We start from the raw sequence: 288,358 nt of genomic DNA, 5'->3' as shown, positions 1-288,358 counted from the left end.
CCGTCTAACATTATTAATTTTAATGATGAATTCAGAAACTTATAGATTTCAAAAAGTGTCATTTTTTGTTAAGTTACAGGAACGTTGTCATTCATGCACATAAAATTTGTACAAAATAAGTTATATGTTATTCAACCAGTGTTTGAAATTTAAGACCGTTCTTGAAATATTTGGGAAAGAAAGTTTAGGGGTCATCCTTTCATCTTTTTATCGGGCCCGTGTAACAATATTTGAGCCATTTCCGAATAACTGTGTGCACAAAAATCGTAAATAAAAGAATGCAGGTAACGGGAGCTTTAAACAGGGGAGCAGGGAGTGCTTTAAAATTCATATTGACATATATTAATGTACCGTGTAAAATTATCAATCATAGTCATTAGATAACTGCTATTGCCTGATTGGCGAATTTGATTTGCCTATTGACTCCATGACATCTACAATTTCGCTTGGTTAAACGTTTACATTTTAAAAAAACTATATATATAAGCATGTACTCCAATCAGGTGTTGTACTTTACAGAACGTTTAAAGAATAACGCGATTGCCGAGCGCTTCTTTTTTGGGAAAAATAGTCCTAATCAGACAGTGAATACATAATACAGCATACAGACGTTTTTATTAATATATATATAATTTATGTATTAACTATTTAAGTGTGCTTGAATATGCAAAATTTAAAGCCAATTCGATTTGTATTAGATAATTAATCTACTAAGTATTATTTTTAACCATGTGTACTCTACTCGATTTTTAACTGTCCGAATACAATCAAAATATTCACAATGAATGCACATGTACATAAACTTTTTATAACTCACATATTCTTTCAGAATCAAAAATAAAAATAAAATTTGATTAATAATAAATTAATAAAATCAGCAATGAGTATGCTTTTTAATGAATCTGACCACCATTGAGAAGAGGTTATTATACCAATATTGTGACCCTTATTATTTAACGGCCTGAATGTAAATAATTTTTCAACTTCTTTAAAAATGGTTAGTTTTATTGTGCCCGCACCTACCACAAGCATGTAAAATTGTACTTCTTAAGCTGCCTTATCTCGAACGCTTTTTAAAAATATTTCAACTTTTACTTACTACATCCTGCTTAACCCTCTCTCTCTCTCTCTCTCTCTCTCTCTCTCTCTCTCTCTCTCTCTCTCTCTCTCTCTCTCTCAACTCATAAAAAATTCTAATACTTTGTTAGACAAATGAAGAATCACATTATCATAGATTACAGATACTTATGTGAATATCGCCAATATTTTGTTGAAATTGGTAGTGTAATGCATTTAATTCTCAGCAGCAACATGTCACAAATAGAAACAGGTGAATTTATTTACATTTCATCGTACGACTGTAAAACGTATTATATTCATTGATGGCAGTTTTTTCCTTTATTTTACGAACTATGATTTAAATCAATGGTTTGATGCATCGTTAACCGATATCATTGGAAATGAAAATAACAACGAATCAAAGAGCATTAAAATGTGGGATAACGTATAAACACGAGAAGCATGTGTCCTACAGCGAATCGGCTGTCCACTAGCGCGGCTTCTCCTTGGCCCGTGTTATGAAAATGTACACTCAACGTGGTGGGTTTGAAATGTTTGCAGTTTGATAACTAAATTTTATTTTCCAACAATAAAACTATTTCATGACATAGACAAGATGACAAAGAACGCCCCTTTTTCAATGACAGTCATACAATCTATTTTTTTTTATTACAAGAGCAAAACAGCAATACTTCGTAGGTAATGGTATAATCTTTTTCCATTTACTCTTTAATATCGTTTAAATCTGAATTCTTTGTGTTTGCAGCAAAATAAATAAACCCGTGTGTGTATTACAGCAAGGCGCATATCTTGTGTATTGCTTGCTAGTCCAGCCGCGACCCATTTCCTCGGCCGCCGGCAAGGATCGGATACGTATAATTGTTTACATACATGAAGCTCGGAATACAGCTAGATTTTAAATGCGACTCAAATACATTGCATAGAAGTAATTCTTTTACCCATAATGTGTTTCCCTAGAAAAGAATTACACTGTTTCAACACTTTCCGAATGCAAGCTAGTACACTGTCTATGGTAGTAGGTAAAGGTATAATCTTTTTTTATTTACTATTAAAATCACTAATATCGGAAGTTTTGTGTTTGCAGCTACATATAAAAATCCATGTGTGCATTACAGCAAGACGCAAATCTTGTGTATTTGATAACGGCAGACCCGCTCGCTAGTCCAGTCGTGACCTATTTCATCGGCTGCGGGCAAGGGTGGATACGTAACTGTTCACATACACAGCTCGGAATACAGCTAGATTTTAAATGCGACTCAAATGAATTGCATAGAAACAGTTCTTTCATCCGTAATGTGTTTCACTAGAAAATAACTAAAATGTTTAAACACTTTCCGTATATAAACGGGTATCCTTTATGTCAGTTATACGCACAAATACCCCGTTTATTTGCCAAATAAAACACAAATACATGGTTTCTTCTACATGTCTTAACAAAATATTTGTGAGAAAAAAGATAATCTAAGAAAACCAGGCAAAATCACAACACTTTTTTAATCTCATTTTTCGAGCCCTACCGAGCTTTAGCGCCTTTTGTGCCTGAAAGTGATTAATGCCTTATTACATATCTACAATCTTTTGTCTATCATTCCTGAAAATTTGAACTAAATATCTTTTATAGTTTTTCATAACTCTCTTGGACAAGCAGTCCCTCAGAAAATCAAGAAAACGTCGATATTTCAAAAACGGAAATGACGTCATCAACCAAAAAAAATTCCGATCAAGTTTAAACTAATATCAATAAGATCTGAAAATTTTAATAAAATCGATCAAAGAGTTTCCGAGTAATCGCTGACACAAAATCGGTAAGAAAAAAAAAAAGGAGAAGAATGAGAAAAAAAAACCGAAGAGAAACAATAAGGTCTTCCGTTGGAAACGGAAGACCTTAATAATAAAAAGAAACCGAAGAATAACAAGATGTTGAATGTTGAATGAGCTGGTAATGATGTTACAGAGCAAGGGAAGTGCTACTGGAAAGGAGAGTGTAAAACACCCGGTAGGGGGCGTGTCTGGCAGTCAGGGGAAGAGTGTGCTGAAATGTGGTGCCACGCCTACAAATTTCAGAAGTACCTAGCCATCAGAGTGAACAGATTCTACTGTAAGAGATTACACGGTGTGTTCCCGTTTTGCACACATTTGATAATTGGGTATAGAACAGTAGGTGTGAATTGTGTTGTGGTAGCAATTATAGTCTGCTTTCAGTCAAAGATTTTACCAGGAATTTTACCTGTGTTTTATCAGCGCCTTTACGATGAAACAAGAAGAATATAAACACTGTGCCGGATAATAATGCCAGTGCCAAGGTGGCATTTTTGCACCCGTCTAAGCTGCATATATCGAAAAATTCAAATATGCCATATGATAGACCATTGCTTAAAGAGTTACCAACCACCTTTGTTATCACTGTATCTCACCTGTCATGTGAGATATTTACCTTTCAAAAATAAATTCCTATAGGAAAATAATTTTTCCCATAGGAAAAACAATATTCCTATAGGTAATTTGAAATTTCATATCGGAATACAAAAACTTCCTATGGGAATTTTAATTCCGATAGGATTTGATAAAATCCGATAGGAAAACTTAATATCCTATAGGAAAACTACTTGTCTGAATCAAATTCCTACAGGAAATGCAATTCTCCTATAGGAAATATAATTCCTATAGGACTTTTAGAAATCCTATAGGATTGTCAATATTTCCTGTAGGAGAATCAATTCTCCTATGGGAATTATCATTTTCCTATGGGATATTAATTTTTAAAGGTAAATATCTCACTTGTCAGGTGAAACACAATAAAAACGAAAGTGGCTATATACGTACTCTTTAGACAATGGTCTATCATTTGGTATATATGGATTTTTCCGAAACTGCATCTTAAGCGGGTGCAAAAATGCCACCTTGGCACTGGCATAATTATCCGGCACAGTGTTTATAGATATTTTGTTCTGTTTTAGGTCTAATAACTAATGACTTTTACCATTTTTTTCATTTGATAAAATAAAAATAATGATGTTTTTAGTCTTAAATTTCCACTCACTGATCATCTCTGTGTCCCTTTTTAAGACTAGTACTTGGTTGCAAAATATGTAAAACGCATGTTTATAATTGGTTGATTGGTATCAACAGAAAGAATATTATAAAAGGAAGCAGATCTTTATCGCAAAATATTTCAGTCTTTTGATCAAGTAGCGACTTTGACAGTAGTTTTTATGACATCACCGCTTTAGTATATACTAGTATTGCAGGTCACTTTCTGATTTTTCAAATAATAACGAGTAGCTAAATACATGAAGCACAAAAATTTACGACCAAAATAAATTTTAATATTGATTCGATAAGTTCTTATGACGTCACCGCTTTAGTATATATTACGGGTCACTTTCTGGTTTTTCAAATCAGTAGCTAAATACAGTAGCTTAATTGAGAAACTGACAAAACTGTAATATTACGGAGACTGTAGTGAATTCTTTAGCAAAATCAATTAATTTCTAAAGAAGACTGAATTTACCGATTTCATGGTTTGTTCCAGTTTCCCAATTAAGCTTTCAAGCAGAAAATCGTTATTAATTTGACTTTTATACACTTTTTCCTATAAACTCACTTATTTGCTGACAGGTTGTCGATATAAAGGACAATGTAAACAAAAAGGAGAGGAATGGGAGGAAGAAGGATGCGTAAAGAAACAGTGTCGTATTAGAGGAACACGGGGATACGAACGGATCATCACCGTGTCACAGCTAGGTGGGGATAGACAGAACGTGGAGATAGGATACATAACATGACACTATTTCTGTTATATAATGCCTTATTATAATAATGATATACATACTGTAACGCGTCATATGATTGGTCTAAACACTCACGTGCCAAGGCGTTAAAAAAAAGTCAAATACTTTCAGAAACCTGAATTTTGTACAATGGATAAGAAAAAGCCTTGGTATGAGTATTCGACGTTAACAAATAGATAATTGCATCTGAAATATTCGAATGTTCTTTATCTTTCTCATACCAAAAGATTTACACCTCAACTATATATCATTCGAATGATGAAATGAAAGGAAAAGACAAATTGACACAGATAAACATTTACGTTGCTTATACTTATTAAATATAGAAACTACATGCACATGTATTAGAACCCGACTCATTGTGTATAATTGCATGGGTTTTTTTTTTTTAGCTCACCTGAGCCAAGGGCTCAAGTGAGCTTTTCTGATCACAATTTGTCCGTTGTCTGTCGTTGTCGTCGGCGTCGTCGTTAACTTTTCACATTTTCATCTTCTTCTCAAGAACCACTGGGCAGATTTCAACCAAATTGGCACAAAGCGCCACTAGGTGAAGGGGATTCAAGTTTGTTCAAATGAAGGGCCACGCCCTCCTTAAAGGGGAGATAATTGAGAATTATTGAAAATTTGTTGGTATTTTTCAAAATCTTCTTCTCAAAAACTATTTGGCCTGAAAAGCTAAAACTTGTGTGGAGGTATTCTCAGGTAGTGTAGATTCAAGTTTGTTCTAATCATGGTCCCCGGGGGTAGGGAGAGGCCCGAGAAGGGGATCAAGTTTTACATAGAAATATATAGAGAAAATCTTTAAAAATCTTCTTCTCAAAAACTATTGAGCCAGAAAAGCTCAAATTAAAAGGGAGCATGCACAGGTAGTGTAGATTCGAATTTGTTCAAATCATGGTCCCCGGGGGTAGGGTGGGGCCACAATAGGGGGATCAAGTTTTACATAGGAATATATAGAAAAAATCATTAAAAATCTTCTTCTCAAAAACTATTAGGCCAGGAAAGCTCAAATTTTAGTGGAAGCATCCTCAGATAGTGTAGATTCAAGTTCGTTCAAATCATGGTCCCCGGGGGTAGGGTGGGGCCACAAAAGGGGGATGAATTTTAACATAGGAATATATAGAGGCAATCTTTAAAAATCTTCTTCTTAAAAACTATTAGGCCAGAAAAAGCTCAAATTATAATGGAATCATCTTCAGGTAGTGTAGATTCAAATTTATTCAAATCATGGTCCCCGGTGGTATGGTGGGGCCACAATGGGGTATCAAGTTTTACATAGGAATGTATATTAAAAATTTTCTTCTCAAAAACTATTAGGCCAGGAAAGCTCAAATTTGAATGGAAGCATTCTCAGATAGTGTAGATTCGAATTTGTTCAAATCATGGTCTCCGGAGATAGGGTGGGGCCACAATTGGGGGATCAAGTTTTACATAGGAATATAAAGAGAAAATCTTTAAAAATCTTCTTCTCAAAAACTATTTAACCAAGAAAGCTCAAATTGGCGGGTAACCATCCTCAGATAAGGTAGATTCAAGTTTGTTGAAATCATGGTCCTTGGGGGTAGGGCGGGGCCACAATGGGGGATACATTTTTATACATAGAGAAAATCTCGAAAAAATCTTCTTCTCAAAACTATTAGGCCAGGAAAGCCCAAATCTGAGTGGAAGCATTTCCAAATAGTATAGATTCAGGTTTGTTAAAATAATAGTCCAGTGGTATGGTGAGGCCACAGTGGGGGATGAATTTTTACATAGGAATATATAGAGAAAATCTTTAAAAATCTTCTTTTTAAAGACCATTTGGCCAGAATAGCTATAACTTGTGTAGAGGCATCCTCGGGTAGTGTAAATTCAAAATCACAAAATTTTTTAGTGGTAGGGCGGGTCCGTGATGGCGGTTTGAATTTTTACATAGGAATATATAGAGAAAATCTTTAAAAATATTCTGGGAAAGTTTTTCGGTCCAAAACTCAGTACTTAGTGTGAAAGCACAGGTTATGCAGATATAAGTTTGATGAAACCATGATACCCTAGAGAAAAGTGGGGCAACAAAATGGGGGGGGGGGGTATATAGGAATAGAGAAAAATCATCTTACAGGTACAACAACAAAAGGGGCTTGGTATTTACCAAAAGAAAGAGGTGGATAAAATTTGACAGAATTTCAATTTTTTTAAGCAAGATCTACTGTACTTAGTTGTCAAGATATTTTGATACTGTAATGCTAATTTGATCAGAATTAAGGCAATTGTTGCTCAGGTGAGCGATGTGGCCCCTGGGCCTCTTGTTTTAGTTTGGTTTTTTTTTGTAAAATAAACAAGTTATTAAATGATTTTAAAATATACATTTCTATCAACATCATGCAATAAACGAAAATGTGTTTTAGCGTGTTTCTTTAAGTGACTAATGAATCGTTTAAGGTTGTAGAGACTCTAGCGGCAGGTGTCACTTCCCCGGAGAGCCCTGGGAGGAGAACTGTATCAAGTACCAGTGTGTTAACAAGCGTAACTCAACGTCTGTTCAGGGGATATATGATGTCATGGATATTGGTAACATTCGATTGTCACATTTAATGTATACAGTCTGTAACTTGTCTGTAACCTTGCCCTTTATACCCTGTACAACCATTACATTTGTATCTTACGTTCATATCTCTATCACCGTGCAAAATTCACTGTTTAATTATAACTTTGTTTTGGACTTTTCTTTTAAAATTCAACATATGTTTATAATATTTTCTCACAGTTTATTTCTTACAAAGTTACTTATTTATTTAGTGATTGACACTTTTCGGACTCTATACGTGATTTCAAAGAGACAGAGTGCCATGTCTCAAGGACTGCTAATCTCTTAAAACAACATTGTGCAATTATCAGTTTTTCATGTCTTGGACATCAAAGACTCATCGAGTTTATTTAATTATTTTATATCTGTGAACCTTTCACTCAGCTTACTTATGTCATCACCTGTCAATTTATACGCATTGTTTAGATTCTTATATACGAGGGTCAATCAAAAAATACGAAGACTTTTGTCATAGCTATGTTACTTAACGTCATATCATTACTAAATTTGGTAGACATAATTTAGCAATAGTTTCAAACAATTTGCAAGAAAAAAAGTTCATATATTTGTTTATTTCTAAGAATAATTTTGAATCTAATCCTGCAAAAATGAGGTCACGGCGCACGGTCAAAATTTGTCTTATGTCAACAATAAACCATATAATGTTGAAAGTAATATCTCTATAAATTGGGCTGAAAGCCACATTAATATTGAAACTTCAAATTTAATATAGTCATTATATGTACCAAAGAATGACGGGATATATTGTTTTGTCGAACAGATATTAGTAATTAAAGACAGGTAGTCCTCTTTAGAATTGACTAAAAACATCGACGTCGCCGGACGTCACGGCGCAACGAAAAGTACAAACAAAATGGATTTAACTCAGGAAAAAACCGATACAAGCTGTGAAAATGCTCAATGGTGCATAAAATAAGTCAACAATTATTTGCAAGTTTGTGTTTAACTGTAACAAATTTTGTGGGGGTGGTGGTCATTGTATTCTGAATATAAAACAGTCCGAAAAAGAGTAGAATATCTGTAAATATTTGGTCAAAAAAGAAGTAACGTCAACCGACGTTCAGGGTTATCCTTACTGTGAACTAAGATATACACGGTAAGAAAATGAAAACTTTGAAGAACTAACTTATGATTCTAGAACACATGTGTGCAAATAAGATGTTAAGTGGTTCAGTGCCATTTTAAATTGTAATGAGCAAGGCACAAGATACTAAGCGTGATATAAAGATGGGGTATATCTATAAACTGTGCGTGTTTAATCTTGACGTCATGTTTTGAACGTTACCGTGCGCCGTGGTGACAAAACATGTTGTTTTTAAAAAGGGGTAACAAAAATACCGTTTTATCAAATGGACTAAAACTTCGCATATCAATAACATAGGTGTTGGTGCACAGATTAATCTATTAAGTATGACTTTCATGAAAAATATATGATAGACAGCCACATTGTCTTCGTATTTTTTGATTGACCCTCGTATAGTTATGTACAATTGTCAATCGGCAGTCTGGAATACGGCGGCCAGCCTCGGCCACGTCCGACTCACCCAGAGTCTTGAGTCCGGAGGCCACTACTGGCCATATCCGACTTGTTTGTAAAATGTCTGTCTGTTAAAATGTTTTAATGTTGCCATCGTTGAATCTCGGCCAATAAATACGGAATCCTTCATCACTTGGTTTATTTCTCTGGAACTGTATACTGGTGGACCTTTGGGAATACGGCAAACCTACCCTTCGTTATTACCCTACGGCCCACAGCGCGCCTACACCTTATACCCGTTACGCCAACATTCCCTCACCCGGTTCGTACTGCACACGACCGATACAGATCCAGAAGAATATCCTAACACCGTAAAATCTACGCGGTCACAATTGGTGGATGAATCCTAAGGGTAACAACAACGCCCGGGGCTGCTGCATACATTTTGCAGTAGTCAGATCCTGGACCTCTTCAGCCAGCTAGTTCCCCCATTGAACATCAACTCAGTCTCAACGTAACAACGATGGACAACAAAAGTTCCAGCCATCACGAACAAGGCAGATGGTTTCTCTGTTCATCACCAGGAAACAACGGTCAACTGTAGAAACTTCAGCTGTCCTCAAACGTCCGTCACCGGTGGAAGAAAATCAAAGAACAGAGGAAGAAATGTGATATTCCATTCAAAACACGAGGACGTGTTTTCCCCGGAGCGGTGGGAAACTATCACCGTGCAAAATTCACTGTTTAATTATAACTTTGTTTTGGACTTTTCTTTTAAAATTCAACATATGTTTATAATATTTTCTCACAGTTTATTTCTTACAAAGTTACTTATTTATTTAGTGATTGACACTTTTCGGACTCTATACGTGATTTCAAAGAGACAGAGTGCCATGTCTCAAGGACTGCTAATCTCTTAAAACAACATTGTGCAATTATCAGTTTTTCATGTCTTGGACATCAAAGACTCATCGAGTTTATTTAATTATTTTATATCTGTGAACCTTTCACTCAGCTTACTTATGTCATCACCTGTCAATTTATACGCATTGTTTAGATTCTTATATATAGTTATGTACAATTGTCAATCGGCAGTCTGGAATACGGCGGCCAGCCTCGGCCACGTCCGACTCACCCAGAGTCTTGAGTCCGGAGGCCACTACTGGCCATATCCGACTTGTTTGTAAAATGTCTGTCTGTTAAAATGTTTTAATGTTGCCATCGTTGAATCTCGGCCAATAAATACGGAATCCTTCATCACTTGGTTTATTTCTCTGGAACTGTATACTGGTGGACCTTTGGGAATACGGCAAACCTACCCTTCGTTATTACCCTACGGCCCACAGCGCGCCTACACCTTATACCCGTTACGCCAACATTCCTTCACCCGGTTCGTACTGCACACGACCGATACAGATCCAGAAGAATATCCTAACACCGTAAAATCTACGCGGTCACATCTCCAAAGATGCATTTTCAGTTCATTGAAAATTTTATTGAACATGGTATTTTAAGCTGCAATTACTTTCATTATCATATGATTGATTAGTTCCTAGGTCTCTGATTGGCTCATATACAACTATCTCGAAAAACAGAACGTTATATTCACCTGCACGTGAGGTCAATATAACATTTGATTTTCTCTACATTGGACTAAAATCGTTCAATGAAACATCGCGTTTCTCAATTTGTACGGCTATGGCTACAAAATAAAACGTAGCTTGATAACACTTAATTTGATGTATGTCTGTATCAATTCGTCGCTGAATCATATGATAAAATAATTATTGCTGGGTTTTTTACGATGATACGATGATTTAGCTACCCTAGAAGTACAATATTGTACTTCTTGGGTAGCTAAATCATCGTATTGACCTCAAAAACAGCAATAATTGTATAAAGTTTAACTTGCTTTTGATTATGATGAGATGTTAAGGTGATATTCTGTTTCTATCTACGCCAGGTTGTCCCCATGAGGGTGGTTGTCTTAAGGCGGGTCAGGTAATTCCGGACCCCCAGAGCAAGTGTATCACAAAGCGCTGTGTCACAGCCAAGGAGAACGGTGGTATCTTCCGGACCATGGAAACAGATGACATCAGTAGGCGGGCTATTTGATACTTTATAATGTTTATAAATATGTTTTCAGAGATTACCAATAAGGGTGAATTTAATCAGGAAAAGTACGAATTCGTTTTTCGTTTTTATATCGGCCGTTATTACTTAAAAAATGTTTTAAAAAAACGAGCATTTCATTAACTAAAGTGTTTTTGCCGTTCCACGCGCTATTCTTTTTTATAAGACGATCGATATATACGGCGCATAATAGACAAATGTATATCACATATTGTCACATTTACGTACTTGTAAATATAAAGCTGTTTGATTATTTTTCAGAATGCGAAGATGCTAATGGTTTGTGTCACGATGAGAGTGAGACTGGCTGGCCTCTTTATATAGACGGCACTGTTTACAACAACTGTCACTGTAAGATAGTCCGTACACAGGACGGGTCCGTCTCCATCCAAAAAGGCTGCTCATAAACGTCGTCTTACAAAGGAAGTGATATCAGTATCAGTGTTTTTAAAAACTGAAATGACATAAAAATGACGAATAGCATTAGTAGTTACAACATTTATTTGTTTGGTCGCCATATTTTTTTCGAATGTGAAATAATCGTATGTTCTTTTATTACTTAAAACCCCTTGCCCTCCCCCGAAAAAATAATTATATGTGTTGTAAAATAAAAGTGTATTATTTGAAAAATTAAAAATACCTTTGAATAGCAAATTATCTTACAGTTTCACGAGACGTAAGCAAGTTTAATTGGCACTTGCCGTGAAAAAAATGAAGCGATAGTTTTCTGAAACAGCTATGAAATATTGTACATGTATGATTATTATTATAAGTCAAATCATTACATGTAATTTATTTGTTGGCCACATATTATTTCAGGATTTTTTTCCACAGTTTATTAACTCGCTCGAAAAGTAACAGCTTCTTGCTTAGACGTTTTTAAATGCATGTGTACATGTACAGTTTATTGTTAGGACAGTTTTTATTATATAAATAGTGCCTGATGGGGAGGGTAACAGTTGAAACTGATACCCCCGAAAAAAAATTCTCAACCGACGCGAAAATTTTAATTGTTGCCCTTCCCATCAGGCAGTATTTATTTTATTACAATGAATTTCTTAGTTTTAAAGAAAACTTTACTGCTTTTAAATTTTTGACGTGATTTCTACGGCGAACCGTACATGTAAGAATTCGTTGTGTTGAGCGTTGCCAAGTTTGTTGCGAACGCTGGTGGTAATAGAACGGATTTCAAACTGTGTCTAAACGAATCAGATTTCAGTATTTAACATGGAAGTATAATAAAACAGAATATCCTAATTGTTAAAATTAGGTTTGTTTATTACAAGTTTTTAGGTTAACAAATAACAACACATTACAAACTCCCGGATTTTTGGTATAAAGAAGTGATAGAGATGTGTGCATTCTCTAATGTCTGTTCTGAATGAAAAATTGGATATGTAAAATGGATTTCAGCCGCAAATATAAAGAAATGGTTTACTAATATTGAGGACTTGTCAGTAGGCTAGATATATAGAATTTTAAAACGCTAGAGATTCGATTGTAAATATTTAGATAATTAACATATTATTATTTACCAAATAAACTTAGAACTATTCTATGAGATCTGAATCTCTAATCACCATCTCCCAGTTGAGAAAGAAATTGCAAATTGAGGTATTGCTATTGAATTTTATGTATGAACACATCGTAAACATATGCATTAAATAATATTTAAATAAACCAGGTGGTCCCCTACTTATTTTTGGTATTATTATTTAAAAAAAAGAAGGATGAAGAGAAAATGTGTAAGTAATTTGACAATTTTTTTTCTCGAGCGTTCACAATTTGGGGTTCTTTTTATTTAATACAATATCCATCTGCTATGTGTTTTGTTTAAGTAAGAATATTGGCATAAATATTGTATTGATTTTGCTACTCAGATTTGTTTGAATTATGCAGTTATAGAAATTTTAAAAAAGAAAAATACATGCACATTTTTTTCCCATTATGGAGTAAAACGAAACCCTCATGAGTACTAGAAATGTTTCTTATACACAATTTATCATGTATACACATAATACGAGTATTGTGTATGTGTATGCTTGATGCAAAGGGTAACCCTGCAATGATATCACAGAAAATAACCTAAAATTAAATATATCGGTCTGTCCGTCACTTTATCCGTCCGTCTGTTCGTCTGAACATCACTTGTCCGGGGCACATATTTTTTCCTATAACCAAATTTATTCCATAAAAATTCATCAGAATGATATTGGATAACGGATGTGTAGTGATCCTGAGCAAACATTAGATGTCAAAGGAAAAGTCAGAATTCCGTTAAAAAAACATTGGGAAGAACATTTTTCCTTTCCCTGTGGTCCTAATCCATACTTAATATCAAAAAAGTTAAAGGGTGTGTAGAGACCTTGAACCAAGTTTCTAGGTCAGAGGTGATCAGAAGGCGTAGGAAGATCAGCTGGACCATAGTTTATTTCTCATTTTCCCGATCTTACTTTGACTTTACAAAAAGACTTACTAGTATTGTGGTACATGTATCTAGGTCAGGAGATATGGATATTTCCTTCTTTTTACAGCATTAGCCATTTACAATCTCCTTGGTGCAAGTTTGAATTAACTTTACCAAAAAAATGTCAATATATCAAATATATCAATCTTTTAGATTTAGGTGAGGAGAGTGCAGCACAAATGAACAATAGATGTCAACGTTATAGCAGACATTTATGGGGAAAAAAAACCAATAGTACATATGTTTACGCGTGCGTGCGTAGGTGCGTGCGTGCGTGCATGCGTTGGGTAAAGGATGTGCAAATATCGTGATCTAAATTTTAAGTCAGAGATTTGAGTCCAATGAATGAATCCTAAAATGTTCTTTATATTCTTCTATGCTACTACTATACTACTCCTACTATGTTTTGCAAAGCTTCAAATAGCAAATAATATTTTTTGGGGACACTTGCTTTATCCCAATAAAACTAACTATGCTGATAAAACTCCAACACGGCGCTTCTTGATGTGAATCGACTTTTCAATTAGACAGGCAAAGTGTTGATGCTGTTACGTACATTATAGAAGGGATAGAAGGGATAATCAAAGTATATGTGGCATGGAAGATTTTTTATATAATTAATCTTCAAGGATAATTGTTGTAAACAATAACTTTGTCCGCCTCAATTTCCCTGATAGCATTTACAACTATAATCGCAATTCACGAAAAGTGTTTACAACTCCATTTGGAGTTAGATATATTGTGTTATTGTTGGGCATAATACATCTCTGTACATTATAATTTTTTTAATGGCATATGTCATTTGAATAACTAATGAACGCATAAGAACATGCATATGATAATGACAGATAGTTTAACACGAGCTGGTGAAATTATCGGCATTTCAAAATCTTAAAATACAACGTAATGGAGGGAATATGCCTTCTGTGAATCTTATTCGATTACGAGAGGCATTCAGTGTTCCTCTTCGAGGCTTTGTGATAGGATCTATACTTGGTTTGCTTTGCTTCTTTCTTTTTTTAATGATACTTATAACAGCCCAGTCATCAACAGTTACAGAACACAATTATTCAATTTACTACGTAATATCTAGGTTGTTATCTTTATATTTGTATCTGACGTGCCGTCTTTCCTGTGGTTTTTTCTAGTATATAAACGCCACTTCGCAAAATAAAACTGCAATAAACAAAGGTCATCCGAGGTTATATGAAAGCAGAATTTTTGACCGATGACTCGAGATCCGCACGCCGACTGTTTACTGACGGAGATCCGCGCCCGGTGAAAGGCCGCCGGTCTGTACACATTGTCACCGAATATTTGTGAAACTACGACCAACTCTATCATATGTGTGACTAGTGAAGCATGTGGAAGAAGGCAAAACTTCCTGGGATAATCAGCAAACAGACCTAACCTTATCCAGCTGAGGGGCCACCTACAAATTACAGGTAAGTTCAACTATCAGCTATATAGGCATAGAAGGCTTAATTATACTAGTGCGTAAATTCATTTGCCTTTATCTGTATTGTTACATTCAGTCCTCTGTTAAGTCATCAAATGTGTCAGCGGTGCAAGTTCTCATAAAGTTGTAACTTAGTGTTCATGCAACATAAGACATATGTAATACCTATCCACGATAGCCATCTTTAAAAAATTAACTCTAGCGTCTAAAAAAGGTTGACACACATTTTTACATTACTGTCACCTGGCTGTTCAATGGCGAGGATAATGTCTGTTATATATGAGGTAAGATACTGGCAATCTCTCACTGCTGTAGACTACTCTATTATAATTCGCGATTCAATCCTTCAATAATTTTACATACAATATTTAAACACGGAAACTTCAAACATTACAGTTCATTGTAATTCTCATTTCAATAATACTAAATGGGAAAAGAGTCATGGGTGAGGGGTTGGGGTGAAGACAACGTGATAAAATCATCAAAACGCAAATTTCACACTTGAATTTATATTGGTGATGAATAAACGACATAGAAAATGTTGCATAACCCCGGGCGACAAGCGACCCCGGCTGTTGCATTTCGATAACAAAGAATCTTCTCACTTTATAACTTAATTCTGGTTGTAACGCGCTTTCTGATTGGCTAAAAAATTATTTTATATCGTATAAAGAATGTTGCCTACGTCATAGTAAGACTTACGCCAAAAACGTATCAATACGTCTGACGTTACGTTTGAATTTTGTACAATTTTACGTCATTTTAAAGGTCAAATGACCGTTTTTATCTACAATGAGGAGAAAAAAAAATTAAATTATAAGCAATGAATTAAATATTTATTAGTTTATACGATATAAAATGGTTTATAAAGCGTAAACTGCCTCAAACCATTTTATATCGTATAAAACAAATAAATATTGAATTCATTCCTTATATGTAGACGCTTGTTTTGGGTGAAATTTGCATTGTTTCTGTGAACAATTGATATACAGTATACTTCAAAACCACTGCTTGTCAGTATTAAAAATGCGACATAGCTAGGGACTTTAATAAATTTAATTTGATAAACGTGTAAATATTTTCAATTCACAATTATTTGCTAAAATCTCTTCAGCAACACACCTGTCTTAGGCTATTTGGATCAACATGGCGAGAAAAGTATACTTTAATAATATATAACACATTTTAACAGAGAGAGAGAGAGAGAGAGAGAGAGAGAGAGAGAGAGAGAGAGAGAGAGAGAGAAAGAGAGAGAGAGAGAATATTAACGTCTACATTCCAGTACTTTAACAAAATACAATTTTGTCATTTGTACATATGTATCATATAAGTGCCATCCTGAAGAAATATTGACCTTCAACAAGCAGTTTTAAATCAGAAATTTGACCTCTCCAAATGGGAGTTTATTTATTTTAGATTAGTGTATGTATGTGTGTGTTTGTTGTAGTCGGGCCCCTGTCTGCGGGTTGACCTGTTTTATATATCCGGACGCTAATAAAGCATTAAGCCAAATCGGGGAGATAACACTGTACAATACCAATGTATCAAGAATTCAGTTGTATCCAAATTAAAGTGCATGTTGCCAGGACCCATGTCAATGAAAACTTTGGTTCGTTTTTTTTTTTCACTTTTAAAACTTTCAATCAACCAGAGAATTACACTTTGGTGAGCTGGACTGCTCATGAAAACTCGGAAAAAATTGGTCATTCTGTTGGAAACTTAACTATATTTTGTTTGATTTTCAGGGACAATGGGAAAGTCCAACTTGATAACCTTTAACTTGAAGTCCGGACTTAGCTGATGAAGGAAAATTAAATAGAAATCATGGATGGTCTATTGGACTTGTTGTGTGAAGAGGGTCGAGTTGCGTATAATGGAAGTAACTTCAGATATGTGGTCCTACTGTGTAGAAACCTATCCATATATAACCGATCTCATCAATTCAACTCTTCCTTTATGCATGCGTTTGATGGTGAACAAGAAAATGACAACTTGAAGCGACCAGAAATAATCGTAACGTTTGTGTTGTGCGTCTTGGCGCTCTTGTTGAACATTGTCTCCATCATGGCCACCTCTCAGATCGCCAAAACGTCTCACACAAAAGTGATCATAAGTCTGGCAGCCTCCGACATCCTGGTCTCACTCAGTGTGTTTATGCACGTCATTAACAGCCGGTTTAACAATCCGTCCTTTTCTCTGGACCCAGACCCTCAGTCTCGTTTGTTGTCGGCCTGTATTCAGGTCTGTGTTGTGTCTTTCAACAATATGGCGAACTTGATGTCTCTATTTAACCTTTTAGCAATGGCTGTAGATCATTTCATAGCCATTCTGATGCCTTATCGATATGTTCATCTTTTAAATAGAAGGAGGACCAATTTTATGATAGCTTTTCTGTGGACAGTTGGATTTATATGGGGATTTTCTTCCTTTTTTGGAGGCTTTCAAAAATCTGAAGATTTAAAGTACTTGAATTTCTGCGAAACTACAAATTATTCGGACTTTCATTCGGAATACTTCGTGATTTTTACAGCTGCTATTTGCTCCACCGCTATGATTGTTATTTACACCAGAATATTTTGTGTTGTTCGGAAGGTCAGTACAGAGTCAACGACTGTTCACAAAGACGGCTTACACAATACAAAGGCCCTCAGAACCTCTGCTCTCATCGTAGGAACCTTTGTCGTCTGTTGGTTTCCAAATCTTGTGTTCCAAATCAGTGTTCTTATTCAGCTAAATGCTATGAACAGCAGAAACGAAGTCTATGTAGCACTTTTCCGTGCTAACAGATATTTATACATTCTAGTCGTGGTGAACTCACTATGTGATCCTATTATCTACGCCGCAAGGTTAAGGATAGTTCAGAAAGGTTACTTTAAGTTGCTGTATCGCTATTTTGGCTACCAACATCCAATGTTGTTAGATGACATACAGTATAGCCAATCTAAAATGGAGTTATTAGCCCGAAAACGGTCAAACGAACACAGAGAATCTCATCCAGAAGTTCAAACCATGTTATAGAGTCTGGTCCTCTCAGACCAGGCTAGAGGCTGGTTAAATTTTATAGAAAGAGGCTCGTCTTGGATGTCACACAATGCATCAAAAGTTAAGACTATCGAATGAGGCGTAAGAAACAGTTTTAATTTAGTGTTTTTTACATATAACGCCACTCGGTTATTTTTCAAGACCTCTGTTAATACCTATCCTATATTCCATTTCATATTCGGAATAAAAGAACTATTGGTGCACTTATATTCTATTCCTTAACCTACGCTATTGCAAGATTAAAGCAACCTTTACTTGGTCGAGAAATTCGATCGCCTGTGTCACGAAGTTTGTCGCTGACAATGGGCCTACCCCGGGGTCAATCACTCTTCTACCTGGCCTCACAGTCTCAACCAACTTTGTATAATATCTAGAGTAAAATCTCTGTTGGCATTAACACGCATATCTAACGCGTAGTTTGAAGAATACCCTCCAAACATTTTCTCATCAGGAACTACGATTTTCAAACCCTGCGCCTATAGTTAAGCTATTGTTTTTTTTCTGATATATTTCATTTTATCAAATAAAATATACAACATGACTAGAGAAGTCATGTTGTATATTTTATTTGACAAAATGAAATATATCAGAAAGAACACTATGTTTACCTTAGGATTGTCTCTAATTGAGTTCAAGAATGTTCTGTTTTCTTCAGCAATATCGATCTCAAAGGTCTTTCAGAGATAAAACTCCATTCTTGTGGCGGCTTTCTTTCATGCGCGCATCGTAGCTTCGCTTTTGAAAGAGTTGAAGGGGCTGGACTCATCCAAAAATTCATGATCCAAAAAAGCAATTTCGCAAATCCTAATCCGTTTGGTGGGGTGGGGTATTGTTTATCTATATAAACTTCAATTATATGTATGCTTTCCTTAATTTCACTTCAGTTTTTTACATGCTATCAAAGGGGGAGAGGGAACTTCATAGTAATTCAATTTTCTATATGTAAACAGTAAAATGTTTGCTGCAAGAAAAAAGGGGTGGGACACCCCAATGCTACGTGCCCGCTCAGCACAGATTTTTGGAGAAAATTAATCAAAACGTCAACGATACATACCGTATTGAAAGGAAACGCCATTTGTCAGCTCAGGTGACCTACATAACACCTACTGACTTAGTCTTACATATCATTGTGTATTGTTTCATTGTAAATATATTGTGTATGGTCAATTTTGGCACAGATAATCAACATTACTGGCACAAAGGAAGTCTACAAAGGCATCGGTTAGAGAGGCTTTAAATTCAATGTGAATCAAAAGACAAGATATTAAATTATTATAATAACTACATGGCGCTCTACATTGTACAATTATTACACAGTTTGGGATGTCTTATACTAATATACATATATTAGATACATTTAATCCATATTTCTTTAAAGTTCCGATCCATACAGGTACATCTACCAACCAAACCTAGAAAATAATGTAAATATACGCATTCCGTGGACTTACTCAAACGAATGACTCAGCAGTGCTTAGTCTGTTATACAAATTAATATGATAGATCATGTGTACGTTGTCTTAAGGTCGAATTTTAATGAATTATTTCGTGTTTGCTCGTTACTTATTGGTAGCAGGACATGCGCGGACTAATGTTGAACTCCGAATACTGAATTATTTGGAGTGTTTGCTATTTATGGAGTTTACAGGGATTCATTTGTAGTCAGGCACGTAGCATCAAGGGGGTGAGGAAATATTGAAAAAATAAGTTTTAGGTAATACTCTTAATCCCCCCCCCCCAATACATATTTTGAAGATTGGCGGATTATTTTGTTTGTGGGTTGTCATTTTATTTTGCTTGTTAAGATTTCGGATATAAGTCAGTAGCACTTTCACTTTCAAAAAATGATGCTACGTTCATTATAGGTAATGGATAAATAAGGAGTCAGTACATGTTTCACACCTCGAACAATAGATTTTTCTTGATACCAAAAGGTCCAGTACAATCTCTTGATTTAGCTATATAACTTGTAAAGGCTATGTAGCTTTATTAAGCTATTCAAAATTTGTGATTTATTGTTTAGTTGGAATTCTTAGTTGGAATGAACTTTTTACTGGTGCCTCGTTTCGCTCGGCACCAGTAAAAAGTTTAACAACATACTTAGTACATGTTTCACACGAGAAATCATTTCTTTATATTTCAATCTATTTATTACAATTCAGTTATATTTTATCAAATCAAGGTAAGTATGATGAGTTAAATGTAGTTGGTTCAGTCCACCCTGGATTGGTGATAATTTGTGCCCTGGGACAAGTTACCTGTATTAGACAGGTGAGTTTTGAAAGTGAGAAGAATTCCAACTAAACAATAAATCACAAACTCAGCCTTCTAATCATGAAGAAAGCAAGCCAAATGTAGTACAAGATGCATTTTCAATTGGATCTAAGCCAGAAACTAAGAAGTATATTTGATATTAGCGATTGAATTTGAAAAACCCAATGTGTAGAAAGTGAGAGAACACGATCCATAGCTACATCATCCATACTGACTGTAGATTCTACCAAGGGTGAGACTAAATGCAGCAATATATTTAGGCTGACCATTTCATCTTGCATAAACAAAATTATTATTAGCATGGATTGAAGAGACATAACCTTGTCTATCTAATTATTGAAAATGATTGAAAGTGACAATGTTATCAAGAGAATTTAAAAATTTGGTTTTTTAGCAGTTGTTCTATTCATATTCTTACAAATGTTATGTAGTGGAGACTTGCTTTGCAGGTCTAACAATGATTAAACCAATTATTGTCAATAACTGGTTTAATCATTATGAACACAATGTATGGTCACTGAACCATGAAGCTTATACTTGGTGTGTACCAAGTCATTTGGTCAGGTCCAGTACATTCTCCATATTTAGCTATAATATAGCTTGAATAAGTTTACCAACATAAACATGGTGTTGAATAGTCTAGAAAAAACATTCCCTCCGAGGGCCGACCCCCCCCCCCCCCATTAGACCTCAAAAAAGCATTAACCCATTCATATATCCAACTGTGCTGTAATACAGTATCATTTAGCCCATTCATATATCTAACAGTACCATATCACAATATCCAACAAACACACCTTTTATTAACTTGGGAAACAGCTACTCATCTCATTTTGAACACTGCTGTTGTACTGTACAAACATGGATTCGGATGAAGAAATATTTTTAAGGTGGAATAACAGGAATAACACACCTGGAAAAAGGTCACTCAAATTAACAGGAAATTTTTTGATAATGAAAGATATAATGATAAATAAACTCATTAAAGTGTATAAATGTCGAATAAGCGAAAAATTTGCAGTTTGGGGATAAAAAATGAGTATCTAAAATTATAATAATTTATTATTCCAGTAAGTAACAACAAAAGCCAGAGTTCGGGGGAAGACACAGATACCATTTTAAATAATATTCTTGAATTGAAAGGAAAAAGAAAAATGCAGAATTTTAACATAAATTTGGACATTTTTAGTGATAGATCAGATGATGATTTGCTATAGAAATCTGATAGGGTTCTTATGGAGGCCCAGCCGGACAACATTCCTGATATTGTGAAAAGCGACGAAAAGAGGGGGGGGGGGGGGGGGAGAGTCAACGTTTTACAGAACCTATTTCAGATGTTGAGCGTAAAAATATTTCCAAATCAAGAAGCGCAAGAAATCAAAGTATTGATAGTACTGAAAAGCGCTAACACAGCTTCTGTATGTATATAACAGATATATGTACATGTATATAAAATTTCAACTTCTGTATACGCACTATATTTCCTCATCATTGCGTAACAGCCCCTGCAATGATGTATGTGAGCCCAGTACATTAAATTCACAATAGCCCGTACATTGGATTCACAATAGCCCGTGCAGTAATGTGCATAAACTCCTGAAACTGGTTCCCTAACCAGTTTAAATGATATAAACTTCTGTTCATAGGAGGCGGTTATTCGATGCACCGGAAGTTGAATATCTAACGACAATAAAGCGCTGAGCTATGCTTGGCGCTTTAAAAAAGAATCAAAATCTAGATGGGTTATAAATCTATTCAACTCGTGGCTGGAAAATCGGCAGGACAATATTACGGAAACAGAAATGACATTCGAAAAATTCAACGTGGCAACACCCTTTATAAAATTTTCATTATTATAGCAATGCAACATTACTTCCGTGAAAATGAAACCTATGTGACACTGATGGATGATACAGAATTTGAAGGGATGAGAAAAATGTTGGAGAAAAAAATGAAAGATTTAGCCTTGTCTGGTATTGGAATTGAGAGAAGACAATCAGAGGTTATAACAGCGGCTGATGAAGATGCTATATGGGAAAAGGGTATACTTGGCACCGATACACCAGACAAACTGAGTGACACTTTTAATTATCGTTTTTGATTGGACTTAAATTTGCTCTGCGTGGAGGGGCTGGGCTGATCATCATAATCTGCGATATGGAGAAAATTCGCTACTGAAACTTGGCAAATAGAAAGATTCTGGACGGGAATTCCTGAAATATACAGAGGATGTTTTGAAATGTAATTCAGGTGGAATTCATCATAGCAAGCTGTAAAGAAAACAAATTAAGGCATATCAAAAGCTGGAGAGACCAGACAGATGTGTTGTTTTAGTGTTCAAGAAATACATTTCTTTGAGGTAATTTTAATTGTAAATTTGATTTTACTTCTCAAGTTACATGTTATGATTTTTGTAATATTTTGTGAAAAATGTAGTATAACTTATATATTTTGCTTTCACACAGACCAGAGAACGGAAAAACCAACGCTTTGCATTTACGCACAAGAGCCAAATCGTCAGAAGATGAACGGTATTGTGATATATCCGTGTAGGGATCAACACCATGTCAAAAGTAGTGAAACATTTGTGCGCGAAAGCAGGTTTAGATGGACCCTTAACAAAATATTCCTTAAGGACAACAGCTGCTACCAGGATGTATTCTGCTGAACTCCCGGAACAGCTTATTTGCGAGAAGACCAGTCATCGCTCAGAGGCAGTCCGAGAATCTTAGCGCACAAGTACATATTCAGCTACAAGAAGCGAGTGATGTGGTTCAGGGTTTAAAGAGAAACTCTGAAAGTGCTGAGGAAAGTGATGTGTGTGATTCAAAATCTATTGAAATTAAAAAAAGGAGATATTTCCGTTGAAATTCCTTTCTTGTGACAGTAGTTTTATTAGATATATGTGGTGATCATTGTGATGACAAGGTTCTAGTAATTTCATGATAATTTTGTGATTGGAAATACATGTTTCAACATTCTGTTCTTTTTTATTTGTTTTATGCACAGTTGGATATTCTAATATCCAAATGTATGACAGTCAGATATTTATCTACCCAACAACTACTGATTGAATAGTTTTAAAATATATACGTTGACTAAATACAATGGGTGACGTCATAGAAGTTTGTAATTAAACGATAAATTTACATGTAACACAAGGTAAGTAACTCCAGTCAACAAATAAAGAAAAGGACTTGAAATCAAATCACGGTCATTTTTATTTTGCATTCGTAGAATTCATGAGGTCAGTCTATTGTATAAAAATCCTCGTCATCAAACGGTCCCCGATTAACATCATTTGATACGAAGGTGCATTCATTCATACTTTGGTACTTCATGCTGTAATGAAGGTAGCTAGAATTGCAGAAAACTCATAGCACCCCTTATCTACATGTAGCTACTTTAAAAACCCGAATGGAGCACCGAAGAATTTCAAAAAAATTTATTCTTTATATTTACATTTATCTTTTAATCGTTTTATTGTTTAGATAAAAAAATTAAAAGTACGTAAATTATTATTGTCGATTAGAACGTAACACATACGAAACATCTGAAACAAGCAATATTCCATATGGTAACGATAGCTATGTGGAACTCTGTGGCAAGTCCGAGGATTTTTAAATTTAATGCATGTTAAATCTTTTATGTCAGAACAGCGGAAGGGTTTTTTTTGTGCAAAAAGGTCCCCTTGAAAATTAGATGAAGTTATTTGAAAACTTTTAATTAGAAAAAAATGTTTATGTATATAATTATATTTGGTACCATGGTACATTTCAATTAAAACAAGAGAAAAATAACTAAATTCAACACCTGGTAGTTTTTTCATGAATTATCAGAAATCAATTTTTTAGCAAAATATGCGTACTTCTGATATACAGTTGAACTTCGGTATCTCGAACACCGATATCTCGAATACAATGGATATGTCGAAGTGATTTGTAAGTCCCAACCACTTAAATTTTAAGTGATTTACCCATGATATCTCGAATACTCGGATATCTCTCGGTTTTTAATCAGTCCCATCTAGTTCGAGATAATGAGGTTTGACTGTGTGTATAATTGATATACAAAAGAACAGCTTCCTATCTTGAAAACTGAAGGAGAAGTTATCCCTACAATAAGGGTACCCTTTTGGCAGCCGCCCACCCGCCATTTTCACAATTACAATAACCGGATTTTTCCTTGGGAAAACCCGGTTAAAAATGAAAGAGAAAAAGGCGATTTATTTGTAAGTTGCACTTTTGTTGCAGAAATGTCAAGTTAAATTCACAGTAGCGCCGAAATGTAATAATTAAAAATAATTCACAGGTGACTGCGTTTGTATTGCCAAAATTAGAAAAGGGGGGGGGTGTGTCCAGAGTAAAAAAAAACAACATTCCTTGTATTTAAAATTCGTTTAATGCAGATATCAATGGAATTGTGTGACTAATCAGATACCCCGTTATCTATATTCAATTATCATAATATAAAAAACTTTTGCAATGTAAATTATGGCAGCGCTCATTCCAATATTGAATGCCGGATTGCACCCTTTAACTGGCGAAACTTTTATTATTTACCAAATTTAAAGTGAACACAAAGAGAAATTTTATATCAGAAAATAATTTCCAGGAAAACCTTGTGTACACTGTAAACATCTATGTTTTTGTGTTACTTTGTGGCAAACATTATTTGGGTCCACTGAACAAATAAATAAATGGGAATAAACATTTTGGTGTTTTTTGTCTATGATCTAAAGCATCATCTAGGAATAATGAACATCACGAATTCTAGTAGCAGGTGCTTTGTTCAAACAATAAGAATTGCAGTAAGTGTGGAAAATCATGGCTGATGCAGATTCTTTGAACCACGGAGATAAACGCTCCAAAAACCATGTTATCCTCCTGGAACGTAGAGCAAACCTAAAAAACAATAGGAAGAACGTATCATACCGCGCGTTATTCAATTTGTGTGCACGGCCTGGTGTGTTATAGGTCCAACGACATCCAAAAATCAGCATTCAATGCTTAAATACATGCCTGAACTGACTATTTATATATACCTGCAATACAGGCCGTCATGAAACACGCCACAGTCCCCGCAATCATGGCCCTAACTACAACTTGTGCTAGTGCTGATCTCTGATTGGGCGCCATAGCGCCGAGGGCACCCAGCATGATCCCAATAGATGCTATGTTTGCAAATCCACACAGGGCATATGTTGAAATAACGACGGATCTGTCCTGAAAAATTTAATGCACAAAGTTCAAATATCAGTTCATATTGAATCTTAGTTTGAGGCATGGTATATTACAGTTGCTAGTATGTATGTACAAAAAATATCACATTTACATGATTGCTAATGGATACTTTTATTTGATAATTACTGTGAGAACGCCATTTTTTAGGGTATGGTTAAAATCGCTGTACACAATGTCTTCTCCGTCAAACCGCCATCTACCGGTGTATGTAGAGTTATCTATCGTAGGCAAACTCTCGTACCACGTGAGATTCTCTCTGTTGTTTATATAAACCGACAGCTTTTCGTAGGCGTAGAACTCGTTGATGAAGGTCTTATATCCAATTAATTCCGCCACCTTAAACACGTTGTTTTCTTTTGTGTCCACACCCATCAGAAAAGCCAGCGGGTAAAAGACGTAGGAACAAATAAACTAATGGAAGAAATTGTAAATGGAGGTTGCTGGTATTTTAAGAAATTTGGCAAATAAATGTGTTTTTTAATTGTACTTATTCATGTTAACAACACATTTCGGTACAGTAAAAGCTCAATGCACTTTATTTTTTTCAAATTAAGTGTTGAATGCGACAGACAAAATTGTAATTGTCTGTAAAAATTGAATGATTTTTGATGTGTTTCACCTGAAATGTAAGTTCTTTATCGGGTTTCTCCATCCCCGCTCTGTTTCCAAACCAAATGAGAGTTTGGTTTAAAAATTCAACTAATGCAATGAAGGCAACCAGGTTAGCTGCAACATTGGCCACCAGTTTAATCGCCTGAGATGCACCAAGAGCAGCTGCCTCGATAATGTTTCGTTCCTGGCTGCGTAAAAAGATATCATACTCTTATCTGTAGCAAGGAATAAGTATAAAGTATGCCTGATCTGTTTAATTCATGCTTCCTCACACTAGATCTATGTCTAAAAACTATTAAAGTCAAACTGCAGATTTTTTAATCATCCTTATTTTATTTACCAAAACACAATTAGGTCTTTTTAATTGAACATCTTAATTTCAGGATCAGCCAAATAGCAAGAATCAAGCAAGAACAAATCCAATTAAAATCTTTGAAGATCACATTTTTTAGTTTTGTATTTACTATGTTTGGACTTTAATTGTTTTATACTGTTTGGATTATTTTTTTCAAGTTCGTGAAATATTTATCTTTGTTACGTATATATGCCCTTTTTGTATGAAGGCACATTTTCAAGAAAAGTCGAGAATACAGTTTCATAAATTAATAGGTACCCAGATGGAATGTTGTAAACTTCATTTCCGGTCTTTGTTTTCTTCGTTTCTGGGTAAAACAATTTGGCCATAGCGAGAGCGGCGGGGGCGGACATTACGGAGGCGGAGAGGAGATGATTGGCGGGTACCTGTCACAGAAAAGAACATAGCAAACACTTCAATCTGAAAAATCTCAATTTCTCTACACATTTGGCTGAACTTTCTACGAGAGATCAATTGTTACACCGTCTACTGTATGTCTTCTGTTGAAGAATCTGTAAGATTTGTTGTGGATTTTTGTTGAATCAAGTTGTAACATGTACCTTATAGGCAATATATCCTCCCATCGTACTACCCGCTACGGTAGCAAACCCCCCTGTACAAATCGCATGTAGCTCAGATTTTGTCATCTTTGCTAAAAACGGTCGGATCATCAAGGGGGCCTCACTCTAGAACACGAAATTTTAACAATTTCAAGAAATAACAATATTTATTTTCTGTGTCACATTTAATATTGAAAACATGCATACACTTACTTGAATTAACATACAGTCATGTAATATATTAAATTCTGACAGCATGTTACCATTTTAGCTGAATATAAAGAGCAGCAATGATTTCTGATCAGGATAAACTATAATTACAGTAACTGTATATAAATGTACATGTATAATTGATATTGCCTTGATTTTTTTATTCAAAGAATTTTTCAATTACCTTATATTGAAAAGGAAGATAATATAACACGGTACTTATAAATAAAAATTTGACACATTTATAATCATTGGTTATTCAAATCAGCACGTGAACTGAACTAAACCGGATATTTGGCCAATCAAACAAAATTAATACAAGCACCTACCTGACCAACGAAAATATTACCGGCGGCATTCAGGGATTCTGCGGGAGACGTTCCCATGACGCCGGCGATAAATCTAGCAAGGTTCCTAATGAGAAACTGCATAATTCCCAGGTAATAGCACACCGACACAAAACTACTGAAGAAGATGATGACAGGGAGAACCTAAATTCAAACAGAGAATTCAACAAAGTTCTGCTCCAAGGGAGCGCAATCATAAAATATCACAAGTGTCTGTGAATATGACTGCAATATGAAAATAATTACATGTACATGTACTTGTTGATAATAATATATAACTTCAAAGAAGGAACAGTTTCTTTCAATTTATGCTCAAATTCAAAAGTTGTTTCAATCTCATAAAAATACTTATATACAATCTTGAACACCTGTGTGTATAAAGTACCAAGTTTTACAATTGTATCCTGTATTCAAACTAGAATAATGACATATTTCTAAGATGTAGTCAAAAATAATGAAAAATGGCAACTTTTCTCATATTTTTTTAAGAAGAAAAATGTGTCGGTAGCCGTCGCCCAAAACGAAATTAATAGATTTTATTTGATATAGCATGATAAAGTTACTATGTGAATTTCGCCGTGGGCGACGGCTGCGTGCATAATTTTCTAATCAAAAAGAAAAACACGGAAAAATGCACTCACTGTTTATGACGTCACAACTATCCCTTTGAAAGTCTTACTTTTGAGTATTCTTGTGTTATTCTTGAGTATTCTTGTGTTAATAAATGTTATATTTCAATTTTTGCGATATTTTTTCAAAATAACTTAAAAAAAAAAAAACAGGGTGAAATATGACTGAAACTGTACCTAGTTCTTTATTTAACCCGATAATTTAAAAGGTGTCTTTAATTGAATAAATTTAAAGGGTGTCTTTAATTGAATAAATTGTGTCAATGAAATAATTAGGCTTTATAAGCATATTTACCTTAAACGCAAAGAAATGGTCTTGGAACGAATTTCCGAATACAAACTTTGCCCCATTATCCGTGTAGGCGAGGAATTCAGTGATCCTATCGCCGAGCCACTGAAAGGCTTGGTAACCAACGTCCCATCGGAGAATTATCAACGCAAAGTAAAACTGGATGATGACGCCACCAAAAACAGGCTGCCACTTCACCTGCCGTGTAAATAGTGTTACTTAACCAGTAGAATATCTTTTTTCCTCTTATATGTATAGAAAATGTATTTTTGTCGAATATTTTCTTTACTCCTTCCATTATAGATCGTTAGGAGTGAACATATTTTTGTTAACTTCTGCATCATAGGGAAAAAAACATTTTTAATTACTGAAGAATCATCTAATGTACATTTACTTTAATGTAGTTTGTTGAAAATTGTAAATCTAATCATCTTTCATTTGGCAACCCTTCAACCCTATAATTTCAGTCTAAAACTTTAAGAACCATTATGATTCCATTTAGCACAATATAACATTCCTAATACATGTAATTTAAAATAATCTTCCAACTAAAAATTAGCACTCATAAAAACTGGCTCATCAACTTTGAATTAAAGATATGCGATACATAATGAATCTTTATTTTATCAATGTTACTTAAAAACTTGCAAGTTTTGGGGAGAAAATATCATTTGAAAAGTAGCAAGATCAAAGTTACCTTCGAAGGGTTGTGAGAAAACAGGTAAAACAGAAGAATGAAGACAGCAAGCCCTCCCAGGGAGACAAGATTCTCTGGGGTTTCCAGGGCGATGTATATGACGATGTACACTATGGCACCAATCGCCAGCAGTACAGAAAGTATCATCCTGATCCTAGATATGTACACGAAAAAAATATTTACTTGTCTCGTAACTGATTGATAAACATCGGTATAGAATATTCTTAAGCCAATGCTTACCAGTGCTGTATTTTCTGGCGTACTGGTTTTTCTAGTCTTTTCCAGAAGTAGGATGGTTTCACTCTTTCTCCAAAGAAGCTTTCTATCAAACAATACCCAAGATACAAAGCGGCAATGGAAGAACAGATAACAAGCCGCCATGACCCCTCATCTCCGAAACGGAACATCACGCTATACACAACATAAGCTACGTATAAAACGAACAGAACAGCATAAACTAAGTTCCAGAGTGTCCTTTTGTGACGTTCGTATGCGTGATATAACGCAACTTGCATACGTTTAACCCCTCTGCAACAAGCTCCGCCATCATCATCGCTATCTTCGTTATCGTCGTCTTCATCACTGTTACCCTCTTGCAGATCATTGTTAAGTTTGTTTGATTCCAAATACTTTGAGGCAACAGGACTTGTTGGATCCACTTTCTGGAAGCATAATTAATTAAAAAGTAATCACTTAAAGTTTATTATATTAGATTAAGATAAATGGCCAAATGGTCGTGATTCTTTTTCAAACCACTAGATGAATAACCTTGACATTCTGTAGTTATGTTAAATGACTGATTCCCTTGTTGCACAAACAGCTTGGTACTGACCGGACATCCATTATACATGTACCTCCGATTGGGTGGTATATGTATATACATAATGTATGTATAAATATATATGTATTTGACATTCGACGCTGCTAAGTTTTCCTCTTTTGGTGAGGAAGGGGTTAAATCATCGCTTGTTAAATCATATTTGAAAATGTTTTATTGTTCAATTGTTATTCAAAAGAATTTTACAAGTCATGTAAATTGTAAACAGTATCATATGGTGTTCCGATGGGGCCACTTCGACCTTCGCACTTTCGCCTTTAGGGTGAAGATGCGAGAGTGCCAAGTTGCAAAGGCGAAGGAGTGAAAGTGGGAAGATGCGACGGCGAAGCGCGAAGTTGTGGCGGCGAAAGTGCGAAGGCGAAGGAGCGATACTACTAACGCCCCTTCGCCTTTGCCTTTGTTTACCGCTGCAACTTCGCACTTTCGCCTTTGCCTTTTTTATTGCATTCAGCAATTCTCGGTCGATTACATAGAATTTGATGCAGGCACCGTACTCGCCAAGGTTTTCTTATATTGGTACACAGGCGCGAGGCCATCATGCTTACTATGAATGTTTACGCAGGCTGTTAAAAAATAAATTCTTAAAAGTTTGTCTTCTGCCTCAGATATCATTTTATACAGCTAAGATTGTCTTTAAACGATAGAGAGCTCCACAACTATAAAAAGCCGAAGGCGAGAGTGCGAAGTTGCGAAGGCGAGAGTGCGAAGATGCGAAGGCGAAGGAGGATAGTAGTATCGCTTCTTCGCCTTTCTTAGAAAGGAAACAAAAACACCTTAAACGTGTGAATGTTACTCTCTGGTCTGCAATGCATTTTGTTTTTAGAGTGCTTGCGATTTTAGATTCGTTTTAACCACAGATCTAGATAGAGAGATACACGGGATATAGCATGATTCAGGGGTTAGATTATGCATGTAAACAAACGAACTGATAAAGTGTACAGACTTTTAAACTTCCTCGTTCTTGGCTATGTTGCCTCTTTGGGTAAACAGTTGATCTGACTGTATCTAAGAAAGAGAGAGGACTGATAAGATTACAGAATACGTGTCTCCTTGCCAGAAACTTCCTCGTTCGTGGTTCTCCTGGAGAGAGAGAGAGAGAGAGAGAGAGAGAGAGAGAGAGAGAGAGAGAGAGAGAGAGAGAGTTTTGATGGACTTTCACGGTATATGATATTACATGTGTACTTTATCTTCGTATCAATTTTTCATGTTTAGGTGTTTGGTAGCTGCAGAAATGAACTGTAGCTCTACTGGTGGGTTGACAGACCGTAGATGGTTCGTGGTTCGTCAACCCCAAAACCCGTACAGCTTTACAATTCTGCAGCTAGGTGTTTGGATAGAAATAAAATAGCCGATTGCACATTGTTCGAGCCAATACATTGTAAGCTTTAATACATTCTTTTACAAAAGCACATGTAGTTATCTTTATTTTCACTCATTTTTATAACAGCCACGTCCGTTCAAATGAATAAAAATCGTTATACAGATTATTTGTATTAATGCCAATGACTGAAAATGTTTTTAAATTTTGTTAAAAATTTTCGCTATCCCTTCAGTAATGTAGGTTTTGTATTTTGAAGGTAAGATGGGGCAATTTTGGTCAACCTCAGGATGAATTCAGTGACTTTTTCGTTACTTTAACGGAAAGTTGTATATTGAGCATGATGCAAATTTTCGATACAAAAAACACTGCAATGTTACTATAAATACACACATTTGTTCATTTCCTTTTCGAGGGACACGCTTTGAGAGCAATATTTTCAAAACTTTTTTATTTAAGTTTTTGAATGCCCAACGTTTATACTGTTTGACCAAAATTTGATCACGCGCAAAAACTTTCCAGTTCTGTGAGAAGTTTGTAACGCGACGAAAGACATTCAAATTTTGGTGAAGCATAAAAAATTCCTAAAGTGATAAGTCAAATTTTAAAGATTTGGGGCTTAAATCGGGTATTTTAACTTTAAGAACTGTAAATGTTTGATATTAAAATGTACGTATTTAAGAAATAAGGAATCATCAGGTGATGAAACCGGTCGGAGGATTAAATACCCTTAGGACTTTACGTAGATTTAATCACCCCGACCGTATTTGATCACCTCATAAATCCAAAAAAGCCCCCTAGGATTTTATGATAGATTTGATCACCCTCGACCGTATTTGATCGCCTCTTAATATTCAAAGAATGATTCCTCATTACTTACAGTTATATAGTTTTCATCAAGTGTACGATTAAATTTTATAAAATAGTAATTTGATTAAATGTATTGGCCTGTACATGTATATCGTATGTACAAAATCGATTTGTATTGTTATCGATCGGACTAAGACACTGAAAAATGTAAATATAGTATAATAACTTGTACACAAAGTTTTGGTAATTAACACTGATCCTATGAAATCGTCGATACTGTCTACGATAAAAAAAAAATGAAACCAACAAAGCGCTTACTTACCTGGATTGACACCGTTAATTTTTCTTCACGCAGTACAGGGCGTATGTCTCCCTGATTAAACGATGGATTGTCATGCCCTCCATTCTCAATGTTATTCTCGGTCTTTGTGAATTGTTGAAGTTTCACTTCACTATCCATAGCAGATATCGGCGTTTAACCCTTCTGACTGGATTTTGTAGAAATTCCCTGATTTTAACGACGTCGGTTACCAGCAGTTCAAATTCGAAAATTGCTCTGTAGTTTGAATGGTTTATCAGTCGGGTACAAAATCTTATCAGTAAAGTTCTTGATTTATATGTACTTGATGCACCAAGTCTTAGTCATCTATTTTAAAAACAAACGTACAAGGTTTTTTGACATATACACAATCTACAGACACGGAGCATCGTTTTTGAAAGTGGGGGGCCAGACTCAACCAAAACATTTTGACAAGAAAAGAAAAAAAAGACAACTTTCCAAAACCTTCAAAAACCTAATCCGTGTGTGTGGGTGTGGGGGGGGGGGGGGGGTTAAATTCAAGAATATTTGTCGTTGCAAGAAAAAGTGGGGGAGGGGGACACCCCCCCCCCCCCTCGATGCTACGTGCCTGATCGAATTAGATTGACATATATATTTCATACATTTTTTTTTCTTCTAGGAATTTGATAACATTAATGAGTAATTTAAAAGAAGAAATAAAACTATTTAAAGACATTAAAACACGATACAGGATGTTCCATCAGATCAAGTTAAATAGTGGGGACAATGTTATAAGCCACCCCCCTCTTCCCCACCCATCCGCCATTTTTAACACGTTTATGTACTCAGGTGCATGGCCGTTAAAGCCTGTGGACCTCTTGTTGTCTACATCATACAGATACTATATAAGGATACTCTATATTTTCAAAACCTGTATATTTTTTAAAAGAAAAAAGTAGGACAGTTTCTGCACATTTCACTTATAAATCAAACCTTTAAAGAAGTAAATCACATTCTTTTTTCGTGTATTTTAAACAATTTAAGGTCTTTTGAACTTGCAAGTATGTACTAGTATATTATAACATTTAACGTAATGATAATCTGCAAAGAAATAATTACCATGAAATATGGTGCATATGTACATGTATATACATGTATTTACATCTACCAAGTATTATTTCCTCCATTTCTTACGGAAACTTATATTATGTTACATGCAGTTAATTCATAGCTCTATAGAAACTGTCAGACTGAAATCTACACGCCCCATTTATCGATTGGTCGAAATTTACAGCGGCTGAAACTGACAAGAAACTAACAGGACTGAAATTGACGCGCCCTGTTCATCGATTGGTCGAAACCTACAGCGACCTAAGAAAAATCACGGACTGCACGAAATACTCAGTCACACAGGAGACGATTTGGCTGTTTCTTTTATCTAACGTACTTTGCGTCGGTTGACAATGGTTTCCTCGGGGTGTCAATTTCAACTGTTACCCTCCCAAACAGACACTATTTTATATATAATATTAAAGTTGATAACGGTAAAGAAAACCGATCGTGATTCACAGCGCTATTGAAACTGACAGGACTGAAATCTACACGATGCAGCTCTAACCAGTTCATAAAGGAAAACTCACGGACAGCACGACATAATCATGATGATTCTCAAATTTCAATATAAGACGACTTCAGTGGCTATTTCTTTTATCTAACTATTGATGTACATTAACAATATAAGTACATTTAGTTACTTTCAATTACTCGTTAAGATCGATTAATTAATATGTTTAAAAAATATTTGATGGTGATTCATTTAAAGTAGCGATCACTGCAAAAAAAAATTCCATAAACTGCGTTGGGGTTATTTATTTTTCTGCAATGTCGCTACTTGCATATTCTGCATTAATCAGCAAAGAAAGCATTTTAAAAATTTATATGCAAGATTTACAGATGAATATGGTGTCCGGATAGGGTCATTTGCGTTAGCGCGACATCGCGTTCAGGTAAACGAGACATCGCGCTAACACACAACACGCTGTCGCGCTAACGCAACTTTGCACAACACGCCGTCGCGCTAACGCAACTTTGCATAACACGCCGTCGCGCTAACACACAACACGCTGTCGCGCTAACGCAAACTTTGCACAACACGCCGTCGCGCTAACGCAACTTTACACAACACACCGTCGCGCTAACGCAACTTTGCACAACACGCCGTCGCGCTAACACACAACACGCCGTCGCGCTAACACAACTTTGCACAACACGCCGTCGCGCTAACGCAACTTTGCAAGTTTCACAGTCTAGTAGGAAGTCGTGTCCGGAAATATCAGACTGCGCATGCTTAAATATGTAGGCATGCACGCAAGCATGGATGAAAAATAAATAAAATGTACTTTGAAATATATATATTATTTTCATTTATTATCAATGCATATGAATAAAAATATAGTTACTAGTGTGTCACTGTATAAGGATATGAATTATTATAAAATCTACCAATTGATACATTTACCTTAAATATTTAATAAAATTCATTAAATCAACAATAATATATTCATGACACAGGCGTCGGAACCGGTGGGGGGGGAGCCCCCCCCCCCCCCCCTCTTTTTTTTTGATAAGTTATACCTAACCATTAGGAACATAGCAGAATATAGGGTTCAGCCCGCCCCCCCCCCCCACTTTTTATCGCAGGAAACATAATTGTTCCGTAACGTACGTTTGAAATATTTAGAAGTTGGAGTAAAAGGCATAACCCCCCACCCCCACGGATTAGGATTTTCATAATTTTGGGAATTAGGTTTTTCTCTCTCAATATTTCTGAGGATCAGTCTAGCCCCCCACTTTCAATTTGCTTCCGACGCCAGTGTGGCATGTTATATACCTGAAATTTTACATTTTAAAATTTCTTTGCTTTGGTAATATACAGAGCACCTAATATGAATTTGTGACATGGACATGTTATAAATTTATCATTGCTAAATTAATTAATTACATCAAATATTTAAGCTAAATTTATCAATTGGTAGATTTAATTGAAAATAATATATGTGCATATGTATTTCAAAGTACATTTTATTTATTTTTCATCCATGCTTGCGTGCATGCCTACATATTTAAGCATGCGCAGTCTGATATTTCCGGACACGACTTCCTACTAGACTGTGAAACTTGCAAAGTTGCGTTAGCGCGACGGCGTGTTGTGCAAAGTTGTGTTAGCGCGACGGCGTGTTATGCAAAGTTGTGTTAGCGCGACGGCGTGTTGTGTGTTAGCGCGACGGCGTGTTGTGTGTTAGCGCGACGGCGTGTTGTGTGTTAACGCGACGGCGTGTTGTGCAAAGTTGCGTTAGCGCGACGGCGTGATGTGTGTTAGCGCGACGGCGTGTTATGCAAAGTTGCGTTAGCGCGACGGCGTGTTGTGTGTTAGCGCGATGTCTCGTTTACCTGAACGCGATGTCGCGCTAACGCAAATGGCCCTATCCGGACACCATAGATGAAGGAGACTGGGTAAATAACCATCAGATCTGTATAAAACTTTGACATAAGACATTTACTGGGATCTTCTTCTTAAGGAGATTATAAAATAGTCTTAAAATGGCCACGACTACCGAGCCCCATTAAAGTGTGAATTTTTACATATGAATTTTAAAGTTAACGTATCAAGATGTGGAATTTTAAATAAGCGTCAATGTAGTACTAATTGGTATTTCGTAGGATACACTGCGAAAGTTTTTTTTTAAAACTCCAAAGCCTGAAAGAGAGACTGACTATAAATAGAGATGGTTTCAATACAATGCAATGAAGGCTCCCTACGGTTTGTGGCCCTGAATATTGATTAGGTTTGGGAATGTGATGTGGTCGCCATTTTTTCATCGTTACTAGACTGTAACACGGCTGTATAACACTGATCGAGAGAGTCGGTTGTTTTCGAGACATTTAGTTTACGCATACTTTTAATACATGAACTTTATTAACCCCCCCCCCCCCCCAACAACAGGAACTTTTGAAGATAACACCAAAATCAACTTCATTGGATAATGCTTTCAAAGGACCCCCTGGACTGCGTTTGTTAAAATAATAAAAGTCCTAAATTTTTTTCAGTCTCATTGCATGGTAGATATGGGACCTAATGGGCAACTAATGCTGACCTAGACTTCTCAGGAAATAGCATTTAGTTCCCCCTTAATCAATAAGGCGACTTTCAGAGAACATCACTCATAAGAAATAATGAAAACCATACAATACATGGCTCATTGATTAACTTATCAATAAACCTAGTGTCAATAACTTATTATATTTGTCAAATCCTTAGAAAATCAATACATATGTTCAGTGTCAAAGAACAACACAATATGTAAGAAAGTTTAAAAAAAAATCTTTATAAACATGTCATAATGTAAAGATATAAATTCAGACAATGTCTTTAGGATTCCAACAGTAATGTTTTTCTCTGTTCAAAGAATTCAATTTCAGCATCTCCTCCTCTGGAATTTGGAATGAGAAAATGTCTATGTTCTCCTGAATATGCTGAGGGTTGCAAGACTTTGGAAGGACACCTGTCAAGTTAAAAAACTAAAATATACTAATTATGGAAGATATGACGGAAGATTTCAGTATAATATTATTGAGTTCCAAGAGATAAAAAATCTTTGTTGTAAGCACAGGAGGCCCATGGGCCACATTGCTCATCTTATTCTGAGCAACAGTTCTCAACAATTATGGAAATTATGGAATTAAAGATGGAAAAAAATCCAAGGACACTTAGGAATAAAAATGCCTTTAATTAAACATTAAAACGCTGCTTTTGTTAATATGCTATAATTATTCACTTATTATACGCTGGGGTATCAAGGTCAACAACCTACTTTTCATGCTAGAGGCCTCTGAATATTTGTTTAAAAATCCCTCAAAATTTTACACAATATTGGCAAGATGTCAATTAACATGTGAAATAAGTAACATGATGTAGTGTTTGTAGTCCGGATCGATTTTGTAATAATTGTGTTGTTGAACTTTCTAGATAAAACATGGGTTTTTGAATTCCCACGTGTTCTGGTGATTTTATTCCCGTATTTACCAAGATATTACACATGACAAACTCAAAATCTCCGTGTTGAAAGGGGTATTAGTTGAAAAGTTTCTTAGTTTAAAACTTCTTCCAACTATTCTCATATCTTAATAAACTTATTGTGGACATCACTACTCTGACCTCTGTTTAAATACACTGACAATTATAACATACCTATTCCTTGCTGGACCGCCCATCGAAGTAGCACCTGAGGCACACTTTTCCCCAGTTTTTGACTCACTTCAGTGACAACTGGATCTGTAAGAATCTGTAACAACAAAATTTCTACCATCTTACTACGAATCAACTTGTACTTACTTGTAACAAATTCCATTTTTAATTAAAACTGGGCATGGTCTTGATTGGAGCTGAACCCTTTAAATTTTTTTAATGATCTCAATGCCTCATTAAGATACTTCCAATCTTAATCCAAAGGATAGTCAGCACAGAGCAGAACGTTCTTAGTTATGTGCATAAACCTTGGGCCAGAAAAGTCACTTCACTTTACTCACACTCTTTAATGATGCAAACTCTATCCACTAACAATTGTATAACCTTTTTCTTCAGATTGTGTTTAGATTGCTAATCTAAAGAACTTGCCAGTTTCATTCATGTATAAATATAAAACATTTCTTGATCATTTTTTAAATACCAGTGTTCAGTTCATTTTGTGACAAAGTTTGTTCAAACACCTATAATAAATCATGTGATCATAAGTTTGTCTTTTAGTACCTTATAAGGGTTGCCTATGTGAGTATGCATGGATTAGTTTTGTGATCTGCATGTATCATGAATTAGTCTTCATGGTCTTTTTGCCTCATTGGCTTTCTCAGTGAATCTAAGTGAATTTAATTAAGGTTATTTTCTGTAGGGTGTATAATAAAACAAAGGTTCTTTTGAATTTTCAGTGAAAAAGGAAGGACATTAATTTATTATTTGTTTTTCTTAAAGTCCAAAATTTAATGAGTAAATTACCACACGCCTCTCTCTAACTGATGACAGACAATACAGCTACATTATACAATAGGGTGATGACCCAGGGTGACTGAATGTAAAGACAACTCCCATATACCCCTCCACCCTGACCAGCATACCGGATTGTTGGAGGTGGTGGTTCCGAGGGAGGAGTAAGCCTGGTAAAAGATCCCTGTCCGCTTACAGAACTCTATCAACTCACTCTGGACACAGTGGGGGTGGTGCTCAGTCTGTGAAGGCAAGCAGAGGAATATATTCACCTTCCAGATGAACACTACAAATCACTCCTTTAATATATTTAATTAATTCATCAGTAACTATTCACGACACAATAACAGGCTTAACTAGACCTATTTTTGTCTCCAACAAAAAGGAAGGGCTTTTCGACAGCCCTTAAAACCCCCTATTTAAATTTATTATATTTTCTCTCAAAATCTGTATTTTAAAAATTAAAAAAATATCATGAGCATATACCCACACGTTAACATTTAAAAAATTAAATGCCCAAAGAAAGACAACTGCAGAATTTTTTATCCAACTACATCGTTTATTTCTTGAAAAAAAAGTTCTTAAAATTCATATATAAAAAATACTCATTTAAGATTCAAGTGTTTTGGTATGCCTAAAGCTCTAATGCTATTCATTCATTGAGCAAAGCGAGGTAACTCTTTAATTTTAATTTTTAAGAATGTGATAAAGTTATCATTTTCAGGCCCTTTAAACCCCCATAAGGAGTCAAAAAGTGCCCTTTGGACCATAATTTTTGATATTGTTCTCTTTATTTTTAACTAATAACTGAAAAGAGTTTGAAAATTGGATGAGTAAGAAAAAAGTTATAGCTAAAGGGCTGTTTTTAATACTGACCCCTTCAGGTCCCTCAATTTTCGGAATTTTTTTCCTAAAACCTTTTCCGGTCTGCGCATTTAGTCCCTTATTACAAGTACAAAATATAACAAGAGGCCCATGGGGCCACATCGCTCACCTGAGCAACAATTGGCGTTCAAAAGATATTGTGTTATATGGTCCCTCGGTAGAATAACAAAAAATAAATATTGTCAAGTATTCGAATTTTACAATTATTTTTGCATACACGTAATCTTTGACATTGTACCTTCAAGAAATACTATTTTTTACCAGAATAAGAAAATCCTACGCAAGATATAAAACTAAACATTTGGTAGGGGTACACTTTTAAGTTGTTAACTTCCAATTCCCTATATTTTCGTTCTGCCCCCCCCCCCCCCCCCCCCCACACACACACACTTTGTAAAGCGATCAAAATATATGAGAGCATATAGGTACATTTGTTTCATCAACTACTTACTTGTTATTGTATTTAAAAAAAAATATATAATAGTTATTGTATTTTATTAAAAAAAATCCTTCATGTATAGATGTGAAGAAGAAAATTGTACCTCAATGTGCTCAATTCCTCAAATTAAAACATTCAAAAATTTAATTTGTTTTCCATTATAATTAAATGACTGTTATTTACCTCGCGTACAAACCAGGATAATTTTCCGCTGTGATATTTTCTTAGGAATAGCGATAATTATTTTATCCCCATAACAGAAATGTGTCAAAACTATGGAAACTGTTTTAAAGATGTCGTTTTTATTTACTCGTGTCTGAAAAACTATCAAAATTGATGTAGATTTCACATTATTTATTGTATAATGAGGGGACCCCAGAGAGTAGGTATATACAGAATATCATTCTTTTATTTTTTTTTGTACAAGTATTTAACATACTCTAATTCATATAGAATTTCTAATGTTCAACCAAAATTTCAGCGTCAATCGTAGAATTATAAGCAAGATACAGAGCTCACAGTTTCCCTAGGTTTGAGTCATATTTTGTTGACATGACTTTATTACATTCAGCTTAAGATTTTTAACTTGGTATTTCCTATTCAGCATTTAAAATGGAAAAAAAGAATGGCCTAAGATTTTCAATTCTTTTATTCACTCAAGACCAGTTCATTGGTATTTAAGGTTCAAAATCAGTTTATACAAATGTACACAAACACAGTCAAGGATCACATGTACAGTAGGAGTAATAATGACGAAAAAAGGTTAAGTTTACAATACAATAAGTTGTTAAAATTGGTTTCTGGAAGAACAGACTTTGAAAATTTTCTTAATAAATATTGACAAATTTTTTACTCTTTTAATCTTTAGTTTTTAAGATCTGTGTACAAACATAGAATTGTGAGCAAATCTCTGTATCTTAATTGCTTATAATTCGAAGCTTAACACTCAAATATTGTTAGTAAATAGAAGTTGTAAACAATTAAACGCAAGAAACATGCATGCACTATAACAAATAAAGAACACAATTTATTTTTTCGAAATGAATCATATATACACATGTATATATACCTACATATTTCCTTCAGCGATATCAAACTCTATTTAAACTGAATAAACTCGAGAAAATTCCGAGCATCGATCTCAACAAAACCTATTGCATTAATCTACCATTACGCAAAAGATAATGCCGAATTACCGATAGAATGAATTGTATTTCAGTACTTTTTTGATACATCAGATTTTGCTTAATTTGCGCAGGTAAAGAGTTAACTGTTTGATCTACCGAAGTCTCTGTTTGAATTGATACGTAAAAATCACGAAATACGAGAGTTCCCAGGGTTAAATTACAAAGCATAAATAATGAATACGAAACGAAAATCAGTCCTAGCTAACACCAACGTCATGTGTGAAATCTGTCAACGCATTGAAATATTTAGCCTCAATTTACTTCACAAAATCGGCACCAATATATTTTGCATGTTTCAAAAATTTCCCTTCATACACGAACTGTTGCATAAACAAGCAAATTCATCATAGTCAGATCGACCCTTTTTCGTATAATGTCATGGCTGCTTTAAACAAAGAACCTCGTTTTAGAAGTATGGAATACGAGTCTTGGTAAAATGGGTATGCAAACCCGGGCCGTGGCAAAATAAAAGCCGGGGTAGATCGGCAATCGTCAATTCCAAATACGCATTATTTTGCTGCAATATTTACAGCGAATACAAATATAACTGGTCCATCAAATATCCTGAAATTTTAATGAGATTGGCAGATTAATAACTGCCAATCTTTTGTTTTGACCAGGCCAAGTCTTGCCTACCCATTTTACCGGATGCCGAACCGAACCGAAGCTGAAACACGCCTTTCCTTTATCATTATTTTCGTAATAACTCAGATTTGAAACTGAATTAGACCTTAATTTTTGCAATTTATATTTTCCTTCCCATAAGGATAATTTATGCTAAACTACGTTGAATTTGCCTCGGTAGTTCTTGAGAAGAAGATTTTTAAAAATGCACCCCCCTTTTTCTACAGTTTCAAGATTTTCTCCGCTTTGAATACAGATCGTACTTTTATTTCTGCAATTTATATTCGCCATCCCATAAGGATGCTTTGTGCCAAATTTGGTTGAAATTGGATAAGCGGTTTTAGAGAAGAAGTTCAAAATGTAAAAAGTTTACAGACGGACGGACAGACAGACGGACAGACGGACGACGGACAAAATGTGATCAGAATAGCTCACTTGAGCTTTCAGCTCAGGTGAGCTAAAAATATTTGCTTAAAAACTGTTTGAGAAAACGTTACATGCGTGAATTCAATTTAACATAGAAACTCCCATAGACAATTTTCATCGGCTCATAAAACCAGAAGTACTCGACACTATTCAATGAAACTTGGAATATATCTTAATTACGTCTATTAACACAATATCTATCCTAATCATTTATTGAGCAAAGCGAGATAACTCTTGAAATTGAATTGTGATAAAGTTATCATTTTCAGACCCTTAAAACCCCTATAAGGAGTCAAAAAGTGCCCCCTCGGACCATATTTTTTAAATTGTACTCTTTATTTTGAACTATTAACCAAAAAGATTTTGAAAATCCGATAAACAATAAAAAAGTTACAGCTAAAGAGCCGTTTTTAATATTGACCCCTTGAGCTCCCTTATTTTTCGGAATTTTTTTCCCAAGACCTTTTCCAGTCTGCGCATTAGGTCCCTAATTGCAAATACAAAATATAAAAATATTTGCTTGAAAACTGTTTGAGAAAACGTTACTTGCGTGAATTCAATTTAACATAGAAACTCCCATAGACAATTTTCATCGGCTCATAAAACCGGAAGTACTCAATACTATTTAGTGAAACTTGGAATATATCTTAATTACATCTATTTAAACAATATATATCCGTCTTAGAACATTCCTAAGCTTTTCTGAGTTTTTTATTTTTTCATCCCCCCTTTTCTCAAGTTTGAGGCCTAAAATCTCAAAACTGATAAAAGATAGAAACTCGCCGCCGGTTTACTTTTTAAACAACTTGACATGGTTGATCTAACTCTAAAATTACAACAAATTTCCTTTAAAAATAAAAACAATATATTGATTCATTTAATTTCTACTATTTTGCTTGTGTAAACCGGAAGTACCGGAACCGGAAGTCCAAAACCTTACATACTGGTGACATTAAAAAATGCTATAAGACTATTGCATAGTTAATTCTGAAATCCTTTCCGTTTTCAAAAAATCGCTGACGGAAAATCTGTCGAGAAAAAGAAAAATAATAATAAAACATCAGAATAACAATAGGTGTTTTCGACCGAAAGTCGTAAAGCCCTAATTATAAAAAAACCCCAAATACAACATGTTTAACCAGTTTCAATATTTTACATCATTATGTTTAAAATTATAATCCAATCAAATCTAGAGTCACTTGCTAGGGTGAATAAGATTACATGCATGGGTATATACCATGTATATAACTTGTAGTGAAATAAAAATGGTTTAGTATCTAAAATAAAAAGAGTTGACATGTATACATGTATTTTTGTTTTTTACCTGTATAACATCTGGACAGACTCCTGTTTTATCAATCAGTTCTTGTATGTGGTGTTGAAGAAAGTTAGAAACTCCAATATTCTTCACTTTACCTGAAAATTGAAATATTGTGTTACCGTAGTTCAATAATCTTATTTCAGAGCTCACAAGCCATTTTGGGGGTCATAGCAGCAGATCTGTACCTGTAGTTAGTAAATTCTGGTTCACCTGCCCTCACATACAAAAAGCTGCTATATAAGGCACACAGAAATTTGCACTAGTTCTGGACTAATTGACCTTATATCCTACACTTTCTGTGAAAATACTCTAGATGAGAAAATTAACTTTCAATTGGTTTCAACTTCACTATGTTCAAGATTTACCATTTATCTGCGAAATAAAATCCATCAGGTAAGTTGTTACTTTTTACCCCATAGTAGAAGTCCTTTTCAAAATAGACATTTCTAAAGCATAAGATTAAAAACTTTTGCAGTTTTTACTTTGTAACATATGATTTTCATCTCATTAAATTTTAACATTGTGAAATCAAAACAACTTGCAGTATATACATGTACTTAATACCATAAAGTACTTCAGGTAGTTTACTGATGTTGTCACTTTACTTGCCTCAAGCAGATTTTCTTTAACATGCAAACGCTATTTGACCTTGGACAGTTAAGTATGTTCAGTGCACATGCAGATCGAGAGTTGCTATTTTATACGTAAACAAACCACACTGTTTAACTGTACAGGGCTGGTGAGCGTTCCTACAGAGCTCCTGGATATAATGTGACCTAGAGCACTGATACCATGTAAGCATGTCATACATATACATTGTACCTTCCTTCTGTAACTTGATCAGATCCCGCCAGCTCCCCACCCTCAGCTCCCCCTGATCTGGGTCGTCTGGTTTCCTGCCCTGGGTCCCTGGCCAGTGAATCAGGTACAGGTCCAGGTACTGGCAGTCTAAGTTAAACAGAGACCGATGGAAAGCCGCATAACAGGTGCCCTCTCCCTGGTCTTTTGGTCCTTCAAATATTCAATGTCAAATGTCACAGCATTGTTGGATGACTACATCACAAACCAGTAATTAAATACTTCCTGAATAAATGGAATGAATCTTCCATCCATCAAATATCATCACAAAACCAACAACAGGTCTGACACAAACCATATTAAACAGGCTGATTGTAGGTTTGAAAATAGTAAAATTAAAAAATATCTTTTTAAATAAACATTTTGTTGAAATCATTTGATAAAAAATCAATGAACACAAAGCAATCTGCGAATGCCTGACATTTTCACAAAATTACAACTATTTCATTCTAGTTCAAAGACTAACAAAAGACCTGACCCCAAGTAAACCTAAAGTAGACCCCAATAAACCCAAAGTAGACCCTACGCGGGCCCAAGTGGACACAAATACTAAAAAAGAAGACCCTGATTAGATCCCAAGTAGATACAAAGCTTACCTGGGGTCAGCTTTAGGGGTCTGCACTGGTATTAGGTTGTGTCTGGCCGCTACTGTATATTTATATAATTATGTACATTTGCATTGTACATTCAGGTAGAATATTAAATATAAACGATCGTTTTCCCTGCACAATGATTCAATTATGATAGAGTTGTAAACCAGAGATCTGAATGGTCAGTGTTCTGACTGGTCAATGTATTTTAAAAATAATTCTGATTGACAGGTCTATTAGTTACTTATTAGACAGGACCAAGCTGAATTCTCTCTCAGGGTCTACTTCTGAAACTGAGATCTGCTTTTGGTGTCCACTCTAGGTCTGTTCTGCATCATCTCTGGGTCCACCTAAGCAGACCAAAAAGCAGTCCTCTAGAGGACACAGAGAGCAGACCCAGGTTTTGAATGGGGTCTGCTTTCAGTAAGATTGAGTACAGTCAATTCTATATGACCTTGCCTCTTCTTACCAAGTTTACTGGTGATAAAAATGTCCGATCTTTCTAGATTGTTGCTGGGTACATATTCTTTTAAACATTGCCCAATCTCAGCTTCATTCCTATAGACTGATGCTGTGTCTGTAATTTATAAACAATCACTGGTAGACAGAATACATGTTAATAAACATATACATTCTAATTACAAAAACTCTCCATCAATATGAAAACTTATTGATTTTTGGATTTAAAGCTTGAAATTAATGTAAGTTTACTTAACTTTAATCTTCTTTACACAGTTAAATTGATTGTGCATATTTAGAGTTCAAGCATCATGAATACCTTCACTGTTCAGTGTCTATCACAGAGTCAGAAATCTTTCCCTAGTTGACACTGAATCTAAAACATGTCATTTAATCTCTGAGATACAACATGCAATATGTAATTTCGAGACTCAAGTACATACAATTGCCAAACTTACTGACCTATTAGCCTATAACCCACATCTAATGCTGCTTTTATTGTCTTTTGAACATCTTCTTTTAATCTGATTTTAAATGTCCCAACTGAAAAAAAATAATTCAGCATACTTCATATACATATGCAATATGATTCAGTGACAGTGTTCAGTTTACCTAGTTAAGATTTCTCTTTCACATTTCACTCATAGATTAGTTGTTCAACTTTAAATATTACTTTGCATATCGAACAACCGGATACATGTATCATGTGTATTACTTAAACTTTCATGTTAAATATTGAAATCTGATTGGTTTAAACGAAGTTTATTATCCGTTCTATTACCCCCAACACACTTGGCAACAGGTAACACAACAAATTGCTACATGCGTGTAAATTATGGGCATGCGGTTTGCATAGAATTTACGTCATTCTTTTATAAAAGCAGTAAATTAAGTTTTCTTTAAAATTAAGACATGCATTCATTGTAATATAATTAATACTTAATAGTGCATGTTTGGGAGGATAACAGTTGAAATTGACACCTCGAGAAAAGCATTGTCAACCTCCTCCCAAACAGGTTCTTTTTATTTTTAAATGGATTCCAGAGACATAAATAACATATACCGGTTTGTCTCTGATGGCTTCAGTACCCTGTAATTCTGTAATTCATTCTGTATTTAATTCATGACAGCTTAGGGAGATCAAACCCACTGGTACATTCTAAATATTAATTTCAATTTTTATCATGCCCTAAATCCGTTTTTAAAAAAAACAGCACTTACAACCAACAAAAGGTATGCAATTTCCATTTCTCAGAGTGGCATTCATTTATTTTCTTAAAATGAAAGTAGAAGTATTGACCAAGTCGCGCTTAGTATCATTCGTTCATCCATACAGATAGCTAAATGAAATGTTTTTGGGAATTATACATTTTTAAGTATTTTGTATCTTTTAAGTTAACAATTTTGTAATAATATTTTTAACTTCGACATTGCTAGAAAATAGAAAGCATGCTCAATTTTCCAAGCCATTTTGCGGACGACTTGCTATACATTTAATCGAAAAATCGATTCGTCAAAAGCAAAAAGAAGGGGTTTGCTTACAGTGAACCATAGGAGGAGGTAATCTCACCATATGTTTCATATTTTTTCTTGTTTCTTAGTTTTTTATTGCACCAAACTTTAACTTAAGAGGATGCAAAACTGTAACAGTTAGATGCCCTATAGCATGGTATAGCCTAGGATGCTGATGTTGGCAGTCGTTTTTTTAACCCATAGGCGTCGGAAGCAAATTGAAAGTGGGGGGGGGGGGGCTAGACTAATCCTCAGAAATATTGAGAAAAAAGTAATTCCCAAAATCATGGAAATCCTAATCCGGGAGGGGGGGGGGGGGGCTAGTTTGCTTCTGAATCTAACTTTTCAATCTTTCGAGGTAAATTTAGGAACAATAATCTTTCCTGCGAGAAAAAGTGGGGGGGGGGGGGGGCTGTACCCTCTATCATGCTATGTTTGTAATGGTTAGGTAATATGTAAACGGTGTGACCGTTGGACCGAGCGCAGATTTAACACAGTGCAGGTTGATTTATGTATGATAAAATATATTTTAAACGCACACAGTAGGATCCGCCTGCATAGTTGCCTACTCATACCATTCATCAAAGTTAAAATAAACGTCGCGTGCTCCGTCTACATTATGACGTCATATTTCAGACGTAAAACGTTCAAGTTTTGTCTTCGGAAATAGCCGAAGACAGTTACGTGATTCCGAATTTTTTTTATTTCTTCTTTTATTGTTCATCAATTTTATTCATATGAATGCCGCTGTAATAAAATTGCATACTTTGTTCAGTATCTAAAAGATCAGTTCCTTGACGTTTATGTTTTTATTTTCAATCTGATAATTTGATAAGACATACATAGAACAAGTCGTGTTTCTTGATTGAAGCCCTATTGAAACTTCTCTGGTTTCCTTTTAAATTTCTTTTAATTCAAATTCACTTCTATTGAAACACTGGAACCTATTAAAGCGAGTTTGGGGGCAATAAACATCGAAAAGTACCTGTCAATCAATGATCGAACTAACTTTTTAAAAACAAAATGGCTGCCAATATGGCGGCGCCCAGGGCTGGAAGAATTTTTTTTTGGCCTTAGTACCCCTGATTCAACATTCATTTTTCACTGATTTTCTTATATATACGTGTTACCATTAATCCTCGCTTCGCGAGGCGGGCTTCGCCCGCCTCTCGCTGCGCTCGGTATAACTTTGCAAAATAAAGTGGGGGGGGCTAAGCCCCCCCTAGCCCCCCCGGTTCCGACGCCTATGTAACCAGTTACATTTATCAGAGGTGATAGCCAATAAGTGATAGGCTACAGGCAGAATTGCATTGGGTTTTCTGCCTTTGCGATCTTCATTAGTATAGGATCATTTGGGACTTGAATAGAACAGGTTGGAACCAATCGCCCAAATAATAGCCCATTTGGGATTGAATAGCCCAAATGAGATATAAATTTAAAGTGCAAAAAGTGAAAATGTTTGATTTGGTAATTTTTAATATAAATCCGCATTAATGTATATCAAATGCAACAACTTTTTGTTAGCAAGTTTTCTTATAAGCCTATAGTTTGTAAGATCGATCCCCTAGTTAAAGACATATCAAGCCAGGGATCAATCTCTGTACTAGTACTGGTGTGCCACCAGTTCTCGCCAAGTACCATTTCTCGCCAGTGCATTGTTTAGTCATTTTTCGTGTATAATTTTATGTTTTGATAAAATGCCAATTTAATGCACAGGCGAGAAATGGTACTTGGTGAGAACTGGTCTCACGCCAGTATGGTTACAGGTCTACCAAAAATAATTACATTTCATCTTTTTTAATGTGGATTTACCATAATTTTTAGCAAAGTAAAAAATGTATATTTTTTGCACTTCAAATTTATATCCCATTTGGTATACAGTGGAGCCTCACTTATCCGGACACTTTTGTCCCCAGGCCAAATCGTCCGGATAGGTGAAGCGTCCGGATATCTGAATTGTGATATTTACCTTTAATATTTATGGAAACATAACTCATAAATTAATTATACAATTAAATATTTTATTTTGATAGCCATAAGCACTACAAAAAAAGTTTAGTTTTTTTTAAATTAACAAAACAAAATATTGTTAAAAACATTATTTAAGGTATGTTTTTTCCACAGGAAACCAAGCACTACATTCTACAAGGCAACACATGTACATGTACATGTACATAACAATCACTGTATTAAACCGATAATTTAATTACATTCGCATAACAAAGCGAAGAGAAGAAAGTCGGTGTTCCACTTTACGCTGACAAATCTTTTTCTTCCAGCTAGCGGTGATCGCAACTCTCGCTCTCTTGGCTGGTGGTGTTGACATGTTTGAAGCTGCTCAACATTTGATGATTGAAAATGGGTGAAAATCTGTATATATTCCCTTATTGATAATTGTCCAAGCTATTTTTTCATTGACAGAACTTACCCAAGCTAATTTTACGTATCCATCTTTCTATAGAGTTAATTGCACCCAAGCGATATTTACAAGTAGCGTGAACACTCATCCACGCCATGTTTGGCATAAATTATTATTACATTGTTATTTGAACACACGCTATAAAATTAATATCGATACCCTGAACATCCCAAGCGGTCTTAATAACTATCGTAAACAGAACTCAAATTATCAAATATTTCATTTCAATTACGTTTTAAAATGAATAGGCGTACGAACGATCTAATCACACTACGATTAATAGAATTTTAATTCAATCTATAGATGACTTTTTTAAACCCAAATTAAACAATTTTCATGACATTTTAATCAAACAATAACAGTTCATAAGTTAAATGGCGACAATTAAACATGTCGCATCCATGGTTATCGTAATATCCTCGGGCGAGTACATAGCGTTACACAGGTGACCCCGATTACCGGACGAAGGCATTGTTTAAAACCAACAACCAGTGTCAGATGTTTTTACACCAATTTGCACTTACGCATAAAAAACTTTTGTGCCCCCGAACACTTAAATGTGACCGTCCGGTTAAATGAGATAAAATTTAAAGGAAAACTGTATAATGTGGTAAAATTTGACCGTCCGGATCCGGAACGCGGAATTCCGGATAAACGAGACAAATTATTGTGTAAAATTCCGTTCCCAATAAAAATCGACCGGAAAGTGAAGCGTCCGGATATCTGGCGTCCGGATATCTGAGGCTCCACTGTATTATATCCCAGACGCCACGGGCATCTATATTTCATTTGGGTGATTGGTCCCAACCTGTTAAACACAGCTCATGAACAGGCTAAGCACATTGCATATCAGAATGGTTACGTATGGTGGTCAATCAAATGCATTTTTACCTTCAAATGAGTCATTTTGTGTTCATTACAGATTATGTTTTATGTAAAACCACATCATATTTACCACAAGGTCAAAAACTATACTTCCTGACCTAATACGAAGATTTCATTTACATTATATATTCAAGGCATCAATTTTTTGATGTAAAGCATTTTAAAAAATTTTAAATTAATGGCACTCCAGAAGTTGCATAGATTAGGTACAAATTGTTTCCACGCCTCATTTCCTGGAATTTTAGAGTATTTTCAATTCCTAGCTATCATTTGTGAATGATAATCAGAGAGAATCAGAGTATAGGATTTCTTAATTGAATCATCCTCTAGTTTCTTACAGTCCACATGATCTTGGCATCCATGAATTGAAATTTTTTTTAAAATTTACTCTTTTACACTAAGTCTTACTTAATTTATTTAGAGAAAAAATTGTGTTGATTTTTTTAAATTTCTTTCCTTACCACTCAGTACGAGTCACTGTTGATGTGTTTGTTAATAAGATTGATTTGCTTAATACTTAGATTTTTCAGAATCAGAAAATGGAAAACTCTGATAGACGAGAACAGCAGGGCAGCTTGGCCTTTTTCACGGTTCTGATCCTGGTGATACAGGTGCTTGGGCTGACCGCTGTGATCCTGGTGGCTGTGTGGATGGGCTCCTTCAGGGGTGGCTTTGCCTGGCAGTCTGACCCCGCCCATGAGTTCAACTACCACCCAGTCTTCATGGTGACCGGCATGATATTTCTTTACTCTGATGGTGAGACAAATAACATTATGCAAGTTTATGTATTAATCTTTTAGAAATTTCTTTATAAAAATATTTCATTCAAATTATATCTAGATTTGTTGCAAATATTCTCATCTTAAACCAGCTCTTTCATACTGCAGCTAGGGTCACAGAGCTGTATCATTTCCAGCTACAGTCATACTTGGTTACATTAAAATTTAGGGGACCTTTAATTTTTATAGAATAACCAAATTCCAATTTAACTGTGTGCCATAAGTTACAGATAAAATGATGACATGGAGAAAAACATGATTTAATATCTTAATTATAAAATTCATTCGTTTAGAAAATATCCATACTCTTCAGCTGAAATTGTCAATAGATTTCATTGCATGCTCAATAGCTTCATCCGAGTTGCATAAAATGAGAATGCCTCATTGTAATAGATATAATCTTCTATCGTTGTGTATATCAATACACAGCACCATTCACCCCAGGGTATGTCGTCAAATGCATTTGTTTTTCACATGTAGCCATGTCGGTCTAACTTGCATGGTTTAAAGAATACATTAAAATATTCTTCATTTTGTTTGGCAGCTATTCTGACTTACCGAGTGTTTAGGAATGCAAAGAAGACATACCTGAAAGCAATCCATGGCATTATTCAGGGGGTGGTGCTAATCTTTGCGGGGGTCGGGCTGAAGGCTGCCTTTGATTCCCACAACCTGAAGAACCCTCCAATACCCAACCTGTACAGCCTGCACAGCTGGATCGGACTCATCACTGTCATCTTGTTTGCCCTGCAGGTATCTTCTTTTTTTCTCCCATATTTATTTAAGAAAAAATAAATGTATGGTTATGATCCATGTCCTCAACCTAAATTGTGAAATTTGTGGTCCCTGGAACAGGGGTTGGCCACATAGCGAAAATGGATTGGATTAATTAATAATATTTTCTTCTTTACTTTCACAGTCATGGAAGATTAAGTCATGCATTGTTATTATGTTCATAATGTCCTGATGATAAATTCACTGCCCAGACCATGCGGCAGAAATTAAGGGGGTTTTTTTTGGGGGGGGGGGGGGGGTGATAAATATGGCAGTATATTGAAAATGTAATTTTACTTAGGGTAACTGCTGTGTGTCATTCATTAACAATTTTAACTTCATCTTGAAAATTACATGGTAAAATGTTACTTGGGAATATTGAGTTAAATATGTGTTCTATTTTAGGAAATCTATCATGTTAATATCTGGTGCATTGTATACTAATGTCTTGTGGAAATAAGCTGTATGCATTTTGTGTGCATTATGAATGAAACTGTGAAAATTATAAAATATTGACCATTAAAGGTCTGCAGGTCTCTTGTATCCAAAAGTTTGCAATTTTTTGGCCCCCTGGAGCTAAGGAATAAATAATCCGAGATTCCTCTGACTCTTGAACCCCCCCCCCCCCCCCCCCCCCCCCCCCCCCCCGATTTTCATGAATGATGTTTTTCAAACATCAAATAAAAGTGGGATAACAGTCAGAGGAGTCTCAGATTAGGGTTTAGACTTCTAAATGTAGCTTAAAATACAAATATTAGACTTTCTGACATGTCAATCTGAGGGCTATGGTACTCAGGTGACTATCAACGCCTGAGGGCCTCTTATCAAATAAGATTGCTATCAAAGGACTAAGTGCGGTTTTATGCATTTTTTGCCCCCAAAATCAAAGTTTTAGATAGAGCTTTAAAAATAAGGTAAAAGATAGTTAAAATCATATTGGAAATAAAGGTGTAAAAGGTTATCACCACAGTGACGTCATAAAGTAGAAATGACGTCATGAAGATTGCATTATTTTGATAAATTGATGTTTTTTAGCAAAATATGGGTGTTTTCCGATGGTTTTTCGACTGGGAAACATCGAGCGCAGGCTTGCTCAAGTACCATTTTTTAGTATAATGTGTATAACTATCTGAAGAAAAAAATATGTTAAAATCGCACTTGAGCAGACCTGCGCTCTATACTTCCGAATGCAAAATATAGAGCAAAAATGAGAATATTTTCATTTGTTTGCAAATTTGCGGGAAATAGGTCATTTTGGTGACGTCATAGATAAAAAGTAAATGAGCAATGATGACTAAAATCAAGATAAAAGTTATAGGCATCCTCTGTACAATGATTTGTGAAGAGTTTATTTTTATACGATACTATTTAAAAATTGGTTGAATTTGGGGGCAGATATTTGACCATACTGCACATAGTCCTTTTGCTGAAAATATGGATATTTTTAATTAAGTTGAAATTAGTACATGTAAATATATTTCTAAGCGTTATGCTCTGTACAAACATCATTTTCCAAAAATATCATCAAAATATCACCATAGCTTAAAGTTAAAGTATAAAATATTCTCTGCATTATTTCAATGATTTGACAGATGAATATACTGTACTTTTAGAGTAATTACATGCATGTGAATGGTGGCATTAAATAAAAACTCGGAAAATAATATTACAGAATTTTATGTTATGTAGATATATGAGAACAAAATGTAACTTTTCCTGGTCATGATTTTAAAATATTGTCTTGTGTAGTTTTTTATCATGAAAAAGAGTTGGAAAAAGGCATCACATCAATATTTCATTATTGAAAATTGATAGGTTTGAGTACCTGAGTATGTGAAGGATACAGTTGTGCAAAGTTAGCATATTTTGCCATATACACTGTACCTGTATTATATAAATAGTGCCTGTTTGGGAGGGTAACAGTTGAAATTGACACTCCGAGAAAACCATTGTCAACCGACGCGAAGCAGAGGTTGACAATGGTTTTCGAGGGGTGTCAATTTCAACTGTTATCCTCCCAAACAGGCACTATTTATTTTGTTATACTGAATGTCTTAATTTTTAAGAAAATTTTACTGCTTTTATATAGGAATAACGTGAATTCTACAGCGAACCGTACGGGCATAATTTTCGCGCATGTAACATTTTTTAATGTTACCCGTTGCTAAGTGCGTTGCGAACGCTGAGGGTAATAGAAAATATTATTAACTGCGTCTTAACCAATCAGATTTCAGTGTTTAACATGAAAGTATAACAATAAAAATTATTACCCCATATTAGAAAAAATGCACCATTAATCATGGTTAGAAAAATACAAAATTAATATATTCTCTGAATTAATCCAATCTAATTAAAATTAGAACTTCCATCCGCTCCCCGGTTTTCGATGTCGGTTTTCGATATTTCGATATATCACGCGACATATCGAAAACCGGGGAGCAGATGGAAGTTCTAATTTTAATTAGATTGGAATTAATCTAGCCTGTTCCAATCTTGAGCATACATTTGTGTATTTTCTCTCTTACAGTGGCTGAGTGGACTAATCTCCTTTGTTGCCCCAAAGCTGAGTATGGGGGCCAGGCAAACCTACATGCCACACCATGTGTTTTGGGGGCTGGCCATTCTGTGTCTGGCCGGAGCCAGTGCTCTGACTGGGATCACAGAAAAGGCTCTCTTCACCGACTTCTTTGCGCACATGTAAGGACTAAACTACACAACTAAAACCCATCATATGTTTTACATACCGGTAATTTCTTTTAATTCAGAAAGAATTATATAAGACCAGTTTAGGTAAATTTTTAATATATTAATATATTAATATTTTTTGTTTTAAACAAACATACAAGTTCAGATCTAAATATGTTTATATTCCCATAGAGATTTATTTGGGTCAAAGTCAAAGAAAAATTTGACTGTTGAAATAGATCAAAAACCGTTCTTTATTCTTTGTATTGTTTTTAATTCTTTTTTAACTTTAATCCTATGAGACATTCTATTCTTTTAAAATTTTATGCACCATAAATCAAGTTTCTCTTTACTTTGATAAACATTGAAGTGCCATAGATTTTAGCATAAAAATTAAGACAAGGGAAATTAAATGCCATGTTCTCAAATTATTCTGCAAAATACAGAGTTGACCAAATAAAAAACTGGATTTGTTTGGGGTTTTTTTCTTCACTTTCAAGATTTAAAAAAAAAACCCTACCCATGCATTCAGGGATGTAAACCAAAGAATCAATTTACTTTGACCTAATATTTGTATATACATGTATATGTATATCCAATTTGTACATTACAGTACAGTAAAAACTACCGGTATTTTTAACAAACAAAAATCGTTGATAATATTAAGAAGGAGAAGTTTATGTTTGATTATTTCTCTTTCTCAGCAAATATTCCTCGTTTGTGACGGAGACCTACATCATCAACTTCCTGGGACTGACCATCCTGACTCTGGTGGTCCTGGTAGTTTATGTGGTGACCCGGCCTGAGTACAAACGCCAACCCTCCGCAGAGGAAGAGCACATACAGCTAGTGCAGTAACCCCCCCCCCCCCTCCCCCCCAACCAGTCCCTGATACAGATGTTCAGCTAAATGTCAGATGCATGTTTATATTGTGTTGTGTAAAATTTATTTGTGCTGTAAATGCTCAGTATTTTGTCCCCACCACATACATATAAATATATAAGTTATTATTAATTATAATTGCCAATTAATGGCTATCCTTTGTCATTATCATTAGTGAACACTTGAATTTAACTAAAATTCTTGCCTGAAATTAATGGGCTTAGTTTGTGATGCAAGTTGTGCTATGTTAATGAGTGCAATTTCATTCTTACAATATTTTGTCTTGTTGCAGAGATTATGAGGTTGTGACAATTTCTATCACAAACTAGGGTATTTAATTACATGTCATATAATAATTTGACATTTATTTATGCTTTCAGCAGTGTTGTTGACCTTTGGTTTTTTTCCCTGGTTTAATTGATTGAACTCATTTCTTAAAAGTTGCTTGTCTTCACATCTGACCTAATGCAAATGATGTATCCATGTCATACCTTTACACATATTATATAGTGAATCGATGTGTCATTCATGACCAAATATTTACATGTGCATATATTCTTCCTTATATGAACCTATAGAATAGCAAAAACCTTCAATTCTGTCTAAACATTTCCATGACATCACAATGAAAACTGCATGCGCTTATTGTTGACAGTTGAAATATTGTAAAAACATCATTACATAAATGATTCTGAATGGTTTGCCATTCTCAAATGTAAATGTAAGTAAAAAACAGCGATATTAAAAAGTTCACCAGGATATGAACTTGGTTGGTAAGTGATCAAATCTTCTGAGAATTTGATCACTTGACCAACCACCTTCATATGCCAGTAAACTTTTTAAATTGCTGTTTATTTCTTAATTAAAAAATACTATTATTTACGTACAATATGTGGCGGAAAGTACTTTTTGAACAAGTTGGCGGTTGATTTAGGGTATTCCTGAATGTTCCTATTCATTTACATGTGTTCAAGGCATTTAGTGATGTACTGGATTTAGCGGAAGCTGCATTTCGCTAAAAATGCTAATTAGAATACACAGCCAAATGTAACATGTTTACAGTACACTGAACATAGGACAGGACCCAGTGGGTCAGACTGTCTCCACCTCCTTTATTTGCAAGTCTTTAATGGATCCTTTCTTTTTTGTGATACGTAAGTGACTGTGTCAGCCATTGGGTCTCTTGTACATTTGGATATGGATGAACATTGCAAGGATGTTATCTAAAAGTACCGATAGTCCGTGCACTTTGTCACTGCCATCAGTTAGAATTGGTTCTCCATCAAACATAGCCCCTCACTGTCAGGGTAAAACCTGTTCAATCAAGGTGGAACCAGCTCTTACAGAATCTCATTATTGTTTTATGGATATGTTAAACTTACTAAAACACAATAGGAAAAGAAATTTATTTTAATTGTAAACAGTGATACAATACTTTTTTCTGTGGTTTAATTAATTTTCAAGGGTATCAATTTTCATGGATAAAGTGAAAATCACAGTTTCAAGGATACGTAATTTCGTGGCCAATTACCTTATCAATACAAAATGTTAATAAAAATTGGCACTTCAATGAACATTTAATTTCATGGACCAACTGGTATTCAATGAAAAAAACCACAGTAGTTATTTGCTCATGTAACATTCGTTTGATGTAGAGGTTTACTGATATTGTGACAAGTTAGTCAGGCATTGGTTTTCCAGTAAAAAAAAGGTGGGTTTCTCTTTAATAAATTTGTATTGTTACAATTATATGATAATATTATAGATACTTGTTGTTTTCAAGTTGATTTTCAGATAATATTTTGTATTTTTCTTGATTATGTGCAATATTTGTTGGTGGTTAACCCATTATGTTTGGTTACATATCATTTTGTTATTCTTTAATAAAGATTATAATATTAATTTATGTGATAAACTCTATTTAGGGTCTCTGTACAATGTCATTGTAGAACCGGTTGAGACTTATTCAAGTAGCATCTACTATTCTCCCTGTTGATGTTCTATCCATTTGTTGTAAATGTATTATTTCCCATTTCCCATGGTTAGATTGTGTGGTATTTTGTAATTTGCCAATGTATAGATATTATTACATGATCAATCCAAGCTTTATATTAAGTCAGCATGGACTGAGGTCAGAGTAAGATGAAGTGAGCTCCATATATGGAATTGGCTGTTACCTCTGTGTAATTTACTGATGGACAACATCAAGTCTTACAGTGGTAATTTACTTCTGTATATGGATAATTGGAAAAGTAACAGAGAGAGAAAGAGTGACATCAAAATATTTTCAGAATCAATTGCAGTTCATAGGGTTATACAACAATCATTACAATAGCCAAAAAACATAGCATAACTCGCTACAATGCTTGCTATTATTTTTATTTTGAGCCCGCCCACGGTGACCAAAGAAAGTTTCTTTTGGTAATTAGTAAAAAAAAAAATTACTAAGAAAAATGTACTTTGCATCAACGGTTTTAATATTTAGTTTTTGAATTACTAGAGAAACTTCTTTACTGTTCAGTTATAATTACAACTTTCTTTGAATCTTTTGAATTTTTCATTAAACTGTTCAAAGTTTGTAATGATCGTTATTGTCTGTCATTATGTTACAAGGAAGAAAGGATGTATAAACTAAGGTGAAGACAAAGTTAGGAAAAAACATTAATAGATGCTTTCATCATAGTCAGATAGAACAAGCTATTCTAGTATTGTTTCAATCGTTGTGATCTCTGTATGTACTCATATATAAAATATACACTGTACATGTAGCCGAGCAACAAGACGTGTATCTACCCAAACAAGCTCCAAATTATGTAAATATTTGAAATATGACCATGACATTACTCTTGATAAGTCAGTTTTAAGTAACAAACTGGATATAATATACAGTACCCCTTGACACTTTGACTGCTTTGTACCAAAGGGTATATTTTCAATCAATGATTTAATGAACAATTCTTCATATTGTTATCGTGCTGTACCCAATGTTGTAGTGAAATGCTATTATTATAATTACTGTCTTATATTATGTTTTAAATAAAATGTTGCAGCAAAATTTAACATCTTGTTTTTTTTTTCAAATTTGTCAATTTCGATTGGGAATACCACCATTGCGTAAAGAGACTGAACATTAAATTAATGGGGAACCTACTACAATGAAAGACTATGTAGCTTTTGTAACACTGAATTTTTAGAAGATGAATATCATTTCAATTTATTGTTTAAGTACACAAGAAAAGAAAACTGTTGATTCCTGCTTCTGTATTCAATAGTAACTGAAGTAAACATTATTCTTTTTACTGTACGGCAAGACTATTTTTAATAAGAAAGACTGTTCCGTATTATCATAGAATGCAGCTCCAATGTCTGTCTTTACAAGCATGGTATCCATTTGGTTTCTCCATAGAGCGCTGATATAGGGGCAAAACGGTGGATTTTTAGCTGCACCACGTAGAATACGGTGCTTGGCTTTGTCGTGTGCCCCACGCAGAAGCGCAGTTTTTCATTATTGGTTTAAAACATGCATTCATTAGTTCATGTATGCCGCAAATCCAAAATTTGCTGAGATTGATGAGATGTTAGATTTTGTTAACAATACTTCCTAATGCTATTCTTCTTCTCCCTGGGATAATGCTTCACTGTTTGGACCAAAATGACCTTTTTCATGGAAAAAGACTCCAAGATAGCAGTATGTTAAGACTGTTTCTAGTTAGTTATATCTAAGTTTAGGCTCACCTGCACCGAAGAATTAAGTGAGCTTTTCTGATCACCAGTTGTCCGTCGTCCGTCTGTTTGTAAACTTTTCACATTTTTGACTTATTCTCTAGAACCACTGGGCCAAATTTAACCAACTTGATACACAGACCCCTAACGGAAAGATGGTTTTAAATTGTTAAAAAAGGGGCAAAACCCTTTTTAACAGGAAGATATTAACGATGCAAGGAAAATAAGGTGTGTGTCTTAAAAATTTTTCTCAAGAACCACCGCACCAGAAATGCCATAATGATCATTAAAACCAAAGCTTGTACATATATTGCGAAGATTCCAAATTGTTAAAATCATGACCCCGCACTAAAACTGGAGCCCCAGGAAGGTTTCAAGTTCAACATAGAAATATATTGAAGAAATGTTTAAAAATCTTCTTTTCAGGAACTGCAAAGCTACAATTTGTGAAATCACTATGCAAGCATCCTCAGATTGTGTAGATCAAAAATTGTTAAAATCGTTACTTGGGCACCAGACTGAAGCTAGCGGCCACTGAGCCATTAAGGATAATCATCAAAGTACTGAGAGTACTTAAACCGAAAATTATATTTTAATATATCATCGGCATACCTAAATTAATATTAAGATTATTAATGCATCAAAAATTTGTACGAACATTGACAACTTCGGATGATTTGCATGGATAAAAGTTATGAATGGGTCTCTGTTAAATAAAAATCAAATCAATATTGATATGTATTTATACGGGTCATAAGTTATGAAAATAATGTTATCAAAGTGTTGTCTTAATAAATGTGGGGAGAAAAAACGAAACGCATTGCTTAAAGTAATATGAAAATGTACTTTTACAGATTACGAAATCACGAAATTAAATGCCAACGAAAGCTTATTTCGTTTAAAAACAACAAAATTTCGACCCAACGAAAATATGTGCTTCTACAGTAATTAAGAAATGATAAATAAAAAGGTTTACGGGGTACTTCTTGTAGGTTTCAGAACAATATTCCCTGTATATTCTCACAAATACAACATTTTAGATCAACTTTGTAAATTGAAAGCGAGCGTTTGGGGAAAAACCCTGACATCATTTTTTTTAAACATTCAATACTTATTATTCATTATATCTTATATATCTATAACAAACAAACAAAACAAGACACATACCGGGAAAAAACCTTGATCCTATCTAATGTAGGAAGATAGTTTTTTATTCATTGAAGTTAAACATGTTTGTGTTTATAAAGTATCCTCGATTCTTTTCACTTCCTCGGAAACAACATGAAATGAGAATTTAAAAAGACTTCGTATAATTAAAAAAATGAGACGATCAGACATATGACATTGTGCATTTATCCTATGAAAAAATATTAAACACAAAAGCGGCATATATCTATGTTCAAATGCGTGGTAATTATTTCGTCTCTGCCATGTTTTGAAAATTCGAACAAATACATATATGACAATTAAAAAGTCCATATAGCTTTGTCATTTTATAGCATTTCACAATGATATCGGGGTTCAAGGTTGGCCATTATCTCCCTTTAATATATACAAATAAATCAATCGTTTTATTTTCAGAGCAATGACAGAGACAATACACGAAAGTGAAATGATGTAACCTAAGCGTAACAGGAGAATGCTGTCAATGTGACAGCAATTCAACCGGGTTTTCTTATGTGGGATCAATATCCGTATTGCAATTGTCGACCCTGAATTGATATACACTCTACCTAAGGCCGACACCAACCCGAAATAATCATGGCCATAATTTTGTTTCATTATTTTTTTTTCATAATTATCAAAAACTCAAAGTATGATGCTTATTTCTATGGTGCATATCTGTACAACTTAACATTAAACAAACAATAAGGTAACTTCATACCTTGAAAACTGCAGGAGGAGTTATCTGGACAAATGATGCTCCGTGTGTGTAATATAAAGTTCAAAAACTGTCTTTTCACATAAACAAAATAGGAGTAAAATAAAAACACTAAGGATCAATACAAATGTCATTAAGAAAGCAATACACAGAAGACTGTTTATATAAAAAAGACGCGCATTTCTGAGAAGTAGCAATTATCCTCCATATCATTCTTTATGGAAAGCTATATTTAAATTTTAGAACATTAATCACCATCTGTTGTCTCTCCTTAATGTCCCTCCTCTCTATTTCTGCCGTTTTATTTATTTCTTCCGTCATTATGAACTTTCACTTATTCCACCAGTTTTGTTGTAAAACTACAACATATGCTTTCTAGGGAGTATCATGTACATTATATATTTATAAAATTAAATATATAAATCAAACAAAGATTGTAAATGTATATATACGAACTGTTATCAAATACTTAATGTGTTATTCTACAACATCACAGACACCAATCATCATTTATTAATGCTAGTTAAATTGAAGTTGACATATCTCATTAGCTAAAAAGTGCATTTAAAAGCGTTTATGAAATGTATTTACTGTCAAAACTGTCGTAGCGGCCACTTGAAACTAGCAGCCACTTTTGCCCCACCCCCCCCCCCCCCGACGGGTTTCTTTCTATACTCGCTCTGAAATAAGCAGCCACTCGCGGAACGCGGCCAGCCAATTTACCAACCGACCGCGTAATTACACTGTATTTAATATGTATATGCATTGAATATATTTGTAGGCGGACTGGGTTTTTTTTAAAACTGTTCAGAACTGCTTCGTATAGATTTCAATCTTGCAGTTTCCATGCTAAAAAGTACAGTACTATAGTGGCTGCAATTGGGATATCACTGCCAGCAACTATAGTGACTGTCTCGGGTTTGATAAAATAGATATCCTACTTACAACCATTTAATAAGTGTATAATATTCAAAAGGGAGTGTGTGTATATATATATATATATATATATATATATATATATATATATATATATATATATATATATATATATATATATATACACACACACACACACACACACACACACACACACACACACACACACACCGGTATTTCACCAGCTGTTCACTGCAATGCTCAATATTCATTTCAGATTATATAGGCGTACAGGTTGTTGTCCTTTAAAAAAGGACTGCAATACGTGGACCATATGCATGTGTTTCAAACGGAAACGTGAAAGCCTCGCTTCATTAGCCGTTTTCTTACTGTAATTGTTAAACTATACGTTCATGTATGCGTCGGTTTTGTATAAATGATTTCTTCATTCATAGCTTACCTCTGCAGAAATCATAACCTAAGTACGGTATATGTGAGATTTCTGTGATTTATTCTGTGAGCATTTATTGTTTATATTTACATCTTTCTTTTAACTTATTAATAAATTGAGTATAAAAAGTCTGGCATCATCATGATTATTTCGTGCAGATTTAGATCGCCGTAGGTTACGACCAATCGATGAACAGGGCGTGTCGATTTCAGTCCTGTCAGTTTCCTAGATTTCGACCAATCGATAAACGGGGCGTGTAGATTTCAGTCTGGCTGTTTCTATAAAGCTATGAATTGAGTACAAGTTTCCGTTAGAAGTAGAGGGAATCATACTTGGTAGATGTAAATATATAGCAATAAACATCTTTCGTTGACAACTTCCAAAATTCATTAAAATGGATAAATAGTCGAACATGAACTATCAGACTGATGATAAACACCTGTCAAAAGTGACTAAAAATGCTAACAAAAGAAAAAATAATATAAACTTTAAAAATAACAAAAGTACTGCCCAAATAGTTTGATGCAACTTTAATCAAAGTTGATTAAAAATGTTTAATGTTACATTTTTGTCTAAATGTGCAGACAAAAAACTGGAGATACTGGACAAAAGTATAGCCAGTGATCCATATCAACCGTATTTTCAGATGTCTATGGCAATCATTTTGAACTTAAAATCTTTCAGCATCAATGCTTTTAAAAGTCATATAAAACATATTATTTGATTTATTTATATCATTTATTCAGTTTGTACAATAAATGAAATTGCAAATACTTTGTACAAAAAGTTAACGTAACATAATTTATTGCATTCATAATTTAGTGATATCTGTCCTGTATAGTTTGACACAATGATCCAAACTGCAGCTAGCAATTTCCTGTATTTTCTTGTCTTTTAGTTGAGGAGAGAAGCGAATCCTCTTTACAGTTAGATGGTGAGATTGCCTGTAAACGAAAACAGTATGTATTTGTTACCTCCTGCACCCATAAACACTGCCACTGGTTATTAGTCTCATTAATACAGTAATATTTACTCTTAAAACATAAAAACTTGAATTGTTTAATTGTCTAATACCTTTGATCCAGCTCTGCTAAGAGAACCCATCCGCTTGATTTATCAGCAGTATGTTTCCAGGTATAGAGTGTGATTCTCCCATTGTCAAGACCAGCTGCAAGCAAGTGCCTACAATGGGAATGCAACATTCAGAACAATTTGAAAATGCGCTCAAAGTTTCACATTGAAAACCCTGCAGTAAAATGAAGCATACATCTTCTGCAAATCCACCGCCATGCCTATTACCTGCTATTACAAAATAAAATACAAACACACAGAGTTTAATTAGAGTATTGACCTCAGATGATGACCTCACCTGTTTTCGGTCAGGAGGTAACTGGAGACATCAATGGCAGTGACTGAGTCAGGGAGTGTCACGGAGTCGACCGACTGACAGTCACCACCCTCACACAGACCCGGGTTCTGCCACACGATGATCTGCAAAGCAGCAAAGTACAGGTATCATTATTAAATGGCATATGCATTGTAAAACATCAAAAAATTGTGAAATAGTTGCAAAAGAACAACTACCTTGATCACATACCAAATAAATACTGTAGAATCATTTGCACTCTAGACAACCTCATAATATAATGTTTTAAAACACCTCTCTCCCTCAGGTTAAAAAAAAATTCAGAGATATCAAGTACATGTATATCACCTTTTTGTCCCTTGATGCTGTGAAGAAATGTTCATCATTCGGACTCCAGGCACACGACCAAATGATTCTTGTGTGGACTGCCGTTTTCTTGTCTGTTCCAGTCAATTTACTGAAAAGGGGATCTGTCATAAAAAAGATATAAAGTAAACAAAACTTTCAAATAGGAAGACCAAGGGCCTTTAGGTCTTTTAAGCAATTCTTTTTCAGTACTCTACAACACTTCTATGAACAATGAAATAATATCATCTCAATTCATGGGGAAAAAAAGATGGGTGTGTTTACATATGACATTATAAATAGTAAATTAAGTGGGGAAAGAGTAACTGTTGCGCACATTTTTATGTATGTGCATTTCATGAAAAAGTCAATGATCTTATTTAGCATGTACTGTATTTATCATTAATACCTTGCTGTATTTTTTTGTAAAACACTGTTATCTCTAAATTTGAAGAAATTTAAAAATCAAATAATGGCTGAGAGCCTTGGGTTAAGAAATTACATGTATGATCAAGGATATACAGGCAAATGTACATGTGTAAAAATACAGATTTTCTCCCACCAAAACTCTCAACATCCATCATGCTGATTCTTATTTTAATGGTATCTAATCACAGTACCATAGTTCAGCAATAAGTACCTGACTCTGGTTGATCTGCTGTTTTCTTCCTGTAAACTGCCCACGTTCTGTCCCTGGACACAGACAACAGGAAGTTACCATTATGTGAAAATGCCATCTGAGTGACAGTGAGTGTGTGGCTATGCAGGGAACATAACTGTGTCCAGTCAACAGTATCCCACAAGATGATGCCTGCAAAGTCTGCTTTAGCAGCCTGTAAAAAATAAACAAGAGGACCAGGGGTTACATTGTTCATCTGAGCAACAATGGCCAATCAAATCAGCATTACAGTATCAAATATCAAAATATCTTGACAATTTAGTACAGTAGATCTTCCACAAAAAGTTAAAAAATCTTCCGCTATTTATACACATATTTCTACAGTAAATACCCAGCCCTTTTGCTGTTTTTGGATTTGTGAGAAGATTTTTCTCTGAAATGTTTAACCCCAGCCTCCTTATGGCCCCACTTTTCTCCAGGGAATCCTGATTTAAAACTTTTGTCTGCACAACCTGTGTTTTCACACAAGTTTCAGTTTTTTTAGCTGATTGCTTTTCCAGAAGATTTTTATCAATTTTTCTATCTTAAAAACTTGATACCCCCTCCCCCATTGTGGCTGAACCCTACCTCTGGGAAGCATAATGTATACAGGGAAATATTTGCCCAAGTTTATTTCGCCCCTTTAAAGATAACTGCTTCTGGGTGAATTCAAGACGGGGCGAAACTTTTTGCAATTGTAGAAAGGCAAAAATTAAACGGGGCGAAAAATAACCCTGTAATTATACAGTAATTTGAACTACATGTAATTTGAATCTACACTACATGAGGATGCTTAGCCACAAGTTACAACTTTTCTGGCTGATATAGGTGTGAAAAGAAAATTTTTGAAGATTTTTCTGTTTATCTTTCTATGTAAAAATTTGACCCCCATTGTGGCCCCACCCTACCCCTAGTGATCATGATTTGAACAAACTTGAATCTACACTACCCCTGGATGCTTCCATACAAGTTAAAACTTTTCTGACCAATTGGTATTTGAGAAGAAGATTTTTAAAGATTTCCTCTATATAATCCTATTTAAATATTTATTCCCCCACTGTTGACCCACCTTAACCTCGAGGACAATGATTTTAACAGACTTGAATCTATGCTACCTCAAGATGCTTCCACACAAGTTTGAGCCTTGAAAATATATGAAAAAAAGACTATAGTCCCCCTGATTTGTTAATTATGTACATCATTTATGTACATGTACCTTGCAGGCTGAGGCCAGAACTTTTCCACTTGGATCACACGCCAAAGAGAAGATCTCGTATCCATGACCATACAGCTTCTGGGTCTCTGGCCACAGAGTGTTTTGTAAAAGCTGTTCCTCTGTAGGGGGCTCTGTAAAATCAAAGATTTCATCAATCTGAATAAGTACATTTAATATACATTTATACTGACATCTGCCATTTATTTTTTTTTAACACAAATTTGTTGTGCTGTAAAATCTATTTGTGACACCAGTGATATTTCAAGTGAAGCCTACTGATGAAAGAAGGTACAGGTATCTAAGAAAAGTATTTAAAAGTTTTTATGTACATGTACATTTTAACATTTGAGTTTTGATGTATATTCATCTGACCTGTGAGAGTCATTGGAGTGAAGTAGACCTCAGGATACTGATCATTGGGGTGGGGCTGCAGCTCCCTGTCATCTGGAACCCTCTCCTCGGTAAATACCGCTTTGTTGGACAGTCCCAGAGCAGGGACACTAGCGCCCTCAGGCCGATTCTGAGCTTCCTGTCCAAGGCAAATTCATATCACAACTGTTAAAAATGTTCATGAAATATATGAGGTCAGGTACCTGTGCATTATACACAGCTTTGAAAATCTATGCCGATGTTACAGAAATACCAATCCCAACCCCAACCAATAAATGTGTAAAAAAAAAAAAAACAGCCAGCCAAAAGTTTAGTTTTAGGTTGACAAATATCTAAGCTCTGAATTTATCTATAAAAATTAACTCTGTCTAAAGAGCATGAAAATCATTTGTCAAGCAAGTTTTTGGTTTTTTTAATTTTAAGTTTGTGTAGTTTAGTTGGTTTGAACTGGGGTCTATTGGATTTAAATTTGCGGACTGCCACCTGTTCCACTGGATCAAGTTCGCTTAAATGTAATGGGCATTTAAATTGTTTTGTTATGTTCTTGAGATTAAGGGCACTATTCTGTTTATCCTATAGCTAGTAATTTGCAGGTATTTGGCTTAGGGTTATATAATTTCTGGAATCAGTAATTATAACCACTTGACAAAAGTTAGCCAATGACTTACAAGTTTTCGTTAATTTTTTACTTTTAATTATGATTCTATTTTCAGAGATTTTGTATGACTTTTGTTTAATATGTCCAATCCACTGGAGCTGTTTAAATAAACAGTTTTTCCCCTCGGAAACCTGTACCACTTCATTTCAACTTCAATTATATGGATGCCATTGGCACTCCTTTGGATTCTATGATTGTTGTTTAGTCTGACAGCTAACTACGTCTTATCCAATTTTTCATGGCCGTGGGTTTTTTGCATACGAACAGGAAATAATTCATGTTTTGCTGAGCGAATGGAGAAAAAGGGGAAAGAAAAGCGTGAAATAGGAATGGGTAGCTTTAAGTGAATATACTGACCTAAAAATTCAAGCAAAACAATATTCTCAAATGTAGAAATTAATAAATAATCTTACCTCTTTCTGAAGTTCTGTTTTTAGCTCTTTACCACAAAGGGAACAAAAATTCTCAATGAAATTCCTGGGGGCCTCAAATGCTCTTATGACTTTTTCATCTGCCCCTGAAGCAAACTTATAGCGATTGATGACAGCTAAACATTGTAGATCATATCCATGGACCTGTGGTCGGGCAATCTCATACCAAATTTCCTGCACAAAATGAAATAATATTGAGTAATCTTTGGTGGATGATGAAGAAAAGAAACTACAAATTTAAAGTGGTATTTTTCAACTCTTTTATATATTAAATTTTAGCCAATTGATACATAAATCATAAATATTCCATGCTATTACAATAAAATATTACAATAAAATGCTCTTATATATTAACCCTAAATATTTTTATCTTTTGAGTTTATTTGCAAGTTCAAAGATTAAGAGTACTTTGGAAGGCTTTGGATTGTCATTATTAAAATATTTTATCTCAAATAAAAATATGTGCATGTTGAAAATGCTTTTTAATTTTGTAATATTTCTCATCAAACCTCAAGTGTTAGTGATATGAAATTTAACAAATTTACCGGCAATTATACATCAATAAATTGTCCATTTCCAAGTTTTGAAAAAAAGTGAATGCGTTTTAATGATGTCTTGAATATATCTGTAGAGTGTGCATCATTTCCAATTGTATATGTCACTGCAAACATACTACATTTCAATATGCTAGAGCTGAAGTTAGCTAACCTGGTTATACATGTAAGACTAATATTTTTCTGAATTCAAACAGGAATATCATGAATTCAAGAATATAAGAAACAAAACCAAATGCATGTATGTTTGAACTATATTAAAGCATTATATACCTTATATCAGATAATGTTTTTCATAATTACCTAAAATATAAGTCCATGGGCATTATAAGTAATACAGTTAACTTAGTCTACCTCCCCTTGAAAATCATATTTCCCTAGCATACATACCTTTCCTTGTTTGTATGTTGTGGGAGCATGTAACCGCGTGGTTTGGTCTTTAGAAACAGACAACACAAACTGACCACCGGTGTCCCAGCTCAGATCCTCCACCTCATCAAAGTGGCCACTTCCTGTCACCACTGGTCGCCACTGCTTACCTTCCTTAGAAGAAAAATTTTACTGTTATGACTGGGAGATACATGTAAATAAAAAATGCTTAATGTATAGCTACCAAATCCAAATGATCCATTTAATTCAAGTTAATATCCCCAACATTTACATTCACACTCTGTAAAAGATATTGTTCCTTATGTCCACTTGAGGTACTGTGAAAATACTCACAAATGATACCCTCCACTAAGAAAATATCAAAACTGAAGTATTTCTTTATTAGAAAATAAGGGACTCTTCTTTTCCTTATAGTGACATTGAACTAGCAAAACTGACCAAAGCTCAAGTCAGGACATATTTAGAGGTCAAAAGCAATCTTTGTGTCAAATTTTAGCTTCTAATCATTTAACATCCCTATAGGTAATAAGCAATGTTTATGTGAAATAGGAACTTCCTTTGTTTCTCCATAAAAAAGATACGGACTAGACACAGATTTTTTGCACTTTTCCTACCAGTGACCATGACCTTGCCCAAATGACCTTGGGTCAAAGTCATGTCACACACACAGGACATAAGCAATGTTTGTGTAAAGTAAGAACTTCCCATGTTCTCCATAAAAAAGAAATGAACCAGACCTGAATTTTGCACAGTCAGACAGATGGACAGACAGAGAAGGTGATTCCTATATATCCCCCCCCCCAAAAAAAAACTTTGTTTGTGGGGGGTATAATTATGACTTCCTTTACACATATTAATCCAATTTCACTAGCACAAGAGCATAATAGCTACACACATTTCAAATACCTTTTAAGGTAATAATTGAACAAAAGGAAAAGGTTAAAGAGACAAATTATAAAATTAGGTTTGCTAGGTTACAAGTGATGAATTCAAACCTCATCCAAGGACCACTGATGGAATGCGCCTTGATAACCATGGGCGATGATAGACCTTCCATCCGGTGCAAACATTCCCCCGTATAATCCCAGGGTATTTCCACCGACCTCTCCCACCCGCATCTGTCAATCAAATTATTGCTTTTAACAAGTTGCATTACTGTGGAATCATTAGATTTCATGGTGGCTCAATTTTCGTGGAATTTGTTGGAACCTTTCATCCATGAATTAACATCCTCCACAAATTAATAAATTAGGGTTTTAAAATCATATTTCCTTATGTTGGTATAAGAGAATACAGGAAATTACGTCCCCATGAACCTGTAAAATTTAAGGAATCCATGACAATTGGCCTCAACAAATTTAAATGATTCCACAGTACTAATAAAATTTAATCAAAGCAATTTACTTACATGCATGCAATGATTGAATGGCTCACCATAAAAAAGCTATTTGATTTAAATATTTACTTCCAGAACTCTGAATATTTTCATAGCAATACTTAGACAATTTTCATCTACAGAAAAATATCCATAATTCTTTTAGGTATAATAAGCAACAATACATGTACTGACATTGAACTTGGCAAAACTACTGACTTGTTCAATCCATACTCCAGAATCCAGATCTGGCATCCAGGTAATCATTGTTTTGTCCATTGAGGCTGACAGCAATCTCATTGGCTGATGATTGGAGGTTTCCATGACCACAGGGAGTTGCCACCGTATACTATAGATCCAGTTTTCATGTCCACTTAAAACTGATTCCAATCTTACAGCAAACATGTGTTTTTTTTCTATTAAAATTAAAACACAAAAATTATTCAGTATGGTAACTCAAATAGATACATGTAAAAGAAGACTGCAACATATTTACAAATTGAAGAATTAAGTACTACTGCAGTAGTAACAATAATACTTTGATAATAATTTTGAATTCCCCTCTGGTAGTCAGAACTGTACCTTTGTGTGTAAAGCTGAAAGTGTTTTCTCTCATTTTTATTTCTTCGTCTATAGACAGCTGTTTAACAGATTTGATGACATCATCAATTCCAGCCTGTCGGGATGACAGCCTCCAGATTCTGATGAGGTAATCCTGACCAGCACTTGCCAACATAATATCACCACCATCTTTTAAAACAATACCAAAGAATTAAAATACAATAACATATTATACATTAAGTTTAAGACATGAAATATTTACTTAAACCTCTCTAATGCAACATATGTAGGGTAACTGCAGTCCAATTGAAGTTAAATTTCTAGATTTCAATCATCAATGTGAACTATCGAGAAAAGAATTTCTGTATCTAAACCAACTTTATTTTGCATTTTACTGGTATTAAGCTTGTTTAACATGATTTTCACAAACAGATTATATGATATGAATATTAAATGTCTTTGCCAACAAGCAGAGGCTGTTGGAAGCTGCACTTTTATAACATCTACAGGGACCATTTTAAAGTTGTTGTCCACTTCATCTTTAGGTGAGGCATCGAAAAACACATGACATGATTACCTTCCACACAGAAGTCCACCGCTCTCACCCAGTCCTCATGACCTTGTAGAGATATGACCTTGGAGAAAGTCTACAAATTTACAAAAAACATAAAATATCATATATTGTATGCAAGAAAAGTAAGCATTAATTCAATAGGAATTCCAGGAGATTTGTTTAAGATTATTACCAAAAAAATTAAGTTTCAAAATAAATGTTAATCTTACTAAAAGGTAAAACTAAGCATGTTTCTTCATTACAACGAAAAATACAACGAAAAAAATCCCAGATATTATATGACTGAATCAAGTAATATGCATTGGTGTCGCGACCGGGGGGCTGGGGGGAGGGGATGACCTTAAATTTCATCAAGTAACCTTAGGTCAGGGTCATGCTGCATCCAAGACATTATAATTCAAATTATAATCCAAATTATAATTGGGTGCCAGCACAAACCAGGCAATCACAATAATTCACAAAATATTATATTTCGGATATGATAGCAAACCGTCGCTTTGTGTGTCCATTGTCCATTGTTTACTTGCCTTGACTGATAGCCTATTATGATGTCATTTTGTTTTGGAGTCAAAAAGATTTATTTATGTCACCGTTTACAAATCAATGAATCAGAAGTAGTTTATTGAAATATATAATAAAAATATTGACCAATTAATATTTCTGGAACGAGCTAGTATTACAATTATTGACTATTCGTCTATATTGAGTAATAAAGTGAGAATATACTACTGAATATAACAATAAACAAGTGAAAAGCTGTCAATGTGACAGCAAATCGGTTTTTCTTTTATGTGAACTGTATCCATAATCCATGTCAACCCGTATCCAGTGAAATGGAGTACCCTAAAGCAATATTTTGCACAAAAATTACTAAGTTTCAAAAGCTTCTGTTGGAAAACCCGGTTAAAAATATTAAATAGTTCTAACCTTGTTTTGGGATAGTAAACAGTTTTGATTCAATCAAATTCATATTTATTATGACCATAACCTTGTTACTTGATGACCTTGAATCAGGATCTTTTGAAAATTGAAATATTATCAGACTATGGAATATCCAATCGTTTGAACAAACAAGTTTGCCATATGTTTCTTTTAAATAACAAAGATAGCTTGCAATACCTGAAAAATCTTGAAGTCATCTTGTAAGGCATATATATGAACCTTGTGGTCATCACATCCACAGGCCAAGAGAGGGACTGGAAAATTGAAAATAACAAAATGTTGCAAGCATTTAAATTTATAGTAAAAAATAAATGTTTTTCATATATTAGTGTGGTATCAAGTTACTTGGCAAAAAAGGCACTAAAATTACCACTGTCAAATTAAAAAATATGAGAACTATAGGAGAACATGGAGAGGAGAGTGATAGTATTTCATTAAATTATTTTTATTCTACAAAAGATGAAGTTCATCTGGGGGGGGGGGGGGGGGGGGGTTTATTTACCGAAGATGAAGTTCACCTGAGTATTAAAGTTCACTAATTTTAAAGACCTGACTTAAAAATCGTAACATTGATATATGGAAACCTTGTATCATTATGAATTCATTGGTATATATATAAATGGTTTGAACTTGTTTTATTGAAATTAATCAAATGGATCGGAACAAGTTCTAACTGCTTACTAATTCTTCTCTGCAAAAGATATAATTATGGTATATAAATGTCCGATATATGTTTGAAAAATTAAACTCCAGCTGTTTTAGTTCATCTGAAATAGGTTTACCTGTAAAGGAGTCCTAAGTAAATGTGTTAAGAATTTGTGTAAAAAATTGGCATTACAGGGGTAAAGAGTTAAAAAAAATTTGAAATTAATTTTTATTGATATTGGATTGGCAGTACAGTTTTTTTTTGTATGTTGAAAAAAGAATTTAAAACTTACAGAATTGCAAACTTTACTGAAGCTTTCTTTTGTTCAAAATGAGCAGGAGTGAAGCAGTTATTATAACTTACTACATGTATTCCCCGGTTATATGACAATCTGTTACTCGGTCACCTAATGAAATACATGCATTTCCAAATTTGGCATGACATATCTGTAAACAGTTATTGTATATTGTCAATGTGTGCTAATGCATTGTTTTATAGTATATGGAATATTACCTTCCTCAGATGGTAGACAAACAAGAGAGATGTCAAGAACAAAACCAGAGCCAAAACTGATGCTTTGCAAGGGGGAGAACTCTAAAAAATTAATGTGAAAGGTACAGAATCATAAATTAATCATATATTAATTAAAATAAGAATCTTCACACAATCTGAAAAATAATAAATTGGATTTAAAGAATAAGTGCAAACTTAAAAAAAATAAGGTTCAATGCTAATGTATTTCAATATATTTAATTGAATTTCTTAATGTATATTTCAATCTATTTAATTGAATTTCAAATACAAACAAAAATTGACACACATTTAGGCAAAAATTTTCAGTAATACTAGCTGCTTCAAAACTGAATTTTATTTTGTAACAATATAATTTCTTGTTGCACAATTAAATCAAATATTGATTTCGTTTAAACAGATAAAAACACCATAGAAGCTCTTGACATTGTACCTGTAGTTATCATACAGTTACATATTATTAATGTAATATATAATAATACAATCTAACCATTAGTTCCCAAATCCTTCCATATCATAATCTGGGAGTCTGTGGAGCCTGTAACAACGTATGTCACATTCTGATTGGTTAATTCTAATCCATTCACTATTGTGATTGGCCCAGAGTGGAAATCAAGAACAGCTGCTGCTTTGTACTGTGAAAATCAAATTCAAAGATGACTGATCAGAAAAGCTCTGGAGAGCTTAATACGAGAAATCAACACACCTTTATCAAAGTGCATGGCATTATGATTTACCTGACCATCTTTTTCCTTTTTCCATACAATTGCAGTTTTGTCCACAGAGCCCGAAATAAACCGTTCATCACAAAGCTGCCCTGTCAGAACAAAAATTAAGTGTACACGTACATGTATTTATTCAAACATAATTTTTGGCACCTTAATCTCCAAGATTAAAGATCAGATATAGTTTGTAGATCTAAATTACCAGGTATTCAAGATTCCAAGATTTAAAAAAGAAATATTTTAATAGTAAAGATATTATAAATAATATAATTGAATGGGTGATAAAATGAGATAAAATAAATATGAGCCAATTATTGAGAAAAAGGTCTTATGACATAATACCACAGTGCATAGAAAAACTTCATAAACTTCAAAAACATTGCAACATGGAGTTTGTTCAACATAAGATATACCTATTTCTCATTAACACACATATATAAATGTAGTGTTAAAAAATGTATTGAACTTATGAAATAAATAACACAGAAATTTACCAGCTTTCAAGGTGATTATACTTACTGTTCGAATTACTAATCCACTTGACACAATTCACTCGATCAGAATGCTTAATCAGTGTTTGGGATATGGTTCCATGTCCATTTGCATATCCCTGAAACACATGAAGTACCAGTAGGATAATATAAGTTGTACTAGGCAAAATAAACAAGAAATCTGTGAGCCAATGCTCACTATAGTGATCCTCCCAACCCTTCTGATGTGAATGTACAAAAAAGTAAAGTCAGCATTTAACAGGAAGCTGACAGTGAATTTGTTAAAATATGAATCCCACCAATGACCATAAAGCAAGCCACAACAAAAATGTGTTAAAATTTCAAACTGCTGTGATTGATAGTTGCAGAGAAATCTTAGACAAAAAATTTATCTAAAAATTTAGGTTAAAACTAAACAAAGTCGTAACAAAGATGCATACTGACAGTGAAATTAAGGTTTTCCCTCCATATCATTGTCAATTTTCTGAGGAACGTGATTCAGATCAATTCATTACAAATGGTTTTATGAGTACTTTTTTTGACTGTGACAGACGATCATATGTGTTCATTGTGCATTATAAATATATATATATATTGTATAATCTCCCTGTTGCCCTTTGAGGGCCCTTAATTGGTCAATAAAGAGTTCAATTAAATTGAATATTAAAAGTTTCTAAGTATGTGAAAATATTGCATCACGCTGTCACACAACACCTTGTGAAACGTTACGTGGGATATATTACCTCTGGGTAATAAATTGCTACAGCATGACTGGCTCCAAAACAAATCACCCCCGATGACGCCCAATCCAGACAGTGAGGGGTTCTGTTGCAGCCACAGCTGATATAAAACGGCTCTACATCACACATCATGTAGGGGAAAATGTGCAATTGTATTATACCGGATATGATTAGATCGAAACTAAAATATGAGTTAAATCGTACCAATATATCCGGAATAAATATATACCTATGACAATGTAGGTCATGTAACTTTTGATATTGAAATATAAATGCTTTTAAAAATATAAAGTACATGTATTAAAGTATTGATGAGCAGAAGCATAGTTGAGCGAAAAGATTTTATAGCATAAACAAGAGGCCCAATGGGCCACACCGCTCACCTGAGCAACAATGGCTTTTATGGGCGTTCAAAGGATATTGTACCATGTGACCCCTCAGTAAATTGATTAAAAATGAATATCCGAATTTTCACGTATTTTTGCATATACTTAATCTTTGATATATTTACCTTCATGGAATACCATTTTTACCGAAAATAAGATCATATGCAATATAAATAACTAAATTTTCAGTTGGTGTTCACGGTTAACTTCCAGATCCCTTTGTTTTAGCCCCCCCCCCCCCCCCCATCACTTTATAAAACGATTAAAATACATGAGAGCATAGAGGTACATTTTTTCCCTCCGCTACTTGCTACTTATTGTATTTTAGAAAATTCTATATGTGAGAGAAGAAAAGTGTACCTCAATGCACCAGAATGAATGCACTCAATTCCTCAAATTAAAAACATTGAAAAAGTTAATTGGCCTTCTCCATTATAGACAATTGTCATTTACCAGGCATGAACTCATTTCGTATGACCTTTCATATCCTTCTCACTATTGATTGAAGAAAATAAACTTAACTGAAAATGTTGTCACATATTTTAAAGAGCTATAATTCAAATTAATGTATTGGCAGGCATGTCGCTCTATTGTACCAAGGCCCATCCATTATTTTCATTTTCATTAAAAAACAACAAATGTGAACAAACAAAGATGTTTTTTCATTGCAATAATTTTTTAAGAACACCGATAATGCTTTTATACTCATAATAATAATGTGTCAGGCCTATGGAAACTGTTTAAAAAGCATTGTTTCATTTACTTGTGTTCGAAAAACTATCGAATATTTGTGTAGATTTTATGCAATTCATCGTGGAAGAAGGGGCACCAGAAAGTAATTACAGCGTATCACCCTTTTAGCAAGACATTTCTATTGATCAACCAAAATTTCAGTGTCAATCGTTGAATCATAAGCAAGATACATAGCTTGGTTTGAGTCATGTTTTTGTTCACATGAGTTTATTACATTCAACTTAAGAATTTTAAACTGGGTATTTCCTATTCAGCATACCTGAATTTAAAATATAAACAAACTAAAGGATGACCTCAGCTTTGTGTACAAACATATAGTGGCATTGTGCGCAAAACTCTGTATCTTGCTTATAACTCGAAGCTTGACTCTCAGGATAGTAAAATTATGGGAATTTGCAAACAATTAAAACAAGAGAAAACTGCACTAAAACAAAGAGAAAACTCAATTTGTTTTTCATCATATATGTACTTTAGTTAATAAATATATTTTCTAGCAGCGAGAATAATCTCCGTTCAGATTGAAATTGCTGAACATCTTAATAGAACATGTTGCATTAATCAACTATTACGTAGAGATAATACCAAATTACACGCACCACCATAATTTGACCCCCCATGGTGGGCCCACCCTATCCCCTGAAATCATGGTTTGAAAAAACTAGAATGAATCAACATTACCTGAGGATGCTTCCACACAAGTTACAGCTTTTCTGGCCAATTGGTTTTTGAGAAACAAATTTTTAAAGATATTTCACTGTATATTTCACCTCAGGTAAGCTAACAATTACTTATGTCTCTGCTACATGTACACGGAGTGAGTATTTCCATCAGTAATATTAATCTCCGTTTAGACTGAATAGACGAGAAAATACTTACAACTAGCCTAAAACACATTGCAGTAATCAACTATTACGCAAAAACCATACCGTATTACCATTAGAATTTGTATTTTAGTTGTTAAAGTACCGTACCTGTAACAGTAACAGTTTACTTAACAAAATCGGCATTAATGTACTAGTATCTTGCACGTTTCAAATATTCCTTTCGCACGCAAACTGTTCCACAACAACCAAATTCATCTTTGTCAGATTGACCATTTCTTATACGTTCAAAATGGCCGCTTCTTTGTTTCAAAGAGGGTTTTGAGATATGGAATACCGAACCCGAAGTTACACTGATTGACCTTCATTCTCTCTGTCTTAATATCATTTCCGTTAATTACTCAAATTTGAAACATAATTAGCCCTTTATTTTTGCAATTTATATTTTCCTTCCCATAAGGATAATTTATGCTAAACTACGTTGAATTTGACTCAGTAGTTCTTGAGAAGAAGATTTTTAAAAATGCACCCCCCTTTTTCTACAGTTTCAAGGTTTTCTCCGCTTTGAATACAGATCGGTCTTTTATTTCTGCAATTTATATTCGCCCTCCCATAAGGATGCTTTGTGCCAAATTTGGTTGAAATTGAATTAGAGAAGAAGTTCAAAATGTAAAAAGTTTACAGACAGACAGACGAACAGACGGACAAAATGTGATCAGAAAAGCTCACTTGAGTTTTCAACTCAGGTGAGCTAAAAATACGTGAGCTGTTGGTGTACTCCAGACCACCTGAACATGATGCACAGGTTCAGAAGTTTTTATTCCCGGGGAAAGGGGGGTGTCCAACGTATAACTTTGATTACCGGTGGTCCAGTAATGTGAAAAGAAGGAAATTAACAGTGAAATTGAAGATATACATGAAGGAATATGCTACCCCCACCTCCAAAGGGATTAGGATTTTCTCGATTTTTTGGAGAGAAAAAATTTCACTAGTCAAGATTTTTTTAATCAGCCATTTATTTAATTCCCCCCACCACCACTTTTAAAAGTTGAGTGAACCATTCAGAGCCAAGGAGCCATTTCGAGGAGTAAAACAAGGTGACAGTTAAAGTCCTACTCTGTATCTTCAACAAAAACTAAACTTAACATATTTAGATAGGCCTATTTAATTCCCATAAGGATTTGAGGTTTAAGTTGAACCAAAAAAACAACTTTTGTTGTCATATGATCTTTGAACAATTGAACAAAATCTTATCTTCTAACTCAGGAAAACGTCATTTCTACAGTAAAATATTTAATTATATATAGTATATTATTAAGTTGCACTACATGCTTTATGCAGAGAAAACAGTTCCAGGGACTATGAAGAACTGTATAAAATTGTCTTGCATGCTATAGCCTTTATGTTATAATATTCTTTTGTCAGTCATTTGATTTCATTTTGACCATATGCCAACATGGTGATGTCAATAAACCATTGTAATTCACATTGAATTGAAAACGGTGATACGTGACTGCAGTACATATACATGGACGATACATAGCATTGTGTTCATAAGAAATATTACACATTAACTGAAACCCCTTTGAAAAAGCAAAAAAAAGGAGAGAGAGAGAGAGAGAGAGAGAGAGAGAGAGAGAGAGAGAGAGAGAGAGAGAGAGAGAGAGAGAGCATACAATGTTCTTGGGTATTATTAAACGGCCTTATTTCCTCATCAAAATCTCAAAAATTCAGAAGCTTTTTGAAGCCCCCCCCCCCCCTTTCTGAACAAACAATGTTCTTGGGAATTATTAATGGCCTCCAACCCTCTGCCTCTGAAAAAATATCCCGGGCCGCAAGTGTACCTAAATTTCTCCTTAACTACTCCATCCTCCCTTTTAAAAATTTCTGAATCCGCGCCTGTAATAAGCTTCTCAGTTGAGATCGATTGTAAAATCTACAAACTTATTCATAGCGTTTACATCAGGGAAGTCCCCTGTAACATGCATCAGACTACAGCATGTTTCCAAGTCCATGGTTTTCATTTTATTTTATTTCTCTTTTTTTAATATTCTGAAGATGCTAGTCTGCACTAATCGGATCAAATTCAAGAAAAGAACATCATCAAGTAGGTGTTGTATGCGGTCATTTTATTTACAAGATTTGATCTAATACATGTACATGTAGAATAAAATATAATTTTATATCACATAACAAACATATATAGGAATGAATGCTTTTAAAGAAAGACACAAATGTATGTATAATATTTCCGTATCAATTTGAACACAGCATGGTATTTAAAATGCAATGTCAGGTCACATGAATGAACAAGAAACAGCAAAATCAAAAGATACTTGAAATTAGATTGAATAACATATGAAACTTGTAACAAAAAAGAAAATCGCATATAACAGTAGACTTTTCCCGTGACAATAGCCAATCCATAAAATATTTACTCTGGTTTTGAAGATTTTATATTAAGATTTAAGAACATAGCAAATATTTATTAATATACCATGCATTAATATACCATACATGTTTTTCACAGTAAAATACACGTAATAACATAATCATAACTATTTTATACTAGTACATGTAATATACATGTACGTATTCATTGCGTTTGTGGTTTCCTGATTTTTACTATTATACATTTCTATGGCACCAAAATACAGCTAGCTTACTGTTATCAAGTCCTTCTCGATACACTGGTGTCAGTGAACACGTTATCATTGATAACATTCATCCTCTTTCATTTTCCGCGAGAATCTCGGCTAGAGTCCCCCCATGCACACATACTTCAGTTCTAGGAACTCCTCGATCCCATATCTTCCTCCCTCTCTCCCAAGCCCTGATTCTTTCCATCCCCCGAGAGGGACCTCGGGACACGGGACCACTCCCTCATTGACCCCCACAATACCCGCCTCAAGTCGCTCAGTCACTCTCCAGATCTGGCTAAGGTCACGAGAAAATAAATATCCTGAAATTACAAGTATAAAAAAATGAAAGTAACCATCTAGTGGATATCCGTCAGAGCAACACGTAATTATATTATTATATACTCGAAATCAGAGGCTTGAAAGACATGGACATGCAGGCAAAGGGAAGGCAAAATGAAGGTCACTATGCACTAATTGGTACTTAAAATATTAAATGGACCATCCTATTTTCACCCCCTTTAATATCCCATTTAATTGGTATGAACGAATTTTTGTTTCCCTTTATCTAGAGATGCATTGTTCTAAAGTTAATTTTATTAGAATTGCAAATTACATGTAAAAAAAACAGGTCGAAAAACATGAATTTTTACGGACAACGGATGGGCAAATTTAAATGGATGCGGGACAAACTGTACTAAAAAAAACCTTACTGCAGCATTTTTTTAATTTAATATTTTGATTGTTTGTAAAAAAGGTCTTATGGATCAGTTTTTATTGGGAGCTAAATAAACTTCAATGCCTTGAACTTACCAGCCAATCCCCACTGAGTGTCGTTGGCCATGATCACAGCTTCGTCTTCTGTTTTGAATCTGGAAAGAATTATACGGGAAAAGCGTTTAAGATACATGTCACATTAGTAATACACGACATTATGAAGGATCCACATAAAAACTATAATTTCATAAATATGTACAGCAAAACGAACTAAGCATGGAAGTCAAATGGCCCTAACCTTAGAACTCCAGCGATGGGACCAAATATCTCCTCCCTAGCACACATCATTTGTGACGTCACTTCTGAGAGTAGTGTAGGATAGTAGAAATTACCCTGCCCCTTAGAACCACCCCTTACAAGCCGGGCTCCATGCTGAATGGCATCTTGTACGAAAGAATCTATCTTTTTAAAAGTTAAGAGCCACGAATGTTAATTATTGTATTAATACATGTTTATATGTATACACATGTAATAATATCACACTACTTGAAAACATGTACAACTGAGGTAAATTAAACAACTTTAACTGCATCAAATACATTTAAGTCTTTTAAAATCAATATGAGCTTTACATAGAACAAATCAGAAAACTGTAGTCAATGAAATAAAAGTAAAAAATTTAATTAGTGTCAAAATATTTAGCAGTCAAAGTTGATCAAGTTTGATTAATTGTAACGAGTTCTGCTTTATGTTTCAGTAGCCTACTTTTTGAACTGCCCTCTGGTTGATCAGTGGCCCCTGAGTGGTACCAGGTTGGAGTCCATCTCCTGTCCTTAACTCGTTGTCCATTTCTTCAGCAAACCTAGCCACAAACTTGTCATATATGCCTTCTTGTACATATATTCTGTTTGCACTAACACATGTCTAAAAACACGAGGAAAAACAATTTACATGCTGACAATGTTTTCAGTGTCTCCCTAAAGATAGCATATTATGCTATTATGGATACATCTATTTAATTAAGACAATAGATTGATCGTAAAAGATTAGTTTACGTATCACGGTACATTGTTTATCGCCAAATTGCAATCAAAAATAACCCTAGTTGAAAACACAAATTACAAATAATGTAATCGCATAAATAAAGGATCGCGAAAGGCGCATACAATCACGTACAGCACGCTTCTTAAAAGTATATCATGTGATACGCGGCACAGACGAGTAATATGAAGGGACTCGTAACATAAAGCATGCTAAGATTTTGACTTACATGAGTGGGACTTAGGCGGAATCTTAGGACCTACATAAGTATGTCTTATACCGTAACATAAAGCAAAATTAGCAATGTCTTAGCTAACTTAAAGTCAAACTTAAGTTAAAAAGTAAAAACGAACTGTTCATTTCTTTTATCGAATTTGAATGTTTTGGTAATGAGTCTTAGGTTGATATCATGTTTATTTATAGATACATGTGCTTGGTATTTTTTTTATGTTAGATGGGGTAGAACTAAATGTACAGACACAAAAATTCAAGGTGGCATGACTGTAAATATATTTAACTAAAAATCTATAAAAAGCTCAAAGCAATGGATCTCAGGCAATACCTTCAGTCTGTTGTTGTTACGTCTTTGTTTTGATGAATATTCACTAGTCATTCTCGAAGACTGCCTGTGGCGTAATATCGCTATGCCGTTAGAACTTGATAGAATAACATAGTTGATTTCTATTTATTGTTTGTTCAACATCTTACCTCACCAATAAGCAACTCACTTACTCTGAGTACAATTTCTTCATTAAGTCAATATATGAGGCAATCCTCGTCTTTAAAATCACTGAGGGTTTTTTTTTTTTTTGTCTTCAAACGTTCTTTTTATAATTTCTCAGATTTCGCGAGTTTACATATATACATGTAGTCACAGGTACTTCTATTCAGCAGCCCGCTTGCATACACCAGTGCTAATGTTTATATCAATCAAACCAAAACTCTAATATTGGTGAATATCAAGATATTAATTTGTTTAAACTATGTTATAAATACACTGTATTTACAGGCTAAATTGAATTACTTAACAAATAAACTTCTAAAAATGTGTAAAAGAAACTTAGGATAAACTTAAGCCACCTCAATCGGCCGCCTAAGTTTTAGGTAAATTGTCCTAGCTAAGCACTCTTCTAGTTACGGACTTAAGTCTAAGAATGAACATAAGTCCTGCTTAAGCACTGTCGTAGACTTAAGTACCCTTTATGTTACGAGCCCCCGATATGTACATGTAAAAAAAGCGAGTTCGCACAATGTAAATTCGTTTAATTTTAAATGTGAAGGTAAATTGGACTTCTTTTTTTACATCTTTGAAAAAGTTAATTATGGGCCCACTGAGACCCTTTTTTCCTTTCACTTATATTTTTCAATAAAATACAATTACCAGCTGGAATAGAAAAATGTACCCAGTTGAATCTGTGTATTTAGGGGCTTTCAAGTGTAGGGTGTAGCTTAACAATGCTTAAGGAACGTATTTCTAGTGAACAAATGAAATGTGAGGGTCATTCGAAGAGTTATTTATAAGCAAGATACTGGGCTCACAATTCTTTGTTATGTGAACAAGGCTCGTGTCCCATTTTTGTTTACATAGGTTCAATATATCATTAAAAATCTTTTTCAAGCTGATTTGTCTATCTTTTTATTCATTTTAAGCATAAATAAACAGGTCCTTAACTTCAACACATTCATTTTAGGTCTAAAATTGGAATTTTCACTTCAACATTCAAAATGTAAACAAACAAAGAATTTCAAGCTCTGTAACTCGCCTATATATAATCAACGAATGACACTCAAATTATGGTTGCCTATTAAAAATGCCTAACTGAAGCATTGTAAACATTAAAATCGGAAAAATAAATGGCCAAAATCGTGATCATGCCCCTTTAAAGTCTATATATGGAGATGAATATACCGTAAAAAATGTTTCCCTACCATATATATATATGATGAAACTGACGTAACACACAGTGAGAAGAAGGGGTACTACGATAGTGCATAAAATTTTATGCTAAAGATTAATTCCATGCAAAATGAGACTGAAATCCCGATACTTTATATTTTTTAATACTGGAGGCTGTACGAGTATATCACATAATCCTTGACATATGGTTACCTGTCCTGAACACCTGAATTTACAGGCGATAACTCCTTTCACTGCTGCCTCTAAATCAGCCGACTCGAACACAAGGAAAGGCGCATTTCCTCCCAACTCCATAGCAGTCTTCTTGACCGTTGAGGCTGACTGTGACAACAGGCACTGTAAATACTCACAGAGGTCATCCGCAGTGATAAAGACGTACAGCTTTGTACTCTATACAATGTTCTGTTTTAACAAGAACATTCGTATACACGAAATAAACAATGATATACATGTACTGAGTATATAGTACAGTGCGTTAGATTATAATATAATTTATTGTTACCGTCCAAGGTAAATCACCATATATGTAATTTTTCTAAAAATAAGGTTTACTTAGCAAAAGACGAACTGTAATTGATCTGTTTGAAAATTCTACATAGGTCTTCCCCAATTTAAAGGGTGAATATATTTACATCTACAAAGTATTATTCCCTCTATTTCTTACGGAAACATACATAGTTAATTCATAGCTCTATAGAAACAGCCAGACTGAAATCTACACGGCCCGTCGTTTATCGATTGGTCGAAATCTACAGCGGCTGAAACTGACAAGAAACCGACAGAACTTAAATTGACACGCCTTCTTTATCGATTGGTCGAAACCTACAGCGACCTGAGAAAAATCACGGACTGCACGAAATAATCATGATGCCAGACTCAACGTGTCACAGGAGACAATTTGGCTGTTTCCTTTAATTAGCTAAAGTACGTACTGAATTTTACTTACTTTTCATAATCAATTAATTAATTTGCTAAAAGAAAGACGTTAATATAAACTATAAAATGCTTTCTTTAATGATTCATTGCATAACCCGCTAACGCGGTTATGTATTTATTCTGCAATGTCGCTACCTTCATATTCCAAATGAATCACGAGAGAAAGCATTTTATTGTTTAAACGAATGCACTTTAAATTGCAGGAAATTAATTAGGAACATTTATGAACAAATGGCCGAATTTCAATAAATGTCAAGTGACTGGCTCCTGGAGGTTGAGAATATTGCTACATGTACTTGTAATCAATCATTTTTTAAAAATTATTTTCAATACAGTATCATATATAATTCATCCAAAATGATTGCAAACAACGTTTTTGTAGATGTACCAATGAAGTACAAAACAACACACACATAGACATGCTAGGTATGTTTTGGTTGTTGATGTGTTACCTTGCCCACGGCAGAGGACCCGGTGAAGGAGATGTGTTGGACCAGTGGGCTCTCACACAGAGTCCTTCCTACATCCGGGGCATTGTCTCGCGACACGGTGACTACATTTAAAACACCAGCAGGAAGCCCAGCCTCTTCAGCAAGCTAGTAGAAAAGAAAAAAAATTAGGACTAAGGTAAGAAGGCATACATTTTATCTCACAACTAAGGCCTTACTCTTTTGGCTAAGAGTGGTACCGATTAATATGAACCCATTTTGAAAAAGAACAGTCTCGTAGTGAATCTCGCTTCTATTTGAGTGTTAAAGGCGAAGGTTACAACTTGTAGACTTCCAGTTCAAGATACTTTAAACTAAGTGCAATATGCAGTTACGCGAAAAAGTCTACCTTATGATTAGTACAAACCAGAGGCAATAATCGGTATTATATTATTTTATATTCAATATAAAATATCTGTCTTCAGGCATTTCGTTCTTCAATATGGTTGTATGTAATTGAAATCTATAGACAAAACATAAAGCACATTGGATATGACCTTTTTGCACTTAAAATGCAGTTTGCTGTATTAACATTTGTCTTCGGCTGTTCTAATCTGGAAAAATGTTTACATCAAATATTGTTTTAGTTTTCAAAATAAGCACAATGATTAGATTGACCATGGTGATTATGAAAAATATATTTTTATCAAAGCCTTTTTGCACTTAAAATAGTTATTATTTTTTAACAGTAACACTGATTTGAAGTAAAATCTTTCTAAACATCAAATTTTTATAAATCCAATGCACTCGACATAATAAAACACTGGTGTCAGTGATGTCGTTTTTTAAGAGGGCTTGAAAGTTAAATTTCTTCCAACTTCTTGCGGTTAAAAAAATCAGACTCATGCATCTATATATTTACTCGGGTTTATGCAGAAGTCGATCAAATTGTTTACATGTAATATTAATTTCTAAATGTAAAACAGGGCCTATACAATATGCTTCAAACATATAACATGTTGAAAGTTTTTTTTTCTTTTTTTTTGGGCTTGTGAAGATATTTTGGATGAGTCTGACCCCCCCACCTCAAAAACGATGCTACGTGCCTGAATAAATATGCTATAAAAAGGATTTTGCCTCTACATATGGTCAATGCTATTTCAATTTCACGTCATCTGTAAGAGCAGTTGATAGAACAGTAATGCGAACCTGACAAAGGGCTAGGGCTGATAGCGGTGTGTCCTCTGCAGGCTTGATCACCACTGAACAACCAGCAGCAATGGCCGCCGCCGCTTTCCGTGTTATCATTGCATGAGGGAAGTTCCACTGAAAAAAGTCCAGTACCTCCCATCAGAAGTTTGGTCAAAGCATTGGAATAAAAATAAAAGCCTTGGTACTTGTTTATTTGTAGACACGCCAATTTTACTCAGACAACTTCATCAGTGGAATGATCATCAGCTTTAGTCGGAAGATCCCCCCCCCCTCCCCAACCAAGACAGTTTCACTTTGTCATAATAAATCCTAAATACCCTTATTTGATTAATTAACAACAATTAATCAACCATATTTTTCAATTTTGTTGGCTAATTGCTTTATCCTGATATTGTTTCTTTAATGATATGTATTCTTTCATCTCATCAGGCTAATGTGTGCTTAATTTGTTAACTACATTTTTTTTAGAAGGAATCATCCAAACGTTTCTTGTACCAAGCTACTTGTACAGCATTGACCCATTAAATATAAAAACTTAAAGAATACTAAATATGAAACCGTGCATAATACACAATCCAATCACTAACTTCCCTGACATTCAACATAAAAAAGAAAAAGATTTTCTCTAAATATTTTTATGTAGAACTTGGTTCCCCCCTAATGTGGCCACATCCTATCCCGGGGGCCATAATTTAAAAACAACTTCAGTCTACATCACTGAGGATGCTTACACACAAATTCAAGCTTTTCTAGCATAATATATTTGAGAAGAAGATTTTTAAAGATTTTCTCGACATTTTCCTATGTAAAAATTTATCCCCCAAATGTGGCAACACCCTACCGCCAGGGACCATTATATTATTTTAACAAATTAAATTATCACTACACCTGGGGATGCTTTATTGCAAATTTGAGCTTTTCTGGCCTAGTGGTTTTTTGAAAAATACCAATAAAATTTCAAAAATTTTAAATTATATCCCCTTTAAAGAGACATTATTATGCAAATCAAATCTACAAAGATTAATTATAATATACCAAATAAAACATTAATACATCTCAACTATTGTAGTTTGATCACTACTTACCGGTGTTATCATTCCACACACTCCAATCGGCTGTTTTAAAACAAGCAAACGTCGGCTCTTTGCATTGGTGGGAATAATGTCGCCATATACACGTTTAGCTTCCTCGGCATACAGCTCTAAAAAACCAACCCCATAACTCAACTCCGCCATGGAGTCTTTTAAGGGTTTGCCCTTAATTCAAAAATAATATCCTGTATTACAATAAATCGAACATCCATGCATATTGTTGCTTTTTTTATTTACAGAAACCCCCTCCCATCCATCTCATCGCTTCCATGCAAGTGAAGAACTTTATTTGTCCAAAGTTAATCTAGTATATATACATAAATTGTTAATTTTTTGTTAAGCAAACCGTGTTAACATTTAAATTATATGATTGAAGAAACTCGAATAATATTATACATTATACAGAAAAACTACACTTTAGATAGATGATGCATGTGGTGCCATATTGAAATATTTATGTCTCGTAGTTCACATTACTTAAGCTTCTTAAGTTTGTAATATTGAAGATTATTTAGTACTGTATATTTATCATAGAATTAAAAAAATTGGGATTAGTTAAACATACAGCCATATGGAAATGGGAGAGGAAATAACAATTTTTTTTAAAATTTCATTTCTGAAGTACACACATTTTCCATGGTGATAAGCTTGGCCAGATCCTCTTTATGAACGTTACAAAGATTGGTCCACCGTAGCATTATCTCACTCCGCTCCTGTTCAATAACAAATTCACCATTCACTTACTTATAAAACATTATTAAGCAAGAGATACTTTTACATAGTTCTACATTTTCAATGGCTGCTATATATACCCAAGAATCTGTTCGGCAGGCAAAAGACAGATAGAAGACCATTTACTGTAAACAAACTTTTATTCGCGAATACTAAACTGTGCAATTTATTACACATCAAGTGGTTCGTGGTGTTTTATTTTCGTGATAAAAATTCTCTATGTAAACGCGATCGTCGCGAAAATTTCTTGTCCGCGAAAAAACTATATATATATATACAGTCACATAATCTGTTAATTAAATGCTTTTAAATCCTAACCTTCGACTCAAAGCCCTTTTCTCATTTAAAGATCATTTTAAGCAAAAGATATACGTTGTTTGAAACATTTCTGGTCCTTTTAAACACTAAAAAACATTTGCATACATGATAATTATGCTATGTATATGTTTAGTTGCTGAACATTATAATATACAATTCTGTTTTTTAATATCTTACAAAAATGGGATCACGTACGAGTTATAGTTTAAATATAAATACATGTAGTTGAGAAACGGTTGGACCCTTTTGTCTTAATTTAAAACGATATCTCTTGTTATTTGAATACAATGTAACACATTTTGTTCCACAGCTATTTAGATATGCGAAGCCATTTTTCGAAATATACAGAAAACTATATATTAAGGATCGACCATTTTGGGGCTGTTTTACTCAAACTCAAATGTGGCAAATCGTTTCCAAATTATTTAGCGCATCTTGTGTACAGTGTAACTTTTCAAAATATTTCTCCTTTTCTGAAAAATGAAGGCTAAAAGAGTTTTGGCATTCGACCCTTTAAACCTATTACTTAGATTTAAAAAATCTGCTTTATATTAAATCAAAATCACACATTTTCTCAGAAATGAATTGTGTTACTTTTGCAGTTCTTTCCTTCCAGCTCTGGAACGCTACATACGCCGTCTTTATAGCTGACTCTGTATCAGATCCATTCATATCAGGCACGGATCCAAGGACTTCCCCGGTGGCTGGATTTGTAACTAAATTAAATCATTGAATGATAGAACAGGTTTATCATATCACACGCTGGGCTTAATGCAATTAATATGAGAAGAAGAGTCTAAGACTGGCAACAACAGAAAAAAATCAGTTTTGTCGCTTATTTTCTTTATCATATGTGAGCTGAAGCATATTGATTCTTATGGGTTTATAATTCTCTTTAGTAATATATTTGTAATATATTTGTCAAAAATTCTAAGAAGTGCGCCAGCCTCTACCGAATAGAATTAAACACGCATTTCTATGACTTAATAAAAAGTTGACAAGAAATAGAAAAGAATGGAAAAAATCAGTAACATTGTCTCTTTCTTAAACATTTTGTAAAATTGTGTCATTAAATTAAAAATTGCTTCCGAATCAATACCAAAACAATGTACGAAATTACTTCAGATATTAGGCTGATTGCCAACCAGAAGATGAAAACGTTTACCCAGTCACGTACCCTAAATACATGTACTAACACCTTTTCCTCATCTTTTGAATAATACCGGTATAATTATATAATTAGTGATACAGCAAATTTAAATGCTAGTTATTGAAGTAAAATCAAATGATTGTCTTTTTAGGTTTACTCATTTTATGATACTTATAGCCCAAGATACACGAAGTTAATCAAAAAAATATATAGAAGAGACAAATAACTAATATTAATAATAACTTTTCAAAATATTAAGAAATTTCTAACTGACAGAGTTCGACAAGCATAACATACCTTCGAACGTTTTTCCATTCTCTGCTGAAATCCATTTTCCATTGACGTATGCTTTGTTTAGAAGCCATTTAAAAGAGTCCATCTGTTTGTACGTCCTATTTTGTTGATGGGTTTGCAAGTTAAATGGAGGTGAATGAAAGACTTTTTGACTGTACACTGTAAGTTTGTTAGAGTGAACACATGGTCCCAACACCTTCAACATAATATCTGGAAGACATTATAAGATATTATTTTTAAAAATACAATTATGTATATATAAAACACTTTGCCAAGTATTTTTAAGAATGTCGGCGTATTTTTGCGTTTAAAGTAGTGTTTTAAAAATTTTATAAAAGTATTAATATTGTAATGATGTTATGTCAATAAACCTTCCACACAAAAACAATGTACCCGACAAAACTAGTTCAATTTTCTTAATGAATATTGAATAATAAAGTTAGAAATGTTCTGTACCAAAATGTTTGATATTATTTATACTTATTTCAAAGAGATTGATCCTTGGACGTAGCCAATATGGTCAAATAATGAATTCGATTAAATCTTAGAATAACTTCATCCACCCTCCTAAAAGTATGCTTATGATATCCACATATTAAAGCATTCTACCTAAATGGGTTAAGGCCCTATGCTGGTGCCAATATGGCTGTACAGTATAGTGAAAGTGTATTAAATTCTAGAAATCTTCTCTACATCCACAGCAGGGGGAGATAAACTGAATGCAGGTTAGAGAAATGCATGACCTTTCTCGCCATCATAAAAAGGAACGACGACTCGCTTTCAGGATGAATTAATTTGCATGCATTTTATAACATTACTTACTGCTTTCGTTCAAAATGAAAATCTGCAAGAAAATACGCTGCTGGGGAAAGTATAAACACCTAAGCACTAAGCTCCTCAGTAGTCACGATGATTTGTTTATATCGGCCGTATAGTGACATCTCACGGTATCTCTGAACGAGATAACACACAAAATATATCTTGGCCATGAATTAGAACGTTTTATAAAATGGACTATTTTAGCATTTAAAAAGGCTCTGGTCACCGAGGGTCTACATGTAGGAAAAAAGAACGCAAACAAATCAATAATTTCTATCGTGCAATGATTGTCAATTTGAATTACTTCAGTTCTTAATAGTTTTATCAGAAATAAAAAGACATCAGCACGTTTACGTTACAATATATTTACATATCATTTCTTAATCTTAAACCCAACCAGTAATAATAATGGAAAGAACCTAGAGAATATTGAAAAAACCTGTGTTCGAACGATTTGTATATGTTACTACAATGAAATATCAGTAGTTCAATACAATACAATACAATGCAATCAGTAGTTCAATAATTAAGAAGTAGATTTCAAAAGCTTTTGATTAAAAGAAACTTTAAATAAATAGAGAAGTAGAGCTCATTTCACTCTGATGATTTAGATAGGCGGTAAACAAATTTTGTTTTATTGTAACTGACGAGGTACACGCAGAAAACAACCCGCTTAAAAAACAGATGACTGAAAGTAGCCCCATTTAAAAATATGGGTCAAAACAAAACACTCAAGGTACATGCATGTTAAGAACGGTCGGCAAAGTGGCGGACATTCAACAAAGTGTGCGTATCATGGCGCACATGGACTTGGCACCCTTTGTTACGTACCTAATATTACACATGATACGTTTGACAAATGTTGTTTTTGTCAATTCAATAAATTTAATTACTAACATTGTACCTCTGCATTTTGTTTTACTCTTATATACAAATCTGTAGACATCAGCAAATGATGCTGATTAAACAGGCAATACTGAAGATGTTGAAATATGAATGTGTTCTTCATTAATTATGTTAAAAATGTAGCTTAATTTTTGGTGCATAAAATTTAATTCTATGGAAGTTGCTCAGCAAAACGTAGTAAGGAATATCAATATTCAATATGAATATCATATATTTATTAATTAGTCGCTATTTCAATAGATTCACTTAATTAATTCACAATTCACAAAGTGTTTTGAACCATTTTAACAAGACCTTGGACTTTCAGTAGAACATATCTACCTATTTTCTTGCGTCAAAACAAGTTAAAATGACGCTGCTTAGCTCAAAAGCCAGACAAATCTTGTTGATTTCAAAGAGCAATGGCTGAATGGCCTTCAATGTAATAGACAGGCCTACTTCTGAGTACTTCAATTTGCTGTTTGACACCAACTACCCTTTCAAGCTCCTGTTAAAATGGTTCTATCTCGGGGTCGTAAATAACCACATGCCCACTCACAGATTTGAGTAACTTTCTTTATGGGCGACATACCCTTTTGGATCTAATCGTCCATGGCCACATAGCGAGTAAAATTTATACCATGTACCTAAGAGTGATGTCATAACTTGGTTATCACCATCATCTTCCACCTTAATCACTTCAATGGTCAAGTCAAGGGGGCAACAAAATACATGTAACAGTGAAAGAAAGCGTGAGCAAGCTCACGACTTGACATCCCTGGTACAACAGGCTGTATACATCCCATGCACAACAGTTTTTCATCAAAAACTTTGTATACGTCTTTCTTTTAGACGGGGTGTATACAATGTTGTACACGGGGTGTATACTATGTCCGTCTACAACATAGTATACACCCCGTGTACAACATAATATACACCCGGTGTACAACATAGTATACACACCCTGTACAACATAGTATACACCCCGTCTACAACATAGTATACACCCCGTCTACAACATAGTATACACCCCGTCTACAACATAGTATTCACCCCGTCTACAACAGTATACACCCCGTCTACAACACAGTATACACCCCGTCTACAACATAGTATACACCCCGTCTACAACATAGTATTCACCCCGTGTACAACAGTATACACGCCGTGTACAACATAGTATACAGCCCGTCTACAACACAGTATACACCCCGTGTACAACATAGTATACACCCCGTCTACAACATAGTATTCACCCCGTGTACAACAGTATACACGCCGTGTACAACATAGTATACAGCCCGTCTACAACATAGTATTCACCCCGTCTACAACAGTATACACCCCGTCTACAACATAGTATTCACCCCGTCTACAACATAGTATACACCCCGTCTACAACATAGTATTCACCCCGTGTACAACAGTATACACCCCGTCTACAACATAGTATACAGCCCGCATGTCGTGGTATACGTGGTGTGTGAGAGAAGGAAGACTTTCTTCTGACAAACATAAACAAGAAGGAGCATCAAGAAATTCTAATATAAAAACTGACCAACAGGGATGTAACAGGGGGAATCAACAGCCAAACTATAGACAAGAGGCCAAGAGGCCACATTGCTCACCCGAGCAACAATAGCCATAATTCTGATTAAAGGAGCATAATAGTATCAAATTCAAAATATCTTGACAATTCAGTAAACGAAATCTTACACAAAATGTTAAGAAATCTGCCAATTTTTATCCTCGTATTACCAAACCCTTTTGTTGTTTTAGATTTTTTCTTTATTTGTATTTAAAAATCCCCCTTTTTGGGCCACTTTTCTCAAGATATTCATGATCAAACATCAATCTGCGCAATATGTGCTTTTATACAAGTTTCAGCTTTTCTTATGGCTAAATGTTTTTCAAGAAGATTTTTCTCTATAGCATCCCATGTAAAAATTTCACCCCCCTCCCAATGTGGCCCAACCATACCCCGGGGATCATGATTTGAACGAATTTGAATCTACACTACCTGAGGATGCTTCCACACAAATTCTTTCTTCGGTCTTTTGGGTGGAAGTTTTCTGAAGATTTTTTCTATGCATTCCTATGTAAAATTTATCCTCCTTTGTGGTCCAACCCTACCCCCGGGGACCATGATTTAAACAGAAGTTAGAGCATTTCTTGTCTGACAGTTTTTGAGAAGAACATTTTAAAAGATTTTTTCTTCATATTCTTATGTTAAACTTGATCCCCCCCCCCCCGGGGGACCACGATTTGAACAAACTTGAATATACACTACATGTACCTGAGGGTGCTTTTAAACAATATGAGTTTTTCTGGCCAAAAAATTTCTGAGAAGAAGATTTTTAAAGATTTTCTCTATATATTCTATGTAAAACTTGATCGCCCCACCGAGGACCATGCATGATTTAAACGATTTAAACGGGATGGCAATCGATTGCAGAATTGCTAATCGGTTAATCGCAATTCGTTCCGATCGATTAACCGGTTACTAGTATCTTTGACATATCTGAATTAATTGTAATTAATAGTTGATATAAACAACACAGAAATAACGATAGGAATATTCTGTTTTTGCGTGTAGAAATCAAAACAAGTAAAAAGATTTTAGGGTCCTCCACACACCTGAGAAAAGTTCTGCCTACAAGCCCATTCTTCTAAAGTACTTAAAGATAATTTATGGATTTTTAGCATGTGTTCGACTTGAAAATGATCCGAAATATCTCACTTTTTTAGGAAAAAATAAACTTTTTAAATTTTACCGCTGTTCATGAAAATAAAAACCCCTGCAGTATTTGGACTCGGAACCTGCGAGTTGGTAGACTGAAGAAACACCCACTGCGCCACAGACAAGAGATAGACGTCAAATATTGGTGATATAAACTGTTTCACAATGCGCTAAAATTGCCATGTTGTGATGTTGTGATGTACTTTCATTAAAAGTAAAAGTCACGGGGTGTCGAGGATCCTTAATCTCACGATAATTATGAAATTAAAAACAACAGTCATGAAATAGTTTCTCTGACTTCGTTGCAATTTCTAGCGTGTCTTTTCATGATGTCAGATATGTAAAATCATCCTTAATTAAGTTATGCCAACAGGTCAATACATTATGACATTATGTCGACACTGTATAACAGGGGCAAATGTATCCTTACATTATGGCAACATTTTATTACATGATTACATTTTATCAACACTTTAATACATGGTGTTTACACATCCTTTCATTATGTCAACACTTATAACTTGATAAACAATATGAGTTTTTCTGGCCAACAAATTCTGAGATTTGTGCGTGGGTTCAAACATGGGTCACGAAGGTATAATAGCTTTCGCTTGCTATACATGTAGGAAAACCCTTGAAATTTTCATACGTTTCCATTTTTTTAGGTGATCGACAGGGAACCATGATTTGAACAAACTTGAATGCACATTACCCGAGTCCTTTAAGTTGCCTCTGGTAGTCTTTTGAAGACCATCGACAGCTCCGTAAATTGAAGTTGGTTAATTTGTTTACATGTGAATCGAGGTCATAGTATGGAACGTCATCGTTGCCTTATAGCATAAGAAGATGCATGAATAGAGAATAAAATGATTATAGAATGAAAACAACATAGGACACGTATTTTATTTTATTTAACATGTTTAATAACACATCCTGATCTTTTTATTTAATATACACTCACGCACAAAAATCAACACTTCCACACAAGAACTGCATGTATGATATGTAGGCCTAAATTATGGTTTATATAACCTGAAAACTGTTCATTCTGTAAAAATAACCTGTTTTGTTTTAAGAGTGGACCGTTGTTGTATAGCAGTTTTTCCCCCATAGTAGCTTCTCCCCCCAGAAAACCTACTATATAGTAGCCTTTCCCCTTGGGGGGAAAAGCTACTATATAGTATACTATATAGTATACTATTCTCTTTTGAGAAGTGGACAGGCATAGCCTAGGCTATGCCTGTCCACTTCTCAAAAGAGAATACTTTTCCCCCATAGTAGGGTTTCTCCCTCACGTTTTTGGTTCAGATTTTATAAAAAATATTGATGGAAACCCAGTAAGGATTAAAATTAATGTTTCTACACTCCCAGGTTGCATACATGTACAACTGCATTCATCTATAAAGGCTAAGTTTCGTTTTGCCGATTTATTATTTTTATAGACTATGCTGAAAATTGAACATCTGTGTAATGGAATTACACATAAAACTTAATTTAGTTAATTAATTGGAAAAAAAATACTTGGTTTTACAAGTTATACACTTATATGCATAATTCTGTGTTCTGAAATTGTACTATGCGAGAATGTTTTAAGAATTTTTTGATAAATCTATCAGACTGGCTGTCTGTTTTTGAAAATTTCATCCAGGCTAAACCTCTGTTTTAAAGAGATTTTGTTTCCAATGTTTCAGAGCCCGATTTTTAAAATCCTATTATAATGATTATAGGGCATATTCTTAAGGGTCCAATGTCTCATAAACTAGAGATGACCATATCACCATATTTTCATAGTGGCAGTGGTTTACCACTTGTAGATGACTCTGAAAATTTCAGCCTTCAGGGGCCATTGATGTTTCAGGGCCCGATGTTTAAAACCCCATTATAATGATTGAATAGTGATCTATAAGTGGGGATCCGAATCTCATATTCTAGAGATGACCACTTAACCATATTTTCACAGTGATAGTGTTATACCACTAGTAGATGACACTGAAAATTTTAGTCCCCCCTGCAGGGTAGGGGCCTTTGTTGTTTTCGAGCCCGATGTTTGAAATCCAATTATAAAGGAAATGTATTTTTTAGGGCCCCATATCTCAAAACTAAAGATAACCACATGAACATATTTTTACGGTCATTTAAAAGTAATAACATCATTTAAAAATACACAATCGCTCATATATTTCCTTATCAAAATGATTGAAAATTACGATTCTGCTTTTCTTTTTTAAGAACTTTATATAATATGATTTAAATTTGGCCCCCATAATTCGCAATTTTTTAAAGTGTTTCGGGTACAGTAAAATGTTATGTTATTTTTTAGAAGAGTTGATTTAAAATATATTACCTATTCATTTGATTTATTTGTACTCGCTTGCAGTATATATATGACGTCAGAAGTAACGCAATTACTACAATTCAATCAAAATCGGTCAAAAATTGACATTTTTCTTATCCGTTTACGAATGGGAAATATAAAGCGCATGCTTGAACAAAGATATTTTTTGTTACTTATTAGTCTTGGCTATATATATCTCTGATTAAAATATTTTGTTTGTTCAAGCATGCGCTCTATGTTTTCTGAAAGAAAAACTGCTTGAAAACAAGCTGTTTTATGCTAAAATTGCAAAAATGGCGGGAAAAGGTTGTCTTTACGATGTCATATTTCTTAAATGTGAGCACTTGAATCAAATTGAACATTATGTATAAACATCACATATATATCTGTACAAAGAAAAAAAAAGAATTGAAGTAAAACGACGATGCTCATTTTAGGGGGCCATCTAAGGCGCCCAGATCATATATAGCCCAAAGTTTACGAACAATTTTTTTTAAAAAGGTACGCAGGTAAATTCATTATTCTTCAAAACATTTAATCAATTCATTAGATGACTTATGATATAATAAATAACTAGATAAATAAATCAATAAACTTTTATTCATAAAAGGAGCAACCGAAAATCAAAAATAAATAACCAACCTAAGCGCATACATGTATACGACTTTTTTAACTTGTTAGTTGATTAGAAGACCATGCAAGCTTATGTTTAAAAAAAAAAGTAAGTCAGCTCATCACAATAGAAGTGTTGGTTTTTGGGGGGTTTGGGGTTTTTTTTAATTACCTTTGTTTCATTGTTCGAAGAAATAATATGGTACACAAGTAAATCTTTATTGCAAAAATATGAAACAAATAGTAATATACGATTTTTAGGTAAGTGAATCGTATATCTTGATTTATATGGCATCGTTTTCAAAATTGTTTATTTATAAATCACGTTGCAAAATTAAAAGTGGAAAATTAGCAAATACTGAGTGTAAATATATACATAAGGTTAGTTTAGGCTCCATTACACATTTTCCAAAGTAACCAGCAAAGATACTGACATTGTTCTGGTTGTGAAGACATTTCCTTTTTTAAAAAAAAATGTTTGCATCATAAAATCTCGCGTTTCGTAAAAAATGTGCTAAAAAATACGAATATGCGTAACTTTAAAACAAAATTGTAAACACTAACTTTTCAACTGCTTTTAATATATAATCAATTAAAATACCCCTTACCCATGATTTAGAACCCCATCAATCAAAATAAAACTAAAACATTTCAGTTCTGATCATATCATTGCACCCTGTCTCCCGTTTGATATTTAGAAGAAGAAATATATAATTGTTTTTAAGATCGTCAATTCGAACGGTATCAATTTAAAATTGATAGCCTTTTGGACGAAGGGAGTAATACATTTCCACTTTTTATTCCCTTCCTCTACAAAATTAAGTCAAGATTGTACAATTAGTTCCCTCGGAGAAGCTTATACAGAGATGGTAATACATTGGAAAAATTAAAGTTCCAAACCAGCGTATTTTTACTCAAATGTGTTCTCACGTGTTCTTAACGTGGAAGTCGAAACTGTAGATAAGCATCGATTAGATGAAAAAGATTCGAGGTATTCCGAAATCCGTGTAAAAGGTTTCCAAAAAGGTGTAAAAACAGGTGAAATAAACGATGATGACACATGAATGTTATGGAGGTGCGTGCCTTAGTTCATATTTTTGGTTAAAAAACCATGAAAAACTATTTTATTATATGTATTAATAAATGCCATAATTATCCTTTTTTATGAGAAATTAATATCATATCAACTACTGCAAATTATAATTATTGCCACGAATGGTCCACCATATACATGGCCGGAATGTAAAAAAAGGGGGGAAATCCACTATGTAGTAGGTTTTCCGTGGGGGTAATCTGGCTATAAAAAGGGGGAAAGCCCACTATATAGTCAGCTTTCCCTGGGGGAAAAACTGCTATGTAGCCATTTTTCCGGGGGGAAGAACTGCTATATAGCCATTTTTCCGGGGGGGGGGGGGGGGGGGGGGGAAGATGGCCAGGGGGAAAAGGCACTATATAACACCGTATCAGGTTTACCTGTTGACAATGCTGATTAATATATTTTTCAACTTCGAACAATAAAACCAGTCTTGCATAGAATTTTCTGTTGTTCACTTACATATGTAGTTGACAGTTTCAGGTATGTGCAAGGGATTTATAAAGCTATGCTGTGAAAATTTCATATTTATTCAGTCTTCTACTATAAGCATCATCATCCCATTCTCTACTGGGAGGAGCATTTCTTATATACATTAACAATACTGAAGGATGTAAAAGAGGTACTGCATAATATATACATGTAACTGTTCTCTAAGTGATATTCCTGATATGCATTGCCAAGTTTTGATATCACGTACAAAATTATCTGATGAAATGATTACGCCAACCAACACAAAGAATGCATTGACCGGCTCAGATGCAGGTGTGGCGGAAGTTGACGGTCAATGTTTAATTTTATGAACTTTTTCCAGGGAGAATGTAGTCCGCATAGGCGTCGGAACCGGGGGGGGGGGGGGCTAGGGGGGGCTTAGCCCCCCCCCCCACTTTTTTTGCAAAGTTATACCTAACCATTAGAAACATAGCATGGTAGAGGGTTCAGCCCCCCCCCCCACTTTTTCTCGCAGGAAAGATTATTGTTCCTAAATTTACCTTGAAAGATTGATAAGTTGGATTCAGAAGCATACTAGCCCCCCCCCCCCCCCCCCCCCCCCCCCCACGGATTAGGAATTTCATGAAAATGAAAAAAAATTGGGTAAGTAATTTTTTTTTTTGTGGAAGTATAGCCCCCCCCCCCCCCCCCCCCACGGATTAGGATTTCCATGATTTTGGGAATTACTTTTTTCTCAATATTTCTGAGGAATAGTCTAGCCCCCCCACTTTCATTTTGCTTCCGACGCCAGTGGTCCGGATGATCAGGAATTAACTTTTCGCCATATGAAGAATATGATTTTCATGTAGTGCAGTGAAACTTGTCTCAGTGTGCGTTCTGATCATATCTGATGTGATTTGTGGTTACGAGTTATTATTATGATAAAGTGTTAATTTTGATTCGTGATTCTGAAAAATGGAGTAGGTATATATATCATACTGGATAATATTTACTAGTTTTTTAGTATTTGTTCGCTGTATCATGTTAGTACCTGTCTCAATCTCAATGTCTTAAACATTAAGTATGCTTCTTTATTTGCAAATGTGATGTCTTAATTCTTGTTTCCAACTTACCTGTATTCGTCCAATAAGTTTACAGTTTTACCTGTCTCTGTCTGTTAATTTTAAGAATGAACAATTTTCTATTCATTATTTTTAAGAGTGGACACCTACAGGTAGCTGATTGGATTATTTTTTTTAATTAAGAAGTATTTTATTTTGTTTTAAAAAAACTAAAAAAAAAAAAAAAAAAAAAAAAAAAAAAAAAAAGAAAAAACATAACAAAAATGTTTTAATTACTATTAGGTCGGGATCGGAGTGCGTAGAAAATACAACGTTGACACTGTGACTGTTGACTGTTGTAGTTGTTGCGTAAGTAAGAAAAGGGTCAATTAATGAATTATGATTTGATAGATGGGTTGATTTAAGGTAAACAATGTACAGCGATCTTTTAAGTAACTTTATATTGAAATTTTGCTTTAACAAATAGCAGGCCGAGTTGATTACAATCAGAAATCAGAGTAATGCAAAACAAGAATTGACACTATATCAGCAGATCGAAAACAATTCATGAAAAAAAAAATCACTCTTTTATATGTTTCTCCTTCAACGCAATTGCATTTTAAGTTTTCTAAAGGTTGTGGGGTTCTTTACACCGTTTATCTGTGGCCAACTAGCTATTTCTTGAATGAAATAAAGAACAGTTTTTGTTAGCATGATAATTGATCGGTAATAATTCGATCAGCACTATGTGAAGTGATCAAATTTATCCATGCCCAATTGCACGCCAAAGTGGATATACAGCCAGTTACAAACTACTTAAAATTAAGCAAATTGTAGGTAATTCAAGCATTGTATGTAATTTTGGCTTTGTTGTTGAGTGAATAAATTGTTACTTTGTAGTATCATATATACTCATACCTCCTTCAAATACAATTCAAACATTACAATTTTAAAAGGTTTCTTGATGTAATTTTTTACAATTATCAATGATATGATAAAATTACACTTCAATTACCTTTTTTGAATGTGTTTTTTACTTGTAGCAGCCATGCCATGATTCGAAGGACACATCAGACATTTCGTTTCTCACAGAATCCCTTTTGGCTGCTAAGCCTTCGACATATAGGGTACCAGCTAAGAGGTAACATTCGTGACAGTTACAGTCTACTCAATGTCACCAATGACAGCTCTGATGATGAAGTAAGGGAGGCATACTTAAGACTGGCCAAAATTTACCACCCGGACTCTGGAACCTCATCTGGGGACCCTCGCAAATTTAATCAAGTCCGTGAGGCTTACATGACCATCAAGGTATATATGGACAAATATTTATACAACCATGTTTGTCATACCTCTGAATTTTGAGATCAAGGTAACCCCTTTGAATAAAAAATTTAATATTGTTGCAAATCATCTTGCTGTTATTTTTTGTTAGTGATAAATTTTTTCCTGAAAATATCATTTTAAAAAGAGCCAAAATAAACACAATGAGTAAGGGAATAACTCTTTAAATGCACATGTTATAATACTGGCAGTAAAATGCTCTGTTTGAGGAGTATGATGCAATGACTGATACTTTTGTGATTTGCAGAATCACAGAAGTTCATCATCAGGCATTCAGGCGGATGAACAACAAATGGACAGTGACCTTGACTTTGACATTCAGCACACTGTCCCACAACACCGGCAATACCTCAACTATGATGTCAGTCCCCAGTCATTCCTTTTACTCTTTACTTTTGTTTTGCTTTCTTACATTACATCTGGCTGTATACACAAATTTTTTTAAATTTGAAACATATTTAATTCATAAAATTTATTACGGTATGTTCACTAAATTACACTGCATAAAATATTTATTAAACATTCTTAATATTCATTGTACAAAAACTACTAAGTATCAATCAAATTCAGACTCTCTTATATTAAATGTAAATTGAAACTTAATGATTCATGTGTATGTTTTTGTTTTGGAACATGGAAGGGTGTGGGATTTGGGACCCCTCTTCAGAGACAAAAACAATATGCACAGCACAGGGTCAGAAAGGCATCAGAAGATATGTTTGAACTGAAGAAAGCCAAATGGACGAAACCTTCAGAATCAGCATTGATGAACAAGACGAAGGCCAAGGCAAGGAGAAACAAGATCAGGTAGAAATCAGTTGGAATATTAAGTTACAAACACTCTCTGAAAAAGAAGATGCTATTGCAGTACAAACATACTTGTGTTAAGAAGGGATTTCTTTCATATTTTGTCCTGCATGCAAAGTTAAATGTGATTTCATTTTGTAAAATTGATATCCTAAAATTTTTAAATATTATCTGTAAAATGTTTCATATATTGCATTGATTCTGTATCATTGAGTCTGGTTTCATTAAAAACCAATGATTTGCTTTATATACAGTATAACAGGATGGTCTTCCCCTTGCTTTCAGTAACACTATTGATCGAGTGGTGGAGGACCTGATACAGGAGTCCATGCAGCGGGGTGACTTTGATAACCTGGCGGGGTACGGGAAGCCGATCGACAACAAGGACCGCAACCCTCTGCTGGACGCCACCACCTACAAAATCAACAAGATGCTGAAGGACGAGGGCTTCGCTCCGGACTGGATCATGTTGGAGAAAGACATCAGGTTAGGTTCTTCAACAGAACAGGGATGGATGATCTTGATGATATCCATGTCATCTTTTCCTTTCCTTTTGTATGTAAATCCTACTTGACTACTGGTGTTCAAAACTTTAGCCAGAATCAGTTACAGTCAAACTTTGTTATCTGGAACTAGATGAGACTGTTTAAAAATTTCGAGATATCAAACTAATCAAGATATCGAGAGTAAAATACTTAAAAAGTGATTGGGACATACAGATCACTTTGACATATCCATGGTATTCGAGATATCAGTGTTTGAAATATCAAAGTTCAACTGTACTTTGTTTTCCCATCATGTTTTCGGTCTTCTGTAATTGTTTCATTTGCCTATGAATTGTACTGTTTGTTATTTGGATTACATACAAGAGTAATAGAGCTTTCATACTATAAGTAAACCAAACCCTTTGCTGTCCTATATCCTACATCCTATCACACTAATAAGTTCTAATGTGGAATCATTTAATTTCGTGGGGGCCAATTTTCGTGGATTGCAGAATTTTTGCTTATTCATGAGGGTGTAATATCGTGGATGCGCCGGTTTTCAATTTCAGTAGGAAAACTAAATCTTTAATGATTAGTTTTCGTGGAGGATGTAAATTTGTGGGTGAGGGCTACCCACGAATACCACGAAAATTGAGCCACCTCGAAATTCTAATGATTCCACAGTATTCTAACCTAAGGCTATCCATGTGTTAACTCTATACTTAACAATTTTCTTATTTACAGTAACTTTTGAGATATTTTTTAATGTGTTGCTGATCAAATGTCTGAAAAGAAAACTGGTTTGTAGCATCTGAAGATGGATACTTGGGAATGAAACTCATAAACCCGCCTCCCATGGGCCATATATTTAGCATTTAAGGTGTAAAATCTCTAAAAATCTTCTTTAAATGTGATAAAGCAATTGTAAGTAAAGATGTAAAATATCTGTTTTCTCAATTCATACCCTGTAGCTTAGATTTGGTTTCCTTGTTGTATGAATTAAAGTGATGGTATTATTGTCTTGTTGCTCAGTGTCTACTAAGATGCCTTTTTTTTTTTACACAGGGATGCTTTAATGGAAGCAAGAAGTCATCTTGCTAGAGTTATTGACAAAATTGGAAGCCCACCATTTTCTTCACCTGTGCAAGACAGAGCCTGGAATTTTGAATATGAACGATTTGAAGCCAAAATTTCTCTAGTCAACGACAGTGTGAAAAAATTCAACTTAATTGTCCCTGTGTTAAAAAAACAACTGATACCTTATTCTGCGGAACGTGAACTGAACAGAGTATTGGAGAACCACAAGGAGTATTTGGCTGGTCCTCTCTCCAGGGATCTGACCCCTGACCCTGGCCTGGTATTTGTTGGTGACTCTTTGAGTGGTCAGGTGCCCCAATCCAGTTCTCTTGATAATGTGATACTATGGGGAGAGGTCTGGGAACAGATCAAAAGTTTGTTTTCATGGAGGAAAACACAAGAACAAAGTTAATACACGAAGTCCTGCAGTGTAATCACAGCAGCAGAATTATTAAAACAAATGCAAATACAGAATTTTGATAGTACATGTACTTGTGATTTTAAAACGTTAGCTGAGAAAATTGCAAAACAGAACTTGATTTGATTGTCAAAAAAACCTCTTAAATTTACCATTCATGTAGACATTATAACTTACATAAATGTTAAATAAGTGCACAGAAAAATCTCTCCATCCAAAGTTTGGTAAAATCATTATCTCAGGGGTAGGGTGGGACTCAATGGGGGATGAATTTTGATATAGATTTAAATAGAAAAAATCTTCTTCTCAAAAGTCATTTACGCAAGTAGTGTTGTTCAAATCATAGTCCCTGGGGTAGGGTGGGCCCACAATGATCAGTTGACATTTTACATAGGAATAAATAGAGAAATATCTATAAAAATCCCTTTTCTCCTAAACCATTTGGTCATTAAAACTGAAACTTGTGTAAAAGTATCCTCAGATATTTTAGATGGAATTTTTTTTTTAATCGAAATCCTGAGGCTAAGGTAGGGCCAAAAAGGGTTGACATATAACATAGGAATAAATTAGTAACTAAAGGGACTCAATGTTTAACATAAGAATATGTTTAGAAAAGTTTGAAGATCTTTTCAAACAAGATCTACTTTACCAATCATCAAGATATTTTGTATTTGATATCATATATGACTCTCTTTGATTTTGATCTGTGTCAAATTTAAAGTTATTTCATTGTTAGATATTAATTCATGTCATTATTGGATGAAATATATTATCTAAAGCATACTAGTATTAATTTTTGTTTTTAGAAAAAAGAATCTTTAATTGATGATAAGATAGGATCAATGATTTTTAGTTTTGAAGAATTCACATTTGAGTTGGTTTAGTTACATTGTATATATAGCACAATAACATTTTTAAGCATTAAGAACAAAAAGTCAGAACATTTATATGCGTGGATTATTTCGAAATCGATGGAAACTTTAGCTACAGACAGTGAGAATACACGCCTAACGGACTTCCATTTTCACAATGCTGGCTACCTTTAAACAGGCACGTAGCATCAGGGGGGCCTGCCCCCCCCCCCCCCCCCCCCCACTTTTTCTCGCAGCAACAATTTTTTTTAAAATTTACATATAAAAAGTTGAATTATCATGGAGTTGGCCCCTCCACTTTTTTGGGAGTATGTAAAAAATTGATATAAAAATAAGGTAACGAGGAGTGAAATTGAAGATACATACTACGCCCCCCCCCCCCCCCCCCCCCGGATTAGGATTTTGAAGATTTTGGAAAAGTTTAAATCCCCCTTTTTTCTTTTTTTTTTGCTTGTCAAGATTGTTTGGATGAGTCTGGCCCCCCCCCCCCCCCCCACTTTCAAAAACGATGCTACGTGCCTGTTAAATGATTAAATGAAACCCACAAAATCACCAAAAAAATCGTTTAATTATGTAAGTTAAGTTTGTCGTCAAATATGGACTATGAAGTTTAAAATTTGTTAATTGTTAAATATTGATGAGATTTTATGAACTTGTCTTTTTATTTCCGTTCGTTTCTAATTGTAACATATTGGACAGTGTTTTCTTTAGCAGTTATTTGAGATGATCGTCAGTTGGTTATCCTTCCCTTGATCTTTATGCGCCGTGTATTGATCTAAGCACCGTCTTCTCATTTTACCAGTAGGACACAAGATGTGATGGTAGAAAAGTCCGATTGATTTTATGTCATTTTGTGGTAGTGTTGCTTCTGGACATTTGTTACATACAGGTACAAAGAATTAAATACAGGGTCTACGCTCACCTGTGTCAGGTCTAAGTCCAGTGAAGTCAGCGTTTTTTGATCAAATGATTGTTATTATAGTGAATTGGACCAATGCCACGGCATCCTAGGGTGAAGGACTTTCAAGAAAGTTGAATTTTACAAAAATCATTGCTCATCCAAAAGGGAGATAATTATGAAGTAATGAAAATAGGGCATGGTGTTATTATAAATACAAATCCTTTTTATAAATAAATAGCACGTCATATCAACCCCCTTAAAGTTATACGAATCTAGAGAGACAAGACTCAGTCACACCTTCAACGGATAACTTAAACAATTCAATTCAATAATTTCGTTTTCGTTTGCATGAATTTTGTGTACATTATATCAGTCAAATGCATTCAATAGGAGACTGGATGCTCGTCAACAAAGTGCATATGTTTTCCCATCAGGTCTACCGGCATTTTCCCAAGTCAAGGGTTACTGATCCGCTTCGCTCTACAGCGGAGCGGATCAGTAACTCTTGACTTGGGAAGATGGTCTACCGGAAAAATTTAGATATGATTTTTAAGCATAAATTCTATTATTGATTTGTACAGATTTTAAATGTTGATATAAAGCTTTTTTTCGTAGGACGGTGTTATAGTCTGAAAATGACTGGCATCATCTGGACCTGAGACACAACTTACATGTAACAACTTCTATATAGCCCTGAAAATAATAAACTGAGCTTGCTCTGATACGAACGTTGTCTGGCATGATACATGCTATCCAAGCGGCAACATCCGTTAGTTGACAGTCACATGTACATCGCCGATTGTCGTATTTCTGTTTATTTTCTTATATCAATTGTTTTTGATAGTTATTACATCAGGTAATATAAATAGTGTGTCGACCGATATGTGTTCAAAACAAAATGAGGAAAACAAGCGAAGTATACCGGTATTTGTTGTTATGTCAGAGATTGATATACATGTAGTACCAATGTTCATTCAATGATTTCTCTCAAAAGACATTTGTAGTTATTGCATTCAAAATGCGGATACATAGTAGTGCCTTGAACGCCACGTTTCTTTCTTCCTTTTAATTAAGTGATATGCCAAAAGGGTGCATGGGATACCTTGAAATGCCTGTCAATGTGGATGAATGACTTTAAAATATTCAAATAATAACCACCGTTGTAAAATTTTCATATTGTGAAATATTTGGCAATTTTAGGCATTTAAATAAATATTTTGATGTAAAATAAAAAACCAAGCAGAATTCAGACTATAACTTTCAGATCAGCAGCTTGCGTTCTATAAACCTATTGCGTTACACTTTTCCGAAAACCCTTGGCTAGCGAAGACGACAGGAAGAAGATGTTCAAGTTTATTGTATGTTTGAAAAGAAGGGATTTATCCCATACCTTCTGAAATCCAATTTGCGATATATGAAAATTACATGCCATATACGTGTTTTTTGCTTTAATTTAATATATTAATAATGTATATATACATTTGCCCCCGCTTAAGATGCTTAGAGAGCATATAACCACTTTTGCTTTTAGTGTGTTTCACCTGACAGGTGAAATATAAAACATTAATACAGTAATATGTATACACATATGTGTCTCAACGCCAGAATAACTGCCAACTTAATAAAGATTAATTCTAAACTGTAAAGATAAATTCGAACAAAAAAGAGGGGTCGTTAACGTTATAGAAGATCACATATGAGCATAATGTATACATTCGTAATTGCATATTCAAAATTAGTCGTAAAAAGCCCGAAAAGTAGCAATATATTTTATTACATGAAGTGGCTAAAGTGTCAAGTGACTAATCAAGATCTCTCGAATGATTAAATATTAGTCAAGAACAGTTTTTAAAATTTTTAATTACTTTTTCGGTTTTCATAGAAATTCAATTGTATAGATTTAATAAGTATATTTAAATAAATTTCCAAAGAATATGGCTTTCAGTCTTCGGGCGAATGACCATATTGTTGAAACCTTATTTCTTCCACGAAATATCTCTCTTTGAACTGCATTAGGGAGCACATTAAACTATTAACGATAAATTGTTCGTTCCACTCAGATTGGGGTATAACCAGTATGTTGGGCCTGTAAGCCCTGCTCTCATATACACAAAAATTATCCACCTTTACCCTGACGAATTTGAAATGTCGAACTTCATCATAGAAGTCTGGATTTTGGTTTTGAATTTGGCGCTCTAACCTTTTCGTGGCAAAATCATATAAAGTATAATCCAATTTTGCCCATTTTCTGTACTTTTCCTCTGTATCCTCATTTATGTATAACTTTTTGCTTAATTTACTTCGTGTTTCATTCCTCATACCCGCAAAAGAATTTTTGTGAATGTATAAAATGTCTTGTAATTTCCAGTTTAAAATCCGCCTGAGCAACACCATCGATTCTTCTAGTTTTTCCACCACTAAAATAAGGTCCATTTCACTATCCAGCTGATCCAAATATTCTGTAATGGCAGCAGTCTTCTTCTTTCTGGACCGGAAAACCTCCAGAGGAAAGCCAAATTCCAGCGCCATGCGATTGTTTGTCATTGAATGCTTTACATTTTTCGGTTCATATTTGGATGGATTTTTCAAATAAGCAGCAACTGGGTCCGTGGCAGTTATATTGAATATATAAGAAGGGCGAAAATAATGAAGTGAGGATATAAAATGTTGGAAAGGATCTCTGACAGACCCCAAATAAACTGTGTCGTCTGGCATAATGGCGCGAAAAGCGTCGCGATTATAGATAACATGGCTACACAAGATGTCGAATGTTTTGTTCGGTGGGATGGGTTCGATGTTGTAGTCGGTGACGGATTCAGTCAGACTTATAATGTTGGGGTAAATATTAGTAGTTCGACCAAGGACAAAGGTTAGGTTCCGGGTGTATCCGTACCGTAGGAAGATGTTTTGTATGGTGGAGCTGGCGGCCTTGTGAACCTTGACGAACGCTATGTGCTGGCGCGGTGCCAGGGTGGGTAGGTGGGAGTCGAGGCGCGCTCTGTGTGAGAGTATGTTGTGGAACAGATGAATGAGTGGGACCAGCAGCACTGATGTTGCCAGCAGCCACAAAACTCTGCTGCGGAAACCTCTACAAAGCAAATGTTCTCTCTTTTAAAAATGGTCAAACAAAGCAAAGATATGAAGCCAATAACATTAGAACTACTTATATAAAATGAATAGAAATATATGCAGTTTTCTGTTGCATAAGGCAAGCTAGCAAAATATTAATAACCACATCACCAAAGACTGTAAATGATGAAGGCTACTGTGGGTGCAGAATCATTGAATTTGTCTCATAACCAATTACTATGAAAAAAAATTGATATTAGAGTTCATTAAATTAATTAAGTCATTTTCTCCTTGTTCAGCTGTTTACTTCCTCGTGTATTTTGAAAGAAAATGTGCTCAAAACTTGTCTCAAATCAACAAGTACAATGAATGTAGACTAATCCTTGTGTACGTTTTCCTCTGGAAGTTATGATAAATCCTGACTTTTTATTTTATGTCTAGCGCAGCGTTGATTGTAAGCGTCGACTTGAAGCGTACTTTTAAGGGATTGTGAGCGAATTTTCTCATTTATCATTTGAAAATAACTTCCCTTACGAATATTTGCATTTCATTATCATATTCCAATTATGTATAGCAACACTAAATGGGAAGTTACATACAGTGTATTGAAAACGTCCTTGAATTAATTTTAGGGTTATATCCCCTTTAAGGTAAGGCTCCAATGATATGATTACTACAGTATTTAAATTTATTGAAATGTGTCTATCTTTTTTATGAAAATTCAAAGAGAAGACTTATCTTTAAAAAAATTATACGTAAAAAGGGAAAGCTATATACAGATTGAATGACGTGTCACGGTTTGACAGTTCGACCGCAGTACATAATAGGTTCTGTTCGTTATAATTTGTACACTTGAGAATTCAGACAGCAAATCGCACGTCAAGCTGCACGTATTTCACTGAAATTTTCAAACCTTGCACTTTTTATCAGCTCACCAGAGCCAACTTTTCTAAGAATATCTTTAAACCGTAACCCCAGAGAAATGATGGGACACCGGGAAATATGTTCAGTAATAACTAATTGTAAGGTGAATTATTTTAATATAGTGCTGAAATCGACAACAAAATAGTGCCAGACAATTATGCCAGTGCCAAGGTGGCATTTTTTGCATGAGTCTTAAGTGCAGTTTCCAATATAAGCTTGCATGCCATATGATATACCATTGCTTTAACACTGTGTCGGATAATTATGCCAGTGCCTAGGTGGCATTTTTCATCCGTCTAAGGTGCATGTATCGAAAAATTCAAATAAGTCATAGGATACACTTTTGCTTAAAGAGTTTATAAATCCTCTCTCGCCTCTTAGGTGCGATATTTACCTTTAAAAAAAATTAATTTATTGTGAATTTCGTGACCCCTAGGCCTGAAATAACTGGTCCAAATATGGGGGGACATTGTGGATATGTTAAAAATACACTATTTTCTATTGTTATACTTTCATGTTAAATACTGAAATCTGATTGGTTAAGACGCAGTTAATAATATTTTCTATTACCCTCAGCGTTAGCAACGCACTTAGCAACGGGTAACATTAAAAAATGTTACATGCACGAAAATTATGCGCGTACGGTTCGCTGTAGAATTCACGTTATTCCTATATAAAAGCAGTAAAATTTTCTTAAAAAATTAAGACATTCAGTATAACAAAATAAATAGTGCCTGTTTGGGAGGATAACAGTTGAAATTAACACCCCTCGAAAACCATTGTCAACCTCCGCTTCGCGTCGGTTGACAAGGGTTTTCTCGGGGTGTCAATTTCAACTGTTACCCTCCCAAACAGGCACTATTTATATAATAGAATAATTGTATGGATATTTCTACATATAAATAGAAATCGGGGTTTGATTTTCTTTGACCCACACACACGGGTGACGTTAAAGCTAAAATATAGAATTCATAAACTTTGGACAAACTAAATAATAGTATTGCGGGGCCGGGTACAAAAATTAACTTGTATGAAACCATTAATCTATTGTTAGCAAAGCGGTACATGCCTCGTGTCAAGGCGTGACATAATGTAGAATTTAAACCGTTAATCTGGTGAGCAATGTGCTACGTAGGCCTCTAAGGTATCTCTCTGTGTGCTTCTTTCCAATTTTGGAATACATTTTGAGAAAAAAAAATGAAAGAGAAAGCTTCTATATTAAAATACCGATATCGGAATCTTATTGACACTAATGTCTTGTTTTCTTTATTCTACATTAATAGTACTTAATAGTTACAAATACATGTATCTACCTGCGTGAATAACAAATGAAATGTAGTTTACTTACCTTCTACGAATACAGGACATTCTGGATTGAAATTAAAAACCGGGATTTCCTCTGACATTTTTAAGTCTGTCCGACACTTGAGTGATAATTATATAACACATTCTACAGTTCATTAACTTTCTTTCGATCTTTGACTCTGTGCCTCACATAAACTTTTATGCAAATTCCGCAGAAGTGCGTAATTAGAAATCGCGAGTGACAGCAAAAGACCGTCAGGTTTCGTGAATATTTATATATTTTTTACTGCATTCAAACATAGATTTATGGAGTGGTGTAGGTTTTATACTGCCTTTGTAGCATTAAATCGTCCGTGTCAAATCATCTATAGTCAAACGAAGCTTGGAAACATATGGGGGAGAAGGCGCCGTCAATACTAGATGAACTGAAACAATGTATTCAATTGATTGTATTACATACAGAACCAAGTTACAAAAATCAACTCCGCATCTATTAGATTTCAGAGAGAAAGAGAGATTTTAATTTTAAGAAGAATGATAGACAGAGAATGATAGAGAAACAGAGGAGAGAAAGATATATAGACAGAGGGAGACGGAGACACAGACAGAAAGAGGGATGAGGAGCACATGTACTCCCACACATGTCAATCACATTCCAGGGTGGTTAATTAAAAGAATAAAATGCCTTCTTTGGCGGTTTTTGTAAACAACAAATTGTTGTTTTTTTTTAAATTTTAGCTTTTATACAAAAGATTTATTATTGATTTCGTTAGTAAATATAATTTCCTTCAGCATTGTTGTTCAATTGTCATTAAAATTGTAGCATTATCGTATTGTTGTCAATAAATTTAGTCAGCAATTCCTAATTTAAGGTATCAAATCCGCTGTGGGTAAGAAGTGTTCTGTTTTGCGTTCTTGGACAGGTCACATGCATTGTCTCAAGTCAAGTTGATATAAAAGCAATGCTTGATTATATGAAAAAGGTCAATGAAGGAAACTGTGATGATAATGATACAAATGATTGTGAATTTATTCTAGATGATACACATAACTCTGTTTTGAATGGTCAGATCACTGCGAACGAAATTTTACAAGCTGTCAGTAAACTGAAAAATAATAAAGCCCCAGGGTATGACAGATTATGTAACGAATATATATGTACTTCGGCATCACGTGTTCTGCCATTGTATGTTGCTTTTTTTAATTTGATCTATGATTCAGGTATAGTGCCTGAGGAATGGCTTATTTGTATCATTAAACCAATATACAAAAAACTATAGACCTATTACTTTATTAAGCTGTTTGGGCAAGTTGTTTACAAGTATACTTTGTGAACGTTTGAATATTTTCTCTGAGAGAGTAAAATTAATTACTGAGGCCCAAACGGGCTTTAGGAAAGGATACAGAACGGTAGATAATGTATTACTTTTAGATTTTTGTGCAAATTTATGATTTCTAGCAAAAAAAAAAACTTTCCTGCGCGGTCATAGACTTCAAACAAGCTTTGGACACGATATGGAGATTGGGTTTATGGACCAAGTTAATAAACAATGGTGTAGGCGGTAAATGTTTAAGATTTATAAAGTCTATGTACAAAGGAATCAAATCAATGCTTAGTATTGGACAAGACACTTCAGAATTTTTCATGTGTAATATGGGGGTTAGACAAGGTGAGAATTTGTCACCATTTCTTTTTTCTTTGTATATTAACGATCTATAGAAAACTACCTTTCTCAAATTGTTATTAAAGGAGTTACTAGACGGCAAGAAATTGGAAACTGAGATGCATACCATGTTAAAACTTTTTATCCTTTTTTACGCTGATGAAACGGTTATATTTTCCGAGAACCCAGACGATTTACAAAAATCACTGAATTTTTTTATATGAATATTGTGCTCCGTGGAAACTTCAAGTAAACATTGAAAAGACTAAAGTTTTAATCTTTTCCAAAGGTCGTGTTACAAAAAGAATTTTTTTAAAACAGAGATGTATCTCTTGAAATTGCGAATGAGTTTAAATATCTTGGTGTTATTATGTCCGTTGTGGATCTTTTAAAAGTACGAAAAAAAAAATTAACCGAGCAAGCCTCAAAAGCTTTGTTTGTATGGAGTATTTAGAAAAATAAGATATTTTGATTTACCAATCGACTGTTTAATAGTGTTATTAGCCCAATCTTATTTTATGGTTGTGAAGTGTGGGGCTACGAAAAAACAGATATTTTAGAGAAAGTTCATTTAAAAGTTTTGAAAGGAAGTGGGCGCTCAAGATAGTAAGTTTGCAGGATTCTGACACGAATCAACTGGGATTTAAATGTCTATAACCTCAAAGCGCTACAGGCTTGTACAAAAATTGATTACTAAAATATTGAAAGGTATTACTTTCCTGGAATCACGACAATTTTAAAATTTTGAAACTATTTTTGAACATGATAATTAGGTTTGTTCCCGTTTTGCACACATTTGTAAATTAGGTATCGAAAAAATGTGTGCGAAACGGGAATTTGACCAGGTGAGATAATTGCTATAGTCTATATTACAATTCCTGCGAGGGCAATTCGCAATAAAATAAATAAAACATATCTACTCGCAACTGATATTTACATTTATTTTATGTTACAATATTACTTGCATAAAATCACATTTACATAATAATTGACATCCATATTAATGACTTTGATTTAAGACATCAATTTGGTCATGAATAATTTTATTATTTTTTTTAAACATGAATATTGCAAATATGTAGCGCCTTTGCTTTAAATTACTGCCTATAGGAAGCACATGTACATGTTAAAAGTTTGAAGAGAACATATCATATGTTAATATTTAATTATTGCTTTTGCTGACATAAATGGAGGAAATGCGTCTAATGAAAACGCTGCTAAATATTTTTCATTTATGTTGTGGCTTGAATAATCGAAGAAATAGACAAACTGTATAATGATAAATCGGCAATTTTATATGCTTCAAAAACTGTAAAGATTTCTTCACAAAACCTATCAAATGAAGACTTAATTCATGCATTTTCAACCTTTTTCAGATTGAGGTATATCGCATCAATATTAAATCAAAGTACTGAAGAACTGACGGGAGTTGATTTTGTCGATGTTTATTTATTTTAAAATCAATGATATGTTACTTTGCTTGACAAGTACATGTAGTTTCTAATTTGAATTACGCACATTTTTATAATATGAATTTTTGGACTTTTTCGACAAGAATGTCGAGAAACCCCCATTTGAATCATGTTAAATAATATTTAAAGATAAAATTAATTCAATCAAACTATGTATCAGTAATAGAAATATTTCTCGAAAAATGTATGGATCCAAGCAACATTGAACTCTAGTCTCGTTCAACCAATCGCACGGCTGACACCGTAAATCTCCGACAAGGATTTACGGAGACAGCCGAGCGTCGAGTTGAACGAGACTATATTGAACTCTGGCGTAGGAATACATACGACTACAAAAAATATCTATAAAACACAGGTAAAAATCCAGGTAAAATCTTTGACCGAAAGCAGACTATAGTTGCTATCACAACACAAATCACACCTATTGTTCTATACCCAATTATCAAATGTGTGCAAAACGGGAACACACCCAACATAATATTTAAAACTCGTAAACATCAACATTTTACTGAGATTCCTCTCCAGAATCAGTCTCATATACAATATCTGCCGCGTCGCATAGAGATGGCGTGTGCATGTCAGGGATTGCCGTGTAGTTTTGGTGTTGGGCAAAGGAAAGGTACCACATGACAGCAGATATGGGCACAACAACCGACTGTTCTAGATCCTCCTTTACACTCACAGAACCATCCGCGGGCATGTTAAGGCTTCCCGATGGATTTTACAGCGATGTGTAGAAAGTCACTTGTCTTCATACGATATGACGTCATAATTAACTTTGACGTCACGATCTGCATTCCTGTCGATAGTTCTCAGGGAATGTATCTCAACGTTAAAGGTGAATTACATCAAACCAGTATAAAACCGCATGTTTCCTTTACATAGATGCTGCCGTTAATGCTAGACGTACAAAATTCATTCATATTAAAAACCAGTATCAAATAATCGGCAGTTGTAAAGCTTCGTTATAGGTAAAAGACTATTTATAAACTAATGGTTTGGAGACTCTCCCTGCTACGTGTAAACAACTGAATGAAGAAATTTTAATGCATGTAAAACCAGCTTGGCGCAGGTGAAAGATCAATACAATTTTAGAATATTTTACGTAAAATTGGTAGAGAATATAAGTAACAATGTGAATCGTGCTACGGAAAAATACGGATTAACCCCAATTTTTTGTAAATCGCTTTTGATTAGTAAAAATGTGCATTATTTTGATGATTTTCTGGAATGTTTCAACAATATCTTCCATAAACGATATCTCTATTTCTTTCCCGAGCAAGAACTTCAAAGTATATGACTTAACAAAGACTTTTTCGTAAAAATATGTATGATTTAATGTCCTTAATCACCTGCGCCGATGCGATTTAAAAAGATCATTTGCAATATTAGGATTCGCCCGTCACGTGATTACAAAGAACATGTGACGTCACAAAATGCATCAAATATAATGTTTAACATCGGTTTCAATAAATGTAACATATATTTTAAGAAATACTCCCGGTCAAAGTATTTTTGCGATGATTCTAATAATATCGTTTTCCAGCCGTATTTTAGCATCGGGACGCCTTAACATTGCTGCGTCCCTTCACATCCCCCCTGCTGAACTCAACCCATATATTATAAAGTTTTCTAGAGGTATGTCTAGACTGTATTCTGGCATGCAATAAACCAGCTTCCTCGCAGGATACATCAATTTTATAGCCCTCGTCTCCAAGATGTTCGTCAGTATACTTTTTCGCTTGTTTGAGCTGATACACCCCAAATGTTAGAAGACGCAATAAATAGGAAAATCTGGTAAAGCATCTTTGGATTCAATAGTTAGCCAGTTTTTTTTTTATTTTTCTCGGAATTTTAACTTTGGAGGAAATTTATTTTGGGTAATGCTGCGACTCTCATTTGTCGTGCAATGTCATCATCATCCTGATTATCTTTTTTTAAAGGAGGTCTATATTTGTTGATTATTGCACAAATAACTCGAACAAAGTCTCTGATATGTGGAATTTGACTGTTGCAAACAACATTGTCTAAAAACTTCCATTTTTTGATCCGGTCATTGGCAGCCTCAACCATGCACCTAACGCACTAATAGGTGACAAAACGTGTCATATTTGCTTCGTTGGTACTATGCTGTTTAACAGACTTTTGAAGAAATGCAGGCATGTGTGTTTTAAAACCCAGTTCATTTAAGAAGGGAATATCATCTCTGAAACCGCGATCTACTATCAGAACATCGTCATCTTTGAGGAATTTCATGATGTTACCAGAATTTGACGTGATTATATGCTTGATAATGGAGGCATCGTTATTTTTGCCATTAGATAGGTAGGGACCCATGACATCAACTATATAGCCATCAGTAGAGGTTATAACAAACAGTTTTACAAGGGGTATGTTCTTATGCATGGAGTATGATAACCTTTGAAAACGATATGCTGAGCTTTTCTGAATGAACCATCCATAACAAGGATAACTGTGTCAGATATTAGATCACTAAAAAACTGTTTTGCAATGTCCGTCGTGTGGTCATTCATAATTGTGTCACGTGACAAATGACTGAACCCCAAGTGTAAAGGAACAAAGTCACGTACTAGTGCCGTCCGCGTCTGTTGAATTATACGCACTACTTGTCGACGACTGCTAAACCCAAAAAAGTGGCAATAAGGGCGTTAGACAATCCACATTTCATTTTAAACAGGAATATGCCAATTGCGTTTCTTATTGTTCTTTCTTTTGTGTTACGCATAGATGTGACATGTTGATTGAGGTCGATAAATTGATCTATTGACACTCCTAACAAGGTTTTGTAATCTTCATCAGATAGCAAGTGATTATCAAATGACATTCGGCGACTCTGAGATGTAGATGCAACTTTTCTTAAATCATTAAATAACGACACAATTTCATCAGAGTTTAAAGCAGTGGACTTTTTTCTGAACAATGATGTATGAACATGTGTTGATGGTTTAATGAAATTGCCGGTTAGATGGAGAGGGTAGCATCGGGCACCAAGTGGTACAAGAATACCAAAATTAGTAAAAATGTCCATTCTTGCTTCTCTGGGAACGCATTTCAGGGAGCCCGTTTTTCTACAAATAATGCAGCTTATATTACACTTTCCAGCTGTCACAATTTGCAAACTGATGCTATTTTCATTTGGACTACCCTGCATTAGTATTCGAGATATATTCTTAGATAAAGTATTTTTGATTGAAAGTCTACATGTGTCACATATGGTGCTTACATTTGTAGTTTCAGTACCTCTCGTTCGAAGAACCTTTGCAATGTTAACACTAACTGGCCGCTTTCTTTTTCCTTTAAGTTGTCTTTTACAAACACAACACCCATACTATTCCGGTGAAACCATTGGTTAAATGTATAAGTGTCCGAAAAACAAAGAGGAAAACGCCTTTAAATTCGGAAACAAGACAATCATTCAGAAGTGTTAAACTTTCGAAAACGTATACCATAGCTAAAAAACCCATTGGCCAATGAAGTATTTTCAAAAACCTAATTGTAAATTTAATTAAAAAATAGAAGAAAAATATTGGTAAAAGAAAATACCAGCAGGATTCGAACCCAAAACACCATTAGGCAGAGTTTCATAAAGCAGACACGAATCCACTGTGCCATGGGAGACTTCATAAAGAAATGATATAAAGAATTATTTACCACGAAATTTTCATATCTCATTACTTAGTTTTTTTTCATCCTAAAAATATATTAAAAAGTACATATTTGGTCATTTCTGGGTCATCTCTCCATCTATTTTTAACAAGCAACACATTCTATGTTGAAATATATAATCTTTACACGTTTTAAATTTGGGGAGAGAAGACCCAGAAACAATAAAATCATTTAAAAACGGCTGTAAAGATGTAGGATTTTGCGTAAATCGCCTCGTGTTGCTATATTCAGACCCATGTTTTGATAAAACTAACTGCATTTCAAACATTTTTTTTTATCAATTTCCTTACCGTAAAGGAACCAAATAACGATTAAAGTTTAATAAATGTGCACAAGTAATCAATGAAATTTTACTCTTCCTATGTGCACAGGTTCCTGCCGAATTTAAATCTTATGCGCCCACTTTCTTTGTACTGCATATTAAGTCAAGTACCCGAAATTGTATGGTTTAAGGGGAAACTGGACGATACCCTTTGATTATTTTCATCAAGGTACGAATAATAACTTATTGGGCTAAACTTTTACTGGCACATGATTGTAAGCTTACGCATATAATGTATCGCTATTTTTATAAATGTTTTTCTGAGGGTTCGTGCACCCATGGTTGAAATATGTTAGAGATATTCTTAACTCATGTGGTCTTTTCTTATGTCTGGATTAATCAAATTTTTTCTAGTATCAACTGGCTAAAATCTATTGTTAAAGAGACGCTCATAAATCAGTTTTTACAAGATTGGTTCAGAATGTAGAAAATGCACCCAAATGTTTGAATTACAGAATCTTTAAGAAAAGCTTTGGACAAGAAATTTATCTTTAAAAAACTTCCAAATGATTCATATTTACAACATGTAGAACCTGTAATCATATATTACCAATTGTAACTGGAAGATGGAATAACATAGAAAGATGTCATAGAATTTGTTCTTTATGTAATAAAAACACTTTGGGTGATGAATACTACTATGTTATGGAATGCCAGGCATTTTCTTTATTCCGCAACAAATTAATTCAAGAAAAAATACTCAACAAATATTATCACTAATAAATTTGGGAACCTTATAAATACCAATTTCATTGATTCATTGACAAAATTATCCATATTTGTTAGAAAAATATTAGCTCGATTTATTTAACTCTGTACTCTTCCTAGCTTGTCCCTGTATTTGTACATTTGTAAATATTCCTGTTTTTTGTACCTCATGTACCACTGATATGGTTTGAGCGAAATAAACATTCATTCATTCACCAGCGGAGTACAGGTATAATAAGACCACTTCACAATTCACAAATAAATTACTTTGATAAATTACTATATCGATTTTCAGATCATATGACATAAACATATACAAGTTGAAATTGAGCAATTTCTCCCATTCGGTAAGCACCAAGGAAACTGGGTATCTGCACTGGCTCAGACTGTAAGCTCAAACGCTTTACAACGGAGAGAAAAAGCTTCAAAAGTTTGTTGTCGTCTGAGACAACTGCCACAACCATGAAATGTTCTAGGTACAATATATAACCTTGCTGAATAATATGTCATCATTTACAAAGAATTTTAACATATTCATTAACGATATCTATTTTTGATTACATCAATTTAGTGGTGCTTGAGAAAACTGTTAATTTTTATTTAAGTGCCCTACCCGTGACTTTCAGTTGTTGGTTTAATGATCTACAATGAAGGTATCAAAATAAATATTAACACACTTTAAGTTTCCTCCTCTTTACTTTTCAACACACAACAAAAGCTGGATTAAGTGCAATCCATAATAACAGTAAAACATGGCAAAGAATATGTAATAAAAAAAAACAAATGTTAAAAACAAAAGTTTACATTCCTAATAACAATATGATGCTCATCTACAAACAATGAGCAGTAAAAAATGAATGACATTTGTCAAGGATTTTTTTGAATAAAAAAATGCATTTTAGACAAAATAAAATTAATAACTCCATAATAGTTCACTTTTCTTTGAAAATTATTGAAGCCATATAACGGTACCACTGATAATCATTATTACATTGTACATGTACCTTTCTTCAATATTTCACATTTTACACAATCAAATTTATATTTTTCACAAATGCCTTTTCTCAAAAGTTTGTGAAATATCACGTATAAGACTTCAAAATTGAATAAATTTGGAAAGCCTTAGACTATATTCTAGTCATATTCTCCAGAAACAAAATACTCAGTATCCCTATGAAGTATATGGCATATTCTGTATGTACAGGCCTATTATAATAACCTTATTTTCATTTATAAGTTTTTTTTAAACATTGATTATAACCCCTTTATCAGTTTACTTTAAAATATTTGCTGTACTTATTTTAACTTTAAACTACTGGCAAATTAAAGAAAATTTGACCCTATTGAGTTTTGAGCATAATTTACCATAGTTTTGCTTTTTATTACCTGATTTGATTTAAACATATTTTATTGTAATAAATCGTTAAGAATGGATTGGGCACAAGTTATAAGAACTTTGAAATTTTGCCCTCTCCCTACAAGTTTTCTTAGCTCATTTGGAATATTGAAATCATACTTTAAAAAATATGAATAAAATCATGATGGCAGTCAATTTACAATTCACTCTGATATCTAGTATTTTTTACTAAGTATGACTTTAGAGCTCACCATACTGACTGGTCAAAATCTGAGTCAACATTCCTTTGCATTAATTAATTAATGGTCAGATTTAATGATTTCAGAAAAAAACAGTTAGTGGATAAAAACAATTCAGAAGCATGATTAACAACTTTCTTCTTTAACCAGCATACAAAATAGTTTAATAACAATACCCACACTTAATATGACCACTGGTCTTTGACCTCACATAAAGGTCATGTCAAACTCTTACATCATAAGCTGACTTTATGCCAAGTATGAGCCTCTGATATTTCTTCTCATATAAGTTCTTGAATAGATAGTAAAGTTGTGTGAACTGTTGAGTGGAAAGACTGACAGGGATAGACAGAAATATCCCCTCCTAAATTTGTACATTCATTAGTCTCAGTGAAATATCATGTCACAAATTCTTTGAAAACAGTCTATAAACTATTAAACAACTGCATAGAAAAGAAAAGTTGTAAATCCTAACCCTAACCATCTTTTTTGAAAATCCTTGCAAACAATCATTGTCAAGTAGCCAAGGGTGGACACCAGTGATGAGTAAAAAACGTTATCACCTGTAGGTATATAACAACAATGGACATCTTTTAATTTTCTCCGACCCTCAGTCTCAGAGTATTTTTTTTCCATCATAAAAACGTTATTTATCCTTCAAACTTTAACGTTATATAAATGAAATAAAAAGAAATTTATTTATGGTATCTATACATTTTACAAAGTTATTGCAAATTTTCCCCGATGGATATTTAAACAATAAAATGCTTTCTTAAGTGATTCATGTGGGACATGAGGGTAACAACTCGCTAAAATGGGTTATGTAAAAAAATTTCTGCAATGATCGCTACCTTCATTATCCACATGAATCCTCAAAGAAAGCGTTTTATTCTTTATATGTACATCTTTCTTTTAACAAATTAAGAAATTGATTGTAAAAATTAAGTAAAATTAACTAAATTACTAAACAGGGTGTGTAGAATTCAGTCTGGCTGTTTTTATATAGGGCTGTGAATTAACTATCAGCTTTCATAAAAAATAGAGGGAATCATACTCGGGAGATGTAAATATAATGGAATAAATATACAAGTTGAGATCAAATTTAAAAACAAAAGGTTATGTCGTTTCATCAGTGGATCGATCTCCTTTACCTACATGTAATAGTTCTCTGTGTAACCACTAAGCCAAGTTTCTCATTGAATAACTGAACATAATATTAACACAAGAAAACTAATTAAATTTGTCTATATAAAAGACAGATTTATGGTACAAATAAAAAAAAAATCTGGATATTTAGATTTATCGAAGATGGTTGAGGATCGGAGATTAATAAATCGTGAAGATGTTTAAGAGATCTTAGATAGATGGACATGGTGATTTCAACATGCCTCCTTCCCCAACCCCACAAAAAAAATGTTTGAAAAGGTGAGGGTTATCGTCATAGAAGAAATAACAGAAAATAACCCTAGCCTTTCCATTATCATTTTGAGCATTCTTCACTTTGTCAAGTTATCCATCACAGATAATATCATGATCTACAAATGTCAAACAAGTTAACTTGTCTGTTATGCTGACACATGGATTCCTCTGACCAATCAGATAAATAGAAAGACAATATTGAGTTTGATGTGCATGACCAGTGATCTAAACATCAACAAGCAGGGAATTATAAAAACACTCCTGATTGGCTGAACTGAGCTAAGTCCTGTGCTGTGATTGGTTAGAGCCTGTCCTGGTGCCATATCCAGCGCTGACAGCTGCGGTCAAAGCTGTGGGTCAGCCACTGGTGCTGTAGCAGGCGGTACCTCTCCTTGCTCAGGTACAGCGGCTTCCCTCTCCTGTACAACCACAAACAGTGGAGTTAGACTCATTGGGAGAATAATTGCCCTCACAAGGGAGCAGCAAATTTCTGACTGGATGGCTCTTTTTATGTTAACAAGTCCATAAAACAGAGATAAACTCTTCAGTAGTAGCCAAAGAAAATCTCATTAATGTATATACAAATGTATTAAATAAACTATATATCGGTAATAACAAAGATTCAAATTTCTTTGTTAAGGTGGGTCCCTACTTTGGGAGTAGTTTTATTATTCAAATAAATGTCAAAGGTCAAGGACAACTCACTTGAGGTCACGGTCTTCTTCTCCATGATCGTCCAGATAGACAGAGCCCCAGAGCGTGGCCCGGGGTCCACGTATAACCACCACTATGGTGGAGTTGATCAACAGGTACATGCTTGTTCCAGCTCCACACTGAATGGAATGCTACAAAATCAGATTTCAGGTCTCTAAATCAAAAGGTATTCCTATTCTTTATCATAGATTTGAATAGATAAAACATTCATTTTGTATCTCACCAACAAAATATAGTTTTTTAATGAATATCTTGTGTTGCCGAATTCGATTGAGTAAAAAAAAATGGCACTCCACAAAATTCCCAACCCTTCTCCCACAGTTTTTTAATGACATTCAGTGGATAGGTGACTTACATGAACACACTCAGAGACCCCTTGCTGGGTACAACAGTTCTGGCGGAAGCAGGTGTAGTTGGCACACACCAGACAGATGGCCGGGTCGTTGGGAACCTCTCCACAGGTGACACAGGTGCGCTGACTGTAGGACTGGAAGATCTGGTAGTACTGGTTGGGCAACTCTATCAGGCTCGGGGCTGACCATGTGTTAGTGGACATTAACAGGGACTGAAGAACACCAAAATGTACAGGTGTCACACATCATCATCATATACAACAACGTAATGTACAGGTGTTATCATAATATACAACGATGTAATGTACAGGTGTTATCATGATATACAACACAGTAATGTACAGGTGATATAAAACACCGTTATGTACAGGTATTATACATTTTAATACCATACATCATAATGAAAAGATCATCATCATCATGATACATAACATCATAATGTACAAGTGTTAAACATTATCAAAATATATAACATCATGAGATACATAATATCTTTATATACAACATCATTAGGTACGGGTGTTCCACAACATTATAAGGTTTATGACTAAAACATTACAAGTACAGGTATGAGAGCATCAAAAGGTATCCATAATAAGTAACATTATATGGTTTAAGTTTCAAAACATTATAAAAGAATGTGACCATTAATTTACCAAAATATACACAGACATCATTTAAGGGGAAGTCTACCGCTTTTTAACTCTGTCTCCCACCTACAGTTTTTATTTCATAATCTACCACATTTATTAAAATCTGTTTTGTTGTTTTGATAGACAGCCATTTTGGAAGCCATTGTGGTCAGAAAATCTCATCAGGTTTATAAATTAGCACATGACTTGAATCAGGGGCACACAAACGCTTGTTTATGGCTGATGATGATAAAATTTCAAGCATGTGTTTTACAAAGAACAATGAAATAAGCCATTTCCAACGATTACATTTGATAACAAGGGCACCGCTAAGCGGAGCATCCCCTAGCGACATGAATTATTGTGTGGGGGGATGCATTATTTAGGAACAAGATATCTGTGAGCCAATGCTCACTAGTGATACCCCTGCTCTGATGTGAATATGCAAAATAAGCAAAGTCGACATTTAACAGAAAGCTGGCATCCGATTGGTACAGAAATATATCCCACAATATAGCATGCCTAAACAAACACTGTGTAAAAATTTCAAGCATCTGCGATAAACAGTTGCTGAGAAATCTTTGAGGAAAATTTGTTAGAAAATTTTGGCTAAAATAAACAAAGTACTCATTTAACAGGAAGTTGACGTCCGATTGGTACAAAAATATATCCCACGATACAGCATGCCTAAACAAACACTGTGTAAAAATTTCAAGCATCTGCGATAAATAGCTGCTGAGGAATCTTTGACGGAAATTTGTTTGAAAATTTTGGCTAAAAATAAACAAAGTAATCATTTCACAGGAAGTTTGACGTCCGATTGATTCAAAAATATATCCCACAATATGGCATGCCTATACAAATAGTGTGTTAAAATTTCAAGCATCTGCGATAAATAGTTGCTGAGAAATCTTTGACGGAAATTGTTTGAAAATTTTGGCTAAAAATAAACAAAGTCGTCATTTAACAGGAAGTTGACGCCGATTGGTACAAAAATATATCCCACGATATGGCATGCCTATACAAATATTGTGTATAAATTTCAAGCATCTGCAATAAATATTTGCTGAGAAATCTTTGACGAAAATTTGTTTGAAAATTTTGGTTAAAAAATAAGCAAAGTCGTCATTTAACAGGAAGTTGACGTCTGATTGGTACAAAAATATATCCCACAATATGGCATGCCTATACAAATACTGTGTAAAAATTTCAAGCATCTGCAATAAACAGTTGCTGAGAATTCTTTGACGAAAATTTGTTTGAAAATTTTGGTTAAAAAATAAGCAAAGTCGTCATTTAACAGGAAGTTGGCGTCCGATTGGTACAAAAATATATCCCACGATATGGCATGCCTTAACAAACACTGTGTTAAAATTTCAAGCATCTGCGATAAATAGTTGCTGAGATAAATGTGACAGAAATTTTTGTTACGGACGGACAGACAGACGGACGGACAGACAGACAGACAGACGGACGGACAGACAGACACACAAGGGTAAAACAGTATACCCCCTCTCCTTCGGAGCGGGGGTATAATTATGTTATGTAAATGTAATTGAGGAGACCAAATTGTACTTACCCTCCATTACTACAAAAAGTTTTTTTTTACCTGTACTTAAATCCAAAGAATATCAAGTTGTTGATTTGAACTGCTTACTTTCACTTTAGTTTCACAGTAGTGAAGCGGAAGTACAAATTGTGTTATTTTAACGATATATTTAAAAGTATTCAACTAATCGACTTGAAAATTAAAAGGGTTTGTCATTTTACCATGCCAATAAGTGTACGAAGTTTGAAAAATGTCCGTGCAAGGGTTTTCTTTAAATGTTGCTTCCAAGCATACTTGCCAACCTCCAACATGTGAAAATCTGGTCATGACCAGATTTGGAAAGTAAAAAATCTGGTCATCGCGCCTAACGACATTCACGACATATTTACCATGCGTTTCATAGGTACATACAATAGAAATATGTGTTAAAACTTATGTGTAATACTTTATTGCAAAGAAGCTTTTAACTAACAGTTGCTGATTTTGAATTTTGAAAAGTGATCTGACACAGAAAAAGGTAGGTTGTGTTCGGCAAAAAAAAATGCAAAAAGAGTGTCTGCTACAATAACCTTGCTTTTGAACTCTGTAAATGATGGCATGAAAGTTGTAAGTGACTTGGAAGACTTTTGTGTATTAAAAAGCATTCTATACACGACTTAGCGTTTTTGAATGTTTAGGCAGATCATTTTGGGCACAAAATCCAATATTCAAATGTGCTTTACACAGAACACAAAAGCCTCTTTTTGTACTCGATTACTTTGTTTTACCTAACGGAATTCATTTTCCCAGATATGTTGATAGGTACAAAAATATCGTTTTCTTTTTGTTGGTTTTGATTCCGCTGGCCCCGATGAAGACCTTTTCTTATTGGAAGCCATCACACTTAGTGATTTAAACCTTCGCTTAGTCAAAACAACTCACGATAATAATTACACTTAATGTGTCTGTTACAGCCATCGGCATTGTTTACATGTACATAAAGCTCAGCTTGGGTTCCTAACTGGAAGTCAAATGCGCAACGTAATTTACGAACCAAACCCGGAAATCGGGAGATTTTCGGGTTGTTCAACAAAAATCGGGTGAAAAGCATGACCCGCCGGGTCATAAAAGATAATCGGGTGAAGGGTTGAAAAATCGGGTGTGACCCGACGAAATCGGGTGAGTTGGCAAGAATGCTTCCAAGCTGAAGAAAATACACATACATACACACACACGCACAGCAGCGATGCTATATCCCCTTCGCAACAAGTTGCACGAGGGGATAAAAAACATGTTGATAACATTGCCAAGGAAAAGGATGCTTTATTATTCCATTTGTGTCTTTAATGATGGAAAATGTCTTTTAAAGTAAACTTGACTTACATTTAATTGCAACACTTTATGATTTGTAATAAGCATGTCAACATTGTTTTTCATATTAAAAAGAATATACGATTTACTACTACCAGTAGTTCTTACTTCTCTTTTGTTAAAGTTTGGCAAATTAACCTATTTTTACTAAAAATGGAAATTGTTCAAATTTCTGCACAAGATTTTTTTCCTCTAAAGAAGCTTAATCAATTTGATATGCAAATTCATAAGACTGGCGGTTAACATGTACATGTATTTCATTAGTCAGAGGGCCGTTACCTTGAAGTCAACCGGCTCCTGATTGGCTGCGTTGGCCAGGTCGGTGCACCAGGCGCGGGTCAGGTTGAGGGGTTCCTCTGTAGTCCAGCAGACCCTTGCTGAGCAGGTGTTTTGTCCATCACTGGTAGCGGGCTGGGTCCCCAGGATCCTCAGGTAAGTACACAGGTGTAAAAACTCACAGTCTGAAGACTATAACACACAGCAATAAACAATCATGACATACTGTACACAGCATTTTGTCTCTTGAGAGTTGCAATAACTTAAGGCAATAAAGAATTAAAATCTTGATTCTCCAGCCTATTTTGTCCACAAAAAGAATGTTGGTAGGGGTGTTTTTTTTTTATCTTATTAAAAACTACAAGGATTTTTTACTTCATTTCTGATAACTCAAAACTTTAAATCAATGCAAAGGAGGAACCTTCAAAGTTACACTGTCAATTGTGTCAGTCTTTATTCAAACTAAACGATATTGATAAATCTTTATTTAAAGCTTTAAGGCTAAGAGAATAATTTTTATAAGCGTAAAGGTAGCCTACCATTTGACTGGGAAATTCCACATTAAATAGGTGATATTTGAGCAGTGCCGCCACACGCAGAAATGGCAGGAAAATGTCCTGAATGGCCATGTCTACACTCTGTGGAGACCAGACACTCTGGCAGATCTGAAAATCACATATCAAACAAAACTCGGAGCCAAATTACTAGATTTCAATGGCACTTAAAGGAAAGGTCAGTTTTACAACAAATTAAAAATAAAGTCTACTTAGCACAGATGTAAGCAGCAAGGGAAATCATAGGAAACTCACAGCTGGGATGTCCTTGTCCATGTCAATGTCATCGTAAACTCGACTCAGCTGTAGCCGCGTGATCACATGACTCATCATTCCTTCCAGAGTTGTCAGCTGTGACTATAAGAAAAGGTGAGTAACAGTTCAAGAAACAATTCAGCCATTGTAACACAAAAAGTACTGGAATATCTGTAACCTTATTTCCAAGGCTTCAAGTTAAGAATGATATCAGAGATTGATTGTTGTCTTGAACTTGTGGATTCCATGCTTAACCAATTAAAAAAAAATAGTGTTGGGGTATTTCTAAAAACCTTTTAAGATCCTGTGGGCCCCTAGTTCCTTACCAATCCAAAAGCCACTATGACTCAACTCTTTAGAAACAGCTGTTCTGATATTCTGATAAGTTTTTGCTCACATATTGACTAACACTTAATTTCAACAGAATCCACAGCTGATGGAAAATTCAAGAAATAAGTTGTGTCTGTAAATGTTAAGGTGCTCCAGTACCAATACATGTACTAAGTACCATCAATACTGTAAGCATCATTACCAAGTGGGATCTACATATTTACAGTGAATCAGTACATACATGTCTTCCTTTCTTCCTCCAAGCTTCCCTCTCCTCCGATGTAAACGTACAACTGGTTGCTGCAATGGCTTTGATATACACCACGTTGTACAGAACTTGTAGCACACATTCAAAATGCTCTGGAAGAAAAAAAATCATTCTTGAAATTAAATATTAAAAACAAAGACCATAAAAAAATTCAATAATTTACATGCATACCAAATAGATAATCATGATCAGAATAATCAATAGAATACGATAAGGACATGGATACACATGTAGCATGAGCACAAATGTGGGAATCCCCTTTACAAATTCAGTACACATATAAAAAATATTATATTTATGGATAAAGCAAAGTACACCATTAGTAATGGCAAGATTTAAACAGAACTGTCCAGACCTAACCCCTCCCAATGGGACTCCTTTGGATTGGTGCCAAATCGATGATAATTTTAACCAATCATGATTCTAAAACTTTGTTTGGGGGTGGGGGGGGGGTATTAATGGGAATATATGTAATTCAATTTTTTTAATTTTCAAAATGGAGTTCTTTCCCTTTTAAATATAGAGATGCAATAAAGCCACAGGGAAAAATTTATTATGTTGGATGCCTGAGGAAATAAACGTTTTTTGGGGGTCTAAAATCTCATCAATTGTTTGAATCGTTGGAACATCAACTCAAATGAGAGTATTAATAATTTTAAATATCTAAATGCTCATTTTGTTTCATTAACATTTAAATATTCTTATTGAATGCATGCACTACCTTTCTCCATGGTAGAAGGCAGTGTTAATAAGATCTGAATCAGCAGAGACACAGGGTCTTTCAACAAAAGAGGGACATCTTTATGGTAAAGTGACACACTGAAAACAACAAAAATTTAATCAATAAACCAGGAGAGGGATTATACAAACTATGCCTGTTTTATAATCCTTATTTATATAAATATATTCAAATAAATAATTAATCAATTGCATAACTTCTCTAAATGAAATTAAAGATAAGGAGATCTCCTTTATTAGATGTAATTCCCTTGCATGTATTTACCTGTCTGTCTGCACAGAACAACAAAGTCCAGTCATGTGTGACCAGAGGTCCGTGTAGGGCTTCGTGGTCAGGATTTTACTGTGCATACTCAGTACATGGTACAAAGGCACTGAAATACAAAATCACAATGAAACTCAGTTGATATTGCAGGCATGTTACCATACACCAACATCGTCTGCCAGAATTTTTGTGATGTTTGCCAGTACAAGTACTTCTTGTCAATGATTAGAATTATTTGTTGCCATAAACAAAGTTTGACACTTTCAATTATTTTTTATTTAAAAATATATCATAAACATTGGATTACAATATATTATTTATATAAGAGTGCCTGACCATTAACGGTGAGTCAAACCGTAGGTGTACTTACAGAAGCAGCGCTTCCCTGACTGAGAGGAGGATTTCGTCAACATGTTCCCTCTGTTAACCAACTCCATTTCTAGATTTGTTCTACAAGTACACAAACTTTTTAAACTTTATGTACATGTACATGGATTTACATTAAAAAAAATTATATATCATTTAGATTGTTTCCTAGAGATTGAATTGATCTGTAATCAAATGATTATAATTTAAACATAAATGACCTCTTTAATTCACTAAAGGGACAATCACTTCACACTACAGTACTGAAAAACCTACTGAAAAAGGAAGTCCTACAGACTTATAATTAAAATTCTAATGACAAAGATTCCACTTCTTTTTTTAATTTATATACAGAATTACATAAACTGTTTACTAAAGGCTTTACGTCTGTTCATCATGATTCAGAAGAGAGAAGTAGAGAGGTGTACCTTGCCACAGAACAGACAAACAGCAGAACGCTCTCGGAGGTCTGGGAGCTGGTGTAGGTCTTGAATTTCCCGTACGTGGCATTCGTTAGGTCCTCCATCACACTGCCCATCACCTTTGTCAGGTTCGGAGATCTCTAGAAAATAAAGACCAAGATCTATTGAGAATTAGGATTGGATTTCAAAAAATGGTCATTCATTCACCGAAATTGCTGCACATGAGTAAAACCCCGAGTAAAAAAATCATCAAGAAAAATGACTGAAATAATTTGTTTATGCAGTAAAAGTACCTTGATTTGACAAAATAATTTTATTTGGGAAAATGAAGTCATAAAGAACTGGTCATCATGATACATGATGTTATTATATGACAATTACTTTATTTGGTTAAATCAGGATCATGTTCATTTGCTTAAACTTCAAAAACCTTCATAAAGAGACAGTTTGTGAAAAGTTTGGTGGGAATTGATCTTTTGGCTCTGAAGAAGTTAAAAAATGTGAAAAGCTTCCAGACAAAAGACAGACAAATGAACACATTTACAGATACATGGTCACACAGATACAGTATACTCTTTGATAAAAAAAAAACCTCACTTCAGCCTTCAACTTCAACAAATAATAAAAAGAATTGTCCCGGCCCAAAACTTGTACATACAGGAGTAATAGGCCTGGAGACCATCATATCTGCTACATCTTTGATAAGCTGCTTGGGATCAGAAGACAACGGTCTCTTAATAGTAAACTGGTCCTCCTCTGGAGGGATAGGAATCACAGAGTTTGCCAGCTGCCGACAGAGGGGGCACCAGTACTCCCCTTTATTGACAGCCAAGTTCCCGGTCATCTCCTGTGTCTGTAGCAACAAACATAAACTCAGCTCAATTTCATGTCCCAATGTTCCAAGGAAACTTAGCATGTAGTGCTGTAGACCACCTTTTATTTTTGTAAAAACTATTTGGGACATTTGGGAGTACTCCTTACTTTTGGAATATTTGTTGTATATACACGTATTATATTTTAAAAATTCACATATGACTGCCAAAACAGTGACAGGTATATGTTGATAGGCAGAATCATAGAAACAAGAGAAAAGGGACATTCATAGAAAAATTTAGTAATATGTTTACTTTCTTTGTTTGAAATCTAATAAAGTGTCCATTATAAGCATTTTAACCTATTAGAAGCTAATATATAACTTAAAATGGTCTTCTAGAAATATTTTTTTTCAAAATCTTTTAAAATTACATGTAAAAAAATTATATTAAAAGTGGCCATTAAAAAGTGGCCCAATCTATAACAAGTCTACAATTGCTTTTGAACCTACCCTGAGAGACAGCAGGTAGGAGCTGTGACAGTCCAGGTGTAAATAGTGACCACAGGTGTGCACGACCACACCTCCCTCCCAGCCAATGTTAACAGACAGTTGACAGGAGCTCTGTAAAGCACAATGTTCAATATCATTATATAATTCATCTCAATTCTTAAAATCAAGTTCACATACATGTACATTTCACTGGGTAACTTAAAATACCTACTGGTATCTACTTTTTTCTTTTCAATTTATCTAAAAAAAATTCATTACACTAAACCTTAATAAGATAAAAAAAACTTTTACTGGAATAATTGACCAAAATTTCCTAGACAGAATTGTCAAAAAAGACAGTTTTTGTCAAACATGTACATGTTTTTTGGAAAGAGTGCTGTATTATGAAATAAATTGAGATATTTTTTCATTGTTACCTCTTCAAAGTGTTCAAACATGGTCTTGAGCTGCTGCCTCTGTACGGAGGCACACGAGACGTGGGGGTAGACCTTCTGGTCCTTCTTCAGGGGCAGGCTGATCACATCGTTCTCCTGGAGTCTGTGTCCCAACACTGCAGACACAACAACAAACACTCAACACTGGCATTTAATAACATGTTTTAGTTCATATGTCAAATAAACATTGAATTGTTTAGCTCAAGAAATTTTTGACATGGTTGAAGTTAAGACTTAAACAACTGGCTGTAGAAAATGTGTCCTAACTAATTCACAGCAAGGAATTTAACCCCTATTCATAATTACAATGCATACTTTAAGATGTAAAATAATAGATTTGGTGTTATTTGCCATTGGCTAGTTGCACTGTTGAGTCACCAGGTTAAAAGAGAACATACCACTGCTGGGCTGTAGCAGCACCACCAGACCCATTGTTTTGTCTGCGGTGGAGGCAGAGGTGGTGCCACAGATAACACAGTCATACTCCTGGGCCTGGACACTTCCGCTTACTTCCTGTGGAATCTCCGTGGCAGACAAATCACTAATTATGTCATTCTCATCATCTTAAAAAATACACAAAAATATTAAGTCTCTATTCGAAAAAATTAATATTCTTATTTTTCTGACATGACGATACTTGACACATGACAATGTATGAAGGTACACTGACATACACATGACACTGTATGAAGGTTCACTTTATTGAGTGTAACTGCCACATACCAGAAGCCGCTTGGGGATTTTGCTGCATGAAAGCCTTCTGCTTGTTAGCAAACTTGTTCATCAACTTCTGCTGTCTCTCCCGAGCTTTACGTCGCCTGTTCATAATGATCAAATCAATTTTAAGGTTAGTTAAGCGGTGACTGCATTTTAAAACTTTGATTGATTTATTTAATGCAGTTATTTTAATTACTGTCATTCATATGAAAAGGATGTGTTACATGTAGCTATTTATGATTCAATAAACATTACCTAAATCACTGTAGATGAAAGAAACATCAAAATTGATATGCATTGAAAAGGCTTCTTTCCTCTCATTAACATGAAATTTTCAGCTTTTATAGACACACAAAAATGCAATAAACAATGTTAAAAAACAATGTTTTTCTATATTTAGAATAAATATTATCAACATACTCTGTTAGACATTTGTTTTAAGCATCAATAAAAAATCACTGGTATTATACATTGTACATACTAGAACTTTGTAAAGCAATATATTTCTAAAAACATTGTAATAAATATTACCATACCCCAGTCCACTTTATTGTTTTGTCAAAATTCCAAATTGAATTTTTCATTCAATATATTAACAGCAAAATTAAACTGACCTTTCCTCATCTTTTGCTGTGTCTCGCTTTTTTCCTGCCCCTGACACTTCCTTTGGATTAAGAGAAGTGTAAACATCCTCTATAGCACGTGCACAGTCCGTGCTACTTCTAGACATTTTATCCAAAAGTTTACACACAAAAAACGGACCATCCCCTATCACAGAATCACTAATCTGTCGCTTTGACTGCGATAATGGAACATATGAACACGATTGTCCCATCAACTTGGCATGAATTTTGATCAACATACTGATGATGCATTCGTTGATTGGGACACACAGTTTCTGAGCATTCTCAGTGGAGACACCTCTATTTTCGTATTTTGGCACAGAGTCAGACTTGGCCGCCGTTTGGTGAGATTTCTGGGCGACCCGGTGATGGTGACTTGAGACAGGGACGGGAACCAGTCCAGTGGGTAGTGCCCCGGAGTGGGCTGCCGTGATAGGACCAGCTGTGTCTACAATAAATACAAAAAATATTAAAGACATTAAAACACATTGCATACACTTGTCAACTGTCGTACTGATGTAACTGTCAAATCCAAAAACATTATATTTTTTGTTGAGCTTTTATCCTCCCTTTTTGTATACTGGGAAAAATTCACTTCATTCCCCCTCACTTACAGTGGGCAATTTGAAAAACAGAGCTGATTGAAAATTGCATATTATTTCTCCTTAAGCAAACTAAAAATAGGGAAAATCTTTCACAACTAGACAAAAATGACAAAGGAGAAGAACCCTTATAAGGAAGTTCAGTGATATATATAGTGATACGTATACATGTACTTTATATGAACCAAACGAACATAAACTTTTTAATCAATTTCTTATTTCACTTCATAACAGTTTGTAGGCTAAATACATTTCTTTCTTTAAAATTCTCATTGAATATGATTAATTTTAATTTTATTCTCAGCCTACATCTTGGTGTTGACAATACTGACTCATCATGGCGCTGGGGGCCATCTGGAACATCTCCTCCAGACTAGATAGTGAGGTGGGGAGGAAGTCCTCGACCATCACCGGGATCAGCACCTCCCTCACCACCTCCCGGACATTTTGGTGGATGCTGGTGCCACAGAACCAGTCGTGGTAGTCCACGTCTGTCACACTCCCACAGAACGACTTAAACTGAAAGTCAGGATTAAAAATGAAAGTACTAAATAAAATAAACTGAAGACATAGAAATATAATTGTTTAAAATCGAAAGGAAGAAAAAGACGACAAGGTTCCATTATAAAGCGGTTGGTGACTCTGGTTGAGTTGTTACCTTTCTGCAAGTATCAGGAGATGGCAAGGTCATTGCAAGGTCAAGAAGATGCACGGTGTTGTACAGAACACTGTCCGGAATGCTGGATTCTTTCATAAACTGATCCAAACAAATCATTGAAATAATCATCATTATTGTCATCATGTGACTTAATATTCTCTTGTCTGAAGGTTAATTTAACATTCAAATTACTTGTATTATTTTTGTCTCTCATACCTATCTAAATCTTTCATTTCATAGTGAAAGTGCCTAAGATTAATGAACAGTTCAAATTCTTTTCTCTTAAAAAGTACATATATTCAGAGTAATGTAAACAGATACATGAACAACACACACCTTATAGAGGACTGTGAACAGGAATGCATGCATAGTTTTACAGTGTAGAAGTCGATGCAGATCTTTGTACGCCCCAGAGATCTTCCCTGGGGGTCGGAACGGGGGCCAGGGTGGAGTCTTGGACTTGTATTTTCCAGACTGTCTTATACTGTAATATATCAATAAATGGATAATGCAACAACGATAAAATAAATCCAAAATAAAGAAAGAAAGTGCTGACACACAATTTACAAGAAGTACCTTTTACATATTAAAACAATTGAAAAAGATAAGCTTATTCAAAAATTCACATTAAAAATTTCAAATCTTCTGTACTCATCTTTTACACTGTATATCTTTTATCCTTACACTTACTTTTAAAGTCCCTTTTAAACATGATTTGATAATGGCACTGAATAATATACACAAAAAGACGTAAGTGTGTTATACTGATGAGTGCTGGACCGCGGAACTTACTGTTCTGTGTATCTGTCTAGGGCTGTCTGGATGTCCTTCTTGTACAAAGCTCGAAGTGATACATGGACAGGATCAAACTCTCTTTCCCAAACGAACCCTGGCAAAAATATCCAATGTATCAGATACTAACCAGAATTACTCAGAAAACAAACTATTAACACTAAGTGTTCTGTGTACATTCTCTGATCTTTTACCGTAATCCGGTGAATATAATACGCACTTTTTTCCCAGCATTTTTTACCTTCAGAAAGGGGTGCGTATTATACATCCCTATAGGATTTGGGCATATTTTTTCCTAGCTGAAGCACGGGGTATCATACTGCCGTATTACCTATGCTGTTCACAGACAGAACCGATACCCCGCTATACATCGTAATATTCCTTCATTATCACGTATATATTACTATGTAACCCCTTTAGGAAATCATTGTTATAGCATGTAATTAAAGAAAATGTACACTTTAAGTCTGTTAATAAATAAACTGTTTCAAAATGGCCTTTAAAAATTAATTTGAACTGCCTATTCTTTATCTCCGTGTACGCCGCCATTACAGCTGTTATTAATAGAATGCGGACTTGGATGGTCACGTGCTATTTGACGCCGATCTTACACATCATTTGGCTCATTTTTAACCATTTTCATTTAATGCTAATTAATTTATTGCAAATAATTATGAATATAAATGATTCTATAACCTATTCCGTTAATTGAAGCCATTGAAACAGTTGTGGTTCCCCACCGCTAACGATTGACACCTTGGGTATCTCAGACACCCCCTTAGGCTATGTGTACTATACACAACACAACTATTTGTGCATATATTTTATTATGTTCCAGGCCTCTAATTGATCACTTTGATCGGAGTCATTTAAGAATTTAATTACATGTAGGTCCGTTATCTCCATACCTGTACATCGTCCGTTTTTCACTTCACAGGGATTGTAATGACTAAACAATTATATCACGCTTGTTAAAAGTAGTTGATTTTATTTACGGTAGAATATTTAATACTAGGTCTATTAAAAACATTGATTACGAAATACAGATATTACCGCGATGTATTAGTTACAATAAATCCATATCTAAGAAAATATTGTGTTTTTCTTATTTCCGGTAGCGTATTCCCGCGATGAAGTTGAGCGTGCATACAAAGTAAAACTGCTTTGTTGATACTCAGGATTACCGTTTGGTCAATTTTTTTGATGCGTATTATACATCCCAACAAGCTTTTTTTCACCATTTTCAGGCCCAAAGTGGGGGGTGCGTATTGTACACTACTGCGTATTATATTCACCGGATTACGGTAATTGACTTACAACAGAATTGGAATGTAAATATATCAAATTTTTAAATGCATTGATTTTTTAATAAAAATCACACTGTCAGAGAATACATCTCCTTTCCCAGAACAAATCTTGTTTTCAATGAAAAAGAGTGACCATAAATACATGTATATCATTTGACCAACTCTTAGCTTTAAGCATGGCTTTATGAATTCTAACTGATTTTTTTAGTTTAAAAAACTTGTAGGCTCTCTATATTTACTAGATCTTTACCCAAAGAGAAGCTAAAGTCCAGAGTACGCACCTTTGGGTGTATAGGTTCCCTGCTGTAGACCTCCACTGGATTCCAAATTTGGAGCTTTATAATCGGCAATCTAAAATGAAAAAATTCAGAATAAATCTCAAAAACACAAAAGCTTCAGTCTGCATTTTTACATTTTACAAGCATTCAGAGGAGCTCATTCATTGTTTTTCATTACATTAAACACATTATTTCATTTGTAATTTCCAAAACAAATTTCCCGCAGAAAGCCTCTTAGTCCCTTGAAGACACTTACCTCTGACAGTGTTGGCTCAAACAGCTCCTTCTGTCCTGTGATGCCCGATCTCTCAGGCATGGAGTCCATGATCTGACTGTAAGGCTTGTCCCCAAAACACAAGATAGTGGCCATCTCAAAACGGGTCAACTCCTTGTCACCAATGCCTGAAAACAGCAGCAACAACAAAATAATGTACATCTTGACTAATTACATTAGTACTTAGACAAAGTTAACTTTTAAATATGCTCGTTAAATGTTAAATCAGTATGTAGTATCTGCTACATTTCAGGTACCTTAGCTGACAAAAAACCTTCAACATTCCCCAACACCCCCAAAAGTAAAGGTCTTACTGTTTTTCAAAATGCAAAAAAAAAATGTATTATCCAATTAAATTTTTTTTTTTAATTTTTGTGTCAAATTCTCTGATTTGAAAAACTAATGTTTCCATATAGGCTGATAAATCTCTATTCAGAGTAGCGTCTTACCCAGGTAGGTTCTGACACCCAGCAGAGTCGTGAAGAGCTGAAGAACAGCATCCACCATTGCTATCTGCTGCTCGGGCTCTAACTTGAAACTTGTGTTGATCGGAGTAGACCCATATGTTAGCCAGTTCTCCACATGGAACCTATCAAAATTTATAGCATTCATCATTACATGCATCAGTCAACTGATTGTTGTCCATTCAAAGATGAAAAAGAGATATTGTCAACTAAAACCAAACAATAAAAAAAGTTTATAAACATAGTTTAAAATTCTCATAAAAATGCCATCTCACATAGTGTACAAGCATTCTGAATTATGCAATTTTAAATCTTGAAATATAAAAAATTATTCAATTGTTAAGACAGTTCCTTACCTCTCCAATACTGTTTTCACAAAGTAATCTGGATCAAATTTACAGGCACATAGCTGAAAAAGTCAAATGATTAACACAATAATTAATATACTCCAAGGTCCATTAACTCTCTGTCACTTTCTGTTTCAAGGAAAAATTATTATATTAACCAAAGCATAAGGATAAAATTAAATAAAATTCATGTGTCTTGCTTCCCTAACATAATGTCTACTGCCCATCTTTTTTCTTGAATGCTTATTTCAACAAAAATTGATAATCTATACATGTATTTCTTGGATAAGGCTTTCCAAAAAGTTTATTCGATATTTTTAAAAGATGGTTTTCGAACTAATAATCTGATATAGCAAATAAAATTAATTTGATATCATACGGGGCCCACTGTTTTATTGTGCAGGTACCAGCATTCTCTTTGTGAGATAAAGCCCTTACCTGCATCAAGTAAAGGTCTGCGTCCCCCATGGAGTAGCAGAAATGACACTGAATATAGGTCATGGCCTGCCCTTTGATCTGAATTCCATTCCGGACCCACATGGAGGTGTAAATCTCTGCTAAACAAACCTACAAACACAGGAGAAAATCTGATAAATGTAGTGCTTTAATGTAGAAACATATTAACATGATGCGCTTGTTTATCACAAATACACAAATATAACCTGGCCAAGTTGTCCTTGTCAGAAAAAACAAATACCTATTAACTGTATATCAATGTATATTCTAGATTTTACCTGTATTTGTAAAAGATGTGTAAAGGTCATCTTCAACATTTTGTCTGTCAGTGGAAGGTCATCTAAGGTCATAGAATGATAGGTGATCCCTGTCTCTATAAAGGTTGCTAGGTAACGGTGGAGAGGAAGGTGGAAGGTCAACTGATATGCGTTTGGCTGAAATCAAATGAACAATTCCATAAATAATCAGCTTTATCAAAGACCGTAAGTATATATGTATTTGTAGACCAGTACACCTGTAACCCACCTTTGTGGACTCCTTACAGTTGATGGCATCAAACCAGTCCTGGAGAGCATCGGTGCACACTTTAATCATATTCAGAACATGTTCTTTACTGTCCTATAAACAAACATACCAAAGGTGACAATCAAATCTGCAGAGGTTTACCTTCTTTAAGGTACACCTAAGACCCTAAAAGAGGCATTATCTTCAGAACTTAGGAAGATGGCTTTATGGACATTATAACTATGAATGTATCCCCTTTCAGTAATAATGATACATGTGTCGAAGAGATCATAAATTTCATAATTTAGATATTGAGCTTCATGAACATCAGCCATGTATTAAGGGTTCTGTCTTAACATCTCTAAGACTAGAGAGAATATTGTAATATTCAATATATTTCCACTGTATTGATACATTAGCTTCAACATAGGACCTGAACCCATACACCAGGGATAACAAAGTCCACAATCAGGTAAAGGACATCATAACCATTTTATTTTTCTCAACACTGAACCAGTGTCCATCTGAAGCTACAATATTGCTTTACTAAAAAAAAATTGATATTGTTTTAATTTATAGGAAACTTACAGGAGTTTTACAGTGTGACAAAAGAGACCACATTGGGGCAGAAGCTATCTCGAGTTCAGCAGAAAAGGCAGCATAATAGGTCTCCGACTCAAACTCGACATGTTGGCTGAGCTCACGGTGATTGAGATTCATTCCCTGGAAATAGGAGAGGAGATCCAGCCACATGACCACCAGTTTACTGTCGGACAGGAACTTGTGCGCCACCTTCTTGTGGGCCAGCAGATTGATGAAGTCACTGACAATGGGCCAGTAGATGTGCTCCTTCATTATATCGTTGGTACAGTCTACCACCATGTGGAAGTTCAAGCGAAAGTCTGAAAACACAAGTTGTGACTATAATTCTTGTAATTTTAGGCTAACTTTGTGAAGTACAAAAATCAGGATATCATCTCATCCTAAATCTCTATTCACAAGAAAACCAACTTACACCTAAATTATTGGTTGAACAGTATAAAACAATCCGAAATCTTTAAAGGTACACGTATGCTCAGAAACTGGCTATATATAATATATACATGTATATGGAAATTTCCACAACATGGTGTTTTACACTAAGGCCACAAAAATCAAATCCAGATTTAGGACCCCATTTGTTGTTTTTTTTTTAAATTGGCCCAAGAACCAAGTATTTAAATTATTATGACCTAAATATGCAAGAATAGAGTACATGTATTTCTATTACATTGTATTACATTACCCCTTGTACTGACTAATCAACATATCATTTCTTACAGAAACTTATTTGTAATAAAGATTTTTGCCCTACAATTGCACTTTTTCAACATGCTGAATTATGCAAATACACAAGTTGTTTTACATTACGAGTGAAGTTTTCTGTAAGACTCACCCTCTAGTGAACTCTCCAGTAGAGTATTCTCTATCATGTGGGTGAGGCTGATGATCAGTGTGTACAGAAGGTTGTATTCCTGTACCATCTGACACGCCAGCCCCTCATTGCTGAACAACTGGACACTGATGTGCACCACCCGATTCCCGATTTCTGTCCGCTTCAGACCTTTGACTAGTACAAGAGATATCCGGCTGTAGTGCTTCACAAAGGCTTTAGTAAAGGCCTCCTGAAAAACAGAAAGGTGTTCATCAATGCTGTATTTCAAAATGAGGCATAATCCCTGGGTTTAGAATATACCTGGTACTAAGGAATCTAACAATTGAAAATTTCAGCAGAATGCTATGGTTTTGATTTTCTCTCTGTCATATCATTTTTATCATTTTAAACCACTGCATGTCAACATAATTCATAACACAAAAGAAGTAAATGAAGCCTTCATTGCAGAATAAGTCATCCAACCCACTTTTGCATTAGAGTTTCACAATACCATGTAAAGGAATATAGAAATTGGTTAACAGTTTTTAAATATTTGATTGTTGTTTTAATATAAATCTTGCCTTATAATGTTCATCTGGCAGCAGACTTAGTAGCAGGGTGACTAATTTCTCAGGAAACTCGTACTTAACCATCCAGAAGACAAGCTCATCCAACAAACAGCTGTGATGTAGTTCCTGTGACAGGCCGGGCAAATCTGAAACCAAGTTGAAACATTTTAACTGTTACAAAAGTAAATGTTACACTGTACACAAGGTAAATATTACACTGTAAACAAGTGGAATGTTACACTGTACATAAGAGTAAATGTTACACTGCATGTTCACAAAGTATATATTACATATTACTCTGGACATACACAACATTTACTATTAAAGTGTAAACAAGATTTAATGTTACACTATATATACACAAGAGTAATTATTGTACTGTAAACAAGATGAAATGTTACACTGTACTTTAAATAAGTGTTACAATGTATAAAAGAGTGAAAGTTACAATATATAGTAACATTTGTATGTTCAAAAGAGTAAATATTTTGCTGTAAACAATAGCATTAATACACTGTAAACAAGAGTATATAATATTATGTAAACTTGAAAAAAATGTAACACTGTAAAATGAATTTCTTAACGTTTTTGATTTTATACATTACTGAAATTCTAATTCTATTCTTAGTAATCTCACCATGCACGAGTGACTTGCCACTTAGTATAAATAGTTTTTCAGGTGTCTGAATTTGGTCATTGCGACGTTCGCTATAAGATTGTTAAGAGTTAATAGTATCCCTTCCCTACCAGCCTATACACTGTACTGCATAATACAAATGTATGTTTATAATTATGTTTATACCTTCATGTCATGTAAAAGTTTTGTTTTGTCATATATGTAATGTAATTAAATATGATGGTGTTATGAACACATCAAACCTAACTCACTTTAATTTATTGTTGTTTATTAAATTAGACAAGAAAAGATTTATTTTTGGAGGGGTGAAACGACGGAGAAAATAAACAGAAGTAAAACGTTACAAATGATTAATCACTTTTTTTCAAGATAATATATACTTACTGTCAAAATCCTCGAATCCCTTAGGAACACTGAGACTGTTGAGTTCCACTAGGTAGTTCTTCTGACTCTCCACAAAGTAACTGTTGGAGTAGTCAGGAAGTTCTTCCACTAAAAAATCAGCATACAATGCATATTATTCAAAACTGAATCATATTCCTCTATTCATATTCATAATATATGATATTCATCATATCATCTAAAACTTTTTCTCATGAATGAATGAAATTTAAGCTTTTATTATATCATTATAACAGAGATTATAAAAGAAGAATAAAAATTGAAGAAAAACTGTGAACCAATTATCCCAAATTTACTCAAGTTTCCCCAAACACATCTTTTAATCCAAGCGAATTCCCCGTTACCTTCTGTTAAATATTTATACATGGTGGTGTTGGTCAATGCCAAACCCATAACTCTCCGCATGGCTGCACCCATGTCACTGAGACTGTGCATGAAGGACAGGAAATGCTCCGCGTCATTCATGGCCAGACTAAATGTATCACGGTAAGCTGCAAAGTACACAAACACCTTAGCACATGTTACATTGTAAAACTAGGTGATATCTATATAACTATGTTCTGAAAACAGTAGCCTCATACATGTTAACCCGATCACTTTACGTGGAATTCTACAGTTTTTACTCCGTCTCCCACCTACCGCTTCTATTTGAAAATCTATTACTCTTATCAAAATCCATTTGTTGTTTAATTTGATTGTTTTGGAGTCTTGTCAGGTTTAAAGTTAGCGCATGACTTAAATCAAGGGCATACATATGCTTTTTGAAGTCTAATGATTGATAAGATTTCAAGTATGTGTTTTACATGTTTTTTTAACATTGTATACGTGTAAGAAGTCAATTTCAATGATTATATTAGTTAAAAAACCAGGGATTGACATTAACGGTTGCCCGATTGCCCGGGGCAAGTAAAATCTCTATTCGGGCAAGTGAAACTCTGGGTAGGCTTGTCCGATCGGGTAACTAAAATTTCTGATTAGAAGTACGTCTTTTGTTTAGGTTACAAATAATTTTTATCATAAAATCAACACCCTTTCCGAATTGGAACTCTTCAGTCTTCTGTTACCTTAGCGTTTAACTTTAGGTAAGTCATTCCATATGACATTCTTGTTACATTGATTTACAGATCGCGCGAATATATATTCATGTGCTCAATGACAGTTCTTCTTCGTATTACGGTATGTGCTGTCACGATAAAGAGCCAAACCATGTGCATGTTACGATATTCTGAATGCATTTGTTGTACAATTTAATTATTTCACAAACACGTGTTTTGATAGAAACGGAGATAGTTTGGTTTTATTAAATGTCATGGCATCGTAGTCTTCTCTTTTTAAATACTTTGGGGGGAAACAAAATGAAAGTAAATCAAAAGAATCAAAAGATTCTACTGAAAATTAAAAAAAATACGAACTTAAAAGAAAACGGGGATTTGTTGATTCTTGGAAATCTGAAACTGATTTTTCTTCTTACTGAATTTGGACAACCAAGTTTAAGATTCGGGCATGTCAAAATTTGAGTTCACTTGCCCAAAGGGCAAGTGAATTTAACAGTTAATGTCTATCCTTGAAAACATGTCGATATCCTCACCAAGGAAAAAGGAATTCATGCAGCTTTAAATTAAAGCCACATGTGGAATAGCAAAGTTTAACAATGACTGAATACTAGTATGTCTTTTTGACTAGTTTTTAATATTTATTAAATTTTGGCAACTAAACCTATTTTAACTGAATAATGGATATTAAATAAAATCTCTGCACACAAAGATTTTTTCCTCCAAAAAAGCTGAATCAATTTGATATGCAAACTCATGAGACTGCATGACCAACTTTACTTTTTTCTTCTTCTTGTTTTTTGGGGGTTTTTTTTTTGCATGTGTAGATATTGTTATTAATAAAGTTTTTATTTAATAGATATCCTTAATTATTAATCAGACTTCTTACTAATCAGAGACCTTATCTACATAATTATGTACATGCTTTTAAATCTAAAAGAAAAAGATCCTGTGCAATGCTTCCTGTTTTAGGTTTAAAATCCTACCTCTTTTTCACTACTGGAGGTTAACATGTATGGTAGCCTATTCAAAATACAATTAATTATGTTGAAAAGACTTTAACCCCTTTCAAATCATTTTTCCTGTATTCTAATTCTTTAGGAAATTTAAACGTAGTATCAGCCTTTCAACCTTGAACTATAACATAAATTTAGAACAATGAATCTTCATACTGGAAATTTTTCAGTGCATGTATATGAAATGAGAAAAGATATTAAGTGGGCATCAAATAATTATCAAAATAAATAATATATCACTATTATATATTATGGATATAAATGTTCTATATTGTAATGATACATGGGTTTTCTTTACATTCACAGAGATTAAGAATAAATTCTTTGCTTCTTGGCCTGTTCAAAATTTAATTAGTATATTGCATGTTAAGGTACCCACCCATTGGTTTACAATTGTCCCTGAAGTGGTGAATCAGTCTTAAGATAACCCGTGGCATCAGGGCCTCTGCAATGGCCAGTAAGTCTGTCGGGGGCGTCATATTCAGGTTCTTCCTATCAGGACCGTGACGGGAACAGAATCTAAAACAGTTTAAGATACAATAGCAAACTACAAATCTGTCAAAAGTTTACAAGTGTTATTACTGTGAATATAGAATAATCAAAAGGGATTAAATGAGACAATTTTTCTGTTGTTTAGACATGTATTTTCAGCTATGGATACTCATGTCACATTACAACACATACATGCATTGCAATATTTGTCACTACAAAAGTTATATAAACGGAGAAATTCACAAGAACGAAAACAGATTTCTTACAGAGATTTATAATGGAAAATGTTTACATCTTTTCTCCATTCGGAAGTCACTTGGAATGTCGCGCACACTTTTGTCTTTAGATGTTATCACCTGGGTGCTTTCATGCATGTCTATTGCAATGCAAACTCCCAGTAGACTTAAATTTTATTTGAAGCCATGTATTGAAACCTGATAAGCTAGAGGGGCGTTTCAAAAGAGTAATCTTGGGATTTTTTAATGAACATTGTTTAAACCCTGTGGTATTTATAAATATTGAATAATTTAAGAAAATGTGCTGCATGATAAATACCTTGGGACTGACTCTATAGCATACAATATTTCTATAAACCTACTGTAACACATAGATTAAAGAAGGTTTATTTACCCAGACTTATTAAGAACGTTAATGTCCCCGCAATCACAAGCACCTCCTGCCTGACTGCGAAACATGTTGAAATCATGACCTTCATGATTCCCTGAATGAAAACACTCATAACAGAGTGACATGCACGGAGATATTCCACAGGTCCTGCAGCGATAGGCTACAAAGTTCTTTGTCCACACCAGACCACATGTAACTGCATTATCATACTGCTTTACTGTGTAAAAACAAGAGAGGAAATTACAGCATTGGACCTTTAATTTTATTACATGGTATTTCAAAATAAAATACATTTCAAAAGGACACATTGCAGTGAATTCATAAGCAAATATATTTAAGACATACATAAATTATGTTTCTTTGTGCTGTCTAATGAGTTAATGTTAATGAGTCTAGTTTGCATGTTTTGAGCGCACCTGCTGCTGAGAACTCGTCAAAAGTTGCCCCACCAGCGACGATCCAGCGACACCAATCTATCGTATCAACGTCCTCGATTGACTTGCGCCTTGGATCAAACAGGTAGTCTAGAAATTCTTTAAATGCTTTCGGAGAACCATTTCGTCTTGACCATTCTCCTTTAAACAAGCTTGCAACACTACGCTTCCCTCGTTTTAGAAGAGCTGTCACTTCGCTCGGTGCAGCCATGTTGATGTTTCCATGGTAGAATTATGGGATATGCTTACTTCCGCTGAGCAGGTGTCCCTTTAAATTCGCCTCATGTTTCTTTTTAAACCTATATAGACAGTATAAGTGTCTTATGGCAAATGATTTAACATTGTTTAATGTCTCCCGTTTTCTCTATTTTGCGATTTTAAAATAAAAACATTTATATATATCCACCTTTATTTTTACCAAGTGGACGATCACTGTCAGTTATATATAGGCCTCTTAGGGAAATTATAAGTCAAACACATAAGTTACAGTTTGTTTAAACAATTCAGAAAATGTGTAGGCCTAATAAGATTTACCCATATTGTAGTAGAGGGTTCCGTGCCATCTTATTGATCTATCATATTTTTTGTTGTTGTAAAATTAACAAATGCATTAAATTCATCATTTCATGAGGGTTTAGGTCGCAATTCTCGTACGTTCTCCAATATTTATAACAATTAAGGCGTCGCTCAAATAAAAATTCTTAGAATGCACTTTAAACAGTAAAATATTTACATGTATCTAAATTTTTAAACAATGTTGATTAGATTACTGCTTCCATATTCAAAACACGGCACTATATAAACATATACAACACAATAAATGTTAGACCAGAAAAAAATACCGTCAGCAGGTCAGTGATATAGTATACCGTATATCCGGTAATTTTTGCGATGATCTAATTTTCGCTTTTTTCGCAATGTCTTTTATAAAAAGCAAATTTTTGAATACGCAGAAATCATATTCATCGCAAAAATGACTGGCGCAAATTTTAATTAAAATGCTATACACATTTTCTCCATTTTCGCAAATTTTGTGACACGCGAACAAATCCGGATACTGTATATAGTAATTTGAGAAGACTTATGCATAGTGAGTATATTATGCTATTTGGTATTTAAAATCACATTACTGGTACTGTTTTCCTATTAATTACTACATACACAACGTAATGTATCTGTTTGAGGTTTAGTGTACGTCTAATTTTCCCATTTAATTAAGATGATTCAACTTGAACGGAAATATGATGATCACCAATATAAATTGACTCAAAATGTCCGTCATCCTGTAAGAATTCACTTTGAGATTTCAAGTTAAAGTTAGTTACCATACTTTAAATAGTCATAAAAAAATTCTTGCCTTTGAACAGCAACAGTTCGTCCGTACGATACCATTAAGTAGTTCATGCATACAAGTGAACTAGTCAAAGAACCAGATATGTAATCTCACACCTTGAAAATGGTCACTTTCTCTACATCAGGATTCCATTTACTCCTTAAATACAGCGGCTCGTGTGTTTACATTGGCATGGTTTTTAAATATATAGTCTGACAAATAATTGGAGAATTTGCCTTAAAAAGTGACAAAATCTTAAAAAAATGAAATTGACATAATGAAATTATTTTTCATCATATATAATGACAATATTCTGTTTTAGTTAAAGTTATTAATTTCAGAAATTTTACTTTTAGTTGTTGCATTCAAAGTGAATATAATTATGGGTCTAATTAATTTTGTTGCAATACATGTACATTTATACTTATTCATGTACAATTTTAAAGACATAAATGGCGTATTGTTTCATATCAACTCTTTAAAAATATTTATACAATTGCATTACTGGTGTAAATAGATAATTATAACTTTCTTGCATATTACACATATGAACTCAATCGTTATATTGATATTTAAGGTTCCAAATTACATTGTATTTATTTTCGACTCGGAAATACCTGCATATGAAATCCTTCGTCACGTAATTCTTGATAAATATAATTATCTTGTATAAAAAAACACTTATAATCCACTAAAAAGCAGGGACTATGTTCATACGTGGAGAGGGGGTCCATGGTTAGTCCATTTCCCGTTGCATCAGTATGGGACTTGCTCTAGATCTGGCCCTGCCGTCACAAACTTTCCTCAAGTTAATACTCAGCCTCAAGTCTGAGTTTTTACCTCAATTTCATGCACTTTTCTACATCTTTTAAGGATTTGAGTTGAGGATAGAGTTGAGCGATTTGAAAATTTTGGTAGTGTTGGGGCCCGAACTCAATTCTTGAAGTGGCGCAAGAACACCGTTATAGTCAAATTGTTTATTTCTCCATTTCTTTTATCAGTAATCCCCAGCTGCATATTGAGATTTGGCGGTTATAATCGTAAAGCTTGTGATATAAGAATCTTAAGATAATCAGAAATTTAATATTAGTTAGTCTATATAGAGATTGAGAATTTGAGAACAGTAGCCATATCTGTGTAAAACGAGTTATTTGTATCTTTGAAGAGCCGTGTGAACATATAATGGAATATAATACACCTTTAAATAAACATTATAAGATCGTCTAACAGTAAGGTTTAGATGCTTTTTTTCTAAGAATTAGAATTTTAAAAATCTCCCAAAATCATACGTCGATACAAATATTAGTCATAAGAATTTTGTAAACTATGAAATACATGTTGACGTATATATACATGATTAATTTTCCGGCTATTTTACACAGATCTTCCTCTTGTTATTAATGTACTAAGTACAAAACCCGAAAACTCACAAAATCAGCTTCCCTTTTATACTTACATGAAACTTACATGTATCTACAGTTGTCAAAAAATGTGAAATAATATCAGAGGTAAAAAAACCCAACACTTTCCTTTTTTAAGTAAAAAATGAAAATAATTTCTAATATCCAATACATGTTTAAATTAGTTTTAATTAGGCATTGAAATATTACCGGGTTGAAAAAAAACCATACATACATACATGTACAAAGTATATAAACGAGTAAAGACAAAAAACCAGAGGAGTAGATCGCGGGCGGTAAAAATGAGTACAAGTTTAGTTGTAAAATTCTTCGCATTGCCTTGTTTACATGCGTACGTGAAATATATACCGGTATATAAATATACATGTCCTTGTATCTATTTTTGCCGTTTTGCTGCTGACAAGTATTTCATATGGGACCTGGAAAATGGAGCAAATACAGCACATATATAAGAATAACAGTGGCTTCTTTGAAAAGCGATTATAGACTCATTTTGGTATGCGTACACCAGTGTTTATTGTAAGTTCAAGTTTTGAACTTACATATTACGTAAAGCGCATAAAATGATATTTTGTTTACTTGTACATGGTTTAGAGTAAGTAGTTTGGTGAAAGACATTTTTGGATAAGTGGATTAAAAAAAATTTTTTTTTTGCTTTACCATACATCTAGTAAATTCCGATACTCTTTCTAAACTATACAAGAATATTAGCATAGGGGGAATGCTTTGTGTATCAACTAGGAGATCTTTGATTCAACGGAAAGGTACATGTACATGAAGAGTACATTTAGTGTCAAATCATTTCTTCTTTTTGGTTTCCATGGCGACCGTTGCTGCAGCATCTATGTGTAACATCCGGTCCATCAACATGGCTAGGAAGCAGCCAATGAAGGGGCCTATCCAGTAGACGACCACGTGTTCCCAGGCCGTGGTCCCCTTACATCCGAATGTGTGCCCAGTGGCCATGGCTGGGTTAAAGTACATGCCAGTCAGATTGATGCCTGCAAAAATCAAAAACAGAATGGACATTGGACAATGTGTATCTAACAACATACGAGAAGTTCGGCCGGTGTCATAAAGTAGCAACGTATCTTCGGAAAACTGAGCACAATTTATTCTCCAAAATTTAATCGGACATCCTAAAACCAGACCACGCATTTACATGTATTAATAAAAAATAATAGCTTTTTGGAATGAATAAAAAAAGGAGGCTAATTTAATACTGTCGTTGAGTCCTTCAACCTCTCCCATTACCAGAACTGAGTGAACGGAACACACTTGGCTTGCGCAGATACATGTATTCTATCGCATTAATGTAGTTCGAACCTAATATTCGACCTGATCATGTAATGAATCATTAATCATTGGTGATTTGGCTCTGTTATGATGTCTAATCTTAGTTCTTTCGTTAGTAAGTTCCATTTCCCATCCTCTGGGGTCATCAAAATGGTGAGGACCTCAAATTAAGTCATAATCATACTAATGTAATGTATACTTGTAAGTACATTGATGGAAATACTGTCTTACCCAATACAATCATAAGTGATCCATTGCTCAGTTTTATTATTTCGTCTGCTAGTTGATTTTTCATTAATACTTGCATCCCCAGCCACGTGTCTATCAATGTAGCGCCAAACTCCACCAGTATCCCGGCAGTGAGGGCCACGTTCAGGTCCGAGGCACACTCCGCCTCGTAAAACCTCTCTCGGTGGTCGGGAACCAGATCGAGGGACCAGACTAACTTGGCCAAACGATACGAGGCCAAACCAGCCAAAGTCTGTACCGCAATTTTCAATACTGCTTTGGACAAACCGATCTCTTTGTTGCAAAATTGGTAAAAAGCTTTCACTGGGTTTTCGGAGGCACCAAAATATGTTCTGTTTGCAATGAAGCATTCTACAAGAACAGCAATAAATAACCAAAAAGAGCCATAATGCTTGAATATGAAGTTGTTTTCGAAAAAGTATGCGCACATTTCCATAGTGGCAAGAAAATCTGCTATGTATTCTTTGAAAGCTTCGGGCGAAAACATTTTGTTAAGGATTCGAAGAATGATCCCTAATACCATCACAAACGCGAGATAGACGAGACTTGCCGAGAATGGGGCGAAAAAATCATCGTCACTAAAACTCGTCCCAAAAGCGAGCATCCAAAGCTGTCGCCACATCCTGATTCCTGCAATAAAAAAAAGGTTTGGGTATTCAAGGGTGGAATAAATGTACTCATTGCATTGAGAGATAGTTGTATTGTATTTCGACTGCATATATAATCAATGAATTCATTATCGGTACTGTAGACACGATTGAAAATGAGTGAAATATATGCACTCCCAATCAATCTAATCAAAATCAGCTTTCCTGATACACTACCGCTCGTATATATTATTAGAACTCTATTAATTCCCAAATACTCGGAGCTTGAGGGAAGGGATGGGGGGGGGGGGGGGTTGCGTATGTCTTTCCTTTTTTGGCAGGGTATATAAAATTCAACCTTTTATTTTCAATTATATCGTTATTCAGGTTTTGCAACTGTTTCGTCTGTTTTATTTTGTTGTTCTAGTCATTGTATGTCACAAATATTTACATGTATATCCCCCATCCCGCTCCCCGCCTCTTGTTATGTGACCACGACACTGAATCAAATGCAATTAAGTCTTATTTTCATTAAATAAAAACTTTCTTTCAATGAAGTTTTATAATAATCTAAATTTGAACACAGAATTTTAAATGGAATGTTATTAAATGATTCTCGGCCTAAATTGTGTCTTTAAGAACACATATGCGTCGATTATATTCATGTAAGTCACCTATAATAGGTGTATAAGGAAAGACACGTCTTTAAAATGAAATTTTAAACCGGTTGACAGTGAAATTTAAATAAAAAATGTTAAAGTGCAGTGCAGAAGGTTGTATTTTTGTTTTATAACAGCATTCCAATAAGCCTAAGGTAAAATATAAACTATCCCACCTCGAATAAGGAGATCTGTGTTTGATTCTTAAATTCGAAAGCCCCCCAAATACAAGGTTTGAATTTCAAACGTCGTGAAGGTACCGCACAAAGTCCAGAGGGCAACTGAAATGTACATGTAGATACAACACATGGACAGCTACTTGTGCCTGTATAACTATAGAGAAGCTAATGTCCGGTCTCTCTATTGGATATATTAAGGAAGCTATATGTGAACTCACTGTGTTATTGATCATAACTTAAATTGATCCGAGAGTCGTGAGTCCGTATAAAGTACATTGTGTCATTTTAAAAAGAACTGGAAAAAAGGCTGTCTACTATTTTTGCATGGTCGAGTGAATTCACAATTAATAGAATGAACTTTTCCTTACCGGTTGGTTTAACTGTCTGCGCCCCTCTAGCTATAACACTTCTTTATCCTTGTATGTTTGCTGTCCTTGGATGTCAGTTTCTCTACAGAGCTCCCAGTGCTTGTCTGTGGAATGGTTTGCATCTGCAGTTTGTTAATGAGGCGGCAGGCCAGTGCTAAAAATAGATAGGAGAATGTACATAATTACAACTATAGGTATATCAAGCACGTGGGGTACGGAAGGGGACTTTCGTTGCGGTACAAAAACATTGACAAACGGAACTGCTGGCGTGTACAGCTGTTGTAAAATTGTCAATGTTATGAAAACTTTTACCTTTGTAATGCAAAAATGTAGGTCTATGTTTATATATTTAGAGTTAAGATTCCATACTCCCACTTTTGAATATAAAAAAAAAACCTTTGTCACCACTGACCTGCAAAAAAATTTATTAAGTTACCAAAAGAAGACATTGGACCACGTCCGCCTCCAGCAAACAAAATCATCCCACTGACCCCTCAGGGAAATTTTCTTGATTCGCGCATGACAATATGTATTTGATAGTTCATACCGTGGTATATATTTTTTATTGACATATTGACAATCAATTTAAACAACTACATATATACAGTGTATATATATATATATATATATATATATATATATATATATATATATATATATATATATATATATATATATATATATATATATATATATATATATATATATATATATATATATATATATATATATATATATATATATATATATGGGTATATTTTGCATACATGTACTTCATTAATAGTTGTAAACACACTCGACAAAGAATCAAATTGCTTTTGAATCGATTAGTGCGAGGCCCCCCAAAGAAGATGAATGCACATACACGGTCGGACAAGCTACTGTAAAATTAAAATATCAATAAATCTGATATTGTTTTTAAAACATCATTTAAAACAGTATATATTTAACATATTATTGATTTTTAACCTATAAATATGTTCAATACTAGGAATATGTTGACTCAAACAGTCGAATACGTATCAAAACCTGCAAATACTGTCATTTTTTAGAACTTCAGGGCATTTTCTTCTATAGAGTGGGTTCTATGATCCATATTTTTCTCATAGTCTAATTAAGGTCTAATGGAAAACAAACCGATTTCAATCAACAAAAACGTGGAGAGATAACCCACTATACATTAAAAATATCATTTTGTATCGCAACAAATGAACGTTTTGAAAAATAATACCAAGTCCGTAAATTCGTGGTCAAAGTCACACATACTAATAATATTTAAACAACCTACTGTGTTGTGTCTAAAATGGCTCAGTGGTTAGAGTACCTGTCTGACATAAGCTAACCTTATATATCAAGGGTTTTTATGCTATGGGTTCGATACCACAAAAATTTCAGGCAATATTTTTTTTCTTATCTTTAGTTAAATATATTAAAAACTGAATATAGTTAAAAATTGTGCTTTTGCAAACTTGTATTATAATATATTTGAATAGATTTAATTGGGAAAAAATAAATTCAAAATTGTATTTCACTAATAAACCGAATGGGCATTTGCGCCATCTTATTCCCCCATCTTCTTTTTAGATTTGTTTAATCATGAGCTGACACGCTTAAATTAAAAGTTATCTTTTGAAAAGTAAGAATAATTACTTCCAAATCGATGGAACGCGCATGCAGGTTGCAAAAATTTTTTAAGTGTCAAAATGTACATAGTGTATATACATTTATAGTAGTATGTATTATCACAATGCATTTAAAAATACATTTATTTTAATATGAAAAATTTAATTTGCACAAACACTTTACAATATATACATGGTATCATTTCTAAACTGGGAATCATATTAGAAATATTTTACATATAAATAGGCATAATCAAAATATTTACTGTCGAGTTGTCGTCGGTCTTTAGACAAGATATATAATTAGCGCAAATATAAGTTGTTATGTCAATTCAAAATAGTCTACAAGAGTTAGAAGATTTGATATTTAGAGTTATGTACATGCAAATAATTCATTGTTTAATGGTTTTAAAAAATATACTCATATCGAGAGTGTAAATATGCCTACCACATATTAGATTTTGCAAATGAATCATTACTGAAATTAATACTTACATGTATAAATCTTTTAAAGCTAATTTCAAGATAGTAAAAAAGTAATGTTTTTTTTCTAGTTTGGTACGTGGATTTTCAAGCATGTATCAAATTATTATATGATTTATATAATATATAGGATTATGAACATATATATCTTTCAATTCAACCCCAAAATGCAACGTAACTCCTTGTACGCTCTTTAGACAATGGAGGAAGAAAGAGTATACTGATAAACTTTCAGAATTTCCTCGCCTTTGGATTAGTCGAGAATCTCAGGTAAGACAAGTGTTGTCGTTAAGATAAGAATGTAGAACTTTGAATGCCGGAGTATGAAGTCCATGATAAAATTTTCCAACAAACTGGCGTAAGAGCTTTATGTTTCAGTACTTAAAGAAAGTGGGCGCTTATGATGTAGATTCGGCACAGAGACATAAATAACATGTTATTTATGTCGGAATATGGGCACTGAAAATCTCATCGATTAGTTTTGTACTTTTTTGCATATAACATTAGCGCACTACACCAGCTGTACAATTCCCCGTATTAATCACTTTTCCTACAATTTGTTTTTTCACACTGCACTGTCTCCAATCTAATTAAAATTAGATCTTAGATCCGCTCACTACGATCGCACCACTAAGATCATTGTATTGTCTCGTACGTTCTCCCACCTTACACGTTACAATATCTTTCCCTTATGTCAGTTATGATATGTTTTGATGCGTTTTCCACTTACAAATTTTATCCAATTTGTACGGTTTTGTAGAGCCTGCAATATACTTTGAAATTAATTGAGACATTGCATTCATAGTTGATTTTTTATTATCGATAACATGTCTTTAGCTTAAATTAAAATTTTTATTCAAACGCTTTATGTCTTTTGTCATGTTTATTTGACAAGAAAAGTTAACTGAACTCTGTGCATAATAAATGTTGCTTGGTTTGATGTACACATCATTGATGATCTAGACATCTTTTACAGAGTGGAGATGTTGAGGCCTTGCCCATATGTACGGTGTTTTCATCGGTGCCTAGCAACATCGATTTCCTCATCTTCTCAGGTTCAGGCGCCATTGAACTTCCTCTCTGGGAAAAGATGTGACCCTTCGGAAAACATTGGGAACTTTGATCTCAAATATCCAGCTACAGGTATTTGAGGAATGAATTTGAATGATATGATATAAATATGAGTATTAACCAGCTTGTAGCATTTTTTGTTTTAAAAAATTGATATCCATTTTTACTTAAGATGAAACACTTCGCCAAGTTCCGTCGTCTGGTGAGAGAGACGTTAACGAAGCAGTCAGTCAGGCCAGGGAAGGCTTTAGGTCCTGGTCGAAGCTCTCTGGGTTTGAAAGGGGCAATGTCCTGAAGAGGGCAGCAAATATCATGAGGGTGAGGAGTACAACAGCACAGCTCTTATTGGATGTTTTACTGTGCTATTTGAATTATGTCATCTATGCTGCGTGAGATGCAAGATGACAATCAATGGCCATTTTTTATCAGTAATGCCAGTAGTCAAATTAGAATTGCTATTTTAAATCAACTTGATTTCTTTTATAATACAATGAAGCGCATCGAAGAGGTAAATGTTTGCATGTGAATGGAATGTTCTAAACTTTGTATCGAACGTCAAATGTTACATAAGACACGCCCATTTCTTTTGAAACGAGGAATGTACAATTCAATATTTTGAAGTTTACATCATTTAATACTATAAAGATGATTTCATAAACAACATAAAAGACATATTTACATATACCGTAATTAAAAATTGGGATGCAGCTTTTGTCAACATTTCTCAGGTCCAAGGCTAAAACAAGAAATTTGCCACCTTTTCTCTCCATTTGTATATGCACCGGGTCAGTTTTATGTCAATTTTTAATACCGGTACCCATTTTTTTTTTTCAAAGTGAAAATGTTCTTAGATTCATTTGCATTTCAGATATCGAATATAGCCCAGTTATATATGCCTAATGTTCTAAGATTCTTGTTAATTGAGTATTTTCCCACAAGGAAATTCAAAGTGCGTGCATGTTAAAACGGTCTAAAAAATATGGAAACGGTGCGTCCAAGGCGGTACATATATATTGGGACGAATGCTATTTACCTCGTTTCAAAAGAAATTGGCGTGACTTATGTAACAATTGACATTCGATACAAAGTTTAGAACATTCCATTCAAACGAAAATTTTTACCACTTCAATGCGCTTCATTGTAAATTAAGTGTGCTTGATTTGAATCGCTTAAACTTATGATTGTGTATAGCTTGCAGCTTCATGATTTTGTAAGCAGTTTATTAATGTATTAACTAGGAGCGGCTAGAGGAGCTTGCTCAGACAGAGGTGTTGGACACAGGGAAGCCGATCTGGGAGGCGCGCTGTGATGTCCAGGGCTGTGCCGACACCGTGGACTACTACGGAGGACTCGCTGCCAGGATCTCGGGTTTGTGACGGAACAAAACAAAAGCATAATTCAATTATAAGTTGCTTGTTCTGATGGGATATACATGTATATCATATAGGAGGTACCATAACGAGCAACCCATTCCTCCAATTTATTTTAAAACAATTTCAACAACAAAATACACTGACACACAAACAATTCACTGATAGAGAACAGTTAAAAGTGGTGGCTGGCCATAATTTTGTAGTGTTTTACTACAGAGTACACCGTGGGAGCATATTACACCATACAGTTTTTTTCCAAGGTTTTAAGTGCTAGCTGGAACTTGCCCCAAAATTATTTTCAGCATTTTCCTACCACCAAAATTGTTCCTGATCATAACATACATGTAAAAGACAACATCCAAGGAGACTCCAATGTGTAAAAGCTTTGCCAAAGTACATGTATGGGATCCAAAAAAGAGAAATATAAAGATATTTTACATCTACTGATGAAGAATAGGGGGGTGAAATTAGTATAATAATAAAATAATGAATGTATCTTTGTTTGAAAATTGCAACAATATGCTCTGTTAAGCAATGAAACCAGTAAGCACCTAGCTTTTATCAACAAAAATGTGAATTTTTTCACTTCCCTGTGGCAAGTATTAATAGAAACATGTACAGTCAATACGGTCAATGCCATGTATATGTACCGTACTATTTTCTTGATTATCCATGTGTCATCCCCTTTGGAATCATACAATATATATTTTACAATTTGTAAATGATTGTTTGTTTTTGTTTCTAGGTGAATTTCTGCCTCTGTCTAATGGTTGCTTCAGTTACACAGTGCGAGAACCCCTGGGTGTGGTGGGGGGTATAGGGGCATGGAACTACCCACTCCAAATGGCCTCTTGGAAGTCCAGCCCTGCTCTAGCGTGTGGTAACACCTTTGTGTTCAAACCTTCACCTTTGACCCCACTGACAGCAGTCATGCTAGGAGAAGTCTACAAGGAAGCAGGGCTTCCAGATGGCTGTTATAACATCATACAGGTAAAACTATGATCCAGATGACTACTTTAACATACAGGTAAAGCTATGATCCAGATGACTACTTTAACATCATACAGGTAAAGATATGATCCAGAAGGCTGTTATAACATCATACAGGTAAAGCTATGATCCAGATGGCTGCTATAACATCATACAGGTAAAGCTATGATCCAGATGGCTGCTATAACATCTTACAGGTAAAGCTCTATCCAGATGGCTGCTATAACATCATACAGGTAAAGGTATTATCCAGATGGCTGCAAAAACATCATACAGGTAAAGCTATGATCCAGATAGCTGCTATAACATCATATAGGTAAAGCTCTATCCAGATGGCTGCTATAACATCATACAGTTAAAGATATGATCCAGATGGCTGCTATAACATCATACAGGTAAAGCTATGATCCAGATGACTACTTTAACATCATACAGGTAAAGGTATTATCCAGATGGCTGCAAAAACATCATACAGGTAAAGCTATGATCCAGATAGCTGCTATAACATCATACAGGTAAAGCTATGATCCAGATAGCTGCTATAACATCATATAGGTAAAGCTCTATCCAGATGGCTGCTATAACATCATACAGTTAAAGATATGATCCAGATGGCTGCTATAACATCATACAGGTAAAGCTATGATCCAGATGACTACTTTAACATCATACAGTGGACCGAGATATCGGCCTGAGTAGCTCAGTGATAGAGCTCTTTACTAGAGTTGCAAGGGCCCAGTTTGAATCCTGGTCCAAATCATATATATTCCTAGTACATGTATATATGCTCATTCCTTCCTTTTCTACTACCTGGTTTAGTATGTATATTGTATGATGATCATGGTTTAATAAATAAATGGAATTTAAATGAGCACAGCCAAGCAGATAATACAAGACAAAACGGTTATAGAATATAATACATGTATTATCTTTCCAGGGTGAGACAAAGACAGGACAATTGCTAACGACCCATCCTAACATTGCCAAGATGTCCTTCACTGGCAGTGTGCCAACTGGAAGTAAAATAATGGAGGCTTGTGCCAAGGTAGGAGTCTTAAATATTTATACATGTGTTTGAAAGAATGCATACATGTACTCCTATCAGATGCTAATCAGAAATATTGCTAATGAGAGATAATAGTCCTATCTGAAAAGTTTTGGGAAACCCACCCTAATTATTAAAGAGCAATTATGTGGAGGTCCATCTGCATACTGACTAGTTTACCACCTAGTACATATATATTACAGAAACCAACATTTTATTTCTCAATATTCATAAACCATGTTATTTGCAACTATTGTAATGTTTATGATATCTCGACTGGTATTACCGGTAAATGGGCCGTCACCCTTGTTTATATATTTTCTAAAAATTCAAGGAAATCATTTTTTGTAATTGTTGAACTGATCTGCTTTCAGGATATAAAACATGTGACTCTGGAACTGGGAGGAAAATCCCCTTGTATTATTTTTGAAGATTGTAACCTTGACAACGCAGTGACAGGAGCAATGTTGGCCAACTTCCTAACACAAGGACAGGTGGGCAGAGAGAGATACATGTATAATGCATGTCAGTCTTTTAAAATCATTATGACTGATTCTTATTGTGAGCACATGGGGTATTTGATATCTTGAGATAATGAAAGAAATGCGGCAATGGTAAGTTTATGATTTTCCAGGTATGCTCTAATGGGACACGAGTATTTGTACACAAGAGCATCATGGGACCTTTCCTGGCTCAGCTAGTGGAGAGGACGAAGCGTATGAAGATTGGGGACCCCTACCTTGAGGATACCACAGTGGGAGCAACCATCAGCAAACAGCAGTTTGACATCGTCATGCGATACATTGAGTTGGCTAAAAAAGAGGTATATAAAAGACATTTGCAGTTTGGTTCTCATATCCCAAGGCTTGGCAGGGAATTAGAAAACATGCAGCAATTAAGATTGATAGAATTATTTCAAATGTTACACAAGTCTTTGCTATCATAATCTTGAAAATTAATGTCTCACTGAATCTTCCGTCAAGACTGAACTGTTATTTTTGCTGTTCCGTACCAGGTTCTGGTAATGAATTTTTCAATACATGTATTTTATTCTCCCTCTGCCCACCATGTTGATTTCTCTCTGTGTGTGAAGGGAGCCACTGTGATGTGTGGTGGGGAGAGAGTCACCGTGGACCCCCATCTCAGGGGCTACTTTGTCAGTCCCTGTATCCTTGTCAACTGTGAGGATCACATGACCGTGGTGCGAGAGGAAGTGTTCGGCTCGGTCATGTCCATTCTGACCTTCGACTCAGAAGAAGAGGTCATCAGACGAGCTAATGATTCAGAGCTAGGACTGGCTGGAGGAATATTTACAAGGTACAGTTGTAGATAATTTAAAGGTAGCAGCTAAACTAATTTATAAAACTTCTTGTGAAATACTCGTAAATTACCCTCTGTGTTACATACCCTCTGTTTGATATGTCACATGTCTAGTACCGGTAGGTGTAATTTAAATTTACAAATTCTATTAAAGCTTTTATAAGTATACAGTATATCTATTTCATATTGTCTTTTGAAAATAAATGATATTATTTCTTTTGACATAGTCTTAAAACCTTTCTGTTAAGGAGATTGATTAAACCAGTGTAAATACACAATCACCCATATAATGTATGGTAGATACTACTGTCAGATTAATACATGGGTTCCAAGGTATTGGTAGGACAACACCTAGTATTCTGTTCAATGTCCAGCTGGTGCTAATTTCAAAAGGAGGGGTTATTAAAATATAATTACTTAAATTTTGCATTTAAATGTACACAATAAATACCCAAATTGAACTGAACTCTTTACAAGTTGTTGAAATAAAAATCATTGAATTGTTGTTCTACTTCATAGTCTATTTATATGTTTCCATTTTTTACCCATGCCACTATTGCCTGTTTCAGTAACCTCCAGAGGGCATACCGAGTAGCTTCAGCTCTAGAGGCAGGCTCCCTCTACATCAACAATTACAATGTTTACCCTGTGGGGGTCCCCTTTGGGGGGTACAAGAAATCCGGACTGGGGAGAGAAAATGGACCTGATACATTGGATTACTACACACAAGTCAAGTCTGTCTATGTGGAAATGGGAGATGTAGAGGCTCCATTCTAGGGACATCTTTTGATATTTTAGTCAGAAAATCCTCGTTTCTGGAAATTTAAATTGATTGCGCAGATTTAACTGCCACAAGACTTGATGAATTCAACCGACTGAATGATTCCTTCAAACTCACTAGTGTTTGATAAGTCACATCACTATTTTGATAAAAGTGCAATTTAAAAAATAAGCTTATAAAACATACCTATACTATGGACCAAGTTTTATTGGGAACAACTTATTTTGTGATTTTCAAGTCAGACTAACTGTCTTGCTTGCGAGTTCTATATTTAAGATGTATACATTAATTTACAGCAAAAAATTGCACATATGTATTGCTCCAATACATGCATGCAATTTCTTGTATGTTACATTTGAAAATAGACTTAGAAAAGCTTCTGTAATCTAATTGTTTCATTAAGGACCTAGAATGCTTAAGTGAATTGAACTGAAGCCAATTCTGAGAATGAAATGACTGATAAACATGCAATAAGAAATAAAACTAATTTATGTCAATCTGTTCATTTTATTTATTTATTAAATAAAATATTCATACTTGTTCATTTTTAAGCTTGCAATAAACAAGAATATCATTTATACTCAGAAAAGCACATGTAAAACATTCACATCAAAGTACAAGTCGACTGAACACATCAAATTTACCTGCATATTTCATGGATCTCTACCCCACCCCCAAAAAGTCAGTTACAAAACAAAAGTTGTCTGTTCATAGAATTAGTTATCTGGTAGAAACAGATTTTCAAGATCAAAATTAAATGAATACAAAAGATTTGAAAAAAACTAAATGGCAGTATACAAGTACATTTGGCACATGTTATTGTATTATATTTTAAAAAATTGTATTTATTTGGTTTTATTATAAACTTATGAAAGTGTGTTATATTATTTTGTATACTGTATGGTATCAAATTATTAAATTAATATATTACCTATATATGTTCCATAAGATTCTCTTCAATTTCTACAAGACAAATATTCATCATATACAATGTACAATTACAAATGTATTTATTTATTCTTTTACAGGCTTGCTAGATGATAAATACCATTTTGAATCAATTTAGAGCCCATGATAATTTAAAGCACTAATACCATTCAGAAATAATAACTGTAAGTTACAAGGAAGACATCAGGTTTTCATGAAATTTTCTTGTTTTCTACTTAAAGTTTTCACATGTTACAACATGTACAGCACATGTACTTCAGAATGCAAATCTGAAATTATATTATTGCAGTGTCTTAAAAACGTTTTGGTGTTTTCAAATATTTCTGTAAGTAAATTGAAGGGCATTTTCTGGAACAGAGTAAAAAAGCACTGGGGGAATAGATTTTCCTTATTCACACACACTTAGGTTATAGCTATATTTTACTCCTTACAAAACGTGTACTGTGATGATACTAACTGGCCCATTAAGATGCAATTCTCTCTCTTTTTCTCAATTAAATGTTTTCTGTTTAAAATTTACACAGCCTATAAAGTGCAAAGACACTGCAAACATTTTCATTTTCCACCTCCTAAGCAATGAAATAGAATCATAGGGTAATTTTCCCTTTTACATGGATACAGTGTCAATATGAGAAGTGTGGAAGACAATGAACTGAACTATATTTTGGAAGAGAAAACAAAGATGAAACTAAACAAAGAATATAAAAATCCATACAAAAACAATCTACAACAACAATCACACACACACGTCTTGGCAAATGGTGAAATAACTACTGCTGCTAAATGAATGGACAGAGAATGGAGCCAACTGGAATGAATTTACATGTATATTAAATACATAGAGGCTATGACTTCTTGCTCACATATTTCAGCTATATATACATGTACATGTAAACTATCTGACAAGAAAATGCACAGAACAACATTCAACAGACAGGAAAAAAACATGTCTATGTAATAATAACAATCTGTTCATTTTCTGATTGACTGAACACAAAAATAAGGACATATATAACATGTGTTCCTTGATTTCTATAATGTTATCAAGTTTCCAAATATCAAGCTACATTGCATGGTTTTCTTTAATCACAATTTTTACTGCAGATTGAACCTCTACTCGACCCCTAATGTTTGACCTTTGGCCAAATAACCTTGATCAAATATTTACTAAAATGTAATCTTGATTTTGCATAGCATATAGGTGCCACCAAATGTAGTTTGAAATATAATAATTGTCATGAATAAATAGTCTTTGACTGTTTTTACACAATTCTTTTTCTTTTCTTTATCTTTTTGTTCATGTGGCATTGGAAAAATTACCACCTTAGAATGACAGTGTTTCCAAATAAAATAAAAATACATGTATCTGATTTAATTTGTATATATAATAAATATTGAACATTATATGGGTGTACAATTTCTGTATATCTCAATACTTCTGGCAAGATCTTATTTATCAATAATTTGAACATCAATGTATTATATGTACTGTTAATGCTGGGTAATACATGTACGATCAAATGGTATCAAAACTTGCATTATATCTTCCATTCAGCTCTGAAAACTTCTTTCAAAGTTGTCCATTATTTCTTACAATCAAATATCCTTTCTCAAGGTCTACAAATGTCTAAAATACATGTAATAAATGGAGGAGACAAATATTGCACAAAGTAGATGATGTGTGGCATACAATACAATCATGCGCTTCCCTGCTCTTGTTGTCTATGTCAGTACATATCTGGGTTAGTTTGTTCCCTGTCCTTCATGTATGATAATGGTGTTCAGTACACACAGATAGTTGTATAATAATGATCTTTGTTATGTATTATTTTTTACACTGTTGCAAGGGATCAACCCTTTCTTCCTATTATGACAAAGTTCACATCAAAGCTCCACATCCCAAGTGAGGGACGCTTGTGGTTTTTTTCCAAGTTTTACACACCAATTTTAGCACTGTGTTCCCTTGGAGACGTAACTATAAGTACTCTGAGCCAATTAAATTGGATTAACGTAGAGACAGAAATTCGACGTTTCATCAGTAGTATTCATCGCCTTCCTCTGAATTAGGTGCCTGCACCATGTTTTCATTTCGTCTCCTCTGACTCCTCCGCACTGCATCAGCTCTCCTGTATGGCTCATTCTTCAGATCTGCAATACATTTGTAAGATAATCAATATTAACTAGTCTATGAATATTTCTGCTTTCCTTTCTGTAAAAACTACATATTAAATTATTTTTCTACCAATCACCCTTCAAGCTAAACAATGTAATTTTGAAAGTGATACTCATATTATTTCCAAGTCTAAAATTGTAGCATATTATAAACTAACTTGGCTAATATCTTGAAAATGTATAGCATATATAACCTAAAGAATTGAGAGCCTTGACCAAATGTGGCCCATTATGTCCTGTTTATGACCACTGAAGTCCAGTAAGCTCATTGAAGCCTTTTTTGGCCTTTTGAGGCTCCTTGTGGGCCTTTGAGGCCTGTTTTGATATAATGTGGACTATTGAGGTGGACTTTTGAGGCCCATTATGAATGGTTGAGGCCTGTTTTGATATGATGCAGGCCACTGTATTGTGGTGGGCCTTTGAGGCCCATTATGGGTGGTTGAGGCCAGTTTTGATGATGCAGGCCACTGTATTATGGGTGGTTGAGGGAGCACTTACCCAGTAGGATGTCCTCCAGTGCCCCGTGGTACACCTCGTCCTTGCCCAGCAGTTTCTTCTCCTTGATCTGGCGGTTCCTGGTCTTCAGCTCGGACACCACCGCCTCCTACAAATAGGGCAAAAGGTCAAATCCAACCAATCAAACAATGGTCTATCAGTGCACAATAACTAAGAAGTAGGAAGGGGAAAGCATTGCATTCATGTTTATCCAATCAACGTAGTCAACCACTTAACCTCTTCATCCTATTTCCTACACATATCTGCATATGGTACTCAATCCAACATGTATATATATACCAGCTTAATGTATGAGGGCTTGTTATGGTCTATCTCATCATTACATGTACTGATATCAAAATGTTTCCGATAAAGTTCTGTACTAACGGTAAATATCTACAGGAGCACATAGAAAAAATTAACTACAAATACTTTCACCACACTAATGGAAAATGACATCACATGGTTGGTTCTATTACCACTGTGGTTTTCAGATGATTCCACATGTGAGAAAAATTCTCTGGAGTCTTTGTTTCAGGTTAGCAAAACAAATACCCCTAACTAAATTTTTCACTAGGTATATGAAATAGTTTAATGGGGAAAGAATGAATGACCAGTAATGACATTGGGGTTAGACGATTTCCTTCTGTCAAAAAGACATGTCTGCTTATTGGGCCCAGTCTCCATCTAGACAGATCGATATGATTTTACTTACCAATGGCAGCTGTCACAACAGTAATGGTTGAAAAACAGTTAGATGATCAATAAATCTTACATGTATACTTTATAGCAAGTATTGTGGGTACAAACATTTCATTTATATCAGCATCTGTCATTTCAGTTACAGTGTATCCAACAGTGAATCTGACAGTGAAGTCTTAGGTGAAAGGTTGTGAGTTTGAATCTCAAACGTGACAGACCAAAATACATGTAATCAACAAGTTATGACTGTACTTCCTACACAATATTTGTTCATATTATGCCCCAGACAACCCATAATGACACATCAAATTCTGCAAAATCTGCCATGCCACTTTTATATTGTGATAAGCGTAAAAATCATTTATGAAGGCAAATAAAACAAAACCAAACAAAACAATAAAGCCATTCTTCATGAATTGTAGATTCTGCAAATCATAAATCAAAAACTCATTAACATACAGATTTAGAGTTGGGTGGTGAAATATCGGTATTACCCCTAGCTTCTGCAGTTTGAAAAATGAAGAGTTTTTTGCCCATAAATCTGTGATATTTCTTAAATCACTGAAATCTTTTTGTCACGACTCTAATGTGCGTGCAATTCAACACGGTATACTATAGTCATATCTTATATCCTGTACAGAAGGACAGATATTGTTGTCATGGATTACAATGCTCACATTGACCATGCCTTAAATCTCTTTTTCCCTTTTAGAACACTGATGTTTAAGTATGCATGTACTATATTTATAATACACTTACATAGTGTTAAGACTTAAATATTAACCTAGCAATGATGAACAAATCATAGCATGATATCAGTCTAAGCCTTGTCTGGAATAGTGTGCAATCATCATCATCATCATCATCATCATCATCATCATCACTGCAAGTTTGGTTTAAATAGGTCACAGAAGACAGTTGAAATATGATGGTCATAAATACTTAGACACATCAGTATATGTTTTGCTTATTGTTGTATCTATATGAGATTTTTTTTTCACTCATTATGATAACCTAGAACCAGAGTGATTAAATGATACACAACAAAACAGTCTAGATTTCTACTACCGGTAGATATTTAACAAAAATTCTGCTTTTCCAAAGAAATAATCAAAATTACAGGTGTGTATAGTATATTCAAGAGGTATATATATCACATAAAGACATTCCCAACTGAATGGAATTCTTTTCAATGAAAAAATGAAAACCATAGAAAACTATTTCACAAGTAAATACAAATCACAAAATATAGGGGTACATTATTAACTGGATTGTGAGGGATGAATACAATGTGGATTTAAACTCCTGTGACAACTCAATAGATACACTCGTCACTGTAGAATCAAGTTGTGTGGGCTGATCAATATCAGTGGATTTCCTTGGGGCCCCTTAACCATATATATATTTTACATGAAATCATGTCCCAATGAACTGTGTTAGATATATAAGCTTGAATGTCCCCACTTGAATAGAAATGATTCTACAGTTTTATGTGGGATTTAAAACTTTTGTGAGAACTCCATAGATATATATACACAACACCCAAATCACTGCATACTGTACCTTCTCTTCATACACATATTTCTGAAATTTGTAATTTTCTAATGTGTAAGATGAAAACAGATTAGTGATGACTGGACCTCTCATACATTTGTAAATCACCCAATTTCACTGTTTCTTTTACTGCGTTTCTCTATGTTAGCCATATTATTTTTCATCTTTGTACATATACATGTAAGCAGTAACTACATGTACATATTATATCATGCAAAACAACAGATGGTCTCGCAAATACTGTACCTTTTCTTCAAATATAATTCTCTGAAAATTTTCATTGTAATGAATGAAGGTTAACAAAATATTTCAGAGTTATGTTAGCTTAGGTTGATTAAACTGACTGTGACACTCAACTATTGTTTCTTTTTGCTGATCTTAAGTACCCATCATATCTACCTGCTAGCTTTTCTTAAAAACACTTCAACAAACTCATTCTGTTGTTCAGCAATTACGTGAAAGTCTTTAACTGACGGTATAAAACTTGCCTCAATGGTATGAATGTTTGATAAACAAAACATTAAAATTAGAAACACAGATTCAAGAATAAAACAACACTTAATGCAAAAAAGGTTCTCAAAAACTGCCTAGCCAAAATATTAAAGAGAACAGAATATAAATAACAGATTATAAATCAGGCCTGGCCAAAAAAATTTAATTCATATGACATTGTGATGAGGATTTCATATCGAAATACATGTATTGTGAATACTGACAAAAATAAATTTAAAAAAATTATCTCAGATTCTGCTGGAATAAGGGCCCACTATGATTTGATGAAACCCAGAAATAAATCAGTAAACGCATGACTATCAAGAAAATTTTGAAAGGAAGCCTTTTGAAATAATGAAAAGTTTTAGCTGCAGACTACAAGGAACACCTGGATAAGACAACTACTGAGGGCTAGGTCACACACCTGTACATTCTTCTTGAAGTCCTTCTTCTTGTTCTTGACCTGCTCCTGTTCCTCTTCTATCTGAGCATCTTCGATCTTCTTGCGTTTCTCCATCTCCAGAACAGCAGCCTGAAAAAGTAGATCACAATTCAGCCTCAACATATCACAGGTAGCCGATCCATCTCATTCTAATGCAGTAAGACAAAAGTTTGTAAGAACATTTCCATTTCTTTTGCTTGCTATATGCAAAAAGTTTGTTTACCTTGAATGCAGCCACAAATCTGACAAACTGGGAGAAGAAGGATGTTGGGGAACAGGTGCGAGGGTTCTCTCCAAAGAACTCCACCACGCGTTTGTAGGCGTCCTAGAACGAGAGCATATCCAGACCTTCCTCAATGCATTGTTATTGATACATGAACATACAAGGTTAGTGCAACTCTCAGATTATGATAGCTTGAATATACATGTACCTGGAACAAGTAATAATAATCATGTTTACTCCTACTAGCAATGACGAAGACCTCTAGTAGATAGAGTTCCATTACATATGCCTATTATATTAGACTGATTATAAGGAACAATAATAACTCGCCGTCACCAAAATGTTAAAATCACTCAACTTACTCCTCAACTCAAATCCTTTTCGTAAAAAGTGCATTAATTTGAGTTCAAAACTCAGACTTGACTTGAGGAGAGTTGGTGAAAGTGGGGCCTGAGGGGTAGCAAATTTAACTGTTCTGAGTGGTTGTGGATTACCTCTGCGGTCTTGATGTCGGCCTGTAGTTTCTTCAGCTTGTCCTCCGAGTTGGTCAGGAACTCCTTCAGTATCGGCGGGGTGTCTCTGCTGTGCTTACGTGCCTCGTACTCCTTCTGGGTCATCTGCATTCCCTTCTCCAGGTCCTTGTAGTCTGTCATAATGTTCTCCATTGACACTGAAAACACAGTCATTACTGATGAAACACTGAAAATACAGTCATTACTGATGAAACACTGAAAACACAGTCAGTACTGATGACAAACTTGTAAATTGTACAAAGGTGTTATATGCAGTTCCCAAATTCTTAATAAACAGGAGCGTTTTGTGCTGAATACATTCATTCACTTAATCAACCTTACCAACTGCCGCCTTCTCTAAGAATCGGAGCTCTGAATCAAAGTTGACGATCTCGGGGAATTTGGCTTGGACCGTTTGTACAAGGAAGTGCATTAAGGTGACATTCTTGTCTTTGGATTTAGTGTCAGTGAGCTAAACCAAAACAAAACCATCAACAATGATACTATCTATGAAGTCTACTGATTGTGACAACTGATTTTAAAATACACTCATATGAACATGCAATGAAATTTAAAAAAAGACAAAACTTATAACAAACTACAGAATGAATGGGATGGAGAAAAGTGACAACCAATGTGATTGCTCACATGTACTTATCTTTCTCTACTTTATCCACATTGTTTTAAAATTCTAATTGCACAATGTAAATTCTATAAAAGGAATTGCATAGAGACTGAGCAAATTCAAAACAAAGATGGGGTTACGCAAATAAACCAAAAATGAGGATCATTGAAATGTCCATATCATTGGATTACTCCAAGACATTTTACACAGTGTATATGAAACATGTATTTACAGGTTCACATAATTAGCTATAGGTACCACTATAGAAAACCTACTCTTCGCAAATTTTCATACACATTGACAAAACCATACCCCTTACACATTGACATGCAATTCATTAGAAACATTTGTTTAAAAATAAAGAGTGATCTATTCTTGCTCACCATATCCAAGCTCTGTAACTTGAATCCATACACAGCCCCCCTCTTGGCACTGTTCATGTAGTTACCAATGGCTAGAATGATCTGTACAAAAACAAAACTTGGCCAGTCACTCATTTACATACATCTTATGCTCTGCAGAATCTAATACAATGTCATGTATTTTCTCAACCATAAATAATTTTAAATGTAAAAGATAGCAATGTTTTCATCCTTCAAATGCTTATTTATTACCAAATGAAATTTTCAAAAGATTAAATTGTCAAACAAACAGCTCTCAAAACATTGAGAATCTAACATTTTCATCATCTCATGCAATCTTACAGCTTTCTTACCTCTAAGATTTTTCTGACTTTGGTGGAACTTCGTAATGACATAGAAGCAGCTATAATGGCATTGACTTGCTGTGAAAAAAATATCAAATTCATTAAAACTCATTAAATTTAAAATTTATCATCATCACCATTCAAACTTTGCTGAAATTTCTTATGATTACATTTTTATATTTTTTAAAAGCATGACTATCAATAATAAAAAAAATTCAGTATCATTTGACAGGAATATGATGTAAGCAAGTTCACAAAATGACAAAACATGTTTGTTGCATCATCACAGGAAATAAACACCTGTTTATAACAATAAAGCAGAAAATGACAAGTGCTCTGTAACATATCCTTGGGATGACTTACTGGGGCTAGATGATGAACATTTTCATTGAAATTTCCAATGAAACTCATTATGTGTAACTTTTGTGACAGTCTCTCAATCTTTGATAACTGAAATGGAAGAGACATGGTAAATATTAACACGAAAATAATGTACTGCCCATCTCAGATTATATAAACCAGGATCATACATGCTTAAATTCCAGTTCCTTTTAGTTGACATTACTGTTTGTTATACTTTCATGTTAAATACTGAAATCTGATTGGTTAAAACGCAGTTAATAATATTTACTATTACCCTCAGCGTTAGCAACGCACTTGGCAACGGGTAACATTAAAAAATGTTACATGCGCGAAAATTATGCGCGTACGGTTCGCTGTAGAATTCACGTTATTCCTATATAAAAGCAGTAAAATTTTCTTAAAATTTTTAAAAAAGACATTCAGTATAACAAAATAAATAGTGCCTGTTTGGGAGGATAACAGTTGAAATTGACACCCCTCGAAAACCATTGTCAACCTCCGCTTCGTGTCGGTTGACAATGGTTTCCTCGGGGTGTCAATTTCAACTGTTACCCTCCCAAACAGGCACTATTTATATAATATTATTTTTTGTACAAACCTGTAACATAAACCTGTCCTCGTCTGATAGTCTGTCTAATGGCCGCCTCTCTTTCTCGTATTGTTTGTACGCCTTCATCTGCAAAAGTGGTAAAAATAACTGTCTATTTCTATCTTTTAATATCATTGTTTAAGAATGTATAACTTAATTTAGTTCACAGCTTTCTAAATTTATGAAAAAAATCTTTGTATAAAACAGTTTCCACACAATCATTATTCGTCTTTTATTTCATTCCAAAAATTTTGAGACGATTACAATTAAAAAGAATAACATTAACAAAGTCAATTTGATTAAGACATTGAAGCACAGTATGACTACAAATCCCCTGTGATAGTAATGCCCCGTACCTCAGCTTCGTTTGGTAGAATGGTCAGCAGGATATCTGTCATGTCTAGAGAAAGGGTCTTCAGGTCAATGCTGTAACAGAAGGGCACATCTAAACATGGCGCTGGGATATAAGCTTGAGTATATGTTAACTCTACAAAGTATATTAATAACCTAGCAGCAATGCTATGAGCCCATTTTAATCTTTAAGTTCTTTTTTGATAGACGAAGAAAAAAAAAAGACTTTGAATATTCAAATATTTTATCAAAACACTACAGTGTAGAATTCTGTGTCACATTATCACAACATTAGACAAGTTTTAGACTGGTCATATCTACTGCATGTCAATAGACACACAGTCAGTAGAAAAGATCATTACTGAAAAACTGTTTCGGTAAAATACATATGATAATGGTATTATAGGTACACATGTACTGAGTTCTTAAGAGTCTAGTGTACTTACAAGTTGATGGCCCGGCATACTTCATCATTATTGAGAACCAGTTTTCTCCTTGTAATTGCTGTCAAAGTAAAATTTATTCATTATATCATTCATCAAAAATATCATCTACAGATACAGTAAAACCTTTCTTCCACAATAAATGCATTTCACAATTGATAATTCTTAATTCTGAGGGTAATAAATATGTTTGGAGACTGGCTCAATAATATCAACATCAGAGAAATGATTGGCTTGCAAATGGATTAAGATATACTAGGAGCAACACCTTTTTTGAAAACATTATGAATCTGGTACAAATTTATATGCACAATTCATTTTTCACAATCTTAAACAGAAAACTCAAACATGTGCTCACAAAACTATAACTGAAAATATTGAGACCACTTGACATACACTTGTATACACAAAGAGACGCATAGATAACAGCAGTCCTCACTCACCAACATTCCTGAGGCGGTTGGGCTCCATGAGGCTGACACTCTCTGCTTTCTTCTTTTTCATTGTCTCTCCTTTAACATCGTCAGTTCCAATGAGCCCTGCACCAAGTTTGAACACTTCTTCAAATTCAAAGAAGTCTATCACATTCAAAAGTTTGTCATCATCCAAGTCTGAGAACACGGTTCCTTTGACCTGCTGGGGCTTCAGAGGAGTCCAGTTTAACATGGGGAGCCTGTACTTGGTCTGAATCTTGCGTTTTATTGTCATGGCACCACCCGGTCCCGGGGGTGGTGGGGGTGCCCCAGGGGCTCCAGGAGGAGGAGGTGGTGGAGGTGGGAGGGACCCTATGGGAGGAGGTGGGGGAGGAGGGGGTGGGGCAGCCACAGGAGGGGGCGGGGGAGGGGGTGGTAATGGCAGATCGTCTGCAGTGGATGAAACAACACCTGAAATGAAGTAAAATATCTGTTGAGCAACACAGATTTTTAAATTTGACATGTACTGCATAAAAATGTACAATTTTCTTTTAATATTTAGATCTTTTGTGTTCTGGGATTATAGTATGATTTCTACATTTTTTTTCATTTGTTAGTTTTGCTAATCAAGTAAATTAAAGTAGTAAGTGACCCATTTATCCTTCTGGAAATTAATGTTTTCATAATTCAATATTCAAAAGTGTTTGAGTTGCAAATCTACCATTAACTTCACATGCAGGTACAGTTAAATGTGATGTCATGACCATTTATCACATGGCTTATACACACTGGATATTCAGCCAAACACATGATACAAAGATAAACATCCTTTCACTTAAAATCCTTCAGAGTAAAATCCTTGATCACTGACCTGAAGTACTGAGATTGGCCCTCATGGTTTCCATTTCTCTGAGTTTAGCTTCAAACATGCTCTGTCTTTTCTTTGACTCTTCATCTTTTTCTGACACCATTTGTCGTAAGGTGCCCAACTCTTTATCCTGTTGCCCTAAATACTCCTGATAACAAAGGTTTACAAAGCATTAGTTTTATGAAATGTTTCATTTTTGGTCTCATCATAGAAATTAGAAATACCTCTAACTCCTCGATTCTATTTGTGGCATCTGCTAATTGCTTTTCCAGCTCCACTGCAAATCAAAGTGAACAAAAGCCTGTAAATTTCTAGCATATAGTAATCATTGATGCATGGTGATCATTTGAAAGGTCCCAAGTTTCAGTATAGGGCACAAGAATTAAATAGACTTGTATTTGGAGAGGAAACTTTAAGGTTTTAAAATAACTGGACACACTTTACAAAAGTGCACTTCTGATTGAAGTATAAACTGCTAGAGAAAACATGTAAAAGGAAAAGAAAATTAAGACAAGTGATGAAAGGGTAAATTGATCATTGGACGATAACATCCAAAGAGCAGGTATCTAAATATTTTTACTGTTAACCAAGTCAATTTATCATTAATTTTTTTCATAATTTATACATTTCAGTAAAACTATATACTGTGGAATCATTAAATTTCGTGGGGGCCAATTTTCGTGGATGGCTTAAATTTTATAGGTTCGTGGGGACGTAATTTCGTGTATTCTCATATAACTACAAAAGGAAATATGACTTTATTACCCTAATTAACAATTCATGGAGGATGTAATTTCGTGGATGAGAGGTAACCACGAATTCCACTAAAATTGAGCCACCACGAAATCTAATGATTCCACAGTAATTAGTTTATTAAAAGAAAGAACGTTACGTGATTTGGCCATGGCTTCCTCTTCCATTTCTTGAGCATGTTCTCTCTCCTACCAAGCATAACCATACACTATATACAAAGCTTGCTCAAAATTTAAAAAATATAATAGCAACACTGTAGTAATTTCCCCATTATTTTCTTTAAATATAGTGTAAATGAAGGACAATAAAATAAATAGGTATCTTTACTTCTTTTTTTTTAAACATTGAACAACAAATGATAAATATAATAAAATGTTGTGAAGTGATGAATAACTGTATAAAATATATCATGATGAAATACAGGATAATACAAGAGAACCCATAGTACGTCTTTAATAAACGAAACAGCTTATCTTATCGGTGAACTTGTGTCTCAATGGTTGCATACAATTTACAAACTTATCATAGAAATGTATGTTGGAATATTTAACATGATACAACACTGTCACTATTTTACAATGCAATATTATGATATAACATATTATATGGTGAATGAACAACTACAAAATATATTCCATGAATTGTTTCATAAAGATTAAAGATTTTTATGTGGAACTCGAGTATATTTTGAACTTAAAATACGGTACTTTGTCTCATAGTTACCTCCAGTGTATACTGCTTTATTGTAAATTTGCAAAAAACAAATTATTACGCAATCCATCGAACTGATTTATTCTATCATTTTATTATAACATCATAATAGTCAGAGACTTTTAATCCGAGTTTTGTAATAAGTTTAAACAAATATTACCGATGTATAACATCATAATAATAATTCCACCAATCGTTTTACCTATCTTACACTGGGTTATAACAAACTGACCAATCAGATTGGTTGCTGTATGCTTACTTTAACTGACCAATCAGATTGGTTGCTGCAAGCTTACTTTACCTGACCAATCAGATTGGTTGCTGTATGCTTACTTTAACTGACCAATTAGATTGGTTGCTGTATGCTTACTTTAACTGACCAATTAGATTGGTTGCTGTAAGCTTACTTTACCTGACCAATCAGATTGGTTGCTGTATGCTTACTTTAACTGACCAATTAGATTGGTTGCTGTAAGCTTACTTTAACTGACCAATCAGATTGGTTGCTGTATCTTACTTTAACTGACCAATCAGATTACTTCACTTACCCGTGACAGTTCCTCCTCCAGGTCCTCCGCTCGCTCGATGGCCTCCGTTTTGAGCTCTGAGTCCTCAAGCAGCTGAGCGACCTCAATCATGTTGTCAACGTAGGCGTGGACTTGCACCGACAATCGGTCACTCTCCGTGTGTCGCAGTTTCTGCATCAAATCAAGCACTCAAGTATTTATCTCGCTCGTACAGAAAACAATACTTATCTCACTTATACAAAATATTCAGTTCTTTTTCATAATAACTTTCATTTTTACTTATCATTTGTTAATTGTAAATCTTGACTACAAACTAACAGTTAATTAGATTTATCAATACTCACATTTAAGTAATCATCTAAACCAATATGTGTAAATTCATATTGCAAATGTACTCGAAAGTTCATGTTTTCCACAGAATGCACCACTATATTCACAAACTGCATGCATGCCACCTAGAAATTTACAAAAAAAGAAAATATTAAAAAGTTTTAGAAAACAATTTTTAGTTTTGTTCATTTCATCAATAATAACTTCATAAATAATAAATTCATCATCTAATTAAATTTTCATTTTTGGCCATATTTTTGTTAAGTCTTTTATTGTCATCAATTAACAAACATTTTCTTTCCACTGAAATTAAATTCAAAACATATCATAAAACTACATCTTACCATGAAGTCTATATGGAATTCTTCATAGTTTCGAAAATAATCCATTAAGGTTTCAAATCGATGCCTTTCTCCACAAACCTAAAACAAATAAATGAGATATTATATCAAACAAAGCCCTTAATAATAAACTCTATTCAATAGGAACAGGGAAAATCTTTATCAATATTATTAATATACCAATGATAGCTTTCTTAAAATGTCATCTTTTTTGCACATCAAACTGTTTTTGGCTTTCTCTTATGTTAACAGTCTGTACAAGGTTGTCAATGACTTACTTCCTTGAAGTTGTCGAAGGCAGAGAGAATGATTTCATGTCCCCCACTGACTAGACACACAGCTGCTAACAGCTCCAATACCAGCGCCTTCGTCCTGACAAAACCAAGTATAAAACATTAAATCTCAGGGTCAATGGTTGATATGAGTGCAGTATCAAAGATACTTTCATTTCAAAAATTCATTTCATTTCAAAAATTAATTTCTGGATTCTCAGAATCAAGACTTTTTAATCCAATAATTTGTGACTCTATACTTCAGTGCATTCCTCTATTAATATCAACTTTCTAGTCTTAACTTAGCATTTAACAGTCTCAGTATCAGTTCTGAGTCTTCAAATCTGTAACTTATCATAAAATGGTTCTGATTTTAATACATGTATTCACTATATTCATACTAAAAATCGCATTAGCTGCATTTGATGAGTAACCTCCCCTAGACAAGACTAACCTGAGGCTATGGTGGTTGAGACTCAGTGCTATACAGTTAATGGCGTGTCGATGAGCTATCACAAGGTTAAAACCATACTGAAAGACAAAGAAACCCATCATCAGCTTATTTCTGATACATCTCACACAGTAATACACTCTTAATGCAACTACTTATAATCTGTCTTAATCTACTGGAAATTAAATATTATATGAATAAATTATTCATTAATAAATCAATAGACATCACTGAATCAAGACATCTTTCATAAACTTTGTCCTTTATACACAAGATAACTTTAAGGCATATGAAACATATCAATTTTCATACTTTGTAACAGACATGCAGCATAATAAAAATTTAGAGTGAGCTTTTTTAACGTGTATGCACAAATTTAGATTTACTATTTGATTTTAGTTTTGGAAATACTACGAAAATAATATCCTCAAAAGGATATTTGTAAATTCAAACAGCAATTTGCAGTCCAGAGAAACACATTCGACTTGGTCAATTGCTGGCTTTAGACTCTTGGTTGTGTACCATACAACATGAACTAGATACCGGTAGCTTGATTGGTTGGACACTTACTTGGTTGTGTACCATACAACATGAGCTAAACAGCTTGATTGGTTGTACACTTACTTGGTGGTTCATTATTGCCCTCAGACACATGATACAGACATGGACGTCATCCCTGGCCTCCCCCATGTTGAGTTTGGACATCTTGGTGTGACGTGGAGATCCTATTGTGTTTGACCGCTTCAGTTTCCTGGCCGGACTTTTGACTAGACCATCTAAACTGGTACTCTTCTCTTTGTTCAGTAGCTGCTCCTTTCTATTATTCAACACACACAATTTGTACATTAAATTATCAAAACAAAGATATCACCATTCTATGTATGTATAAAATATCAAATACTGTAAACCAACTTTTATTTGTTTTATTTTTTCGCGAGGTTAGCGAGAGCGAAAATTTCTCGCTGCAAACCAATCCTTTGTCTATCGTTTTTATAACAATACGTCTGGATAAGGCTGGGTCGCGAACATAAGTCGTCGCAAACCAGTTTATTGGCAGTTCATCGCAAAATAAAGTCGGCGCGAATAAAAATTGGTATACAGTACCATTTTGTTTTGTTTACATGTTTTATGAAATAATTTTTTTTCATAACAATTAACCCAGTTATAAATAAATGTTATGGATTTGGAAACCTTTAAGGTTATTTCGGTTTGCTGGATTTAGTCTTACCTCATGACGACCTGACTGAAGGACAGGTAATCTACAAGGACGTCCAGCCCCTGATTGTCTTCGCTCAGAAACTCCCGAACCCATCTACACCACAGAATACAATGTCAATCAGTGGTCAGTATAAGAAATGTTTTCTATTACATATTTCACATCAGAAACAACATAATTTAAACCGTTATAAGCAGCCATTTAATTTTGCAATTAACGTGCAAGTTAAATACACTGTAACAAAATAGTTAAATACAAGTAACCTGAAAGGAATGGTTTTGCATTGAGATACATGTATATTCTTGACTCTGGTTTACCTTGCAAAATTTTAAGGAATGTGAATAAAGGTTGATTTTAAAATAATTACATTAGCAAATATATTTCTGCACATGAACCTACTGTGTAGAAAAAAAAACCCATTCATTTCTGGATGAACTTTTAAAAGGATCAAGGAGTCATAGTTTAGTCATCACAACCATCACACATTGTCAACCTTATGGACTGACTGTTGCATTATTTATACAAGTCAATAACAAAAATACAATTTGTTTTTAATTCTTTCTGAAATGTAAATATAAGAAATAAATAGTAATGTAACAAAGTTAATTGGGATATGAACTCGTTTGGTACATGTTCAAATCTTACGAGAACCGCTTCCAGCTTTACAGGATTTAGTCATGCGACCAACCAATTATATATCCCAATTAACTTAAATTTAATACTGCCATTCATTTTTTCAACATCTTAGCTGTGAAATGGATTTCATAAAAAGACACATTTGAATCAAAGACAAATTAGGCATAATTTATGATTTGTATTAAATAATACTAATAATATTTTTAAACCAATGAACAATGCACAAATTCGTGGAATGCAATCATCTACTTACTCTATATGGTTGGTCCGCAGCGAGATTTCTAAGTCTCTCAAAACTTGTGTGGAGGATATATCATTCAAGTTTTTCTTCTTCTGTAAAAACATAACAATGCTCTGTCAAAATAGCAGCAGAAAGGAGGCAAAGCAATGAAGCAGAAAAAACCTCCAAACTCTACATCTAATAAACTACAAAACACCTCTACCATAGGGAGGGTAAGCATGCCCATTATAGCTTGATGTCAATGAAAATTCAATGATATAAAAAAAACACATTAAACTTTTCTTAAATCAATGGAATCCAATTGATCATTTAATAAATATAGAAATAAATCTAATAGCATATTTATATACATATACAACATTTCATATTCATGAGTCTATATATTAAAGAAAGTATACTTATATACAATATTGATATTGTTGATATTTGACATTCATGATATGGTTTTAGTCTGAGGTGTACTGAATTCTAGAGGGCCTAACTTCTGTGGGCGCATGTAAGCCATAGCCAATGTGACTGGAGTGATCAAGGTCCAGTGTCCTACCATCTACTGAGGTAAAATACCACAACACATCCACGACAGATCTAAGTATAGATCCAAGGCGCCTATATTTAGCGGCACAAGTTCAGCTCATTAGTGAGACAACATTGCTCTAAATGTATAATGACATTCCATTTTCCAGCAATTACAGTGCAGAGGTATATTAGTCCAACATAACCAGACTGAGAGAAACTTACGTGAAAACACTGTGTAAAGCAAATATATATCATATGCTGAATTAAATATGTCATTTATTAAGTTCATCACATAATATATCTAATAAACTGCAATGAGTTAGAGAAAACAAAAGTTCTATGGAGATCTATGCAATATCAAGTACTTTTTTCCTGCATTTTTATTCTATCTCAACAATTTTTAAGTACATGTATGTGACTTGCACTATTCAAACAATCTGATTTCACAGAATTGTTTGCAGGAAGAATCACGTAACCATACTATTTCACTTAGATGCTAATAAAAGATTTGAAAATAGTCAATCTTTTTTTAAAATGACTTATGTAAGATGAATGCTGATTTTGAAAAAACATGTGTAAAATGATTATGTGGGATATCACACGATTCATAATGGAATGAAAGTGAGGCTGTAGTCACTGGGTAAACATTATAGCACAGGCATGTTAACTGGTCAAATATTCTTATTGTTTACTGAATGGTAACCATGGTAACTGTGAGGTACATGGACATAACTACAACTTTCATAATGAAACATACATATAATTATGTCAGTTTACAAAAAATAGAATTTTAACAAACAAAATCTGGTGAGCACACATTGGTTAACTCATATCTTATACGGTGCTATTCCCCATCTGACAACTGCGACATGATAAAGTTTTGACCCAGTTTTGTTGTAAGGTTTGTTAAAATCCTATTTTTATCATAAATAAAATACATGCAAACTAAATTTGAGCAAATAAGGAAACAAAACTTTACAGTAATGGCTAGAGGGCAACAAAAACAAAAACTGATCCATAAAGACTGCAGCTATACAGGTACAGTGAAACACAACACCAAAACAAAACTGCTTGATGGCAAGATTTCTGTTACTGTAAAACTTGAACAAGTTGAAATAGAATGCATACATTGTAACTTACATCCGGGTAGACACAAGCTCCCATTAGCTAAATCAAAGGGAATTCTCAATTTAAACCCAAGAGAAGCAAACAAAGCATATATACTGGTATTCACTTTTACTTATACATGTATACCTGTATTATTTAATATATTTCAATATTTCTGGCTGTCACTGCTTTTAACAACTGCATGAACAGCTAATTATGTAGCATTTTTCCATATATTATGACATTTCAATATGCAACACAAGTATAACAAGAGGCCCATGGGCCACATCGCTCACCTGAGGAACAATGGGTATGATCAAATCAGCTTAATGAAGTCATAATACAAACAATCTGGACAATGTACAATAATACATGTAGATCCTGTAAAAAATAAAATCCATTTCCCCCCCTGGATATTCTTATGTTTATAATCATTAGTCCCTTTTCTAACAGGATGATTTTATAGTCATATCACATGTTGAGTATTGCAGTCCTCAAAAAGATCCTTTACAATTGTTTATATATGGGATATAAAGCTACATCAAACTCTGAACCTTCTTGTGAGGCCGAAGAATTGTCCTGGAGCCAAAGTCTTAACAATTAAAAAGAATCATCTGGCTGATTAGTTTCTGAGAAGAAGATTTTAAAAGATTTACTCTATATATTCCTTTGTAAAACTTTAACACCCCCCCCCCCCAATGTGGCCTCACCCTACCCCAAGGGATCATGTTTTCACAACTTTGAATCTACACTACCTGAGGATGCTTCAACACAAGTTTCAGCTTTCCTGGCTGTTTAGTTTCTGAGAAGAAGATTTTTAAAGATTAACTCTATATATTCCTATGTACAACTTCGACCCCCCATTGTGCCTCACCCTACCCCCGGGGATCATGAATTTCACAACTTTGAATCTACACTGCCTCAGGATGCTTCCACACAAGTTTCAGCTTTCCTGGCTGATTAGTTTCTGAGAAGAAGATTTTCAAAGATTTACTCTATATATTCCTATGTAAAACTTCGACCCCCCATTGTGGCCCCACCCTACCCCTTGGGGTCATGATTTTCAGAACTTTGAATCTACACTGCCTCAGGATGCTTCCACACAAGTTTCAGCTTTCCTGGCTGATTAGTTTCTGAGAAGAAGATTTTCAAAGATTTACTCTATATATTCCTATGTAAAACTTCGACCCCCTATTGTGGCCCCACCCTACCCCTGGGGGTCATGATTTTCACAACTTTGAATCTACACTGCCTCAGGATGCTTCCACACAAGTTTCAGCTTTCCTGGCTGATTAGTTTCTGAGAAGAAGAATTTTAAAGATTTACTCTATATATTCCTATGTAAAACTTCGACCCCCCATTGTGGCCCCACCCTACATCCAGGGTTCATGAATTTCACAACTTTGAATCTGCACTACCTGAGGATGCTTCCACATAAGTTTCAGCTTTCCTGGCTGATTAGTTTCTGAGAAGAAGATTTTTAAAGATTTACTCTATATATTCCTATGTAAAACTTCGACCACCCTATTGTGGCCCCACCCTACCCCTGGGGGTCATGATTTTCACAACTTTGAATCTACACTACCTGAGGATGCTTCCACACAAGTTTCAGCTTTCCTGGCTGATTAGTTTCTGAGAAGAAGAATTTTAAAGATTTACTCTATATATTCCTACGTTAAACTTCGACCCTCCATTGTGCCCCACCCTACCCCCAGGGATCATGATTTTCACAACTTTGAATCTGCACTACCTGAGGATGCTTCCACATAAGTTTCAGCTTTCCTGGCTGATTAGTTTCTGAGAAGAAGAATTTTAAAGATTTACTCTATATATTCCTACGTTAAACTTCGACCCTCCATTGTGCCCCACCCTACCCCCAGGGATCATGATTTTCACAACTTTGAATCTACACTGCCTCAGGATGCTTCCACACAAGTTTCAGCTTTCCTGGCTGTTTAGTTTCTGAGAAGAAGATTTTCAAAGATTTACTCTATATATTCCTATGTAAAACTTCGACCACCCCATTGTGGCCCCACCCTACCCCTGGGGGTCATGATTTTCACAACTTTGAATCTACACTACCTGAGGATGCTTCCACACAAGTTTCAGCTTTCCTGGCTGATTAGTTTCTGAGAAGAAGATTTTCAAAGATTTACTCTATATATTCCTTTGTAAAACTTTAACACCCCCCCCTAATGTGGCCTCACCCTACCCCCAGGGATCATGAATTTCACAACTTTGAATCTACACTGCCTGAGGATGCTTCCACACAAGTTTCAGCTTTCCTGGCTGTTTAGTTTCTGAGAAGACGATTTTTAAAGATTTACTCTATATATTCCTATGTACAACTTCGACCCCCCATTGTGCCCCACCCTACCCCTAGGGATCATGAACTTCACAACTTTGAATCTACACTGCCTGAGGATACTTCCACACGAGTTTCAGCTTTCCTGGCTGATTAGTTTCTGAGAGGAAGATTTTTAAAGATTTACTCTATATATTCCTATGTAAAACTTCGACCCCCCATTGTGGCCCCACCCTACATCCAGGGTTCATGAATTTCACAACTTTGAATCTACACTACCTGAGGATGCTTCCACACAAGTTTCAGCGTTCCTGGCTGATTAGTTTCTGAGAAGAAGATTTTTAAAGATTTACTCTATATATTCCTATGTAAAACTTCGACCCCCCATTGTGGCCCCACCCTACCCCCGGGGGTCATGAATTTCACAACTTTGAATCTACACTACCTGAGGATGCTTCCACACAAGTTTCAGCTTTCCTGGCTTTCTGGTTCTTGAGAAGAAGATTTTTGAAAATTTCTCGAAATTTTTCATTAATTTCTAATTATCTCCCCTTGAAAACGAGTGTGGCCCTTAATTTTCACAACTTTGAATCCCCTTTGCCTAAGGATGATTTGTGCCAAGTTTGGTTGAAATTGGCCCAGTAGTTCTTGAGAAGATGTTGAAAATGTGAAAAGTTTACGGACAGACGGACAGACGGACAGACAGACAGACGGACAGACGGACGACAGACAAAATGTGATCAGAATAGCTCACTTGAGCTTTCAGCTCAGGTGAGCTAATAAAACTAATTACACACTTGGTTTTTGACTGCTTTATATTACAATTAACTGTAATAGCTAGGTTACCTTTGGTTTAAGCCTTAAAGAAAGATGTTCTTTAATGGAACATATCATATAGTCATATAAAACTATATGCACATTGGTGGATACTATACCGTATTCCTAAAAGGACTTGTCCAGTTCTTAAATACTGTTTTGATATTTTGGGAGCAATGGACAAATATTTAGACTTAAATAAGGGTTTGATTACAGTCTTCAGTAAGTGGCTTTGCACACAGCTTGACAGAGCTTTGACATCCGTATCTGCAGAAAACACTTACGAGCTACATATAATCCATATTTAAGTTTCCTTTGTCAAGTGTTACAATGAGTCACTATAAGAATACCTTCCTGTTTATAACCCTTAATACTGCATTGTTTTATTTCATGGAATTTTGCTTCAAAGAGAATAAGTACTAAATATAGATAAAAATATAAAATTACTTGATATGGGGGGTTTTTTTTTTGAAGGGGGGGGGGGGGTTGATGGTGGTGGTGGTGTTTTTTTTTTTTAAAAATATACATTTATTCATGCAAAAAAATCATCAGCTGAAAAAGCTGAAATAAATAAATCTAACACGTTAAAGCACATGTAGATACACAAAAATACAATGATGGCAGAAACCAAAAATACACGGCAATGTGAAGCAGTGATGAGGAAAATTACGATGACGTACGGCATCTAATCCACACTGCAAAGGGAAGGCCACCAGGTGAAGGGCAACGCAAGTATCGTGCTGAAATAAATGTGGGCATAAATGGTAAACGGAGGTATAGCTCAACACAAACAAAGCCTACTGCCAGATCCAGTCCATTTCTTATTGTCAATGATACTTGAAAAACAGTAACCTCTTCAAATAAGTGGTTGAAATTATGCACAATAAATAAAGTTCAAAGTTTATTACAAAAACCTGAGTTGTATCTGGCATTAGAAAAATATTTAACCAGCTGATCTCACACTACTGGTGGGTTTTATAAAACATCTATACTTTCAAGCCTTGTAAAATTTGCCTCATACAATTAGTCTGTAATCTACCAACAAAGGATAGGTAAAACTGGGCAAGCCTTTCCTATAGTACTATTAATTGCCAAAATATCAGGTAACAGGTGTTCATAAATAATGTTATCTAGTTCTAAAACAGCAAGCAATGACAAATCTAACCAACATTTCTGAAAAAGTCAAAACAAATTCAATCCTAAATTGGCAGGCGATTCTGAGACCTAGAGAAATTAGTTGTGTAGCTGCTCTAGTTTCTATAGTTTCTGCTGCTGTAGGAATGTGTATGAATTGGGTGTTACACCTAGCAACAATCTCCCTACAATACAGCGCCGTGTTCACTTTCAATGGTGAATGTGAAAATTGCATAACCAGCAAAGATTAGTGACCTCGTCTGATAGCTTTTTTTATACAGCAAGAAAAATAATTCTCCTTCATACATGTTTTTTGTTAACAAAGCAATGAAATTGTATACACTAAAGATTCACATGCATATGGCTCATACCAAAAACCAAAAGTATCTATTTTTGAAAAATTTGATCTTCAAAAAGGAATTCATAAATTAAAAGTACACTATCTATTCCCCAAAAAGTGGATTTAAAAACATGAGATTAAGATGGATTTGTCTAGGCCATAAATAGCATTGGCCTCTGTACTATCCAATGATACATTAAGTGTAATTCTACACTACAAACTTCTCATTTATTGTAACTAAATATTTTTAAAATGCACAGCTTACATAATCAGCTGACAATGAAAGTAATCTATTTAACAATTTCTTTTTTAAAATTCTTCTTCCTATAGAAATGTTCCAATGAAAATGTTCTTTAAAATTCATTCTTGCTAACTACTAGCAATTAGCTATCAATTTATTTTTCAAATGTATGTTAGGCGGAATAAAATACCAACCATCAGTAAGAATTCTCCCTTTAAAAAATTCAGTGTTTACTCTTATATTATAAACAGTATATGTAATGGGTTACTTTCAACTTGCCTGATTTTTTCAAAAATAAATGGGTTGAATATTTTGTCTAACTTGTTAATACCGGCCAAACACTGACAGTTGTGCTTAAGGAAATATAACTTACTTTAAATTAGCTCAGTTCTAATACATTCACTTACAAATAAGGGATAGATGAGGTGAAATATAAAAGATTAGTTCTGTTGTTTCGCCAAAAGACAATGAGAGAAAACAGGCAAAAATAAAGTCTCCCATGGACAAAGTCTCCTTAAAGTAAAAGAATATCTAGTCTCCTTTACCTACATGACATGTGTAGATATGTAAATGGAAACACAGTATATGGATCTCCATTGTACATATACATTGTACATTAATCGATTTAATTCATATATAAATCTATAAATTGTTACACAATATCAATATTACTTTCCATAATCAAAATATATCTATCAAAAACATCAGAGATGCAATCAAGAAAAATAACATATATTGTATGTACAGCATAATATATCAATATTATTTCCAATACACAATGTATAAATCAATATACAGATTACATATATATATGATCTGTTTTCTGTGTCATACAGTACTCAAATTCCTGAACATAAATATTATACATATACCTCAGCCGTTTTTCTACAACATAAGGGACTGCCCTCTTCCTAAGAAATCCAGACATACTTTAGTAAAAACATCATAAAATTGTTACTATGTCATGGGTTGGAAATTTTCTACTACTAACAGAAACTTACAACTCGAGATCCGCGACTGTTCCGTGGGTCTAGGTATGTTCGGAGTCTGTCAAGATACACATGGGGTGGATCCTTGGCATGTACCCGCTCCTACAAAACACAAAACTCTTGGATCATTATCGAGTTAAGAACATATTGTGCTCAATTTTTTTTTTTCATGTTTTGATACATCCCCCCAGGAAGTATTTTTGTAAATATTTATACTTCATGACCCCTCATTGTCTGCTAAATAAACTTTGTAGAATATATAAATAGCAGACCTTTGGAATAAACTTATATTTTAAAGTTTTTCAAGACATTTCCATTAAATGAAATGATATAAAGGAACTCCATAACAAAGAAGATCAGCTAGTCATCGGCGGGGATTAGGTCACCCTCTGTGAAGCCCACCTTGTGTGAATCATAACCTCAATCAAAGCACACATGTACACTAAAATAATCATGTTTTAATGTAAACTGAACATGAATATCACTACTGTGAAAGAAACTTATTGAAGGTGTGTTCAAAGGTGCGGGGCAAGGCCTTATTGATGTTAAACCACATGCTAACAAATTCATCAAATAAGCTTCCCCGGCCAACCATCCTTCGATTTGCTTATATACAGCACTAATGCACATATTCTAGTATCAGTATCAGTTTCCCCTAATGGCAGCTACTTAATACTAATCTAAGTGTAAAGTATTAGCAGTGCAGATTTAAGTTGTTCAATTTAAGAGTTCTCAATGAACATAACTGAACCAAGTACTTGAGGGTCATTCCTCAATGTGTACAGCTGTAATGTCTGCATGGCTGTAAATCACCTCCACTGATCCTTATCTGGGTGGTATATTATCTCCCGATTCTTTTTGGGGTCACTACCTTACAAAACACCTGAAGGACCTCCGATATCACGGGATACACCGATACATTTGTTAACATAACATCTCCTTACGAGCTCGTGTGATAAATGGTCCAAATAATAGCCCATCTAATGGCTGGGTATTGTGTACATCGTATGGCCTGCTATTTCAACTATGTATGATATTTTTGCCTTATCTTTATCATGTTTATGTGACAATTTAATTTGATTGCAGTGTTCACAGCTTCAGTGAATTTAAAATGCTGTCTCATGAATACTGAATGAGTTATGAAATTTAGAACAATAAATTATCAAGAGGCTTGAATTTTGGACATAGTTGAAATTGCAAAAGAAACTGTTTTCACATTCCTATGACAGACCATTGAATCTATCTGAACATTAAATAAATTGTGCTGCTGAAGTTGTTCATTGAGTTACAACCTAAAATGTGGCGTCACCTAACATCCCAGTGTATGCAGAAGTAATAACCAACCAGGAATTGTAAATCCTTAAGAGGAACAAGGGTTATCATTAATATTAAATCAAGGAATTAAGAAATAAAATGAATTACTTGTATTTACCTACTTGTGTAAATGCAACCTCAGTTTCTGTGATGTCAGACAGAATTTATATACATTTCACAAGTAGATGCATGTATACAAATTCATGATATTAATAACGTTAAGCTAATTATTATAATGAAAATGTTAAGCGTGTAGGTGGGAGGGGGGGGGGGGAGGGGGGTGTTAAATTAAAGATTTATTGCCAAAATTTAAGTGAATAAAATAAAACACTATAAAAATGATATCTGAATTAAAGATTTTTTTTTTAGATATTTTTCATAATTTATCTCAAACGATTATAATAGATAACAGAAATTTAAGGGAAAAACTCAATAAATGCCATGTTACAATTGGTTTAGCATTCCCCAGTTTCTACTAAGGTAGAAACAATAAAACAATACTCAAAATCAATGTGGATGTTTGCTGTAGCAAATGCAATCTAATTAAGAGTGATAAATTGGTCACATTCACGTTGCTCCTGGCTTTATCTCCAGACTTCTAGAAATGCATACAGGACTTATCCTGCAGAAATCTTCGAAAAAATCACTACTTGATTATTGTTAATAAACAAAGTTCCATTATTCAGAGCCTATTTGAGATGCACTTCATGATTTTTCTGTCTAAATTCTTCACAATTCCATGGATTCCACTGCGGATTGTAGAGCTTTGCCCAAGAGCTATGATCTCACACACCCCAGTAATTGTTTATCGGGTCAATTTTTTGCTCTTGATTCCTTGCAGCAAAATATGCCCTGACACTAATTGATTTCTTTAAACGTTAGTCAAAATGACTCTCTTTTCGCCTGTCTCCCATTTTTTGTCCTTTTCTCTGTCCTAATCATATTCTGTATTTCTACTTTCTAGAGCAAGCTGAATCATTATGATCACATTGCTGTACACTGTACTAGACAGATTTACTATAACTACACGATGTGTTACTACAGAATATACACATGTCTGCAGATCTCTCTCAATTCTCTGATGAACTCCATATGATTTTTGAATCACCGTGTTAAATTAGGCATTTTGCATTGTATGGTTTCTTCAGCCTACACTGCTGAATGATTTAATCTTCCATTAACCTGAGAACCAAGGCAATTATAAGTGATTCAGTAATAATTTCCTGCATCTGTTAGAATGAACACAAAACACAGAAAATGTTAGAAGCAGAAAAACTTGTTTCATAAGGCACTCTTTAGCTAGTCATTGTACTATAGAGCCTTTGGCCTTTTTTTTTATATAATAGACCAGAATCTGACTTTTTCACATTTGCTTCAAATGAGACAAATTTCAAATGATTTCATAGTGTGTGTGATTGAATAAGTAAGAAATGAGCTATTGATAAAGAGTATTTCCTTCAACTGGTAACTGTCCAAACTGCTGGTTCTTAATTGATTGCTGTTTCTGAATTATTTACATAAAGATGGCTGTTTCTTACATTTTTTACATGATACTTTCATATTCACTTACTCTATATATTCACTATGTCTTATAATATGTAATATATAGACATATGTATACATGAAGTAATGGATACTAGATCAAATGCTGGCTAAAATAACAGTACAATAAGTGTTTATTTATTTAATTTATTTATTATTTTTTGTAGGAGGGTGCTTTTATTGTTGTTGATGTACTGATGGATTATATGCATATTAATATTATCACATCATAAATTATATAAAGTACTTCATTAACAGTCTGTACCACTATCTAACATCTTTCATTTCCTGGCTATAATCTTTCTGATCCTCTCTTGTGTTATGTAAAACATTAACCTCAAAGGCCTAACAAACATTTTCATACAGTCGGCCTTTCAAACTCCCCTGCAATGAACCATTGTGAAGTTTGGTATTCAAAAAATGCTTGTTACATTTTTTTTTCTGCATAAACCTGACATCTATGGATCTTGAAGTCAGCCTCCCCCCAAGCTTACAATATTTGTGTATTCATGTGAGGTCAAGGGCGTGCCATGCAGGATTACTTTTAAACTAGTTGTTCATTGCACGTTATGCTATTTTCAGAGCATTCACATTTTCTAATAATAAGCTAATTGGCATTAATGTTTTTTATTTTTAGTGAATTAATTTTTCCTTGTTTTAGAGAGAGAGAGAGAGAGAGAGAGAGAGAGAGAGAGAGAGAGAGAGAGAGAGAGAGAGAGAGAGAGAGAGTATTGGTGTTGCGCAGTAAAACTTGGCATAAAATCAGACACAAGTGAAATAATTCCTGTTTCATATTTCCTGCAAAAAATAAAATCTTATTGTGAAAAGGGAAAATGCATGTACACTAACAACACCAGATTTATAATCTTGTGCAAGGGTGAAAGGATCAGCATCTTCAAATAGAACAACAATAGGAAAAAGAAAACTGTACAATGGTAGTTTGTAATATGGCAATGCTCTTATGTGTGCAATGCTTTCCTGCTTCAGTTGATCAGTGAATTTATTGCAAAGCTTCCACAATCACATCTATTCTTATTTAATGCTTTAAAAAAAAATCTACCATGTTAGCTCATATCGGTCTCCATTAAAGATAAGAGAGGAAGCATTTTTTTCCTTCGTACATCTCACACACCAAGAAAATTAACTTGCAATTGAATGTAGTTCTCACCATTATGTAAGAGGGTTTTATGAGTATCCATGTTGAATTCAATTTATTTTTCTGAAACTTTTTTTTCCATGTTAGAGCAGCTTTATTTGTTTAAATCCTGTCAGAAAAAACTCTTGCCAGACCTGCCAAGAGAACTCATTTCCTCAAGCTCAGTTTAATAGGCTTGCAGTGCTCTTGAATTGCTTCAAAAAAAAAAGGTTCATTAAAAAAGGGGGAACCGAAATTTAAGTAAAAATGAATGTTAAGTACACTTGCTATATTGATACCTCTCATTGCACTACATCAGTCACCCAAATAAAATGTGTTGTATATGTAAGAATAGATTGGGTGAGGCAGTATACCATCTAGTGAGGCAAATCCTTCCCTCTTTTGACACATTCCAAATGTAAAAACTGCATTTAAATTAAAGAATCTCAAACATCTTATCATCCGAATTCTTCTACCTTTTTTTTTTTATAGACGTATGTAAGTTTTGAAGTTAAAAAAAATTAACAAACCTATAGGATTTCCATAATCTTTTTAAAAAATCCCATTTTGTCTGTGACTGTTAGCTAATTTTATTTCCATATACCGTTGGATATTTGTTTGATTAGGAGTAGGTTGGTGTATATTTGGAGGGAACAACTTCTTTGTTAACCTATATGGTTCATATTGAAGTCACACGAACATATATCAAAGCAAGTTTTGATCTAAATCTACCCGCCGATGACTAAGAAAAACACATACAGAGAACCACTTTGATCAGAAATAAGCAGTACCCTTCAGCATACTTTGATTAGAGCCCTACCTGGTCACAAATCAAGTCCCATTTCTTCTCGTCGTCGTAACCTTTGAGTACCTTGGCTTTGTCAGGGGGAAGGTCCATAGAGGCCTGCAATGCACAAACAACGTAATTAAAACCAAAATGAAACAATTTCTTGATTTATTCATTTACTCAGAACATTAAGATGGTATATTAGGTACAAAATATATTTTACAATGTAACAAATAATGTCTGAAATTTTTAAACATTTGGTCTTGTGCATTATATTTACTATTAAACAAAACAAAAGGGAGGCAAAATCATAGGAAAGGTCATGATCATAATATTATGATAATAAAACTGATTGCCAGTCCAAACTTCAACAATAAAATGCTTTCTTTAAATATTTATTTGTGGGTATGAAGGTAGCTAGCATTGCTGAAAATACATAACCAACATTTGCTATGTAAGTTTTTTTCTGCAATGATCACTTTCATTTTTTTATCTTGTCTTAATGGAAACATTTTCATTTCTAAAAGTCATAAAAGATACATATAGAAACCTATTACATGTATATTCCAGGTAATTTGTACTGAGCTATCTTCTTCGAAAAAGTGCAACTGCATATTGACATGATAATATACTGGGCGGAAGCAGCGTCTTAGAACAAGATTATCTGCAGGGAAACATTTCTCAGGTTCTAAATTTATCAGCTCCTATATGTAAACATTAGCAGAAAGATGTGTTAGGTCTGAGGGCGGGGCGGTTTCTGAGGAGATTCACCACCTCTGATTGAGATGGAGTTCACAGTGGGGAGACGGGGACCCCATCAAATTTGTTGTATGATATTGAGATCAGGTCGAGATGGAAATATAACTTGTTATCAGTCATCTGTGAAAGTTATCAAGGACAAATGAAGGAAAGAATTCAGCACTGATGACTGATGATATATGGCATATGATCGATTCTGTGCAGATTAACACACCAAGCAACCTGTCACTCAGACAAGCTAAAAGGACTGTCTAAAAACCTACAATTCCAAAAATGAACATAATAACAACTAACAACAAACTATTGATGCAATTGTAGATGCTATCAAAATGATGCAGTTTGATGACAATATATTGACTTCAAAAGGCCTAAACCCCATATCTGGCAAGTTCACTTCAGATCTATAATATCCTTCCTATATATACTAAATGCCTACAGTATGGAGCCAAAGAGACTGTTATACAAATGGCCCAAAGATACTTCCCTTAATGGCTAGCTGATTCACATTTGAATAGTCAGACCATAACCAAAGTAAAGAAAGTTTGAAAAACAAAAATTATCATTTTTAGTAAATTGCAAATAAAAAACTATTGGGTTTATTTTGCTCAACTTTACTGATAAAAATGTTTGCTTATTGTTATGTTAGCTTATGCTTGCCTCACCCTGTTGTATGCAAATGAAAAATGTCAGGTCTCCCCTAACGGGATAAATGTTCATTAAAGCTATTCTCTCCCCATCATCATTCCTCCTGTCACTGATGTAATACATGTACCCATATTTTAAGGGAGATTTAGAAACTGTAAGCATCCAAACACTAAAAAGAACTTATATCATCAGTTGAAGCATAAAATAGAACAAAGACATTTGCAATTTCTTGATTTTAAATCATAAATCAAATGTTAGAGATAGAGAGACTGACATTACAAAACAAACGAAATAATAAATATTTTGAGGAAACAAATTGATTAAGCCAAGCAACACATCTTTAACTCTGTGGGAATTACATGAGATACAAAAATCCCCGACTCACAGAGCTTCATTGTTATCACTGTGTGTAATATACAGAGTTATAGTGCAGTCTGCAGTCAGTGTAAGAGAAACCTTCAGATCACACACACAGCTGTTAAAGCAATTACATCCAATTCCTAGAAATGGTTCAACCTGCTCCTGAATGTAAGGCATAGGACCGCATACTACAAGTACAGTTACAGGTGTACAGTGAGGAGGAAGATGTAACAGCATGATAAGAACCAATTCTACATTACAGTTTATGATGAAGATCATCAAGAAAGATTTATAATGGTTGATGTCACAATTCACTCTCTTCAAAGTACTATAGAGAGATGCAAAGGTTTCATGTCAATAATATTCTTTGCATTAAAGAGTCAGAAAAAAGAGTTTGATATATGGGAAGAAGAAAAATGAAAGGGGGAATGACAAAAAGATAACTACAGAATCACAATGCCAACACTGTTTTCCTACTTTTTGTCAAAATGAATAGACAAGAAACCAAAGAAGAATACTGAAGGAGAACAGACAAACAAACACAGTGAACAGAACACAACATGGCCACAACTCTGCAGGATGCTGCACACACATAGGGCTTTTAGGGTCATAAGCCTTTATAATGAAATGCTTATGGGAAAAGTAATTTAGCAAAACTCCAGAAACATCTAATGCACAGACAAATTATCTGAATGCAGATTCTTCCAGAAATTAGAATGATGACTGAGTAGGTGTGTATTGTTACTTTTGTATTTCCATGTAGAATCCTTGTATATTAAATTAAATGTTAATCAATCAATGAGCTGCATGTTATGCACACAACAATGAAGTTTGCAACAGGTGCATTAGGTGTTACATCTACCTTATATACTAACAGCATAGTATTTGTGACATGTACCCACAGTACCAATAAATCCATGACATATCCAATAAATCCATGACATATTGCATGAAGATAAATATAATGGTGAAAATAATTTACAATTATGTAACTCAATAGTAATATTCTATTCAGTGCAATTTTTCAGACGTATTTCAGGGGGAGGGAAGAGAACATGAATGCAAATTAATAAGAAAAACACAGATAGAGGTCTAACACTTGATTTAGCACACATGAAATGTTTCAAATGCATGCATGTATAAAACATATTTTACCATACTGTAGATGATAAAGGCAAAAAGTTCACTTGCTTTCATTTAAGCATGCTGCAATTTTTCATTTGTTGGTTGTATTTTTTTTGGGGGGGGGGGGAGGGGGGGAGGGGGAGGGAAATGGGGTAGAGGGGATATTTAGAACAATCAACATAATCCTCCCCCCCCCCCCCCCCCACTTCCAATAAAAAAACATTTTCACCCAAAGACATTGGTGGATATAAACATGAAAGATTATATACTATGTAGGTGTTTATATACATGTACTATGTAGGTGTTTTTCCACTACTGTTTTTGTGGTATTTTAAGAGCAAGCTTTTGCTATGACCTATCGTGGAATGTAGTCTTGATGAGTGACCGACATATCATGTATCCACTCAGCTGTCAATCATTGCATCACAAGACATCCTACAACCAGGAGCTTTGTGAGGTCAGCGGGGTTAACAAAGGTCAAACAGGGTGTGGCTTCTTAATGCTACGACTTTTATGAGATTCTATTATTAGGCCTATATGAGGTTCATTACTAACTTGTTAATGTTCATCATTATGAGTAAATGCCGAGCATTTATTAACACATTTGCCAGTGAAATAATTTGACAGTCATCAAGTATATTAATTTACTCAATCATATTTGAGTAGTTCTAAAAAACAGTAAGAAACCTTACATACATGTACCATATTTAAAATCATATTCTGATTTGCTTTACATACAATTTAATATTCTTTAAATCTCTTGTTCAAGTAACTGTATCTTAAGCAAGTTTGTACATTATATTCTTTTTTTAACAAATTGATGTGTTTTCCTCTCTTTCACATACACAGATTTAAATCAAATATTTATTGATGATTGTGAGAACAATTTGAGAACAATTTCCCTCAAGTATTTTTAAGTAGATATATTTGATCATAAAATTTCATAATGCAGGAAGTTTGTTTTAAAAAAAAAAAAAGTGAGATCTAAGCAGATATAGAATGATTAGATAGATTTACTAGATCTCAAATACTTTCAATGGTATTCATTCAGCCAAATGTTGTTGACTCATTCTAAAATGGTAGCAAAGATTGATCTATTTACAACAATCAACACCAAATTTCTTCATTAGCAATATACACAGGGCATTGGTATACATTCAGCATAGTTTTTTTAAAGTCGCCTGCTGAGTGAGACATCTGTGTCAGAGCTTCAGTTACATTACTGTTTCTCAGTATAATTCTATTAAACACCACTATCATGTTAAATTGTTCTTTATGCAAAATGCATTGAGCTGGTGTATATACGATCTTTTCTTAAAGTCTGTTCCACACAATTGATTGCTAGCATAGACAATGCCATGCACTACACTACTTCTTCAATCCTATGTTTTAAACATGTTATTTCAAACGAGAAAAATTATTTTTACTAAAGTGCATTTGTATATACATATACACTTATATTTCAATACACTCATTTCACATCAGTTTTCCGTCAGCATAAAAAATGAAGATGATACAGTGACAATGAGACTGCACTAGGTTGGTTTGTACCAAGAACAACATGGAGGTGAACCGTCAAAAAAAACAACAAACTAAGGCCATGAATCTTACCTGGGGAGAAACAGAAAGGACAGAAAGGAACAGAGAAGAATAGATATCGATATCCCTAGTCCCTGCCCTATGTGCCCCCAGGTGCAACAAAGACTAGGTAGGTAGCCAATGTTGTTTTGTACACTGACTACAATTTCATTCATTGAGTTTTGTATTCTATCAAACAAACACCAAAACTATCTTATTGCTTAACTGCATGTTGATTTTAATGAATCAAATACCGGTATATCAAATAAGTAATGCAGTGTCACATTTATTATATCTTTCTTTATGGCGAATATTTTGTTTCAAAGATTTAAATGTATTGGGAATCTATATCATGTATATACAAATCTTATTTTACAGTTTAAGAATATTATAACAGAACTGTTTACCACTTTTCTCATTTTCAGGCATATGCTTATTACTTAAACAGTTTAATATAATTGGAAGGGGAGGGGGTCCTCTTGGATTCTCTAAGTGGATCATATGTATATGTGACATTTGCACATTAACATTAAACTGTCAAAACACAATTGAAATTTCAAAAAGTTGAAATGTTAACATGCATCCATCTTACGTACCAGCACTTTGGTGAACCTCTTTTCCAACTCATGGGGGTCTGGCATCGGCAGACGCATAGGCATGGCTACAGATGTCCTCAGATCAAAACCTCTGTGATTATTATGCATACTTTCACCATTGCCCATTTCTATCAGAGGTGTGATGCGGTCTAGCTCTTCACCACTCTGACTTTCGTCAAAGTGGTCAGAGCTCTCGGTCGATCTAAAGTCAGTGTTGGTTCCATTTTCTGAAGAGATGAAAACAATGTTGGCGATAGGACTTTTCAAGAATTCATAGTTATAATACGACGATTTCTGACCAAGCTTTTCAAAGGCATGTTATGAAGTGTTTACATTACTATATTAAAGATGTCCGTCAATCAAAGTATTTCAAATTTAAATCCAAGTAAAAAATCACAGTTTCCTCTTTTCACAGGAAGAAGGCCAGGCTCATCTTGATGTTATGAGTCATCGTACTTTCTCGCGAGAGATCTGAATCAGTGCAACGCTTCTCCGCACTGGGAAGCGCTTGATTCAGGGAACGTTTCAAAGTCGTTAGTTTCCACAATGCCATGCATCGCATTTAATCAATTCATTGTGATGTATTATGGTACATAGGCGTCGGAAGCAAATTGAAAGTGGGGGGGGGCTAGACTAATCCTCAGAAATATTGGAAATATTGAGAAAAAAGTAATTCCAAAAATCATGAAAATCCTAATCCGTGGGGGGGGGGGGGGGGGTATACCTATACTTCCAAAAAAAAAAAAAAATACTTATCCTAAATTTTTTTTCCAAAATCAGGAAATTCCTAATCCGTGGGGGGGGGGGGGGGGGGGGCTAGTATGCTTCTGAATCTAACTTCTCAATCTTTCAAGGTAAATTTAGGAACAATAATATTTCCTACGACAAAAAGTGGGGGGGGCTGAACCCTCTATCATGCTATGTTTGTAATGGTTAGGTATAACTTTGCAAAAAAAGTGGGGGGGCTAAGCCCCCCCTAGCCCCCCCGGTTCCGACGCCTATGTGGTATGCATTGTTTTAGAAAAACCATATCAATAACGTTAGATTTTCAAATGAGAAATAGACAGAAAAAGGGATTAATCGTATTTAAAAAAAAAAAAAGAAATCATACATGTACTTACTTGGAAAACATTTGATACGCGCTATCAAAAAATCAAAAGATTTACACAAATAATATTTTCTGAAATCACCTATATATAAAAATTTAAAGGTAACTATTTATATATATAATTTTACGAAATAGATTTCGAAGTGACAAAAAGGATTTATATAATTTTCTTTAAAAAAAAAAGGCGAACTTAAGTTTCATCAAAATACATTAACACTGTAATACATGTAGTATCAATCTACAATATTACGTCAAGACAAACCTAATTATCCTAGTTCGTTGTGTGGGTGGGTGGAAGGGGGGGGGGCTGACTTACCGTCACTGCACTCTCCCTCGGGAATCTCGTTCAGGTAGAGGTTACTACTGTCGATACTGAAGGACATGTAACGTCCCTTCTTAAACTCCGCCAGGAATCCCAGAGGATCGTCGTCATAATTATCCTCCATCCCACTGAAATATCCTCAGATCACTATAGACCCGCCATCTGCTAAGGAGACAACTTTCTATTTTATCCAAGTTTCCTGTCGCTCATTTTTTTTCTTTCCCCTCTAAATCATGTAAACATATATATACAAGATCAGGTTTGTATACAGTGAATGGATACGTATCCTTTTGTTCCTAAAATTAACATCCTGGCAAAATTCAACACGCGTGTAAAACGATAAAAAAAGAAGAAAAATCAAAGCACATGCGTGAGGCGCTGACACATTTTAAATAGCTTCTTTGCAGCCCACACCCAATATATTTTCTTTTTTCTGCATTTCAGCATGGCCTTCTATCTTCGTCTACACTGCTCGCTATTACAAACCCTCCACCTCCAAGTGTTCCCAAAACAGGAAGTGTATTAAGGAAATTTCTCATTTCACGTTAAGTTGTTTTGACCCCCGTTTTGTGTATTAATTTATGCGACATCTTTATGAGGATATACATAATTGACACAAAAAAGACTTTAAAACTCGCGTGTGCGGTCGCAATCCTTCAGAGATTGATCTGATGAACTTTGGACACTTCTGGATTCCCCTGTTTATTTCATTGTCGTTTAAAACCCATGCACGCAATGTGCGCCTTGTCTCCCCAATTCATCAGCACCAGTCACTTAGACTAAAATAATCCAAAACTCACGGAAAAAGAATCACACAATGAGAGTGTTTGAAACCATGTCCGCCGAGTTCCAAAGGCGTCCACGGTTTGAAGCACACTATATATGCGTTTTATAAACACAGTTCCCGTTTCATTTATCCGCGCTGACGGTAAAACTTACAACTGCATGTAAAAGAGCGGGGCCAGCACTGCATCCCCGAACGTGGTAAAGTTATTTAGATATGAGATAAAAACTTGAATGTTGTAGATTATAAAACGATATGTGTTTTCTGTGTATACTATCGAGGAAAGCATGAATCACTAGTCTGTGTTCTCTTCTGTGGTCTGCAAGATTTCAATCCCACTCCAGATGCAATACATACATTGTCAAAAACAGCTGGCATGATTCAAATGGATCGAGAAGTATATCGAAACTGTTTTAAGAAACGCAACTCTCTCATTTCTTTCCATTTCTTCTTCTCCATTCTCTCTTTTTTCTCTCTGTAGTAAATCAAAATTAATTGAATGCCTAAGTTTGCACACATGTGACATCATCCTTAATAAAACAATTAGACATCTCGGGCTTCCGTCAGAGTCAACACATTAAGCTTCTGCCGTCGGGAGAAATTACGTAAACGGTCCACAAAATATATTGATTTTTGAAGAAAAACGGCCAATTATAAATTTCCAAGATAATGAAATTTTTAGAAGCATTGACAATGTGAATTACTAGTATAGCGTGAATTTCGACATAGCCATAACAACATAATCTTAGAATGTAAACTTAAAAAGTGTTAAATTCTGTGATAGACTTGTAAAAAAAGGGACAATGGAAAGATAAAATTCAAAACTCCTTGACAAATTTCGTTGACAAAATTAAGCACAAGTTTAACTCTGTATTCACTAAATGACTTGATTAAGTTTATCAAAAGTGCGCGGAAATATGTTGTTTTTATATAAACACAAAAACTGAAACAATCACTTTAATAAAGACTATAAACAAGACAAGACTATAAACAAGACAAATTAAATACATTGTAATTTATGGAAGCGGATTAGTGCTACGTTGTAATTTTTTAATTCCATTTTAAAAGTTGGAATTTTCAACTTTAATCTTAGAATTTCCACCTTCAATCCAAATTCAGACGAATGTGTTTTAATAAGTGATTTTATTCACAACGCCATGTAGATAAAGGCACGATCAAAATATACAAATTCTAGGCTTCGTTGTGATCTTAATTGTCTTTCAGTGTGCTTTATCTTATCCTGTATTTCATTAACGACACCCTTTTGTTTCACATATTAAGATTACGTTCATTTGATTAAAAATTATTTCGATATTTGATATCTGATACTTAATAAATTTAAACGTTTTAATCTTATATATTAATATGAAAACTCCCAGTTCAGACATACACAACTATAAGTTTATGCCCAGTTTGCCTGTGATATTTACAAGAAATTCGTTTAAACAAAAAAATTAGGTAATTCCAATATTAAAGCAGAAAATTCCAACTTTGAAGTTAAAAAAAAAAATCAACAATAAAGTTTGAAATTTCAAAATTAAAGTTGAGAAAAAAAAAACAACTTTAAAGTTAGAAAATCCCACTTTTAAGTTGGAATTTTAAAGAAAAAAGTAAAACGAAGCACTAATACGCTCCCGTAATAATGAAGTTTCCGGTGTCTTTGTCTGTGATAACACCATTGATTTTGTAATGTATAGTCCAATGCATTTCATCATTTTTTAAATAAATATTTCAGCGTACAATTGTTAAAAATTATATAAATATAGGTAATGAGGAGTCATTCTTAGAACATTATGAGGTGATCAAATATTTATTCATGCTTTAAAAAATTAAAGGAGGGAGAAATCAGCTTGAAAAAGAACGTTAACCGGTTTATTAAACCCATGTAAACAAAAACAGGGCACGAGCCTTGTTTACATAACAAGGAATTGAAAGCTCTGTATCTTGGTTATAACCCTCCGCCTGACTCTCAAATATTGGTTGGTCATTAGAAATGCATTTCTAAAGCACTGTAAACAAAAAATAGAAAAATAAAATTTAACCAAAATCATGACCATGTTTCTTTAAAAAACAAAAAGTCAATACCGGTTTCAAAATGCATGAGCATGAGCTAAGATGTACATCTTCATATACCTATAAGGCATACAGATGGTGAAGAAAGTCCCAAAGAATGAACAATTATAAGATGTAAACATCTTAGCAGCCCCCCCCCCCCGTTATATACAGCGGCTATGGCGAATAGGTGCAACTCGTGAATCATAAATGCATCGAAGTCCAGGGTTTTGATAAAATGGTTCTACCTTTAATCTAAGAAACAAACATACATGTAAACAAGCCATAAAACTTATGATAAAACTAGAACATTCTTCTTCTTTTTTTTAAATAGATTTTTGAAATTAAAAACAAAAAGACATATTTGTTTCTTTTTGTCGATGTTACATTGTATCGCGTATATGTAGCTGCATACCAAATCCAATAAAGCGCGAAGGTCTATATGATAGATTAGATCACGCCCAACTGATATTATCACCTCATAATATTCAAAGAATGATTCCTAATTACATTGTACTTTTATCATTTTCAGATGTTAGTTAGGTATGCAAAACCCCGCTTGCATCCCAACAATACGTCGTTTGAATTAAGACACTGGACAATGTAAATATTACAGTATAGAAACATTCGCCTAGAGTTTGGTTAGTTCTTATCACCGCCATACACCTGTTATTACATCTGATAACAGGTACTGTAAGGTGTTTCTCCCGAGAATAACAAAGCAAAATGGTTTGTAGGTCCTTGCTTCTTGCGTTGATTTACGTTTTCACTCATAATTCTTGCAAAGGTAAGTCGTGCATGAAGTAAAACTGAGAGACTGTTAACGGAATAAACTCCCGTAAAGCGGGCTGCATGATCGCCTCCATTTCTAGACTTAATTAAATTCTTTGAAGAACTTTGTATAAAGGTACAGGAAAATATTCAAATTCTAAATGTAAAATAATAGCTAAATATAGCTATAATGAAGAAATGCGTAAAATTTTAAGGTAGATCTGATGGTAATTTGTTGGCGATCCAGCCTCTCTCAGTTTTACTTTCAGTTTAGTGTGAGCAAAGTTAATTTTTGAAAATGTTTTTCGTTTTATTGTTTTGTTTTTGTTTTTTGCTTTGTATTCACATGCAAATCAGAATGAAGTTAGTTGGTAGTTTCCGACAGATTGGAAACTTTGTTGGAGATTTTTAAATATGATACAAGTATTATACATCTTTTTCACATGTGAATTAGTTTTGTGTTCATAAGGCTGAAATACACCAGGAGTTAAATAACATGTGAGAGATGCTCATTGCTAACCTCCCAAAAATCTACACACTATAGTATGAAGGAACCAACAACTAAGTATCACAAGATGTATGCCATATTATGCAGATTTCCCATCCGATGATTGAATGACTGTAAGGGTCACATCTTACAGACACATTTTAATACAATTATTGCTGTTTTTGAGGTCAATTATTTATCTACCCAAGAAGTACTATATTCACTCAGCCCGAGGGATTCAGTGAATATGGTATTGATTAATAAATTGAAAAAAAAAAGCAATAACTGGTTTATTGTATAATTCCGTCACAAATTGATACGGGTATTTCGTTATCTTAAGTTAGTTTACGTCAGGTTTAAGTCATAAGTGAACACAGCGAACGAAATGTCGTGTGTCCCGGGGAATAAATATCATATTCAACCTCTTCGAAAAAGTCGGTATTTTTCATTCCAATGGTATGCAAAAGTCGATATGAGCATAATGTAGACAAATATGGTTAAATAAAAAATATTTCATCATTTTGATTCTCTTTATATCCCAAAAACCAATTTAAACTTGTATGATTCGAATTTATGATAGAAAAGAGACACAATAACATAGAAAATCAAACGACCACGACGTTATATTGCTTTCGAAAAATCGAAGAACTGAAACAAATCGACGTATTCCATATAATCAATTTTTGTTTGTTGTAATCAAAAAAAAAATATTGCATGAATGGTCGGGAAGTATGAAGATTTATTCTCCCAGTAAAAAAACCCAGATTTGCCTTAGGTGGTGTACATGTTCCATGGAAATATGATCTTTCATGAGGTAATAAATCTTCATATTTCTCTCACCATCATACAATAAATGTATTATATAATTTTCATGTATCCTACATTTATAGGAGCGGGCTGTCATCACGGATGGGTGGCATATACAGACAAATGTTACATGTTTTCACACATGGCGGAACCTTGGCCAACAGCCTCGGTATAATAAAATGATCTTAATATTTTCCTAATTGCAAATGTACAAAGTATAGAAAAAAATATATAATTGAATCTCAAGCGCAAAATTTTTATTTTATTTTTGCATCTTCAGAACGATTCAATAGGGTTTAATAATGATGTAGTCCAAAATATCTGTAGTTGAAATTTTGCCTTTCGTGTAGTGAACCTTTTCCTCTACAAATGTAGAATAACAATTACATATACGTAGTATTTCACACTAAAATTTGATATTTTAGTGTACATTACTATAAACAAGGTGCAATTGTAAGAAAAATGTAACGTGGCAATCCTATTTTTATCCTTCATGCATTTAGTTACTGTTTTCCTGCAATAAACACAACGGTTATGCTCTATACATATAAACATGTATTATGATTTAAAAAAAAATTATTATACATGTATGTTTACACATATTCAAAATTAGTCATTTTACTTTGATCGATCAATATACATGTAATGTATAACCCCTGATTCATCCAAATGCCAATTATCGTGCACTGCAGTGATTGGATTTACACCCGTTTCACCGGATCTTTCCAATACGGAACGCCTTAAGTTATTGTTATCGCTCTCACGTGCATTTGTCAGTCTCATGCACCAAGTTCCGGCAAAACCTAATTTTATGTGAAGGATTTCAACATCCCCCAACACTATATATACATGTTCTTATTATACTACGGGAAGATTTGACTTTTTCTACGTTGTCACTCTTTTCTAAAAATGACAATCATTTGATTATATATTAAGATGCACGTCTTGACGATAAAAAATAATAAGATTTTTATATAGCATTGAATGATTTATTTTTGACGTCGTCGTGTCAATAACAGTTTACTGCCGTCAGGTGAGCAGACAAATTGAATAACGCGCGTTAGCGCGTTATGATAATTTGTCTGCTCACCTGACGGCAGTTATTGACACGACGACGTCAAAAAGAAATCATTTAATGCTTATATTTACATTCCCTTACAGAAGAAATCAATTGTTTACTTAAATAAATCGATATAAAGTGCAGATCACGGAGGGAGTGAATAAGTAACAGCAAGAACAGCTGTTTTGTAAAACCGTTTTAAACTGGTTTTCACATAGACTGTTAAGATGAGATCGACGAGCATGAAAATATAATCCATGATAAATAACTCTTGAAATGTTGCTTTTAACAATTAAGTCAACTTTTTTGTTGAATAATTATAAAACATGGTGTTTTGACAACATTCATGAAATGCATTTTTTAACCAATAACATTGAAATCACTGTTTGAGACTTACTTATGTAAATTACTCGATCGTAAATTCATACGCAGTGAATAGGTGTTGCATTTAGAGGCATTTAAACATCACGGAATTTATGGAAAAACACAGTAGAATGTAAATATTAACTTTTAAATGATTGATATCATGACAATTTTTTGAATAAAAAATCGGAAAAACCTAATTCGCTGATATAAAAAAAACATGTAAAAATATGTGTGCAATTTATGTTTTAGAATATTATTACTTTAAGGTTTTCTCCCATTTTAGAGCTACTGTCATTCGTACCACGGGAAGTTAGCTGAACCGATTACCCCTGGGGAGCAGTCATTCCTAGCTAGTCACGCTAGCAGTCAAAGTAAGGCATTTATAGTCAACAGATGAGGAAAGTTTTAAAGTTTTTGAAAAGGGTTTTTTTCTAATGTTAAAATTTAAAACGTTGCTTAGACACTCCTCCACTAATGGTTGTCTACAGATTGCTTTTCAACACTAATGATGTCTAAATAAACTAAAAATTCAAAAATTCAAATTCTCTACTTTATAGAACACCTTTATTGGATTGGGATAAGTGACGTCATTGTGGAGAACCAATGGATATACTCCTCCACACAACACAGTTTGGTGGTCAGTAACTGGAGACACGGACAGCCGGACGGACACTCCGGGGAGAATTGTGTCCTGATGGACGGACACTCTCACGGACAATGGAGGGACACCCACTGTCACGTGTCTGAGAGATTCGTCTGTGAAATATCCCTCGAGTGTGTAACGCTACGTCTCTCTCTCTCTCTCTCTCTCTCTCTCTCTCTCTCTCTCTCTCTCTGACATTTTCCTATTTATTTTGCCTTATTACGAAGGAAAGGCATTTTCAAAACAATTGTAATTTGTATTTCAGAGAAAGCAGTTTTGCAAGCCCGATCGCAATCATAGGGTGACGTACATAAATTGTATTTGTATAAATTACACATCATACCATAGAGTTTGATTGTACATAAACTATATCAATCATATTAAATTTTTGGTTTTTTTTTTCGTCATTATCAGTTTTTATTCACAAATAAGTAAATTCTGAGTTTCTTTGAAAAACAGTTTTAAAAATGTTTAAAAAGAGGCCGTGTCAATCAGTCTTAACTTTAAGTGAACGAAAAGGTTAAACTATGATATACGTTTACAAAAAATCCCGCTGTTTCTATGTACAGTTTCAGGACTTCCCATCTATGCATTATTCTTTACAATGCGTGATTTTAAAAATATATATTTACATTCAGTGTATATTTCCCCATATCGGTAATGTTCAATAACAAACGTCAAGACTGAGTTCATACGCCGTGATCAGGCTTGACGTGTGTTATTGAACGTGTTCACAACTAAACATTATCACGCGTTTTAAATATAGATCTATCATTATTATTATTAAATTAAAGGTAGCGATCAAACTTACCTAACCAATATGATGTAAACTTTTGAAAAAATGATTGTTTAATTATATCTATCCCATCTCAAAATAGAGTTTCCATCACAAAAGACGATGCAAAAATATTTCATGTATATCGTCAGTCCTACAAACAAATTATAATACCTAAATTCAACATGTCTACACAACATGTTGTGTTGTAGGACTAATGATTTTCAAAAATAAGCATTCAGTGCTTAAATAAAAAGGGATTCTTTGTTATCTTAAACTTTCTTGTATGTAAAAACGTTCGCATCATCAATTGAAAACATCTCTCCTCCGAGGTCAAGGGTTTTGTGACAAATAACAATGACTCTAATTATAAAATGTTCACAAAAATATTGAATTGATAAAGAAAGTTGTATGTAAGTAAAACCTGTCCTTGCTGGTGTTGTTTTTAAAATGTATGACTAATGATACACTAGGATGCATGTCATATGAATTGATCAACATCTCAAAATGTGTTGGACTGATTAAGATGGATACTCATAAAAGCAATCTTTATGTTTTAATGTTTATTTTTTCAAAATAATCGTAACAATATGTTTTCAAGGAAATTATAACAATCATTATTCTAAAAAAGGGTGTGCCTGTATTATCAGATAAAATCAAATTTAATTTTTTTTTACGGAAATAATAACAATATGGGGTCAAACTATCGTTAACGGATATCTACAAAGTCCTTGTGTGCTATCTGTATATATCAGAACTTCTTTTCCATTGATTCCATTGAAGGGCCTCTTTTGAAGTGGTAGATTTTCAGTTTTCTATGCATATGGCATACCATTACTGTCGATTCCTTATTTTACGCGAGTACTCAATTCAGCGATTGTTTCATTTTGCATCAAAACGCGACAATATAAAATCGCAAACACCGATTTTTCATCATATTTCCTAATGGTTTACATCTCAGATTTAAAGATTTGCTTTGATTAGATTAAAAAAAAATTTATAACATTTCCGAATGAATGTCATTAATGCCAAGAGTAAACAAAATTGATGACCTAATCACGACTGTGAGGAAATGTTGAGTAATATCGAGATAATTTGATCCATTTTTCAGTTTTCAGTACTAATGCTTATCACTTGACCCTGCTATTGGTCATATTTCTGACAACCTTAAGTAGATCTATCATTGACTGTCAGGTAAACTATGGGAGCGACCAGAAAGTTATCCCCCCTGATCTTGGTGTTTTTTTACCTAGCGGTAGCACACGGTAAGCGTCTTACAGACAAGATAATCAGTTAATAAAACTTTGTTACTTCTTCATACCATACATCTTTTATGCGGTAGTTATACACCGATAGTGCAAATATACTAGTAAAATCTTCCTTAACAGGACTTAGCTTTTTTTCTGATGTTTGAGAATGTATAGTACATTAATGATTTTGAGAATGTATATTAGTATATTTATATTCTCTTTACAGACGTTTTTTAAAAAGTCCTTTTTGATGGAAAACAATTATGCTACTTTATTATATAGAGAGACTGATTTGCATGATACATAAGTTTTAAGTATGAGGAAGATAACTAATTGTACCTATGAATCAAGATGACAGTACAATGACAGTATTCTGCACAGAACTTCCGCCGGAAGTGAGTCGTCTTGCTTCCTATTTTGATAGGTTCCGGCTGCCGCTCGGGATGGACTCAGTACAAAAACAAATGTTATATGTTCTCAAGAATGCCCGAACCTTGGGGAATGGCTTCAGTGGGTATATCTGCATAGATCTATGTAAACGTATATCGTACTGATTTAACTTACACACCGTGTCGAAATCTTACTTTGTGACCAACAGTGTTGACCAATACAGTAACTGTTAAACCTAATGAATAGTTGAAATTAGTGGAATGACGTTGCAAATGTAAAGTTGTGTTGTAAAATGACAAATGTACATGTATAACTAACATAAATAAACACAATTGAAATAAATAACTACCCCAACCATTACAACACTTACAGCCATTGCACGTTGGTCTTTGTAGAGCTACTGCCAGGCTTACCATTCCAAGCTGGCGGAGCCCGTCACTCCCGAGGAGTCCGCCTTCCTGACCAGTCACGCCCACAACTTACGTGTGTATATATACAGATCTACTACCATTGAACCTTCCTATATTAGGAAAAATACCACAGCAAAAATAACAATTGAATAATCATATCAATTTCAAGTCTTTTTCTTTGGTCACAAAACAGAGAAGCATGTATGGATTTTTCTGATAATAATATGAAATTTTAGTACTGTTACATGTAAATCAATCAATTCAAATGCTAACGTATCCATGACAAAATCTTTAAATAATGTTCTAAGTAAATTATTAAAGACTTCATTTTAATTTGAGAACAGTTGCTGTACACTCCAAACTAAGCTTTAAGTCGGTTTTTGTATATTCTGATTAACAAATAATTGGAGCATTGATCCACAGACCATTATAAAAATCAACATGGTATATACTGCGTTCTTTTCAAATACATGTATGTAATTCATATCTCAAGTATACAATTCATTATTGAAAAATTGAGAGTATTTAACATATTTAAAAATTATGAATTAAACAACTGTTAGAAACAAACACTGGGATAAGAATGGAGCTCTGTAAGACAGCTAAACTGTCGCAGCTATTTTAAACTACATTAATCTACCTGAAAAGCAGAGCTCAGTTTATAAATAAAGAAAAATATTTAAATATTAAAGTGAAAATATTTGAAATTTTTCTTTTCTAAATACCGGTAATATATAGTTTATAACTAAAGAAACTACCTCTAATGTAGACCTGGTGAAAAATTTATTGACCACTCAGCATTTTAAAGAATATTAGGTCAGTTTCCAAGATTTAAAAAAAAAAATTTTATTTTCAATATTGACTGTAGTACAAACATTGCTATCTGCGTTCTAATAAGGTGAACATGTAAGTATGCTGCTGATGTAATAAAATCTGTGAAATCTGAAATAATATTTTACAAACAATCCAGCAAATATTTTCTCTTACTCAGTTTTTTTTCTACTGCAAGGTATTCATTGGATTACTTGCATTTAATCCTGACAAAATTTGTCATGTAAATTTTGATTCTCAATAATCTAAATTTTTGTAAAGGACACAGATTTAGATTTTCGGTTAGTCATACATGTATCTCTAAAGTAAAATTTTATGTCAATAAATTGACCTTTAAAAATCAAATATTGAAAAATAGATACTAGTATAATACTAAAACATTTATTTTCAAAAGGACATCTAGTGGCTTTAGAATACAAAAAAATAAAGTGCATATAGTGTTTCTTTGTTCAATTTCCATCACAAAATGTTTTATCAAAAGCTATATAACGTTATATATTAAAAATTACATGAATACAAGCATTCTCATGATTCTGAGAGAATTTGTAGGAACATTATATACCATTACATAAACAAAAGTTTACATCAATGACTAGTTTGATTATCATAATGATAAGTAATTTTAATTTGTTATACTTTCATGTTAAATACTGAAATCTGATTGGTTAAGACGCAGTTCATAATCCGTTCTATTACCCTCAGCGTTAGCAACGCACTTAGCAACGGGTAACATTACAAATTGTTACATGCGCAAAAATTATGCGCGTACGGTTCGCTGTAGAATTCACGTTATTCCTATACAAAAGCAGTAAAATTTCTTAAAAATTAAGACATTCAGTATAACAAAATAAATAGTGCCTGTTTGGGAGGATAACTGTTGAAATTGACACCCCTCGTAAACCATTGTAAACCTCCGCTTCGCGTCGGTTGACAATGGTTTTCTCGGGGTGTCAATTTCAACTGTTACCCTCCCAAACAGGCACTATTTATATAATACTGCGTGATGTTGAGTTCTACCTTAAGTTTGATAAATCAAAAACTGATAAACACAAAAAACCACTCATGAAGTACTCATCTGAAGAAAATGTGAAACATATATTTAATAGATGACACGTTTTGGATCGGAATAACCGACCTTATGGCAGAAAACGAGTGGGTGTATTCATCCAACCTACAACGTGTACAGACGACAAATTGGGCAAGCCACGAACCTAACGGCAAGGGTGGAGAGAACTGTGCTGTTCTGTTTTACCCCCGCCACAGTCAGTGGGCGGACCTTCATTGTGATGCTCATGAAAGATTCATCTGTGAAATGTCGGAGGAGTAAGTACAATGTAGTGATAGCAATGTATGTAAACTAGCTGATTTAACTGAACCTCTGTGTCACAACTATTCCCAAAAGCCTTTTTGATAAGTGGTATCAATGCTCAATATTTGCAAAAGATAATATCTTTATAATTTCATTTTCCTTATCATTCAGATCATAAAAAATTGACAACAACAGTCAATGATTTCAGTTTTTGTTCTTCATATTGAACCACTTATACATGAGTTAAAAAACCCCAAATAAAAATATCAGTTTGTTCTTTATCTATAGTGAAAACCATTAACTTATTAGCCGGGCTCTGCTGAAAGCAGAGTCCTGGCTATAGGCAGGCAAATCGCCAATGTTACTTTAAATAGCACAAATAAACAAAAAACCAAACAGCGTCAAGGTAAAGCTTCCGCTATACCAAATAGTTACACAAAGAGCCACGTTTTGTCAAAAGTGTTGGCATTTTGTTTCTTTTTTTTAAATTTCAAATGAATTTTCTATCTTTTTTAGTTTTCTTATTAATAACGTGTTTTTAAAACATTACTTTGCATTTTAGACACATACAATGCGCATGAATTTCCATGAACTACTTTGCTGCGCGATGAAGAAACAGGGATTGAATAGGCCTATATAATGTTTGTTTCAAAATTCAAGGCAGCAACTGTTAAACTTTTTAACTTCTACTAGACAGACATATTTTTTGTTTATAGCCGCTTACAAAATTTGGTCGCTCTCTGATGCTTTGCCGACATTAAAAGCATATGAGAGAGAGAGAGAGAGAGAGAGAGAGAGAGAGAGAGAGAGAGAGAGAGAGAGAGAGAGAGAGAGAGATTTTCAGTCTTTACTACACAATATGCATAAAGACACACTTAGAGAGCCCGGCTTTCAGTACTTCAGTACTTTGATTTTTATAATTGGTTTTGACTTCTTAATTACATGGATAAATATATAACAATTAGAAAACCTCTTAAATCATGAAAATCATGATCACATCCCGTTAAATATACCAAAGTTAACATGTTGAGGAATAGGTATTTCTGTGTCAATCCCTGCTATTGGCTTCCATGGAAATCATAAAAAATCCTTCTCTGTAACAATTTTCATTTAAATGTTACATTCCTTTTGTTTGAATTTCTACACATACGTATGTACATACATGTATACATCTTTTAAAAATCTTTTCAGCGAGAGTGGCCCGATGATCCTTGGATAGATAATTCAAAGAATTGATTAACCAAGCGATTAGATATGCGACCATTAAAGAGTACTTTTGATCCCTGTCTTATTTTTCTACCCACATGCATTAGTTAAGCTTTATGTAACTTTTTCCTTTGATAAGTCGATTAAAACATTGAATTTATTTCTCATGTTAGAAAACGTTCTAATCTTTCGTTTGATCATTAGTCAATAATTAAGTAATTGATTAATACATTCATTCCTCCAAGTTTATTGCATGAAAATTTCACAATACAAACAGCAATTGTAAAACAAGATTGACAATGCTTAATTACAATTATTAAAGAAAAATATTTTTAGTAAATATAATTTATGTACAATGCATTATAGCAAATGACAGAAAACAACTGCTAAAGTAGAAAACATGGTTGCTACATGGCATATATGAAAATTGCACATATTTCTCGGGATAAAGTACAAACATACTAATTATAAAATAAATTACCTGATGTACCATGTTGCTGTGTCCCTCAGGAAACGAACGTATAGAACTAACCGACTGCGTCCATTGTAATTGAATGAGATATCGGAGAGAAATCTTGAAACCAGGAAGGAGAGCTAATGATCACCTGGACAAAGACGCTAAATTCGACACCTGGTGAAATTTTAAAGTATTAAATCACTGAATGCGTCTTCGAGGGCAACTATTCCTAAGCATTCTGAAAAAATGCAATTGCCAGATCGCCAGATACGAGGCCAAATACTAAATAAATGAGGAATGGTTAGAAGACATCCATAGTTTGACAACATATTTGGAACCTCTATTTCGGGAATGTTGATGGAAGTTTCCAATTGCAAATAGCAAATAAAGGTCTATCTGTATTAATGGTATTAAAGGAAGAAAACTCAAGCCAGGATCCAAAAGCATGCACAGACGTCTTGAGTCGATGTAAAAGCCGACGGCTGGCTCCAGAATCTGTTACAAACTCCTTACGTATTTAGGAGGTAGCATTCTTGTAAACGGTACTGTCAAGTTCCCTACCGTGACATATGTTTTTGTAAGTTAAAAAATCATATGATGCAACTTATAACCTTGGCTGAATCGATTTCCTGCTCTTATGCGCTAGGGAGGTCATAATCATGAGTTTTTATTCTATTAAGAAATCGTTTTTCTGTCACTATTTTTTAAATCATCAATGAAAAACGTTGAGTTAATTTCTTGAATAAAACAAATATTTGGAGGAATAAATTTTAAAATTCATTTTCATTAAACTTGTTGTACGCAGGCAAATGGTTATTAAAACCTATTTTAATTTTGATATATCCTATATTCGTTTAAACAATGTTCATGATGACTAGAAATTCTGATATCCTTATATAAACTTCATTTTGGTACAATATTTGAATTTGATACGTTTTCCTTTAACAGATATAATGATGAGATATTAACATGTTGACTTCAAAGTCTTCAGAAACTCATGCAATATATCTTATATCTAAAATTAAGTGCTATAATTTTACAAATAACCTTGTTCTAAATTGATATGAAATGCTAGTACATATGTATATAACCACATGTATAATTACTGATTATTAGTTTTTTGGCAATGGTTTAGTTCACGTCCGGTACTTGAATACATAAAGAATGCATTTGAACCTATTCAGCTGGGTACAATAGATATGCAAATCAGTAAAATTTCTCATAGAAATTTGTTTTAGTTGAGTAACTACGTGGCTTTTCTGCAGCATTTGCACAAATGACTTCGCTTCCCGCGGTTAAGAATCATCAAAGTGTGAAGTAATTACGTAAATTCGTCCTCCGGGGAACAGTCAGTATAAGTTTACGTGTAAGTATAAGTAATAATGGTTATGTAAATATAAAGAGCATGCATTGTGAATCGTCTGAAACCTGGGCATGTCATTCACCGCTCAATGACCTACTTAAGGTTCGGGCTCGTTTAATTGCAAACTAGGTCACTGTGGACTGTCTCGACTCAACAACAGTTTACGTTACACAGGTAAGTTACAAACACTCTTGCAGTTTGTTATCCCATTAAATTTCAGTCCTACATTTCAAGAGCTGATTTCTTGATCAAAGCTTAGTCTCATTATCAAATTATTAATCATCTTTTAAAAATCAAGTTGCTGTACATCGCCGACGATGTGAAGAAACGTACAGCACGATGACTCTTAACAGGGCAATGCATTTGCAAACCCGCCAGTAATGTCTGTTCTTGTGTTTATAAGTATTCATCAGCTCAGTGAAAATGTCAATTTAAATATTTACTAGTAAAATGAAAGAAAACTTTTATGGATACAATTGCACGTGAACTAATCTATTTCGCGGTTTTTTATTTTTTGCTGCAATAACAAATTCGAATCTCGATCCCAACCTTTAAACGAATTCGTTGGTGACTTATGGTGGATATGATAGTATCCGTTGCATAAAGCATATATACTCCGCGTAACAAGGTTATGTAATTTTTTATGCAATGATCGCTACTTTCATAACCCACACGAGTCATCAAAGAAAGCACTTTATTCTTTATATGTACATCTTTTTCATAACAATTAATGAATTGATTGAAAAGATATTGGAATTCGAGTTTTACATCTTCATGATTGTTTCGTGCAGTTTTATTAGGTTGCTGAAGGTTTCGACTGACCGATCGATAAACTAGTTAGAACGGGATCGTGTAGATTTCTGCTCTGTTAGTGTTTACAAAGCTATGAATCGCAATCGCTTTAAGAAATAGAGGAGAAAATGTTCGATAGATGTAAATATTCTTATGATAATATGCAAAATATAATGGTTTTAATATCCCAGCGACAATCTTATCGTGATGCTTGAAGAAGGGGATTCCTCTTTAGTCATAAAGGTTTTGAATATATTATATTATGATTATTCAAGTTCGACAATTTGCATTTAATTTGTTGTGGTAGACATACACATAGGAATGTTCTTAAGATTCTTCAATTAAATTGTTTGGATGTTAATGAGTTGAATCATGAAATGTATGTTTAGAATAGAGTGTATGTACTAACTGTGTTCTATTTTGAAGAGAAGTGTTCTTGGAATTTTCAAACATGTGTTGTATATAAATATTGATATATAATGTATATTTTTGGGGAAACAATATGTAACTTCTTGTAGAATGGGTGGAAATTATGATTACAGTGTATTGCTTTAATGTGCAAGTTTACTAAGATGTTTTTTTAATACAATACGGCTGACTCCAATTTTACCAAAACGTCATACATGTATACTTAAACTTAAGTATTTGATACTTTACTATAAAAGTAAATGGTATTGGGCGTCTATTTTATATAGATAACTTTATATTGATGCCAAAGTAAATTATTTCAGTTTTGTTTGCAAATGACGATAGTATTAAAAAATCCTTCAAAATACGGATATTTTCGAAAGAAACTTTACATGATCAATATTAATAAAGAAAATTAACAGAGTTTATCCCGTTTATAAAGACTTGAAAATATATTTGTGTCTATCCATATGATATGCTTATTACTTCACACACAATTACTCATTGATAATACTAATCTCATACCGATTGCACTGCATGTTATCATGTCAAACCTCGTTTACATGCATTCATATAAAAACACATGCATAATAGTATCAAATGTATTAACACTATATGTTTACCTCACATTAGGTGTAGAAATTGTAGTATGGATTAGAATAGACTCGTACCTGGGAGAAAATTACATTATAAAACGCTGAATCTACATTCAACAAAAATATAAAGCTATAATTTGCTGCTGCTAAAGCTACATATAACATCCCGATTTATATGGCATGTCAAATGTTGCAATATTCGATTTTTCCATTTGTATTGTATAAATATTCATTTGCATTGTATAATTTTCCATTTGTATTCTATAATTTTCCATTTGCATTGTATAAATTTCATTTGTATGTATTATTTTCTATTTGGATTGTATAATTTTCTATTTGTATTGTATAATTTTCAATTTGTATGGTATAATTTTCTTTGTTTGAATTTCATTTGTATTGTATAATTTTTTATTTGTATTCTAATTTCTATAATTTTCCACTTGTATTGTATAATTTTCGTGTGTATTTTATTATTTTCAATTTGTATAAATTTCAATTTTTATTCTATAATTAAGGTCTTCCGTTTCCAACGGAAGACCTTATAGTTTTCGTACTGTTTCTTATTATTATTATTTTTTTCCCCAAATTTTGTGCACGCGATATCTCGAAAACTATTCGGCCGATTTCGACCATTTTTTCACAGATGATTGCCAGAGGTCATAATTCTAGAAGTTTTTTGAAATTTTGAAATCGTCACTTCCGGTTCCGATTTACGGCCGATTTTGTAAATTTTTACGACCAATTTTGTGCAGACATAAACTCATAGACTATCAGAGATATGAATATAAAATTTTCAGGATAGGTAGACCATAGATTGAAGTTGTGCACAATGCAGTTTTTTTATGCCAGTGGCGCAAAGTTTAGGAGCTCGCCTGGGCTCGAAAATTGTATACGAATTTTGAATCAAAATTTTCATACGCTTTGATCTGTATCTTTTTATCAGTTAATATTTTGTTAACATATATATACATGTAACAAAAGTGGTAGATAATAAAAAGTTCTTTTCAACAAATTCAACAAAAAGGGGCTGGCCCCTTTTTTTAGGGGCCAAGACACTTGTAAAATATAATACAAATAGCTTAAATACGATAAAGATTTTGTAATGCATTATAGAAGCAAAGTTGTTAATCGTACCAATATCTATTAGAAAAAATCGTTGCTACGCCCATTTATTGCGTAATTAGGGATTTTTAGGGGCCAAAGTACTTAAACTTTGACCCGATCTATCTAGAGAAGTAGAAACATTTTGTTGGACATCATAGAGGAGAAACTGTTTGAATTTATGATTGAAATCGATTCCAATTATCAAAACACGAATTTTTGTCCCCATTAAGGATCTAAAGGGCTGGCTTCTAAAATATTCAATCATTTGTATCTCAAAAATGATCAACAATTTTAGATGGGTGTAAGAACAAAAAATGTTAGTATTCTTAAGACCTTTTCAAAGAAATCAAGAAAAAGGGGCTGGGGTGTGTGTGTGTGGGGGGGGGGGGTAATTCTGAAATTGTATCGATTATTCATGGTATGATTTATAACAGAGATCGCAAGGAAGACCTACTCGTTACTCGTAACGAGATCGTATCTAGTTTTCATTTACTTTCTACAATTTTCAATTTGTATTGTATAATCTTTCATTTGTGATGTATAATTATAGAATACAAATGGAAAATTATACAACACAATTCAAAAATATACAATACAAATGGAAAATTATAGAATACAAATGGAAAATTATATAATTCAAATGAAAAAAATTATCAAATACAAATTAAATTTATACAATGCAAATGAAAAATTATAGAATACATACGAAAATTATAGAATACAAATGGAAAATTATGGAATACAAATGCAAAATTATAGAATACAAATTGAAAATACAAATTGAAAATTATAGAATACAAATAGATAATTATACAATACAAAAGGAAACTTATAGAATACAAATGAAAATTCAACAATACAAATGGAAAATTATACAATAGAAATGGAAAATTTATACAAAACAAATTGAAAATTATAGAATACAAAATGAAAATTATTAAATACAAATGGAAAATTATAGAATACAAATGAAAAATTATATGAAAATTATAGAATAAAAATGGAAAATTATACAATACAAATTGAATATTATACAATACAAATACAAATTGAAAATTATTCAATACAAATAGAAAATTATACAATACAAATGGGAAATTATAGAATACAAATAAAAATAATACAAATAAAAAATTATATAATACAAATGGAAAATAATAGAATACAAATGAAAACCATACAACACAAATGGAAAAGAACGAATATTGCAACGTTTGACATGCCATAGATATATAATTTAGTAAAATGACTATCTTACAAAAATAAATCATAACTAGGTACAATCTCGTTACGAGTAACGAGTAGGTCTTTCGATCGATTTTGTTTGAACAATACATTGCAATTCCAATAAAAATGCATATCCCCCAACTTATAGATAATGTATAGGATCATCACTATCTTTCACAATGCTCAACAAAGTGTTTTTCAATATTAAAATACGGAAATTCAGAAATAGGCGTAGCAATGTATTTTCTAGATAGTTAATGTTACAATAAACAACTTTGTTTCTATAATGCATTGCAAAATATTTATCGTTTTTTAAAGTAATTTGTAATATACTTTACGAGTCTTCTGGCTCATTATTTTAGGGGCCAGACCCTTTTTCTTCATATTATCAAAAATATCCCTTGAATTTCATGGAAACCTTTGGAAACTATACTAGTTTAAAACGTGGATAAACCAAAGCTTCTGAAATGCGAAGCATATGCTGTAAAGCAGATTCAATCTAAAGATATAAGTAAGGCAACCTGTAAAAGAATTTTAAAAGCCAGAATTCTATGTAAAGAATCTATATAGAATTCCTCGACCATAAGCTAAGAACAGTAAAAAACTTGTTTAAAGGAAACGGTTCATGATACATGTACATGCTTTAAAACAGAGCTTTCAACTTTTATGTTTGTTTAATAAAAAATAGTGTAATACATATCAAAATTAATTTGTAGATTAGATGTTTCAAAAGAGCATACTGGCGTGCGACCAGTTCTCGCCGAGTACCATTTCTCGCCAGTGCATTGTTACGTCATTTTTCTTATATCATTCGCCTACATGCTTTTAAACGTCTTAAATCTCTGTATGCTATTGATAGCGAATATTTTTATTTTATGCAACTATATGGATTCCTTTGGATAATGATAAAAAGAAAACCCCAGATGGATACCATGCACGTAGTTAGATAGCTTGATTAGAATATTTTCTTACACTGTTGCACACCTACATATGTAGTAAGTGTTAAAACATCATATATATATTTTTTTTTTATAAAACTTGTTTTGATAGTATGACATAGACAACAACTAGAAATCTTGAATAAGAGTCTTCAGCATTTTAAAACTTGTTTTGATAGTATGACATAGACAACAACTAGAAATCTTGAATAAGAGTCCTCAGCATCTTCTTGTAGGAAAGTAAAAGAGCAATTGAAGAGAAAATGTTGAAGGAAGCAACGTTTGGGGTGGCAGATTACGTAGTCTCTGCTCTTGCTCTATGCATATCTCTGAGCATAGGACTTTACTACGCATGCTCTGGAGGACGGCAAGCTACTACAGCAGAATATCACCTTGGAAACCGAAATTTAAATTTTTTACCAGTTATGTTTTCCTTGATGGTGACGTCACAGTCGTCTATTTTGATCCTTGGGGTACCGGCAGAGACCTACCTCTATGGTTTCCTGGCAACTATATCTGGATTTGGATTCTGGTTTGCTTACTGGTTATGTGCTAGGATAGTTATTCCTATTGTCCACCCAATTAGAATAACCAGCGTCAATGAAGTAAGATATCTAGGCTTCTAATAAAGTAAACTCAATTTGTATTATTATACCTTGAAGTTAAGTAATGGAAATTACTACTTGTTTAAAATAACAAAGTGTTGATAAATTATTGAAAAAGTCATTAATTTAATTTCTGTTATGTTCTAGTATTTTAACCTGAGGTACAAAAACAACCGCGTCCGCTTTCTTACAACTGTTCTTTCCTTCATATTTTGGGTGAGTATTCTTTATTTAAAGTTTTTGTCCAGGTCTTAAGTCGCCTATTCGTGTTACATCTTAAAAACTATTTATAAGCAAATACAATGCTGAATCTTAAGTTTCCAAAGTATATATCCCTCAGCCGACATCTTAAAATTCCGGATTCTTGCCGGAGCCTTTGTCATTGTTTGTAGAGTTTTTCACTATGTTAATAATAAAATTTTGTCTGCATCTTGTATTTTGATTTCCCCATGATTATCTTACCGGTAAATTAATTCAAAATCAAATGTTTCTGTTGGTAGCATTTTAAAGAAGAGACGAAAACATAGCTTTCTTTAGCTTTTAAACTTGTGAAGCTTATCCTTTACATTTCAGTTCATTTATCTCGGCATAGTTACATACGGCGTATCTACAGCTATAGAATCAAGTATGTATATAATAATACCATTGTATCTAATAGTCATTGATTATTGCTATTCATATTGTATTTAAAGTTAATGTTATCATTTTTTGTAAAACCAATCCTAGTAAATCTCTCTCATTGTCTTGCACCAGTTTTCTTATAAGTTATAAGCCTCAATTCGCCCGTTGTGTCAAATAGCGCACCTCGTACCATCCAATGGACTGTTCTTGTCCTCAACCCATTAAGTTTGATGTAGTAATATACATTCCAAGCACGCTTAAAGCATATCTTCTAAAATCGAATGGTTTTGGTCATCAGTACTTTTTGTACTATTTTTACGTTTTACCCATTGATACAAAATTGAAGTTTGAATATTTTTATAAATAGATGTTATTTCTACACTTTGAATGACTGTGTTGTATTCCCGACGTAACTTTTTGAATGTCTGTATAGATAAGAAAAACATGTTTTGGTTGAATTTTTCAAAAACTAAATTTCAGTTTTGGGAGTGCCGGTTTGGCTGTGTGTGGTGATTGTGTCAATCTGTAGTATGATCTACACCGCAGTTGTGAGTACATTTAATCACACTTTGTCTGTATCTGTATTACTTTTATACTTTATTTTGAAATATGTTCACTAGAGAATGTACGATTTACTCTACATGTAAAATGTGTATGAGTCAAGTTTAACCAGTAAAAACCCGCTTTCATATATAAGTTGTACACTTCAATTTGTATAATTTAAAATTTAAATGCGTAAATATTTCAATAAAATATGTAAAACACTTTGGTTTTTAAAAATATTAATATGTGCAGTTTACCCAATTATTTATTAAACTCACATTTAAATGGGAAATTGTGTTATTTTTAAACTAGTAAAATAAGGATATTACACTGTATACTTTTTATATATGAATTTAAAATTTAATCTGTAAACTATATAAAATGATATTAATTGTTTTTATTTATTTCAAAACCGAGATTATGATATATCATATATATATTTTGTCAGGGTATTTCTTTATTTGAAATCTTGTGAAAAAAAGAGTTCGAATATTAGTAAAATATATAATCATTTTAAAGTCAAACATTATGAATGTACCAATGTTATCCGTTGTAATTTGAATATAAGTATTTTGAATATGACCTATTTCAAAAATTGGTTAGTAATAAAATCTATAGACTCAAACAAGAGGCCCGCTGGACACATCGCTCACCTGCACAACAATTCGTGTATCTCATTTGAAAATTTCAAATACGAAACTCGTCTAAAATATTTCATTCTAAAAGCTTATATGTAGTTGGAATATCATAAGTTCTAACATGCATCAACACACAAGTCTTATCATCATAGGCCTCAAAGAAAGCATGATTGTTTATAAATATAAAAAAAATGTAGTATTGTATATCTGGAAATAAAGATGTTTTAATCATTCAATCTCCTATATACTTCATATTGAACTTTAAACCTGTTCAAGGGCCGTTTTTTATAAATTTCAGGGATCACAGTTTGAACAAATTAGAATGTACACAATCTCAGAATGCTTGCTTAATAATACCCCCCACTTTATTTTGCCATAACTTAGGCAAACTGGCTGGTATAATTTTTTGTGACTAATTTTTGCAATTGAACAGGCAGTGATAAGAACATGACTGGAAATTTTGTTGTTTTAATTTTTAATCATTATCATATCAAATGTTTACTCCTATTTCTCTTTTGCAGGGAGGAATAAAAGCCGTGATATGGACCGATGTTATACAGTACAGCATCATGCTAACATCAGTACTGGCGATACTTATAAAGGTACAGTAGGAACACTTTATAGTGTGTTTGGGTGTGACAAATTATAAGTAAGTCTAAGCAAACAATATATTAATAAGGTTTTGTCTGTTTTGTTGTATTGACAGGTTACAAAGAATGGTTGAGTTTGAAACGCAATCTCGGCCTGTAAACACAAATGAAAATATTTAAAGTTAATGTTATCTCTTAACGTTAAAGCAGGTTTTGAGATAACATATAGGTTTATTGAGAAATACATCGTTGTTCTGTGTCTTTATATATATAAAAAAATCATCATGAGGGCTTGATGGTCGTGGTCATTTTAGACTATTGATCTCCTTTTAATGAAAAAGAGCTCTATATAAAAGTATAATAAAAGTATAGGAAAATACATGTACCCAAATTTTAAAAGGTAAATATACGGCAATAGCTAAACAAATCATATCTTAAAATTTTAGGTAGATTTGATGGCTAATGTTTGACCATCCAGCCTCCTTAAATTGAAAACAAAAGTTATGAAATGTATATGCCATGATTATAATATCATTTGATTTTCTTAAAGGTTTGATGAATTACTCTTGTAAAACATTTTGTGTTTTATTTGTAAAGCTAAATGTATGGTTTGAAATGGGTTTTATAGTCTTTAAATCGAGCTATGAATAAAAACCTAGTTTTTATGTACAATATTTTATTCTGACAGGGATCGATGAAAGTAGGAGGCGGATCTGAGGTCATTCGTATAAACTCAGAAGGAAAGAGACTCGATTTTTGGAAGTAACAATTCTAAGAAACTAATTTATTTCTCTTGTGATTAATTCATATTTGTAATTAATGTTTTTATTGTAAACTATTTAATTGAATCGTATCTGTCTGATGCTATTGCATATAATCATACGTTAATTTGAATAAATAATACATAATTACATGTATGTACATGTATATTGTTGACACATGTCCCCTTTTACACTTTTGTTTTACTTTATATCATAACAATTTTATTTCGTTTCTTTACATTTTGTTTCAGAAACTCCTGCTTGTAATAGTCTTTTTTGATTACAGTTTTAGTTTAGATCCCACCCTTCGATACACAATGTGGAACGTCATGATCGGGAACACTGCCAAACTCTTCTACTTCCCCCTCTCTCAGTCCTCCGTTCAGAGGATTGGATGTATGCCTACAATAAAAGATGCATACAAGTAATGCTATATTTTCTTATTAAACAAATAAACATTTATAACATAAGCGTATGGTAGATTTTAGGTAAAGATGGATACAGAGAAAAACATGTTAAGTTGAGCCGAAAATGACATAAATGTATTTAAAAAGAAGTTATAAATCGCGTTGAATAACCATATTTTATTCTTATTTTATTTCTTTGACAGAATGTTTTATATTGTTGCCCCATTAATGGGCCTCACTTTCTTTTTGGCTGGAAGTATGGGTCTTGTATCATACGCCTATTTTGTCAAAGTAAAATGCGATCCTTTGGCATCAAAGTTTATAAAGAATCCAAACCAGGTATGTTGCATATATAGAGAGTGTGTTTATAATTATATAGCTTTAATTTTATATAATTAGAAAATAATGAAATGGGAACTTTTTTGCAGAGATATATTTCAGATCAGAGAATTATATACTGCGCAGTTTCATTAGTTTTTTTTTAAATTTATTTTTCAAAGTACATTCTTCTTTTTCATATGAGATAATACCTATCTTGGTGACCGAGATATTTCACGAAACACCGGGAATGGCTGGACTTTTTATTGCAGGACTATTCTGTGCTTCCTTGAGGTCTCGTAGAGCTTGCTTACTTGTCTTAACGTTTGTTTTAGTAAAAATAGTCTATGAATGGAGAATAAGCGTTAAGAACTCCTTTTATTGGTTTGTTATTTTGATTACATTTTATTTCGAAACTTAAAGACAATGAATTAAACTCATTTTTAAAAAATTGTTAACTATGTTTAATGTATGCACCATCTTTTGCATCATATCATAGAAATTGTATAACCAAATAGGCATGACAAGAACTTGACAATAACTATAACATAAATATTTGTAGTAACCCTTGTTCTTTCAAAATTTGATCTTTATTTAAGAGGGCTGGATTATAGACTTAATATTTTACTTGGAGACAAAGAGCTGAGTATATGAATATATAGGAATATATTCAAATTTGAAAACATATGGATTTTTTCTTAAATTAAATCATAAAGTTTATGACTATAAATGATATGTATACATTTAAAAATAGATCTTATGGGTTATTTGTTAAGAATCTAGTCTTAAAAACCTATTTTAATGATCAATGGAGAAAACGTTGTCCTGAGCAATACATTATGTATACTTACAGTACAGTGTCAAGTGGATATGCAGTGATATCTTCAATGACTCTTCAAGATATCATCAAGATGAAATGGCCAAATTTGTCTGAGAAAAGATCAACTATTGCTTCGAAATTGACTGGTAAAAATTGTTTTTATTGTTATGTTCTTACTGTTTTACTTAAAAACAGTTATATAATTCTTGCTCTTTTGACAGCAAGGCAGAATCATGCAAATTCCTTTAACTTCATTTTGGAAATTAATTAGAACTTAAAGAGATTGCTTAATGTGTTGTTGTTACATCGTATTATCATCAAACACTGTACGTGTACAGGTTTTGCAAGTAATTTGTACCATTTCATTGATATTTTTTGTTTTTTGTTTGTTTTTTGTTTGGGCACCGTATTGTGCAATACATTTATAAATTTTAAAAATATATAAAACCACTATCGTTTAATGTCGATGTTTCGTTTCAGTTCTTGTTATTTCATTTTTAACAACGGGAATGGCATTATTGCTTGCCAATATCAAGGGTACTTTACTTAAGGTAGAGTATTTACCCGTATATCTTTTTTTCTGTTCATCTCTATTCATCTTAACATTGGTGTCATCTTTAAGAGTGACGAAGTAGAATATTTGTAATGGACACAATTCGATAACTATAAAGTAGTACTTAAAAACACAGTATTTTAATTTGGTTAAATTTTGTCCTTATTAACATGAGAAATAATTCTTGTTGTGTTGAAGATGAAAAAAATAAATAAATAGACATCCCCTCCCCCCTAAAAGTAGCTGTTTCAGATTTAAAAAGTCCCTCCGATATCAACTTGAAATATTCTTGAAAATTCATTCAGACATTACCAAATTCGAATTCTTGATAACATTATTATTCTATGTGCATTGTTCCTTGAATACAGTTAGCCCAAATGGTAATGACAATACCAACCGGTCCATATACAGGGATCTTTCTCTACAGTATCTTCTGTACATCTGCCACATCTGCGGTAAGGTATATTTTCCATACTTAAAATATGGCTAAATGTGCGAAATTGTAAACTAGTCGTTTAATATATGTATGATAAAAAGAAGCGAAAATAAATGAACATACATGTAGTACAAACAAAAAGAACAATGTATTTTATCTATATTTATGCATGTGTTCATGTAACTTCTATCAAGCATGTTTTGTGAAACTGTTTTTACCTTTAACTCTTTTGATTGTATGGGAATCATTCAGCTTAATTGATTATGCACAACAATTTCGTGTTGATATACATTTAGAAAAAGAAATTAAGATAGACTTCCCCTTCGTTTTTTAGGGCGCTATTTTGGGAGGCATCGTGTCCTTGGTGTTCTATCTGTGGATGGCAATCGGTAATATTGTTCTCAGTCCCCCCAGTGTAGAGAAAAAACTGGCGCCAGCTCCACTAGACATGTGTTTTTTGAACAGTACTCTGGTATCTTACAATACAACAACCGCTGCACCTACATCGAGCCCCGCATCTTTGTAGGTTTGCATGGTATTATTATGAATTTTCTGTCGTTTTATTAAAAATTTTAATTTTCTTTAATCGTTTCTATAAAAAGCGTATGCATAAGAACCAATGGTTTGTTCAAACAAGTTGTAACTATTTGTCTTACTTACTTTGGATATTCTTTTAAAGGAGTAATTGCAATTTATAATGTTTTCGAAAAAAATCGTATTGTTTTAAAAATAGGAATCCCCCTTTAATTTGCATGCGTCAGAAAAAAAATCAAATTACTGAAGTACTGACGGGAGTTGATTTTATCGATTATCATTTATTTTAAAATCAACTTATCTTGCATGGCAATTAGTTTCTAGTCTGCATTTGAATTACGCACTTTTTTATTATATGAATTTTAGACTTTTTATGACAAGAATTTCGAGAAACCCCATATGAATCATGTTGTGTAATATTTAAAGATAGATTTCAAACTATGAATGAGTAATCGAAGCAATTCTAAAAATTGTATGGATCCAAGCACTGTTGATATCGAACTCTAGTCTCGTTCAACCAGGCGCTCGGCTGTCTCCGTTAATCTCCGACAAGCAAGAGAGCCTCTCTGCTTGTCGGAGATTTACGGAGACAGTCGAGCGTTTGGTTGAACGAGGCTATATTAAAGGGGCATTGTCACGATTTTGGTCAAATTTTGTTTTTCGATTTCTATTGTTTACAATACTTCAGTAAGGCATTTCTAATAATCAATTAAAATTTGAGAGTGATTCGTAGAGTTATAAGCAAGTTAATAGGCTCACAATTCTTTGCCATGTAAACAAGGCTCGTGCCTTGTTTTTCTTTTTATTTATTTTAGGCATGGATAAACAGTTCCTAACGTATAACACATTCGTTTTAATTTTGAAAATGAAATTTTTACTTTAACATTCAAAATGTAAACAAACACTTTGTTTACATAGCGAAGAATTTCAAGCTCTGTACATGTAACTCGCTTATAACTCAACAAATGACACTCAAATTTTGGCTGCCCATTAAAAAAGCCTTTCTGAAGCATTGTAAATATTAAAATCGGAAAAATAATTTTTGACCAAAATCGTGACCATGCCCCTTTAAACTCTGGCGTAGGAATACACGAGACTATAAAAATACCTTAGTTGTTCGTATTATATAAAATCTGACCTTTTCAACGTGTTTATCGGTTAGTTTCCTTGAAAAACAATGCTTCAGAATACATAACATCGAATTATTTTCAAGAACTAAGTCTTGTTAGCGGTGATGATTTGTGCTTAGGTCCCAACACTGTTTCATTTTCGGTTTGCCAGAGTAACTGCATTGGAGAGTTGATTAAAATCAACTCCCAAAAATTTGCATGCGTCAGAACACACGAAAAGAGAATTTAACAAATATTTAAACTAAAAAGCCATTCCTTGTAAAAAGAAGTTAAAGTTCATTTTATAGAAGTAGGAGTGAAACCAATTTGTGGGTTCAAAATATTGGCGTCTTGGAATGAAATTTATCCGGAAACTAATTAATACTTTTTTATGGACTAAGAAATATAGAGATAACGCTGTTATTGGACAGTTTCTTCATACGTTAATCTGTTTGCATCAGAAAGAGGCCATAATGAGGGATCCACATTTTATTTTTCAAATTACCGAAGTACAACTCTTTCATTTTTGCTTTTAATTTTACGCAAATTTGTATGTATTAAAAATGTTATTCTTTATTCCATAGCAACAAGCAGAAAAGAGTGAATGGTTATAATAAACAATCAAACATTTATCTACCTAATGCACAATTTAAAGACAGTAGAATTTACTCATGAGTGCAAACTATACCAGCTGATCACGTCTATGTTTTATATTAATAAACATTTAATTGTAAACATATGACAAGAAGAAAATTAACACAAAAAGAAACAAAATGAATAATCACACATTTTAAGTGTTGAAATTACATGCTAACAAACAACTTCCTAAATGAATCAAAAAGTGCAAAAAACAAAGCCAGAGGGACTGGTTAAAACTCAATTTAAACTAGAGCTTGTTTTGAACTAAGAGGAAAATTCCTTGAGAAAACTGAACTTCAAATGTTTTGATTTAAAACATATAAAGTATTAATACAGTATTGATAATGATTATCATCATCATAGACAACTGTTTTCTTCTATTAGCAAGTTGATTTCTTCGTCTAAAACGAAATTAAATCAAGGATGATTATAAGAAACTTGCATATTAAAACAAGACGTCTTTGTGATTTGTTAGGACACAGTAGTAATTGTACACTTTTGTTCAAATAAGCGATATAACAAACATGCCTTTATCTTTTCATTGATGCTTTGAACTATTAGAAGTATGATTTGTTTTCTGCCTCATTTATTATTGTTAATTTAACAGGGCTTTTGTAAATAAATAATGCATAATATAAAACACGATCTTGAAAATTGTAACTTCAAACCCGCTTGCCATCTCTGTCAACATTGTGCGAAGATATACCAAATGGTCGATATTCGAAAAATGTTACATGTATCCTTTCAAATCATAACTTTACTCACCAGGTACTCTATTTACAAAATGCCATACGCATGTCAAAATTGACAACTCTGCAATCAAACGATTGTACAGATTTGTGTACAATCAATTATAAAGGTTAAAATTGGAAGGTTAGGTACTTGTCACACTTTGTATATTAGCAAGTAAACTTTTGACAAGTTCTATGTATCATTTTCGGGGGTTTTAGAGCACAAATTATGCCACTTATCTTCAAATATTTATTTTTGTTAATACATAACTTCTGCCTGACTTGCAGGGAAGGCTTCAATCAGATCTATGGCATGTCTTTCCAGTGGTTCGATTTCATCGCCATTATTATTGTCTTTGTCGTTGGGTTGATTACTAGCAAAATTGTTGGTAAGTAGTCGCTATGCTCTTTACCATTCATATGGTAAATGTATGTAAACATTACCATGTCTTGGCAACCTTAATCAATGGGCGTAAATATAGTAAATATATTGGTTCCCCATTAGGTGCTCCGAAGGAAGAAGACGTGGATGCCAGGTATGTTCTGTGCTTTACGGAACAATTTTTTCCATACCTTCCATTCAGAGTGAAACATTTACTCTCTTGTCGATCAACAATACCAAAGGTAACACGTATTAAATTACATTTGTTTAAATATTAAGTAACAAGTAAATCAAGTAAAATTCCAATAAATCTAATACGTTTCCTAATTGTACTAATTGTATGTAATTTGTGTGGCGTTTTATGTATATAGCTGTTCATTTTGAAATTAAAATAATTTCAGTGGAAAGATGAATGTTTTTTTTTTTATTTCGGTAATGTACTATATATATTGAGTACTGATATATTAATCTACTTACAGAGAAGAAAGCAAATAAAAACAGAAGAACGCCGAGATAATGAGGAGATGATCGTGGGAACATCTGTTCCGGAAAAAGAAAAAGGTGTTAAGAAAATTTTCAGAGAAGAAAAACAATAATGAGAATAGGACTTTTAATTTGCTATTCCTGCCAATACGCTTCAAAATAGAACTTGATATGATGCTCATAATATAAAAATACCTATACTGATATACTTGTGTATAGGTAACGAGTTTAAAGTCCATTGAATGCTAATATATATATATATGGTGACTGTCCTTCTGTATAAAGAATTGTACTACATGCATGTTGCTATAACTACTACTGATGACTTTGAGATGGTAAAATACCATTTTGTTCGGTATTGATCGTGTATTTTTTGTGCAGCACTTTTATACGGATTATCATTTGAATGAAAAGGACATTTATTTTAAATTCCCATTAACACCTACTCATTACCTGGTACAAAGTAAACCTTAAAATCTGACATCTGTGCCCTACTCACATAAATCGAAAAAGTATAGAAGTAAATGAATAAAATTCATTTTTACTTAGAACTAGATCATCTTGATTCGCACTTAAGTGAAACACATGAAAGTGGCCTTGAATTTGTTTTTAAATCTGCAGTTATGATTTTAGCAAAAATTTAGAATTATAGTTGACATAGCCTTGTTTCCGAATTAATGCTTTGTAACCTTGATCCGCACTTAAGTGAAACACATGAAAGTGGCCTTAAATTTGTTTTCAAATCTGTAGTTATGATTTTGGCAAAAATTTAGAATTATATTTGACATAACCTTGTTTCCGAATTAATGCTTTGTAACCTTGGAAGTTATGAATCGTTCATAATATTCGAAGAATGTCAATGTATTAGTTATGGTGCTTTGAAAATAAATGAATGTGAAATATCTTGTTTCTGAACTTATCTTAGAACAATTTTAACAAGAGATTGATCTTTAGGTAGTGTGTCAAACAGCAATATGACGTAGGCCTGTCTATTCCATTGTAAGCCACTCAGCCAAGGCTCTCTGAAGTCAACGATTTTTGTCTGACTTTTGAGCTAAGAGTTCACAATCGGTGCATATTTGGCTTGAAACCGCGTAATTTTTAACTTGTTTTAACGCAAGGAATAGATAGCTACGTCATACGAAAAGTCGAAGATCTTGTTCAAATGGTTCTATTCCACATGGTCATAGCTTACACTGTAGGTTGCCGTGTGTCTCTATTTTACATTTAATGTTATGGAAGATTACTCTAGCAATATAAATAGGATCAAGTTAGTTTGCAGTTTAGACTATATCATAAAATATACTAGTACACTATCTTTTTGAGTGTTTACTGCTTTCATCGTGAATATTCTATATAATCGTATTGCGCATGAACAATCAAACAGAACCTAACGTTCATCTGTCCAAAAAATCCAGTAATTATAATGATCCGATGATCTATCTACAATTAATAAATTAAAATACATTGCAAATACTATAATGATAAGAATAATCTTTATTTATCCAAGATAACTTAATAAGCATATAGCTAGTTTTCATCGTGGCCCTGCATTAAAACATGTAATAGATCATACATATTGTAATATTCTGCAAGTTATTGAAGCAACGTTGATTCTATGAGAAAGTAATTACTAAAAGTTATTTTTACGAAAATGTAAAGCCCAAAAATCATAATTGGGAAGGAGGAAGGATTTTTTGTGCAGGTGAGGGGGTAGGGGTACACAAAATACTGTAATTACAGCAGTAAATTTATATATATATATATATACCAGTATAGTATAGTTAGCCAATTGTTATTTTAAATGATATGTGTAATATAAAAATTCATTGATCGACAAGAAATAATAAACATTTTTTACCACCACTAACAAATATCAAATGATTATTAATTATTTTATATCTCAGAGTTGTTTTCTCATAGTAATCTTGCTTGAAATTAAAAAAAACAAATAAAATAAATCTTATTATTTATTTAGATTTAAAAATTTCAATGAGGTGGCTATGTGTAAGCATGTTAATTGATTTCTTGAACATAAGTTAAAAATGACGAATGATTTGAACATCGTTATTGATATGTTTTTGAGGAGATGAACTATGTTTAATTTACCTTTGCCATCACCATGATCAGACATTTTGTAGTTATTTGTGCCAGTTTACTCAGAATTGTATTCTAAAATCAATGTGTAATGCCACAAATTTAACATAAGTAATGGTAGTGTAATGCAATACTTTCAAAAATCTAGTGTAAAGCTGGCAATACATGGCTTTGATTTGCATGTATTTACAATTCTTATTTATGCATGTTTATTTTCAAAATTGTGATGATCTGGATAACTGAAATTTTATTTGATTAAAATTATTAAGAAAAGCTTTTAATCCGTTTTGAAATAGTCAATATCATTAAAGCTATAACAACACAGTTAAAGAACATGTTTTAAGAGTGTTTTAATTAAGAGTTTAAAATTATTTGATTTATTTACTCCAATTAGTTGTACTTTCAATAATTTTTTTACTGTGAAGAATCCCCTGCGTTTCTCCGTGATATGGGCTACTACGAATTGTTGGAAGCTGATTTAAAAGAAGATTATCACTCTGTTTGTGACTCTCCACCGGATAGGTTTATCCAAAAAAGGCTACAGTCATTGTACTACTTGAACCTGTTTGAATGCAAACAAGAGAAGACCTAAACTGAAGACGACTATGCAGCAAAGCTGTCCACACATAAAAATACCAAGACAACAAAAAGAAACCCTCACCAAGGAACGCCACAACGACCTTGTCAGCAAATACTATCTTCCACTTGATAGAATGCTTACGTTTTTCGTATTTATCGTTAGGCAATTATCATTTACCGAATTGTCTACGGATATTTTTGTGTTTGCTCTGCTCCTGATTTTTATGTATTTTCTTTGGTTATTTGATTTAGAACACTGTTTGTAATCGCACATTTCATTCAAGGGTTAATACCTGAAATTCAAAGGCATGCTCTACTTTCAAACCCAAAGACTATCGAAGAAGATTTCGTCATGTCACAACTCACTTGTAGACAACTCGCGCACAAAAGTGGCAGCTATGTTATGCAAACATAAAAGAACAGCAGAGGAGCTTCAGAAATCCATCGCAGACCTCTCAGCCGAAGTATAAGTGATGGCTACCGAGGTAAGGTGCATTTCTTTACAGCGACAATATGGAGATGGCCTCGTAACAAAACTAGACAAACCTACTGGTACATCCTTCAAATGTACTTTCTAGTATTTTGAAAATCTATCTGAGTTAATAATTGCTAAAACAAATTCTCAATATAATAGTTTATTTCCTTGAAAGCCTTTAGTCATATAATTTTTTACATTTTTAAATTTTCGTGACTTGCGATGTTGGAAGCATACGTCTACACTGGATTGGAGTAATCTATAAAGCCACTAATTTTTTAAAGCGACATTGCACATGTATGTTGTTTTACAAAACTACAATTTTTCTCAGAATAAGGTTGACAAAAATCATTACCCTACAATCTTAGCGACAGATGTAGAGATATATAATAAACACCGAGCAAGTACACTAGGTCAACATTAGTAACCTCTTCTACCTAATCTACAATCGATGGCTTAGTTTCATTTAAAATTGTTACGTCGATTTTGAATTTTGTTTCATGAAATTAATTTGTATACTACATGTAGTATTGGATTTCGTATTTCGAATCTCAAATGAGTTTGCGTATTGCTACGGCGCATAATCACGTCAGACTGACATCAATAGTCCTATCAACCATATAACCATATAACCAGTTGTGATACTGCTTTTTATTACATACTTAGTAATAAATACAGGGTTATTGGCATTATCTTGTAGGGCCGAAAAGGAGAAATGCTGCATGAAACAACGTTTGGCGTGGCAGATTACGTTGTATGTGTTCTTGCGTTGTGTGTATCTTTGAGCATAGGACTCTACTATGCATGCACTGGGGGACGCCAAGTAACGACGGCAGAATATCACCTTGGAAACCGAAATTTAAATTTTCTACCAGTTATGTTTTCTTTGATGGTAACGTCACAGTCGTCCATTTTGATTCTTGGGGTGCCTGCAGAGACCTACCTGTATGGTTTCCTAGCAACATTTACCGGCGTTGGATTCTGGTTTGCATACTGGTTATGTGCCAGGATAATAATTCCTGTTGTTCATCCATTAAGAATAACCAGTGTTAATGAAGTAAGACATCGAGGTTTTATTATTAATCCTTTTCTGCTTAATAACTGCAGAAGTTTAAAAAGAAAATCGGCATTATTTTATCTAGCATTATGGAAATGAAGTTGTTACATATAAAATATTTGAAAATAACGGAGTGTGAATTAATTTTCATAAAAATAATCATCTATGTTTTGTTTTATTTTAGTACTTTAAACTGAGATACAAAAACAACACTGTACGCATTCTTACAACCATTCTTTCGTTTATATTTTGGGTGAGTAATCTTTCTTTATAGATTTTACCGAGATCTTTTAACACATTGTACCTTTTTAATATTTCGTAAGTTGTACGATTACAAGTGTAGTAGTAGTGTAGAATTTTAACAGTATAGGATTGTGTGTGTGTGTGTGTGTGTGTGTGTGTGTGTGTGTGTGTGTGTGTGTGTGTGTGTGTGTGTGTGTGTGGTGTGTGTGTGTGTGTGTGAGAGGGAGAGAGAGAGAGAGAGAGAGAGAGAGAGAGAGAGAGAGAGAGAGAGAAAGAGAGAGAGAGAGAGAGAGAAAGAGAGGCAGACAATAAGGCAATGAAGTGAAGTTTTGAGATACCTAGATAGAACCAAATATCTTCACTACCTTTGTATGCTATGTATGTATTCAAAAGTTTCATAACACTTTTTAGTATGCAACATTGCCCCTGAAAAATAGAATAAGGAACTCCGTAAAATAATACTAGTAACCGGGCCATTTTCGACGAAGACCCCAGTCATTATTCTACGTAGAAAACAGACCCATTTTCCTGAAGAATAATTGTCATTTTCATAAAAATGAGCTCGATTTACGTGAAGAAGTATAATGACCCCCTTAAAAAAATTATGTTTTTCAGTATCTTTTGTTTTGGTTTTAAATATGTAAAAAAGTCTCAACAATATTGTACTTTTTATTGCACATGCAGTACACAGAAAGTAACGGAACTTATAACTCGTATACAAATAAACTTAAAATTAAAGAATTTGCATTTATGTACTCAAGAAAAAAAAAAGAAATTCTTTTATCACAACAAGATACTTTGGTGGCTGTTAAAGGATCCTATAAGCGGCCACCATAAGAATTGACAAAATGACTCATCACAACGAGTAACGTGCATCTCATTATTACGAATGAAAACACATTGAAATTATTTCAACATACAAGTCACTATATAATGAAATTCTGTTTATTTGCGATGACAGAATGTACTCTATATTGGTGATGAATTGTATTTATTTAAATTATTTCCCACACAACTAAGTACTAGGAAACAAGTGCAGTACCATGAAGTAATTATTAAACCAAAATTATGAAAAGCGCAATTCACTGTTAGGAATGATTACTCTAATGGCATATTATTATATCTTAAGCTCAAAAATACATTTTCTTCGTTTAACTTTCAAAAAATACATGAAAAATTCATATAAAATAACTGAAAACCGACATTGGTCTCTGATTTGTGAAATCACTTTAAAAAAAGGATATCTAATAGGACCTGACGGTCGTGGCCATTTTTAGACTATATAAATCTCCTTGAAGATAAGCTTTGCGTAAAGATATAGGAAACTGACCAATTTTAAAGCTAAATTTATGGACCTTGTTCTTTATTCACGTTAGTATGTGGACATAAATATCTTATGTTAACGTTTAAGGCCGATCTGATGTTTAATTTTTTGACCCCACAGCCTCCCTAAGAACTCTTTGTTATAAACATACTATTCTTCAGTTTGTTTCGGTGGGGGTCCTTTTTGTACGGGGGTCAATTTTCTTCATCTTTACGGTGAAGAAAAATTAAAAAGACGGACGTTGTGATGAATTTGGGGTTGCTCAGGGTCACTGGCTTAAGCAAGTTTTTCAGCTTACCAGGAATGATCTGATGATGTCTATGACTTGATTAACTTTTTGATGAAATTTCAATGGTTTATCTTTTTCCCCAAAGAAGTAAGAGTAAATCTCTCAATAATTTCCTAACAACCCCTGTTCTATTTAAAAAATTTATTGATAGCATTATCGATATAAAAAACGTGACCGACGAACAACATTCACTATCATTGTTACGAGGTTTTACTGTGCTGCAACATCTGTTTGCTTAAGTTTTCGTCTCGCTACTGGATTGGATCATTAACGCTCTGGGTGTCTGCAAAGTATCCTTTCTTTCTTCTAATATCGGCGTTCTTTGTCTAAATCTTCTACCGTTTTAAATTACTTATTCCTAGTATTTTAGGTATAACAGTATATTTACGTTTACCTACGTGATTGTACATTCCTTCAACTTAATCCGAAAAGAGAGCTGTGTATGTTGTTTAGTTTGATAAACTAGGCCTAGTAGTCAAAGCATGTAATGTTAATTTTGAGAAAATAATACATTTTCTAAATTAAGAAACTTTAATATGGATAATGGTTTTAACAATATATAAAAAAATAAATAACATATATCGTTTTTATATTGTTTAACACAAATATTAAGTAAATAACATTATATAACATTTTCCGTTTTCCATTCCGTTCCGCTTTTCGTTTCATTTTCCGTTCGACGTTTTAGCAAACGTCTTTGAATACAACCCTGGTATCTATAAACGACATTTAAATCTGATTAATACTGCCATATTCCGAAATAACTTAAACTTTCATTGGATTTTCATATACTAGTAAGTGTACCAGGCATTCATACTAGTTATACCAGTTTTTTAAAAGAAGAAAAACAGCTGGGTTTTTTTTATTACAACTCTCGAAAAACACTTTTAAATGTAGTTATCAATACGGCCATATTCCTACATGACTTTAGCTTTCTTTGGTTTTTCAATGTAAGTGTCCCAGGCATTCATACTCGTTTAACGCAGTTTCTAAAAGTAGAAACAACAGCTGTTTTTTTATTACAAATCTCGGAAAAGTAGTTTGATGATAAGTAAAAAAAAAAGTCATCATCAATATGTGGCTTTCTGCATACAGAAAGTCGGGAAGGATGGTCCTTTACGCATACCGTATTGCATTGTACTTGACAGTGGCAATTGGTTTTTAGAACGCAGTTCGCAGTTCGCAGTTCGCAATTGAATAGTGAACTGCGTTCTATAGAACGCAGTTCGCAATTCAAAATTTTGTGCGATTGAATAGTGAACTGCGTTCTATAGAACGCAGTTCGCAATTCAAAATTTAGAATTCATATTCGGGGCCCGCTTGCCTTATATGCAATTGAATAGTGAACTGCGTTCTATAGAACGCAGTTCGCAATTCAAAATTTAGAATTCATATTTGGGGCCCGCTTGACTTATATGCAATTGAATAGTGAACTGCGTTCTATAGAACGCAGTTCGCAATTCAAAATTTAGAATTCATATTTGTGGCCCGCTTGCCTTATATGCAATTGAATAGTGAACTGCGTTCTATAGAACGCAGTTCGCAATTCAAAATTTAGAATTCATATTTGGGGCCCGCTTGCCTTATATGCAATTGAATAGTGAACTGCGTTCTATAGAACGCAGTTCGCAATTCAAAATTTTGTGCGATTGAATAGTGAACTGCGTTCTATAGAATTTAGAATTCATATTTGGGGCCCGCTTGCCTTATATGCAATTGAATAGTGAACTGCGTTCTATAGAACGCAGTTCGCAATTCAAAATTTTAGAATTCATATTTGGGGCCCGCTTGACTTATATGCAATTGAATAGTGAACTGCGTTCTATAGAACGCAGTTCGCAATTCAAAATTTAGAATTCATATTTTGGGCCCGCTTGACTTATATGCAATTGAATAGTGAACTGCGTTCTATAGAACGCAGTTCGCAATTCAAAATTTAGAATTCATATTTGGGGCCCGCTTGCCTTATATGCAATTGAATAGTGAACTGCGTTCTATAGAACGCAGTTCGCAATTCAAAATTTAGAATTCATATTTGGGGCCCGCTTGACTTATATGCAATTGAATAGTGAACTGCGTTCTATAGAACGCAGTTCGCAATTCAAAATTTGGAATTCATATTTGTGGCCCGCTTGCCTTATATGCAATTGAATAGTGAACTGCGTTCTATAGAACGCAGTTCGCAATTCAAAATTTAGAATTCATATTTGGGGCCCGCTTGCCTTATATGCAATTGAATAGTGAACTGCGTTCTATAGAACGCAGTTCGCAATTCAAAATTTTGTGCGATTGAATAGTGAACTGCGTTCTATAGAATTTAGAATTCATATTTGGGGCCCGCTTGCCTTATATGCAATTGAATAGTGAACTGCGTTCTATAGAACGCAGTTCGCAATTCAAAATTTTAGAATTCATATTTGGGGCCCGCTTGACTTATATGCAATTGAATAGTGAACTGCGTTCTATAGAACGCAGTTCGCAATTCAAAATTTAGAATTCATATTTTGGGCCCGCTTGACTTATATGCAATTGAATAGTGAACTGCGTTCTATAGAACGCAGTTCGCAATTCAAAATTTAGAATTCATATTTGGGGCCCGCTTGCCTTATATGCAATTGAATAGTGAACTGCGTTCTATAGAACGCAGTTCGCAATTCAAAATTTAGAATTCATATTTGGGGCCCGCTTGCCTTATATGCAATTGAATAGTGAACTGCGTTCTATAGAACGCAGTTCGCAATTCAAAATTTAGAATTCATATTTGGGGCCCGCTTGCCTTATATGCAATTGAATAGTGAACTGCGTTCTATAGAACGCAGTTCGCAATTCAAAATTTTGTGCAATTGAATAGTGAACTGCGTTCTATTGAACGCAGTTCGCAATTCAAAATTTAGAATTCATATTTGGGGCCCGCTTGCCTTATATGCAATTGAATAGTGAACTGCGTTCTATAGAACGCAGTTCGCAATTCAAAATTTAGAATTCATATTTGGGGCCCGCTTGCCTTATATGCAATTGAATAGTGAACTGCGTTCTATAGAACGCAGTTCGCAATTCAAAATTTTAGAATTCATATTTGGGGCCCGCTTGACTTATATGCAATTGAATAGTGAACTGCGTTCTATAGAACGCAGTTCGCAATTCAAAATTTATAATTCATACTTGGGGCCCGCTTGCCTTATATGCAATTGAATAGTGAACTGCGTTCTATGTAGAACGCAGTTCGCAATTCAAAATTTAGAATTCATATTTGGGGCCCGCTTGCCTTATATGCAATTGAATAGTGAACTGCGTTCTATCTAGAACGCAGTTCGCAATTCAAAATTTAGAATTCATATTTGGGGCCCGATTGCCTTATATGCAATTGAATAGTGAACTGCGTTTTATCTAGAACGCAGTTCGCAATTCAAAATTTAGAATTCATATTTGGGGCCCGAAATTTTCAGGGGCATCTACTAGTGGTATTTCACTACCACTGTGAACATACGGTGATGCAGCTATCTCAAGTTTTTAAGAATCGGGCTAATATACAATTGAAAAGTGAACTGCGTTCTATCTAGAACGCAGTTCCCAATTCAAAATTTAGAATTCATATTTGGGGCCCGCTTGCCTTATATGCAATTGAATAGTGAACTGCGTTCTATCTAGAACGCAGTTCCCAATTCAAAATTTAGAATTCATATTTGGGGCCCGCTTGCCTTATATGCAATTGAATAGTGAACTGCGTTCTATAGAACGCAGTTCGCAATTCAAAATTTTGCAATTGAATAGTGAACTGCGTTCTATAGAACGCAGTTCGCAATTCAAAATTTATAATTCATACTTGGGGCCCGCTTGCCTTATATGCAATTGAATAGTGAACTGCGTTCTATGTAGAACGCAGTTCGCAATTCAAAATTTAGAATTCATATTTGGGGCCCGCTTGCCTTATATGCAATTGAATAGTGAACTGCGTTCTATCTAGAACGCAGTTCGCAATTCAAAATTTAGAATTCATATTTGGGGCCCGATTGCCTTATATGCAATTGAATAGTGAACTGCGTTTTATCTAGAACGCAGTTCGCAATTCAAAATTTAGAATTCATATTTGGGGCCCGAAATTTTCAGGGGCATCTACTAGTGGTATTTCACTACCACTGTGAACATACGGTGATGCAGCTATCTCAAGTTTTTAAGAATCGGGCTAATATACAATTGAAAAGTGAACTGCGTTCTATCTAGAACGCAGTTCCCAATTCAAAATGTAGAATACCTATGGGCCCCGGTAAAAAGTGAAAAAAATAAAGATTCAAATGAAGCATATTTTTCCCCTAACATTATCTATTGATATCTATTCCATAATAATTAACAAGTTTTAGCGCTGAATTTATTGTATATAAAAAGCACGAAGCTTTTAAACATGGTAGGGGTCAGCATACATTCGTGATTTTGTATAGTAAATCGACGACGGGCATTCATTTCAAAGCCTTTGTTTACTGTAAGCCTAACCGAGGACAAACTTGTTGGAAAGACAAAATGCGCATTAAGAAAACTCCTGTGAAAGTAAGAGGTTTGTACTACATTAGGCTGGGACCTAAAAAATGAAAAAAATATGAAAATTTCAAGGTTTTTCCTATAGCAATCGAAAGCTATTATACTCTGTCCCAAGATATCTTGGATTCTCATTTTGCTTAATTGCATGATATCTATAAATACCTCAGAGTTTAAACGATGTTCATTCAAAAGTATGCAAAATTTCCAAGATATTTCATTCGAAACGCCCCTGTTAGCTGATCAGGTTTCAATACAATGCTAAAAAATGTGATGTCGTTGCAGCAAGCCCGGATGATAACGTTGTAAAATTGCGCGATGTATTCCGAGTGTATTCGAATGGAGAAAAGATGTAAACATTCCCCGTTATAAATCTCCGTAAGGAATCGGTTTTCCTTCCTGTGAATTTTTCTGAGTGAAAGATGATAATGAGTCAATGAAATTATCTTGGAAAATATCCCTTTTAACTATTTCAATTGCACTTCTTTCACAGGTATGTGTATTTTTATTATGAGGTTTTTACAATTTTCACCTCTCAAAATATTTTTAAAATCTATTTTTTTGATTAAATATTGTAAAATTTGAAAATTCTAAACCGGTGAAAATATTTCAAATATAATGTACTTTATTCTTAATTGATATCGTCAGGTGTCCCATACCACCTAAAGTAAGTTTTCTTAAAGTAGTTTTCAAAGTCATTTCTTAATAATATGTTTACAGTGCGACTGTTGGGGCGAGCGCAGAAGGAACTTCACATCTTTTAATATTAATGCCATTTGTTTGTTTAGACGCAGTTCATAATCCGTTCTATTACCCTCAGCGTTAGCAACGCACTTACCAACGGGTAACATTAAAAATTGTTACATGCGCGAAAATTATGCGCGTACGGTTCGCCGTAGAATTCACGTTATTCCTATGTAAAAGCAGTTAGGTTTTCTTTAAAATTAAGACATTCAGTATAACAAAATAAATAGTGCCTGTTTGGGAGGATAACAGTTGAAATTGACACCCCTTGAAAACCATTGTCAACCTCCGCTTCGCGTCGGTTGACAATGGTTTTTTGAAGGGGTGTCAATTTCAACTGTTACCCTCCCAAACAGGCACTATTTATATAATACATATTGTATCATATGATACAATTATATATCATATAAACCAATATCATATTGTACAATATCGTATGATACGATAAAATATAATATAACAATATCATATAATACAATTTCATGTGATATAATTGTATATTACAGAAACCAATATCATATTATATTATATGATACAATATTATAGATACAATATTATATCATATAATATTGTATCATTATATACAATACTATACAGAACACTATCATGATACAATATCATATCATAAAATATAAAAAAAATGATACATATCATATCGTATCATATAACTTTTTACAATATAACATATGATATTATATTGTAACATATTAAACAATAGTGTTTCATATCATACAATACTTTATCATAGGAATCATGTTATATCATTTAACAACAACCACATCAAGCAGGTTTAAGTGAGGTAGGAAATTTCTTTAGCATCCTTGATAATGGAGATCAGGCTCTGCATCTGAAGCAACCTCTGCGCTTCATTTATAATATAGTTAAATCAACTTTGCAAGCTATCATCTATAAAACATGTGACCTGTTCCAAAAATCTAAACCTCATCCTGCATCCGTAACCAATGGCTCAGATTTAGCATACAAGCCTGTCAGGTGCATCAGTATCATAAGACGCATCGACCATGCAAGTTTGGTGAAGTTAGGACCAGTTATAACTAAAATATCATCATCAGAGGTCACCACCAATTAAAACCTTAACCACCTCCAGCATCCGCAACCTATGGCTGAGATTCAGCATCCATGCCTATCATGTGCATCTGTATCATAAGACACACCATCCATTCAAGTTTGGTGAAGTTAGGACCTGTAATAACTAAAATATTTTTTTATCATCCTTGATAATGGAGATCAAGCTCTGCATCTGAAGCTTCCTCTGCGATTCATTCATATTACAGTTTAATCAACTATGCAAGTTTGAAATAGTACTAATATCTATGTAACATGTGACCTGTTAAAAAAAACTTAACCTTATCCAGCATCCGAAACCTATGGATCAAACTCAGCATTCAAGCCTGTGAGGTGCATCAATATACTAAAACGCACCATCTGGTGAAGTTAGGACAAGTAATAACTAAGATATCATCATCAAAGGGCACCTGTTTCAAAAACTTTGACCAGGTCTTAAAACCTTAACCTCCTCCAGCATCCGAAACCTATGGCTCAGATTCATTATTCAAGCCGTTCAGGTGCATCAGTATAATAAGACGCACCATCCACACAAGTTTGATGAAGTTTGGACCAGGAGTAGCTAAGATATAATCATTAGAGGGCACCTACTCAAAAAACTTTAACCAGCACCAAAAACCTTAACCTCCTCCAGCATCCGAAACCTATGGCTCAGATTCAGCATTCAAGCCTGTCAGGTGCATCAGTATCATAAGACGCACCAACCATACAAGTTTGGTGAAGTAATGACCAGTAGTAAATAAGATATTATCATCAGAGGGCACCTGCAACAAAAACTTTAACCAGCTCTTAAAACCTTAACCACCTCCAGCATCCGAAACCTATAGCTCAGATTCAGCATTCAAGCTTGTCTTGTGCATCTGTATCATAAGACACACCATCCATGCAATTTTGGTCAAGTACGGACCAGCAGTAACTTAGATATTGCTATCAAAGGGCACCTGCAACAAAAACTTTAACCAGCTCTTAAAACCTTAACCTCCTCCAGCATCCGAAACCTATAGCTCAGATTCAGCACTCAAGTCTGCCTGGTGGATTAGTATCATAAGACACACCATCCATGCAAGTTTGGTCAAGTTAGGACCAGGAGTAACTTAGATATTGCTATCAAAGGGCACCTGCAACAAAAACTTTAACCTGCTCCAAAAACCCTAACCTCCTTTAGCATCTGAAATTTAGGATCAAGATTCAGCATCCAAGTCTTTCAAGTCCACAAGTAGGTCCAGATGCATCATCCATGCAAGTTTGGTGAAGATAGGACAAGTAATAACTTATATAGATAGAGGACCTGCAACAAAAACTTTAACCAGGTCCGGACGCCGACGCCGGGGGTATAGCATAAGCTCCCCCCGACTTCGTCTCGGTGAGCTAAAAACTAGAGAAAGCTGCATCACCATTTTTAACAGTGGTAGTGAAATACCACTAGTAGATGCCCCTGAAAATTTCGGGCCCCAAATATGAATTCTAAATTTTGAATTGCGAACTGCGTTCTAGATAGAACGCAGTTCACTATTCAATTGCATATAAGGCAAGCGGGCCCCAAATATGAATTCTAAATTTTGAATTGCGAACTGCGTTCTAGATAGAACGCAGTTCACTATTCAATTGCATATAAGGCAAGCAGGCCCCAAGTATGAATTCTAAATTTTGAATTGCGAACTGCGTTCTATAGAACGCAGTTCACTATTCAATTGCATATAAGGCAAGCGGGCCCCAAATATGAATTCTAAATTTTGAATTGCGAACTGCGTTCTATAGAACGCAGTTCACTATTCAATTGCATATAAGGCAAGCGGGCCCCAAATATGAATTCTAAATTTTGAATTGCGAACTGCGTTCAATAGAACGCAGTTCACTATTCAATCGCACTAAATTTTGAATTGCGAACTGCGTTCTATAGAACGCAGTTCACTATTCAATTGCATATAAGGCAAGCGGGCCCCAAATATGAATTCTAAATTTTGAATTGCGAACTGCGTTCTATAGAACGCAGTTCACTATTCAATTGCATATAAGGCAAGCGGGCCCCAAATATGAATTCTAAATTTTGAATTGCGAACTGCGTTCTAGATAGAACGCAGTTCATTATTCAATCGCACTAAATTTTGAATTGCGAACTGCGTTCTATAGAACGCAGTTCACTATTCAATTGCATATAAGGCAAGCGGGCCCCAAATATGAATTCTAAATTTTGAATTGCGAACTGCGTTTTATAGAACGCAGTTCACTATTCAATCGCACAAAATTTTGAATTGCGAACTGCGTTCTATAGAACGCAGTTCACTATTCAATTGCATATAAGGCAAGCAGGCCCCAAGTATGAATTCTAAATTTTGAATTGCGAACTGCGTTCTATAGAACGCAGTTCACTATTCAATTGCATATAAGGCAAGCGGGCCCCAAATATGAATTCTAAATTTTGAATTGCGAACTGCGTTCTATAGAACGCAGTTCACTATTCAATCGCACTAAATTTTGAATTGCGAACTGCGTTCTATAGAACGCAGTTCACTATTCAATTGCATATAAGGCAAGCGGGCCCCAAATATGAATTCTAAATTTTGAATTGCGAACTGCGTTCTATAGAACGCAGTTCACTATTCAATTGCATATAAGGCAAGCGGGCCCCAAATATGAATTCTAAATTTTGAATTGCGAACTGCGTTCTAGATAGAACGCAGTTCATTATTCAATCGCACTAAATTTTGAATTGCGAACTGCGTTCTATAGAACGCAGTTCACTATTCAATTGCATATAAGGCAAGCGGGCCCCAAATATGAATTCTAAATTTTGAATTGCGAACTGCGTTCTATAGAACGCAGTTCACTATTCAATCGCACAAAATTTTGAATTGCGAACTGCGTTCTATAGAACGCAGTTCACTATTCAATTGCATATAAGGCAAGCGGGCCCCAAATATGAATTCTAAATTTTGAATTGCGAACTGCGTTCTATAGAACGCAGTTCACTATTCAATTGCATATAAGGCAAGCGGGCCCCAAATATGAATTCTAAATTTTGAATTGCGAACTGCGTTCTAGATAGAACGCAGTTCACTATTCAATCGCACTAAATTTTGAATTGCGAACTGCGTTCTATAGAACGCAGTTCACTATTCAATTGCATATAAGGCAAGCGGGCCCCAAATATGAATTCTAAATTTTGAATTGCGAACTGCGTTCTATAGAACGCAGTTCACTATTCAATTGCATATAAGGCAAGCGGGCCCCAAATATGAATTCTAAATTTTGAATTGCGAACTGCGTTCTATAGAACGCAGTTCACTATTCAATTGCATATAAGGCAAGCGGGTCCCAAATATGAATTCTAAATTTTGAATTGCGAACTGCGTTCTATAGAACGCAGTTCACTATTCAATCGCACAAAATTTTGAATTGCGAACTGCGTTCTATAGAACGCAGTTCACTATTCAATTGCGAACTGCGAACTGCGAACTGCGTTCTAAAAACCGATTGCCCTTGACAGTTCGTTACAGATAATATTCATTATAAAGTCTATTTGAGACAAATTACATCCGTCAGGTAAACAGTGTTCGACGACACAGTCAGTGTATGACCGTGCTTTGTGATACCAGTATCCAATTTGAACCAATGGCGGATTTAGGGGGGGGGGCGAGGGCCCGGGCGACCTTTTTGTGATCAAAATTTTAACAAAATATATAAGACCTGTAGATAAAGAATGTCAAAACAGTTTTTGTTGTTGTTATTTATCGTTTTTACAATTTGTCAGGTCTAACTAAAATAGCTCATAAAAGTGTCTTTAAACACCTCAAAACCCGGGAGCCCCAGTCGCCCTGGGCCCCCTTTTTAACAAATCCTGGATCCGCCACTGTGAACGACTGTCAAGAGCAATTTAGCTTCAAATTTTCAAATCAATTCTTCATTCACTAAAAAGTGTTGTTTGTTTTTGTAAAATACCTAACCATCTTTTATTTACAAGAGCTGGACATTTTGTTTATAGTAAAAACATTGGAGTCGACTTCCATACCTCTCCTCCCATGGGAACATTTTTAAGTTTACACGTTGTAAATCGAATCTATAACGAGCTCCCAAGTCTTTTTGAGAAGGCAATGATTATAAAGAAATTCCCTAGCCCCCCCCCCTCCCGCATAAGGATTTTGAAGTCTGGCTATAAAAGTTTTTTTTCTTCTTGGAATAAACAATACGTAGTCATTACTTAGGTTTATCAATGAAATAATCTACTTGTAGTGCCTATTCAGCAAAGCGAGCGTAATGCAAAAAAAAAAAAAAAGGAGTGTAAGCGAGCGCATCATCTTTACTGTGTGTACCTTTATGTACATAAAAAGGCTTAGAGAAGGGTTCCACTAGGCAAGCTGACGAGTACTTCAAAATAAACACAGATATTGCTTTGATCAAACTGATGAAATATTTGTAACAGGGTATCCATAGTTCTGCTTAATCTTTCATTTACTTTTGTTGCCCCCTCCCCCGTCCCTCGCCAAACATGAATTCCACACGTATCGCCTCTAATTTGTAGCTATGGGCGAGGTCAAAATTCTATAATGTGTGGGGGTCGTAGATCTACAGGTCTGGAATGGTTTTCTACTGTAGAAAAAAAGGACCCTAATTGTCATAACTTACTGACTCTGGTTCAGTTTTCTCCGTAGATGTTTTACTCCTGGGTCAACATTCTACGGGAATCACTTTTAGTCGTTACACCGTTCCTATTCTTAGCGCTATTTTACAACATCTCATTGTATACAAATAATATTTCATCCTTCATCAAAAGAAAAAAATATTTTGTACGTTGCTTATTTATCACCCAAAACGAAAATTTCCGTTGTAACTGATGTTTGATAACAAGTTTTAACTCCTAAGTATATGCTGCTATACATTTTTCCAAAAACAATAAACTTTTGCGCCGAGCAAAGCCAGATCTCATATTTAATGACGGGGACATTTTTCTTTGTTATGTCCATTACCAACAATTTTAACGTCCAGTAATAATATGCTTTAATTCTAAAAGTTTAAGCTAATTCCAAAGTATTTTGATTTCAGGATGTTTCGAATTTTAAGTGGTCAAAACAACTTTCCGTTTTTGTTTAGGAAAAGAAGCTGTGTAACATTTGAAATATTTTATAACATTTCAGTTTATATATCTTGGCATCGTTACATACGGTGTTTCTACAGCAGTAGAATCAGGTATGTATCATGTCGTTACCTTATGTCAAGCCTTTCATTTTGAGGATAATATATATTTATTTCCTTTTAACACAAAAAATGTAACTTACTAATACCTTCTCTCATCTATTCTGTGTAAAATTATCTCCCATATTATAAAATGATTAAAAATTGCAGACTTAAAATAAGCATTGGAATGATTTCATGATTACCTTTCTTCCTTTATTGCTTTTACGAAGTAGACCTTAACTGTAGGTTAAAGTTTACAGAACGTATGGCTATTCGTATATTTCATATATTTTGACCAGTGCTTTATTTCTGTGTCAATTTTTAGAATGCCTTCGAAGATGAATGAAAAAATGTTGAATTCTTCACTTTTTGTTTCTAGTTTTGGGAGTGCCAATTTGGCTGTGTGTAGTGATTGTGTCAGTCTGTAGTATGATCTACACCGCAGTTGTGAGTACATCTCATCATAATTAGTATGTATCTTTTTTTAATCATACAGTCCATACGGGTTGATCAAAATTGTAACCAGGATCTCCAATCACACCTAGTGTAGAAACGTTTCTGCTTAATTAGGATGTCATCAGTTGGACATGAATTTTGTTTATTAAAAAACTAGAACTATATCAAAGCAAAGCTGTTGGAGCACAAGTGAAAAGTATTGCTTAGAAAAATCAATATGGCTTGAGCTAAGATATTGAATGATGTCAAAATGGAATCACACACCTCTGTTGTATCTACGATAAGTATAGAAGCTATTAATTTTGAAAATTACCTGTATAGCATATATAATTAATTTTGAGGTTAACAAGTCGAGGGTTAAGGTCATCATTTCCTACATTTTTAGCCGGGCTTTGCTGAAAGGCTTTAGGGATGCAAATAGCAAGTGTTTCTATAAATAGCATAACTGCAAAAGTTAATAAAAATCTGAAGTAGAAGCTTCCGCTGTACCAAATAGTTTCACAGAGTGAGATGTTGTGTCAAATCTATTGTTATTTTTGTTTGCAAATAACTTTTGCGATTTTTTAAGATATTAATTACGTGTTTTGGAAACAAAACAAAACGTAACATTCTTTACTAAATATTACGCATAATTACACATCAGAAGAGACCGGCTTTCAGTCCTTTGATTTCCGTCTGTAACAATATTGTTTCCTGTCCAGGTAATATCTTTAAATGCATTAGAGTTTTAGAAATGAAAATAAATATCACAACTTCTAATGGCATAAAAACTCTATTGATTTCTAGGTCACAAGGTTAAAATTCCACATAAAATCTTGAATAAAAGTATGAAACTTTCACTCGATCCCCATTGGTGTTTCCCTTAAACTCCATTATGAATAGATTTATCCTTACATAATTGTGTCATAAATTAAATTATTTCAAAATAATTTCACCCATTATTTGATTTTAACAGAAGTTGACTAAATAATGCACATGCCATCGGTCATTTGTAAACAAATCGATTACATTGTTATCCAAACTGAGAAAATGAGTTAAAAAAACTAATAAGAATTTCCACTTTCTTGTTTTCTTTTAAGGCATCATAAGCTGTATTTTTAGAATTTAAATTTGTTGCAAAAAAACCTGTTATGATGATGATAGTTATGCCTATAACTAAAATCTTCATAATTAATAAGGTTTGAAAAAAATCATTAAATTTTGTTCGAAGAGAGATTTCTCTACTACTAACAATATAATATCTTAATTTTTGAAGAGGAGACGGCATAAAGCTTTAGATGGTTCGACACACCAGTACATTAAACCCCTGTCACATCGGGACTGCGTCCTAAAGGCGATCCTGCTGCTTTCTAAAGAAATGTAAACCGCCAAGATGTACACAGTGGGGTCTCATACAGCGATGCAACAACGCGGCATCTTCATTTGTCGCGTTGGGATCGCCTAGAACGCAATGCGACCGCGCGCATTTTGCTTCATGTGACTTATTGTTATTTTTTACATTTCATCCAGTTTTGAAGAAATAAAAATATAATGTTAATTTTTATGGATTTTTTTTAATGAGAAAGTTATAGACTTTACCAGACCAGCTTTGGGATGCATATATTCATATTAAGCATCAATTTAGACCAAATTTTTAACCTCTAAAATACCCCGTTTGCAGTCAAAACCCTTTACCCTGTTTCACCGAAATAAACAATACAAAAAAATCCATGAAACAATAATAAGTTCATATCGGTCCATGTTTTATAAAATCTAATTAAAAAAAATATTTTTATTAATCCATCAAATAAATCAAAGTACTGAAGTACTGAAAGCTGGGTTCATTTTGTGTGTCTTTATGCATATTGTGTAGCAAAGACTGAAACTCTCTCTCTCTCTCTCTCTCTCTCTCTCTCTCTCTCTCTCTCTCTCTCTCTCTCTCTCTCTCTTAATGTCGGCAAATCGTCAGAGAGCAACCAAATTTTGTAAGCGGCTATTAAAAATATGTCTGTCTAGTAGAAAAAAGTTCAACATTTGCTGTCTTGAATTTTTCAACAAGCGTTATATATCTCCAATCCCCATTTCTTCAACGCGCAGCAAAGTAGTTCATGGAAATTCATGCGCATTGTCTGTGTCCAAAATGCATAGTCTTGTTTTTAAAACACGTTATTAATAAGAAAACTAAAAAAGATAGACAATTCTCTCGAAATTAAAGAAAGAAACAAAATGCCAAAGCTTTAGACAAAACGTGGCTCTTTGTGTAACTATTTGGTATAGCGGAGGCTTTTACTTTGACGCTGTTTGGTTTTTTGTTTACTTTTGAAGTTGTGCTATTTATAGAAACATTGGCGATTTGCCTGTCTAGAGCCAGGACTCTGCTTTCAGCGGAGCCCGGCTAAATATTGGTGTGTCAAGGAACTGTATTAACTTCCCATTAAAAAAAAACCCCAACGTTTTTTACCCATTATTATTATTAATTTGAAATTTATGTAGAAAATAACTATTTCACAAGAAATATTCATGCATTTAAAATTGCATCTCATATTGCGCCAAGAGGGGTAAAAAAAGTTCTCTATCTTAACTTGTAATATTTATACAAGTAATTTTTTTTTTACAGGGAGGCATTAAGGCCGTTATCTGGACCGATGTTATACAGTTCAGCATCATGGTAACTTCAGTACTGGCGATACTTATAAAGGTATTAACACTGTGCGAGCGTGCATGTGTGCATTTGCATGGAATACAGTAATGGTTTTGTGATCTTTGAAAATCGATAGATATTTTTTTACACTGACTGAGGTTTGACGAGCATATTATCGAGGAAACACTACCAATGTTTAAAGAATACATTGCTGTTTTACACATTTTGTTAAAGAGTATGTTTCATTCATAAACCAACATTTTATATAAAATTTCATTAATTGGAACAAAATTTTGGAATACTTGTTTCCTGAGCGGCACCATAACGCGATCGAGTGCAGTTTGAGTGTACATAGCTTTGCGTAGCCTTAGATTTTCCTGCAGTCTAGGTGCAAGGTTATGATTTTCATTTGTATTGTGTTTTTATTCAATAAGACCGTCATTACCTTAATCGGGTAAAGCACTAAAATTATTTTTTGATATAGAAGTAAAATTTCATTCAAGAAATTTTAACGACACTTTTAGGGTAGACATATTTAGACTCAGTCTAGTTAAAAAGATATATTTGATAACTGCAATAACCAGCCTGTATTATGTTTTCGAGATTATGTCTTTTGGCAAAATTAAAAAAATGAATATTTCAGCCAATCAGTGTGAATAAAGTTCAAAGATACTATTTTGATTTTCGATTCCTGACCGAAAATAACATTTTTTTATGAAAAGAAATAGAGTATTATTTCTTTCTTTATCCAACACGTTGCCGTATTTCTACATTATTTTTCAGCTTTCAACACATATGAATATTTTGTGTCTAACACATTTGATAATCCTAATTACATTTTAAAATTCGATTTGCGTTATTTATTGTTTTTTTTTCGAGGAATATTTTTAGTTTAAGAATTATTAAATCGACTTATGATGTAAAAAATCTATTGAAAACTTGTTTTTATTCACGAAACGATGACGTTTTTTGTCTAGTATTTTTTGTTATACAATAACAAAATATTTAATGCTTTCTTTTATGTTAAGATTTTCTTTTATTGGAAATATTATTGTAATTATTTTGATAGGGATCACTGATAGTCGGAGGCGGATCTGAAGTAATTCGTATAAATTTAGAAGGAAAGAGACTGGATATTTGGAAGTATGTTTACAATTTGGTTGCATATATGAAATAAATATATATTATAAGTTTCTTAATCGGTAGTAAACACACCTTAAACTAGATAGGTTTATTAGGTATCATATAAGTTTACTTATTCTTGACAATAAAAAGAGTTTGAGGGACTTTTTGAATTTTTTCAATAACAAAGACTTTTATAAAACTATATAGTTTTATTAGGTATGTTTCCTATTAAACATTTTCACAATTTTTGAAAATTTCAATTTAGGAGCGAAGAAAAATCAGAGAAACTGGAAAACTTGTTTTGGTTATAGAAAAAATATTAGAGCTCTAACTGTTAGCAAATGCATCATAAAATTTGTTTACTAATTCTTTACAATATAAGAGTTCGAGTAACTTTTTCAATAACAAAGACATTTATAAAAATATAAATAACTTAATTTCCATATTATTTCAATCCATTTAAAAAAATCATTATACATATTCAAATCGTAACCAAATGATCAAATTTTCCAAAAATACCCCCCCCCCAAAAAAATCAAAACATGAAAATAAACATAACATCAACAACAAGAAAGTTAAATGTTTATCATTTATATATTTATTCGTACTTGAAAGGTTGCTTTGAGATAACCTACTTAGGAATGTTGATACATGTAGACTGTATTGCTTTTATTAAATACTTAAAGGTCACATTCGAATTCATGTACATTCCAAACAAATCTATTCATAGTTATTGCATAAAAATTATATTCTGATTCAAAATATAACAAGCCTGTTTGAATTCGAAATCTATCCCTTACACCATGTTCTTACTAAATGTCATAAGCGATTTGTTTAGAGAGCCTTTCTCCTATGATAATGTTTTCCACATTTCAGTTTTAAATTTGACCTAACTCTTCGATACACAATTTGGAACATTGTGATTGGAAATACTGCCAAACTCCTCTTCTTACCCCTCTCTCAATCCTCCGTACAGAGAATTGGGTGTATGCCAACATTGAAAGATGCATACAAGTAAGCTATATTCCTTATTTTTTTAACAAATAAATATTTATAACAAAAGCGTACGGTAGATAACGGGAAAAGATGAAAACAAAGAAAAGAAATTATCAGTTAAGCCGAAAATGACAATGACATAACCCTACTATTCAAAAATAAGTTATATATCGATTTGAATAACCAATTATTTGCATATGCGATTCAGCTAACTCATTTGAAGACTACTCCAAATATTTAAAGAATTTACGACATGCAGTTTCTTTATTATTCTGAATAATGTCGAAATAAGTAGGCGAAGCATCGGCCAATGACAGCAATATTGCCAAGTATTCATTCTCACCGAATTTGAACGGACATAGAGATATATCAGGCAGTCACGTGCTATGTTTAAACCAATGCAAGTGTGAAACTATGATCCGTACTGAGACATAGAAAATGTCTTCAGTTTTTTATGAATACTAAGTATGTAATTAATACATGTATGATAATACGCACCCTTTTCCATATTACATTCTATTACGCCCTTGGACCTTAGCCCTCTGGCTGATATTGGTGTCTCAGGCTGATACAGGATGTAATATGAGAAAGGTTAATAGAACGTTTTCATTTATTTTACAGAATGTTTTATATTGTTGCCCCCTTAATGGGCCTTAGTGTCTTTTTGGCGGGAGGAATGGGTCTTGTATCATACGCCTATTTTGTTAAAGTCAGATGTGATCCATTGGCATCAAAATTAATAAAAAATCCTAACCAGGTATGTACATACATTTCTACTGTGAGTGAGTGTTCACGTTTAAATCATATATATAGATTATTACATGGCATTTTTTAAAATGCATTCTTTATTAACCCGAGGACGCTGTAAATCTTTCAAGCTCCTTCAAGCTAAAGGACTGAGATACTGCGATCGCATCCTACATTAACGCTCGGTCGCTCTTGTGTCGCTGTATGTCGGCCATAGAGCCGGCAATTTTATATCATATCCTATATTAGTCCGATGTCGCTGTATATCAGCCCTCGAGCCCGAAGGCTCTCGGACTGACATACAGCGACTGAGAGCTAATATATATATATATATATATATATATATATATATATATATATATATATATATATATATATATCCCTCTTCGGCAATCTTTGGATGTTATATTATACCCCTTTTCGTTCATCATCATCATCTGTTATGACGTAGAGTTTGGTATGCGTCGTTCAATATATATATATACAGAATTACACACATTCACACTCAGGCTCACACACCAACACGATTGTATATTTAAGGTCTTCCGTTTCCAACGGAAGACCTTATAGTGATTGTAGTGTTTCTTATTAAGGTCTTCCGTTTCCAACGGAAGACCTAGATTTTTGTTTCTTTCTTTCTTTCATTTTTTTTCTCCTTTTTTGTCGGATGAATTTCTCAGAATTGTCTTGATAGATTCCTTGAAATTTTTAGGGATCATTAAAAATGATAATATCTCGAGGTGTTTTTTTTTTCGTTTTGTCAAAATTCATTTCCGGTCGTCCGACCTTTTTGTTGCTATAGCAACAAGAGTCTAGATGAATTTACAATTATACAGGTCTTGATTTTTCAACACGATTACCGTCCATAGTAAAGAAGGGTAGAAGGGTATATATTCTATAAGTCTACGATATAAGACAAGTATTCCTTTTAAACGAATGATCAGAATGTGATATCATCAATAAGCTTCGTGTTACTGCGGAGACATAACATTGCATGTAATGAACAGGTAAATAGGCATATCGCACCGTGTTGTTGATTTCTGAAATAACAAGGAATAAATAAACTTTACTCTTGGAAGGCGAAGTCAAGTGCACCTCCGATTAATATTCTAACGTTTGTAAAGAAAAACAAGATTTAAAACATTGTATGACTGTATTAATGTCTTAATATCAAGTCAAACGCATTAGAAAATTGTTTAAGTAATCTTCATGTAATGAAAGATTTACATGATGTTGTCTCTGCATAGTAAATAACGAAGTGAGAACTGCAATGTGTGCCCTAAAAGTGAAATTTGCTGGATGCCTCATTTGGACATAACTGTGTCATAAATGCCATGTCATGATTTTTATATCATATACTTATAAAAAATATAAAAGAAACAATAAAAAGACATCAGGTGATGAATGATTACTATAAACAACTCGCTGAGTGTCTACATGTATAACGTAATCATTTGACGTCATACTCGGAATTCGGAACTGAACGCCGGATGCCAAATTCTTCTTCATAATAGCCGATGATTAACGAAAAGGGGTGTCTAATAGCAACCGAAGATTGCTCGAAAATGGTGTGTAATAAATCTTATTTTAAATCTTATTACACACCCTATAGGTTTAATACAAACGGGTAGGCGAATTTTCGGTTTATACTGCACAGGGCGAAAAGTGCATATTTTCTAAAGGTATACGATCTATACAATTTTTAACAAACGTATTGAAAAATTTTATTCACGAAACAAAAGAATTCTTTCGTGTCAGAGAGTTACTTTTAAAGCTTTTAATATTCGATTATTATGCAGCTATATGTTTTTAATGAAAGAGATATTTCTTTACGTTCAGAAATTACTTTTACTTTGTAAAATATCTCTTTTATGAAATGGTAGTGTCTTTCAAAGTTGAAGAGGGCCCCTCTTTCGCATTTACAGATAACTAGTTCTGAAATAAATACTTTTTTGAGTTAAGGAACGACCTCAAAGAAAACAAAAATGATAATTAATTATTAAGGTAAAAATAAATATTTCCTGAAGTTCAAAAGGGACATTTTTAAATCTAGCAGAACTAAAAGCTTTTTAATTTGTCTCTATTCTTTATATTTTATAAACTGCAATTTTATGAAATTTTATTTTTATAATGCAATATCATATTATATATTCTCATTAGATATTACCCACCTTGGTGACCGAGATTTTTCAGAATACACCGGGGATGACCGGACTTTTCATTGCGGGACTATTCTGCGCTTCATTGAGGTCTTATAGAGCTTACTTACTTCTCTCAATGTTTACTCCAGTTAAGATAGTTTAGGGATAAAGAAAAAATTTCAAAAAATTCTTTATGGTTTGATTTTACAAGGATCTCTGGAATAGAAAGTATATCGGGAAATTTTTATTCTGGAGGACAAATTGACATTTAAGTCTTTTTTTATAAACTGAACTGTGTATCTTTATTCATTTAAGTTTGATAACTATCATTTTTTTCAAAACAGTAAATTAAAATGGCTAGATGTATTCGACATTGTCATGGAAACACTAAACCGAAGACATCCCTACTTTTTTAAACTCTGAGCTATCTTTCTAAAATTAATGGCGTTGTCCTAACTAAATTAATTGACATCCTAACAGTACAGTGTCGAGTGGGTATGCAGCTATATCTTCAATGACTCTTCAAGATATCATGAAGATAAAATGGCCAAATCTTTCCGAGAAAAGATCCACTATTGCGTCGAAATTGACAGGTAAAAACATTATTTAATGTCAAATTTCTAATTAAACAAATTATAAACGAATTATTTTTTTTGCTGTTATCTGATCATTATTTATATTCATTGGCAGAAACAAAATTATCCTTGGAGCATTTTATAATTGTATATTAGAATATGAAAAAAAAAATTATGATAAAATTGATAAATACATATACTTTTATTAAAATATAAGATTATAATATATCTATGATTTTTTGTTAGTTCTGGTTATTTCATTTTTATCTACGGGAATGGCATTACTGCTAGCTAATATCAAAGGAAGTTTACTTAAGGTAAAACATGACAAACTCTCGGTACAAACTGATATTTTTAATTCAAACATATTCTTTAACATTGTCGTCAGCGTTCTGATTCTTATTCCAACATTTCCTGTATAATGTACAAATACATTATTGAGTAATTTAAGTTCAATACTTTTTTTTTTGTTTAACACTAACTTAATTTTGATTTATTTATTTTTGAGGAATGTGGTAAGATTTCTGAAATAAATTTTAAAAAAGCAGGTATGTTAAGGTTAAGGTTATATGCAGCATGATCTCATACTTTACTTTAGCTTGCCCATATGGTAATGACAATACCTACCGCTCCATACACAGGGATCATCCTCTACAGTATCTTTTGTACATCTGCCACATCAGCGGTAAGGTATAGCTAACAAAATACAAAAAAATGGTTATTATGCAACTTCGTACATATAAGATATGAATGCTCGTTGAGGAAGTTAATATGATAGAAACAAAAAAAAAAGAAACCACCTTTTCCAAAAAAAAATGAATAAATTTTCTCACCTTTTGTTCATGTATTTATATACTTTGTACATAAAAGTTTGCACATTTAGGAACTTTTGATAATCATTAACGGCATAACATGTATCTAACATGTATTGTGAAAGTGTTTTACTTGTAGCTCTTAACTGGACTTACAGCTTTGATTAATTCAGCATAAAATGATTAACAGGTGTATATAATTTTATGATGATTTTTATTTATAGTTAAATGTACACTAATAAATACTTCTCTTCGTTTCTTTAGGGGGCGTTAGCGGGAGGCATCGTGTCTTTAGGGTTCTATCTGTGGATGGCAATCGGTAATATTGTTCTCAGTCCCCCTAGTGTAGAGAAAAAACTGGCGACAGCTCCACTAGACATGTGTTTCTTGAACAGTACTCTGGTATCCTACAATACAACTACCGCTGCATCTACATCAAGCCCCATACCTTTGTAGGTTTACATGATATTGTTATTAATTCTATACTGTTTGACTTGAATTGTTGATTTTTTTTAAATCATAAAGATGATCATTAGTATAAACTTGGATAAAAATTTCTATGTATCTTAAAGCCTAAAGGGGCATATTGTCGTTAACAAAATATTTTTTGTTGGAAATTCTCTGAAACTGTTGGACATAGAAAGTTGCAATCCGATGTTTGAATAAATTTGGGTTTCTCTGAAAGGAGTACTTGGCATTAAAATATGTTTTTAAAAGAAGTCGGTTTCTTTTTCACCAAATGAATTATTTGAATGTGTCAGAAAGAGAATCAACCAATGACAAGTTTCTTCCTACCATAAACTGGTTGCGTTAGTTTCTACACTTTCTTTTTTTCTAAAAAACTAAAATCCAATTTTAATTTTTATCATATCTATCAATTGCTAATCTAGATCATACGATTTTTGTTTTGCGCATATGATTTCATTCCTGAAAAAATCAGAAGAATTGACGAGAAATATTTTTGTACGTGATCTAAAAAAATTTTTAATTAAGCCAACCAATTACAGTTGCTCTAGGTTAAAAGTAGATCATATAGCGTAAAATTTAAGTGATTAAAAAGATGGCTGATGTAGTGAAGAGATATTACCAATTAAGGACACCACATAAAAGAATATTTAACGATTAATGATAGGGAAAAAGTGTTTTATATATATATATATATATATATATATATATATATATATATATATATATATATATATATATATATATATATATATATATAATCCAAAATGAGTGAAAGGTGATATCACACAGTATAAATAATCAAAAAAGAAAAAGAAAATTATATATATATTATATATATATATAAGAACATTATATTACACACACACACTCACACACACACACACACACACACACACACACACACACACACACACACACACACACACATATATATATATATATATATATATACACACACACACACACACACACACACAAAAACACAAAAAAGCTCAAATATGTGAAAACAACAATTTGTGAAATAAAGAATTATCCTTTATTAGCATCAAAAGATTATTACTAAATGTGTGTAAAAAAAAAAATAGTAGAGACAAAATTGCAATTGTACCCTGTTGTTTAGAAGTGCTAAGATGTATTAATTTTCTCATTTAACTACTGTGAAATTAACTTAATTGTGTTGTAAGAAAATACCGCAATCCACTTACAACATAATCTGAAATTTGGTAAAATTAACTAGCTTAGGGTAGGCAACCGTGTGCAGAAGACCGAGTTCACTAAAAAATTGATAATCATTGTACTCACCCGATTCACAAAATTGCATTACGTCCATTCTGCATATCTGTGCAAGCAACCGATTGTTATAGTTTATTAACATACAATAAATTATAAAGATTAAAACTGCAAAGGAAACTAACTGCCAAACGTTTTGTGATACTACATTTTATTAACCATTGATAAGTTCTATATATTGTTTTTTAAGGCGCAAATTATGGTATTTATTTCAAATACTAATGTTTGTTAATACTTTACTTCTAATTGTAATTATATAATTACAGGGAAGGCTTCAATCAGATCTATGGCATGTCTTTCCAGTGGTTCGATTTCATTGCTATAATCCTCGTCTTTGTTGTTGGGTTGATTACCAGCAAAATTGTTGGTAAGCAGTTGCAATAGACATGCAATTTTCTCACCTTTCCTATGTTGTGTGCACATTTCTCTGTCATCACAGTCTTATTCAATGGGAGTTAATATATTGGTTCCTCGTTAGGTGCTCCAAGGGAAGAAGACGTCGATGCCAGGTATGTTCTGTGCTTTACGGAACAATTTTTCCCATACCTTCCAGAAAAAGTAAAATATGTGCTATCTTGTCGATCAACAATACCAAAGGTACCTATAATTTTACACCTATTCTTATTCCTTAATATTTTTATTTGTTGTGCCTCTGCCTGTGATAGACCTTCTATATTTCGATAATTTCATTGTTGGCACAATTAAAACCTGAAACTGGAGTGTTCAACAGCCCCACAAAGTTGCTTTGCGCCGGGCAGTAATAAGTTTGTATCAATCGAAATGTGTCAAATGACATACTAGTACGTTGTTGGGGCACGGACGGGATTTGCATCATGAAAATATTTAACTGCACGTACAATAATTGAAACATAATGTAAATATTAGTACATGCAGGAAGGAATCATTGCTTGACTTTTAGGAGATCATTATTTTTGATATGTGATCAAATTTAATATCATTAAATCATCTGAACTTTATAAGATTTATTTGCGCCAAGATCGAAATGATTTCACAAAAGTGACTCCTTATTTAAAAAAATTATTCTCTCCTTCATAATGAAATTAAATAAAATCAAAAAAGCTATGGATTCGTATTGAATGCAAATTATGGCTTGTTTACTGAACATGCTTACAGTTAAAATAATATTAGTTGAAAGATTATAATTCTTTGTTAATTACGTTTAATATTTAGTCATGACATGTAAACCCACTTACAGAGAAGAAAGCAGATAAAAGCCGAAGAACGCCGATATAATGTGGAGATGGATGAAAATGTACTGTGTGGCCCTAATTGAGAAAGAAAAAAGGAAGATTTGAAAGAAGACTTTTAATTTGTCATTCTTGTTTAAACGCTTGAAAAATGGAAACTAAAGAGGAAACGCCTGTAATACAGTGATTCATATATGGATAGTTGTACGTGTATATGCAAAGTGAATAGCTTCAAGTTAATTGTATGCTGGTATATGGTGACTGTCTCTCTGTATAACAAATGTACAACATATATGCTTCTTAAATATACTGCTATAAACTTTTCAACTTTCATGATATAATAACATTTTTTAGGGATTTTTTGCAATTGCAATTTTTTTGTAACCGTTACGCTTCCATGCAAATTATTTTTACTTAAATTTTTTTCTTAATACGCAGTAATATGTTTGGCTTTTGTAATTATATACTAGAGTTAAAATTGTATTTTCTATTTGCATTGTTTTCTGATCTCAACTAAAACATTAAAATCCAGAAAGTTTATTTTGGTTCACAATGTTTTGAAGATGTTTGGAGTCCATAAAAATCATACTGTGAAAGTGCTATTGTAAGCAGTAAAAAAACCATAAATTATTTATATTTTGCACATAAAAATTCCCTTTAAATGAATGCATGGTGTACCATGACTGTTTCCGGGAGGGAAACTAAACTGTTTCCAAAAGGATTTGAAGTTTTCAGAACATATCGATAAAAATTTCACATTTGTGATATAACAAGAAAACTAATTCAAAAATGCAATATACAGTGGTTGCAACGTTATTGTTGACAAACGACACGCACGATTCCGATACACGAACGATCACCCACGATACACGTACGACACGCACAATACACGGACGATCACTAACTTACTGAATTTTCACGATACACGAACGAAAACGATAAAACACGCAACCGAAGATTCTACACCATTAAACACGCAAAATCAAAATTAATTTTTAAGATTAGAATTAAGGATACGTATTGCTTTAATTTGTATTGCTTTATGTTTGTGCTTTATTAAAAAGCGGCATGTACAGTAGCCATGCACTGTTTTATATATTACGAGTAAACAATTTTACACATCCATACAAAAAAATATAGGATTCATACTCAAATTAATCTTTTTGTGTCCATAAAGAATAATAACTTAAGTGTAAATGAAATGAAGATAATGCATAAACTACACGAAATTATATACATACAAGTTGACTGTTTATGTAATCCAATTCCCTTACGTACGATTTGATTATGCGGGATAGAGGTAAATTTGTTACCTTGTTACATAGAATTTCGATTTTACACATCCAATATTTTTATTATCTACAGAACATAATTGATTTATTTCTATTTATTCTAAATTTTTAAGCGTCTAAATAAATTTTATTTCAAACAAATGTTTACACAATGTACCAGATTGGGAATAATCGTTTAGTTTAAAACGGGAATGGGTAAGCTTGGCCGCTTTCATTTAACGTGTCGCTCATTCTAAAATGATCTAAACTATGTGTCAAGACACAATGATGCTTGGGCTGATTATAAAATTATGCAAAAGAACTCGACCGAACAAAGAATTGAATGAGCTGTGGAAATACTTACTAAATGTATTTAACGACGAAAGAGAAAATAAATGTTAACACCTGTCAATGTTCTTCTATAAAAAAAATTAAAAATTCACATTGTTTTACAAAAAGTACTTGTCGTTGTTTTAAGAATAAATCCTAACATTCCGTAAAAAAAGTTACAAAACGAAAAAACCCCACGAACACGCACGGTAAAAAACGGAAACTAATTTTCCTGACACACGCACGATCCCGCACGTTACACGAACGATCACCCACGTTACACGAACTATTAACCACGATTGGCTTGTCAACAATAACGTTGTTACCACTGTTTATTTAATTTCATGTTCTGTGCATTTTTTTTAAATATTTTGTGCAAATTTTTCATCAACATTTATTGTTCCACTTTCAAGTACTTTTTAGCTCACCTGAGCTGAAAGCTCAAGTGAGCTATTCTGATCACTTTTTGTCCGTCGTCCGTCTGTCCGTCCGTCCGTCTGTAAACTTTTTACATTTTGAACTTCTTCTCTAAAACCGCTTATCCAATTTCAACCATATTTGGCATAAAGCATCCTTATGGGAGGGCAAATATAATTTCAGAAATAAAAGTCCGATCTGTATTCAAAGCGAAGAAAACCTTGAAACTGTAGAAAAGGGGGGTGTATTTTTAAAAATCTTCTTCTCAAGAACTACTGAGTCCAGTTCAACGTAGTTTAGCATAAATTATCCTTATGGGAAGGAAAATATAAATTGCAAAAATTAAGGGCTAATTCTGTTTCAAATCTTGGTTATTACGAAAATAATAATAAAGGAAAGGCGTGTTTCAGCTTCGGGTTCGGCATCCGGTAAAATGGGTAGGCAAGACTTGGCCTCGGCAAAACAAAAGATTGGCAGTTATTAATCTGCCATTCTCATTAAAATTTCAGGATATTTGATGGATCAGTATATTTGTATTCGCTGTAAATATTGCTGCAAAATAATGCGTATTTGGAATTGACGAGTGCCGATCTGCCCCGGCTTTTATTTCGCCACGGCCCGGGTTTGCATACCCATTTTACCAAGACTCGTATTCCATACTTCTAAAACGAGGTTCTTTGTTTAAAGCAGCCATGACATTATACGAAAAAGGGTCGATCTGACTACGATGAATTTGCTTTTTATGCAACAGTTCGCGTATGAAGGGAAATTTTTGAAACATGCAAAATATGTTGGTGCCGATTTTGTGAAGTAAATTGAGGCTAAATATTTCAATGCGTTGACAGTTTTCACACATGACGTTGGTGTTAGCTTGTTCTGATTTTCGTTTCCTTTTCATTATTTATGCTTTGTAACCTGGGAACTATCTTCTGTATTTCGTGATTTTTACGTATCAAATCAAACAGAGAGTTCGGTAAATCAAACAGTTAACTGTTTACCTGCGCAAATTAAGCAAAATCTGATGTATCAAAAAAGTACTGAAATACAATTCATTCTATCGGTAATTCTGCATTATCTTTTGCGTAATGGTAGATTAATGCAATAGGTTTTGTTGAGATGCTCGGCATTTTCTTGAGTTTATTCAGTTTAAATAGAGTTTGATATCGCTGACGGAAATATGTAGGTATATACATGTATATATATGATTCATTTCGAAAAAATAAATTGTGTTCTTTATTTGTTATAGTGCATGTTTCTTGTGTTTAATTGTTTACAATTTCTATTTACTAACCATATTTGAGTGTTAAGCTTCAAATTATAAGCAAGATACAGAGATTTGCTCACAATTCTATGTTTGTATACAGATCTTAAAAACTAAAGATTAAAAAGTTAAAAAATTGTCAATATTTATTATGAAAATTTTCAAAGTCGATTCTTCCAGAAACCAACTTTAACAACTTTTTGTATTGTAAACTTAACCTTTTTTCGTCATTATTACTCCTACTGTACATGTGATCCTTGACTGTATTCGTGTACATTTGTATATACTGATTTTGAACCTCAAATACCAGTGAACTGGTCTTGAGTGAATAAAAGAATTGAAAATCTTAGGCCATTCTTTTTTTCCATTTTAAATGCTGAATTGGAAATACAAGTTAAAAATCTTAAGCTGAATGTAATAAACTCATGTGAACAAAAATGACTCAAACCTAGGCGAACTGTGAGCTCTGTATCTTGCTTATAATTCTACGATTGACGCTGAAATTTTGGTTGAACATTAGAAATTATATATGAATTAGAGTATGTTAAATACTTGTACAAACAAAATAAAAGAATGATATGCTGTATATACCTACTCTCTGGGGTCCCCTCTTTATACAATAAATAATGTGAAATCTACATCAATTTTGATAGTTTTACAGACACGAGTAAATAAAAACGACATCTTTAAAACAGTTTCCATAGTTCTGACACATTTCTGTTGCGGGGATAAAGTAATTATCGCTATTCCTAAGAAAATATCACAGCAAAAAATTATCCTGGTTTGTACGCGAGGTAAATAACAGTCATTTAATTATAATGGAGGAGACAAATAAAATTTTTGAATGTTTTTAATTTGAGGAATTGAGCACACTGAGGTACAATTTTCTTCTTCACATCTATACATGTAGGATTTTGTAAATAAAATACAATAACTATTATATTTATTTTTAAAAAATACAATAACTAGTAAGTAGTTGATGAAAAAAATGTACACATATGCTCTCATATATTTTGATCGCTTTACAAGGGGGGGGGGGGGGGGGGGGCAGAACGAAAATATAGGGAATTGGAAGTTAACAACTTAACAGTGTACCCCTACCAAATGTTTAATTTTATATCTTGCGTAGGATTTTCTTATTCTCAGACTAGTAAAAAATAGTATTTAATGAAGGTGTAATGTCAAAGATTACGTGTATGCAAAAATAAGTGTAAAATTGGAATACTTGACAATATTTATTTTTTGTTATTCTACCGAGGGACCATATGGCACAATATTATTTTCATGCATTGTAACGAAGTATATCATTGGTTCTTTTGACATCACGTGTCAAAGTATAGAAATGCAGATTGACCCGTACTCTCTAAAAATAAGCTTTAAAAACTCAGATTGACCTGTACTTTCTAAAAATAAGCTTTAAAAACTCAGATTGACCTGTACTTTCTAAATATAGAAATAATTTTGTTTTAATCTTGCCAATTCTTCTTTGGAAAATAATATAACGAATGTAGCCCTTTCACTCGGTCAATCCATAGATATATCGACTTCACAGAAAAGCATATCGACCTTGCACTTCGTGCTCGGTCGATATGCGTTTCTGTGAAGTCGATATATCTATGGATCGACCTCATGAAAGGGCTATATTTGTATAATATCTTTTGAACGCCCATTGTTGCTCAGGTGAGCAATGTGGCCCCATTAACCTTTTGTTGTACTTGAAATAAGCTAAACATTTATCTTTGTAAGCTTAAATCTTAGTTATGATTATACACGTATATTGGAAATACATGAAAGATCAATTTTGTTTTTTATTTTTACACCAAAGCTGTTGTTATAACTAGGCCATGTCTGCATTTACTAGTAGCACATTACCATTCCTCCGATAAAGTGTAAAATCAGACACTCACTTCATGCGATTGGAAATTACAGTCAAAAGATATCATTTGCTTAAAACAGGACATTTAAATTAGGTAAAACAATTTTCCTTACATCAAATATATGAGGGTATTTTCGTGTTTAATGTGAGAGCTGTCGATGAAGCTAATATTTGAGGATTAAAAAATATACGTTTTTACTAAGCATTCTAATCATTTCTATAGAATACAAATGTGGTGGAATTTGATAATTAAAGAACCAGTTGCTTATATAATGCTTTACTCTCGTTGGAAATTATGCATTCATTACGGTCAGTTTAACTGACGAATAAGTACAAGTAACTCGGGCAATAATTCTGCAGATTAAAGGCAAGCACGAAGTGTATATATAAGAATTTAGTGCAAATTCAATTTATGATACATTAATATGTGTATGTATATCAAAATGAGAAATTATCAGGAGTCTACTGCAGGTTTGAAATAAAAGTATTTCCTCTCTAGAGTTCATTGACCAATTATCCCATGGCCTACTCTTCGTTTGGGTTCACCGACAAGCAAATCAAAATTTTTACGTCCCTAATGTAGGTTAATGTTACATGTTCAAGGACTCGCTGAAGTACAGTTGACAGTAAAACGGTATGTACAATTTTATGATTTCTTAACATAATTGTTCAAATGAAATGTGCATTTACCTACATTTAATGTTCATTATGAAACAAATGTGCTGCATATTTGCAAAAGAAAATAGTTCACGCTTAAGTGATTTCTTACATATGTGTCAAAACGGGAGTGTTCTGACAACCCAAATGCATCTCGGTCATTCTTCATAAGAAATAAAGTGCTATAATATTGATATACATGTGATATGCGATTTTTTTTTTAAAGATAAATTTGTATAGCACACAATAATAGTATATACAATGTATATCCTACAACAGTGGTAGCATGTTAAAACATTTCGGAAGTCTTTAGTCTTTCGTTATAAAGGCTTTGCAATGCTTTATGAATTTGGATCTTTGTAGCGTTTATACACATATGATTACCTCTAAAGACCTGCTTTATCAAACGATAAGCTAGATAGTTAGCAAGATCGCCAGGGACTTTCACGGGCTAATCACAAACATCCAAGAAGTTGTGGTATATTTGTTTGTGGTAAAAAAAATAAGAAACCTCCTATATTACCAAACACAATCTTTGCACGAAATTCATAAGTAAAAAAGACGAGTGTCGCGTTTACTATATACGCAGTATATATATCTTCATGATAATCGTGCCAATGAAAGATTAATCAACGAAGAAAGAGGCAATTTCTTTAAACAAAACATATATTTTAGGTAATCAAACTTTAATTAAAATTAAACAAACTATATATTCAACTTCTCTCCTATAGTCTTACATCTAATAAATGCATAGTGAAAAATCTTTATGCTATAATAATATTGTATTCATCAAATCACATATGCCAATAAATATGGATTCAAATTATTTTAGTTATCAAATAATTGAAAACGGTAAGTATTATCTGTAAATATTTTGCGTTAAGATACAATAATAATGTAATAAGTATCCAGTCTTGATTAGTATAATTATGGAATAAAACTTTAAAATTACGCTAAATATGATAAAGTTTCAGTAAATGCAAGCAATACCTAGCCTTATCAGTAAGTGAAATTAGATGTTAATAAAATAAGCAGTTGATCCCTTAAGATTCAGGAAATTAATTTTTTTTTAATTCTGACTTTCTTTATTTAAGACACGTTAGCAATAAACCTTTACAGAAAATAATTAATGGGAATACTATGTCTTTGTTAATTTAAACATTGGAATAGAGCTTAATAAGCAATCGACGCTGTAAATATATTAAATTCTGATAGCGATTACATGTAAGGATCATTATTAAACTTTGTAACTACAACAGGTCAGAAACACATATATCTGTTTTACTCTATAAGCAATGTTATTTCTATTAATCTTAGTTTATCATTTCAATAGACAACGCTGACATCAAAACGAACTTTTTCAATAATTTGAATAAACCTCAGAGTAGTTTTTGCTGATGATGACATTGCACTGTACAAAATGATATTTTGTTTCTTCTTTTAGTGTAGTTAAATTATATCCTTTGTGGTAGGTAGGGATATCGAATTAAGATCAATTCTATGTAGCAAAAATGACAATAACAAACCGTGCACCATCTCAAAAGTCCATAAAACGAAATCAAATTCAAAGCAGAGCTACACAGAGCTTTAAATAGATAGAGGTAGGATCAGGTGCCTAGGAGGAGAAAGCATCCTCTGCTGACCGGTCACACCCGCCGTGTGCCCAATCTCATATCGTTAAAAATGCCATTATCGCGAAAAATGTCGTAACTTGAAGAAAATATCATTATCAGGAAAAACGGAGAAAATTCATGGACAATTCGGTATTCAATCAATAGTCCAGAACAGAACAATCACGGACCTCTGGAAAAAACCCATGGCCAGTCGCAGGATCAGTTGCCTAGGAGGAGTGAGCATCCTCTGCTGACCGTTCCCACCCGGCGTGTGCTCTTTGTGGTTATCGGGAAAAAAAATACAATTAGGTGATTAATTATGGTCTAACAATTAGTATGAAAAACGTCAGTCACCATGCGACCTGGTGGAAGATTGTATTTGCTGACAAGGTCGTTGAATGGACCATAGAACTTCCGAAAAGATGACTTTAAGAATCATAGTTTATAAAAGGGTCTGACTATGCAGTCACCAATTTTCCTTATATTTCATACATAGACACACCTAGGCGTAAAACGCAAAAAACCCACTTAAAGTTGGTTGGCTAGTGGTAAACGGTTATCAAAGCTAAAGATGGAAAAATAGCAAAGCTTACCTAATTTAAAGCCATATTAGAAGGTTTGCCCACTAATGTAAACTATCAAAGGCATAAAACAGCCTTTGACCTATTTTTAATTTTTTAATTATATCAAAAAATTAATGGAGAAACCAATAATTTAAAAATGTTACCATGAAAACCGTTACAAATTTTTGAAATCAGTTCTTTGCGGTTATTAACTAAGCCAAAATTGGAAACTGTTAAATTTTTACATCCATATCAATGTCCATGCAATATATACAGTGTATTTTGTTATAAAAATTGACATTCGTTGCTATGGCAAAAATAGGAAAAACTGAGAAATTGAAGATGATTTAAATATGCTTTAATTCCTGATTTTAGAAATTTTTTGCAATTATTTTAGTTGGAACCTGTAAAAATATATCTAAGTTTTCAAAATATACCACAAAAAAGTTTGTTATGCAACAGAGAAGGGTTGTTGCTATGGAATATTAAGTTGCGTAAAAATCACACAGAAATTCTTACGTATTGAAAAGTCCATAACAACGGCAGTTATTTTAAGAAAATTTCAGATTTTTTTCAAGTGTCATTAATGTTAGGGACTTACTTTATTTTTTCTTACCAATTGATTTGATATATTTATTCATTATAAATGAATAATATCCATTCAAAGATGCCTAAAAATATTGTAATTTTCCTTATATTTAAGCTTGTTACCATAGCAACGGTTCTCAATTTTCATATCTAAATTCTTAATTGCAAAATCATAATAGTGTTTACCAAAAAATCCAAGATTTGCAATTTTTGTTCAAATTAAATGAGGAAAAGAGATTATAAAATTTCTGTTTAGTAACCATGGAACGCTCTAAAAATATGCGTTTCTCCATGAATTTTTTCTTTCTTTTGAAAAATGACAACTATTTTTACTAATATATTCTACCCTGGAAACCCCAAGTTGTGCACATTACTCATGATATGTTCTCCAATAAGCATTAAATGCCATTTTTATATCTTTACCCTCGGTTTCCATTGCAGCGGGACCACATAGCAACAAATAGATTGTAGTAGGCTTTTTTACTCACCAAAGTCTATCAAATTGTCAAGTAGGAAAAAATCTGTGACTATGCGTGGCCGCCGATTTTGATTCTTACATGTAATTGATCTTAATAGAGAGATTAAGGATTTGAACGTGTACGTCTTGTGGGTACGTCTGGAAATAGTAGTATGTTTACACGTACCTGTACGTTTGTGTTAATATGTTTAATAAACTGTTAGTGTAAGTGAACGTGTTAAGTAACTAGATTTAGTGCTTTCGACATGTCCAGTTTACGCTAACAGTATATGAAATAATTTTATGAATTTGATGAAACCAAAAGCACAGTCGTCCTCAACTTATCGTTTGCTTAACATAAAACGTTTTTAAACACAAAGTCTGTATTTCTAATTTTCTATCAAAAAATGCTTTAAGTATTTACCTCCGTGTATTTTTGATTCTACAAATCTAGAAATTATGACGTAATGCACATGAAATTAGGGGATTCCCCATGCACATGTACTCGTACAGGTTCAAATGCTTTACCTCTCTAATATCGTATTGAAACAATTTCTTGGTCGAAGTTGATTTTGCCTTAAAGTGTTAAAAGCATTTGAACTTGAGCAAAGTACAAATGTACATGTATATGAGACTGAGTTAAGCTAGACTTGTTACAATAAAATGCCTTTATGGCAATACACTAAACAATGTCAAGGCTAGCCTACTTGTCGTGTTCCCAATTCGTCAGTACATCCTCCCTGGCGCCAAATTATCAAATGATTAGATCAAGTACTCATTGATCTAAATATATCTAGTTTACATCGACCATTCAGATTGCCAAATAAGATCATTTGTTTTATTGTATCAAAATACATGGAAATCGGTATTTGCAAGTGAAATTTCGAACATCGCTGCAACGTTTCCTATATTGACATGTCGATTAGGCCTAGGAAAAAAAATTGTTTGTTTCCGCTTTCCCGACCGACCCTTGCTTTTACCCCCCGACTCAAAACTTTTTTTTAAGGATTTTTGATGGAAAATCGTTTATTGTCGTTTTTATCCGATTTGGAAAAAAATTAATACTCAAAATTTTGGTCACAAAAACGCTTGAAGTGGTTACTGTAACTCAAACGATTTGTTTCAAAATGGCTGTATGTTTCCATGTGTTGTAGATTTTAATAATGCTCTCATTGTTGTCAGAGGAAGTATCTGATATATAATATCAAGACCAGCTTAATAGTAAGGAATTATTTTAAAAGTATTTCTCAATTTATAACATTCAGCAGTGTCAGTATCTAACCGGCATGTATGGATACTGCAATATTAAAGAAAGAAAAATATTTGAAAAAATAAAAAAAAAATCCGACCGACCGACCCTACTTTTTTCAGCATGAAAGCGGAAACAAACCATTTTTTGTTAGGCCTTAAGACCTTACATATCTCCCCGATATAACGGACTTTTGATAAAACTTCAGTGACATGCTGTATATTGGTAAACTATTTGATAGTTAAATTGATTTAAAATACCAGTAGTGTTGTAACAGCACAATAATTTCTATTTGAGTTTACATGCATTTGAAAGAATACATCGAAAACCTTGTCAAGTAATTTTTTTGAAAACCACCAAATTAAAAAAAATATTTACCAAGCTATAAAGAGAAAATGCTTTTTTCTGTTTGAATTTTTTTTATCTGAGTGTAAAATGATATTAAGGAATCTTACAGTTAATGCATATTGATAATTATTTGCTGATTCGTTTTAGTTAGCATACAAATCGCACAACGCGTGTGTCGCAGACATGCACCGGTTTCACTGCACAGCACATCTAGATACAATGAATTGGACACCTTGAAATAGAAATAAATGTCACGATTGAATATATTCATTTCAGTTCTCATATCACTTAGAATATTTCATATGAAGTTTCAAGTAGAAGAATGTCAAATGAAGCTTAAATTACAGAAGTCTATCACATTTCACTTTTTTTAAAAATCACACATTTGGTTATGACCGTAACCTCTAAGTGCATCTTTTTAAACGCACTAAACGTTAGGGAAACCATCCATTAAAGTCATCTTATCATGCAAAACTGAAACTGAAGTTGAACCCAGTTTGATTATTTTTTTGGTTTGAGTCGCCTAGATGACTGCACGATTTTGTCCGTCGTCGTAAGTGGTTTGTCGGTCGCTATCAATTTTAAACTTTTATTTGACAAAATGTTGTCAGTCATATTTGTGAAAGACATGTCATAATCCTTAAGTGGCAATCAATTCCGGTACAAACCGTTAAAGAAATGATGTAATGTTCAGAATGGCTTCGTTTTTTCTCCTGGCCATGGCTATTAGGCAGTCAAACACATTACATGTTTTTGATAAGCAAAAGTGTTTTCTCATAATTGTAATATTCATGACCCCAGTTTTAGGGATTCTTGAGATATGGCATTACGCTTGTGGAACTATCCCAATTTGTTGGCATGAAAACCTGTTAATTGCACTTTTATATTTGAATTTACTCATTGTTTTGTTGATTATGTCTTTTTCAAATAGGCCCATCATTGGTTTTTATAGTGGTATTCTTTTCCAATCGTTTTTCTTAAATTTTGATTAATTTTCAGCAATTATTTCTTGGAAAGGAAAACAGAGAGAATGCTAGCTGAAGTGAAGTTCTTGGTGGCAGATTACATTGTCTGTGCACTTGCATTATGTGTATCCGTCAGCATAGGACTCTACTACGCTTGTTCTGGAGGTCGTCAAGTTACGACGGCAGAATATCACCTTGGAAACCGAAACTTAAATTTCCTACCAGTTATGTTTTCCTTGATGGTGACGTCACAATCATCTATTTTGATTCTGGGGGCACCGGCTGAGACCTACCTTTATGGTTTCCTGGCAACGTTCATTGGTTTTGGTTTCTGGTTTGCTTACTGGTTAGGCGCCAGGATAATAATTCCTGTCGTCCATCCACTGAGAATAACCAGTGTAAACGAAGTAAGATGTTGACGTTGAATAATGATAATGAATTAAACTTTATTTTCAATTTAAGGCGGCGTATTTAAAGTGAAATCTTTGACTCGTTCCAAAAATAGATTTAAGGTGCATAATTCGACTTATATAAAACTTAATTGTAAATAAAAACGATATTTCAAAACACCTTTGGTTTATGATTAAAATGTGCACATAAGTTTATCTGCTAAAGAACACAAATATTAATAATGACCAGATAACCCCAGCTTTTGAATAAGATCTCCTGGTGGGCATTGTATCTAATAAAGAATTAACTGTATACTGGAATAATTCTAATAGCTAGCTACAGAGCTCATACAAGTATAAACTGGGGTGGGCAGTTTCTGCTTCATTGACCGAAGCGGTAGCTATGAGATTTAATTTTCATAGTTCAATTCTCTATTCTACCGAACAGACACCGAAAGAAAGCTTTAGTAATAACAATAAAGTGAACAAAATTTGAACGTAACGTCATGCGAACGATTGTGGCGCTATCTTAAAAAGTTAAAAAAGTGTAAACTTTTTGAAATAGTTCTAAAAGAGCATCACAAACAGATACTGAATTTTTTTGCATTGAAAGAATTTCGTTATTTATTTCTAGTACTTTGAACTGCGATACAAAAGCAACCGTGTACGCATCTTTACAACTATCCTTTCTTTCATGTTTTGGGTGAGTACTATTGAGAAAATAATGTGCCTTTATTTTTACTCGAATAGTTGAATAGCATTACTTGATCAGGATACTTTTAAAAATCAATTTCGAAATAAATGTTAAGGCATAATGTTTTATTTGGAGGTGACTTTAGAGGGGCATGGTCACTATTTTGGTCAAAAATTGTTTTTCCGATTTTAATGTTTACAATGCTTCAATAAGGCATTTTTTTTTATAGGCAACCAAATTTTAAGAGTCATTTGTCGAGTAACATATATATGCGATTTACAAAGCCTACAATTCTTTGCTATGTAAACAAAACTTTTGTGTTACATTTTGAATGTTTAAGTAAAAATCCAGTTTTATACATAAAATGAATGTGTTAAACGTTAGAAACTGTTTATTCATGCTTAAAATGGATAAGATAATACAGTATACAAATCTGCTGGAAAAAGATTTTTACTGGTATATTGAACCCATGTAAATAAAAACAGGACACGAGCATTGTTTACTTGTCAAAGAAATGTGAGCCCTGTGTCTTGCTCATAACTCTACAACTGACTCTCAAAATTCACTTGATAATTATAAATACATTCCTAAATCATTGCAAATAATGACAATATTAAAATTGAATTTGACCAAAATCGTGACCATGCCCCTTTAAGAATATCAAATAGCTTAGTACTTGGATATTGAAGGAATACTGAATCATTTTGAATTAGATGGATATGTATTGCTAGATATCAATAAAAGTGAAGAGATTATTTTACAAATGTTGTATTTTACATTTCAGTTTATATATCTAGGTATTGTTACATACGGTGTTTCTACAGCCATAGAGTCAGGCATGTATAATATGGTTTCTTAAGAAGTGCTTTATCTGTATTGTATATAAGTCATGATTCACAGTTTGCAGATAAGATAAACAAGTTTTCGCATACCATTTCCTAGATTAACATCATTTTTTAAAATTTTGGTTTTTTAATAAGTCTGTTGTTATTTTTCTTAAACCAAACCTTGAGACTTTTTAAGAATAGTGCTGGTTGAATTTTTAATGACGGATCACCTTATTATTAGGACAGTGAAATTTTGCCCTTTTTGTAACCTTTAAATTAATTAAGTAGAATAAGTTTGAATTTGCCCTGTGATACCATGATTCACTCACAAATATAGAGGGAAATTGAAAATTACAGATGAATCGTATATTCATCTGTAATTTGCAAATTAAGTTCAGAAATGCCATGGGGAATGCAGATGTGCCAATAGAAGAATACTGACCCCAAATTTTTGTGTTGATGATGTGTATAAACAAAAAAAATCAACACATAAGAAACTGAGACTTTTGATCGCATGAACAAACTCCCTTAAGGAGTCTCGGGGGAGAATGTTTCAAACATACGATTTCCTTTAAATTTTTTACAGTGAAATGTCAACTTATGAGTAAACTATGTGCAAAATATAAAGTAAATTGAAAGGATAGTTTATCTGTTTGTCGCGCTCAAATTTTGGTCGTATGCCCGATTCATCACCGACATTTTATATAGGATTATACAGGAAAATGAGGGTTTTCATTTTCAATTTCATATTTAAAGAATTACAAACATACGATTTTCTTTAAATTTTCAGCGATGGAAGGTTAACGTATAAGTAAACTTTTTGCCAAATTAAAACGAAATTGAACGGATGGTTTTTAGGCTATCCGTCGTCATAGTTTGATCCTATAAACGTGCCGTGCCAGCCATTTTACATTATAGAATTGTATAAAACAAAAGGATGTTTACGAATCAAATTTAATTTTTTTTGTATAATTTTTCTGAAATAAAAACGTTACAGGATAACCTGTATCATTGAACATTTTACTTTAAATTTGTGTTTTACAACAGTAATGCGCAATACCCTGCGCAGAGGGCGCAAAATTTTAAACCCGCTACCGACCTTAATAGCTTAATATCTTATGTTTAAGATTTCACTTATCATATATATATATATATATATATATATATATATATATATATATATATATATATATATATATATATATCTTACCTCCTCCTAAATTGTAAGAAAATCATTGGCTAACGTGGAGACTACATATTTTCATACATAGTCAGTAGAAAATATTACCCCTTTCGAGCATTATGAGGTAATTTTAAAGCATTATGACGTTGTACTCAAATTAAAACTTGAAATATTATTATAAAAGCTTGATTTCAATTGTTTTATCAACTTTTCATCATAAAAAAGACAGTAGGTAAGATATAATTGTTACATGGTTTGTAGTTGACCTAATATGGTTCATACATATGGAATTCACTGACCATGTATAAACCATATTAGATCAACTACAAACTATGTAACTAATAATATTGCGCTAGTTTCTTTTTTGTTTTAGTTTTGGGTGTACCGATTTGGCTGTGTGTGGTGATTGTGTCTATTTGTAGTATGATATATACCGCTATTGTGAGTATATTCTATATCATTCTCTTTAATACAAGGCCATACTTTCTCTATCCTTTGCTAACATAATTACCAGCTACATTTGCTGGTGTGACCTACATGTAGCAATAAATGTTTCAAAATATATGTAGATACAAGACTCTTTTCTGGTAATTGTTCTTTAAACTATCAATTTGCTTATTAGTGATTAAGTATCATATTTGCTAGGCGTTTGACATTTGTTTATAAATGAGCAATTTGAACATACTTGAATGTAAAATGATAATCGCACTTGGTAGAAGCATTGATAAAAATGTGTTTGTAACGGCTTCTTATTACAAAAAAGAATGATTTTTAGAATTTTTCGATGCACTTGTGTGAACTTATTTTAATGGTTTTCTATTTATTGCTCATTTCTGCGCAAAACAAGAAACAAAACAAAAAAAAACCCCAAAAAACCCCAAAAATATTTACATAATTTGTATAGTTCCCCCTATGTTTGCATTGGGAATCTGCGACGTTCAATGTCCTCTTAACATACTAAACTTTATTACCGCGCATGAGTACAAACATAAACATCATCACGCAATTTGTATATTTTTTTTATTGTAAGATTAAAATAGTTCAAACTTACATAATCATTTTAATAAAAGAGATTTTTTTCGTCATAAAAGAAAGCTAAATTACATGTTATATGTAATTTCCATCTTTGTTTTATATCTCTGACTAAGAGTGTATATAATGGGTTTAAAACGTCTATACACAAATACTTGTTACAAATAAAAATCATTTATTTAATTTCATTTTGGTAGGTTTCGTGTTGATTTTGTTCTGCATCTTGTATCCGCATAATTACAAATTGAGTGACATCACGCATGTATACAATGACCGTTGTCACATATGAAACGGTTTTTAAAAAATGAAATGATCTTAATTTCTTGGAACAAATTTCAATTAATTTAAATACATGTATTTGATTGGCTATGATTTCTTAGATTCACTTTTACAAATACTAAAACCTAAAACCAACTGAATTTCACATTTCTATGGAGATAATTTTCTATCGTTAAATAGTACCTAAAAAATTCAAGACCATTTAACTTGTTCATCTGCAAAAATGCCGATAATATACCAGAGAAAATATTATTTAGTTATATACTATATTTATATTTTTTTCAAAGGGAGGCATAAAGGCCGTAATCTGGACCGATGTCATACAATACTGGATCATGTTGGCCTCAGTATTAGCGATCCTAATACAGGTACTTGGTAATTTTGTTTTTTTTTTTATTAGAGACAATTATCTTTTCTGATCCTAGATTATCTGTTGTCTGTTCATAGATTGCACTCGGCGTTGGTATTCTTTCAGATTTTAATTCTCTTTTCAATACCCACTGGGTCGATATCTGGCACAAAATATATTTTAGTTTACATGTTTTTCAAGCTCCTAAGTCGTCTGCAAAGCGCGGTGATAATCTACAAAATATCTTCTTGTGACAAAGGTATTACTTATGACTCTTTTTATGTATGGTAGACTAAACGTTTTTTTAAGCCATGGGTCACACATGAAAGAATTACAATGATACCAATTTTTAAAAAGATGGTTTGTAGTATGAAACAGTTAAAAGTTCAGTTCATGAACACCCTGATGCCTTTGAGGCAGAGACCACCACAATTTTAATATAAAATTTCAGGTGTTGATAGTTTATGCTAGTTTTTCTTAATTTGATTTTACAACAAGCTAAGTTTTTTTTTAAACCATTACGAGAAGAATTCAACATAAACATGGAAATTATATGAAATGGAAATCCAATAAAGAAAATGGGGAGGTAGGAAATGGGGATTTTGCCAATTTTTTGATAGGTATGCAAACAAGCAAAAAGCAAATTAAAGCCTTTTGTTTAAATATTGACTTCCAGAACGTAAAATAGTCAAAATAAGGTTAAAAAGTTACACAGTAATGTATGGAAAAATCTTTTTCTGGTAATATAATTAAACAGAGATTGAACAATCTTTTGTTTTTATCTTGAATACAAGAGATTACATACATACAATTACAAGTAATCATATACAATGTGGATGCGAAAAAATAAATTTGCAGTGCTATTATAAACAAGCTATTAAAACAGATTACCCAAGGCTTTTTTAAAGGCAAGTTACAGTAAAAATATCTTTATCAATAAAGATTCATTTTCAGACTAATGTGTGGAGATCATTATGGCCGGGTACACGATCAATTCCAATAGTGTCCGAAGGTCACTGTTGATAGATTTGATGACGTACCGACTGTGATGACCACCTAATACGGTCAAATGGTTCCTTTTTACTCATATTCACAGTTTTCTCAGTTATTGTGCGTACAATTACAATTATTGACAAATTTATATATACAGACATGTAATTTTGATTATGCACATTCTGATCGTGTTATAACAGTGAACATGTACGTCATTTGACATGTATCGGTTTTCAAGTGATGCAATCAATAGTGATAACCTTGTACATTAAAATAATCACGTGATGTTTTGTAACGCCCATTTTGGACCATGTGCCGATTATGAAATTCTAGAATTAACAATGTTTGATCTGTAGTTTAAATTATCAAAGATTAAAAGAAATGAAAATGAAAAAAAAAATCAAAATAAATAGGGAGATACAAGAAGGTAATAAAATACATTTTTTTCCCACAGAATATAAATAATACTCGTTTAAAAGTAAATATGACCAGGATTAGGAAATAATAAAAACAATTTAATAAGTACATTTAAAGCAGCGCTTTAATATGATTGATAGAAATTAAAGATACTCTGAGTGAAATACGTTTCCAATATTTTCCATTCTTTATGCGTTTTTCCTGTATAACAGGGATCACTGAAGGTCGGGGGCGGGTCTGAGGTGATCCGTATAAACTCAAAAGGAAAGAGGCTGGATATTTGGAAGTATGTATATAAAATCATGATGCAGTATATTCTATGGAGATATTCAAAACCATTTCATTTGAAAATATAATAACTTATAATTATCATAAATAAACATTAATTGATACAAATGAAATTTTATCAATTAAATAACAAGAAAATGAACATATTAAGATGAATTTATTTTTCCAAGTAATTTGATATGTAGAGTATTTCATGAAATCGATAAACTTGCAGGAAGGTAAATTGTGTACATACATGTACATCGAAGTCAATTGTCGTACTTTAGTATGACTTTGTCCATTACAGTTTCAGTCTCGATCCGACGCTTCGGTACACCATTTGGAGCTCTGTGATAGGAAACACCGCAAAGATTGGCTTTTTCCCGTTCGCCCAGTCCTCGGTACAGAGAATTGGATGTATGCCTACAATCAAAGATGCATACAGGTAACTTATAGTATGATAAGTTCGTGTTTTGTAATAGTTTTATATTGCTACAAGCTGTTGTTAATACAAATATAATTGTTTTAACACAATATTTCAAAAGTCAAAAAACATTTCTGTTATATGAGAGAGAGAGAGAGAGAGAGAGAGAGAGAGAGAGAGAGAGAGAGCTTGCGTATTAATATATAAATGCAAAGTTTTTAACGCGATAAAGATGTTAGGCTATTGGCTGTATATCTAAGAATCTATTACATTTATTTTGGCAGAATGTTTTACATCGTTGCACCCCTGATGTGTTTATCTTTCCTTTTGGCGGGAAGTATGGGCCTTGTATCCTACGCCTATTTTGTCAAAGTAAGATGCGATCCATTGGCATCAAAGTTTATCAAAAACCCAAATCAGGTATGTCACAATTACTTATGATAACTATATCTCTATTTGTATGTCCATGATACACAAATAGAGAAGAGATCATAATCAAAACAATATTTTGCAATATATTCTGCGGTTTTACGAGAAAAAAACGTTGCAATTTTTCTAACAATTCTAAATGATTGCACTCTGTTTTTCAAGCTCGTAGATATACGCTTAGAAATACACTACCTCTCTGTAAAACAACACATCCGCTCACATTTTATAACATAACATGTATTCTGTTCGAACAAATAAAGAATGGGCTATTTTAATTGGCAAAAATCATTTTTTGGTCTTTCAGAGATTGGTGTTAATTGTTTTATCTTTATGTACTTTTTGTACATGTAAGCTTAAATGTTATGCATTCATATCTTTTTACATATACACAGATACTACCCAGCTTGGTGACGGAGATATTCCAGGATACACCCGGAATGACCGGGCTGTTCATTGCTGGACTTCTCTGTGCTTCGTTGAGGTGAATACATTTTATTCTAATACTGTTTATGTAATTTGTATTATGATTTATTTATACCCCCTAATTTATCCTTTAAATACGATATGTATTTCACAGTTATGAATATATAGGAAACTTGATATTAGATAAATCAAAACGCACATTTTTAAAAAAAATTAAATTTAAAAGTAATTACAGATGAGAAATTTAAACAAATACTGTAAATATAGTTTTTTTTGGCTGTGTATTTTATATAACGTTTTTGGAGTAATGCAGCTTCTGCTAAATCAAGTACAACGCCAATGCAATCTGTATATGTGTAAAAATATACTGTTACATTCGGGAATACGCTAGATAAATTTAAATCCACGCCAACTGTAAAATTTGTTTTTCCGCCAAATATTGTATATGCCAAATATAATACGTTTACAGTATTGGTTTTGTGTTACATCCGTTGTAAATTATATTTGATTTTGATGTACCCCAACTCATTGTTATCTGTTTGATGCAACCATTCTGCTTGTAAATGAGATTGATTATAAAATGTTTTCAGTACAGTGTCGAGTGGTTATGCAGTAATATCATCAATGACTCTACAAGACATCCTTAAGATGAAATGGCCAAATCTGTCCGAGAAAAGGTCAACTATAGCTTCGAAATTGACAGGTAAATATACTAATATTTTACAGGTAGCTAGCTTTGAAGATACATGTATTAGAAGGAAGTTTGGAAAACACACAAGAAACTCACAAACTATAATAGTAGTTTACAAATTTTGTATTACTCATTCCTCAAGATACTCATGTCTCAAAAAAGGGTTAACAGTCAACTAAATATTCAAATTGATGCATTTAAGTCCTTTCAAATGAACATTTATGAAATAAAAAATTTGAATTCACAAACAAAATTTACAGACTTCATCAACTTTATACAATTGAAAAATGAGTATCTACTACCTCGTTGGAAAAAATATTGGTTAACAACATATTTGGTTCATGTAAAGTTTTAACTAAGACAAATGATATTTTTAAGCAATTAAGCACGACATAGTTTGTGTATATGATAAAATAAAACCAGATTGCGGTCACTGTACATTAAACGCAGCGCAGAGTGGATTACCCAAACTTCAGGAAAATGTACATTGCAAAAAAAAAAAAAAAAAAAAAAAAAAGGGAAGGCATGCATGTTACATGTACATGTATTGCATCCTTTGTTTGATATCCATTTCTGTTTTTAGTGCTTGTTATTTCAATTTCAACCACTGTGATGGCATTAGTGCTTGCAAACATCAAAGGGACTCTGCTTAAGGTACTTTTTTATTTATTGAAAAAGATTAGTTCGTAATGTATTAGTACTTTAAAAGTGTTCATTGTATCGCATTAAAAATTCCTCCTCTCGTAACTTATTGATTAATTAATACTTTTAAAATAGTTGCACTCTTCATTATGTCAACGAGATTAGCAAAACCTATACGCAATGAAGTTTTCCCATATGGAATAACTGCACGTCGTAAAAAAAAATATAACAACTGCATTTCATGTCAACACATTTTTATGCAAAAAACCTTTTTTTTTTCAAAGCAGGGTACCACTTTAGTACATAATATAATAAGCAATATTTTAATGATCATTCAATAATTAAACTAGAAAGCCACTAGCCCTCTGCACTATGGCAAGTAATTATAACCGATTCGGAAACCATGGGTTTTTTTTTAAAGAAAATTTTACCACACTCGGATATATTTCATTCGCAGAGAATGATAAGGAATTGTACATTTGATTACATTATTTTCTGTTTCCATATCTTTTTAAATACGAGATGCAGGCGCCTCCGCCGCAGTAAACATCACAACATTGAATCGGGGATAACTTTACCAGTGCCGCATCTGGGGGCCCGCCAACAGCCTTTGACTATATAGTCTACGATTCTACGTGTTCGATGGAATTGAGCAAATCAATTTCATTCACCGTCGTCACGAGACAAACTTTTGCACATTTCTGCATATGTTGGTGACGTCGACATTGGGGCCCTCGATAGGATATTTTGTGCGTTAAAACAAATGTTTACCTATGTCAAGTCAAAATAGGCATCTAAAGAACCATTCAATAGCTAAATCATAATAAAAACAGATATTTCATATATTTTTAACTGTGTTATGGTGTTGTAAAATAATACCACGGTTTGGGATTGACGGCCCACGAAACATTTTAAAATTTATGGCATATCTATTACTTAATAACCAACGTGCTCCAGTTAAACCATCCAATCAAATCGAATTCAGAGCTAGAGAGCAAATGTTCATTCGCCAGTTCTTTGATGATAAACTTGAACATTGTTGGGGTCTTTTTGATGAGATATAAACAGGTGTTCTTGGTAATAAAGCCCAAAAAATACAAATTCACTTAAACTATTAATGAAACTTCGAGTGGATAAACGCAAAGTTTCAATATATATCTAATCGTTTTGCAAGAGTTTTCCTTAAAAAGACATATGTACTGTTTTTCAATTAACTGGTGTTGTTCTAATTCTGCTTTTATTTAACTTTAGCTGGCCCAAATGGTAATGACAATACCTACCGCTCCATACACAGGGATCATTCTCTACAGTATCTTCTGTACATCTGCCACTTCAACGGTAGGTTAAACTTATAAACATTTTGTCAGTGTGTGTCTTATCAATAAACAAACTGAGATTTGTCGTCCAGTGCTTGTGTTTCCAAGTATGCTTGTTTCCATGTAGAATGTAGCATAAGAATTTGTTTAAACCTTTATTTGCATTATTCTTTTGTAGAGACTTGTGTTTTGTGCGTTTACTTTATGTTTATTTTTAGTCACCTACATGTACCGGCGAAACCTATAGATTTTAAACGATTCATTTTTCTTAAAAAAATTATTTTAACCGAATTATTTCTAGACCTTTTGGCACATTACCAATTGCTTTGGGTGTCCGTAGGGGTAATGATTATGCAACACTCCGAATGCTTGTCATTCATATATTCACTTAACACTAATTAATGACGACCTCTCTTTGTATCTTTAGGGGGCTATTGCTGGGGGCATCATTTCTATGATGTTCTATCTGTGGATGGCAATTGGTAATATCGTTGTCAGTCCCCCCAGTGTAGAGACAAAACTGGCACCAGCTCCACTAGACATGTGCTTCTTGAACAGTTCTCTGGTATCTTACTCTGAACCTTACAACGTATCTAGCTATAGCGCTGATGTATCAAAACCGGATCAATCTTCAATGTAGGTTCATTCGTCGTGTGCACATATTGCTTGGTTTTTAAGGTGATGCAACCCGGTTTAATATTTACTTTTCTATACATTATGAGTATATTTCCTACATCTGTCAACGGAATCAACATTCCGTGTGATTATTGCAGGGAAGGCTTCAATCAGATCTATGGCATGTCTTTCCAATGGTTCGATTTCATCGCTATTATCCTTGTCTTTGTTGTTGGGTTAATTACCAGCAAAATTGTCGGTACGTAGTGTTTTGCATTTATTTCGGTTTTTTTTTCATTGGAAAACACTTTTCTCTGTCTACAGTCTTAATCTTGTGCTTTTTTTTTTTTTACCAAGGTTCGCCAAAAGAAGAGGATGTCGATGCTAGGTATGTTCTGTGCTTTACGGAACAATTTTTCCCATATCTTCCAGAAAAGGTGAAACATTTACTATCTTGTCGATCAACAATTCCAAAGGTAACATTTAATATTTCATAGTAGTATACTTTATATATGCACTTTTTGTTTGGATTTATGAATGCATACACTTGTAATTCTACATAATCAATGTAACATCAGTTAGGGAAATTTTTTTGAATGTCTTATTTTCTTCTTAAAATCAACAATTCCAACATTGGATATCGACAGAAAGTTTAACCAGTTTTTATCTTTTAAATAAGATAGATTAAATAATGATACCTTTATTTAGTACTTAGTACATTTGTGTAAACTATAATTCTGTAGTTGACTTTGGACTTTTTATCTTTTACAGAGAAGAAAGCAAATAAAAGCTGAAGAACGCCAAGACAAAAAAGAGATTATTGTACTGCACGAACAAAATGCCAGTAATGAAACTAGACAGTATATTGGTTGATGCATGCTCAAGTGCTTCGATCTTAAACTCTCCGAGAAGAAACTCTCAAATGTGATAAATTAAACATCTAATATTCATGCTTACACATAAGATATAAACTGTATCCGTATATCCTGAGCATCTATTACGTCGCTACAGTTAACATATATCTCAATCTGTTGTATCATCTATACTACTATATTAAAATAATATAGTTAGACTCGAATTTTTGGCTTTTAATACCAATAAATCGGAAGAGTACTGTCTTTTTAAACATCATTGGTACTTTAAGTAAATACGGGAGATAACTCTAACACAGTGTGCATTTACCATGGTCAAAAATCCCGAGAGTTGGTGTGTATGGTACATGTAAATTCGAAGCGAGTATAAAAAGTTGATGAACAAGTGTTGGAATCGATCTTCAGTGATGTGAATTTGAATATAAATTTTAGATTTAAGATATTTACAGCCTCAAAATGGTTTGTGATGAATAATTTGACTGTTATTTTCAATGCAACTTCATTAATGTTATCCAAAATCGTTTAGAACGGTTCTGCTATTTTCTGCTACACTACGGCAGAGACATTAATACTGGTAAATGTTATTCATTTTAATGATATTTTAATGTTATTACATTTTAAATAAATGTTATTTATGTCTCTGATTACGGGAATATGGGAGGCATTTTAACTGTGGTGAAGGCCTGTCCCGAGACACAGTAAGATTAATTTAACTTAGCAGAGTGTAGTGAAATTAATAGCATTATTGTAGGTTTGATGCTTGGTTATGTAAATGTAAACAATACGGTGTGTAGATTTATCTATTTCGTAAATGTCCGATACCATATGCAATGTCAACCCGTGCACGCACGGGTCAAAGTCTTGTTTATATATATTTACATTTTCCAGTGTCTTCGCCTGTGATAACACTACGTATCGATTTTGTACTATATAACAGATAATAAAAATGACGCCAAATCGAGGCGCCAGCGGGGTTTGCTTATCTATCATTTAAATATGTAATGGTACGATGGCTTAAAATTATATAAATATAAGTAATAAGGAATCATTATTTGAATATTATGAGATGATAATTTCGGTCGGGGTGTGATCAAATCTATCATACAGCCCTTCAGGCTTTATTGGATTTGACCACGCCCCGACCGAAATTATCACCTCATAATACTCAAAGAATGATTCCTTATTCCTTATATACTGACAAAAATAATTTAATATATCGATGTCTTTATACCGTGGTTCCTATTTTCATTTCCTTGATTTTGGACTAATTATTGTATCTGTGCATTTCAAAGAAGTATTATATTTTTCCGTAATTTTTCGAATTCTGAAATTCATTTGAATGCTGTTGTTGCGTACACGGACGTGAAAGGTATGTGTAAGGCACATACAGCTTGCTGTATGAATAAGTAGGCCCTGCTTTCAGGCGCCCTAGAATATTCAGTTTGTCCGTCTGTCTGTTTAATATCTGGATACATGAACATCACGCACGCGGTTTCTTTCGGGTAACGGATGTGCAGAAACCTTCAAAATTTCATTTTTTTCTCCCCTTGCTCAGACTTTAACAAGAACTGCCAATGTAAGGAGTGTGTAATGACCTTGAACAAGGTTTCTAAACGTATGCAAAAGATTAAGGCAGATCTCGGTGATAGATTGTACGAGCAACATTATTCCTCTTATTTGCCTAGTTTTGTTCAGATTATACTGAATCAAGTGTCAATGTCATAATATACCACAGTGTAAAATTTATACGTGCTACATGTATATATTCTTTTGCCAAATATATCGATATGCGCCGACAAAATAGTATTTAATAAATGACCAGAATTATAAGTTCAAATAAAGGGGCAAAAATCCCAGAAAAACACTGGAATCAGGGTTTCCTTCAAATAAACACAATATATCCTCATTATCTACAAAATTTCAAGAAAATCCGTGTAGAAGTTTTTTGGGTTCCCCGACCCTCAACCTCGTCGTATAATTTTTAATCATAAAAATGTTATTTGTCCTTTAAACTTTATAAATAAAATAAAAAGACATTTATTAATGGTATCCATGGATATAAAGAGATCAAAAGGACTCTGAGCGGTATCAAATGTTTAACCTCCATAGGTAGCTTCATACTTTGTTTGCAAAATTGCAGGAAATTGCCAATATTTGTGACGTCATAGATGAACAGCTATTGGACAATGTAACTGATATACGAATAATGTGATGGACATCCCCTGTATAATGTTATATGAAGATTTGATTTTGATACGAAAGTGCAGAGAGAGAGAGAGAGAGAGAGAGAGAGAGAGAGAGAGAGGGGGCGAAAGAAAGAAGGGAGGGAGGGAGATTGTCTCTGTATAAGAATTTTAATTTACCTGTTATAGTCTAGTCCGATTTAATCCAAAAAAACTTTTAACGGCAAATAATTATTATTTAATCCAGCATGGTTTTTAAACATAATTAAAGTGTGATGATTCCAAAAAATGAATATATAATATAAATATAAATTAACCACAATAATAATTCAGTCCAGCAAAGTTATTTTTGCATATTAATCAAGGTGTGCTTAGTCTGAAAAATATGCTTGCTATGACAAAAATGGCGCTAATTAGGTGAAAATGGTGGTCAAAATGGTTGACAGGCAATTAAATTCTATAATTCTCTTAAGTCTTAAATATTGAGGTAACAAACGATTATAAATTGGTTCAGCATAGCATTTTATCATAACTAAAGTGTGCTGTGTCAAACAAAATATGTTGATCGCGATAAATAGTTAAAAATGGTGTACAGCCAGATTTCATCATTTTTCGTCTCACAGTCTCTTTAATGGAAAAAAATAACAAAACAAAATCACAAATTGGTCTAGCAAATTTATTTATCATAATTAAGTTGCGCCAAATTTGATTAAATGTATTGCTCTTTATGGAAATGACGTTAATTTTGTCAAAATGGCAATTCAAATTGGTGTATACTAGAAGCCAAATTTCATTAATCTCTATATAGACTACTAAAGGCCTCTTAAATGTGGAAAATGTTTGAATATCATAATTTCAATACTAATGATGTAAATGACAATCAAATTTGAACACTTGTATTAATAGAAAAAACTCCACCAGCTTTCTATTTGGAATTTTTTTCCCTTATTAAGCTACGGTATATAATTATGTTATTTATACAATCTTTTTTGGATTGAGAAGATTGTGAATTTGAAATTTGCAAATGTCTTTACCCGGGAAGTAGGCACGTTTACATTCACACATAAAGGTTCTGCAACCTGTGGGGCAGTTTCAAGGTATCAAATCTAAGAAAGCTTTAGGTATAAGATCTTAAGGTCATTAGTTCCAGCAACAAACAACCATCACTTAATTTTTTTTTATCCCATCTCGACTGGGCATGGTAATATGGGCATGCTTATATTTGCCTGTCTCCCTACCATTTCCTTGATGTGTGTTTGTTTCATAAGCAACGTAAGGCAAATCCTAAGTTGGGACATATTCCCGGGCTTTGATTTTAGGAAAAAAGCAAATTAAACTGTGTCGGTGGGCAATGTGTCTTGGTTATCCATATAACTAAAGAATTCTCGAACTCTTTGATTTTCTGGTCAGTTAATTCCCCTTTTCATTCTTATTTTGTCGATTTTCTCGATATGCTGTAGAATTAAGAAGTTGTGTCGCACAACATCAGTGAATGAAAAGAACCAATGCTAATTCAAACTTCTATAAAGGGGAACATTTTCTCTTCAACAACATTGACAGGGATGTTTATCGGCTTTAAAGAGGTTCATACATCCATCAGCAAACTGAGTTGTGAGGATATGTTGCAAATTAACACTGGCATGGTCTAGCATAAAAAAAACCTTTTCCTCTGAATATGGACACGCATTGCTATACTTTCCTCAGCACATTTGGCCAAACACATGTTAACAATTTTGCAAGAGGTTCTTTTATCTTTAACGAAGACATAGACAGCTTGATTCCTTATACAATCTATAAATTGTCCCTAGTAATGTTAAAAAGAGTTAAATTCTTTGGGTTGCCCAAAACATATTGCGCATACTTATTACTATATATAAAGCTGGACGATATGTTGATCTCGGCTCATTTTGAATCACGAACTTTTCCAGTGTATATGATGATATATCAGTTAGATTTATTTGCTGGAAAGGTATTAAAGGAAGAGACAGACATATACTAGAATAGTTCTTCATGCCGTACACTGTTCCTAAGTACCTGATTGTATCTCTGTTATCATATAAGCTTATGACATCGATGTCTTTAAAGCCTAAAAACACCAGTTTTATAGTCCAGATATATTTCTCCTCTCTCAAACTTTGCTTTGTAAGCATTTGTTGTATTTCACGAACTTGCAGGTCGAAGAAATCGGTACATAAGGTATAATTTAAAAAAACCAAACAGGTTTAGGAACAAAACGGATATTGAAAAGCATGAACACAGAATGTTTAAATAAGATACCGGTATACGCGTTAATAAGACAAAACGGAGAAAAATTAACAATTTTTAGTAAAATATGGAACTGTTTTTTTTTCTTCGTTAAAGTGTTCCAATCTAATTTTTCATGTGCATATTTGTATGATGTAATACTTACACGTCTCATGTCAGTAAACGGCTTTAAAAGAGAATTATGAATTCTGGCTGTCAACCATTTTGAAACGCCATTTTGACCCAAATAACGCCATTTTTGTAAAAGTAAGCATATATCGTCAAACTCAGTATACCCTAATTATGAATAAAAACCTTTTGTTGGACCGGACTACAATTGTTTTAATGCTTTGTTTCGTGTTAAAAAACTTAAATAGAAAGTGATGAAATCTGGCTGTAGGCCATTCTTACCTATTTTACGGAATCTCCGTCATAGCTAGCGTATTTCTTAAGACTCTTGTCTTAGTTATAATGATAAACTTTGCTGAGCCAAACTAAACTTGTTGGTCTCATGTTTTTTTCCGTTTTAAGAAACTTTAAAGAAAAAAATATGAAATCTGGCTGTCCGACATTTTGACATAAAAAGCATCGCTTTAGTGGAAACCAGCATAATTCCTAAGACTTAGCACGTCATATTTTTGATTTGAAAATTTATTTAAAAAACTATTATTGTTTGTTTCTCGCTTTTTCGCCATTTCAGAAACTAAAGGGAAAAAATATAAAATCTGGATGTCCACCGTTATGAATCACCCTTTTTTAAAGATAATTTCAACATTTTCTCGACAATGTCATATTATTCCTGACTATCCACACCTAAGTTATGATTAAAAACTTAGCTGGGCTGAATATTCAATTTTTCTCACGCTTTATGTCCATTTCAGAAATATAAGACGAATTAACAAAATTTTGTTATCCGCCATTTTAAATCGCCACTTTGACCTAATTAACAGCATTTGTGGAAAGACAGCATAATTTGTAAGACTCAGCACACGTTTGATAGGATGAAATACTATTTTGGATCAATTCATTAGTGTTTGTCATTATTTTTTCCCATTGAAGAGACTTTAAGAGAAAAATTTGAAGATTGGCTGTCCGCCATTTTGAATCGCCATTTTGACCTACTTCACGCCATTTTCATGAAGGCCAGCATTTTTTTTTTCAGACTCAGCATACTCAGTTATGATAAAAAAAACCATGCTGGATCAGATAATAATTATTTGCCGTTAAAACGTATTTCTAGAGCTCTTTTTAGAAATTAGGACTAGACAACTAGCTACTTTCGTACTTCAGAATTTTTTTTTTTTAGATATGATGCACATATTACCCCCATAAAAGCTTATGCTGTAGTTTTACAACAGAATTTTTGATATACGTGAGAGGTTTTTATGACGAAGGGAAATAAATTAAACGGCCGAAATACGTAGAAAATAGCATTAAGGAGAAACAGCAGTTGGTGATTAATGATCCAAACATTGAAGAAAAAGCTTTTATGAGGACTCATAAAGATGTTAATACCAAGTTCCCAGAAATACTTTTTTAAAGCAAAATGAGATGCAATTTTCATGTTGAAATTTTTTTTAAGAAAATGTTATTTTCTGCAAAAATGGCAAACATGCTATGGCTTTTAAATTTCTGTTAGCCATATTTTTGTAGGAAAATCCGTCAAGAAGCCTTAATTGGTACAAAATTGAATAACTGTTGTCCTGTACAAAATTGATTTGCTATTAATATATTCTTTAAGAGAGAAATCTTTCTTTTGACAAAACTTAATGATTTGTTCAAATTCTATTTATCATAAAGTTAAGTTATATGCAGACTTACCATACTAACAGGTTTTTGCACCAAAATAAAATTCAAAAAAATACAGCTCATATTGCTTTAAAATATATATATTTCTTGGTAATTGCTTTTTTAAAGTTTATGACATTTGCATTGATCGTAAGCGTTTTTATTTTACTTGTATTTTGTTTATGTGAAAAGACAGCTACTGAACTTATATATTGCACACACGGAGCATCATTTGTCGAGATAACTCCTCCTACAGTTTTCAAGGTTTGAAGTTAAATGTTAAGTTGTACAGATATGCACCATGGAGATGCGTGCATTTAATGATATTGCTGATGCCCTCTCCAAGCTTATGGAGAGTTGTTCTATATGTAATGTGTTTTGTACGATATCTTGAACATTACATCCTTTCAAAGTATTCTGCGGGATTTGAAATATTTGATCTGAATCTCTGAATTCTTTTCTGATATGAATCAAGGTACGCTGATTTAGGCAGACCTCTTAGCCACTGGCTAATGCTTGTCGGGACTTGTAACAACGACCAGATAAGAACTTTTTAAGGTTTGCAACAGGAAAAAAATCGCGTGGGTCTAGAATTGGAGAGGATGATTGGTGTATCAAGACAATAACCTTTTCCGTCTTAAAAATTGCTTTATAAGCTCAAATTATGTGATGGAGTATTAAGCCTTAATCCTAACACAGGTTGTTGTTTATGATAATACTAGCATTTTTTTGAGCTTTTGTAGAATGACATCTCAGTAATAAATTCCGTAACATTTTTCCCTTTAGGTGTCGAATTTTTAGGACAAAACCGTCACATGGGTGGAATTCTTTTGAGCTTATGGTTCTTTAGGCATTTATAGGTTACTGCCGTTTAGTTATTTTGTTTCAGATTGGCTTACTGGTTCTAAATTTATGGTGAACTCATATTTTTGTGTAAAAATAATTGCCACCGGGTATGACGACGAAAAGAGACCTCCGTAGAAATTTGACCAGTGGTCACTTTCCTACGTAGAAAAATGACACTCTCGGTTATAGAAATATACAATACTTCAAATTGGATTAAATCGTAAAAATTATTGCCTTTTAGAGTCATTTTTCTCCGTGCGTGTTGTAGAAATATGATCCCGTAGAATATTGACTAAATTTCATTACATATTCTATGATTACTTTTTTTTATTTTTAGCATACTTTCTTTAGGGTAAAAACGGGAGTGATTGTTTGGGGAATTACATTGGCTGCTTGATACTTAGATTATAGGAAAGATAATTTTCCTCCGTATCAGCTTTTTCGAGGAAGCTTTTCTGATCACCTATTATTGCTTATCATCATTATCTCAATCTGTCTGATTTTTCAAATTAAGAAAGAAAAGACACAGTCAGATTTCGTGAATTAGATTAAAGTTATTCTGTATGCATTTACACGGTGTTTTCAAATTCAGTGGTATTTGGTTTTAAATTGTCAAATGGTGTATGGAAATGTATAAAATGACGCTTTATATTGATATCATGTTGACCCAAGAAAATATGTGGGCCAAAGTTTTGGTGACTCTGCCTCTGGGGGTGGGGTAGTAGAAACGTCATTATTTCATACAGTTTATAAAATGGTAAGAGCTTAATTTGTCCAAAATAGTCTGGTTCTAGCCAAACGTATGTGTGTGTTCCATCTCAGCTATTTTCTGCTTTCATATCAATATTCCTAAATTTGGACATAATTTGGGTACTAGTGTTTGTCTCTGTAATTAATTAAGGGGCCTGGAACTTTTCTGAACAGTTTAGACGGTCCGATCTATTATAATTGGGTCATTGTTTTGAGACAGTAGAACATTCAGGGAAATCTGAGCTAATTTTGTATGCATTATGATCAACAAAATAAGTGTGAACCTTCGGGGAATCACTGAAGTTACACCTGATAGATTCTACCTACAATCCAATCAAAACTTTAAATGCTGTTATGTAGGTTACTTTTTACACTGACGAAAGAACAGTTGACAGTAAAACGTAAGTTACAAATTTTTGTCAACCTGATGATTGCCAAACATAATTATTCTAGGAATATGGAATTATCTACAATTTTTAAGCGCTCAATATCAAGCAAACGCAAAAAGCTCCTGCCTGTTTAGGGGGATAACCTAATTTACGCTTGAGCAATTTCCTGCATATGAATTGTGGCTACTTAATGTAATTCGGTCATTAAAAAAAATGAAAGCATGTCTTTAACTAGGTCATTTTAATTTGCGAATTTTATGACTTTCCGTTTCCGTCAGGCTAAGGCACATCTATATACATGTAGATGATAATTATGGCAAACCAAATTTTCACGCCTCTATTCACGTAAAATTTGTCACTCATTTGTTGCATTTCGTATCACTTTAATTTTACAGGGTGGAAGTAATGCAAACTTTACAACTTGACATCTTTGTAAATTTTGTATTTACTGCCATCCGGTAAATAAACAATTTATAGAATAAAAAAAAAGTCGGATAAAAATAAAATTTTTAACGAGTTTGACTTTTGCCATAAGAATAAGACTGTTAATAGGCGTAGTTTAAATAGTGGATACAGGGGAAGGGGTGGGTGGGTAATGTAAAGTTCAAGCAGATAATTTATGTAATCAAATGATCCCCAAAACAGAGCTATGCTAACAATATCATATTATACATTTGTAATTAACATTCCCGAATTTTTCAATATAAAAATACAGGTAATTCTCAAGTGAATGACAGGCTATAAATGTTATTACAACACAGTTCACACCTCTTGTTCTGAACCATATAAAACGGCATGGCTTCATAAAATTGGTAAATAAAAATCCTAATCAAGCAAGAACGCTCTCTTGGCGGTGCAT

At 33.7% G+C, this 288,358-nt stretch overlaps 18 protein-coding genes across 43 annotated transcripts in view; 10 read left to right on the top strand and 8 right to left on the bottom strand.

The window, feature by feature from the left end:
- The window catches only part of LOC128162052 (uncharacterized), a 21,453-nt gene extending 8,728 nt beyond the window's left edge, over window positions 1-12,725 (top strand). Inside the window, exons 3-7 of one of the 2 annotated variants that reach the window (XM_052825240.1) lie at window positions 3,035-3,178; window positions 4,699-4,824; window positions 7,290-7,418; window positions 10,896-11,030; window positions 11,327-12,725. In XM_052825240.1, the coding sequence (XP_052681200.1) occupies window positions 3,035-3,178; window positions 4,699-4,824; window positions 7,290-7,418; window positions 10,896-11,030; window positions 11,327-11,472 (680 nt within the window). In that variant the 3' untranslated portion in view covers window positions 11,473-12,725. The remainder of the gene's footprint in view (window positions 1-3,034; window positions 3,179-4,698; window positions 4,825-7,289; window positions 7,419-10,895; window positions 11,031-11,326) is intronic. The other variant, XM_052825241.1, reaches the window with a different exon arrangement.
- Window positions 12,726-14,468: 1,743 nt separating this feature from the next.
- Window positions 14,469-18,236, top strand: LOC128163203 (adenosine receptor A2b-like). Of its 4 annotated transcripts, XM_052826733.1 has the most exons (3): window positions 14,469-14,528; window positions 14,681-14,977; window positions 16,737-18,236. In XM_052826733.1, exon 3 carries the CDS (start codon window positions 16,816-16,818, stop codon window positions 18,007-18,009), a length of 1,194 nt encoding a protein of 397 aa, XP_052682693.1. In that variant the 5' UTR covers window positions 14,469-14,528; window positions 14,681-14,977; window positions 16,737-16,815; the 3' UTR covers window positions 18,010-18,236. The 4 variants fall into 4 exon arrangements, with proteins under 4 accessions (XP_052682693.1, XP_052682691.1, XP_052682695.1 ...); XM_052826731.1 differs by lacking the exon at window positions 14,469-14,528 and having other exon boundaries at window positions 14,564-14,977; XM_052826735.1 differs by lacking the exons at window positions 14,469-14,528; window positions 14,681-14,977 and adding an exon at window positions 15,037-15,275.
- A 6,453-nt stretch (window positions 18,237-24,689) lies between these two features.
- Window positions 24,690-32,784, bottom strand: LOC128163068 (solute carrier family 28 member 3-like). The gene is made up of 11 exons (XM_052826530.1): window positions 32,538-32,784; window positions 29,490-29,911; window positions 29,250-29,403; window positions 28,559-28,750; window positions 27,617-27,778; window positions 27,078-27,203; window positions 26,776-26,903; window positions 26,170-26,350; window positions 25,677-25,961; window positions 25,352-25,532; window positions 24,690-25,211 (listed from the first exon to the last, which is right to left on the bottom strand). Exons 1-11 carry the CDS (start codon window positions 32,673-32,675, stop codon window positions 25,186-25,188), a joined length of 1,995 nt encoding a protein of 664 aa, XP_052682490.1. The 5' UTR covers window positions 32,676-32,784; the 3' UTR covers window positions 24,690-25,185.
- A 4,064-nt stretch (window positions 32,785-36,848) lies between these two features.
- Window positions 36,849-46,625, bottom strand: LOC128163067 (glyoxal reductase-like). Of its 2 annotated transcripts, XM_052826528.1 has the most exons (8): window positions 46,543-46,625; window positions 45,784-45,864; window positions 45,332-45,439; window positions 44,237-44,425; window positions 43,418-43,509; window positions 38,664-38,774; window positions 37,744-37,837; window positions 36,849-37,057 (listed from the first exon to the last, which is right to left on the bottom strand). In XM_052826528.1, the coding sequence occupies exons 1-8, from the start codon at window positions 46,586-46,588 to the stop codon at window positions 36,912-36,914; spliced, it is 867 nt and encodes a 288-aa protein (XP_052682488.1). In that variant the 5' UTR covers window positions 46,589-46,625; the 3' UTR covers window positions 36,849-36,911. The 2 variants fall into 2 exon arrangements, with proteins under 2 accessions (XP_052682488.1, XP_052682489.1); XM_052826529.1 differs by lacking the exon at window positions 36,849-37,057 and having other exon boundaries at window positions 38,545-38,774.
- A 171-nt stretch (window positions 46,626-46,796) lies between these two features.
- Window positions 46,797-55,615, top strand: LOC128164334 (transmembrane ascorbate-dependent reductase CYB561-like). 2 transcript variants are annotated; one of them, XM_052828126.1, is made up of 5 exons: window positions 46,797-46,881; window positions 50,668-50,893; window positions 51,461-51,669; window positions 54,218-54,387; window positions 55,080-55,615. In XM_052828126.1, the coding sequence occupies exons 2-5, from the start codon at window positions 50,677-50,679 to the stop codon at window positions 55,231-55,233; spliced, it is 750 nt and encodes a 249-aa protein (XP_052684086.1). In that variant the 5' UTR covers window positions 46,797-46,881; window positions 50,668-50,676; the 3' UTR covers window positions 55,234-55,615. The 2 variants fall into 2 exon arrangements, with proteins under 2 accessions (XP_052684086.1, XP_052684085.1); XM_052828125.1 differs by having other exon boundaries at window positions 50,659-50,893.
- Window positions 55,616-62,714: 7,099 nt separating this feature from the next.
- LOC128164243 (elongator complex protein 2-like) lies at window positions 62,715-74,941 on the bottom strand. The gene is made up of 19 exons (XM_052828012.1): window positions 74,786-74,941; window positions 74,071-74,161; window positions 73,564-73,643; window positions 73,317-73,461; window positions 72,809-72,889; window positions 71,827-71,903; window positions 70,711-70,780; window positions 70,155-70,322; window positions 69,792-69,988; window positions 69,193-69,315; window positions 68,198-68,350; window positions 67,236-67,427; window positions 66,147-66,303; window positions 65,775-65,905; window positions 64,541-64,733; window positions 63,904-64,025; window positions 63,559-63,680; window positions 63,264-63,371; window positions 62,715-63,133 (listed from the first exon to the last, which is right to left on the bottom strand). Exons 1-19 carry the CDS (start codon window positions 74,912-74,914, stop codon window positions 63,001-63,003), a joined length of 2,472 nt encoding a protein of 823 aa, XP_052683972.1. The 5' UTR covers window positions 74,915-74,941; the 3' UTR covers window positions 62,715-63,000.
- Window positions 74,942-78,951: 4,010 nt separating this feature from the next.
- Window positions 78,952-94,467, bottom strand: LOC128163782 (3-sulfolactaldehyde dehydrogenase-like). Of its 2 annotated transcripts, none has more exons than XM_052827440.1 (12): window positions 94,375-94,467; window positions 89,222-89,428; window positions 88,369-88,490; window positions 87,354-87,437; window positions 86,719-86,889; window positions 85,631-85,747; window positions 84,446-84,589; window positions 83,250-83,393; window positions 80,864-81,022; window positions 80,397-80,560; window positions 80,195-80,253; window positions 78,952-79,704 (listed from the first exon to the last, which is right to left on the bottom strand). In XM_052827440.1, exons 2-12 carry the CDS (start codon window positions 89,421-89,423, stop codon window positions 79,499-79,501), a joined length of 1,572 nt encoding a protein of 523 aa, XP_052683400.1. In that variant the 5' UTR covers window positions 89,424-89,428; window positions 94,375-94,467; the 3' UTR covers window positions 78,952-79,498. The 2 variants fall into 2 exon arrangements, with proteins under 2 accessions (XP_052683400.1, XP_052683399.1); XM_052827439.1 differs by lacking the exon at window positions 94,375-94,467 and adding an exon at window positions 90,041-90,183.
- A 5,033-nt stretch (window positions 94,468-99,500) lies between these two features.
- LOC128163783 (dnaJ homolog subfamily C member 28-like) lies at window positions 99,501-103,898 on the top strand. 5 transcript variants are annotated; one of them, XM_052827443.1, is made up of 6 exons: window positions 99,501-99,564; window positions 100,239-100,506; window positions 100,787-100,900; window positions 101,180-101,346; window positions 101,632-101,832; window positions 102,897-103,898. In XM_052827443.1, the coding sequence occupies exons 2-6, from the start codon at window positions 100,249-100,251 to the stop codon at window positions 103,318-103,320; spliced, it is 1,164 nt and encodes a 387-aa protein (XP_052683403.1). In that variant the 5' UTR covers window positions 99,501-99,564; window positions 100,239-100,248; the 3' UTR covers window positions 103,321-103,898. The 5 variants fall into 5 exon arrangements, with proteins under 5 accessions (XP_052683403.1, XP_052683406.1, XP_052683404.1 ...); XM_052827446.1 differs by having other exon boundaries at window positions 99,519-99,564; window positions 100,242-100,506; XM_052827444.1 differs by lacking the exon at window positions 99,501-99,564 and adding an exon at window positions 99,591-99,621.
- A 3,061-nt stretch (window positions 103,899-106,959) lies between these two features.
- On the bottom strand, window positions 106,960-110,728 carry LOC128163847 (galactosylceramide sulfotransferase-like). Its single transcript, XM_052827514.1, has 2 exons — window positions 110,441-110,728; window positions 106,960-108,187 (listed from the first exon to the last, which is right to left on the bottom strand). Exons 1-2 carry the CDS (start codon window positions 110,458-110,460, stop codon window positions 107,041-107,043), a joined length of 1,167 nt encoding a protein of 388 aa, XP_052683474.1. The 5' UTR covers window positions 110,461-110,728; the 3' UTR covers window positions 106,960-107,040.
- Window positions 110,729-118,927: 8,199 nt separating this feature from the next.
- Window positions 118,928-145,009, bottom strand: LOC128162979 (E3 ubiquitin-protein ligase ubr3-like). The gene is made up of 36 exons (XM_052826429.1): window positions 144,743-145,009; window positions 144,330-144,543; window positions 143,587-143,726; window positions 141,484-141,630; window positions 141,122-141,229; window positions 140,113-140,246; window positions 139,553-139,781; window positions 138,706-139,019; window positions 138,139-138,231; window positions 137,892-138,047; window positions 137,596-137,724; window positions 137,167-137,219; window positions 136,796-136,935; window positions 136,329-136,474; window positions 136,076-136,145; window positions 134,488-134,584; window positions 134,032-134,179; window positions 133,696-133,794; window positions 133,370-133,556; window positions 132,427-132,883; window positions 131,819-131,913; window positions 131,494-131,658; window positions 131,078-131,211; window positions 130,662-130,772; window positions 129,996-130,190; window positions 129,344-129,477; window positions 128,920-128,999; window positions 128,550-128,658; window positions 128,268-128,365; window positions 127,520-127,638; window positions 126,949-127,050; window positions 126,679-126,804; window positions 126,143-126,331; window positions 122,335-122,544; window positions 121,971-122,110; window positions 118,928-121,684 (listed from the first exon to the last, which is right to left on the bottom strand). Exons 1-36 carry the CDS (start codon window positions 144,969-144,971, stop codon window positions 121,567-121,569), a joined length of 5,415 nt encoding a protein of 1,804 aa, XP_052682389.1. The 5' UTR covers window positions 144,972-145,009; the 3' UTR covers window positions 118,928-121,566.
- A 2,589-nt stretch (window positions 145,010-147,598) lies between these two features.
- Window positions 147,599-151,039, bottom strand: LOC128163147 (aquaporin-11-like). The gene is made up of 3 exons (XM_052826664.1): window positions 150,853-151,039; window positions 149,042-149,689; window positions 147,599-148,515 (listed from the first exon to the last, which is right to left on the bottom strand). The coding sequence occupies exons 2-3, from the start codon at window positions 149,679-149,681 to the stop codon at window positions 148,313-148,315; spliced, it is 843 nt and encodes a 280-aa protein (XP_052682624.1). The 5' UTR covers window positions 149,682-149,689; window positions 150,853-151,039; the 3' UTR covers window positions 147,599-148,312.
- Window positions 151,040-153,172: 2,133 nt separating this feature from the next.
- On the top strand, window positions 153,173-160,036 carry LOC128162343 (4-trimethylaminobutyraldehyde dehydrogenase-like). Of its 2 annotated transcripts, none has more exons than XM_052825500.1 (10): window positions 153,173-153,227; window positions 153,934-154,100; window positions 154,201-154,346; window positions 155,267-155,396; window positions 156,147-156,391; window positions 157,329-157,436; window positions 157,811-157,930; window positions 158,071-158,259; window positions 158,530-158,753; window positions 159,326-160,036. In XM_052825500.1, the coding sequence occupies exons 2-10, from the start codon at window positions 153,941-153,943 to the stop codon at window positions 159,531-159,533; spliced, it is 1,530 nt and encodes a 509-aa protein (XP_052681460.1). In that variant the 5' UTR covers window positions 153,173-153,227; window positions 153,934-153,940; the 3' UTR covers window positions 159,534-160,036. The 2 variants fall into 2 exon arrangements, with proteins under 2 accessions (XP_052681460.1, XP_052681459.1); XM_052825499.1 differs by lacking the exon at window positions 153,173-153,227 and adding an exon at window positions 153,279-153,315.
- A 1,739-nt stretch (window positions 160,037-161,775) lies between these two features.
- Window positions 161,776-196,611, bottom strand: LOC128162342 (formin-like protein). 13 transcript variants are annotated; one of them, XM_052825485.1, is made up of 32 exons: window positions 195,627-196,611; window positions 195,324-195,344; window positions 194,203-194,429; window positions 189,173-189,256; window positions 184,374-184,463; window positions 182,338-182,397; window positions 176,926-177,005; window positions 176,049-176,132; window positions 175,445-175,637; window positions 174,824-174,900; window positions 174,376-174,469; window positions 174,101-174,178; window positions 173,771-173,881; window positions 173,448-173,597; window positions 172,328-172,376; window positions 171,660-171,712; window positions 171,439-171,583; window positions 170,598-171,038; window positions 170,158-170,215; window positions 169,717-169,786; window positions 169,370-169,447; window positions 168,772-168,858; window positions 168,418-168,486; window positions 168,086-168,166; window positions 167,420-167,549; window positions 167,060-167,235; window positions 166,566-166,667; window positions 166,325-166,432; window positions 165,655-165,675; window positions 165,418-165,438; window positions 163,156-163,261; window positions 161,776-162,633 (listed from the first exon to the last, which is right to left on the bottom strand). In XM_052825485.1, the coding sequence occupies exons 1-32, from the start codon at window positions 195,754-195,756 to the stop codon at window positions 162,521-162,523; spliced, it is 3,387 nt and encodes a 1,128-aa protein (XP_052681445.1). In that variant the 5' UTR covers window positions 195,757-196,611; the 3' UTR covers window positions 161,776-162,520. The 13 variants fall into 13 exon arrangements, with proteins under 13 accessions (XP_052681445.1, XP_052681447.1, XP_052681446.1 ...); XM_052825487.1 differs by lacking the exon at window positions 182,338-182,397 and adding an exon at window positions 184,245-184,283 and having other exon boundaries at window positions 195,627-196,610; XM_052825486.1 differs by lacking the exon at window positions 182,338-182,397 and adding an exon at window positions 178,558-178,596 and having other exon boundaries at window positions 195,627-196,610.
- A 2,496-nt stretch (window positions 196,612-199,107) lies between these two features.
- On the top strand, window positions 199,108-202,987 carry LOC128162344 (aggrecan core protein-like). The gene is made up of 5 exons (XM_052825501.1): window positions 199,108-199,255; window positions 200,617-200,702; window positions 202,243-202,330; window positions 202,517-202,733; window positions 202,868-202,987. The coding sequence occupies exons 1-5, from the start codon at window positions 199,195-199,197 to the stop codon at window positions 202,905-202,907; spliced, it is 492 nt and encodes a 163-aa protein (XP_052681461.1). The 5' UTR covers window positions 199,108-199,194; the 3' UTR covers window positions 202,908-202,987.
- A 1,506-nt stretch (window positions 202,988-204,493) lies between these two features.
- LOC128162345 (perlucin-like protein) lies at window positions 204,494-208,847 on the top strand. Its single transcript, XM_052825502.1, has 5 exons — window positions 204,494-204,642; window positions 205,052-205,137; window positions 205,413-205,500; window positions 207,365-207,581; window positions 208,759-208,847. The coding sequence occupies exons 1-5, from the start codon at window positions 204,579-204,581 to the stop codon at window positions 208,784-208,786; spliced, it is 483 nt and encodes a 160-aa protein (XP_052681462.1). The 5' UTR covers window positions 204,494-204,578; the 3' UTR covers window positions 208,787-208,847.
- Window positions 208,848-210,693: 1,846 nt separating this feature from the next.
- Window positions 210,694-226,815, top strand: LOC128163021 (sodium-coupled monocarboxylate transporter 1-like). Of its 2 annotated transcripts, XM_052826480.1 has the most exons (17): window positions 210,696-210,767; window positions 215,895-216,263; window positions 216,411-216,479; window positions 216,837-216,888; window positions 217,365-217,432; window positions 218,587-218,667; window positions 219,344-219,417; window positions 219,703-219,840; window positions 220,027-220,162; window positions 220,347-220,435; window positions 220,995-221,107; window positions 221,442-221,512; window positions 221,883-221,969; window positions 222,285-222,472; window positions 225,252-225,352; window positions 225,469-225,587; window positions 225,825-226,815. In XM_052826480.1, the coding sequence occupies exons 2-17, from the start codon at window positions 215,922-215,924 to the stop codon at window positions 225,939-225,941; spliced, it is 1,845 nt and encodes a 614-aa protein (XP_052682440.1). In that variant the 5' UTR covers window positions 210,696-210,767; window positions 215,895-215,921; the 3' UTR covers window positions 225,942-226,815. The 2 variants fall into 2 exon arrangements, 1 of the variants encoding a protein (XP_052682440.1); XR_008240754.1 differs by lacking the exon at window positions 225,825-226,815 and having other exon boundaries at window positions 210,694-210,767; window positions 222,285-222,476; window positions 225,469-225,486.
- A 1,202-nt stretch (window positions 226,816-228,017) lies between these two features.
- LOC128163022 (sodium-dependent multivitamin transporter-like) lies at window positions 228,018-256,412 on the top strand. The gene is made up of 17 exons (XM_052826481.1): window positions 228,018-228,989; window positions 229,680-230,036; window positions 230,221-230,289; window positions 243,385-243,436; window positions 243,804-243,871; window positions 246,477-246,557; window positions 247,570-247,643; window positions 248,502-248,639; window positions 249,243-249,378; window positions 251,529-251,617; window positions 251,990-252,102; window positions 252,331-252,401; window positions 252,683-252,769; window positions 253,161-253,348; window positions 254,921-255,021; window positions 255,133-255,251; window positions 255,871-256,412. Exons 1-17 carry the CDS (start codon window positions 228,978-228,980, stop codon window positions 255,946-255,948), a joined length of 1,833 nt encoding a protein of 610 aa, XP_052682441.1. The 5' UTR covers window positions 228,018-228,977; the 3' UTR covers window positions 255,949-256,412.
- A 5,193-nt stretch (window positions 256,413-261,605) lies between these two features.
- LOC128163020 (sodium-coupled monocarboxylate transporter 1-like) lies at window positions 261,606-279,499 on the top strand. The gene is made up of 17 exons (XM_052826477.1): window positions 261,606-261,651; window positions 267,492-267,864; window positions 268,481-268,549; window positions 269,325-269,376; window positions 270,924-270,991; window positions 272,149-272,229; window positions 273,833-273,906; window positions 274,195-274,332; window positions 274,596-274,731; window positions 275,133-275,221; window positions 275,754-275,866; window positions 276,438-276,508; window positions 277,748-277,834; window positions 278,240-278,448; window positions 278,586-278,686; window positions 278,785-278,903; window positions 279,199-279,499. The coding sequence occupies exons 2-17, from the start codon at window positions 267,523-267,525 to the stop codon at window positions 279,298-279,300; spliced, it is 1,851 nt and encodes a 616-aa protein (XP_052682437.1). The 5' UTR covers window positions 261,606-261,651; window positions 267,492-267,522; the 3' UTR covers window positions 279,301-279,499.
- The last annotated feature ends 8,859 nt before the right edge of the window (window positions 279,500-288,358 follow it).

The sequence above is a fragment of the Crassostrea angulata genome, chromosome 9 (assembly GCF_025612915.1).
Source record: "Crassostrea angulata isolate pt1a10 chromosome 9, ASM2561291v2, whole genome shotgun sequence".
Classification (NCBI taxonomy): Eukaryota; Metazoa; Mollusca; class Bivalvia; order Ostreida; family Ostreidae; genus Magallana; species Magallana angulata.
This window is presented reverse-complemented; position numbering and strand designations above follow the sequence as displayed.

Excerpts from the sequence above, each read along its gene's own strand:
- LOC128163067 (XM_052826528.1), bottom strand. The coding sequence starts at position 46,588 with ATGAATGCCACTCTGAGAAATGGAAATTGCATACCTTTTGTTGGTT. Across the intron at positions 44,426-45,331 it reads TTTTATCACCAGTAAACTTG|GACCAAAAGACCAGGGAGAG; the intron begins GTAAGAAGAGGC and ends GAATATTTGAAG. Across the intron at positions 37,058-37,743 it reads GGCGGTCCAGCAAGGAATAG|GTGTCCTTCCAAAGTCTTGC; the intron begins GTATGTTATAAT and ends TTAACTTGACAG.
- LOC128162979 (XM_052826429.1), bottom strand. The coding sequence starts at position 144,971 with ATGGCTGCACCGAGCGAAGTGACAGCTCTTCTAAAACGAGGGAAGCGT. Across the intron at positions 139,782-140,112 it reads TGCCAGATGAACATTATAAG|GAGGCCTTTACTAAAGCCTT; the intron begins GCAAGATTTATA and ends TCTGTTTTTCAG. Across the intron at positions 126,332-126,678 it reads TGGAATTTCCCAGTCAAATG|TCTTCAGACTGTGAGTTTTT; the intron begins GTAGGCTACCTT and ends TGTGTGTTATAG.
- LOC128164334 (XM_052828126.1), top strand. The coding sequence starts at position 50,677 with ATGGAAAACTCTGATAGACGAGAACAGCAGGGCAGCTTGGCCTTTTTC. Across the intron at positions 51,670-54,217 it reads TCATCTTGTTTGCCCTGCAG|TGGCTGAGTGGACTAATCTC; the intron begins GTATCTTCTTTT and ends TCTCTCTTACAG. Across the intron at positions 54,388-55,079 it reads ACCGACTTCTTTGCGCACAT|CAAATATTCCTCGTTTGTGA; the intron begins GTAAGGACTAAA and ends TCTCTTTCTCAG.
- LOC128162345 (XM_052825502.1), top strand. The coding sequence starts at position 204,579 with ATGGGAGCGACCAGAAAGTTATCCCCCCTGATCTTGGTGTTTTTTTAC. Across the intron at positions 205,138-205,412 it reads AACCTTGGGGAATGGCTTCA|AGCTACTGCCAGGCTTACCA; the intron begins GTGGGTATATCT and ends TGGTCTTTGTAG. Across the intron at positions 207,582-208,758 it reads ATCTGTGAAATGTCGGAGGA|CGAGAGTGGCCCGATGATCC; the intron begins GTAAGTACAATG and ends AAATCTTTTCAG.
- LOC128162343 (XM_052825499.1), top strand. The coding sequence starts at position 153,281 with ATGAAGTCCATGATAAAATTTTCCAACAAACTGGC. Across the intron at positions 156,392-157,328 it reads GCTGTTATAACATCATACAG|GGTGAGACAAAGACAGGACA; the intron begins GTAAAACTATGA and ends TTATCTTTCCAG. Across the intron at positions 157,931-158,070 it reads ACTTCCTAACACAAGGACAG|GTATGCTCTAATGGGACACG; the intron begins GTGGGCAGAGAG and ends ATGATTTTCCAG.
- LOC128162344 (XM_052825501.1), top strand. The coding sequence starts at position 199,195 with ATGGTTTGTAGGTCCTTGCTTCTTGCGTTGATTTACGTTTTCACTCAT. Across the intron at positions 202,331-202,516 it reads TAGTCACGCTAGCAGTCAAA|AACACCTTTATTGGATTGGG; the intron begins GTAAGGCATTTA and ends TCTACTTTATAG. Across the intron at positions 202,734-202,867 it reads GTCTGTGAAATATCCCTCGA|AGAAAGCAGTTTTGCAAGCC; the intron begins GTGTGTAACGCT and ends TTTGTATTTCAG.
- LOC128163783 (XM_052827443.1), top strand. The coding sequence starts at position 100,249 with ATGATTCGAAGGACACATCAGACATTTCGTTTCTCACAGAATCCCTTT. Across the intron at positions 100,901-101,179 it reads GGCAATACCTCAACTATGAT|GGTGTGGGATTTGGGACCCC; the intron begins GTCAGTCCCCAG and ends GGAACATGGAAG. Across the intron at positions 101,833-102,896 it reads ATGTTGGAGAAAGACATCAG|GGATGCTTTAATGGAAGCAA; the intron begins GTTAGGTTCTTC and ends TTTTTTACACAG.
- LOC128163020 (XM_052826477.1), top strand. The coding sequence starts at position 267,523 with ATGCTAGCTGAAGTGAAGTTCTTGGTGGCAGATTACATTGTCTGTGCA. Across the intron at positions 277,835-278,239 it reads GTACATCTGCCACTTCAACG|GGGGCTATTGCTGGGGGCAT; the intron begins GTAGGTTAAACT and ends TTGTATCTTTAG. Across the intron at positions 278,449-278,585 it reads AAACCGGATCAATCTTCAAT|GGAAGGCTTCAATCAGATCT; the intron begins GTAGGTTCATTC and ends TGATTATTGCAG.
- LOC128163068 (XM_052826530.1), bottom strand. The coding sequence starts at position 32,675 with ATGGATAGTGAAGTGAAACTTCAACAATTCACAAAGACCGAGAATAAC. Across the intron at positions 27,204-27,616 it reads GTAATATTTTCGTTGGTCAG|AGTGAGGCCCCCTTGATGAT; the intron begins GTAGGTGCTTGT and ends TTCGTGTTCTAG. Across the intron at positions 26,904-27,077 it reads GAGGATATATTGCCTATAAG|GTACCCGCCAATCATCTCCT; the intron begins GTACATGTTACA and ends TTTCTGTGACAG.
- LOC128163147 (XM_052826664.1), bottom strand. The coding sequence starts at position 149,681 with ATGTGGCGACAGCTTTGGATGCTCGCTTTTGGGACGAGTTTTAGTGAC. Across the intron at positions 148,516-149,041 it reads ATCACTTATGATTGTATTGG|GCATCAATCTGACTGGCATG; the intron begins GTAAGACAGTAT and ends TGATTTTTGCAG.
- LOC128163203 (XM_052826733.1), top strand. The coding sequence starts at position 16,816 with ATGGATGGTCTATTGGACTTGTTGTGTGAAGAGGGTCGAGTTGCGTAT.
- LOC128163782 (XM_052827440.1), bottom strand. The coding sequence starts at position 89,423 with ATGTTGAAGGTGTTGGGACCATGTGTTCACTCTAACAAACTTACAGTG. Across the intron at positions 84,590-85,630 it reads CAGCCCTAGCCCTTTGTCAG|CTTGCTGAAGAGGCTGGGCT; the intron begins GTTCGCATTACT and ends CTTTTCTACTAG. Across the intron at positions 83,394-84,445 it reads GGTCCTCTGCCGTGGGCAAG|TGCCTGTTGTCACAGTCAGC; the intron begins GTAACACATCAA and ends GAGTATTTACAG.
- LOC128164243 (XM_052828012.1), bottom strand. The coding sequence starts at position 74,914 with ATGATGTGTGATGTAGAGCCGTTTTATATCAGCTGTGGCTGCAACAGA. Across the intron at positions 73,644-74,070 it reads GTGGATTAGTAATTCGAACA|GGCAGCTTTGTGATGAACGG; the intron begins GTAAGTATAATC and ends TTGTTCTGACAG. Across the intron at positions 66,304-67,235 it reads AAACAGAACTTCAGAAAGAG|GAAGCTCAGAATCGGCCTGA; the intron begins GTAAGATTATTT and ends TGCCTTGGACAG.
- LOC128163847 (XM_052827514.1), bottom strand. The coding sequence starts at position 110,460 with ATGTCCTGTATTCGTAGAAG. Across the intron at positions 108,188-110,440 it reads ATGTCCTGTATTCGTAGAAG|AGGTTTCCGCAGCAGAGTTT; the intron begins GTAAGTAAACTA and ends TTTGCTTTGTAG.
- LOC128163021 (XM_052826480.1), top strand. The coding sequence starts at position 215,922 with ATGTTGAAGGAAGCAACGTTTGGGGTGGCAGATTACGTAGTCTCTGCT. Across the intron at positions 216,264-216,410 it reads GAATAACCAGCGTCAATGAA|TATTTTAACCTGAGGTACAA; the intron begins GTAAGATATCTA and ends GTTATGTTCTAG. Across the intron at positions 221,108-221,441 it reads TATTGCTTCGAAATTGACTG|TTCTTGTTATTTCATTTTTA; the intron begins GTAAAAATTGTT and ends GTTTCGTTTCAG.
- LOC128162342 (XM_052825485.1), bottom strand. The coding sequence starts at position 195,756 with ATGGAGGATAATTATGACGACGATCCTCTGGGATTCCTGGCGGAGTTT. Across the intron at positions 167,550-168,085 it reads AGTTACAGAGCTTGGATATG|CTCACTGACACTAAATCCAA; the intron begins GTGAGCAAGAAT and ends GTTTTGGTTTAG. Across the intron at positions 167,236-167,419 it reads CTTAGAGAAGGCGGCAGTTG|TGTCAATGGAGAACATTATG; the intron begins GTAAGGTTGATT and ends CTGTGTTTTCAG.
- LOC128163022 (XM_052826481.1), top strand. Across the intron at positions 253,349-254,920 it reads ACATCAAGCCCCATACCTTT|GGAAGGCTTCAATCAGATCT; the intron begins GTAGGTTTACAT and ends ATATAATTACAG. Across the intron at positions 255,252-255,870 it reads GTCGATCAACAATACCAAAG|AGAAGAAAGCAGATAAAAGC; the intron begins GTACCTATAATT and ends ACCCACTTACAG.